The 288,358-nt window shown below is 42.2% G+C and overlaps 4 protein-coding genes and 4 long non-coding RNA genes across 13 annotated transcripts; 4 read left to right on the top strand and 4 right to left on the bottom strand.

Moving 5' to 3' along the window:
• Nucleotides 1–1,002: 1,002 nt before the first annotated feature.
• On the bottom strand, nt 1,003–16,207 carry LOC307202839. The gene is made up of 3 exons (XR_013833029.1): nt 15,759–16,207; nt 5,721–5,835; nt 1,003–1,379 (listed from the first exon to the last, which is right to left on the bottom strand). It is a non-coding gene; the product is annotated as an uncharacterized lncRNA (long non-coding RNA).
• Nucleotides 16,208–53,814: 37,607 nt separating this feature from the next.
• LOC307202742 (uncharacterized protein) lies at nt 53,815–164,317 on the top strand. Of its 6 annotated transcripts, XM_079952941.1 has the most exons (6): nt 53,815–53,914; nt 70,078–70,091; nt 77,549–77,661; nt 125,191–125,284; nt 149,026–149,102; nt 163,543–164,317. In XM_079952941.1, the coding sequence occupies exons 1-5, from the start codon at nt 53,838–53,840 to the stop codon at nt 149,070–149,072; spliced, it is 345 nt and encodes a 114-aa protein (XP_079809067.1). In that variant the 5' UTR covers nt 53,815–53,837; the 3' UTR covers nt 149,073–149,102; nt 163,543–164,317. The 6 variants fall into 6 exon arrangements, 2 of the variants coding, with proteins under 2 accessions (XP_079809067.1, XP_079809068.1); XM_079952942.1 differs by lacking the exon at nt 125,191–125,284; XR_013832982.1 differs by lacking the exons at nt 53,815–53,914; nt 70,078–70,091 and adding an exon at nt 72,355–72,664.
• LOC307202828 lies at nt 158,678–171,189 on the bottom strand. The gene is made up of 2 exons (XR_013833024.1): nt 170,496–171,189; nt 158,678–159,193 (listed from the first exon to the last, which is right to left on the bottom strand). It is a non-coding gene; the product is annotated as an uncharacterized lncRNA (long non-coding RNA).
• A 76-nt stretch (nt 171,190–171,265) lies between these two features.
• HSD17B12 (hydroxysteroid 17-beta dehydrogenase 12) lies at nt 171,266–232,811 on the top strand. Its single transcript, XM_079952368.1, has 11 exons — nt 171,266–171,599; nt 193,430–193,476; nt 201,560–201,635; nt 208,181–208,291; nt 213,183–213,247; nt 214,548–214,592; nt 216,540–216,574; nt 224,522–224,603; nt 226,582–226,647; nt 229,107–229,256; nt 230,013–232,811. The coding sequence occupies exons 1-11, from the start codon at nt 171,281–171,283 to the stop codon at nt 230,115–230,117; spliced, it is 1,101 nt and encodes a 366-aa protein (XP_079808494.1). The 5' UTR covers nt 171,266–171,280; the 3' UTR covers nt 230,118–232,811.
• Nucleotides 180,543–183,599, bottom strand: LOC307223515. Its single transcript, XR_013842114.1, has 3 exons — nt 182,017–183,599; nt 181,533–181,677; nt 180,543–180,794 (listed from the first exon to the last, which is right to left on the bottom strand). It is a non-coding gene; the product is annotated as an uncharacterized lncRNA (long non-coding RNA).
• A 1,286-nt stretch (nt 232,812–234,097) lies between the features above and the next one.
• ALKBH3 (alkB homolog 3, alpha-ketoglutarate dependent dioxygenase) lies at nt 234,098–253,233 on the top strand. Its single transcript, XM_079952581.1, has 10 exons — nt 234,098–234,199; nt 235,530–235,660; nt 237,694–237,809; nt 238,849–238,883; nt 239,099–239,146; nt 239,927–240,030; nt 241,469–241,557; nt 243,315–243,524; nt 249,150–249,248; nt 249,884–253,233. Exons 2-10 carry the CDS (start codon nt 235,582–235,584, stop codon nt 249,974–249,976), a joined length of 873 nt encoding a protein of 290 aa, XP_079808707.1. The 5' UTR covers nt 234,098–234,199; nt 235,530–235,581; the 3' UTR covers nt 249,977–253,233.
• On the bottom strand, nt 242,329–266,422 carry LOC307202808. The gene is made up of 2 exons (XR_013833015.1): nt 265,968–266,422; nt 242,329–243,392 (listed from the first exon to the last, which is right to left on the bottom strand). It is a non-coding gene; the product is annotated as an uncharacterized lncRNA (long non-coding RNA).
• Nucleotides 266,423–266,437: 15 nt separating this feature from the next.
• Nucleotides 266,438–267,609, top strand: LOC307202721 (uncharacterized protein C11orf96 homolog). Its single transcript, XM_079952900.1, has one exon. It carries the CDS (start codon nt 266,587–266,589, stop codon nt 266,971–266,973), a length of 387 nt encoding a protein of 128 aa, XP_079809026.1. The 5' UTR covers nt 266,438–266,586; the 3' UTR covers nt 266,974–267,609.
• Nucleotides 267,610–288,358: the final 20,749 nt, after the last annotated feature.

Below are 288,358 nucleotides of genomic sequence, written 5' to 3'. Positions count from 1 at the left end.
CATATTGCTAATTTGTATGTAGCAGAGAGAAATACTGAAAAGATATTTTCCCAAATAATTAAGCTTTCAGTCTCTCACCTGAAGAGCAGGAAAGGTCAATCATGGCATTCTGGCAGATCAGGTCATCGTTCCTTCTCTGGAGAATGGTCTGGAGGTCTGCTTTCTTGCCACCGGTTCCTGTTCCCATTGCACTTGCTTCCACCACTTGAGAAACCATTTTTCTGACTGTGCCAACCACTACCTTGTACCTAGCGCTGCTTGGTGGATCTCAAGAGTTTTTATAAAAACAAATCCCACAAGCATAGAGTCTGCCCATGCCTACAACATCTGCCATTAAGGAATATGATGAGGTGATGAGTCCATGAGATTTGATTCCATGCTGCTTGATGTTTTGGGGCATCAGAAATGAAGCTGATGTATGTTCATGCACATTTCAGAAGAAGATTACATGGATCTTCTGTATGGGGCTACTGAAGAATTTAATCAAATATAGGCATCAGGTTACAATATTATTATGAGTTTGTGGGTGCTAAACCCTAAATTATTGGGTTCAGTAGGTATCCGAATCTAATTAAGGCTCAGTGTTAAAGCTGCTAAGCCTGTGTGTATTTAAGCCTGTGTATTAAAAGGTAAAGTAAAGGTACCCCTGCCCGTACGGGCCAGTCTTGACAGACTCTGGGGTTGTGCGCCCATCTCACTTAAGAGGCCAGGGGCCAGCGCTGTCCGGAGACACTTCCGGGTCACGTGGCCAGCGTGACATCGCTGCTCTGGCCAGAGCCAGAGCCAGAGCCGCACACGGAAACGCCGTTTACCTTCCCGCTGGTAAGCGGTCCCTATTTATCTACTTGCACCCGGAGGTGCTTTCGAACTGCTAGGTTGGCAGGCGCTGGGACCGAGCAGCGGGAGCGCACCCCGCCGCAGGGATTCGAACCGCCGACCTTTCGATCGGCAAGCCCTAGGCGCTGAGGCTTTAACCCACAGCGCCACCTGCGTCCCAAGCCTGTGTATTAGACGCTTCTAAATCTTCTGGAATTAGCATTTATTTAGGGCTAATTAAGCTTGTCTAAGCTTCCTGTATTGAGGTAGTCACCTGAGGAATGGGCCATTAGGACAACAAAGCATCAAATAAACTCTTTGAGAGATGTCAGAGAGGTGGGGGCTCTTTCACTTAGGAGATAAAGCCAAAAGCTTAAGAGAAGAGCGAGAGGAAGCAATGTGGGCCAAAAGCTTAGAAGGTAGGAGTAATGTGACAAGCAGAAAGCAGAAGGCAGAGAGATGCCTGAGGACAATTTGAATCCAGGACTGCATCTTGGGAAGAAGCAAGGCGCTCTTGGTGTGTGGTACTGGGAACCTCTCCATCGAAAACTCAGGTTATATATCTGTGTAAATAAACCATATACTGTATCATAAAAACACCACAATATCTGCTGTGCCTCATTTTTCCAAAAGGAAACACAGAGCCTGGAATATCTCACTGCTGAGAAGATTGGGGTAGTGCATAACAATATATAGACATGTTGTATATCTGTTGATAAAATGGCATGCTTACCTCCCACAGATTGGAGTGAAAATAAGTAATAAAACTCAAGAATTTGAAAGTGTGGTCATTTTTCCAGGAAAATAAGGTCTGTTCACTTTTTCAGAACTCTATTAACAAATCTAATAAGTGACTCATAAAAACAGATACCTCATATTTTCTTTATGCCCCTTCCACGGGAAGAAACTTGATCTTCCCATTGAAAGGGTTTCTTTTACACATGAGAGATACTATCCTACACAGTCTCCTTCTCTAAGCACCTGAGTTTAAACATCTTGACCACACAATAGCTTCATCTTCCTGAATTTTGATAACTTAAAGGACCCTTGATGGAAATAAGTAGAAAGTGGCCATTTCACAAGGGCAGCATGGGTTGTCAATCTTTTATACTAGATTTCCATGACTAATGAACAGCCACCCTAACTGGGGGTGTCTTGAGGCACAAGGCTGCCTCTCTGAGGATCTAATGACTGGTTATGGATTTGCTGTTGCTGGTCACCACCTTTGCATATTTATAAATAAATATTACAGAAACGCCATAGGACAAACCCCAAAAGTTCTGCTACTATTCAGAGAAGCCAGGAGCACATAACAATATAGGACTCCAGGGATGCATGGTGCCTCCCTATCTTGGAAAATCCAAGGCTTGCAGATTTCTAGAAATGTGAAGAATTCTTCCCCAACACACACCAACACCACATTAAACTATGAGGCTGCAGAGAAGCCAAAAGTGGTGAAGGGAAAATGTAGTCAACACTTCTGGAATCCTCCAGGTGGCAGCTGGGTCCTATTTTAAGCACAGCTGTGATACAAGCAGAACAGACAAATACTCATATCTATAAGCTGGACTGAGCACCTCTACTCACCTGCAAGAGCTAAATCCATGAGGAATAACAATATTTAAAAAAACAAAGCCAGGGAAAGGTCATTAGCAATGTGGATAAATTCTAATGTGTAGATTTTGTTTTTGGCTTTGCCCTTTACTCTCTGTAGAAAGATTACAGTTAAAGACACCAGGAGGGTGGGGGGGAGGTTGGTCTTTTTCAAAAAGAGGGTTGAAGTTTGGGATTCCTCTGCCATATGTAGTTGAAGGTGGCCTGAAAAGGGATTTCCTGCCCTCCATCCTCATCCCACTGTTAAAGAATGAAAGACATCTTACAGGCGTCAAAGGTGACCCTTTTTTCCTAATACATTCATAGTTGAACTTGTTGCCCATTTGTTGGGAGTCGGTGTGAGAGAGGAGTGTTCAGATTGCTTATAAACCTAAAAGTGCTCACCACCACCGCTTCCTTCCCTGGTTCCCCAGCAACATCCTCCCATCCTCACTTAATTCATGTTTTTTTTTATATATAAAAAAGGGTTTTCGAATTCAACTCTTGGCAGCATGCTTCGGTCTTGTGTTGTGGGCATCGGATGCATAAAAAACAGTAAGAAAAGCTAAGTGGGGAATGTGGAAATTTTGAATAATCTGATAGAGCATTTATGTTCCTAGCTGCACAGAGAAAGAGATGCTTTTTTTTTTTTTTTGGCACAAGAGGGCACCATTCTAAAAGGACTGCTTTGGCTCCATATCGGAACAGAAGACATAACTCCAATGAAGACAACAGCCCAGTGAATATTAAGGAGCTCCTTATTTCCCATGTACTCAGGATGAGAAAGATTCATGCAACCAAGTCCGAGACAGAAGAGGCTGAAGTTTAAAACACACACTCATAATCCTTCCAGAGGCTTAAGCAATCAGAACGATTTGGTTGCAGTGAAAAGCTCCCCGACGCCACTGAGTCATACAATTTAGCAATGGAAACATTAATTAAAGAGATCTGGTCAGGAAAGGTCTGTCCTCCAATGCAATATATTCCTCAGGCAATTGTCCTGTGGATTTCACCCCATCCATGTCCACATTTACCAGCCGGTCTTATGCCTTTGTCCCTGTTAATAGTTTTCAGCTACAGCCCAGGTAGTGAACATGGTGCCCACCATAATCCATGCCAGCTGGCACTGGTGGAGGCTGGGGTCCAACAACGTCAAGAGGGCATTACAACGTGTAGCTTTGCTGTTTGTAGCTAGGCTAGACTCTATACATAACCATACCCAATTATCCCCCATTTCACACCTGGTACCAAGGTGACTAGGCATTAATGGAAGCAAAGCTACACAGCTAGCTACAAAGGCAGGTTTTTCTGCATTGAATGAGACAATTGAAACAGATAGACCTCTTCACACATTACATAGCAGCAAGTGTGTGTCTACACAAGGTGTGGAGTTGCAGTCACTTCCAGCCTCCTGTTGCGTAGTTCACCCGTAACCCACACAGCTGGAAAAAAAAGGCACCTGTCATGCACACACGTTATATGATTAGCTGTATACATAAAACTTTTTAGATGTGCAGTATGCCTTAAAAGCCTCATGTGAGGAGTGACCCTAAATCTCCATAGCCCATGTATCTCTGCACTGTGTGTCGTATCGACATCTAAATGCTGCTTTGGACGTTTGGAAGAAGTGTGAGTGAACATGAGGGATCATCTGGAGCAACCCCAAGACTGAAATGCCATTTAAAGTCACCCTTTGCAGTTAACTGGTATAGAAACTATAGAACCTTGTCGTTAAGGATAATAAAGTTTCTTCTATTCTGTGATACAATGCTAGGTCCTTTTTCAGTCGCTCTGAAGATTACAAATGCCACGATTCTGTCACTTTAGATTTTTTTCTGATGTGGAATACATTGGTTCATTTTTTTAAAATGTTTTTCTCTTCTTAGTTAGAATAAAATGTAAATGGGAGGGAAAGGTGTGGTCTTTTCTGCAGGCTGTGATGATAACACTGTAATGCGTAAGGCGTAAGCAGTGGAGAACCAAGGCTGGTGGTGTCTTGCCTTCCCTATGTATACTAAGTACCTGCTCACTGGAAAAAGAAGACAGCAGTAAATCTAACCTCTGTTGCCATGCTTTAAAGTGTTGCTCTTATAAAAAGGAAGGGAGGGGAACCCACACCACTAAATGCAAAGAAATCATGAAAAATAACTAGGAACAAAAGCTCTCAATCCAAGCTGAGCGCTGCACAGACAGGAACCTGCTCTGACGTACATGAAAACCCCACAGGGATTAACTCTTTCATACCCAGGAAAGCCAGCCTTGACGTATCTGCTTTGCCGTGTGTTTCGTGTTCCTTCTGTTATAACCACAAATACATTTGATCTCGCTACCTAGATTCTTTACATTTAGATTTTTGTATGCAACATTAATGGATGTGCTGGGGGGGGGAATCACTCTCCATCCATTAATTCTTTTTGCACATGCGTTTATTGATGCATTGTTTTGAAAGTAAGGGAGAGGAATTTAGCATCTAAAATTGGTGTGCTAAATAAGCAAGAGCTCCAACACACACCCAACAAAATGGAGAACAAAGTCTTTACAACTAGTTCCCCAATATCTTTTCTCTCATCGCAGGAACACATGTTGCAATCCTGTCGGTGGCATCCTTCATCAGAGAATTTTAAAGCATATAATAGAGATGCGATTAATGAAGACTTTTATCATCTCAGATCTACATCTGCCAAATAATAGGATGAAAAGCTATTCACAGACTGGTGCAGCTAATTGTCCATAATGGTTGCAACATATCACAGGAGATAGAATCCCCATCATCTAGTTGCCACTCGCTCTTACAAAACTGAAGCACAGAGGTTGCAACTATGCTAACAGCTTATTAGAATCTTCTTTGTGGCAACAAGGGAGGAGCAGGAAAAGAAAAAGAGAACTTGCATACACCTTAAGAGCATAAGAAAGGCCTTCTGAATCAAGCCAAAGGTCGATCGAGTCCAGAAACATTTTTCCCACCACGGGCAACCAGATGGCACTGGGAAACCCACAATGAAGGCCTGAGGGCAACAGTACCTTCCTGCTTGTGTTCCCCAGTGACTGTTATTCAGAGGCATGAAATTACCATGAACCCATGTGGGAAGTTTTATGATATGGAAAATACATATTCCTGTCAGCATATAAAAACCATCTATGTCAACATAGCAGCCCCTGTTGAAATGATTATCCAGTGACACAATCATGATCCTCCACAGGTCTTTGATTAAATGGAAATTACATAGGAGAAATTTCAAGTGCATACTGCCCCAAATAACTCTCCCTACCCACACACAAAACACAGAAACAAAATTAGTCAATGTACTTACTACCTACCCACTTTGCAGTGTATGGATGTTGCAAAATGAAATTCAGACAGAGTGCATGTTGGACTCATCTCTGGCCAACTATATGATAAGTGAAGATGAAGAACTGCCATGACATCTGCAAAAGGAGATATGAGTTATATTTTTCCATACCTAAGATGTTGAGGGCTGATTATACAAATTCCAGATCTTGCACCAATACAGATTCTAGGATCACATGGAACGTGTGAACATTTGTATAGATTCACTTGATCTACACCATTCATTAGAAGCTTGTTATCTATTCCACAGTGATCTGCCCTTTCTTAAGATCTCTTATCTCACCCACCTGCTTTTACCTGAGGTTCATGTATATCACTCTTTTCTCTCATCCTTTTGTTCAACCACTAAATTCAATTCTATTCATTTGAGTGTGAACAGAGACAATGATTTCCCCTTTCACTACATCACTGCTGCTGCGAAGGGTCATTTTGCACACATTTAAGTTCAAATTAGGTTGTCACAGAATCATAGAATTCTAAAATTGGAAGGGACCCCAGGGCTCATCTAGTCACAGATTGTACTTTTTGTATTCTGTTGTCTTTCCACTTGATCTTGACTCTGCAGTTGATTCATCTCAAGTTGAAGTACCCAATGCCAGATTCGGTGATTGTGGGATCAGTTTCAGTTCACACCGTCTGCCGATGGGGACAAGGTGCCAATGGCAACACATCCCACCATGTGCCCTCTTAACCCCTGTCCCTCCTGGCTTATTAAATCCAACAGAGGAGGTCTGACTGGCTGAGTCCAGATCACAGTTAATGCTTCCTTGTGCAAGGGGCTGGTCGCTGCTGCCTTGAAAGATGCAGTTGTGTGGCAAGTCCTAAAGAAACCAGGTCTGGACTGGAACAACTATTGACCAGTTGCAAATACTCTCTTCATGGGGAAGGTGACGGAGAGGGTTGTGGTGGGGCAGCTGCAAATAATCTTAGATAGCACAGATTTAGATCCATTCCAATCTGATACTGGTCTGACTATGGTACTGAGTCATCTTTGGTTACCTTGTTGGATGACCTCTGCAGAGAGTGGGACAAAAGGAATATGATTGATTGGACTGCCTGAATTTCAGCCCTACAAGGAAGGCTCCCACTCCATCTGTTGCTATGAGAGTAATCCAGCACAGCCACAATAGCATATATAGGAGGGGGTAGCACTACTTCGAGAATAGCCCCATGTGCTAGCACTAGACTATATCAGAATCATGCATTGGTTCTGCATATACTCAGAGCGATTTCCCTAAAGACCAGGTGTCTTCGTAAGTAACCAGAGAAGCAACAGAAGAAGAAGAAGAAGAGTTTGGATTTGATATCCCACTTTATCGCTACCCAAAGGAGTCTCAAAGCGGCTAACATTCTCCTTTCCCTTCCTCCCCCACAACAAACACTCTGTGAGATGAGTGGGGCTGAGAGACTTGAAAGAAGTGTGACTAGCCCAAGGTCACCCAGCAGCTACATGTGGAGGAGCAGAGATGTGAACCTGGTTTCCCAGATTACGAGTCTATCACTCTTAACCACTACGCCACACTGGCTCTCAGGGAGGGTTTCCTACTTTGCTAAAGAAAAAAAAGATGTAAAGAAAGATCTACAGCATTTTTAAACCTTCAGCTCTGAACTTAAATTTGAAGAAAACTATAAGATAGCTCTGGGACGCGGGTGGCGCTGTGGGTTAAACCACAGAGCCTAGGGCTTGCCAATCAGAAAGTCAGTGGTTTGAATCCCCGTGACGGGGTGAGCTCCTGTTGCTCGTTCCCAGCTCCTGCCAACCTAGCAGTTTGAAAGCATGTCAAAGTGCAGGTAGATAAATAGGTACCGCTCCGGCGGGAAGGTAAACGGCGTTTCCGTGTGCTGCTCTGGTTTGCCAGAAGCAGCTTAGTCCTGCTGGCCACATGACCTGGAAGCTGTACGCCGGCTCCCTCGGCCAATAAAGCAAGATGAGTGCCGCAACCCCAGAGTCGTCCGCGACTGGACCTAATGGTCAGGGGTCCCTTTACCTTTATAAGATAACTAGCACCCCTCTGTGCTCTCTTTCACTGTGTGTGTGTGTGTGTGTGTGTGTGTTTGTCCTGCTTAGCTTCCAAGAGAAAGGCAGGCTGGGGAAAGAGCCATCACTGCTCCCACCTACCCCAAGCCAAGCTCTTTCTATGTGAGATAGTTTTTTTTCCTTCCTTGGATACAGGGGTCAGATCTACTGCTCGTGATCGGCCAGGCAGAGGAGCTGGATGGAACCATCTAGAAAAGGCATCCCCAACCTTCAGCCCTCCAGATGTTTTGGACTACAATTCCCATCATCCCTGAACACTGGTCCTGTTAGCTAGGGATCATGGGAGTTGTAGGCCAAAACATCTGGAGGGCCGCAGGTTGGGGATGCCTGATCTAGAAAGTCTGTCCACCACTGAAAATTTATTGATGTTATTGTGTGACAGGAGAAAGATTGAACCATGGCTTTGGAAGTTTTGGTGAATTCTGAATCTTGGCAGGACTTTGCCCCACTTTGCTTATAAGAGGGACTTACCCTGAGGTCTTGCATTCTGGGAAGGTTGAGAAAGGCTAGCATTGCTTCTCACCGGAACTTTTCTACTGGAAGTTCAGTATCGAAGATTGCTTTTTCAAACCTTGCACAATTGAGGTGGGGTGGGGGACAAGACAAAAGTTTGATAAGGCTACTGTTTTTTATGGAACTGATGGGACTAGCACAGCCAGGGAGTCAAACAGCACTGTGCCTGACCCAGCAAAGAAGTATGTTTAGCCACGCGAACATCTACTGGGGTGGCCAGTAATGATGATGGATAGATCCATAAGAGCCAGCAGAAAAGCAGCAGCTGGGGAACTTACAAAAGTGAAAGGGTGCTAAGAACCAAAGAAGGAGGCATGAAACATTCTCCAAGTTCTGGTTAGTGCTGTCAGGCAGCAGTAAAGAAAGACTTCCAAGGATGCCAGTGGCAGCAACAAAGGATTGCCAAAAAATTGAGGATTAGTGCCAACTTCAGCATCAGCATTTGAAGCAATTGCTTCATTTACTCAGGGGAAGGGCCTGCACCTATTCACAGTTACTACTGCCTGGGCCAATCAGAGAGTAGGGGCAGGAGGCTATTTGGCCTAAGCCTGAAACTCAAAGAGGGCCTCAAATTTGGACACGTTGGTTTTTTAACCATGTTTGCCAATTTATTGCCAATTCTCCCAGTTCGGAGAGAAACTTTTGGAGTTCCTCCTCGTCCCTTTTTTGTCTGAAACCCTTTAAATATATACGGTAATTTGGTGTCATCAGCAGACCTGGCGGCCACTTGTTCTCACTGCTCATCCCTCACAATGGACCATTTAAAAAGCACCTTTCCCAATCCCAGTCCTTGGAGAACTCTGGTTTTTACATTCCTCCACTGGGAGAACAGTCCATTTATTCCTACTCTCTGCTTCCTGTTTTTTAAGCAATTACCAATCCATATGATGACTTTGCTTATCCCTTGACTGCTAAGATTACTAGGGAGTTTCTAGTAAGTGATTCTTATCTAAAGCTTTTTGGTACAATGCAGGTAAACAAGTTTTTTAGATCCCGCCCCCCTCTGCAAACAGTAGACATTTGCCAGGACTTTCAAAAATGTTTTTTAGGGTTGATGGTCCACTTAGGTGCAAATAGAATCTGATCACTGATTCAAGACTTGGGTACTGCTACTGTGTATTATTAGATCAACATACGCTGACACAAGAGCTTCAGAAAAGTCCACGTTGAAGTGTGGAGGCTTGAATGTTCAACAAGAGGGCACAAAATGAAAGGTTTAAAATATCTGCACAATGCACCAAATTATTTGTTCTGCAAAACACTTTGGAGAACAAGTTGGATGGCCATCCGTCATGGATGCTTTAGCTCAGATTCCTGTGTTGCAGGGGGCTGGACTAGATGACCCTTGGGTCCCTTCCAGCTCCAAGATTCTATGATTCTTGAGGTTGATGATCCTAACCACTAAGCCAGAAGACCATGCAGCACCTCAGCCAAGAAGCTTAAAACCCCTGGTTTCCTGAGTCATAATCTTTGGGCTGCTGCCATGACCACGATATCAGAGATTCCCCTTAGCTGATTTCCTTCAGCCCCTATTCATCTTGCTCTCTCCATTTGTTAATTGTGAATACGAAAACATGATACCTGGTAACCTAATGCTAAAACCTCACAACTCTCCAGCCAGCAACATAATTAAATTGCAAGAGATGTCGTTTACCACTCGCCATCTAATTCTTGGAAATGGGTTTAAATGCATGGCATATGTCCAGCAACATGAGTCACTATTTATTTATTTTTTATCTATCTAGATGAAAATAGCAAATGATAGTTAGCATGTTGCCAATATGACACCAGATCAGCGTGCCAATTTGTGGGCACATCAGAGGTTCACTCCCATGAACATCTGTAGAAATGCCTAACCATGGTTTATATAGGACTTTTACATCACCTCAGTTATCTGGAATCACACCCTTCATTGCTGCATTCTCACTACCATTCTATTCACCTCATTCAGCAGTGCTTCAACTGTAAAAAGTGTATCTAGACAGAGTTTGTGTGCATCACTTTCATGGTGAGGGCTCCTAGCAGTGCACCTACAGCTTCCTACAGCAGATTAACTGTGGTTTCTGTTGTGCTGTAGAACTGCACCAGCTTATCCCGACTTTGTATTATTGTATTTAAAAGAAGAAGATTCTTTTCTGATGCAGAGGACGCTCAATGTATTCCAAATGCTTAGTTCCTTTTACAAAGGGCAACTGCATAAAGCTCTTGGGTTTTGTATAGCTATTATGGCTAACTGCCATTAAAAAACCCTCCATGAATGTATCTAATTGACACTGAAAGCCATCTAAGCTGTCGCCATCACATTTTGTGGCACTGAATTTCAATTTAAAGAATTTATATACCACCCATTTCTCAAAAAACGCTACACTATTTTGTCTGTTCTAAATCTACAGCCAATCTAGTATTAGGAAGAAGAACATTTCTCTATCCACTTTCTTTACAACAGGGATGGGGAGCCTGGAGTCCTCCAGCCGTTGCACCAAAGCTCCCAACATTTGTGACCATTGGCCATGCTGACTGGGGTTGATGGGAATTGAAATCTAACAATTTAAGGAGTGCTCCATCACTTGTCTACACCATGAATCATCTTCTAATATGTGGTCATCATTCCACCCTCCCTTAGTTGTATCTTATCTGTTGTTGTTGTTTAGTCGTTTAGTCGTGTCCGACTCTTCGTGACCCCATGGACCAGAGCACGCCAGGCACTCCTGTCTTCCACTGCCTCCAGCAGTTTGGTCAAACTCATGCTGGTAGCTTCGAGAACACTGTCCAACCATCTCGTCCTCTGTCGTCCCCTTCTCCTTGTGCCCTCCATCTTTCCCAACATCAGGGTCTTTTCCAGGGAGTCTTCTCTTCTCATGAGGTGGCCAAAGTATTGGAGCCTCAGCTTCACGATCTGTCCTTCCAGTGAGCACTCAGGGATGATTTCCAAAAGAATGGATGGGTTTGATCTTCTTGCAGTCCATGGGACTCTCAAGAGTCTCCTCCAGCACCATAATTCAAAAGCATCAATTCTTCGGCGATCAGCCTTCTTTATGGTCCAGCTCTCACTTCCATACATCACTACTGGGAAAACCATAGCTTTAACTATACGGACCTTTGTTGGCAAGGTGATGTCTCTACTTTTTAAGATGCTGTCTAGGTTTGTCATTGCTTTTCTCCCAAGAAGCAGGCGTCTTTAATTTCGTGGCTGCTGTCACCATCTGCAGTGATCATAGAGCCCAAGAAAGTAAAATCTCTCACTGCCTCCATTTCTTCCCCTTCTATTTGCTTATCTGTACTAAGCTCCAAATGCTTTAGTCTTGCAATCCTCTGGTCCAAAGAAAGAAGCACAGGAAGCTTCTGTGAATGCAGCAGGATATCAACCTTCCAACACTGGCTCCACTGACCAACAAGCCACACTGACCAACAAGCCACTCTTGAAATTTGAGGGACTCCCAGGAACAGTCTCTGATGAGCTGTGCCTAGAGAAAACTAAGGAAGTCATGACACAAATAGAAAAGCCACATGTATGCAGCTGCTTGGTAGGCCTGGTAGAAATTCCCACGTCCAGAATTTCTGGGTGTGATCAAGGACTTGTATTGACATATCTCCGGCTAAGCTGGGAAGAGGGACTAAATTTAGCAAAAGACCTGTCTATTACAAATTCCTCTTATTTCAATTGATCTTCAATTTTCATTGCTCTGTAAATTGGAATACTGGACTGCCCAATATAAGAGCACGATGCCAAATTTTATGCTGATTAATTAGAATGGTTACAAGTGACAGCTAAAAGGGCAAATGACCAATGAGGGGAATCGCCTTAAGGAAGAAGTACAATGAAGACCAGACATCAATGCAGAGTCAAAGGAATACTGGTTTGATACCTGGCTAGCAGAACATGGTGATATGGAGTCTGCTATTCCCATGTTTTATTATGTCAGGCTTCTCAAGTTCAGTGATTCTTAGCACAATGTTTTTTTTCAAAAAATCAACTATCACTTTCCTTCCAACGCCTGCAAATATACTTATTTTTCTTCTTTCCAGTCTTCACGTCACTGGCAGACTTCTGGTGGCTTTGCACATAATGCACCAAATGTGCATTTCAGTTGTTTACTTTTAATGTATGGGACTGCTCACCACACACAACTGCCTGTGTAAAACACTTGCTTCCAAAAATGAGTACATGCCACTTAAAAACTCCACAAATCCCACCAAAACAAATTGGAAGGTGTTCCCTTCCAAATGCAAATAGCCTGTGTTTTCTTAAAAAAAAATATAACCCCATGATTGCGATGTTGAAGGTAGTCACTATCTGAGTTTCAAAATATTTGTTCTCTCTCCTGCCTTGTCCTTTATCTCTCAGGTCTCCATACGTCACTAAAGCAACATTCACTACTCACAGCCAGGGCTGCCTTGGTGAATGTGTTCCACTGTTATTAATGGAAGCAAACTCTGTTCCCCTGTATTAAAAATACACCTTCCTCTAAATATAGGCAATCTCTGTGTGTCTAACTACTACAATGGGAGAACTGAAAGGGACCAAAATATTGACATCCACTGAGTGTTGATAATTTGTTTTGGTTCATGCTCTCTTCCTGGGTATTATCTACACCTTCGTGGAAAATCTGTTATTATTTAGCAGGAGGAATGTGCAAGGCGTTGTTTAGATGTGGGGTTGTTAGATGGAGTTTCCTCTGTTTGTTTTTCCATGCTCTGTCCAAGCCATGTCAATGAGAAAAGCGTTTACTGAGCTATTTATAACCTCACTTCTCTCCCTCTCCCTCCTTCCTTCCCTTTCCCCCTGCGTGGCTGTACCTTTTTCATCCACATTGCAGAAAGATGGCATCGCTAGCCTGTGAGGGAGGGCTTCTGGGGACATGGTTTGCCTAGTGTGCAGTATGGGGAGAAGGGGGGGGGGATGAGGACAGACGGTACCTGACAGAAGAAATTGGGGAGAAGCAGGCACTTGGTAGTCAGGGAAATAATAAAGAATCAGAGAGAGAAAATCTGGGGAAAGAGAGAATAGCAGAGGGAAGCATGATGACCTGGCATTAAATGGAAATGTGGAAGCTCCATGTTCATTCAAACATTGTCATGAATGACTCTGTATCTCATTCACTGCCAGCTCTCCACTCTTCTCTCCGCTCCTAGTTTGCAATTTCTGTCAATTTCCTAGCATGTTTTGTGTGATTGTATGAATGGGTGTGGTAGCAGGAAGAGGGATACTTGATTCACTGATTTGCTTGCGCTGCTGTCAGGGTTGTTGTTTTTAAACCAGGGCAACACAAAGCAGTTGGGGCAACCAGCCTCTGAAGATTTAGAGAGGAGACCTTAGTGCAGTTTGGAGGCGCATAGTGTTAATTAAAGGTAAAGGTACCCCTGACCATTAGGTCCATTCACGGACAACTCTGGGGTTGCGCGCTCATCTCGCTCTATAGGCCGAGGGAGCTGGTGTCTGTCTGCAGACAGCTTCCGGGTCATGTGGCCAGCATGACTAAGCCACTTCTGGCGAACCAGAGCAGTGCACGGAAACACCGTTTACTTTCCCGCCAAAGCGGTACCTATTTATCTACTTGCACTTGATGTGCTTTCGAACTGCTATGTGGGCAGGAGAAGGGACGGAAAAACGGGAGCTCACCCTGTCACGGGGATTCAAACCGCCGACCTTCTGATCGGCAAGCCCTAGGCTCTGTGGTTTAGACCACAGCACCACCCGTGTCCCTACAGTGTTAAGTAAGCGCATGTTAAATTAGATCTATGTCCGCCTCACCTGCTCTATGCAGGGTATGTATATATTGTCGCATGCAACCCAAATTTCCAAGCGGTGTGAGATTCCAGCGGTTCTAGGTGCTTACTCAAGGTTCAGTTTCCTCAGACTGACATACGGTTTATTTACACATATGTACCACCTGAGCCTAAGATGGAGGGGCTCACAATGTTACCATCCCAAGAATGTCTTGTTGCTCCCACAGCCACAGCCTCGGCAGAAATCAGGCATGGCTGTCTCTCAACTGCCCAGCCTACAGCCTGTTTCTAGCTTACATACATCACTATTCTCTGGTCTTTGTCCTGGATAGGGGCCCCATCCATTTGACGTCTGGCACAGAGCGACTTCTTTTGTTATCTTAGGACCTATACAGTGGTACCTCGGGTTAAGTACTTAATTCATTCCGAAGGTCCATACTTAACCTGAAACTGTTCTTAACCTGAAGCACCACTTTAGCTAATGGGGCCTCCTGCTGCCGCCACGCCACTGGAGCACGATTTCTGTTCTCATCCTGAAGCAAAGTTCTTAACCTGAAGCACTATTTCTGGGTTAGCGGAGTCTGTAACCTGAAGCGTATGTAACCTGAAGTGTATGTAACCCGAGGTACCACTGTACATAGGAGGCATTATGGCCCTTGCCTGGCTAATTCAACAATTGAATCCTTGCTGAATTGAACCCAGGAATTAGAAGAGACTCAAATATACTGCCCAACCCACCCCAACCCCAAAGCAATATGCCTTGTCTTGTGCACATATGTCAAAATAAAGAGGCCACTGTATGAATATGTCTTTCTGATTTTATACATGCAGGTCTTATTTTAAAGCACAGGGGAAGGACCTATAATAAATGTTCATGCATGCATGCTGCCAATCTGAATGGGTTGCCCCAACCACTCTGGGCGGCTTCCAACAATTTATAAAACCACATCAAACATTAAAAACTTCCTTATGTAGGGAGGATAATACCTATGACCCTCTAGATGTTGTTGGGCTCCAAATCTCATCAGCACCAGCCAGGATGACCAATGGATGATGAGAGTTGTGGTCCAACAGCATCTGGAGAACCACATGTTCACCACCCATGGCTTATAGGGACAGATGAAGCTACCTTGCACAGAGCCAGACTACAGATCAATGCCTGTTACTGTCTACTTCTGCATGGGTTCTTTTTATAAATGAGCTATACCTGAGGATTGAATTACAGAATCATAAGGGGCCCCAAGGGTCATCTAGTCCAACCCCCTGCAATGCAAGAATCTTTTGCCCAACATGGGGCTCAAACCCACAACCCTGAGATTAAGAATCTCATGCTCTACCAACTGAGCTACCAAGGCAACTTCGAATGTTCTACATGTGCTCTGTCATTATGGTTTTGAGCCAGGACCTACCTCAGCAACCTGTTTTCAGCACCAGAGGTTAGCTCTTGGACATGTGAAGCAGTCATAGTGTGCCTCTGACCATATGCAGAGTGCCCTTCTTTCACCACAGAGCAACCTAACCACAAATAGCCACACGTGATAGAAATCAGTCAGATAACAAGACTCCTAAACAGGATTGACCCTCGCCCCACCACTTCCTCATTTTAGAAATTAAAATGTGGAGAATGTAGACATCACAGAGTGATATATGCACTGTGCTTATATACAGGCATGTGTTTATCTATAAACATACAAACACCTACATCCATATATTATATATTACCAATTCTCTTTCCTGGTCATGCTTCATAATCAGCAACAACGCCAGGCACTTTCTCTATGGCTACTCCCTCCATTTGCAGATAGACCCTGTGGTGAGAGCAGTAGAACCATCTCGTCGGTTGCTATGCCATCCTCCTAGGACATCAGGTTTGGGCAAGCGCTGTCAGGTATTGCCTGCTTGTTCTGTTTGGAGGCTGTGGTAAGTTGTGTGTGTAAACAAAAATATGGGGGCTCACACCCTGTATCCTAATATAATGTAGCCTTCGCCCTTCTGGGTTATATTGACAGAAATCATAATGAGCCCATTCTGAGTCAAGCACAGCTGAGAATTATAGAATTATAAGGGGGAAAGCAGCTTGTTCTCCCAGCCCAACATGCCCCCTTGATCCCTGCGCCCATCTTCCTCATGGAACAGAAAGGTATTTACTATTACGGCTGCAAGGCTGTTCCACCCCAAATTTCCGCCCACCTCTATGAATGCTTTCCCCACCCCCTGCGCACAGAAGGCCACACTCCAGAATCTCCCAAGGCTGAGGGACCTTGTCTCTAGGTCTAAATGGTGGACCACCAGTATTGCACTCCGGGCACGAACTTGACCCTCCCTAGCTCCCGGGATGTCTTGTCTATGGGGCACATCTCTTAGCAATGAAGTGCACAAAACAACCCTGCCGTTTGTTCCTGGCCACGAGTGATCCTTCTTTCAAATCATCCTGCATTTAGGTCTGAGGAGGTATAAACCAACCCCGTCACAACAAACGCTTTTAAAATTTCGTTGTGGGGTTTGGCGAGGGTTAATATTTGCTTTTCCAGCAGAAGCTTTGTTTTTGCCATTTAAGCTTTGCCATATCCCAGAGGGGGGCCTTTAGCCATTGCTTCCCCCCTCCCCGGAAACTTCAAAGGGCACGTCTGTGTGTCCCGCGATGTGCTTAAAATTCGACATCGTGAGGGAAGCGCATGGATGTGCCTCAATCTCTCGCACGGCGGCTCCCGGCTTGCGCGGGAAGTGGGCAATTTTGGCGGGGTCCCCCGTCTTCCTGCCACTGCTGCAGGCCGAGGGATTCTGCCGGGCTGAATAAGCAGGCAGCGCGCCGCTGGCTCGCTCGAGCTGGCAGAGAGGAGGCGGCGAGCACGGGGGGGGGCAGAGAAGGGGGGGGACGGCCAGATGGAGGGCCGAAGGGAGGGGGGAGCGCTCGAGGCAGCCGCGGGAGGGAGGGAGCGAGCGGAGGAAGCGAGACACCTACGCAACCACCGAGCGAGAGGAGATCCTTGGATGCAAACACAGGCGTCCTCCTCTCCCTCCCCCCGCCTGCTGCTCACATGCCCCTGATTCATTTCCACATGCCGTACACGTGACATGCTAATTCAGGGCTACTACACAATTCCAGGGCGGTGGGAGGAGGAGGAGGAGGGGCGTGCAAAAGCCAGGCGCACGCTGCAAAGCCAAGACTGCAGCTTCCCTCTCTGGTGCGCGCAGGGGAGCTTGGCTGGCTGGCTGGCTGGTTGGGGCGCATTTTTCAAGCAGCCCCCGCAGCAGCTTGTGCCCCCGTCCGCCCCACCTCGTCAGTGTGTCTCCCTGCGAGTGCAGGCGGCGGCGGTGCCTCAGCAGCGCCCTCCCGTCTCACCCTTCGTGGGGACACGGGGTGACGGCAGACGGAGGCGCCCTTCGCCTGCGCTTCCCGGCGGCGGCGGCAGTAGCAGCAGCAGCAGCAGTACGAGGGGGTCGGGGAAGGCGGGGCCAGCTGCTGCTGCTGTTGCTACCGCCGCCGCCGCCGCCCGCCTCTGCCCTTCTCCTCCGAAGTTGGGAGCCTTAGAAGGGTTGAGGCTATATTTAAACACAAACAAACGCACGATCTTATTCGCCAGGGAGAGGCGGGCGGGGGAAAGGGGGGCGCGGAGCGAAATACGCAAACGGGCTCAGGCCCCTCCCCGCGCTCGCCTGCAGGAGGAGAAAGAAGGGGGGCGCATGTGGAGACTGCAAGCCTCCGGCACGTTTCCCTGAGACTTGGCTCCACGGAATTCAGTGGGGCTGCCTTGCGAGGGAAAGAGAGGCGCGGCGCTGCAAAGAGAGAGGAGAAGGCTGCGGAAGGTGGCCCAGGCTGTTTGTTAAACTGAATAGATCATTTTAACCCGCGGGGAGCGGGGCTGTCTGAAAGGAAGGAGAAGGGAAATTCCTCAATGGAACGAGTCGCAGTCACCCGTAGCAACGAGTGCTTTTCATTACTATTTTAAGATCAATAAATACGCGCCTCGCTCACAAATGGCTTCGGTCCATCGGGCTGTGCCACAGATGACAGGGGTGGGAAGCAGGCAACTCTCCGCAAGAGTCCAGATACATCGCACTTACTAATTTATTATCTTTATTAGTGGCTGCATGGTGGTCAAGGGTCTCTGGGCGATGAGCGATGAAAACGATATAAAACCGCGATCCAATAAAAATAAGAACAACAGCACACAAAATCCCCAGTCAGTGACAAGAGATTAAAGGGATTCCAGTCACATTCGTGTGGTCTAATAGCAAGCAATGCCTTGGTGTGTTCACAATACATCACTAATCGGTTGAAAATTGCAGAATCCAGTGATGACTTTGCGTATGTGAGGTGGCCTTCACACGTTTAACACTGCAGAACTCTGGCATCAGGTCAAATGCAATGTTCAATAAATCTAGAGTGCAGAAATACCAAATAATATGCATGCAGGTGTGAGTCAGCCTTGTACGCAACATATACCTGTACTGGGATGCAGCAGCCAGGTTTGCAACATATATTCACCATAGTTGCACACTGTGAATATAGGAGTTGTTTCAAACATATTTTTTTGCATGATTTCCAGTTATAATACATATTTTGGGTGTTAATCCAAGACACATGAATCCTGCTAGAGTGACTGACTAGCATGTGTATTTCTCATCCCTCCTAGAAAAAACTTTTGATACTGCCACATTTATTGTTTCTTTGTTGCTAAGGCATGACAGGAGGTGTTCCCTTTGTCCCAACCTATCTGGCCTCAGGTAGCCTCCAGAAGAGGTTGGAGAGCTTGGTGCGCCCAAGGGCAGTGGCCCTTCCTCTACTCAGAGAAAGCTGTCTCAGGTTGCTGGAGTAGGATAGCTCCTGGTATTAGTGTCTGAGTCAGTCAACTGCATGGAGCAGATGGAAGGGTAATGGGAGGCCTGCTGCGATGATACCAGGTAGGGATGGCCCATCAAACGAGGGAGATGCCCACATAGGTTGTCTGGGGGGAGGGTGGGCTGAAGGGTTGATTGGCAAATGCAGGAGCCAGTCTCTTGATCCACACAACACTACTCCTGGAGTGGCTTAGTGAGGCTCATTGTGGGGCTTTCCTTTCTAATGTAGGACTTCATCCTGGATTCAAACCAGCCCCCTCCACCATGCAAAATTTTAGCTGTTCCACCACACCAGAGCTCTTCCTATAGCTTTCCTGGTTTCTGTGACTTAGGTGGGAGAGAGGGAAGCCAAATGCCCCATGTTATGTCCAATGCCTCTCTCTCTTTTGTTGGTCATTATTGTATTTCCTTTTGTGTTTTCCTCTTTCCTTCCCAAGCTCAGCATGCCTTGGATACAATTATCCCCCACTCTGCATTGCTGAATATAGGATGACTCTGCCCATTTTAGGGGGTATGTTTGTTTTAAAATGCAGTTATTTATTACAGTTTTTGAGTAATACAATTAAAGAAACATTGAAATATAAATGGAAAATTAATGTGTATACTAAGAAGCCAACATCTGTGTTGTATTAGGGAATGATTAAGCTAGTGCATTTAATGGACACTGCGTACATTTGCCAGATGTGAGGGTTTGACTCAAATATCTATGTTTATGCTTCTTCTTTTTATACTAGTTTAAGAGCGTACAGGCCTTGAATTAGTGTTTAATGCTAGCACAGTCAGAAAACTTACCCAGGTCAAGAAACAATTGATCTCTGAGCCTCCACTAAGGATTGACTGAAAAAGTGGGTGGTATAACCATAAAAAACCAAAGACTAAAGATTTGCTTTTCTATTAAAAATAAAGTATTGTGGTGAAAATCTAGCATATTAGCAGGCAGGTATACTTGTACGGCATTTCCATGCGCTGCTGTGGTTCACCAGAAGCAGCATAGTCATGCTGGTCACATGACCGGAAGCTGTATGCCAGCTCCCTCAGCCAGTAAAGCAAGATGAGCGCCGCAACCCCAGAGTTGTCCACGACTGGACCTAACAGTCAGGGATCCCTTTACTTTTTTAGACTTGTACTTGTGTTCCTAATATGCAAGTTTTCAACTGAAGGAAGCATGATGTTCAAGGAAAGCATTCTAATATATGACCTTCCAGCATCAGTTGCATCTTCTGCATATTTGAACTGATCCTGAATGCAATGTAGACATGATGCAAAGCCTGCCCCCCACCAACAAAAATCCTGGCTACGACCATGGGGGGCAAGCTTTGGTTAGGAGGGGGAAAACCTCAGATTTGTATTGATTTTGATTGATTGGGGGGGCAGCTGCCCCCCTGCTTCCCTTGGCTATGCCCATGACCATGAGCTTAGTAGTAATAGATTCAGAAAAGGCAAATATAACTTTGCAGTCAGAACTTCTATCTTGGACATGGAGCCAGGCAGGTAATCAATGGAAAGGGGAGAGAAAAGGGATACCTATATCTATGACATGAATCAAATATCTGTTAAACGGAGGGCAGGAAGGCAAAGCCACATTACAAAAAAAAGGGGTTATTCAGTTGTCTCAATCGCCATCAACCAATGGATTTATAGAAGTGCATGCCTGCCTGCTTTAGACTGATTAGTATCTGAAAAGGTATCTGAAAAGGTAAGAACAGTTCCATGTTCTACATCCCAATCAAATCAAGATATACAAAACACCAGGAGGAAGAAATTGAGAAGCAATTTCTGTTTCCTCTAGAACAGGGGTGGGGAACCCCAGCACCTCAATATAAGCTTCTTGCCGGTTTCATATACAACTTATTTCTGTTTTTTGTTTTGCTTATCTTTAAATATGGCACAAGAAAGATAGAGCCAGATCATCTTGGATTACTGAACACTAGTGTGTACTTCCATTAGGAACGTAAGTGTATAAGAACTGTCCTGCAGGATCAGACCAAAAGCCCATCTAGTACTTCATCCTATTCTCACAGAGGCCAACCAGAAGCCTACAGGAAGTTCATAAGGAGGACTTGACTGCAAGGGCATTTCCCATACTTGTGATTCCCAATAACAAGTACAGTGGTACCTCAGGTTAAGTACTTAATTTGTTCTGGAGGTCCATACTTAACCTGAAACTGTTCTTAACCTCAAGCACCACTTTAGCTAATGGGGCCTCCTGCTGCTGCCGCACCGCCGGAGCACGATTTCTGTTCTCATCCTGAAGCAAAGTTCTTAACCTGAAGAACTATTTCTGGGTTAGCGGAGTCTGTAACCTGAAGCGTATGTAACCTGAAGCGTATGTAACCCGAGGTACCACTGTATGCCTATGTCATGCTAGCATAGTTACTTGTGAACCCTGGACACCATGCTTAAAATCAGCCTAGAACTTCACTTTAATATGAATATACCATGATACTTCAGTGCTTCTGCCACATTCAGGCTTTCATTGTCTATTCACACATGGCAAAACCAAGCATCATGTGTGATGTTCTCCCTCCTACTAAGCGAATATATGTTCTCCTGCTCTCCATCACTCTTGCCTTGCAAAAATAAAACATAATAAAGCAGTATTTTCTCTCTCTCTCTCTCTCTCTCTCTCTCTCAATCTCTCTCTCTCTCGTGTGTGTGTGTGTGTGTGTGTGTGTGTGTGTTCTGCTACTGATCTCATTTGTATAATGCAGAATTTCTATAGCACCAAGTGCTGATTCTCCATGGACCACAGTTAGTGACATATGCTTTCTTGATTCTCACATCCCTTTTCTTTATGTCTTGCCTATGGAACTCCAAGTAGCATCTCTCATTAGTTCAATGAGGGGCAACTCAGGACAGCAGCTGGCTTGCTTGCTGCTCCTGAAAACCTCCCAGGCACAGAAGGTAATTTCAGTTCAGTCATCGCTCAAGGTCTTCCTGGACAAGGTGGGTGTATGTGTGCATGTGCCCGTGTGACCAGCTACACCACCTCTGCCTCCGTGGCTCAAGAACGGATGATTATTGCTTCTTATCCCAGTCCAGTGAAGTGGATGTCTAGCATAGTGAACCAGCTATGCATCTTATCTGCAATTTAAATTAAGGCCACCCTGTTCCAGAACCAACACTCTATGCACCTTAGGACTGGCTTACCCGTGCCAGTACAACACTTGATCATTCAGTGTTTGATTAATCAGCAGTGCACTTTGAAGCAGAATATGTGGTCTTGAAAAGCACATTGTTGGATATGATGAGCTCCAATAAAACACAGACCAGAACAGATAGCACCAGCCATGATCATCTGACCTAATCACAGAGAATTAAACCATCTCATGAGGGCTAAAGCAGACTCTAGCCATCAGAAAAACAGAGGCTAAAATACTAATAGGAATATTCAAATAATGTTAAAAGGCACACGGTTGATGCTAAAGGGCCTGGGAGAATAAAGTAAGTCTTTGTGTGGTCCTGGAAGGACATGAATGTAGACACCAAATGAGACACTCTTGGGAGCAGGCCCAGACGGGGGGGGGGGGGGGCATATGGGCCACTTGGCCCGGGCCTCCAATTCCAAAGGGGGCTTCGGTCAGCATATTCACAATCGCAGGGGATGCACTGGGGTGAACACGGAGGTGCAAAGGCAGTGGCAGCGGTGGGCAGGTTCCCTGGAGCCATGGCTGGCAGCGCAAGAGAAATGCTTCCCCAGTGTCCATCAAAAGCACTATTGTATATCTATATTTTCCATTTTGTCTTTATATGCAGATACGGTTCAAGCCTTGAAATAAAATTATTTGTCAGCATAACTTTTGTGAAAATTATTTATATACTTATTTATTTATAGGACTTCAGTTATCCCCAGGGTAAAAAAAGGGGGGGCACATTATCTACCTGGCCCGGGCCTCTGCCTGGCTCTGCAAAGCCTTGCTTGGGAGGGTGCATTCCATACTGAGTGTGGAAGGCACTGCCAAAGGGCCCACTCCCTTGTAGCTGCCCTCCAGTTTGAGTGCTTCCCTCAAAAGAAGGGCATCCCTTGGGGATCTCAGGGCTCAAGTAGATACATATGGGAAGAGGTGACCCCCAAGACGCGCAGCACTTTTAATTTGAAACACATTCCATGCTGCTCAATTAAAAATGTAAGTCCTAGCATCTGAACCCTAGTTCTGGTTGAACTGAAATCCTGGGCACTGAGGGTTAGGAAAGGAATAGAAGGAAAGAAAGTCTACGATGGCTGAGTTTAAAAATGCTCATCCTGAGCTTCAAACAGAAATAGATGATGAGGGGGAGAAATGAAGTGAATCACGGGCAGGTTAATAAGGCTTCCTAAAAGGTTAGAGCAAACTATTTAGGATCTGTGGAATCATTGCCTAGCCAAGGAGTTACATGCTTCATTTAAGTCTGGGACAGATCTGGGTTACATGTCAGACTTTAAATTCTCAGAAATGGGGAGCAACTAGGAGCAAGCCATAGCAGCAGAGAGGGACTCACTCTTGGAACTTCTATCAGTTGATCTCTTGGCCTATCAGCCTAATTTTTGTGTTCCCCCTTCCCTCTCTCTCACTGATGTACTCTGTGGCTAGGAGTGCTTTTCACCAGCTTCATTGGCTTCATCAGTTCCGGCTATTCCTGGACAGGTGCAACCTGACCACTGTAGTCCATGCATTGCTAACCTCAAGGCTGAATTATGGCATTGCACTCTATTGGGGGGGGTGTCTGCCCTTGGGTACCATTTGCAAGCTCCAGCTGGTGCAGAATGCAGCAGCCACTGCTGATGGGTGTATTTGGCCAAGAACATGTGACACCATTGTTAGAACAACTGCCCTGGTTGCCCATCTATCATCCTTGTATTAACCCACAAAGCCTTGAACAACTTAGTTCCAGGGTACCTTAGGGATCGCCTGAGCCCTTATATTCTAGCTCAGTCACTGAGATCATCTGCAGCAGCATCGTTAGTTGTTTCCCAAGTTGGCAAGTCTCACTTGATAGCAGCAAGAAGGAAAGCCTTTACTGGGAGAGCACAGATAGCTCAGCTGGTTAGAGCTGAGCATGATGCTGGTAACATCAATGTTGCAGGTTCGATCCCTGTATGGGACAGCTGCACATTCCTGCATTGAAGGGGGTTGGACTAGGTATTCTCAGGGTCCCTCTCAACTCTACAATTCTCTAATTCTATGTCTAGTGTCCTCAGCCCAATATTGTGGAAAACACTGCTGACAGAGATTCAGCAGGTGTCTTTAGTGTAAAAGTTAAAACCCCTCCTGAACACTTTTCTATTCCCCCAGGCCCATGCAGGCAATTAAGAATACATCTTGTACATAACACATCTTTCCACAACAGTTAATTGATGTTCGTTTTTAAGTTTTTAAGTATGTTTACTGTGTGGTTTTAAGTTTGTTTGTTTGTTTGCTCAGGAATATTTTTATGAAATATTTATATTAATAAATACATATGTAACTCCATGTGCCTCATAAGTTTTGGAGAACACCACAAAAGCTTTGGTTTTGTGACATTTTGGCTGGTTCCAATAAAGATGTTACCCAATTGTGGATTTTAGCACATAGGAGTGCAGATCCAGGGACTGGTAACTAATCTGGAGTGCCAAGTCTGGTGTATAATGTGGGCTATTTACAATGCAGTCAAACCATGTGCTAGACAGGCACATGGCAGGATTTGAAGCTCAGAGTTTTCCCGTAAGTTTGCTACTGCCTGTGTTGCTCTTTCCCCTCCCTCCCTTAGCAGCCTTTACCAGCTCCTTTGGCAGTTCCTTTCTTTCGGCTGTGCCCTTGGATTTTTGCGGGTCAGTCGCTCACGCTGGACAGTTTGTTCCTGCACGCGCTGCCCTCTTTTAAAATCTGCAGGCAATGCCCGGGGGAATCAGGAAAAGGAACCTTTTCTCCTGCCGCCCTAGCCCCAGTGTCACCAGCTCGGGCGTGGAAGAGGCTTGCATAGAAGGCAAGGGAGCCAAGGCAAGCCACAAGGGGGCATGTGCTGTTCTAATTCATAAAATGTGCATTCATTGACAAAAAGAGAGAAACCCATCGCTGAACACTTGGTGAATGGTGTGTGCATAAGTTAATGCTGCGGTAGCCGAGACTCTCGCAGGTGATAGCTGGGGGGCTGGGGCTAGGTGAAAAACAAGAGAAAGGGGAGGGGGGAGGGAGGGAGGGAGACCAGTTTGCAGATGAGAAACTGAGAGCCTAAGGAGGCAAATCTGCATGAGCCTGGCAGATTGGGGTCTGAGAGTGTATTTTGGGCTTTAAGGGATATGATGGTGCTGGTGATTTAGTAGTAATAGTGAATTCATGGCTTTGAAAGTCATCATCACTAGAACTAGTAGTATTAAATCCATCACTTTATAAATTTGAAGCAACTAAGACTGCAGTCCTGTGCAGTCCTCCTTTCCCAGGAGTAAGCCCCACTGAAAACAATGGAACTTATTTCTCAGTAGGTATGTACAGGATTGTAGGGAGGAGAGGATGCTAGCCTCTTGTGATTATCAACACCCCCGTCCACAAAGTGGGCAGGACCCTCTACAGAAAGAGGGGAGGGGGAGAGTTATGTAGACAGTCTACACATGCCTCCTCAGATAGAGTCTTTAGAGCCAAGTGGGGGAAACAAACACACACCAGAGCTGCCAACTCTTTCCCAAGATCGGGGGTGGGTACAGCGTCATACATGTGCGATGCTGAGCTCTATGCTCAGCCTCCTCCTGATGCACGCGCAACATTGCCAGCCACCACCATGCCTCCCTGTCTGCAAACACAGCCCAGACCACTGCCGCCTGCCATTCACCCACCGCTTTGCTTCTGTTGGTTCTCTGCTGCTGCCACAGTGACTAGGTGAAGGCCTCTGACTCAGTCATAAGGCTTCCACTGAGGCCCGCTGCAGCCGCAGACATACTTCTGAAGTGTGGCCCAGATTCTAGAAGAACATCTGTGGCTGCTGTGGACTTCAGTGGAGCCTTTGCAGCAGTGGCCTTGGCCTAGTCACAGCAGCAGAGCCAGCGAAGGTAAGGTGATTGGCAGGCAGGCTGGCAGTGGCAGCGGTTCGAGGCGGTCGGGCCTGTGTTTGTAGGCAGGGGGCAGCGGGGGTGGCAGGGCATGCTGTGCAACACATGCATCATTGGCAGAAGGCAAGGAGGAGGCACACATCATTGTGGGGGCTCAACCCTGCCTGCAAATATTAACTTCCCCAAAGAATCCTGAGAGTTGTAAGGGTGCTGATGATCCTGTGTTGGAGCACCACCAGCAGTTATCTTTCCACAAGGGCTGACATTGATGCCAAAATCCAGCATTACATGAGCTCTGCAAGTGCAGTTTTCTCCCAATTGAAGTGTTTGGGGACCTGGACATTCACAGGGAAACCAAAATGCTTGTTTACAAAGCTATTGTACTACCAACTTTACTATACACTTGTGAAACATGGAGCACTTATAAATGCCATCTCCAACTCCTCAAAACATTCCATCAACAGTGTCTCCAGAAATTTTTACACAGCACTTGGGAAGGCAAGCAAACTAATGTCAGTGTACTGGGAAGAAGCAATGATTACCAGTGTCGAAACAATTTTTCTTCAACACCAACTTAGCTGGACTCGTTATGTTTGGATGCCTGATGATCGTTGTCCAAAGCAACTACTCTATTCCCAACTCAGCAATGAAAAGCAAAATAAGGTGGACAACAAAAGAAGTTTAAAGACGCTCTCAAGGCAAATCTAAAAAAATGTAGTATAAGCACTGATAACTGAGAAACACTGCCCTGTGAGCATTCCAGTTAGTGAACAGTCTTTACTAAAGGTGTCGTGGACTTTGAAGAAGCATGCACTCAGGGCGAAAAGGAGAAATGAGCTAAGAGGAAGGCATGCTTGGCAAACCTTCACCGTGATCAACTCCCACCCGGAAACCTATGTCCCTACTGTGGAAAGACGTGTGGATCCAGAATTGGCCTCCACAGTCACCTATGGACACACTGTTAAGACTATGTTATTGGAAGACCATCTTACTCGGCTACGAGTGATCGAAGGCGAAAGAAAGAAAGAAAGAAAGAAAGAAAGAAAGAAAGAAAGACTACATTTCCCAGGATTCCCTGTAAAGATGGAATGCTCCACATCAACTGATTCAGAGGCATAATGATTCTGAACACTGAATTAGTGTATAACATCATAGCTAAAAACTGCTCATAAAGCTGTAGGAATGGATTTAGGCACTAGGCTATTATATATTACAGTAGTACTTCAGGTTACATACGCTTCAGGTTACATACACTTCAGGTTACAGACACCGCTAACCCAGAAATAATACCTCGGGTTACTTTGCTTCAGGATGAGAACAGAAATCGTGCAGCAGCAGTGCAGCGGCAGCAGGAGGCCCCATTAGCTAAAGTGGTGCTTCAGGTTAAGAACAGTTTCAGGTTAAGAACAGACATCCAGAACGAATTAGGTTCTTAACCTGAGGTACCACTGTATTCAGTTATTATTGTTCCTGAGTGAGATCAGCAGAGTACCATCGTTGCAGCTTAAACTTGGAAGCTAACACAAGGTTGTGTTAACCTTCTAGAAACAATAATCCAGAATGCTTTAAGGCAGCCTGGTTTTTCCTGGTAGTACACCCTTTGCTCTCCCTTAAAAACAACAATCATATACACATTGTTTTGTGAAGAAATAAAAGTAGTATTTACTTACATAATCTAGGTCTTGAAGCAGAAGTTACAGCAGTTTATAACTACTAACTTACAAAAGTACAAAATATAAGTTGAAAATTGTGCCTGAGCTCAAGCGCATGTGGTCAGCTTGGAAGCATGATGAAGAAAGAGAAGGCTGCCTAAGCAGGGAGGAAGTATGTAGGGTTACAGCTGCCTGCCAAGGCAGACAAAGGAAGTGATCTCACAGAGTTCTCTCTAGCAAATCTTACAGGAAAGCTCTGTGAGCTTCAGCCCTTTCATATGCCTATCTAGCAAAACATGAATTGTTGGTTTGACTGCACTAATGTCCCACAAGAGCCATACTGACTAATCCCTTTAAAGCCTTCTAAATTAAGGTTTGCACAGACAACAGAATCCTGAGTGGACAGTACTAGTTGGGTCTATAGCTGGAGTGGGTCATTTTCTAATGATTTCTTATGGGGGTGGGGCGGGGCAGGAGGGACTAACACAGCAGGAAGAAAGATTTTGTCTCAGTTTCTTTACTGTGTTATTTTTTTTAACTTGGCGTTTTGTTTTTAAACATGGTTTAAGGAGTGCCATGAGTATTTGTAGGGGCCAGGGCCCTGAATGCAGTGAGGAGTTGCAGAACCAGACCCTTGCTGTGTTTGCCTTGAGGGAGTTGGGTGAGGCCTGGGAAGTATGGCAAGATCATATGTGCAGCACCTGGAAGCAAGCCCAAGAGGAGTACATAAGACCAGCATTTCCCTCTGGTTCTTTGCCACAACAACGTGGTTTATATTCTGCTGTTCTCACTTCCTGTTTTCACTCCTGATCCTGCTTCAGTTCCTTCTCCTGTTCTAGGTTCCGTTCCTGCGTTTCAGCCTCATCAAGTTTCCGTCCTCCATTGAACTGCTACCATTGTTACCATCCATACCCTGGTTCTGGTGTGTCAGGGCTGAACTGCTGCCACCTATGACCTGGACCGTGACACATGGGAACACTGAAAAATGTTATATCCCAGAAGAGGCAGCTGGTTGGACACTGCGAGAACTGAATGTTAGACTGTTCCAGCAAGCTCTTAGGTACCCCCTGAGGTGGTACAGTGTATTGTATCACCTCATTATGCCGCACATGTAGTCCAGGTATAAGCCAGTAAGGATCACAACATCTCATGACAGCAAATTCAATAATTGAATTGTGAATTGTGTGAAGTCTTTGCTCTTTTTTTTTTTTACTCTGAATCTACTGCCTCTCAATGTCATTGGTTGACTCAAAATTCTAGAAAATAAGGAGAGCCCTGCTGTCTTTGCCCAGCATCCTGTTCTCATGGTGATCCATCCATCCAAAGCCTTTGAGAAGCCCACAAGTAGGACATGAGCACAACACCACTCTTCCCACTAGTGATTCCAAGAAACTAGCATTCAAAAGTATTCTGACATGGAAGGGGGAGGACACAGTCATCAAGGCTAGTAGCCATTGATAGTCTTATCCTCCATTTGTCCAAATACCTTTTAAATCCATTTAAATAACTTTGGGAACAAATTTGGAACAGTTTGCCATTTGGTTCCACCTTTGACAAGACCCAAGAAAACACTTAAAATTAGCATATCACTGGTATATGTGTCCAGTCAGATTAAATAAAATCAGCCACAATATTCCAAAGCTTTGCTGGTGAGGATGCAAACTGCCTGGGTCTTTACGCCATATGTGGTGGCACTGCCTCAAAATTATCTGTTTTGGTAATTCCCCCCCCCCCCCCAACAAATGACAACACAGTTGCTACAACTGAAGACTTAAGATGAAACCAATAAAAATCTTATTCACCACTTCTTAAAAGCAACCAAATTAGTGGTAGAAGAATATCCAACTCCAAAACTTTTTGAAGCCTGGCTCTCACAAGTATGGAACATTGTTCTTAAGAACAAATTAACCGCTTTACAAAAAGAACATGATGGAGGGAAGCACCTTTTATGCAACATGGTATCCTTTTATTGACTGTCAAATAGATTGGACATGATTTCCATCTGCATCAATGCCTGGAAGATTATGGAAATACACCTTTATTTGATTCCTTATGTTGGAACACAAGTGATTGCAAGCTTCCGCTGATAAAAAGGTAAAGGTAAAGGTACCCCTGCCCGTACGGGCCAGTCTTGACAGACTCTGGGGTTGTGCGCCCATCTCACTTAAGAGGCCAGGGGCCAGCGCTGTCCGGAGACACTTCCGGGTCATGTGGCCAGCGTGACATCGCTGCTCTGGCGAGCCAGAGCCGCACACGGAAACGCCGTTTTACCTTCCCGCTGGTAAGCGGTCCCTATTTATCTACTTGCACCCGGAGGTGCTTTCGAACTGCTAGGTTGGCAGGCGCTGGGACCGAGCAGCGGGAGCGCACCCCGCCACAGGGATTCGAACCGCCGACCTTTCGATCGGCAAGTCCTAGGCGCTGAGGCTTTAACCCACAGCGCCACCTGCGTCCCATCTCTTCCGCTGATACTTACTTTTAATATTCTCCAAGTTCGGTATTCCTTTTGATGACTACAGTGGTACCTCAGGTTAAATACTTAATTCGTTCCGGAGGGCAGCAGCTGAAGAAGGAGCAAAAAGGGTTTTCTTGTGTGTGTGTTTCTTGTGGCTGATTAGCTGCTCTCCCTGTGCAAAGGTCAGAGGGGGCAGGGTTTCTGTTGAGGTAGGTGATTAGCTGTGGGAGGAGCTTATCAGAGCTTGCAGGGCAGCAGCTGAAGAAGGAGCAAAAAGGGTTTTCTTGTGTGTGTGTTTCTTGTGGCTGATTAGCTGCTCTCCCTGTGCAAAGGTCAGAGGGGGCAGGGTTTCTGTTGAGGTAGGTGATTAGTTGTGGGAGGAGCTTATCAGAGCTCTGAGGGCAGCGGCACACGCCTAGTGGCGCGCGTAGTTTGATCCATCTTTAGATTTAGGGGAGCTAGTCTCAAACGTTTGTTGGGGGAGACCTAGGGTTTTTTTTGGGAGGGAGTTATTTGTCCTGTCTGCACACTTCTTATGATGGAGGACCGCTGTAGCCACCCCCAACGACACGTTCTCAAGATGGAGAGTGAGGGAACAGCTGCAGTCGCCTGCGGTTCCTGCACAATGTTTGCCATCTTGCCAAAGGTTGCAGGCAGCTTTACCTGCAGCCATTGCATGTTGATTGCCCTCTTAAAAGACAAAGTCCAGCAACTGGAGGAACGTGTGGCTACGCTCCAAAGAATTAGAGAGCTGGAGCTCTTCTTGGAAGCAACAGAGCACACCGTCTCCACCAAGGAGGAGACAGGGGACTCCCCTGAGAAGGAGACTAGTTCACCAACACAGGAGCCAGATATATGGAGAAACGTGACTCAAAGAAGTAGGAGGCCCAGGGTTCGCTCTGATTGTTTAGAAATACACAATCGCTTTGAGGTCCTCTCCCCTAGCATGGAAGACGAAGAGCAGACTCCATGTGAGGATCTCTCCCTCGTTACAGTCGATCAGGTATATAAAGACGAGCAGCAAAGTCAGTCCTCAGGGAATGTGCAGGCGACCTTGGAACGGACAGATCAAGGAAGAACCCCGACCAAACCTAAGAGGAGGTGTGTAGTGGTGATAGGGGATTCCCTACTGAGGGGAACAGAAGCAGTGATCTGTGGGCCTGACAAGATGTCTCGGGAAGTGTGCTGTCTCCCCGGGGCTAAGATCCAAGATGTAACTGAATGAATGCAAGGAATCATAAAACCCACTGACAAATACCCCTTCCTCTTGGTTCATGTGGGAACCAATGACACTGCAAGCAATAGCCTCCAGAAGATCAAAAGAGACTACGAGGCTCTGGGCAGGAAATTGAAGCAATTAAATGCACAAATTGTCGTCTCATCTGTCCTCCCAGTTGAACGACGTGGCCCAGGGAGAGAGGGAAAAATAGTGGAAGTGAACAGCTGGCTTCGCAAATGGTGTAAACAGGAACGATTTGGATTCTTAGATCACGGACTGCAGTTTCTTGAAGATGGACTTCTGGCAAGAGATGGGCTGCACCTCACAACAGTTGGGAGGAATGTTTTTGCCAAAAATCTCAGAAACCTCATCAGGAGGGCTTTAAACTGACTAATGTGGGGGAGGAAGTCAGTGCTCCTGAAGGTAGGAGTCTATCAATTGATGAAGATGATCATCCAAATGTCATTGACCAAATGGAGCAAACAGCACGCAGACCTAGTGGTGGGAGGAAAAAATCCTTAAATAAGAGACACGGGGGAATGATTAATGGACTTCAATGTCTGTACACTAATGCGCAAAGCATGGGTAATAAACAAGATGAGCTTGAGCTCTTGGTACAGCAAACTAAATATGGCATAATAGGCATCACTGAAACCTGGTGGGATAAGTCCCACGACTGGAATGTAATAATGGAGGGTTACAATCTATTTCAGAGAAACAGACCAGACAAGAAAGGAGGAGGAGTGGCGTTATATGTCAGGGATGTGTATACCTGTGATGAGATCCAAGATTTAGAACCTCAAAGCCAAAGTGAGAGCATTTGGGTCAAAATTAAGGGAGAGATGAATAACAGGGACCTCATTGTGGGAGTTTACTATAGATCCCCAAGCCAAACGGAGGACATAGATGATGCCTTCCTGGAACAGATGGCCAAGCATGCAAAAGGAAGGGAGATAGTAGTAATGGGGGACTTCAATTACCCGGATATTTGCTGGATGTCAAACTCAGCCAAGAGCATAAGGTCAAACAGATTCCTCACTGGCCTTGCAGACAACTTTGTTGTCCAAAAAGTGGGAGAAGCAACAAGAGGAACAGCCATTTTAGATCTGGTCCTAACCAATGTTGATGACCTGGTTAGTGGGGTAGAAGTGGAAGGATCATTAGGCGCGAGTGATCATGCTCTTCTGAAGTTTACTATACAGCGGAAAGGAGCAGCCAAGCATACTAGGACTCAATTTCTTGACTTTAAGAAAGCCGACTTCATAAAACTGAGGGAAGTGCTGGGTGAGATCCTATGGACAGTAATATTAAAAGGAAAGGGAGTTCATGATGGCTGGGAGTTTGTTAAGAGGGAGATAGTAAAAGCACAACTTCAGGCAATACCAATGAGACGGAAACATGGAAGGTGCCTAAAGAAGCCAGGGTGGCTATCTAAAGAACTTTTAACTGAGTTAAGATTAAAAAAGGATGTGTACAAAAAATGGAAAAGGGGGGAAACCACCAAAGAGGAATTCAAACAAATAGCCAGCACGTGTAGACACAAAGTCAGAAAAGCTAAAGCACAGAATGAACTCAGGCTTCCTAGAGAGGTTAAAAGCAACAAAAAAGGCTTTTATGGGTATGTTCGTAGCAAAAGGAAGAACAAAGAAACAGTGGGGTCACTCAGAGGAGAAGATGGTGAAATGCAAACAGGGGACACAGAAAGGGCTGAACTCCTCAATGCCTTCTTTGCCTCAGTCTTCTCCGATAAAGAAAACAATGCCCGACCTGAAGAATTTGGAGCAAATGATTCAGCAGAGGAAACACAGCCCAGAATAACTAAGGAGATAGTACAAGAATACTTGGCTAGTTTAGATGTATTCAAGTCTCCAGGGCCAGATGAACTGCATCCAAGAGTATTAAAAGAACTGGCAGATGTGATCTCAGAACCACTGGCAGTCATCTTTGAGAATTCCTGGAGAGCAGGCGAAGTCCCGGCAGACTGGAGGAGGGCAAATGTTGTCCCTATTTTCAAAAAGGGGAAAAGAGAGGACCCAAATAATTACCGCCCAGTCAGTCTGACATCAATACCAGGGAAGATTCTGGAGCAGATCATTAAGCAAACAGTCTGTGAGCACCTAGAAAAGAATGCTGTGATCACCAATAGTCAGCATGGATTTCTGAAAAATAAGTCATGTCAGACTAACCTGATCTCGTTTTTTGACAGAATTACAAGCCTGGCAGATGAAGGGAACGCAGTGGATGTAGCCTACCTTGATTTCAGCAAGGCATTTGACAAGGTGCCCCATGATATTCTTGTAAAGAAGCTGGTAAAATGCGGTCTTGACTATGCTACCACTCAGTGGATTTGTAACTGGCTGACTGACCGTACCCAAAGGGTGCTCATCAATGGTTCCTCTTCATCCTGGAGAAGAGTGACTAGTGGGGTGCCACAGGGTTCTGTCTTGGGCCCGGTCTTATTCAACATCTTTATCAACGACTTGGATGATGGACTCAAGGGCATCCTGATCAAATTTGCAGATGACACCAAACTGGGAGGGGTGGCTAACACCCCAGAGGACAGGATCACACTTCAAAACGACCTTGACAGATTAGAGAACTGGGCCAAAACAAACAAGATGAATTTTAACAGGGAGAAATGTAAAGTATTACACTTGGGCAAAAAAAATGAGAGGCACAAATACAAGATGGGTGACACCTGGCTTGAGAGCAGTACATGTGAAAAGGATCTAGGAGTCTTGGTTGACCACAAATTTGACATGAGCCAACAGTGTGACGCGGCAGCTAAAAAAGCCAATGCAATTCTGGGCTGCATCAATAGGAGTATTGCATCTAGATCAAGGGAAGTAATAGTGCCACTGTATTCTGCTCTGGTCAGACCTCACCTGGAATACTGTGTCCAGTTCTGGGCACCACAGTTCAAGAAGGACACTGACAAACTGGAACGTGTCCAGAGGAGGGCAACCAAAATGGTCAAAGGCCTGGAAACGATGCCTTATGAAGAACGGCTAAGGGAGCTGGGCATGTTTAGCCTGGAGAAGAGGAGGTTAAGGGGTGATATGATAGCCATGTTCAAATATATAAAAGGATGTCACATAGAGGAGGGAGAAAGGTTGTTTTCTGCTGCTCCAGAGAAGCGGACTCGGAGCGATGGTTCCAAACTACAAGAAAAAAGATTCCACCTAAACATTAGGAAGAACTTCCTGACAGTAAGAGCTGTTTGACAGTGGAATTTGCTGCCAAGGAGTGTGGTGGAGTCTCCTTCTTTGGAGGTCTTTAAGCAGAGGCTTGACAACCATATGTCAGGAGTGCTCTGATGGTGTTTCCTGCTTGGCAGGGGGTTGGACTCGATGGCCTTTGTGGTCTCTTCCAACTCTATGATTATATGATTCTATGATTCTTAACCTGAAACTGTTCTTAACCTGAAGCACCACTTTAGTTAATGGGGCCGCCCGCTGCCGCCGCGCCGCCAGAGCACAATTTCTGTTCTCATCCTGAAGCAAAGTTCTTAACCCGAGGTACTATTTCTGGGTTAGCGGAGTCTGTAACCTGAAGCGTATGTAACCTGAAGTGTATGTAACCCAAGGTACCACTGTATTTACTATTACTTTATATGTTTATATTAATTGAAATTCAAAAATCAATTATATATATTTAAATTGGTGGAATTAAACCCCTTTTAATTCATTTAAGTATGCATCTTGTAGAAGCAAGTTCCAGAGATTAACTATGCACTGTATGAAGTACTTCAGTTTTCGAACATAATCCATTCCGGAAAACCGTTCAACTTCTAAAATGTTCGAAAACTGAAGCATTTACTTCTGGAAGCATTTACGGTACTTATGGGAAACTCAATACGGAAGCCACATGGCATGTTTGACTTCTAAAAAGCATTTGAAAACTAAAGCAGGTACTTCTGAGTTTTTGGCATTTAAAAACCAAAACGTTCAACTTCTGAGACGTTTGAAAACCGAGGTACCACTGTACTTCTTTTTATCCATCCTGATTACACAGCATTCGGCCTCGTTGAATGACCTCAGTTCTGTTTTCCATACTACTGATAATCTTATTCGCCTCTATTGCTCTTGCTATTTTTCTACATTAAAAAATCACAAATATCAGGTGAGTGACAAAACCCTAAATATTAGGAGAGTAGGGAAACAATATTTTTATTCACTTTCCCCACACCATCCAAAATTTTATAAACCTCTAAGCAGAGTTTAGTCCATCAGTCACCTTTCTTTTCTAAACTGGAATATTCCACATGCTTTAGCCCGTCATCGTAGGAAAGCTGCTCTACCTCCGCTGATATTTTGCGTCACCATTTTCTGCGCCTGTTCTAGCTCTACAATATCCTTTTCAAGATGGAGCAACCAGAACAATGCACACCTGTACTAGTCTGTGATATAAAGGTATGACATTTCAGGCTGTTTTATTCTTGCCATCCTGGAAAAAAGTCACAACTAGGGTGCTTCAGGGTTCTGTTCTGGGCCCAGTTCAACATCCTAACAATGACTTGGGTGAAGGAATAGAAGGGATGTTTGTCAGATGACACCGGACTGGGAGGGGTAGTTAATAACTCGGAATACAGAATCAGGATTCAATATGACATTAATGGTTTGGAAAGCTGTGCCAAAGCTAACAAAATGAAATTCAATGCAACAAATGTAAGGGTCTACTCCTAGGCAGGAATAATCAAAAGCACAAATGTAGGATGGGGGACACCTGTGAAAAGGACCTAGGTGTCTTAGTAGATCGAAAGCTTAACCTGAGTCAACAGCAAAGAAGGGGGGGAAACCATCCTAATGCAATTCTAGGTTGCAACAACAGAAGAGTAGTGTCCGGATCAAGGGAAGTAATTGTTCCACTTTAGAGTCATCCACACTTTTGCTTGTCCCACTGCATTAGTGGTAGGTTTATACTGGACCATAATAATAATAATAATAATAATAATAATAATAATAATAATATATTTTAACTAAAATACAATATTGAATAAACTGCGGGAGGCAGTGGAAGACAGAAGTGCCTGGCGTGCTCTGGTCCATGGGGTCACAAAGAGTCAGACACAAATAAACAGCTAAACAACGACAACAATATTGAATATCTCCCACTGCATTGATAAAAGTAGGCTCAGATCCACACATTTTGATGGAACCCATGTACCTGGTCTGAGCTGTTGCCCAGGCAGCTCAGGCTTAACGATTGGAGAAAACAAAGAAATAAGAAAGGAAGGAAACTCAGATGCTCTTGCTGATTACCAGCTGAAAGGCACCTGAGAATAATGGGCCAAGAAAAAGGTCACAGTGTATAGAGACATTGCCTGTTGCTGCTCTTTTTTTATGGCACGGAAGGTAGTTGGGAGCTTGAAACCAAATTTCACTTAAATTTAAACAAGGATGCCATTTCAAAAGGAAATGTCATATGTTAAATCAAAACTGGAATTTTCCATTAAACCTGGAAAAGCCCAGGAAAAAGAGAACACTCTCTCGATTGTATGGTTGATGACACCAATCTGAAGTCATGGTAGTTCAAATTTAAGCTGGGTAACATTTAAAAGACTACAGTGGAACCTCGGGTTAAGTACTTAATTCATTCCGGAGGTCTGTTCTTAACCTGAAACTGTCCTTAACCTGAAGCACCACTTTAGCTAATGGGGCCTCCTGCTGCCGCCGCACCGCTGGAGCACGATTTCTGTTCTCATCCTGAAGCAAAGTTCTTAACCTGAAGCACTATTTCTGGGTTAGCAGAGTCTGTAACCTGAAGCGTATGTAACCTGAGGTACCACTATAGTAGCCTCACAAGTATCAGGAAAAGAATGCTCTGCACAGGATTTCAGCATTAGGACTCTTTTTAAAGGTGGTATGAATTATCAGTGTGCTGCATTAAAAGGTAAAGGTACCCCTGCCCGTACGGGCCAGTCTTGACAGACTCTGGGGTTGTGCGCCCATCTCACTTAAGAGGCCAGGGGCCAGCGCTGTCCGGAGACACTTCCGGGTCACGTGGCCAGCGTGACATCGCTGCTCTGGCCAGAGCCAGAGCCAGAGCCGCACACGGAAACGCCGTTTACCTTCCCGCTGGTAAGCGGTCCCTATTTATCTACTTGCACCCGGAGGTGCTTTCGAACTGCTAGGTTGGCAGGCGCTGGGACCGAGCAGCGGGAGCGCACCCCGCCGCAGGGATTCGAACCTCCGACCTTTCGATCGGCAAGTCCTAGGCACTGAGGCTTTAACCCACAGCGCCACCTGCGTCCCATCTAATGTGCTGCATTAGATATGTGCTTTATTAGATGTGTTGCATTTGGGCTGCATTTGGGGATCTGTTACCCTCTCTATTTGAATTAGGTGGCAGAGTTACGAAATGCTAGTCCAGGCCAATCTAGGATGTGTATCCAACTGGCAAACATGCTTTGCACCTTCTCCCTTTGATCAAGTCATGGAATAGTCTCCCCAGGGACACTCACCAGACACTTTCATAACTATTCTTTTTACTTTTAGCAGGTTGTAATTTTGAATAGCGTTGTTCTACCTATATCTGCTGTATCATTGTTTTCTTTAAGGCTATTTTGTTTCAATGTTTTAAGTGATTTTCAATTACTTGCATTTTTGTGCGCTCCATACTGATTTTTTATATGAATGGAAAGAAATGACATAGATTTTATAAATACCTTCATTAGTAAAAAAAAAAATTATATCTCACCTTTGTGTATAAAAAAACTGCCCTCCAGATGTTTTCAACTGCAGTTCAGTCATGCTCATGTCACAAATGTTCAAGGTGGCTTGCAACCAAGTATAAGAAAAATAAAAACATCTCATAAAATGTTGTGAAGATTAAAAAATAGAAGCACAGCATAAAACAATATGAATCTGTTTTCTAATGACTCAGTAAAAATGCTTCAAAAGAGTAGGAAGTCAGCCAAAAGGACAAAAGATGGTGGGAAACCACCAGGAAAGGGCAAGGCGAGTTTCTCTAGACAGGGAGTCCCAAAACAAGGCAAATAAATATGTTTTATGGTCTGGACAGATGTGGTCTGATTGTTCCTATTAGGTTTCCATCTATTTCTCTCTTCAAACTTATCAGTGGAAATTAGATCTGCGTGGTAGGAATCTAATCCAAACTGTGGTTGCAGCTTTCAGGACTTTTTAGTTTAGAGAAAAGGCGAGTAAAAGGCGACGATAGAAATTTATAAAATTATGCATGGCATTGGAAGAGTGGATAAAGAAGAGTGTTTCTCCCTCTCTCGTCACACTATAACTTGTGGACATCTAATGAAGCTGAATGTTGGATGATTCAGAACAGATTTTTAAAAAGTACTGTATTTTTCCATGTATAAGACGTTCCCTTGTATAAGGCAACCCCTGTTCTTTTTAACCCAAAATTAAGAAATTAAGTTGTTTAGCTTTGGAGTGGGTGGGGGAGGGCACTTCTGCCAATCGCTCACCCACCTGCTCGCCACTGCCAATCGCTTGCCACAGCCACTGCCAATTGCAAACCTCGCCGCAATGGCCAATTGTCTGCCCGCTTGCCACCACCAACAGCCCACCCGCCCACTTGCCACAGCCACCAATCACCCGCCCAATCGCCGCTGCCAATCTCCTGCTTGCTGCTGCCATTAATCACATGTCCCCACTCTGCATTCACTATCCATGTATAAGACAACACCCAATTTTTGCCTAATTTTTTTTTTTTTTTAGCAAAAAGCATTGTCTTATACACGGGAAAATACAGTACTTCTTCAAATGCAGCAAGCTATAGGCTCCCATAGGAGGCCAGTGTGGTGTAGTGGTTTAGAGCGATAGACTCGTAATCTGGTGAACCAGGTTCGCGTCTCTGCTCCTCCACATGCAGCTGCTGGGTGACCTTGGGCTAGTCCCACTTCTCTGAAGTCTCTCAGCCCCACTCACCTCACAGAGTGTTTCTTGTGGGGGAGGAAGGGAAAGGAGAATGTTAGCCGCTTTGAGACTCCTTAAAGGGAGTGAAAGGCGGGATATCAAATCCAAACTCTTCTTCTTCCTCTTCTTAGCCATGATGGCTATGCTCCACCCCCACAGTTGGAGGCTTCTGAATACCAGTTGCTGGAAGCCACAGAAAGGAAGAGTGTTCTTGTGTCCTGCCTGGTTAGCAAGTGTCAGAACAGAATGCTGAACTAGATGGGCCACTAGTCTGATTCAGCAGACTCTTCTTATGCTTTTATGAGGTTGCGGGTGGTCCAGTGAAGTGGCAGGCAGTCTGCCACTTCCCAAGCTCTGCTGGTTTGCCCTGGGTAGGGTAGGAAGTGTGTGGTTGTGGTGTGTTTCTTCTCACTAATCCTGCCCAGTCCACCCAACCCACTTTCAAATCAATTGCGGGTGAAGAAATGGCCAGGCTGTTGTAAGTAAGGGACTCAATCCTAGGGCCTTTTAGGAAAATGGAGGGGTTTTGAATGCAGCAGATCCCAGGTCAGCACTATGCCTTATGCCTGCTCCTGGTGTAACTCCAGGTTCTGTTGCCAAAAACTCTGCCATTAGAAGATCTATGCCTGCAGAGCTTCCCGTGGGCATATCGAAAGGTGCGGAGGGTGGCAACACGAGAACGGGCCTCCTCTGCAATGGCTCCCCGTCTGTGGAATGCTCTCCCCAGGAAAGTTTGCTTGGTGCCTTCATTATACACCTTTAGGCACCAGGCAAAAATGTTCCTTTCTAACCAGGCCTTTGGTTGATCCAATCTACATCCTATGCCCTTTTAAAATGTGTTTTTGGGTGGCTATTGTGTTGCTGTTTTTATTTTTATTAGGTATTTTATTTTTATTTGGTATTTTGATTTTATTCTGTGAACCGTCCTGAGAACCCCTGGGTATAGGGTGGTATATTAATAATAATAATAATAATAATAATAATAATAATAATAATAATAATACAGTCGTGCCTCGGGTTAAGAACTTAAGGTCTGTTCTTAACCTGAAACTGTTCTTAACCTGAAGCACCACTTTAGCTAATGGGGGCCCCTGCTGCTGCTGTACAGCCACAGCGCAATTTCTGTTCTCATCCTGAAGACAAGTTCTTAACCCAAGGTACTATTTCTGGGTTAGCGGAGTCTGTAACCTGAAGCGTCTGTAACCTGAAGCATCTGTAACCCAAGGTACCACTGTAATGGGGACTTCCTTGGCAGATGTGGCACCACTTCTGGCAGAGCTCTTTTTATGCAGCAGCGAGGCTCATCCATCCCATCCTAACCTCCTCCAGCCAGCAGATCAGGGAATTAGAATTGCTCTGCCTATCTTTAGCCTTATATGAAATCTTGTCAAAAGCTTTGATTAATTAAAGAAACAAAAGAGCTACCTGACTACGAAATCACCTGAACTGAAATATTTTGTCCTATAAATTGGAGGGAGTCATTTTCTTTCACACCGGTAAAATTTACACTTTCTTAGAAATGCCCCTGACAACGTAATTGGATTTGTAAATGTCTAATTATCTTGCTTAAGTATCTGGAGCCTCTACCATCTAAGCTAACACACAGTGTGTTCCTTAGCACATTGTTTTATGTTGATTTCTTTATGTGATAAGTAGCATTTATTTATTTATTATTCAAGAAATGCACAACCCAACTTTCAGGGCAGAAACTCTCCCATGGTATCTTGCAAAAGGAAACAATAAAACATAACAATATGCAGTGCTTTTTTCTTTAAAAAAAGTTTAGGGGTACTCTCATTTTCCTATTCATATTAAAATACTGCCCCTCAATGAGGCGCAACTTAGATTCACAAAATGTTTAGGGGTATGCGTACCCCTGCGCGCCCCCACCCCCAAGAAAAAAAGCACTGACAATATGTAAAATTAAATTAAATCCACACAAAACCAAACACATGGAAAACCACAGCAGTTCTGGGTTGGAACCTGACTTCACTCTCAGTTTTGAGAGTATCTGATGAGCAGAGTGGGAGGGGTGCTGTTTTTGGAGATTTCCACTCCCCGGCCGCCCTCAACACCAAATGTTACACAACTCCACTGGAACAGTGTCAGAGGTGGTGCCCAGGTCTGCAAGGAAAGTTGCTAAAGTCACCCCGTAACAGAGACCCTGTAACAGAGAGGTCATGAGTAGCCTCCCTCTTGACACATTATCAGGAGTACTTCTGATCTCTCAGAACTGAAGTTGGCTGCTATCAGCCTTCCTTTCACTCTAACCCTGAGGCAAGGACAGTTCTCAAGGCTCTGAGTAATTAATTTTAGTCATGGAGATGAGGGATCATCCTGCTGGCACCCATTACACCGCAAGGGACCAAGCTTTCCTCAGTCCAATCCCACTGATATGGACACACAGCATAAGGCCCAATAGCCTAAGGGAGTGAGGGTGAAATATCCCTTTGAGTTAGGAACAAATGTACACAAGAGCCCCAAGAGAACCAATATGGTGTAATGGCTAGAGTGTTGAACTAAGACCTGGAAGCTCACTGGGTGACTTGAGCTAGTCACTGTCTCTCAGCCTAACCTACCTCCAAGGTCCATTGTAAGAATAAAATGGTGAACAAAGGAACCATGATCCCCAACATAGAATCATATCATATCACCAACCAAGTACGCCACATAATCCTGTAAATTCTAGAAGACGGGACAATGGGTTCACTTGGAGAGAGACACCATCAAAAACACTTCCACAACAACATACCCATTTCTCCAGAACAAATTCAAGAAAATTTCCACAACACTGAACAGGTTTGCAAAATCCATGCTAATAGCATGGAAGAGGAAAGTAGGCAAACTAGCCCCATCCCCACTAACCCCCCTGTCTCACCACCCACTAATCCATCAGGCAGCACAAAACCTCCAGATAAAAACCTGGCAAGCCAAAGGCCTTCACCATCTAAAAGACTTCTACAAAAACAACAAACCCATGCCAACACAAGAAATACATGACAAACCAAGGGACACCCAAATACCCTGGCTAACACACCACCAATTACATGCCTTTTTAAATGCCTTCTTAAATAATCCTGCTGTAAAATCAGCCTAAGCATCTTCGAAAATCTTCTCCTGACAGCAGGGGGACATGGCAATATACAAAATACTGCTCCAAAATCCCATAAACCCCCTTGATGCAATCAAAGAACAATGAGAGCATGGCATAGGCTAGGAAATTAACCCCACCCAATGAACTAGAATGTGCTCTAAACCTCCCTTTAAGTCCATATCAGCCAAAAGAAGGGAACTCACTCTGAACCTCACCCACAGGTGATACTTAACACCACAGAAACTGGCGCTGATATGCCCAGGAACCTGACCAAGATGTTGGGTAGGCTGTACCTCCACAGGCATATACCTCCACATATGGCAAGAATGCCTTAAAATCCAACCATTCTGGACAGCAGTCCTACAAGAAATATGGAAAATAACGAAGGTATTAGAACTCAGCCCAGAACTGGCCCTACTGAACATCTTCCAAGATCATAATGACCAATTCACATTATACAGAGCTTATAACCAGTGACGGATTTATGTATAAGCTAAACAAGCTATAGCTTAGGGCCCCACTCTCTTGGGGCCCCCCAAAAAAATTAAAGGAAAAAAACACTGGATGTACATTTCCAAAATATAAGATAAAAAACAAATAAAATAAAATCTACATACAGTAACAGTGGTAAATGCTTTTAGATACCTATTAGGTCCATAAATTACCATATAGCAGGGGTTGTCAACCTGGTCCCTACCACCCACTAGTGGGTGTTTCAGGATTCTAGGTGAGCGGTAAGGGGTTCTACGGCACAAGCTGAATCCTTCCATCAAGCACCGGTGGGTGGTAAGGAAATTTTACAATCAAGAATTAGCGGCATTCGTGGGCGGTAGGTATAAAAAGGTTGACTACCCCTGCCATATAGCATATATTCAACAACAACAAAAGTGACAATTTGTTGTTGACAAAGGACAGCTGGACATATAAAGGGCCCCATCACCTTCAGTAGCTTAGGGCCTCATCAAACCTAAATCCAGCCCTGCTTATAACCCACCTACTCTCAGGAGCCAGAAGCCTCATAGCCAGACACTGGAGAGACCTGTCAGGGTGAACATGGACCAGTGGCACCAAATCATATGGGAAACAGCCTTACTAGAAAAGCTAAACAATAAACTCAAACTGACACGGGGACAAATAGAAGAGGACACCTTCACCCCAGTATATCACATATCACAGCCCAACAAGACAATAGCAAGAACCCACCAACAGCATACAAATCAATCTTACTTGACCCATAAAGCCTTTCACCCCCTCACAAAGGCAAACAAACCCCATTGCAGCCAACCACAGACACCCAACCATACCCTAGGCCTCCAACCTCTCTCACTACTAAGGAAACGTAGCAGGTGAATAGAAAGAGAACCTATCTAGTTGACACTGACACAAAACCCCACACGTACACTGCAAGAAATATATTTTTTACCACCATCCCTCCTCTCCCCCCCTTCTTCCTGACCTTATACTGTACTCAACACTATTGTCTCATTACAAATGTAACTGATCTGTAGAAAAGACTGAACAACTTGAAAGAAGAAACAAGGCATGTACTTTTGTAAACCAATAAAAACTCTAATAATAAAAAGAGAACCATGCATGGCACCTTGAGCTTCTTGGAGGAAAGGTGCAATATCAATTAAATATTCAATTGTAAGAGATTTATTGGGAGAGGGTTTAAGCAGGCAGCAAACCAAAGGTGCATGAATGTAAAAAAAAATAATATTTCAATTGCGCCTATCCAAATGTAGCTACTTAAATACAGGCTTCTGTTCTCTTTGTGAGTAATGTAGCATCTTGGATGTTCAGACTGATGGCGAGGGACCACCAAATTTTGGCAACATTCCAGCTTTTAAGGGCTCTTTACCCAGGTGATCTCTGATTGACAGATGGTTCTGTCAAGCCAATAGAATGAGTGTCACATGGCTTAAAAAGTGATGCTACCTTGGGCATCTGAAGTGGGGCTGTCAACGTGTTAATTACTACTGGATTTCTCAACCTCCCTGCTAGACTGAATACTTTCCACAACTTGTGTATTGAAGGGGAGATGTGGCTTCACTGCTTTGACAGGGTGAAGGACCAGAATAGGACCAGAATAACTTGGTGACCTTAAAGTAAAAGGCTGGGGTAGGTGGGAAGTGTATCACAACTTCCCCCTTTAATAGTGGGATCTCTCCCCTGGACCAAAAGCCTTGGAAGGATAGAGTATTTTCATCCATGGAAGATTATGTCTGGAACCAACTCAATGAGTGAGACACCAAAGTGTCCATGTTCTGTTTAATTACTTAAGGGCTATGCATACTTATCCAGGGAGAGACTTCTGGAGAAGTGGAGCCACCACTGAAAAGGCTTTGTTTCTGGTATCTACCAGCCTGATGGCTCTTGATGGCTGGCCACGGAGGAAGGCTTAGCAGGCTGATCTCAAGGCCTAGGGACAGATTCATAGGAGAAACAAGCAGTTCTCTAAATGATCTGGTCCCAACCCATTTAGGAATTTAAAGATCAAAAGCAACACTTTAAATTGATCCCAGAAGCAAATAGGTAGCCCATGAACCTGGGGTGATATTGATGTAAAATGATCAATATGTTTGGCTTTCACAATCATCCTAGTGGCTATGTTCTGTACCAGTTTCCTTTTCTGAACCACAGGGTAACTTTGGAGTTGGCAAAATCTGTCTCAAGTTTTCTATGTAAGGTTGCGAATCTAGCTTTCATTCTGGAAGCTTCAAGTACTTGAGTCATGTAAAATGTAGTAATTTCTAATGTTGCTATTGCAGTAAAGTGATTTTTTTCTGAAGTGGGGGCTGCCAATACTCCTTGCCAAGGGCACAAGGGAACCTAGGCACGCTTCTGTTCTGAACTGTCTTTAAACACAGCCCTATGCAGAGAGCATTGCAGCATTCTAGTATGAATACAACCAGGGTGTTGGTATTGCATTCTCTTCTGTTTTCCCTGAATACAGAGTTGGCCCCAAATATTTTGGCACCTTCCACAATGCACTCCTGGCCCTCCCCAGAACTGGTGTTGTAAATAAATCCATATATTTCCATGAGAATATATTCATTTGCTTATGCTGCATTCCATCTGCATCAACTCAACACATCAAATATTAGATTTATAACTACAAGTGATTATATTTTGTTGGACATAATTTATTTAATCATTTATAGTATTTATATACTATTGATAACAAAGGTTAGATAGATAGATAGATAGATAGATAGATAGATAGATAGATAGATAATTTATTACGGTCGGAGACCAGCTTATAAAACACACTTGAGGGTACAATCCCAGAAGGAAAACAAACATTTAAAACAATGTACAACAGTAAATTTAAAAATTATAAATGTGATAAGCGTGTAGACACTTAAAAACTTTAGGATAAGCTACCGCAGAGAAATGACCCAGAATCACCCATGGAACCGAGTTTGCGGATTTTCTTAACAAACTAGTTTGAATCGGGGGATGGTCTGCACCTACAGATCTGTATACAGAATCTGGCGACCATCCGGGTCGTCTTATAATTTTTGCCTAACAGGAAAAGTTTGAATTTTTGCTTTTCCGGGAGGTCAGCGAGCCTCACCAGCAGGGGATCAATGGTCTCACTACGTGCCTCTTCATAAAAGGGACATCTAAAAAATAAGGATAACAAAGGTTATCTGGGTAGATAGCAAATAATTTTTTTAAAAAAATCAGAACAGAGGACGTAAACACAAGAGTCCTTTTAAACTTATCACTAACTAACTACTGACTGCCATTTTAAGTACCTGACATCTGCCCACCTGGGACTGCTGTCCCATTTTAGCTGATGCTAGGGATATGATGACTGCCTGAAGAAATCTTTCTCCTTGTTTAAGATTACACCTTTTGCCTTGGGCTATTCAAAACTTTTGGCCCAGAGTCATATAATCATCAATGCAAAGGACAGTGAAGTCGAAACATCCTTATATTTAATAAGAAGAGGATGCATTGAAGTCCCAAGAGCTCTTATTTAAAGTCTTTACTTTCTCAATGGCAAAATCCTAACAGCAAACTCGAGTTTAGGTGCCAGCATGAAAACTAGTCTGCCTATTCCTATAGTCCAAGGATGGGATGAATGAGAATTTAAGAAGGGGATTGGTATTCAGCTTCTGGCCCTTGATGATTGCAGAATGAAATAAGCTCAGGACCTTTCACTGTGGTTACCTTAACTTGTCTGGGATTTTTTCTTGAAGTCATTCTTCCTTATAAGTAGCTTCAATGGAAACCTTCTTGCAGGAAGAACACTGCCTTGGACATTTGTTCAACAACAGCAACAACATTGCATTGGCATAGTTTGATGTATCTGGAGGTCCTTAAGAGAGTCCTCTCCCCTCTCTGGAATCCTCTGGCAGTCACTAAACTGCATTGAGATTTTTTTTCTTTAAAATATATAGCCAAGGTTTGGATGTGGAATGAGTTAATATAGTCTGTACAGAATTCCCTTGTATCCAAACCACACATGTGGAACATTAACAAAATATGCAAAACATGGAATTGCAGTGAAAAAATGATAAAATGTTGCTTCTAGCTTCTAAACTTGCCCTTTTTTCCCCTACATGTACAGTATGTAGCTTCTCTTACTTGCTGCAGGCTTAGACCAGCCTAAAATCAACAGTATTTCCTTCTTCCCTCCTGGAAGATGACCACCATGGACTTCAGGTAGCTTTTAACTCCAGCTGAAGACTTCAGAGGTCATTACTGAGCTATGTACTTATAGGTCTTTGTCTATGAAACTGACACAATGGCTTACACAGCATCAGGATGCTGGCAGAATTGAAACAAGAGTCACAAAGGCCAATTTTGGTTGCTCAAGGGTGAGGAAGGAATGCAGGATGGAGGAAAGACCACTGAGGTCTGGGGGTGCAACAGAAGGTCAATTCAAATGTTTTATGCATTTTCTACAGTATAACCCTAACTTTCCCAACTTTCGGTGACCCACAGAAAGATAAACATTATACAGTTGTACCTCGGAAGTCAAACGGAATCCATTCCAGAAGTACGTTTGACATCCAAAATGTTTGGAAACTAAGGCACAGCTTCTGTTTGGCTTCAGAAAGCTCCTGCAGCCAATCAGAAGCCGTGTCAGACGTTTGGGTTCCAAAGAATGTTCGCAAACCGGAACACCCACTTCCAGGTTTACGGTGATCAGGAGCCAAAACGTTTGAGTTGCAAGGCATTCATCAACCAAGGTACGACTGCAATAAATTAAAGCAGGCAATTAAAAACATCAGTTGCGATTACATGTTGTATGAAAGCAATTTCTAGATAGGATAAAGTGAAATCTCTGTGTAAAGTCAATTCAGCAACTCTGAGCACCTCCAGATTGTCACTATTTTCAGGTAGGATTCACAATTACAGTTGAATGGAAGGTCTTGCACAACAAACCAACTTGCCCACAAGAGTGGATGTGAGATCAGGCAGCATCCTGTCCAAAATACCAAGGTGTGACCAGAGGTGAGCCAGTCAGACAAGAAATGATGTTACAAAGAGGACATGTTGAGGATATGCTACAGAGTTGCTCAGCCCAACAAAGAATATAGGTGGGTCGAGAGAGACACTTCATGTGGGCCCCAGCCACCGAGAAAGAGAAGAAGAGACAGAAGTTGATGAACATGAAAAGGGAGCAGGAGTGAAAGAGGCAGAGAGAGTCAATATAAATTCAAGTCCATGAGAGAAGAAGAGAGTGGAAGAGATTGTGTGTGTGAAGGCAGGATAGGAGCCTGGCATGAAGAAGAGCGTGAAGATGTGACAGTGAGTGGAATGGAATGGAGGACAGAAAGGGCATGTGGATGTGTGGGTGAGCATGTAACATAGGAGGACAAGGAACAAGCAGAGAGCCAGGTAGTGGACAGAAAATACAAGGGTAATACAAGGGTAGCAGCAAGAGACAAGAGTAAGAAAAGCATCACCTGTGGTGAATTAAGAGACAAGAGATTCGAGCTGAAGAAAAGGGGAGAGCAAGCATGACCAAAGAGGAAGAGGGCAGTGTGTATGGAGGACCTGGGCTGCCCAGACAATAAGACGCCACTCTTGGCCTTGCTGATGTGGTCCAAAGGAAAGAAAGCAATACATTTGGCACCAGTCATGTGTCTTAAAGACTCCACTCCGAATTTGTGTAGGCATTACTTTTTAGCCTTCCTGAAAGAAACATAAGAGATATGCTGGAGCTCTGAAGGCACCTGGAACCAGAGGAGCCAACTCCTAGGAACTGTGGGGGCTTCGCTCCCCCCTAAAATATTTGAGGAGGCAGCCCCCCCTTCAAGTTGATGGGCATTGCCATTCAAATGGTGTGTGTGCACTGTGTCATTTGATCAATTATGTAATAATAATAATAATAATAAATTTTATTTATACCCTGCCCTCCCCAGCCAAGGCCAGGCTCAGAGCGGCTTACAAGCAATAATAAAAACAAGTTGAATGATTACAACTTAAAAACAAAATTAAAATACAACCTTAAATGTAGGGGGGGCTTACCTCCCCCCGCCCAATATTTTATTTAAGTTGGCACCCCTGTTTGGAACCCACAAGGGAGTAAGACACTGGACTTTTCTGTGATAAGGGAAATGACAGGGAAAGTGTGGAAAGTGTGAGATAACCCCGGCTTGATGCAATGTCATCTAATCTCCCCACAAACAAATCAAAGTGAATGCTCAGTAAGTAACTAATATTACATGATCTCCTTGCAAACTCATCTGGATGAATGCTCAACAAGCAACATTGTCACCTCATTGCCACCAACCCTTGAACAGTGAGAAGGTTGGTCCAAAGTGATCCATGTGTTTGTGGGGGCTTCCTTCCACTAATATTAGAATTTGCTGTGTAAAACTGCACCAAGTGGCATCAAAAGAGTCTGAGACTACATGCCAGCCTCAATTGCAGGGTTAACTTAGCAGATTCTGTTAAGAAGCACATTTTTTCTTTGACTTCCTCCTCCTCCTCCTCCTTCTGTCCTAGATTTGAATCCCTGACATCTGCAGGTAGGACTGGGAGAGACACCTGTCTGAAATCTAGCCACAAGACCCACTGCCAGTCATTGTAGACAATACTGAGCAAGAGATGGATCAATGGCCTGTCTCATTATAAGGCAGCTGCCTAAATTCCTATGTACAGTGGTACCTTGGGTTACATACGCTTCAGGTTACAGACTCCGCTAAACCAGAAATAATACCTCGGGTTAAGAACTTTGCTTCAGGATGAGAACAGAAATTGTGCTCTGGGGGTGCGGCACAGCAGCAGGAGGAGGCCCCATTAGCTAAAGTGATGCTTCAGGTTAAGAACAGTTTCAGGTTAAGAACGGACCTCCGGAACGAATTAAGCACTTAACCCGAGGTACCACTGCACATGCTTAGTTTGTGTTCAGGGACATCCTGGTATATCCAGAGACTATAGACTTGTTATGCCACCTCATTGCAGTAAATTTTGAAATGTTTTGCTAATAACAAGGGCAAGAGTAACTAGTTACAATCAGAGACAGAAGTCTAGCCTAAAGAGAATACCACCATAGACCACACATTTTCAAAGGTCCAGCATTTGCTAATAGAAAATGGGGCAACATTAGTCACATTGTGGACTTTCCCCATGTGATCTGCGCTTTCTAATATTGCTTTGTGGTATGGAAGGAGAAACAAACAAATGAGCATCAATTGTCATTCCTACTTTGATCTACCAAATCCTTAGGCAGAGCTGCTGCATGGGATGGCGGGTGCCATTTTCTCTGTGGCAAGGCAAGAGGTTTGGAGTTATTGATCTGATATATCTGTGACCCACAACATAGTGACTGTGGGCATCTGCCAAGGTTCACAAAACCCCCAACTTAAACAAAAATAAAAATGGTTTTGGTTTTGTTTGGTGCTGTGATGTCTATCTGGGGAGCAAGTTGCCTGCTTTTTCCCCCATCTTGGAATATTTGTTCTGGAATTTGTGTAGGCATCTTGGCTGTTTGGAGGGTTCTGAGCATTTCCAGCTTTCCTTCTGTGAAATGGGTATTCTGTGCTGCCGCAGGGCCTACAAAGGTTAGGGACCTCTGTGAAACACAATAGGATGCAACAGCTTTTGCCATCTTTTTCCATCAGCTCCACCATACATGCTGCAGCTCTTGAGAGTTGTAGTTCCAAGCATCTGAAGGGCACAAGCTTGGAAAAGGTTGAAGTATATAGTTCAATACAATACTGTCACTACAGCCTGTTTCTTGAAAGAAGTGGTGCAGCCCATAACAGAAGGAAAATGTTGCTCATTGGGTCTGGTTAAAGGCAATTTCTCTGCTATAGACTATCTTCCTTTTACCACTGGTGAAGACCACATAGAATCATAGAATCATAGAGTTGGAAGAGACCACAAGGGCCATCGAGTCCAACCCCCTGCCAAGCAGGAAACACCATCAGAGCACTCCTGACATATGGTTGTCAAACCTCTGCTTAAAGACCTCCAAAGAAGGAGACTCCACCACACTCCTTGGCAGCAAATTCCACTGTCGAACAGCTCTTACTGTCAGGAAGTTCTTCCTAATGTTTAGGTGGCATCTTTTTTCTTGTAGTTTGGAACCATTGCTCCGTGTCCGCTTCTCTGGAGCAGCAGAAAACAACCTTTCTCCCTCCTCTATGTGACATCCTTTTATATATTTGAACATGGCTATCATATCACCCCTTAACCTCCTCTTCTCCAGGCTAAACATGCCCAGCTCCCTTAGCCGTTCCTCATAAGGCATCGTTTCCAGGCTGGTGAGAGCTGGTGTAGAAAATCAGGAAGCCCCATTTAGCATTTCACCCCTGCCATGAATTCAGTTGCTAGCTTTAGGCAAGCCACTCTGCCAGCCTCAGCTCCCCCCACCCCACTTTACAGTACAGGACCATTGTAAGGACTGCAACTGGATAATGCATATGATGCACCATATAAAAACACCACTCTTTTTTCTCCAATGAAATGAACATGACTCCCCATTCCGCCACTTTTGCATTGCAATTAACTGGTGTTGCTAAAGCCACCTTAGACACGGATTTAGTCCCTCCCTATTTCAGATAGGCCATGTGCCTTTTTTTAAAAAAAAATGGTTAGAGAGTTGCTTATACATTGAGCTATGTAAATAAATGTTAATTTGGCAACAAATTATTTTTATTTTTATTTAATCAATATTATTGAAGTGGGAAAAGTGGGAAATCGGCTGGCCAATCAGCACTAGACACAGTTAATTTCTATTGCAAATGGGCAGAGCCAGTTGCCCCTTGAGCTTGATCTCCAAAAGAAAATGAGAAAATGGCACATCTGAACAAAATTTAGCAAGACACTATATATGCCTGCCTGCACTCGGAAAGCAGTCCCCCCCCCACCTCTGGGAGCCTGATGGGTGTCTTTATTCCACGCTTCGCCTTTATCCCACTATCCACAGCACCTGCTACCAGTATCTTGGCAACACACATTGTGACTTAAGTATCCCATCCCCCATTCAATGGCACCTAACTTGACATTTGGAACGACTTCCTTGTTGCCTGGAAAGGCGCTCTCCGTCTGTGTGTGTGTCTGTGTGTGTGTGTGTGTGTGCGCTTTTGCAAAACAACAGTTGTCAAAATGAAAGGGTGGGGAGGAAACAAACACACACCCCGCAACTCACTTCCCCCTCCTCCACTTTCCCAGGTTAAGATGAACCCCATGAAAGATCTAATAAGCAACTCGCAAACTTAAAAATCCACCAGGCTCCTCAAATTCCTCTGGGCTAGGGTGTCCTTTCAATGAAATCAGCCTGCATGAAAGAGACTGCGTTACTGTTTGTGAATGTACCATCTCTGCACATTACCTACGCTCCGTTGCATTGTGTTTGTATGAATGGGGGTTACATGTGCTTGCCCACACGTCCACGTGAGGCTTGGGAGAGGAATGGTGGTGTGCGTGCGTGTGTGCTTCTACAAAGGAAACTGAATGGAGAGGAGGGGAGACTGAAACAAGCTGAGCTTAAAGGAAGGATCTATTCTGAAGGATATCCTAAAATACCCCTTCCCTCCCCCGCCCTCCGCCCCGGGTCGCCCTATCCTCCCAGCTAGACACCCCCGAGCAGAAATCAAGATGCAGCGCAATTCATTGCCAATTCTTGCCCCCCCTGGGGGGGGTCTCGCTAGATCAATATCTTTTGCCTCTCTGATCTCCTATGGACACCCTTCAATGGCTCATGTAAAGGCTAAAAACAGAAAGATGCTACACAAAAGATACCGCAGTCAGCTCCAGCAAGGGGTTATTTTTAGATCAGAAAAGGGGGAGGAGGAAGGGGGGGAGAGAAAGAGGGAGGGAGGCTGGTCTGGGGTTTGCAATCTAATTTGATCCCCCCCCCCCCTTATTTCTATCAATGGTATTTTCCATACAATTTTATTCTTTCTTTTTTCATTCTTTCTTTCTTTTCTCTCCCTCCCCCCTTTTTCTATTCCCCCCTTTTTGCTCCTAAGGAGGGGGTTTGTTTTGGGGGGTTGGGGGAAGAGAGCGCAGCAAAGCTTAGCTGAAGATTCTGGAGTTTTATAGCTCATTCCAGCTAGTGGCCTCTCTCTGCCAGTTGAATTAATTTGATACTATTTTTGAAAGTCAGTGTTTCTAAGGGAGACCTAATGACGCAATGACGTCAATGCAGGTCAATAGCACACACTGGAGGAACTGACTGTGCTATCGGGAGCCAAGGGCTGGGAGCCTTTTCCAAGACACACACACACACCAGCTATTGCACATACACACATACACACACAATTTTGCAAATAATAATGATGATAATACTAATAATCCCCGAGCGGGGCGTTGAACAGTGTGTATATATGCCCCCCATATAGTCATTATGAATATGCCCCCCCAACAATTAAAAGCAATGATGCTTGCTTGCTTTTTGTACGCACCTACACCCCCCTTTAAAAAAAAATCTTTTAAAACTGTGATCAGACGCACTGCAGTGCAAAAAAACAAACAAAAACATCCCTCTTTTACCTGTCAAAGCAGCGTTATTGATACACACACACACATTTGGCTTGTGAATGCAATGCACACACAGCATTAGGAGCCTATAAATAGAGCTCGCGAAGGTGCGTGCATTGGCAATTTACTCCCCAAACGGTCGCGCGGGGGGGGGGGCGGAGGGAGGGAGGGAGGCTTGCGAACGTGGGTGATGAGTTATTCTGCTCTGATCAGTTACTCAGGAGGTGCCTGGATTGGTGGTGTGGGGGTGGATGCGTGGGTGGGAGGGTGAGTGGGAGGGGGGGTTTGCTTCTCTCTGTCTCCAAGTCAGGCAGAGAACACGAACTGATTTTTTTAGGGTTGGTTTTTTTTTGGTGTGGTTTTTTTTTTTTTTTTTTTTGCCTTTCTCCTGGAAGAGTACAGAGACACACATTTCGCGAAATCTACACAGCCTTTTGCTAGGGTGCACACACCGCTCCAAACGCTGGAGTTTTTATTTATGTAATCTCCCCCCCACACCCTTTTCTTCCCTTCGCAGTCCTCTCGCCAAAAAATTCCCTAGAAAACCAGCTTCTAAGGCGTGTGGGGAGGAAATCGGTTGTGTGTGGGGCTTCCCCCCCTTTTTTTTCTTTTTTAGGTGGGGGGTGTTGTTGTTTCATTTGATTTCTCTTTCATTGTTTTGGTGGTTGTTCTTTTCTTTGGCTTTTTCGAAATGCTTTTTGTTTTGTTTATTTTGACACCCACCCAACCCCCCTCTTTCGCACACATAAGTGGAGAAGATGTGGCAAGGTAGGTCTCTCTGCACTCTGTCTCGCTCCCTCTGTGTCTCTGTTGTGTTTGTGTGTGGTGTGTGCACTTGTGCTTTTGCTTTTTGCAAAGTTTTCTGATTTCAGTTGCCGGATGCTTTTGCAAAGAGCAGACTTTGCTGATTTGCTGTTGCTGACTGCCTTTTGGAAAGCTGCACGATGCATTGGCCAGCAAACCCTCCCTTTAGGAAAGCAACAAGGAGGGGAAAGTTCTCTAGACTGCCATGGGTTGTATTTGCAGTGTGTTGAATTGTGTTTTTTGCAAGGGGAGAAATTAAAAGCGGTGGGGTGGGGGAGCATGCCACCTTGGGAGGATAAAGGTGATAGATCTCCCTGCCCAATCTTTTTAAAAAGCCCTGTCAAAATTGGGGAGAGGGAATACATATATATGAATGAAGTTTCCACCCATCTGGGGCAGACCTTGCTAGTCTCAGTTTGCTATACTGGGGCAAAGGGGAGAAGTGCTTTATTAATGAATGAAATACTGATTACATAAAAGCTGTGCAATGTTGCTGCAGAATCAGGGCAAAGGTAAGGAAGGAAAGATATTTTGGGGGCATAGAGGGATTAGCCAGCAAACTCTCAGATGGACTATATAGAGGCAGAATGAGATGTGGGTCTATAGGGAGAGGAAACCAGGACTCCAAGAGTCTTCTTTGATGCAAGAGTGAGAAACTGCCACAGTCTCCAACCACCTGTAGAGGGAAATCTTTATACACAATAATTCCCCCTCCCTCATAGCGGTGTCTAGAAGAAAACGAAAGAGAACATCCAATTCCAAACTTTGGTGGGAATGCAAGAGCCAGATTTATTCAGGGGTGTCTGCAAATTGCCCATACTCTTTTTGGCAATTCTCTGTTGGCTTACAGGAAGCCAATGGGAAACAACACACCGATCCTTTGGCACCCACTCGGGCTGTCTTCATTGCCGTTCCTCTTGAAGAAGTGAATAGCAACAGATGTCTTGCCCGAGAAGTTCTGATTTATCGTTCATTTCAAGGTGCTTTCAGGATAGTGGCTATTCCAAGCCTGTGTTTTTGTTCTTTGCAAAGTCAGCCCTAGAAATTAGTAGCTATCACGACTGCAGTCCTAAGCATACTTTAAACTAGGGTGCAAGTCCCACTGAACTCATCTGGCACATACTTGTGAGTTAGCATGGTTAGGGGCACATGGCACTCTGTCCAGGAGAATGGGGAAGATCCTGGTTTTTGACCACCCCTTTGCCCCGGGGAGAATTTGGTTCAACTCCAGGTTGATTATGAACAGGGAGTTGGGAAGGAAGAGAGAAATAGCAAGCAAGAGATAATTTTACTGCTACTTGTGGTGTTGACGCTACAACATCTTTTAACTCTGCTTACAGTGACCCTGATTCTGACAGTTGTGTGTACACTGGGAGCTGCTTCATTAGAATCCCATGTAGAACAAACTGCGGATTCAGGGACAGGAGCTGCAGAGTGGAAGGCTACCATCGCATAGTGGTAGACTGAATATTTCAGCTTACGCCTGAAAAAGACTCAGAGAGCTGGGAGCCTTAAACCTAAAGTTCATGTTTATGGCACTGTAGGATGGAAGAGCAACAGTATACAGACCTACGGTGGTGAACCCAACATTGTAGTCAAAAGACCGGTGCCTCAGTCGTGCTGTGACGTCAAAGGCTGTAACGTGCCTAGCTTTAGTCAAGGCTTTCAGTCCTCTTTGGAGTCTTGCTATCAGGGCCGATCACATATTTCTCTTGATTTGCAATGATGCATGGACTGCGCTTTAGTTTATAAACTACCAAACACCCCTCAAGTCACAATGCTAATTTAAGTACCCTTTGGTTTCTATGCCTTATCTTATATAGCCATTTATGTCCTGAAATGGATACATGCAGGCTAAGCCACAATATCCCTCGCATCAGCAGTCAGATTCACTGTAGAACGTAAAGTCTACAATAGTCATCTCTGGCTGTTTTGAGTGGCTTAATGAATGGTGGCAAAGGGCAGAACAATGGTTGATTTCCCCCTGCTCTCTTCATTGTTGCACCAGGTGGGTTCAGTCATTACGTGCCATAAGACTTCTTCATAAGGCTTGGTGCCACTAGTTGGACAGCTGTTGCTTCTGTTAAATTGTTGATCTTCTCAGACCTACCAGAAGTGGTCCACCCTCCTGCCCTGGCTCCTCACCTGGGGGCTTCAAATCGGAAAACACAAAACCAAATCCAAGTTTACATGAAACTTCCTGATTTGTCAATCAAATTCTGCTCTGGGCAACTCATTTTTGCCGTATCCACAGTTAGACAATTAGACGATGCTGTCTTTAGTGAGCTATGGTTCTGCTTCTTGGGTCTCAAGCTGAATGAAGCCATAATGGGTCAATGGCATAACATTTTAGGGCAGCCCTAGGTGATGGGAGCCTTTCTTAACAGGAACAATTTACGAGCTCTTTTCATGGACGCTCTTAGTTGCAAACCTGGACACAGTTATGCCTGTATCAGTCCCATTCAACTTAATTGGGCTTATGTACAGTGGAGAATTGAAGCCTTGAAGAGGAAACTGATGCATTTGGTCCATGTTACTGACAATGAAGTGATTGACTGGTAGCCATGGAATAAACCCGGAATCAAAAGGGTACGAACATATAAGGGACCGTTTTGCAAAGGTGAAAACATACTTCACTTTAGTGCAGAAGCACAGAAATAGAGAATGGTGCTCAATCTGACCAAAAGAAGAAGAAGAAAGAAAATACATGGATTTGTAAAGGGTGCTGGGAGCACTTGAGATTTTATAAAAGAAAATGAGGTAACTACAATGGGTCATATTGGTCGTGATGTACAGAACTCTGGCTTTTCACACACATTTGCTAAAAATAGCCGACAGAGTGGCATCTGATGGAAAGACCTGCTGGCTAAACATATCTGTGTGTACAATTATGCATCACTACAATACAATAAACCAACCATCTCTTCTATAGGTGAATAATAGTTTACCCCTTTCACAGCTGGTAGTGTATTATCACAAGAAGAGTCTTTTAGTTTTTTTACTGCAAATTCCAAAAAGCAGAGCTTAACTCGTTAAACTTTTTCTCTTTCATATTTGAAATATAAACATGAATAATCTAATGATAAATAACTAGGAAACTGTTACAATGCAAAGTGGATAATATAGTGAACCTTTCATTTAAACATATAATAACACCGTGTAGATATTTCAGGCTGCAACCCTACACTTACCAGAAAGTAAGCCTCATTGAACTCAGTGGGACTTAGTTCTAAGTAGGAATGCATGTTAATATATGAAAATAAAATTATATTGTTGGCGTCTGGATGTACACCCCAAAGGTAGGTAACCTAACCACACATTGTTTCTGCTTTCATATACCTCACCGAATGATGACAATTACAGCTATTCCTAAGAAAATTCATTATTCAGCAATTCAGCAATTCCTCCAATACTTTATGGCTGCCAGGCCACTGTTAACTTAGAAACAAGTGATCTAAACCCACCAAGGAGCCAGAAACGCAGAAAAAGTTCTATACACTTACTTGGGTATATGACATCTTACTTTTCTTTGAGTCTGTTTTTGGATTTCCATAAGCCATATGAAAGACATGGCAGGTCTATGATGAACCACAGTCCAGCACCTACGATTTGGAACACATCTTTCTACTGTCCCACATTGGCATGGGCAGTCTTTGTTCGGCAGCCCTGCCTCTTCTCGGACTATTCAGAGTTTAAGGAAAGTGGGTGTGAAAAATAAGAAGAAATGAAAAATGAAAAATATAGGGTTGGATGTCCAGCACAACAAAGGATAGTGTAAAATTATAGCTGAGAACATGGCATCTGATGGCTACCCTAGTATACATCATGGAGACACACACACACACACACAAAACCAAATGAAGAGGAGGATGTCATGCTCTCTGAGTATAACTGAACATTTTTGTTCAAGGCTTGATGCTGTGATAGACAGTTAATGCCTCTTCTAACAGCACAGCACATTTTTAAAGGCCAGACCACACAATAATACAACTACCATATTTCTGTTTATGCCATGTCCATTCTTTCATCAGCTGATGACTTCTGTCCTAGCCACTGACACTCCCCTAATTTTTGGTACATCAGCATTTGCTGCTGCTGCATCACTATGACTAGAGGTAGAAGCTTAAAGTTACTGCCTAGCTCACTGGAAATAACTGGTATGGTGCAGGAGCCATGCTCCCCCATCAAGGCTTTGTCACCAGTTGCTGTATGTCCAATATGACACTGCCTATAAGCCACAGTAAGGCTTGGGCCTGATATTTTACTTACTTATTATCTATAAAATTATAGGCCGCCTTCTGGGGACTAACCCTCTCAATATGCCTTACATGTCATAAAAACACAATGCAGATTCTAATTACCAAGGCAGCAATATTAACTATCATTTTAAATGCACAGGTCAGTTAAGACTGATAATAAATATCTCAGAAGAAATAAAAAAGCTATGCATTCTAATATAATCCTCTGAAATAAGGCCTTATGAGAAGGCAACCCACAATAAATGGGTTTTTAAAACCTTTTTAAAGTTTGCCTTTTTAAGGGCATCTGCACCACTTGGCAGGCAGGAATACATAATCTGAAGGCCACTACAGATTGCCTTGGACAAGCCATCAGTGCTCAGATCTGGTTTTCCTGGTGTAAATTAGGAAAGATATGCGTTCATAGAACATGAGTTCACAGGAACATGAAATGGATTATATACTTTTCATTGAACCAGTTAATGTTCAAATGACTGGATGTGAGAATTGAATTTACACCAAACCATTCAGAAATGAATATTCAAAGCAAACTTAATACATACACTGACTAGCATGCTATATCACCAGGTTGGGGAACATTAGGCCAGTGAAACTACTAAGCCACCTTTCTTAAAAATACCCATCTTCATAAAAATAACCCTAACCCTAATAATTGCACTGATATCTACTAATTAAAGGGTCTACCAAGGGTCATAGATATTGTTGTCCATCCAAGCAGCTTTTCTGCAGATGAAACTCATTCATAGTTTTCTGCCAGGTGGACAACCCTACTGCCATTTCCTTTTTCTCCCCAAACACACATCATTCACTACTATGACTAAAGATTTTGGTCCACGTAATACAGAATTAGATACCTAGATTGAACTGCTGTTTTATGTCCAGGGCAATTTAGACAACAATTCTGATAGTATGTATAAGCAGGCACATAGATTCATTGTTTCAGTGCCAGTACAAACGATGGAATCATAGAATTTTAGAGCTGGAAGGGACCCTGAGGGCTACCTTGTCTAAGTCCCTGCAATGCAGGAATCTCAACAAAAGCATCCATGGCAGATGGCCATCCAACCTCTGCTTAAAAGCCTCCAAGATATATCCTATCTTTCAGCACGTTGTCCAAGGCAGCTAACAATAAAAATATACAAATAGAATATGAAAGCAAATACTGGAAAAATAACAAAAACAACAATAAACCAAAGAAAGAGCAGGTGAAAACATCAAAGCAATTAAAAACAACCATGAAGTCTAAATTCTCATTTAACTATGAGTAACCAGCTGAAGAGTTGAAATATTTGACTGATGGTCAAGGGCTGTGTCCTGCTTAATATTTTATCAAATACATTATGGCTACTTGACTGGTAATGACAATAGATCATTCCTCTACTTGCTGTCAACAACAAAAATATATGGAGGTTTTTGCCAGGTTTCACTTAAAAAAATAAATAAATTACTACTTATTTTCAGTCAAGAATTCCCTGACTGAAATCTACCCATAAAATCTTTTTATGGATCTTTCTTAAAAGTCTTCATTGAAGAAGAGTTTGTCTAGACTTCTCCATTCCTCACACCCCATCACATCCATTGTTGCTGGATATAAAAAATGGTACCAAATACCGTTATGCTATGTTGGAAATCGAAAAAGAATGGTGCTCAAGAAGGCCTTAACACTTAACAAATTTCATATTTACATATACTAAAGAAGCAGTTATGTTATTCTCAGTGTCTCTACAGCACTGATAGTCAAATTTCTTGCCTTCAAGGAACCCTTTTGAAAGGAATCTTGTCACCTTCCAGATGTTGTACTGCAACACCCACCACGCTGACCATTGGCCATACTGGCTGTAGATGATGGGAGTTTGTTTATTTCATAAAATTAATATACCACTTGAGAAAAAATAACCCTCAATGCAATTTGCAGAAACAATAAAATTATCACTAAAAAATTACAACCATGATTTAAAACATACAGAAAGTTAAAACCACAATAGAATAGACTAGATCAAATAAAATTTAATACAAACTTCCTAAACATCTAGGTAGGCTTGTCTAAATAAGAGCTGGAGTCCAACTGCATCTGGAAGACTACTAGTTCTCCACCTTTGTTCTAGAGTAATAGGCTGCAACTTTATATGCTCCAACATTTATCTGGTGAAAACAGGGATGTCCCATTCTGTGATGATAATTTTACTATTTATACCCCACACATTTTACTGGGTTGCCCCAGCCACTCTGGGCAGCTTCCAACATCCATAAAAACATAATAAGACATTAAACATAAAAAAACACTTCCCTCTACAGGATTACCTTCAGATGCCTCATGGGTTGGATAACTCCATACCCTCTAACATTTTTCCAATGAAAATAGGGACATCTTAAGGAAAAGTGGGACATTCCAGGATCAAATCGGAAACCAGGATGGCTTCTCTAAATCAGGGGCGTCCCTGGAAAATAGGGACACTTGGAGGGTCTGCAACTTAAGTTCAGACCTAGGACTCACCCTTAGCCCAAACATGCATAATGAAACCTGCTTCTTAATTGGTTTTGCCATGAATATGCATGGTTGTAGTGATGCTACCCAGTTGTGAGTCCTGTGCTGTACTTTATTTGAGTACTGTTCAGCCTGCCATTAAGCATTGTGAATGGAAGCTAAGGCCATAAACATTCCCAACACATCCCTGTGAATGAATGTTGCAGGAGGAAAAGACTGGGGATAGAGGTCAATATATCTTTTTGGGAAATTTGTCTGCTGCTATTGATCTTCATGTTGTGGAACCCCTGATAAGTTTTTGAGGAACGTAACAGTTTTGAAAACCAGCATTTTACATTTTACATTTCTTGTGAAATAATGACATTCTAAGCTTTCTTAACTAGGCATGGTGAAAAGTTTAATTCAGTCTGCATTTTAAAGCAAACTGACCTCATCTGCCTCTCTTGGATTCGAATGTAATTATGCTTCATGTTCCACACTTTTGCAGTATGGTTATCAGTTCAAAAAAAAAAAATGCATAAAAATAAGTAGGATAAAATAGTTTAGTAGAGCATAAAATGCATTTAAAAACATATCTTGTAATAAAATATGTATTTAGACACAAGTATTTATATAGATTTTTATGTTTTATTTTTTAAAAAAGCAGATTTGTGTGGAAATGGGGTAGAATGGACTTACGAATAAACATGTGCAAAAATCGACATGAATCGGAAACAGTCTCATCCATCTATCCCTATTCATAACCCATGTTCATGGCTCTAAGAGCATTTCTAGGCAAATATCCATTCAAAATGCCTTATAATCAAAAACAAGAAAAGATAAAAAGATCAGTGATACAAAAATTAAAAACTTAAATCTAAAACTCAGCAACAATCCACATTTTTTTAAAAAAAAAACTGCATCAGAAAAAACATAGATCAACCAGATCCTCAATCCAGCTAATAAGGATCATGGCTAGAAGTTTAACTGAACCAAAGATAGGTCTTTAGAGCCTCCCAAGAAGCCTGAATTATAGGCATTTGACACGGGTCCAGCGGCATGGAATTCTACAGCAGCAGGACCATCATAGAGAAATATCCACTTTACTAACTAAGATAGCTAAACACTGTCACATTCCAGCAGCTTCAGAAATTGGAAGAAAGTTCTACTGTTTAACATGACTTACTTTCCCTAAGTTAGGACTGCATTCTACAGTAGTGTTGACACCCAAGAACAGAGAGGCAAAAAGGATGGACGCCATGCTATCTTAACCTTGGTCAAATAACCATAACAAAACTTAAACAGATACATCAAAGACCAATGATAGTGCCAGAAAATAAAGCTAAGGGTTGATTTTGAAGAATTTCGTTGAGAACATCCTCCACAGAGCATTGCAGGTGGATGGGTCCTTTATGTGAGTCTTTCACATTATTTTCTCATTTGTCCTGTGTTTGTCTTTTACTTTTAAATACTTTGATACTGTGGCTTGGATCTCTAAGAAACTCTGCCTTGCAAATGCTTCATCTTCTGTTTATACACTTGTCGTAAGAATGTAAGAAGAGCTCTGCTGGATCAGACCAAAGGCTTATTTAGTTCAGCATCCTGCTTTTTGCAGTGGCCAGCCAGTTGACTATGGAAGGCCCATAAGCAGTACATAATGATAACAATCCCTTCCTACTGTGGTTCTTCAAGCCACCTTCCTCCAGTCATAAACAAAATCATGCTCTTGACACTGAAAGGTATACGAGTTTTGTTTAAATGGAAAAAGTCAGTGCTAAATCTTGTATCCCAGTCCACGCCCAATTTACTTGGAATAAAGTTTCATTTATCCAAAGGGACTTATTGGCCTTAGGATTAGAGTGCTAGGTAAGTGAAGCAGAATCCCAGCAGACAGGTTTGTATGTTGCTAGGGAGTGTTCTGTGGGTATTATATAGTCTACCTATTGTTGATACAGTCACTTATTTAGTTCTGCTTTATACGGCAGAGATTGGTCTTAATGCTGTCAGTGCTTAAAAGATCATGCTTATTCACAATTAAAATTTAGAATCTAATGAACTGTAGAAATTTTTGATTTGTTTCTCCATCCTCCACCAGAAAGTATCACAGTCTTCACTACGTATACTGTTAAGGCTGATTAATTTTGATTTCTATATTGATTCATAGGAACTTCCATCTCATACTCTGAATCTTTTGGTTATGGGATAGTGCTAGAAAGAATGACTTACTTGCTCAACAATTGTGCAGATAAATGGTAATATGTTGGGCAAAACAACCATGCCATTAATAGTATATTCATAATACTCCTGTAGAGCTTAACAATTTGCAATGAGAAGTGAATAGATAAATCCATGAAGCTGGCTTATACTGCCAGGTCAGTGTTGCAAACTGTCCTGTATTGTTTCTTCTGACTAGCATCAGGGTATCAGGGATGATTTCCAGTCCTGCATCTGAATTCCTTTAATTGGATTTGCCAGGGTCAGAACCTGGATTCTTACACATACAAAGTACAAGTTTTATGACTGATGAGCACCACTTTATAAATCAGTTAAATGGCACTGGGAGTACAGTGGTACCTCGGGTTACAAACACCTCAGGTTACAAACACTTCACGTTACAGACTCCGCTAACCCGGAAGTAGTACCTTGGGTTAAGAACTTTACCTCAGGATGAGAACAGAAATCACGCGGCGGCGGCGACAGGCCCCATTAGCTAAAGTGGTACCTCAGGTTGAGAACGGTTTCAGGTTAAGAACGGACCTCCGGAACGAATTAAGTTCGTAACCAGAGGTACCACTGTACTGTATAGTTTCCTCCTTCCTTCCTTTGGCAATCACTCGTAGCCAAGTAAGATGTATAGTATGCTATTCTGAGAAGGAACTGTAACTGGTTCAGCTAATCCTGCTCTTGTAACTCTACATTCCTCATTTCCTTCTCAGCCATGCCTTCAATGGACTGCACAGCCTTCCTCAATCTGATGTCCTCCAGATGTTTTGACTCCAATTTCCATCATCCCCAGCTGGCATGAGTAATGGGATGGGATGATGGGAGTTGCAGTCCAAAACTTCTGGAGGGCATACAATTAGGGAAGGCTAGACTACAGAAATCCTTCCTATCTCCTCATGCATTTTTTCACTCTACTGAACAGCAACTATATATTGATTTGTATTCAGTGCTAGTCCTACTCAGAGTAGACCCACTAGAATTAATAGGACTAGCATTGGTGATGATCCATTTTCTGAAGGTAAATTTACTCCTCCGAACTAAGTAACGCTAAGACATTTCTGCATATTTTAAATATTGTCCATGGTTTGGTTGGTTATTATTTATGCATATTCCTTCCTTTGAATTTATATATTTACAGTTTTGGAAACAAGGGTGCCTTCCATTAACTGCTTCTCTGCTTTTCTTACTCCAAAGACTTGGAAGCAAATCTACAACTTTTACCTATCTTTTATACTTATACCTTCATCAGTATACAATTTTCTCAAGACCATGGCCAGAGGTTTGTTCATTATAAGGGCCATGGATCTTGTTTGTAGGAAGTTCAGTGTACATCAAATGTCAGCAACAACTGTAGTAAAAAGAAAAAGAAAAATCCAAGGTGAATTCACTATCAATATATTTGAAATACAAGGTTTTGGTTATTGTTTTCTTGATGAGAAATTAAAGTGTTGTCACTTCTTTCAATAGTGTGCTCTCTTCTTGATTTCATTATGCTGATCACTTTATTTTCTAAATTCCAATTACTTTTCACTCCTTGCAATATCTTCATGGGTTTAGAAAGGGCACGATTTGAGACAAAGTTTGCAAGGGCTCAATCCCACCTGCGGTGTATTTTTGAATATCTCGACTAGGCCCAAAACAAGTGAATTACTATTTAAAATATATGTTGCTCTGATCCTGTGCAGAATGCACTGCCTTCAACACTGGACAGTCATCTAGCTAAAGAAACGGTGCTTCCATGATTTGTATTATTGGAAATTCAAAGGCCATTGGTCCATCTTGCCACTATTATTTACTCTGAACAGCAGCAGGTCCCCAAGGTCTCAGTCAGACTTTTATCCAGCCCTACTATTTAATATCCCTGTATTAATAAAATATATATAATATTAAAATGATTTAATTACAATAAATATAGAAATTAATTCATCTTATCAGATACAAAATACAGCAGATGATGTAATATGTTGGGTTATCCTTAAATGCTAAAACTGGCTGTAGATTATTGATGAAACACAATTTTTGCACATATGTAATGATGACATTGATGTGCAATGTCTGATCCACTTTCTTGGGGAGAAGGCCTGGATTTTCTACTCTATTCAAACTCTATTAACAGAAGCCATATCTATTAATAACAACTATAACAGCATTTGGCCTTCTGTCATGTGGGTTTTTCCATTTCCAGTGTAACGTACGTTCTCTCAAACCAGTATTTGAAGGGATGGTTTTCAAAGTTTTTTCCTGCCTTTATATTATGGTCTCACATGATAGGTAACTAATTTTAAAAGATGAAACCTATTTAGATCTGAGCAACTCATTTCTCAACTGGAAAGACTGGTGGTGAGGTCTGTTGTGCAAGGTAAGTAAAGAAAATAAGATGATAATGCTGACCCTTTGGTATTCCATAGGGTGTACACTGGATTATATCAATCACTTTCCTATAATTACAAATGGCAAAATCGTGGCCTATCTTCAGATTTGCTAACCACTCTGGAAGACTTATAGATGAAAAGCAGTATTGGGGTGTTTTTAACAAACACTTACCTTTCATCTCAGGATATATGCGCTATCACCAGTGGATCAAGAGTATATAATAATCTTCCACTAAGAAAGTGTACAATGGGAAAGTACCTCTTCAGCCCTCTGCAGTAGTAGGGCATAGACACAACTACCAAAAGTGAAAACCAACAAGGGTTCGGAAGAGACTTTGGTAAAAGGTGGACCTTTGATGTTGGTTTGGCCAAAGAAAAACAAATCTAGACATCACTCTCTCTTTTCCCTGTTCCTAAATTTCTTCTTCATCAATTCATTCAAAAATTCTGATTGTTGATAAGAATAGCTCTCTGTGTTTCAAAGACTAAGGGAACTTAAAACCAGGTATGGCTATGTATATTCTTTAAAGCACTCTCTTTTTTCAGACTCATTATTCAAAGGACAGGGGTATGAAATGGTTGGGGGTGCTTTGATTTGTGGAGCATACCCATTAAAAAAGCTTGAACCTATTTCAGCGCCCGGGATAGCTCTAGTGGTATAATATTATTCCATTATCTGGTGGTGGCCATCACAATTCCATCTGAGTAAGAATGATAATACTCTTCAAAATGGAGGAATGAGTGGGAGGTCTGTTGATTTCATTATATCCCTGTTATCATCAAGCCTTAGTTCTTTGGAAAGCAAAAGATTGCTGATAACCATAACATATCAAATTGAAAGATAAAGTCTCCTTTTAGTGCAAATAATGATCTAGAGAAGCGAGAACAGCAGGGGTGGCTTGCTAAAAGATTCCATGCTCTCAAAACAAGCATTTCTTGAGGTTTGGTACTTTCACAGGTGATGTGTGCAGAAGGCAGCACACACCAAATGAGACTGAGACTGTGGACAGTTGTGTCCACTTTACCAAGTCAAAATAGTTCTTGTTAGAAAAAGCTGAGCATACTCCATCTTTCAAAAACCTTGTAGAACATGGAATAAGGAAGAGGAGTGATCTCTGAATACCCATGGCAGACCTGTTTTTAATTCAAGGAGAGAAACCCTATCATTTTATAGCCTGGCTATCTAAACTGCAAAATAATCTAGACTGCATAGCCTGATATATCAGGGAGATGTAATTAGTTCTGTGTTAATTCTAATGTTTGCCACCAAAACAAGTCCATCTGCATTGCTACTTTCATGTTTTGTATAACAGGACCCATCAACCTATACTGGCTGGGCCATACCATAAGAGGATGGCTCTATTAACCCTGATGACTGTTAAGCTCTTTGTTGGAGAAATGAAGGCCTAGCTGGGGAATGTATGTGTGTGTCTAATGTTTGTACTAATAGTTTGTACTAATAGTTCAGTAATGGATTCAGGTAGGTAGTCGTGTTGGTCTGATGCAGTCGAAATAAATTAAAAAATTGTCCAGTAGCACCTTAGAGACCAACTAAGTTTGTTCTGAGTATAAGCTTTCGTGTGCATGCACACTTCTTCAGATACCAGGGTTTGCTTTACAGTACTGAACCCAATTCAGTACTGGGTTTACTTTAAGCTGGCCCATCCTAGGCTGTTCCCCTGCATGAATTTGCTTTTTAAGAAGCATACTCCTAATATTTCACCAAGGCCATGTAGCCTTTAAACAGAAAAAGATGACGGAAAGTTGGCTATTTGAGTCAGACTAGCAAAAGGGAGAGTAAACTGCTGCTTTTGTTAGCTTACCATAGATTCATAATGCTTTATGGGGATTTTGTATTGATTTAATTGTTGCATGCCACCTAGGGCGCCTTCTGGCAGAGAGGTGAGTCATAATTGAAGGAGACTGACAGACTGACTGACTGACTGAGGTACATGGGGACATGCAATGTCACTGCATCTGATCACAGCTGCCCAAAGACAAAGAGTGCAGCATGGTGTGTTTTTAAAGCCAAATAAGTCTCCCTCATGTTAGCAACATTTTAGATGTAATCTCTTCATCTAGGTGTATGAAATACCCCAAAGTTGCTGCCTCAGTGGATGTCGTTGGCTATGCTGGTTCTCTTATTACTTCCACAGTGACGATGTATGGATGTTATACAATATATTGTCTACTATAAAAAAGTTGATAATAACTGGCACAGTTATATACACAGTGTGTATGTGTGTGTGCTTGTGCACAGCTGTGCATAGGGGTGTGTGTGTGGTTTAGACTGTAAATAACTTCATGTGTCTGAGCGTACTTTTTCATCTGGGCAGACAAAAAGTGGAGTGGACTGGTTGGAAAGAAATATCCATTCGATTGTATGGTGCAGGATGTACCTTTCAACACTTGTGGTTTCCACTCTGATCCACAGAACTTTCTGTTCCCCTTGGATGCGTATGTGCATGTGTGCGTGCTTTCTTAGTACCGTATCCCACATTTTTCATTTTTGCCCAGATGCCTCGTGTCATCCTCCCACAAACACGAGATCTTTAAATATAGCAACAGCCCATTGAGTGCTTCTTTGAAGATGCTGGGGGGGGGTATTAAAAAAAGAAGAAAAGGGAAGGAAATGCCCATTCTGCTTTAAAGGTCCTGATTAATCCACTTGAGGATATACCGTGGTTTTCCCTCTCCACCCACACCTATCTTTCAACCTCAGTGTTTATTTTTCCTGCCAGTGCTTGTAATCTGGGTCTTTGCAGACACATATTTGTAATGGAGATGGGGGGGGGATATATGTGAGGAGGAAATACCTCTCCCAAATAAACTCTAAATTTGTCAATATGACAATCTTCTTGGGGTTGATTGCTGTTTGATAGATGGGTACAGGTTTCGTGTGTGTGTGTGTGTGTGTGTGTGTGTGTGTGTGTACCTCTGTAACATCAGATTTAGTCTTGTGCTTAGAGACCTATAGCAGTATTATGATTTTTAATTGCAATTTCATTTGTTCTTTTTGCCTCTCTCTCTCTCTCTTCCCCCTCCCCTCTAATCTGGATCATTGCTCTCTGTAGCTGATTCCGTGGGAGACCAAGCAGAGTGCGTGGGTGCAGAATATAGAAAGCCAGAGCCATAGAATCTGTTATTTGCGTCACTCTAGGAGACGGGGCTGTTTGCCTGACAAATATACAGAATTAATCCCAGCTTTATCAATATATGGCTTTTGCTACTGTAGCCAAATAAAAGAGTGAGAGGTGTGTGCGCGTTGTGTATGTGTCTCTGTGTGTACAGGAGGTGGGTACTGAACATTATTCTCTCCCCCCTCCCCAGTTTTCAGTGTGTGGGTGTGTGAGTACAAGGGAGGGGCTGTTAAAATGCTGCTACCATTCCCCTCCTGTTTGCTTGACAAATATGCAAAATCTCAGGTTTTACATCCCTTCCCCCTGCTCTGCTACATCAAAATACAAGAGATACCATAGGAAATGTCCCTGCACAATGTGCATATATAGTATGCTTTGGCTTCTTTTGCAGCTCGATTCTAGGAGATGTTTTGAAATATATTCAGCTCCCTACTCAACACTCCAAAAACACCTTTGTCTCCCCTTTCCTCCTTTCTTCCCCCATGCATTGTGTGTGTGTGTGTGTGTGTGTGTGTGTACACACACACACACACACACACACAATGTACAAAAAGGTGCAACACACACCCCAATTGTGGGGCTTGCTAATTAACTCTTTCCCCCAGATTTGAAGTGCTTTTCTGCAAGCACAAAAGCTCCAAGCACAGACATCTTTTATGATGAACTGGAGCCTCTGAAGAGGAGAATCTGAACGTGACGTCAATAGCTGATAACTGACGCAGCCTTGCAAAGGAGTCTCAGGCTGGCTTCTTGTAGCCTGCAAGCCTTAATGGTTCTATTTTTCCCCATCTCCCTTCGTAGTGAATTACTAGAACGCAATCGCACACACACACATGCACGTTCTTTTAGTGTGTGTGTGTGTGTGTGTGTGTGTGTGTGTATTTATAGATTCTTTAGTCTCAAGACAAAGGATTTTAAAAAAACTGGAGTGGAGAAAGAAGAATGTTAAAAACAACCTTTCTTTGTGCTGTGTAATTCACTCTGCAAGATTCTCTCTTTCTCAGAAAAACAAGCAAGCTTGCTTGAATGCCACATTTGTGCATGAGGGTAAAGTAGTGCATGGCTGTTGTGTGTGCTTCTGTTTTTTGTTTTTTTACGTTTACTTTATTAAAGACACAGCAAGAACGCAGACACAACAATGCTTGCAAGGCAACAGGCAGAGAGTCATATTCAACATATCTGTGAATGGGGGGGCCAAGGTTGAGCAATAGGGCAATATGGAAAGCGATCAATATCAGCCCTTTAAATTCTCTGCAACGTCGCACCTAAAACAACTCTGAATGGTGAAGGAGAAAGAAGCTGGGTGGGGGAGTTGGGGGCAGGTGGGAGACTTAATGCACATTTAATATTTTGGACGTAACGTTCCAGCGAAATGCCTTTGTGTGGATTTTTTTTCTCCCTAGCACTTGCTAAAAATAGCATCAGGGTTTTGATCGCGTTCCAGAAATAGACAGAGAGTTGCACTTGTATATAAACGCCAGCGCGGGTGGAAGAAAACCTGGACATCACCGCAGTATATTTTTCCCAACTACTGTCTGGAAATTAATTGTTGGATTTTCCCCTCTCTCTGTCTGTACGTTCTCCCCCCCCCCTCCCGCTCGCTCCTACCACCACCACTTTCCCTTCACTCCCTAGCCCCAACTCTCTTCCCCTCCCATTCCTACCAAAGGAGTTCCCGTTTGGGTAAGTAGTAATATTTCTTGTGCATGCCGCAGAGAGAGTGACGGTGAATCTTGCCTTTATTTTATGCATGCTTGGGTTTATTTTGTCTCTCTTGCTATTTTTATATTAAAGGGGGAGGGTGGAGGAAGAGGGAGGGGAGAGTGGAACATACTCGTCTGCTTAACGAATTTGGTGCATGCACGGAACCCAGACACAGGGAATTCTTGCAGAAAGGGGAATCACCCTGTCGGTAAATCTCTGAATCAATAGCAAGCTGCAACTCTCTCTCTCCCTCTCTGTCGGCGCTATTGAGTCCCTCTTTCTCGAGCTCTCAGTCTTTTTTTTCCCGGAAGGGTGGCTAGACGCAATCTAATGGCAAGGCTCCTGTGTAGCTTGAGAGAGACGGAGACCGAGTCGGAGCGAGAGAGAGAGATTCTCTCTGTAGATTGCATAAAGGGATCATGGAATATGCTGACACTATCAATTTGCTCTTCCTCGCGCTCTGCTAAGAAGCCACCCAGGCGACGCTTGCTGGGAGCTGTCCGTGGATACGGGTGCTGAAACAGCAGCCCATTCTGCTTGTGGCTCTTTGCCTCTGCAGAAGCTCGACCTTGTTACCTTGCTCTCGCTTAGGTCACCCTCACTGCACGTATGCCAGGGGAGGCGCACAGGTGGGTGGGTGAGGGGCTACGGTGAGATGGTGGGAGACAGAAGTTGTTCGTTAAATGCTGGGCGCTTCCCATCTAAGTCAGGTTTTCCCATCGGGTGCGTAAAAGCGCCGCTCTGGTTAGACTTGCCTGCCCCTTTCCCGCCCGTGCGTTTGAAATAGCCCGCACCTGATGATGGTGCCTCTCAAAAGAACAGTCTATAGGTTGTTTTATTTGGACTCACCCCTTCTCCTCCCACCTCGTTTATCCCCTCCAAAATGCCCACACCTTCTGCCTATCGTGTTGTGTGTGTGTGTGTTTCTTATTGCCCTTCCTTCGCTTCCTTAGAGAGATCCTCACCAGATGAGTTGGTGGAATGACTAAAAGTGGGGTGTTGAGGATTTGTTGTCGTATGTACCGAGCAGATGCTCCATTACCTTGACGAAACAAGCATCAATCATCCTCCGGTAACTTCCTGAAGCCGGGAATGTTCTTGTTAGCCAGTGACCATGCCGATTCAGAGGCATTCTAGCTAAGCAAAAGCCATGTCATCTGAGTGCTTTGAAACAGAGACACAGCGCAACACTCACATGCATGAATCCATTTGTCTCAACAACGGGGAAAGGGTGGCTGTATTCCCAAGGGGGAGGCACTTTTAGTTGCAGCCATAAGTCAGCAAGAAGCGATTTGGGGGGGATTTAAAGCGGGTAACAGTGAAGGAAGGGGATTTAAAGAAAGCAGCAGAATCAACTGTATTTATAGTGGACCTACCACACGCAAAGCTCAGCATCACTTACGATTCTTGCAGACAATGAGAGAGATGCAGTAAAGACCACCGGGAGAGCATTGTAGGATGAATATAGATAAATAGGCTTGGTCACAGCAGCCTTCGCTCATATTGCATGCAATAGCTTGGACATTTCTTGCCGCTGAGACAACGCAAGCCTAAGAATCAATTGCTGAGCACACCACCCACTGATGTCCCTATGATGTATAGAGAAGCCATCCTTTTCTTGGGCTTTCGTGTCTGTATTTACAAATGGGTCGTCTGAGAACAAGCAAAGTGCTTTCAAACACTTTGACATACCGTTCCATATGGACATCAATGAATCATATACACACACAAACTGTGAAAGTCATTACAAGCAATCCAAAAGCTGCCGGTCCTTTCCGAGTACCCACCCTCGCGTCCCCTTCCCTCAGATCTCCCTACCCTACCCTCACTTTTGCCAGATCGTCCTCGCACATCTCCTGGCACAATGCATAAGATTACCCTTAACTGGATCCTATTAAATAATTCAATGGTGGCGGTGTAATTTTGGTTGCAAACTGCACGGATTTCCAAGTCGTGACTGTAAAAGTGAGTAATGTGTGCTGGCTGCGTCATGGCTCCAGTCACAGATGGTTCCAAACTGAGGAGGAATCGTGACTTCGACTTGAGACGTCCCCTCTACATGAAAAGACCATCCAATCAAAACGGCGTCAGGGGGGCATCTGGACTCCTCCGAGGCTTGCTTGCTTGCTTGCTTTTTTGCTTCCTGATCCGCATGTGTGTGTTTCAGATACTATATATATATACACTATATATATATATATATATATATATATATATATATATATATTCACACACACACACTACACACACACCTATCTGCAACAAGTTGCAGGAGGAGGAGGCCGGAGAGGAAGGGGTTAATCCTGGGAAAATTTTCTGCACTTAGCAAGATCGTGACCCTCCCACACACTACAGTAGTTTATACATGCCTGGGAGGAAGGGAAGCTTTGCCACGAGTTTCCTTTAAAAACAAAAGGGGGGAGAGGGGGGGAAACCACCCCAAAACCCCACACACGCAGAGGCACACATACTCTGGGGGAGATGCTGCTTCCTGCACCTCCAAGCAAGGATCCTATCCTACTCAATGGCTGCTTGAGCGCCTGGCAAGCAAGGTAAGTGAAGGGGGGAAAGGGGAGGGGGCTTACAACTTTGTTGTCCTTCCTCCGCTCCTCGCTCCCCATGTCTGCGAGAGGTGCCAGTCTCAAGCAAAGCAAGTTGGGAGCGAATCCGTAGCAGCAACAGCAGTACTTGAAGGGAAAGAGGAAGCAGGTAGGGCTCAGTAGGAGCTTGCATCTCGACGAGGCTGCGGTGCTGCTGCTGCTGCTGCTGCTGCCGGAGGGCTGGTGATGCTGCTGCTGCTGCTGCCGCTGCCGCTGCTGCTGCTTCTCGGGGTGGATTTGCTTGGGGGGAAAGGCAACGGAGAAGGTAGGGACTTTTGGATCTCCCGGTAGGAACTCCTGTGCTCTTGAGGCGTCATTGTAGCTGCGGGGTGCAGGCAACCAGGAAGGGAACTTCCAAGTTCTTGGGCTGACTCGTGTTGACTCTCGGTAGAGGAGGATGCCTTCTTCTCGAACTTTGCCTAGGGAACTCCGTGGCAAAGTGGCCACTCTCGAGCTGCGGCAGAGGAGAAGCACCTTCGCCAGGCTTCCCATTCCCAGAAGACCTGTGGAGTTAGTTCAGTGTCGTGCTCTTGCAACTTTTAGCTGGGGAGGCGTTTCTTTCCCCCTCCACCCGCCACCCCAGTCCCCCAGTCTGTCTGCGGGTGTTGAGCAGAGGCTCAGAGAAGGCACTGCGGGGCAAATTCAATGGGACTCTCGCCCCCAGTGCTCCAGCAACCTTCCTAAGCCATCCCAACGCAGTTGGATCTCACTATGAGTTATCCAGCCGATGGATCAGCGATGGCCACTGCTTGACCTCCCCCAGTGGGCATTTCCTTGGGTGGCACGACTTGGTGACTGAAGGGATCAGGCTACCCTCAGCGGATCTGAACTTTTGACTTGTGGCTTCTTGCGCCCACATGGCGCACAACCAGGTCCTTGGGGTAAGTGTTTTGTTGTGCTGTGTTGTGAAGCCTAACTGCTCGGTTTGATGCCTTGCAGGCTGTTTGCAAGTGCCTTCTCAAACCCCTGCTCCTACCCCCCAACCCTCCCCATCTCCAACCTCGGGGCAGACAGCAAGGATAAGTCTAACAGGCATAGCAACACTATGGAGCGTGGTCTTGTCTAGGGTTTGTTGAATAATTAGAAATGGAAATGTTTCTTTCTCTTGCTCTTCCCCCTCCCCTTTTTCTGGGGAGGGGGAAGAGGGAGAGGGAGAGAAATGTGAGGCTCCTCCTGATTGGCGAATGACGATTTTAGCCCGCACCAATGAACGGCCGGCCTCGTCTCTATTTATTTAGTGCTCAGGGGGAGAGTTTTCTCTTTACGCAGCGTCCGTGCACAGCGCTAGACCCTCTGCTCGGGAGCAGAACGATGGAGGGGTGTGGGGGGAGCGCATTCCCAACTCTGCCTTGCTCGCAGAGCCCCCTGATTCTGCAAGCCCCTGCTCCCGGCCCCTTCGCGGGGAGGGGGAAGGCGGTGGAGCGGGGGCTGGATGTGAAGGGCTGGGCCAAGGGAAACCCCCCCCCCCTTCCCCTTCCCCACCTCCTAGACTCTTGAGTTGGATCTCTCGGTTTGGGCTTGCAGAGGGACTCGGTGGGGATGGAGCGTGTGTGAGTGAATGGACGATGGGGCGGATGGTATGATCCCGATAGTGTCTGGGAAAGCAGCCGTCGGCCGTCTTGGGGTGCCTTGGATATTTGATTTTTTTTTTCCCCGTTTTGGTGGCAGCCGGATGGATGGATGTAGGAAGCCACGGGAGACTTTGTCCTTCGCGAATCTTTTTGCGGTCTGGGCTTGCTGTATATAACTACCTAGCCGGGAAGCCCTTACCCCAAAAAGCATTCGCGGAGGGCGCTTTCGCCGAAGGAGCAGCAGCGCGACCGCCGAGCCTCGGACTTATCTAGATTTTCTGGGCTTCCCCCCCCCCCACCGCCGCCTCTCCTTTCCCTTTTCCTCTGTAACCCCACGACCCCCTTCTCCCCCACCCAGCGTGTGTGTCTCGAGAGAATTAAACTCCCCCCACCCTCGTCCCCACTCCCACGATCCTTTGGTAGCTTAACTTTCTTAATCGACTTCTGCTTGCTCTTTTCCGTGGATGATTTCATGCTACTGCCTTTTTTTTCTTTTTTAATGAAAACCTTCACAGAATAAAATACAATAAAACTTTCTCAAAAGTTCAGAGGACGCCCCCTCCCACGCCAGAAGGGTGTGTGATGTGTCCCATCCTCCTCCATCCCACCAGGGATGGAGTTGGATGTGTAAGTCCTCCGCTGAATTGAGAGACAAGTGTCGACAAGTCTCTCTTTAAGATGGGGAGGGTGAGGGAGGTTTCTATCGATTTCAGAGTGGGTGGGATACTGGGGGATCACCCCATAAATAGCAGGGAGGGGGACTCACAAATCGGCCCCGATTTAAGGGGAGACTCCTGTCATCAGGCGATGCCTCCATTCCCCACCCCCATCACTTTCAACCTCCTTTTAGGTAACTTCCAGTCCTCCGATTCCCGAGGTCTCCCCTTTTCCAACTCCAAATGGCCCCGATCGGGGTAAAAAAGGCCAGATCCGGGGGGAAACCCGGCCGAGGCGTTGCTTTTGGACGAGGTGATTGGTAGCGAGCGAAGCCGCCTCAGCCCAGCTGTCTAGCACTATTGAAACTGCCTCGCCTTTTCCTTAGCCATGCACATAGCGCCGAGGAGAGTTAGAGGCAGCCTGCATTGCTTTGCCTTTCCCCTTTTGCTGTAATTAGCAAGTCGGATTTCGTGGGCAGGAGAAAGAAGGGGCGTTAGGTGAGGAGGAAACGTCCCCCCCCCCTCCTACGAAGACAAATGCACCTCGGCCCGGACAGACCAGACGAGGGGCGAACAGCAAGTTGCCCGTGCAATGAATGCCCGGTTGTCGCAATCTCGGGGCCTATTGGGTGCAAAAGCCTCTTTGGAAGGAGGAGGAGGAGGAGGAAGGGTGGGAAACCCAAGAAGGATCCTTCTCCAACTCTTGACAACTCTCAGGGATCCCCACCCCCCACCCCTCCTAGCCAACACACAGAGAACTCCGGAAGGAGCGTCTCTTGCTTGGGAGAGAAGGCTGCAGTGGAGACACTGAGGGCGAGGGACACAGCCGAGGCTGAGGGCTGCTGTTTCTCCAGAGATAAAAGGGGGTTTGACAGGCTGGTGGTGTTGCAGAAAAGAGTAAAAGTCTGCCCAGTTGTTGAGCTGGGATGCAGGGCAAAAGCAAAGGAGCGTCTCGGGTTTCTTCCCCACCTTTTCTCCCCTTCCCCACCTCCTTGGCCAGGGTTGGTGGCTGGCAATGGAGCTGGATTGAGGGAGGCAGCACTAGGTGGGTCACTCCGCCTCGAAAGCAACGTGCATTTGCCCAAGATCCCCGCTTTTCGCCTTCTTGCACAACCACCACCACCCGAATCCCCCCTCTCTGCCGATCCTCCCAGTCTCCAGCAAGCCCTCTGAGTCTGGGGAGCATCTCTGAAGGGAAAGGCGCACACAGGGCAGAGAGGGGCGCTTGAAAGGGAGGGAAGTGCACGGATGGAGCAGCCACGACCAGAGCCTCTCCTTTGCTGTGCGTGTGTCTTGCCCATCCCTGTCGCAGGAGAATCCCAACCTAAGCAATCTGGGAGGGGAGGGGTGTCTGAGGAGGAACGCTTGGAAAAACCAAGCCACCGTGGGTTAGCTCCCTTCCTTTCGGCTCTTTGCATTGGCAGCCAACTGTTGCTACCAGTCTGGGGGAAACTGCTGTAGTTGCGGGAATCTGAGCTCCTTCCCTCACTTCCAAGCCGTGCTCTTCAATGCGGGTTAAAAGGGCAAAAGCAAACCATAGCGCCTGTCTCCCCCTTGCCTCACCACCACTACTGCGTATGACTGGTATTTTTTTATTTTTTTTAGGCGGGAGGGGACATTTTGAGGGGGTGGCTTTCGACTAGAGGGAAGCTCCGTCAGCTCTGCAAAACCGCGACAGGCTCCCTTGCCCGAGGTGGCGGGCAACAACAGCCCTTGCTCCTTCCAAATCTCAATGATTTGGGCGTGATCCACTCAGTCTGAAAGATTGTCTGCTCATTGGGGGATCAATGGCGTTCTTCTCAGTGAAGGCAATGAGATCTTTCCTAAGGATCTAGAGACCACGTCTAAAACACGAGCAAGGCCTCATCCTCCGTTTCCTTCTCTCCCAATGAAAAATCCTCACGTCCTTGCAGGCAAAGGCTACGGGGAAGCTGGGGGTACTTGCTTTCCTCCCCCTCCCCCTGCCCAGGAAAGGGGGAGGTGAATGGCTAACCTTTTTTCTGTTCCGCACGCCTCGCTTTTATGCTACCTTTTCTTATTTGTGAGCAGAGATCGTTCTCGAAAGATGCAGAAAAGTTCTATCTGTCCTCTCCAAGAAACTCCCCCACGCCACCATCCCCGAAATACTTTAAATGCCCCCACCTTTAAATTTCGAGGGCACGCTAGGAATGGCCCAAAGCCGAGACTACAGCTGTCTGAAAAGACGAGACGAGCTGAGTCAGGTGGAAGAGCCAAACCAACGTCCGTCGGAAAAGGCAAGGGATATTGTGAGAAAATGATCTTTGGGAGAAAGGTTTTTTTTAAAAAATCAAATGTATAGCCAGCCACTCACCTTCCCTTTCTTTCTAAAGGAGCCTTTAGCCCACTTAGCCTCCCATTTCTGCGTGCCCTCCACCCTTAGCTATGCGACGTGTCTCCCAAGAAGTTTCAAGGACGTCCGATGTAAGCAGAGGCGAGATGCTCTTTCGACTGGAGGTTGTTGCGTCCCTCCCTCCCTCCCTCGCCTCTTTCCCACAGAAGCAGCCTCCGTGTCGTCCCCCCTTCCATGCAACAAGAATCCCGTTTGCCCTGGGAAGCGCTAACGTCGAGAACGCTGTGCTCCTTTGCAGGTGGTGGCCCCGTCTGTCCGGGCTGGCGGTCCGAGGGGAAGGCCTCACTCTGGAAGAGATCGGATTCCGAGGGAGAGGACGGAGAAGAGGACTCGCCTAGTTGGGAGCTGCAGGTGAGAAACACGTCAACGCACACGGAAAAGAAACCCCACAACCGCGTGAGCAGCAGGGTTAGCGCGAAAGGTCACAGCGGTCTGGAGAGACTAAACAAAAGAGTGCAAAGAGACTAAACAACGCGCGCCCTTGAGATCCGTCCCGCCGACCCTGGAAACGGGTGCAGTTTCCCTTCCCTTTCTTGACCAGAGCAGAAAACAGTCACGTCGTTGGTAGGGCCTGTAGTGCAGCGCTTTCCCAAGGCTGGGGCTGCATACCTCTTTTTGAGAAGGAAGGGAAGGGAAGGAAACTCCAGGCTGATGTAACTTGCTGGTCGATATCACTTCTTAGCGCGGGGCAGCATGTGACCATATAATTTCATAGGCGCCCTTTCAAGAAAAGGAGGAAGAAAGGTGAAGTAAAAGAGAGGCAGGCCAAGTCACGTTCTCCCCTCACCCTGCAGAAATCAAAGGGGTCTGTAAAGCTCGACTGAGATGTGATAATCTTTAGCACTGCTTCCTGTTTCATTGAAGTATAGCCGAATTTAAAAAGAATAACCCTCAGCAGAGACCTGGGTGTTCTCCCCACACTTCCATCTTTGGCCCAAAGGAATTTCTTGCCTCTAGGCAGTTTCTAAAGGCCTTCAGCTAATGTTTGGGAGTGGGGTAGGTCAAAGGGGTTTCTCAAAGGGAATGACAACATTTTAAAAATCAGGCAGGTAAGGGAGTTTATGCTGTATTCCCCCCCCCCGCTTGAAATGGAAATGAAACTAGCAATTCAATTAGCTGCTAAGGCTTCTCCCTTTAAAACAGAAGATATCCAAAGCAAATTATACTGTTTTACCCTTTCTCAGCTTCGCGTGCAACTTTAAAGCGTCAATTTCAGTACCAACGACTTGTTACATATCTGAAATAAACCCAGATTTCCCTTCATTGTATGCAAGAAGTGCAGTTGAAGACTGTGACCCACAACTCAGATAAGACAATGAAAGGCGATTCAGCCCAACTATAGTCCTAGGACTGCAGTTTAACTGGGCTGGTATGAACGGTTTGGCTTCCCACCTCACAATTACGTACTTATAATGCTGCTTCATATTCTTATACTGCAGGAAGACCGTTCACATCTGGTGGAGGAGGGTTTTTTGAATGCGTTGACAAGGATGAGCAGACACATGCTCACTGGATAGGCTTAGGTTAAGGCAACCATAAAGGGAGAAATCTCAGATATAAATTGAGTCAGCAACTGGCACCCCCACAATGGCCATAGAGCAAGCTATGATTTCATAAAATTCCAGCCAATACTAAAAATGCTGCTCGTCCTTACCAGCCTAACGAATTTTAATTTGTCAACACTTAGAAAGTGGTTTGGTCCATAACGTGCAGTTCTTTTCTTTCCCATTTACCTTTTGCATTAACCCAGAGCTCGTGTGTACGGGCTGCAGACCTCTCTGGCCCACAGTTATATTGATACTTCTCAATTAAACAAATGTGATGTACCCGTGGATGAGACAGCAGCCATGAAGGTTGCTGCACTAAGCGGTGCCTCCTTTATCTGCTGATCTTTATGTAGCTTCAAGTCTACCATTAAGCAGTGGTTAGAGGTGATTAACTTAAGGCAAGAAGAAAGGTCAACAGGGTTGACTTTGCCCTAGTGTGACCAAGAAGCGAATGAAGACCACAAAAACAATGTACCGTTTGTCTTAAATTCCTGAGAAGGTTGGGTTGTTGTTTATGTATGGATTCATAGGAAGGATATATCCAGGGAGGAGATTCAGGCCTGTTTTCACATTCTCTGGTGACTGAGAAATTTAAGCATTCGATTCCATCCTGTCCATCAATCTAAAATAAACAGAATGAGAAACAACAAGCTCATTATGGATTTATAAAAGTCCATAGTTGAAAAGCTGCCCCTCCCCAAAAAAAATGTATTCCAGCCAGCTACGTTTTATGACTTAAAGTAAGCGTTTTCAAGATCTCATTCTATTAGAAGACCATTTCTGGAAGACAGTTTTGGCCTGTAATTGCATAGGAAGCCATTATCCTATAATGCACACTTTTTTGTAAGTGCGAGAATGTTCTTCAGAAAGGTGCTAGTACGATTTGGTGGCATCACAGACAGGGTGCTGTTTTTTCCATTGTCTTGGGCCAGGCCTTTCTTTATGCCACACATGGCCTTACAGCTCTTACATCATCCCTCATTGTGTTTTAAATAAATATTTAGGTACAGAAATGCTGGAAGCGTTCAATATCATACCATATCAGTCCTGTGCATGTCTGTTTGGAAAAATTTCCTACTGATCTGAATGAGGCGAACAGTCTCAAGTACATGTGTGCAGGGCTGCAACCTTAGTATGAGACAGAAAGGCAACATCTCTCAGCCAGGAGGGGTCCTAAGGATAGGAATGGGGTGTAAACTGCAGTAAATAAATATATTTAGTTCATCCTTCTGCCCAAGTTGGGCATAAACAGTTTTAAAGTGTTAATATACTGGGGTTTGACAACAGAAGTAATGTCTAAATAGTGAATATCATTAAAGCTGCAAACATGAACACACTCTCTAGTGAGGAAACCCCACTGGACACAGTAGAATTTACTTCTGAGTAAGCATCCATAAGATATACTGAAGGCAGCCCTGTTTAGGGAAGTTTTTCATGACTGATGTTTTAATCTTTTGTTGGAAGCTGCCCAGGGTAGCTGGGGAAAACCAGCCAGATGGGCGGGGTATAAATAATAAATTATTATTATTGTACTAGGATCATAGAACTGTAGAGTTGGAAGGGTCCATAAGGGTCATGTAGTCCAACCCCCTGCAATATATGAATCTTTTGCCCAACGTGGGACTCGAACCCACAACCCTGAGGTTAAGAGTCTCATGCTGTTCCGGATGAGCTACCCAAGCTGGCAGTATATGAGTTATTTTGTCTGTGTTTGTACTCATTGAGTCTGCATATAGCCATACCTGCAAATAGGAATGGATGTGAGTCTTTCTGCTGCTGTGGAGTGAGCTCCACTACTCCAACGTATCCTTCAAATGACATACACAAGGCCTCAAAATCAAATGACGGTTGCCTTTTCCCCCCTTTGCCCTTTCCCCCTTTCGGTGCTTCACTCTCTTTGGTGTACCAACCCACCTTCCTTCATTTCTCCCCACCCCCTTGTGGTTTTTATCTGACAGACTGTCCATCATTTTATTTCCTTAGTTTTTGAAAACCATAACATGATTTTGGGTTTTTCTAACGCTTGAAAAAACTGTTCAAGAAAGCAAGTTGGCTGGGGAGACTTTGAAGCTTTGTGACTGGTCATCAGAGTTCTGTACATTCGAAGAACAAGATTCTCTTGATTTTGAGCTGGCTGGGTTGTGTGTCTCCCAAATATAATTAAGTGTCCTTCTACAGCAGATACTCTGTTTCAAATACAGTATGCATATCAGGGACAGATACAATGCTGTCATCATTGCCCATGAATCTTTGCATCCCAGTTTGTCACAGCCCTCCTCAACCACCCATATCTTGTTCAGTTCCTATTTCATTAGTCCAAATATTTCCTATAGGTCAGACCTAAATCATACCCTTGTTATAGGTAGGAGTTCACTAGCAATCACCTTAAAACAATCTCCATCTAGAGATTAAAGTTTTCCCACATTGCACTGTTGTGCCCTATGTCTCACATGGAAACACATTGATTATAGGCATTCATAAATTACTATTTATTATTTAAATTATTATGGGAATTGGTTGGGAGGTCATTTTGCTCTTTGGTCATTTTCAGCATCTTTGCATCCCTACTGAATAGTTAACAAAACAACTATGGCTTCCCACCCCACTCCACCAATTTCAGAAAAACCCAAAGAGTAGTAAATTTGGGGGCTGTTAAATTGCAAGTTGGCTATCTCACTTACATCCCCCCTCATCCAGTGCCGGATTTATGTATAAGCTAAACAAGCTATAGTTTAGGGCTCCACTCTCTTGGGGGTCCCCCCCCCAAAAAAAAAATTAAAGGAAAAAAAACCTGGATGTACATTTCCAAAATATAAGATAAAAAACAAATAAAATAAAACTTACATACAGCATCAGTGGCAAATGTCTTTAGATACCTATAGCATATATAGAAAGCATATATTCAGCACAAAAAACAGCAACAATTTGTCGTTGACAAAGGACAGCTGGACACATAAAGGGCCCCATTACCTTCAGTAGCTTAGGGCCTCATCAAACCTAAATCCGGCCCTGCCCTTATCATATAAAAGCTAATTATTTTTGGTGTTTGTATGTGTGCACATTACAAATATATTTGTTGTCTATACAAAAGTGTAATTCGACAGGTTTGCAACTGCCTGTCACACAGGGACCCTCCCTGTATCAAGAGCAAAAACTGTTGCTCTTTATGTAGAGGTCACTACATAGGTTAGGAAGGAAGTTCTAGACCCCCTCCATTTTGTTATAGCAGAATCGTGACCTGGGAGGAGTCAGAGAGGAGCTCAGGCTCCTTCCAGTAACTAATACTGCCTCCTTAGGGAAGCCCAATTGCCACTTTGTGAACGGTGGGTCTCCGTTTCCGAGCCGGTGATTCCCATCATATGGAACGTCATGCTATTCTGCTGACTCACTTGGGGAAGAGGGACGAACAAAGCTTTCTGCAAAATGAGATGAAACAACAACGACAACAAAAATCCTATTTAGCTATCGCTAGCGGCATCCAACGGTTGCCAGCATTGAAAGAGGGTCTTCTGTTTCTGTTATTACTGCAAATCATCGTGTTTTAAATACTACATCTATTCTAGGGCCAGTACTGCGGAGGCCACTTATTGGTTTCAACTAATGGTCACAGATATGAGACATCTTTAAATGCAATTTTTTTTGCTGCAGGTAACTTAATACCTGGCTACAGAAGGTTGGAAAATGGGCTGAGCATATCCTAGACAAGAGACTGCAGGTCTACAAAGATATCTTACGTTGGCTTTTTATTTTACATTTTTATATGGAGATCATAGCCCTGCCTGAGAAAGGAGAGATCTAGGGCCTCTCGCGCAAATGTAACCTAGAGTCAAAATGAGGAAATTGTTTTGTTGTTTTTTTTAATAAATTTTTATTAAAGTTTCAACAAATTTTATAGTAACACAAAAAGCAAAACATCACAACAACAATACAAACAAACAATACAAAACAAAAATCAAACAAAATTAAAAGGTTCAATTCTTGGTTTCATGTAGCTTTCTTTCCGGACTTCCTCACATCTCCCTTTTCTGTTTTCAAATTTCCAATTTAGTTTCAGCAGATTTTTCCCCTATTTTAACCAGATTAATATGTCTTAATTTCTTTTAAAGTTAACCATTCCTGCTGCTAACCCATCTTTTTATCTTCCATCCTTAGGTTAACTAAACTGTGATTCTCTTATTTGTTACTAATGAAACATCTTTGCACATTCCTTCAGCTTTGTCACTAATGCCACATTGTCTCAATATCCTGCATCATATTAACATTCATACAGTTTACAATGTTTTTGCAGATAATCTTTGAATTTCTTCCATTCTTCTTCTATTTGTTCTTCTCCTGTATCTCGGATTCTGCCAGTCATTTCTGCTAGGTCCATATAGTCCATCAATTGCATCTGCCATTCTTCCAGAGTGGGCAAATCTTGTGTCTTCCAATACTTTGCGATGAGTATTCTTGCTGCTGTTGTTGCGTACATAAAAAAAGTTCTATCCTTCTTTAACACCTTCTGATCGACAATGCCCAGAAGGAAGGCCTCTGGTTTCTTCAAGAAGGTATACCTAAATACCTTTTTCAACTCATTATATATCATTTCCCAGAATGCCTTTACCCTTGGGCATGTCCACCAGAGGTGAAAGAATGTTCCCTCAGTTTCCTTACATTTCCAACATTTATTATCGGGCAAATGGTATATCTTTGCAAGCTTGACTGGTGTCATGTACCACCTATAAATCATTTTCATAATATTTTCTTTCAAGGCATTACATGCCGTAAATTTCATACCAGTGGTCCATAACCGTTCCCAGTCCGCAAACATAATATTATAACCAATGTCTTGTGCCCACTTAATCATAGCTGATTTAACCATTTCATCCTGAGTATTCCATTTTAACAGCAAGTTATACATTCTTGACAATGTCTTAGTTTTAGATTCTAACAATTCCGTTTCTAGTTTCGATTTTTCCACCTGGAAACCCAGTTTCTTGTCCACGTTAAAAGCCTCTCTAATTTGGTGATAATGTAGCCAATCTCGCACTCTATCTTTTAGCTTCTCGAAGCTCTGCAATTTCCATGTATTTCCTTCCTGTTTTAATATCTCCCAATATTTCGGCCATTTGGCCTCCATATTGAGCTTTTTCAGAGCCTTAGCCTCCATAGGTGACAACCACCTTGGGGTCTTATTTTCTAGCAAATCTTTATATCTTATCCAGACATTAAAAACTGCTCTCCTGACAATATGGTTCTTAAATACTTTATGAACCCTTACCTTGTCGTACCACAAGTATGCATGCCATCCAAACGCATTATTAAACCCTTCCAGGTCTAGAATGTCAGTGTTTTCAAGAAGTAGCCAGTCCTTAATCCAGCAAAAAGCTGCTGATTCATAGTAAAGCTTCATGTCTGGCAGGGCAAACCCCCCTCTTTCTTTAGCATCGGTTAATATTTTAAATTTTATTCTGGGCTTTTTGCCCTGCCAGACAAATTTAGAAATATCTCGCTGCCACCTCTTGAAACAATCCATTCTGTCCACAATCTGCAAAGTCTGAAACAAAAACAACATTTTCGGCAAAACATTCATCTTTATAGCGGCAATTCGGCCCAACAAGGAGAGTTTCAAGTTTGACCATGTTTCTAAATCTTTCTTTACCTCTGACCAACATTTTTCATAATTGTCCTTAAATAAATTAAGGTTTTTAGCTGTCATATTTATCCCTAGGTATTTCACTTTCTTCACCACATTTAAATCTGTCTCTTTCTGAAGCTTTTCTATTTCCATTGAAGTCATATTTTTCTCCAATACTTTAGTTTTTTGTTTATTTAATTTGAATCCTGCTACCTGACCAAACTCCTGAATCAGTTCTAAGACTCTTTTCGTACTAGATTCTGGCTCCTGTAACGTTAAGACCAAGTCATCTGCAAAGGCTTTAAGTTTATATTGTTTAGCTCCGACCTGAACCCCTTTAATCAACTGGTCCCTCCTAATCAGATTCAGGAGCACTTCCAGGACCGAAATAAATAGCAATGGAGAGATAGGGCACCCCTGTCGCGTTCCTTTTTCAATTTTAATCTCTTCTGACACCACATTGTTAACTATCAATTTTGCTTTTTGTTGCGAATATATTGCTTCTATGCTATTTTCGAACCCTCGTCCCACACCCATTCCCTTAAGATTTTTTTTCATAAAACTCCAAGAAATGTTGTCAAAGGCCTTCTCCGCATCAATAAAAATTAACACTGCTTTTGTATTTATATTCGTCTGCAATAACTCTAATATGTCAATAATGTTTCTTGTATTGTCAGACAGATGCCTTCCAGGGAGAAAGCCTGCTTGGTCCTTATGTATTACTTCATTTAACACTCTTTTCAGTCTATTTGCCAAAATGTCTGCAAAGATTTTATAATCCACATTTAACAGGGATATGGGACGGTAGTTTTTAAGTTGTGTCTTTTCAGCTTCAGATTTTGGTATAAGCGTGATGAAAGCTTATTTCCACGAATCTGGTGCTTTCTTCCCCTCCATTATCTCATTACACACCTCCTTTAGTGGTTGAATTAAATAGTCTTTCAACATCTTGTAATATTTGGAGGTTAACCCGTCTGGCCCTGGAGATTTGCCCAATTGCATATTCCGAATAGCACCTTCAATCTCCTGTTCTGTTATTTCATAATTCAATATCATCTTATTTTCTTGAGATAGTTCTTGTAATCCGTTAGTCTTTAAAAATTGGTCTATGTCAAACTCTTTTTGCGGCCCCTGCGTGTAAAGTTGTTTAAAATATCTCTGGAAACACTTTCTAATCTCTTCAGGTTTCTGTATATTTCTTCCCTCTATCTCAAGGTTGGTTACCGTATTCAACTTCTGTCTTTTTTTCAGCTGCCATGCTAGCAACTTTCCACATTTATTTGCCGATTCAAAAGTTTTCTGCTTCATTTGTTTAATTTTCCATTCAACTTCTTTATTTACTAATTTCATATATTGTACTTGGTAGAGTTTAATTTCTCTCAAAATCTCCTGCGACTTGGGTTTCGATCTTAACCTTTTTTCCCCTTCTTTTATTTTTTCCAAAATTTTGTCTTTTTTCTCATTTTGGGTTCTCCTCTTTATTGCATTCTGCTGTATCAGAAACCCCCTCATAACTGCTTTACTTGCGTCCCAGATTATTCTTTTTTCCACTGTAGTGTTCAAATTAACTTCAAAGTAATCCTTCAAGTTTTTTGGGGCCTTCTTAACAATCTCTTGATCTCTTAATAAGGTGTCATTCATCCTCCATCTAAAAGAACCAGTTGTAGTTAATCTCATTTCCATCTTGACGGCGTTGTGGTCGGAGCATGTTTTTGGGCAGATTTCCACTTTTCTAGTCTTTGGTGCCAGTCCTCTAGTTATCCATATTTGGTCAATTCTTGTCCATGTCAATTTAGCTTCAGAAAAGAAAGTCCCTTCTCTTCCTAGGGGGTTTTTAGTTCTCCAAATATCAATCAGATCCATATTGTCATTTAGTTCAAAGAAAGTCTTAGGTAGTCTGCCCTCTTTTGTTATATTATGACTTTGTGCTTTGTCCATGTTCGTGGACACCACTCCGTTCATATCTCCCATCAAAATGATGTTGTTGTAGTCAATGTGCTCCAGCATTTTCTCATGCAACTTCTTATAAAATTCCGACTTTCCCTCATTTGGTGCATATATTCATAAAATCAAAAATTTTTCTCCTTGTACTTGAATTTCAATTGCCACAATCCTTCCTTGTTCATCTTTAAAAAGAAATTTCGGTGACAGGCTTTCTTTTGCATATATAACAACTCCTCTCTTCTTCACTCTGTCAGATGAAATAAATTCTTGACCCAATCTCTTATTAATCAAAACTTTCCTATGAAGCCTAGTCACATGTGTTTCCTGTAGGCAAATTAAGTCTAATTGCTCCTTTTTTAATATGTGAAATATCCTCTTCCTTTTCTTCGGACAATTACAGCCATGAATATTCCAAGTTACTAGTTGCAGGGCCATGCTGGAGCCTTCTTGTTCCTTTTGGGTGGTGTCACTTACTTCTGGTCCACAGATCCCAAAGGTGTGGGAACAGAGCTTAGTAGTCCAGATCCTAAGGCTCCTTGTTCCACTTCAATCCCTTTCTGAAGGTCTTCTCCGTAGTGGCTCAGAAATTTTTCCCTGTCTTCAGCTGATTTGATTTTAACCTTCTTCCCCCTAAAAGTGAAAGATAGTCCCTGGGGGAACTCCCATCTAAAAAAAAAAAAAAAAAAAAAAGGAAATTGTACAACATATTAATTAAAGGAAAAAATAGCCTTGTTCCAATCTGGATAGACAGACAGACATATACACAGCAGGGCTTGTTGATTAAATAAATATTGTTGAGATCATTTCAGTAACTTGTCTCAACTTCAGCCTCTCAAAGTTGGCTAATGCAAGGCACTCCAGAGATAAATAGAAATTTCAGTTATATATTTTAGGGTCACTGCCCTTGCATTCTGGAAGCCTTGTTTATATATTTAATTTCATATTAATATTCTTGAAGAAGGTGATCTAGTAGCCTGGCACAACTTTGCTCTTTTCACATGGTTTTAGGATGGACGCAGGCTGAGATCATATTATTGCTCTAAAATGGCCATCAGATTTCTGTGCCGTCAGAAAAACTTTAAGGGTCACGTTGATCTGTATCCACATTTCCACACACAGCGATAATTATGCAACATCATTAGAAACTGTTGCACCCCCCATTTTCCAGATATCTGGCGAATGAGATTTCCTTTTGTTTTTTGCCTTAAATTTACGTCCCAGCTTTTCACTTCATCCAGAGCTTCCCAGTGTTTCGGTAGTTTTGAAGAACTCATTGTTCTCTTCATTATTTCTGTTTCAACCAATGTGGAGAGAGAAACTTTCTCCCATGAAGAGGCATAATCCCTTTCCACATGCAAGTCATACTGCTGCTGGTCTCTTTGTGTACTTGAGACTGGCACGGAAATGGATGTAGAAGGCCTTTCTCAGGACACAGAAGGGAAAAACAATTGGTGAGCATGCTCTCTCTTTTCTTGAGGTTAAAAAAGCACACCACAAGTTTCTTTTCTGAGCAGCAGGACCAAGTAACTTTAGTAGTTACGGGATTGTGGTGAGATGGGAGAAATTGCCTACATTCTGCAACATGAAAAAAACATGTGACCATATATGTGGTGGTGGTGGCAGGTTTTACACTGCTTAGAGCTTTCTTTTTTCAGGAGTTTAATTATGCAAAAGTGTGGGAGTGCACTTTGTCTGTATTTGTGTTGTTCCTTTGCACAAAAAGGATTCCCCCCCCAAGCCGAAATTAGTTGCATCTCTTTACGCACAATCATCCTGCTCCCATATCCTGCTTACAGGCAAATCCAGGTATGAGGAGTTCTACTTAATCTGCTCAAAAAGTGTATAGCCAGTTTTATTCCTTTGGGGTAGGCTGCAGCTCAGCTATCTGATACTCTAACCACTACTCCATGCCTGCTCTCAGTATACAGTCCTGGGGCCGCTGGATAAAAGAACGTTACATTTTAAACAACCCTCTTGCTATGGGAACTTTTTGATAGAGAGTCATTCAGAGCATGAGTCTGGTTATGACATAGCATAGAAAGCTAAACAACAAGAGCATAGAAGTTTGTTTTTATCCTATAGAAAGGAAGTGTCCTTTGAAGCATTAGGTGTATGATCCTTCATTCAATAGTACTGAGAGCCCCTATTGAAGTGATTGCATCATCTAGGGAAGCAATGGAAAATGAGACCAATTAAGCAGCCAACCTGTTATTTCCCCACAACACCCAGAATATGTCAGCATTGTTAATTTCGGAGAAATATCTTGGGCACCGAACAAAAAGTGCAAATACCAACATGCTTTATTGGCATGCTAAAATTATCACCTGTGGTGTCAGCCCTGTTGCCTTCTGACTGTGCCTTTAAATCCTTACAACATTGCTGCTGTCTCCCCTTCCTTTAAACAATGTACTGACGTCAGCTAAAGTCTATCTATACAACAATATAGACAAATAAGATGAAAGTTCTGTGACCAAACTTGTGATAGATTAACAAATTATTCCAGGCTGTTGTAGCTTGAGACCTGGTACTGATGTTGGACCAGCAAAATACCCATCATTGTGCTGAATGTGTATATGGAAGAAAGACTTGTATATTGCAAGGACTCCTGGGGGTGCAGCACGTCTTAGTGTGGTCTGTGCGCACAAGATGAACTCCTTGTGAGGGCCAGGGCAGCCCAGTGTCAAGATGGAAGGAAGCTTTTGCCTACAACACAAGTATCAAGTTACTGTTCCATACTACATTTGGGGACATGGTTTTAATGGAGCTAAAGCTTCTCCCTACCCCCATATTGTCTCATATTGGAGTAGGAAATTGGGAGGATTTGCACTGGAACGCAAAATATTTATGGAAAGAATCCTGCTTCCCTGTGAGGGCCATTGTTTTGATAACACAGTCATCATAGCCAAGAAGAACTGAGTTCATAAACCATAAAGTTGGAAGAGATCATTATGGCCATCTAGTCCAGCTCCTGCAATGCAGGAATCTCAACTGGATCACACACAACAGGTGGCCACCCAACATCCGCTTAAAAACGTTCAAGGAAGGAGAGCCCACCACCTTTTGTGGCAGTCGGCTCCACTGCCAAACAACTGTATAGCTTCATCCTCTGTTGTGTTTGAGTAGAATGCGATTGAACTTTGGGAACTGCCTTTTAAACAGATACAGATATGTAGATAACATGATGCATGATAACAATACAAGAGCTCAACCTTCAGAGGTGGCCCTGTCGCAAGGGAAAATGAGGCAGCCACCTCCAAGACAGTAAGGCAGCAGACTGGGTGGTAGATTGTTCGAGCACACGGGACACAATCTGTCAGGGAAGTTCTCTCATGCAAGTGCCTCTGAAGGGAATAGGAGCTGGGCAAATTCTGCATGGTTGCTGTTCAACTCATTGATGCCTGCACAAGGCAACTTCCCTCTTCATTGTGCCCTGTATTAAACAGTGGCTTCTTGGATCAGCCTTAGGTGTTGTAGTGTGGGAACCTGCCCTTTAAAATATAGCTTGGGTCAAAACAGGGAGCAAATACCGTTTATTATTATTATTATTATTATTATTATTATTATTATTTTATTTATTACCTGCTCTTCTCCCCTTAGGTCCTGAGGCAGGTAACGACATCACAGCACAACATTACAACACAATATTAAAAAGAGATAAAAGCAACTTACAATTAGAAAAGCAAAACTGGGCCTAAAAATATGATGGTTAAACACATGTTCCTTGCCTGGATTGCTGCCCAAAATTGCTACCCGTCATGATGAAGTAACATACACAGATATACGCACATGTTTATGCACATGTTTATAATATAATATACAGATAAATTATTTATAGACAAAAGTATAGCACTCAGAATAAAGCTGCTCATTTGTACCTGCAGGTATATTTATTTGAATTCAGTTTATTTATTGCAAAAATGTTTCCAAGTTCCCCTCCTTACTAGCATCAATATATAGATATGAAGGACCAAACTTTTATACTGGACATCATGTCATCCTAGTTTTCAGCTCAAGCAAATCTGCAGAAACTAAGACCAGCACTTAGCACAATCAACCTATATGCAAAACATATACAACTTGGTATGCTTCTTTTTGTTTTATTTTCATTCTCCTGAAAAAGGGCAAGCAAGCTATATGTACTATCCAACAAAAGAAATTCTTTGGGCTCTTTTAAAATGCTGACATTAAAACCATTTTCTTTTCTCATTAACAATTTGCCCAATTTGATAGCATGCATTCACTTTCCGTTGGAAAAAAGAGAAAGAGAAGTGAACAAAAGTAAAATCAAGAAGCAAAAACAAAAACAAAAAACCACAAAAACATTCACTGGGCAAGCAGAGAGAGAGAGGAAGAAAGAAAGAAAGAAAGAAAGAAAGAAAGAAAGAAAGAAAGAAAGAAAGAATAAGAATCAAAATGTTGGCTGAATACATAAGATTTGCTTACCTATTGTAAATGCACATAATGGACAAAATTCACCAGAAATGTCCCTCTGTTTTCCTTTCTTACTTTTTAATTATCTCTCTCTCTCCATACACAATTCACACATTAGTTTTCTGTTATTCTCAAGGGCAAGATTATATAACTATTTCTCTATCAGCCCAATTACAACACATCTACCATTCATAAATATATGTTATAATAATCTAATCTGGATAATAAGGGAGAGCTGCTAATGGGTCACAGCTATACAGGAAGTGACTAGACTTTGAAACTTTATGAAACAGGAGGCTAAACTTGATCGAGCAACCACTTCTGTGGTTCAAGCCTCAATGAAAAAGAACTGTACAAAGAGCCTTTGCATTACAAACAGGGGATACCATATGACATCACTGCAGTGACAGGAATTTTAGAATGATTGTTCTTTAATCCAGGAAAGGTTTCCATATGTAAAAGTAGGCTCCTGGCTAAAGGTTTCACAGATATTTGTTAGATGTGTGCTGTACGTGCAAACAGGTGCTGGGCGGGGGGAATGCTTGTTTGTTGGTTTGTTTTTTTAAAAAACACAATTCAGCATCCGGGCCTGTGCACATGATAAGCTTAATAATAATAATAATAATAATAATAATAATAATAATAATAATTATTTTATTATTTATACCCCGCCCATCTGGCTGGGTCTCCCCAGCCACTCTGGGTGGCTCCCAATAGAGGACTAAAAACAGAATAAAACTTCAAACATTAAAAACTTCCCATAACAGCTAAGTAGATTCATGCTCTCACATCCCTCAGTAGATGGTTGTTCAGTTCCAATAGTGACAGTATGTGTTGGAGGAGTGAAGAGGCATTTTTCCCAAGCCATGCTGCTCTCCTACTGTAGAAAATAGGGATGGAACTGATTGCACCAACCATAGCCTGTTAGGGCACAAGGAGTTGAAGCATCTTCATGTTCTAGCCATGAGCCGATATCCAAGAGAGAGAGTTAAACATAGCTAACTCTCTCCTAGATTGTGGTCATAGTCTCTCTCTCCCCCTGCCCCCCTTATTTTATTTTTATTTTATACATTTATTTACATTTTATACATTCTTTTTTATTTTGACGAAGTAATAATCACAAATAAATAAGAATAAAAATGTGCACTCCACCACGAAGACTATTCCCTTGTAACTATCCAGCCTCTCAAAATTTCAACACCTCTCACGATGGTTTGACCCCTTTCCATTCTAACAGTACAAATTCTACAAACACGCTCCATATCTCCTCAAAATCATTCCTCCTGAATATTCCCCGTCTTACCTTAATGGCACATGTTAATTTATATTCCACACCTCTTTATACCATTCTTCCATTTCGTATTCTGGTCATGGTCATATTTTTGCCATATTTTATCTACCGTATGCATATCATAATGCTCATAATGGTGTTAAAATCAGGCCTATTTAAAGTATACCTAATAATAATAATGGCACATCAATTTTGCTTAACGGCATGCAAAAAAAACCAGAGTGACAAGTTTCTTTCAGAATAGTTTACACACAACACAACACAACAAAGAAATAAAAGTGGGCACAAAATTAAGCAAATTCAGGTACATATATGCCTACATGAACGTGGTTATGAAAAACATAATTCTCTCTGGTAGGTTTAAAAATGGGGGTGCTGGAGGAATATATGTACGTTATTGTTTCAGCTCCCTGGAGTACGCAGAAAAATTATGGTGATCTCCTAAATAGGCAACTTTGAATTTTTAACATGTTCAGTATTATTTTGTGGGAATGCCCTAATATATACGTTTAGTGAGGAAGCTAGCCAATGGAACTATTTCATTTCATGGGACATGTGTATTTTAAAAAGTTAATGAATGATATATATATTAAAACATATTTGCATAATACTAAAATCTCATTGCAGATGCAATTGAGGGATACTAAAGGTAGGGCCTACTTTTTGTTAATATAGGATAATTCACAATATTATATATATACACACACACAATTAAAGCATATATTATTAGAAGGCATATCTATCTTTAATCTTTTGTTTTACTTGAGCGGGGAATTTGGAATAGAAGATATTGACTTTTATCTCTATACATTTATTTCTAAAATTTCTTTGCTGCCCCTTCAATATAAATAAGCCCCAGGACAGCTAAAATAGGACACTAGAACCAAAAGGCTTAAAATGAACAGGTTCAAATCTCATCATCATTTACACACACACACACACACACACACACAAACACACACACAATTGTATTGGATTTTAGTTGTGCACTGTCTGCTTCAGCTGCTTTTGCTTTATAGCTGGAATGATACTGAGGAATCAGTATAAAAGGAGAAAAGTCTTCTAATTTGGAGCAGTCTTCCATTTTAGCCACACAGATTAATCAAAGGTGAAAATCTTGATAAGAGATTAACACTACAGTTGATTAATGTTGATTAATGCTGCAATCCTCTGCATTTCCATTCAGAAGTTAGTCCAACTGTATTCCATGGGATACTCTCTCAGGAAAGCATGAGAAGGACTGGAGCCTGGCAGTGCAACCCTGGCCACATTTACTTGTGAGCAAGTCCTTCTGCATTCAGTGGGACTTACTCCCAAGTAAGTATGTGTAAGATTGAAGCCTAAATAATTTAAGGCTTGCTGATGAATATCTTAGTTACCAATATGCCAATAGCACATACAAATCAGCAGCCATATACACTTGCAGAACCATGACATCTGAGCTGAGCTTAACCATGTTTATCCAGAGCTATTAACTTCCTTTGGTGGGGGGGATTACTTCCTAATAAATGCCCCTAAGATGGCAGCCTATGGCAGTGGGCCAGAGAGCCATACAGTAGGCATATATTATTATTATTATTATTATTATTATTATTAGAATTTATATACCTCCCTATACCCAGAGGTCTCAGGGCGGTTCGCAGAATAAAATAAAAATATAAAACCATAAAATACATAATCAAAATACAAGTAACAACCCAATAATCCTCCCACTAAAAAAACCCTCCCACATTTTAAAAGGGCATAGGATATATACAGTAGCATATTTTGCATCTTTTACAGCAGGCCACCATGCCACCTCACAAACAGATCTGGAAGGTCCCGTCCTGTTTCACAATTGATTTGCCATGTGGCATGGAGTGTCAAGATGGCCTTGGAAATGTGGAACAAGTGGTGTGGTTCTTTGGATCTCAGCCCTTACAGTCTTTCTTGTTCCTTTTACCCCTCATACATCAAGAGACTTATTTTATTTTTTTGATCATATGCTATTATAAAGTTGTAGAGATGGGAGATGAAAGCTTATATGTAGTTGCCTTCCAAGGAACTTTTGTTATGGGGTGGCTATATAAATGCAAATAAATAAAGACTTGCTCATTCTTGCCACCAAATTAGCTTGGTGGCACTGGCTACTATATTCTTAAGGGACTTCTCTTCCACTATATCCTATTGCAAACTTAGATTCAGCTGAGAAAGCGTCTATGTACATCATTTCTCATGAGCAAAATAGCAAGAGGGCCTAGAGACATGCTAAGTGGTTGTGTCTCCCTCCTGCTGTGGAATTCCCTTCTTCATAAGGTTCTCTAAAGCAAAAGATCGCCCAGACCCTTGTTCTGAGGTCAGGCAAAAAATGAATTGTTAGTGACAGGTAAATATTAATCATATTAGTTTTTTTAATGTTATTTAATTTCAACATATGTTATTACCTTTTTTTCTTGCAACATAGCTGAACGATATAGATTTAATTAGCAGTCTTTTCTGCTTATACCATTATAACCTATCCTCATCCCTTCTAGGAAAGGCGGCTTATGCTATGATATAAATATCTTTTCGGAGCGGGACAGTTACATGCTCAGGAAACTAACAAAACAATTATTCTGTGGCTTAACCAATATTTAGGCTCACGAGACCCAAACACTGTATTATTTGAACAACATCAGCCCTCTCATTTTAAAAAATGCCAAATAGAATTAATGTTCATTATATACATACACCGGTATTATGTACGTAGCTATCTACTGATATTCAGAAAATTTCGAGATTTCTCAGGGCTAGAGACAAGCATCAGACTGAGACCACCAAGCTAGGTAATTCTTTTAGCTACTCTGCAGCAGGAAAAAGAAAGCAAACTTCTTTGTGCCTGGCTGCCCCTTGGCAGTGTATCTGAACCCCGGCGAGTTCCAGAAGGGACTTGCTCCACAGTTGAGAAGGCAGCTTCACGGAGCCAAACTGCTGAGAGAACCTAATGAGTTGTTTTTAAGTTTATTTATATGCCACTTTCCCATCCATAATGCCCCCAAAGGAGCTCACAAGAGCAGCAAAACGCAAACATCAATATTACCGTACAGCAAAGATATTTAAAATGTGGCAATATGTTAACAAAGCAGAATAGGCAACATGCAAATTTCTGAAACTGGCCTGGAACCGCCCTTCTGTGTCAAGCCACCTACACGTTACTTGTATCTGTGATTCCCACTGTGATTCTCGTGATAGCCACTGCTGCTGCCCTGTTACAAAATAGTATTTAAGCCCTGTCTCAATATCTGAATTGTCTCCCCTGCCCTGAAGACTGATTCAGTTTGCATTGTTTCAGCAAGGAAAGAATAGTCATTCAGATTCATTTTAAGCAAACTGGATTAGGAATGGAGGCTTAGGTTAGAGAATTAGGTTTGGTTCTACCCCTTAGTTTGGATTTTGTTGTGTCTTTCCATGCAATTAATTTATAATATGTTTGTAATAACAATGTAAAAGGAGGTGACAAAGCACTGAAAGAAGAGAAAGCTAGCTGGTGGGGGGGTGTTCTCTAAAAAGTTTCCCAGCATTTATTCAAATATAGCAATTACAAATTATGTTGATAAATAAAAATATCACTATCAAAAAACAACATTACACTTGACTATACTGCTAAATTTTCCATTCTTGTCACCGTAACAACAGTCCATTTACTTTTAAATCTAATTAATTTTCTCTGATCCTGATACTGTCTGTTAGTTTTACCATTCCAGCCCTGTATCAAAAAGAACATGGAACTCAAGATTTAATCCATGTAAAAAAAACCCCACAAATTTCCTCCCATTAGTCTTGCATAAGCCGTAACAGCCAATATAAGTTTTCAATACTTCTATTCAATAAAGATTTTTGGAGTGCCCATAGGGACCACAGACCCAGTCATTATTTTATTAATATACAAGCACTTTTGACCAAAAATGATGAATCAGATAGGCTTGCTACCAGATATCACAATAATTGGCTTTCAGGCTTCTACATCTCTATCAGGTCTCTGTTTCAGATATCATCCAACTATATCAGATTAAATATATTGTATGCGATTTTGTAGCATTTAAAAAAAAAATATTAGCACAGCAAGGTGCTGCTGGGTCTTTGGACCAGATGTATTTCCACGTTGTCCCTGAAAGTTGTTGAACTGTTATCCCCTCCCCCCCAACATAACAAACCTTAATTCCCACATAGCATTTGTTTTGAGTATTGCTGTACTACATTTACAAGAAAGTGAGCTGAGAGAATAGGGTCTGAGAAGGACACAGGAAACAGTTTTCCTGCTGAAACTAAACTAGTCTGGACCTATATGCTGCCTCGGAGGGAACAGAGTATCTAACGGACAAGTAAAACTGCCCTGCCAGATAAGACCTAAAAAATGGAATCAGATTCTGCCAGGTTTACCCACCAGGTTCCACTCTGATTTCATCCCTGATCTGTTATTTGTTGTTGTTTGGTAACATTAAGTTAACCTTATTTATTTATTTATATGTATTTATAAACCACTTAATATTTCTAAGCAGTGCACTTTATTTACCTTAAACATAGCAGCCCCTAGGAGGAGCCTAACACATGGCCTGCATTTTTTAGCCCTGGAGCACTGTGATCTTGGCAAAAATACACCCACTCGCCTGAATATGGGATCCACCCCATTGACATAATGTCAGTTTTATTCCTTGGCTGAGCAGCTAAGCTGTTGTTAGTACCAGTAGCAGCTTACCTTCAGTGGGGAATCACAGCTTGGGGTGGAGTCACCAAAAGTGTGGTGTGTTTTTTTTTAAAAAAAAGCTTTTAAGACCTCACCCATTTGCCATAGTTCCAAATACCCTCCCCCCCCAACCCTCAGGCTATTATTATTAAAGAAAAAAGTTTTGTAGAGATTTGTAGAGTTGGACGGTATGCTGAGCGTCGTCTAGACCAACCCCGATGCAATGCAGAAGGCGTATTAAATATCTACATGCATTTCGTGTCTTGTCCAGCTTAGCTCTTAGTTTTAGCTTTGACCTTGATCTGGAAAATTCTATACAGTACTTACCAGCCATATTTTCTAGGATGACCTACTGGGCTATGCCCTGTGTCTAGCTATAATCTATCAAGGTCTGATCTCCCTCTTCCTTCTCTGGATCGACAGGTTCACTCAGGAAACTTGTATTTTTAAGAATCAGATATTAGTAGCCCTAGATGGGAGATTCGCACGCATCAATATGTATGTAGCTCCTCGTGAAGAGTGAATGTGACATGCAATTCATTCATTATTTTTATAAAAAGGTAAATGTGTGGTATGCAATGGTATAGGTCTTAAGAATAGCATACTAACTAAAGAATTTTTAAAAATATGCTTATGATATTGTCCCTAATCTGAAGCCCTTTCCACATGTTATATGTCTGTAAGAACATAAGAAGATCCCTGCGGGATCAGACCAATGGCCCATCTGCTCCAGCATCCTGTTCTCACAGTGGCCAACCACTTCTTCCTATTTGTGGTTTCTGTTATTCAGAAGCATACGAGTTGTGTAGCATGTGAGTGTGTGGTGGCATTGTCCCCTCAACAATGGGTCTTCATTAGAAAGCATGAGCAGAGCCCATCCTGTACACCCAAGGGCTTTGTTCAGACATCCTAAGGAACACGTATAGGCTGGAGGTGGAATCTTCACTATATCACAAATCCACGCGTGCCTTCATTCTTGACATACATAACATCTGAAAAGTGCTTGGAAGAAATTCAGATCAATGTGAACCCTGGACACCCCATTTAAAAAAACAAACAAAACCCCTCCTTTATTAATTACCACACCTGGTTGCTATTATTTAACGTGACACATCTTCATCTCCAGGGTAGGCCTGAGACCTACCATACTTTAGTCCCAGGAGTCTCCAAATTTTATTTTCAACATGAAAACAATATTCAGTTACTGTATGAGATGCCATTTATTTGTGTTTGAAAGGGTTTTGATTGGTGTCGAACTCTGAAGAAGTGTAGTTATCGTAGACAAAATTGTTCCAGACAATGCATGTGCAGAGTCATATATTTAAGGATTATATTTCAAATAATGTGGAACTCTTTGGAACTCCCTCCCTAGAGAAGTTAGACTGGCATGCTCCTTCTTGTCCTCCCACTGGCAGCTGAAGACCTCCTTGTTCCAACAGACTCTGGGGAAATGACTGTTTTTAATGAGGGGGCTGGTGCCATGCTGTTTTTGTTGTGATTGTCTATACATGCGCGCGCGCACACACACACACACACACACACAGAGTTTTAATTCTATTAATGTTTCATTGTTTTTAATGACTGTTTCCCTCCCTATGGTTTTAGCTGTTCTTATTTTATCTGTAAGGTTCCTTGAGTCCCTGTCACAGAAAAAGTTGGGGTATAATAATGATGATGATGATGATGATGATGATGATGATGATGATGTTATTACTGTTAGTGTTATTTTCTGACTGCTGCTCAGTCAACAGAAAATCAGATTTCCACTGAACAATCTTCGGAATACGACCTCTTCAGAGATACAATAACATAGAGACTGGGGAGGGGGTTGCTTTGTTTTTGTATTTAAAAAGCATCTCTGAAGCTGAGACATTATGTTTCAGCACTCAGGAAAATTAATATGGCTGAGCTGTAATAATCCTTTGGAAACCAGGGTCTGTCATGGATACCCTAACAGATGTGAGCACTAAACCTCCTGCAACATGCTACGGTATATCTCTATGCATAATACGTGCATTTTAACCTCACGTGTTGTTCAGGACCAATACACCTTATTTCATGTTTTGAAACTCGGGTTCTGTAGACCTCTAATAGAGCAAAATGGGTTATATGTTGCAATCACTTCTTGTGGAAAATTAAATTTCATTTATTTCCAGTTACAAAGAGTTTAGTTAAAATATTATTCCCTTCCCATCTTGGGTTTATGAAGAAACTGGGTTGGGAGCTTTCGTTTCACTTCATAGGGCCAAGCAAGAGTGCTATTAAGTCTTGACAAAAGGCATCCTTTCTTTGTGTTTCTTGGGCATTTAAGTTCAGTCTGCATTAGTAGAACCACCAGCATCCAGATTCAGGTGGGGACAATGCAAATAGCACCAAGAACATTTCTTATTTGCAGTGGAATCCTCCTAACCATGTCAACTCAGAAGCAAGTCTTATTGAATTCACTGGGGCATATTCCTAGTGAAATGGGGTTTGGATTATAGCCTGGTAATGCTTAATTTTTGTAGTAGATGAAGTTGATATCATCACAAACTAACTTGGAAAAGTGACCTTGTGCCAGCGTTACAGTGCCTTTGGGGGAAAGAACTGTGCCAGAGGCATGACCTGTTGCTTCTGTTGATAGATGATCTGGTTTTTCCAAATCTTGATTGCAATGAGTAGCCAGCTTCCTAGGAATTGTCAGAATGCTGGGCTTTGACTGTGGAGCAGAGAATCCAAATCCAGCCGTAAAGCTCATGGGGTGACCTTGGACTGATCACTTTGTGTCAGCCTAACCTAAGGCCCGGGGGCCGGATGCGACCCAATCGCCTTTTCAATCCAGCCCGCGGACAGTCTGGGAATCAGTGTGTTTTTACATGAGTAGAATGTGTCCTGTTATTAAAAATGCATCTCTGGGTTATTTGTGGGGCATAGGAATTTGCTCATTCCCCCCCAAAAAAGTAGTCTGACCCACCACAAGGTCTGAGGGACAGTGGACCGGCCCATGGCTGAAAAAAGGTTGCTGACCCCTAGTCTAACCTATTTCACGGGGCTGTTGTGAGGAGTAACTGAAGTAACCTGCATACATGTATGCCATCCTTTGTAAGTGGGGGAATGATGGGTTACAAATGTTAACAACAGGTGCAGCTGCAACCAACAAACATGGGGAAGAAGTGACTGCTACCAGATTATGCCGCTCTTTACCTGATGTGAAATGCACAACATGGCATGAAGTTTGGAGTTTTCCTCCCTTTGACAATCTGTAGCCAATGAATTGGAATGGGATTGCAGAAATACCAAGCACAACGTAGTCATATCACACATTTATTTTATTTGGACATTATCAAGCAAGGGCATAGAAACGCTAGTCAGCAAATACCACACCGCCTCTGTAACATTAAATTAGTCCCTGGTAAGTTGCAGGCAATGCCACTCCATTTGAACAAACTGCAAATTTGGAGGTGTAAACTAAGCTGTGGCACTCCCTCTCCACAGAAGTGTATCTGGCACTTTCATTTTACAGCTTCCGGCAATTGCTGAAGATGCACCACTTTTCTCTGGCTTTCAGCACTTGAGTTGTAGATTGCTAGGCCCCACCTTATTTTTGTGATTATAAGATGTTTTAAACTGTTTTTAATGTTGTGTTTTAAAGTTGTAAGCACTCTGGGACCTTAGCATGAAGGGCAGGTAAATAATAATAATAATAATAATAATAATAATAATAATAATAATAATAATAGGAGGAGGAGGACTAAAAACACAAGCTAGATAACTGACAAGCCAAATTATTCTGAATTCCATGTGATAAAAGAGAAAAAAAGAGGGGGATTCTTTCATGTCAGGACCTCTCTTCCTGTGCTGTGCTCAACAGTACAATAGCTTGTAGATTCCTGAAAGAAATGGCATGATTATTGTAACCACTGCATGGTTGACCTTTTAAGGTGTTGCTGCCCAGTGCAGCCACTGATTGGCCTGCTTGAATTGTCCTTTTGGTGGGGAAATCCTCCCTGTTATCTTAAACCATGGGAAATTCCCCACAAGCAGCCAAGTGGCAGGGATCAAGGCCAGAGCACAGGGGACCTCAAATGTCGCCCCTTGGGAAAGCGGTGAGTGACCATGGTCACCTATGAAATCATTAAAACAATTTCAAATGCTCGCTTCCTCCCTCCTCTTCCCCCAGGTGAGCCCAACTCATTTATTTATGTGTGTGCAGTGCCATTCATTTCAACCAAACAAAAATCAGGGCCTTTCTAGGGACTATGTGTTTGAATGATAGAAAAACAAAATGGTCATATTTTTCTTTCTTCTTTTCCAAACCAAAACCGTTCAGCAGGTTAATTTTATAAATAGAATCAGCAAATGTTCCACTTCTTAAAGCAATCCCAAATCTAACTGCAGACATGATATTGACAATCACCCAGATCCATAGGTCCAAGTGCAATAGCTAGTAATAGCTAGGGTTGTCATATTTCAAAAAGTGAAAATCCAGACACAAAAGTTGTTGCAAAATCTATTTTTTAAAAATTGGGTTGTTGTTTTTTAAGGAAACTCACCAAAAAATAAACACTTCCGACATGGGTTGCCATACACCTGAGTTTTCATGGACATTTTTACATATTCTGGAAATTCCGCCCAAATGTATGGCAGCCCTACAATAGCACAATAGCACCTGTAGCCCTCTGTTTAACAAATTATTAGTGACTGGTCACATTACCTGGATGTGGGATGCTTGTACCCTTGCAACAACTGTTTGCACATATGGCAGGAGCTCATCTAAACACCGTTTCAGGCATCAAGGCTAGCGTGTTCATTAAATGCAACAAAATTTAAAGTAAACAACAAACAAAACCCTATGTATTTTGAAAAAACATCCCATTTAAATGAAGGGATAGATGTATTTATAATCAGGGTCATAATGATATATAACAATGAATAGGAGACATTTAATCAAAGTATCAGGTCAGGCGACCATTTTTTATCACTGTGCCAACTGTTAATATTAGAAAAGTTAATTATGGCTGCAGTCCTGCATGCTCTTTCATTTAACTCATGGGGCTTTCTTCTGAGTAAACACGTATAGATTTGCACTGAAACTCTCCTTTTTTCCTTTTTTAAAAAATACAAATCACATGGTTTCTGAATTTCATCATGAAGACGTTGTGCTGGTAACAGTGAGAATTTCTTTCCTTTAGCAGTCAGCTATAGATTTCTCATGATTTATAATTTGCAAAATTTTTATTTAGAACTTACCGCCATAGTATTTAGTTCGTTTTTAAAAAACATACCCCACTTTCACCCTCCATATAAAGGAGTTGCTCAAAGTGGCTTGCAATTAAAAAGCAAATGATTCAAGCAGCACCAAAAGAAAGCAAACACAAAAACAGAAAAAGCAGCATAAGCAATGCACACTGAGCAGCAACAGAATCAAAACTTTGCTTGAAAAGACCTCTTGGGCCTGGGAGTTCCATATATGCAGTGTCACCAGATGAAAAACTCTATTGCAAGTTGTCCCCAACTTTGCCTCATAATTTATCCGTTCCTCTTCCAACCAATTGTCTTAGCATGGCTCAAAACTGGCACAGAAATAAAATGCTCTGTAAAAATGCTCCCAACGCACACCTTCACATTACTTAACATTGTCAGTTCTTGAGAACAAAAATTTATTCAATTTTGGTGAATCTCAGAAGTGAGATTATAAGTGCACAGCTGTAATTGGGGGGTGAAAGATACGTAGTGTATGCAATGCAAGTGTGAGAGGCAGCCCTAGTAAGAATGTGTTGTGGGGCCTAATGTCAGACAGGAAAGCGGATGAGCAGGGCTTCAGAGCATTAATTTTTCTTTCAGATGTATGGACAAATGGGCAGGTTTTACAGCTGTCTATCTTGAGAAACTGTCTGTTTGCTTTGCATAGACGATATGCATCTTAAGCTTGCGTTATTTGGATTTTTGTAGTTGTTATGTAAGGTAAAACTAGCTTCAAACTTGAGATGCCATTCATAGAAAGATAATATCAATGTACATAAAAATCAAAGGTAGCTGTGTTGATCCATAAGTTTAAAAAGCTCCAAACCGCACAGTTGGGCAGTATCTTTATTAAAACTCATGTGCATGCGCGCACAAAAATTTTGTGGCATGCTTTCTACTTCTCTTCATCAGGCAAGACATTATATGAAATGAATGGGGGCGGGGAGTTAAAAATAAAAAGTACTAAATATAAGTTGGAAGTTGTGGCCATACGGTCAGCTTGTAAACTCAGTTCCAAGATGGAGATTGCAGGTTGAACACATCTTTCTTAGGTGCTACAGATATCAGTTTACATACCTAGAATTCTGGGATAATGAAGCAATGGCTGTTCCCACTTCTTACATGGTTCCTGTTCCAGGTATGCATCTCTGCAAATCCCTGCCCCTATTTCTGCCTTTGGGGAAATGCTTTGTTAAAATGTTGTCAGTGTAGTGTTACTTGCTAGTGTTGCGGTTCTTCTCAGTTTAGCTCAAAGTACAGTATCTAGCAGCTGTGTCTGAAAGCATCATTCTACTCAGAAATAAATCAGATTGTAGTGAGTAATGGTGTATTGTCTCTAGTGCACATCCATGTAAAACATGTGTTTCAACACTAGGGTACAATATAGTGAATAGCATGACATTTCACACACTGTGGCTCCTGAATTTATTTTGAATAGGTGATAATATAAAAGGTAAAGGGACTCCTGACCATTAGGTCCAGTCGTGGCCGAATCTGGGGTTGCGGTGCTCATCTCGCTTTACTGGCTGAGGGAGCCGACGTACAGCTTCTGGGTCATGTGGCCAGCATGACTAAGCCGCTTCTGGCGAACCAGAGCAGCGCACGGAAACGCCGTTTACCTTCCCGCTGGAGCGGTACCTATTTATCTACTTGCACTTTGACGTGCTTTCAAACTGCTAGGTTGGCAGGAGCAAGGACCGAGCAACGGGAGCTCACCCCGCCGCGGGGATTCGAACCGTCGACCTTCTGATCGGCAAGTCCTAGGCTCTGTGGTTTAACCCACAGAGCCACCCGCGTCCTTCTAGTTGATAATATTGTTGTTGTTGTTTAGTCGTTTAGTCGTGTCCGACTCTTCGTGACCCCATGGACCAGAGAACGCCAGGCACTCCTGTCCTCCACTGCCCCCCGCAGCTTGGTCAGACTCATGCAGGTAACCTCGAAAACACTATCCAACCATCTCGTCCTCTGTCGCCCCCTTCTCCTTGTGCCCTCCATCTTTCCCAACATCAGGGTCTTCTCCAGGGAGTCTTCTCTTCTCATGAGGTGGCCAAAGTATTGGAGCCTCAGCTTCACAATCTGTCCTTCCAGTGAGCACTCAGGGCTGATTTCCTTCAGAATGGAGAGGTTTGATCTTCTTGCAGTCCATGGGACTCTCAAGAGTCTCTTCCAGCACTATAATTCAAAAGCATCAATTCTTCGGCGATCAGCCTTCTTTATGGTCCAGCTCTCACTTCCATACATCACTACTGGGAAAACCATAGCTTTAACTATACGGACCTTTGTTGGCAAGGTGATGTCTCTACTTCTCAAGATGCTGTCTAGGCCTGTCATTGCCCTTCTCCCAAGAAGCAGGCGTCTTTTAATTTCGTGGCTGCTGTCACCATCTGCAGTGATCATGGAGCCCAAGAAAGTAAAACCTCTCACTGCCTCCATTTCTTCCCCTTCTATTTGCCAGGAGGTGATGGGACCAGTAGCCATGATCTTCGTTTTTTTGATGTTGAGCTTCAGACCATATTTTGCACTCTTCTCTTTCACCCTCAATAAAAGGTTCTTTAATTCCTCCTCACTTTCTGCCATCAAGGTTGTGTCATCTGCATATCTGAGGTTGTTGATATTTCTTCCGGCAATCTTAATTCCGGCTAGGGATTCATCCAGCCCAGCCTTTCGCATGATGAATTCTGCATATAAGTTAAATAAGCAGGGAGACAAAATGCAGCCTTGTCGTACTCCTTTCCCAATTTTGAACCAGTCAGTTGTTCCATATCCAGTTCTAACTGTAGCTTCTTGTCCCACATAGAGATTTCTCAGGAGACAGATGAGGTGATCAGGCACTCCCATTTCTTTAAGAACTTGCCATAGTTTGCCATGGTCGACACAGTCAAAGGCTTTTGCATAGTCAATGAAGCAGAAGTAAATGTCTTTCTGGAACTCTCTAGCTTTCTCCATAATCCAGCGCATGTTTGCAATTTGGTCTCTGGTTCCTCTGCCTCTTCTAAATCCAGCTTGCACTTCTGGGAGTTCTCGGTCCACATACTGCTTGAGCCTTCCTTGTAGAATTTTAAGCATAACCTTGCTAGCATGAGAAATTAGTGCAATTGTGCGATAGTTGGAGCATTCTTTGGCACTGCCCTTCTTTGGGATTGGGATGTAGACTGATCTTCTCCAATCTTCTGGCCACTGCTGAGTTTTCCAAACTTGCTGGCATATTGAGTGTAGCACCTTAACAGCATCATCTTTTAAAATTTTAAATAGTTCAGCTGGAATACCATCACTTCCACTGGCCTTGTTATTTGCAGTGCTTTCTAAGGCCCATTTGACTTCACTCTCCAGGATGTCTGGCTCAAGGTCAGCAACCACACTACCTGGGGTATATGAGACATCCGTTTCTTTCTGGTATAATTCCTCTGTGTATTCTTGCCACCTCTTCTTGATGTCTTCTGCTTCTGTTAGGTCCTTTCCACTTTTGTCCTTTATTATGGAAATCTTTGTATGAAATGTTCCTTTCATATCTCCAATAGTTGATAATATACTGTAGAACAAACATCCTCTTGGGTTTTAAATCAGTGGAGGAGATGTTTCTGCAAAGCAAAGCAAATATAGCATATGATGGATCATCAGCAATGTGTAATTGTGTGTGTGGTGCTTAGGTCCAGTGCAAGACATTTTGGTGCCTGTGATGGAGCAACATACACACACACACACACACACACACCAGTTAAGGTGCACCCAGTCAAGGTGGGTAAATGACCCCTGGACGGTTACGTCCGGTCAAAGGCGACTATGGAGTTGTGGCGCTCATCTTGCTTCAGGCTGAGGGAGCCGGTGTTTGTCTGCAGACAGCTTTCGGGGTCATGTGGCCAGCATGACTAAACCGCTTCTGGTGCAACGGAACACCATGATGGAAGCCAGAGTGCACGGAAACACTGTTTACCTTCCTGCCACAGCAGTACCTATTTATCTACTTGCACCAGTGTGCTTTTGAACTGCTAGGTTGGCAGTAGCTGGGACAGAGCATCAGAAGCTCACACCGTTGTACGGATTTGAACTGCCGACCTTCTGATCAGCAAGCCCAAGAGGCTCAGTGGTTCAGACCACAGGGCCACCCACATCCCTAAGGTGCATAGTATCCAAGACTGATCATGTTATTTTAGCATCTTAGGTAGAAAATGCCACAAGTTCCTTGTTCTTCTCCTGGCAGTAAAAATAGAACAATGCATTTGGAATTCCCTCCCTGGTGAGACGTGCCTGTCTCCCTCATTATTTATTTTAGTCAGAATCTAAAAACATTAGCGTTTACACAGGCATTTGGTAGTTGAAAGACATTGTTTCTGGAAACTTTGAAATTATTAATTTGTTTTTTTAAAATAAGCAAACATTAGTTTTTCTTTTTGTTTGCCACCCTGATATTACTATTCGTATATAAAGCCCCTACAATATCGTATATAAAGCCCCTACATGTGCCTACTCAACCACTTCGGTCGGCAGTATTGGCACTACTGCGGGAGCCATATGATACCTGCTCTGAATTTTAAGAACTCAATCATTTGGTGTAGCAGAGCCAACACTTTGGGACTTCCTGCACAATGCATGCAGGGACATCAGGAATGGTGCTTGCCTAGCATGCCTGCCCCAACCCCTATCCACACTTTGGCCTATAGCGTTGTACACATACTGTTGCTTACTGGACTGGGCTTGCCTACGTATCCCTTAATAACTGCTCAGGTCCCAGTGAAATAACCAAAGCTTTGTTTTCCATGTAACCAAGAAAAATAAGAATGTGCTGTGTTAATGTGTATTGTGCAATAGGCCACATATGTTTTGCTATCTGCAGAATGCATATCTCATATGGCTCTTTTCAGTGCTTTTTTTCTGGAGGGACGCGGGGGGACGCATACCCCTAAACATTTTGTAAATCTAAGTTTGGCCTCATTGAGGGGCAGTATTTCAGTGAGAGTAGGAAAATGAGAGTACCCCTAAACATTTTTTAAGGAAAAAAGCACTGGCTCTTTGACTGGGAATTAGCTGTTCTTGCAATACGTTAAAACCCCAAAGCAATCTCCATGTGATAGCAACAAAGATTGGTGGAAATTATGATGTTATTACCACCACAGGAGTACATTATGACAAAACTTTAGAGGACAAAACTGCTTGAAGACATCTTTTTTGTACCTATTATATTTCTAGAGATGGTGAGACCAATTCATCTCATGGCTAAATGATAATCAGTCAGCCCCCAAGTGATGCATTGGTGGCAATAAAAGCCCCTCTGGTGCCAATGCACCCCATCTTCATCCAGATGGCTCTTGATAGCCCTTCCTTTTCTCCTCATGGATCATGTTTTATACCATGGACTGTGCTACCTCTGAGGAGACAAGTGGAATGCTGATAACCCGGTGACAATGACATTCCCTGTGACAATTCTTTTACTTTGGGCCTACTTGGTATGCCATTATAATCTGATTACTTTATCATTTATTCTCTCAAAACTCTGAGGTTGTCTAGAATACTTAACCAGCCAATCTGAACATTCAAAATAGTTGCATGATGCAGCACTATTGGAAATGCATCAGGCCAGAAAGCAAGTAGAGAACTCATGCCTGAGTGCTTTCTGTGTGAAAAAAAAGAAAAGAGAAAAAGGGGGGAAGGAGAAAAAACCCTCCATATCCATAGAAATTTGGTACATCAACAAAAGGTTTGAGCCAGAACTTTTCTCTGCAGCGTGCTGAAATATATTAAGATGGCAGAGCTTTTGACCAAATTGTCCACCATCTGTAGTCAGTGACACTGGCCACAAAGGGCTGTGCCACATGATATAACATCTGCTGAGATAACATTTTAGGCTGTTTCAGTCATCTATGCTCTCTCAGGATAATTTTACTGCCTCCTGTGCTTTGCAGTGTAAGCCCTGAAAGACATTTATTAAGGAATACTAAGAGAAAAAATGTGTATGCATATGCATGTGTGTCTAGTATGAATGCATGTAGGAAAGTATAGGCTTAATCTACTTTTTTAAGTATTGATGTGCACTGAATGTTCCAATATATGTCTAATTTGGAAAGTGCTTGTACTTTCATAATTATTTAAGTAAGTGTAGGGTTCAAACTTGCCTACCTCACACTCATCATAAATTCCCCAAATGGAAGGAAACATCTGTGGAGTTAATATTCTCAAAAGATGAAAAAGGCTTTTTCCCCCCCTAGAAAAAGAGGTGCTGGAACTTCTTGACGCTTTTTTAGGAGGAGCACCCACCCAAAGTTATTGAGCTTTTTTAAGGGAGAGGACTTCTCTTCTTCACCCGCTCACCACACCGCCACACCCAAAAAATATACATTGGAGAGCACCATGCCACCCCCTACCTCTGTCCCACAGCCGCAAGTGATGTGTCGGGGAATGGCACTGCAACGCTACAGAGGTGACAGAACGCACCAAACAGGTACCAGAACTCAGTTCTGATGAGTTCTGGCTCCAGAAAAGCCCTGCTCAATATTAGAGTGAGCAGAGATAAATTGTTCCAGATTATCTATTCTTCATGAATTGTCTTAAGCTTCTGCCCTCCTGTTATGTTTGTTAGATACACTGTTTACTTTCTTACCATTTGTAGTACTTAGTGGGGAATACTGAATGTTCAAGTAGCAATGGAGCATGACATCTTTTTGAATTGCAATGTATCTGATTACTTGCTTTGGTACCAGATCTAACGACGATTTTTATTTTTATTTATTAAATTTGTTAATCGCTTTATCTTGTCTGAGACTATCCAAAGCAATTTACAACCAAATTGAATTGGTTGAATTATTGAACATCCTAGTAGCCGTGAACAAGGTTTATATGTAAACACTGAAAATATACAAATATGTAATATCTATCTATCTAGGAAAAAATCAGTCAAAAGGCCAGTTCCCTGCACAATCATGTTCTGGTGTGACTAAGGAACAGAATACAATATAGAACTATGCCAATAGGTGTAGGATTGATTCTCACTAACTGGGGGTCCTGGGGAGCCAATGGCACGTTCACTCCCCATCGATAGGTTTTTCCTGACTGCCCCTCTTGTCATTCCCCCCAATGAATGGTTCCTGTTATCTCCCGTGTAAAAGGAGAAAATGCTATATTTGCAACATTGCTTCAATAAGAGCAAAACGTATATTTCACTCATGACGCTATATGGCTTCACTGAGCTGGCAATAACTGAGAAGAGAGAGGGAAGATGTCTCTACACTGCATCAATATACAAAAACTTCCTCCACACACTGCTCTCATAGTGTTATATGTGCAAATATGTGTATGGGTTAGTCTATCATAAAACAGGCTTGAGGACCAAGAAAGGGAAGTTGTTGTGGTTTACCGGGATAGTATTTTCTTTTACAGGGTTTTATCTGAACAGGTTCCAATTTTGAATGTTTGTACCTGATGTTGGCTAACAAAAGAGACTGGGAATTTTGATAGTGCCCCAAACCCCATTTTAAGGACCTCTAGGATGGTGAGACTTGAGGGACTTCTATATCAATGCCAAGGCTGCCTTGTTTGAGAGAGCTTAGACCTTCACAACTGCCCTGACACAACATGAGGCAGTCGCAATATGCCACCAATACATGTAGTACTCCCAACTTGGTATTGTCAACTTGGAAGAAGGATTGTGGCCTGATTGTGGGTTGTTTTAAACTCCCCTGCAATGATCAGCTCACTTCCTGGTGAGATTTCATAGATATTTCTATACACAGCCATAGTGGACCTATTAAAATGGTCTCATCCCTGAAAACTAATGGAATCTTGAGGATTCCTGAGTCCTTTGGGACAGCTGGTGCTTTGTTGATGCTCTTAGTTGCTCTGTGGAATTCAGAAATGACTTGAGGAATAGACGAAGTCCTACGAGGAAGGGTTGAAAAAGCTGGATATGTTTAGTTTGTACAACAGATGCTACAATAGCCATTTTCAGATATTTGAAGGACTGTCACATAGATGATGGAGAAAATTTGTTTCTGCCCAGGGTAAGACACAATGCAACAAGTTCAAATTACGCAAAAGAGGGTTTTGACTAAATATTAGGAAAAACATCTTGCACACTATAATCAGAGCTGGTTTGGAGTTTCAACTGGTTTGGGTCCATCACTGACTTGACCAACTAAGAGACTTATAGGAACCTCCAGAGGCTCGCTGTGAAATGTTAGCTAAATATTTTGAGAGCAAAATCATTGTTTCCCCCCCCACTTAACTTAGATGCCACTATTGAACAAATGTACACAGAGCATCATCAGTCTATTGGTTGAATTTCAATTCCTGCAACCTTAGGATGCTAAGAAATGTGAGGGTCACCTCAACTTTATCCACCTTGGCTTACAACATTGAGAAAGGAGGAAATGGCTGGGTCCAGAAGGTAGAAAATACCTCCTTAAAAAGGGATACCAGCTGCCATAAAGGAGATGGTTGTGAGGTTACTCATAAAAGAAATAACCGCCAGCAGATCACTAACATCCCCTTCCTAGGTGCCGTGTTCTTAACTTACACCCCCTTCACAGATACCAAGTAGACTTATCACAGCAAGCATAGGACTACTTGCAATATATCAGTATTCCTTACACACATACACACTGTGCTCATCTAGATATAAACGTGTTTTGTATTTGGGAAGGAGTTTTCCAAAATAATTTAGTGGGACTTGGAGACTTTATGAAGTGGCTTGTTCACAATGCTTGCCTGTTTATGGGCCTTGTGTATAATCAGTGTCTCAGTGAAGGTTTGCTCAGAAGCCCACATGAACTACTCTGGTTTGTTGTGGGGTTTGTTTTATTTTTGAAGAAGAAGAGTGAGATAAAAGGATTGCACGCAAATTGACAAATAAATAAATAACAATATGGTAAAAAACCTCTCACAGCTGTGTGCACTTAAATATGTCAACGCAAGATAAAAAGCATAACAAAAGCTGGCCCTGCCGTTAGGAAGAATGAGACGACTGTCTCAGGTGGCAGTTACTAGGGGAGGAGGGGAAATGGGGTGGGGTGGTGGGAACAGAGCTATGTATGTTATACAACCTAACCAGGGCCCACTCTAAAGCTATCCCGAGGACCTTTGATACTGTGGAAGAATTTTGGTGTAAAATTCACCCCCCTCCTGCGCATGTGCCAGCCAGCTTCTGGAAATTAGGTGACACCATCTTGTCCTTTGCCTCAGGCTACAAAATGGCCAGGGCTATCCCAGAATAAGTATTTTTAAACTGGAAGCATGCTTTAATGAATGTAGGTTTTTAATTAACATACAAGACCCAGGAAATTCAAAAGGCACCATTAGTGTCATCTGTGCACAGTGGTTGTGGTGATGGTGGTGGGAATGTCCCTGTAGACTTAACAAGTTGACTTTGTAGGGGTCACACAGAGGCGTCTTACCTAAGGTCCTGTTATTGAAATCCTCCTCACAGAGCTCTCACAAACCTCAATGTAAAAAAACAAGGGGGGGGGAATTATTGACATGCATGTGTTGTGCCTCCTAAAATGCAATTATTTAAATATTAATATTAATAATAAAACAATATAAACAATATCATGTTGGAATTGCCAATGCTGCCGCTTGGACAGGGGCTGGAGACAGTCCTCTGAATCACATGCAGAGCGCAGAGCAGATCTTGTGGTGGGGCAAGGGGCAAGCAGAGTCTAACACAAAAACAGGACATTCATTTAAGGTGAACAGCTAAAACAGAACAGCTGAAAGAGAAAAGACAACCCTTGCTTTTCTGGCAATTGGTGTCAAAGCAAAAAATAAATAAAAGGCAAAGTTGGGAAGGGTTTTGTTGATTTTCTGGTTGGGTGGCAACTCTGAATATGGTGACAGGCCACCTCCCTTGTCTTCCTGATGGGCAAAACAAAAAAAATGCTTGCCTTTCTTTTTGATCTTCTAGTAGTTCAACTGCATAGTAGTGTTACAGCAGAACCTCCAAGTGTCCCTATTTTCAGGGACGTCCCTGATTTGATCCCGGAATGTCCCACTTTTCCTTAGGACATCCCTATTTTCACTGGAGAAATGTTGCCTGGTATGGAGTTATTCAACTCCCGAGCTGTCTGAAGGCAATTCTGTACAGTATAGGGAAGTTTTTTAAAAAATGTTTAATGTTTTATTATGTTTTTATATATGTTGGAAGCTGCTGGGGCAACCCAGTAAGATGCGTGGGGTATAAATAGTCAAACTATCATTATGGAATGGGACATCCCTATTTTCATCAGAGAATTGTTGGAGGGTATGTTATAGTCAGACAGCACATTTCCCAGGAAGGGCTGTGAGGCTACCTTCAATCTTAACTTTATCTAAAGTATCAACATAGTTATTTGCCCAGGCTGTTGGCTTTTTCACAATTAAGCGCTGAGTCATTCTCTCTACTTCTGTTCTGTTCTTGATATCAATAATTGTGTTTTATCGCTTGCTTGTTTTATGTGCTGATTTTATAAGTATTTAGTCATAAACTAACATCGGTACTTTTAGAAGGAATGCAGTCTAGAAATTTTCTAAAATAATTAGAAACGTATTCTCGTTATTTAATTTTATTCAGCGCTTTTAGAATGTGAGAGAATAATCAATAAAGGTACACATAGGGGGCCATTAGTCCTTCTGCCAGCTTCACAGAGGGATTCTCTCCCATGTTTACTGTTTTTTATAAACAGAACTACTGGCTTCTGGGGCATTGTGTAAATAATAATTACCCAGCACAACACTGATTTCAACAGCCCTGTGGCTGAATCACATCTTCCTCACCGTCCAATCTGCATTTGGATTCTGTTTGTAACTACTGGATTGTATGGAGTGATCATAAACTGACTTTCAGTGCTTTCTACCTGTCCTTGATAGACCCACCCAGGATTTCTGAAAAAGGCAGCCACTAACAACAACCATTTTTTAATCTGCTAATTGGTGCCCAGGGCATTTTGTGTAAAAAATATGACAAGCAATTCAGATTAATAAGGCATGGTAAACCGATTATTAGAAAGTGAAAAAGTGGACAGGAATGAGAAAAGATGGACCAAGGAGAAAGAGCAGTAGATTTTCTAACAGAACCTAGAGAATAAAAGCCTTTTGTGTGCTTTTATTAATGGGGAAGGGCAAAAATCAGATGCAAGTTTCCATCTTTGAGATAAACCACAATGGCTGGACATGCCTTTTCTGATATGACAGTGGAACTGGTGTATGAGCATAGAAGTCATCAGAGGAAGTTCCCAGGAGTTGAACTCAAATGGAACCACGATCTATAGCATCTTTGCTATTGTTTTTATTTAAAATACAGTTTAAGGAAGCATTAACCCAATACAAAATTGCAGCCTTCCTTTAAGTTTGAATTTCATTTACCTTATTTTACTGGTTAATAACACAGCCAGCAACTCAGCTTAGCCTGAATAATTTGAACTTATAAACTTCATAACTTCATTTGCCTGAATGACACTAAATGGTCCAGTTATTTTGCATGAAATAGCAAATAGTTCCAGTCATAATTGCCATAGTTAGTGCTCAGGAACAAAAGAATTGGTATTCAACTAAGTTTTCCTCAGTTTTCCTCAGAGTAGACCTGTTGAAAGTAATGGCCCTAATTTAGGTGTGGGCCTACTGTGAGTAAAACATAGCAGATACCTCCCAATATTCGTGTGCTGCATTTGTGTTTCTCAAAAACCAGCTTCAGGTGGCTGCCTCAGTGTGGCTCATGGGCGGGCCAGCACTGTTCATAACCTCTATGGACTTTGTAATATGAAAGCAGCAACCTTTTTTACACCAGGCTACTTTGGAATGAGATTCTTCCCTAGGGCTAGAATAGGTTTTCTGATTTGTCTTCCCATTAGCAGCTTTGCTGGGCTAATCACCGGTGTTGACATGTAGCTTAAAAGAACAGTGGGTAGCTCATTCTGTATAAATATGTTCTTCTGCTCTCTGCCTCATCGCTTACTTGAAGATAGTAACGAGGGCTAGTGGCAGTAGCAGACAGTTCTACATGCCTAAATGCTAATAACACACTCCTTTATGAGTTGTGCATAGTGTTTTTCTGCTTTGGTAGGAGTTCTGGAGCAGAATGTGATTGGCATCCATTCTGAACCATGCAGCTGTAGTAGCACTTCACCTATTGCATGGCTCCTTCTGTCAGTGCTAACTTAAGGTAAAGGTACCCCTGCCCGTATGGGACGCAGGTGGCGCTGTGGGTTAAAGCCTCAGCGCCTAGGACTTGCCGATCGAAAGGTCGGCGGTTCGAATCCCTGCGGCGGGGTGCGCTCCCGCTGCTCGGTCCCAGCGCCTGCCAACCTAGCAGTTCGAAAGCACCTCCGGGTGCAAGTAGATAAATAGGGACCGCTTACCAGCAGGAAGGTAAACGGCGTTTCCGTGTGCGGCTCTGGCTTGCCAGATGCAGCGATGTCACGCTGGCCACGTGACCCGGAAGTGTCTGCGGACAGCGCTGGCCCCTGGCCTCTTAAGTGAGATGGGCGCACAACCCCAGAGTCTGTCAAGACTGGCCCGTACGGGCAGGGGTACCTTTACCTTTACCTTTACCTTTACCCCTGCCCGTACGGGCCAGTCTTGACAGACTCTGGGGTTGTGCGCCCATCTCACTTAAGAGGCCAGGGGCCAGCGCTGTCCGCAGACACTTCCGGGTCACGTGGCCAGCGTGACATCGCTGCTCTGGCCAGAGCCAGAGCCAGAGCCGCACACGGAAATGCCGTTTACCTTCCCGCTGGTAAGTGGTCCCTATTTATCTACTTGCACCCGGAGGTGCTTTCAAACTGCTAGGTTGGCAGGCGCTGGGACCGAGCAGCGGGAGCGCACCCCGCCGCAGGGATTCGAACCGCCGACCTTTCGATCGGCAAGCCCTAGGCGCTGAGGCTTTAACCCACAGCGCCACCTGCGTCCCCTAGTGCTAACTTAATGGGACCTTATTGGCATCATTAAACTATCTGATTGGGCCATTGATGATAATGCCATTTATCTTTGTAAAGCCAATGTCTTATCTGGTCCTCAAAGCCAGGCCATGGTGGATATTGCAATGGGTTTATTGATTGCACTTTTGTTAATATATCTTGAAAATATCAACCTAGACTTAGATCAAGGGTTCCCAAACTGTATTCTTCGTACCACTGGTGGACTCCAAGCGTCATTCAGGTTGTCAGCAGCCTGTCTGCAGAGCTGTGGTTGAAGACAGGCAATGGCATACCCATCACATAGATTACTCATATTGATTTTTAATTGTATTTTATTGCTTCTTTTATTTCTTATATTGTATATGATTGCATTACAATTTGAATTCTTTGGAATTGCAATTGCTACATCAGGTAAAGAAATTATTAAGTGGTCCACCAAGACCCTCAGCAGTTTTCAAGTGGTTTGTGTGACGAACCACTGACCAAGGTAGTTCCCCATTCCTCATAAAACAGGTGGATTAGTATCTGGTATGACATATGCTAACAAAACTACTTTTTTTAAAAAACAGCAACATTTGCTGCCCTGTGCTCCTTTACCGGGCCCCTCTAATGTTTCATATATTGTGCATGCTATCTGAAAACAGCATGCAGAGTGCTTTTCAAATTGCTGGATTTTCTTTTCTGGGCTTTCTTTTGTGATAGCCCTGCAGAGAGACTTGAGGAATTAATTTGTCCTTTTCAAAATGGCTACTGCTGCTTCTAGGGTTTTGTGATATAGAAATTGCATCTTCCAAGTCACTCTGACGTTGTCTTTGCTCCCTGTTCTGGGTTTTTATCAACACTGATTGTTTTGCCACCACTGTGGCTTTGTGAAGAGCTAAGAGTTCTTTATTAGCTGCATTTTTTTTTCTAGAGCACCCTTTGTCTAGAATTCCAAGAACTGTTCTATCTCTAAGATGCTTCTCCTTTTTATCAGAAAACTCACAGTGTTCATACAAGGCTGGCCCTAACAAATGACTCAATAAGATATCCCTTGGCTTCTGAGCTCTTTGATAGAAGCAGATCCTCTCATAAACCACATTCCCCCCTGGAGATGAAATGGGCCTCAAACTTGACACAAACTCTCTCAGAGTTGTGCTTGTGGTCCTCTTCTGCTTCTTTCTCATGACATAAAGTGCCAAGCTTACCTGCATTATTCATTTTTCCTTGTGGGGGTTTATGGCCTGGCAGAAGCAAGCAATTATTTCCTTCCATTTAGAAAGTACTACTAAAGGTGAAGGTTTCAGATGCAGGGAACTGTGCCCTTTTCTTTGTCACGTTAGGAATTTGTAGCTTTATAAACTTTACTTCTGACACCAAGGCTTTCATACCATTAGAAAGCTAGACAAGAAAGTTACTGTTTCCTACAATCTAGCACATAACCTAGTCACTAAATCAGGGGTCAGCAAACTTTTTCCGCAGGGGGCCGGTCCACTGTCCTTCAGACCTTGTGGAGGGCCGGACTATTTTTTTTATAAAAAAATGAACTCCTATGCACACTGCGAGGGGGGCAAGTCTTGGTTTGCCGCCTGCCTCATTTGCCAAAGGGCTGGCAGCGGTGGCACAAAACTGGCTTCCTCCCTGCCTAGAGAAAGAAGGCGCTCTGCTTACTTTGCCAGGGGCTGCCACCACCGCCACTCCTTCTCATGAAGTGGGTAGGCAGAGAGAGCTCGTCTACGCTGCTCTCTGGCCCACAGGAGCATCAGGGCGGTGGCGGCGGCGGCGGCGTTTGATTGACAGAGATGTCCGCACGCCGCACTGAGGTAAACCAGGTGCGGTGTTTGATTGGCAGAGCCATCACCACTCAGCCTATTCCTCCCGTTGCCATTGCTGGGAGTCTTGGCTTTGCGGCAGGTTCCGGCTTCGCGGCGCGGACTGGATTTAGGACCGTGGCGGGCATGATCCAGCCCAGGGGCCAGAGTTTGCCAACCCCTGGACTAAATCATATAACAACATGATCCACACACTTTTCATGTTCATTTGAGGAAAATAAAAGAATAGCCTAAAGTATATCCTTAAGTAGGAATGATTTTGCACTTATTGTGTGTATATACAGTGTGTGTGTATTCTCTCATGAGATTTTCTATTATTATTATTATTAATAATAATAATAATAATAATAATAATTTAATTTCTATACCACTTTGTATTTTTAAGAAAAGAATCTCAAAGCATTAAATAAAACAATCGGGAATAAAACATTACTGAAGAAAGTCAAATATAAAGTAGACATTCAATGCAACATAATTAACAGAAAACTAAAATATTATCTTAAAAGACTTCAAAATTAAAACATTACAAAGGTGGCCAACTACAAGACGGACATTTAATTCAGCAAAGTTAGTGAACAATGAAAATTTTATCTTAAAGAGTTCAAAAGAAAACATTACCAAAAGAGGCCAAATAAAAATGCACACTTAAAACAACATAATTAACAAGAGAATAAGATATTATCATAGAACATATCTGCTGTTGTTGCTGCCAATCCTGCCAATAGGGTTTCATGGCAGGCTGTGGCTGTGGAAGCTCAGGCTGATAGGGTCTGCACTAAGAGACAACTAATATGGTCTCTGTTACAATAACATTTGATCACATGGGATTGTGGACCAACTACATACATTTTGGCAAGCTGATTGGTTGTGTTGATGCCAATAGGATTCTGAACATATGCAAGATGCACAGAATTTGGCTCTGCAATTTATATAATGTAGATAGCTAAATATTTGATGGTTTGAATGGTGCTTGGATTTTCAAAGCCACTTAAACAACTGAGCTTTCTATTAACAACTGTATCATTAATATGTGTATATCGTGTATATTTACTATTCTGCTGGGAGCCACCCAGAGTGGGCTTTCATCTTTATTTTGTCCTATATTGAAATTTCAAGTTATACACTCTGGTTTTCCATATCAAATTTTATGATTTGATATGATATTAAAAATATTTTCATGTTTTCTTCCCATAAACAAATTCCAAATTAACTCCTTTTGTAATTTAATTTTTTTAAGCCAAATTTGGCTGCCAACCTGGTATATGCATAACATTAATTACTCTGAAGGAGCTTTCCATGCACATAATCAAGCTATTTTATTAACAGGTTGAGTTTTAAGCAGCTTGATGTTTTGGTAAACAAAATAATTTGACTGAAGGATGTTGCACAGATATAGGCATAAGATTCCAGAAATAGATGGTTAGTCCTGAAACAGGCTCCCCAAAGCAGGAAATATTTTTATTACTTGGTATTTAGTATTTAGAGTGAGAGTAGTAAACAAACTATCTTATTACCAGGCTGAGTTTTAAACCACTTTTTGTTTTTTTGTAAACACAAAATAATTTGACTGAAGGATGTTGCTGTATTAAAATGGAAGCCATCCATTCTGAACTGACTTTTTCTCACTCCCGCCTCTTCCTTTTTATTCCAGTTCTTCCTTCCCCTTTACTTTACTCCCCTTGTCCTAGTTCATTCTCAATATCCATTGACAATGTCGCTAATCTGCCCTGTAAAACAGGAATGAGTCTTTGTTCTCTCTTTGCCTTTTCTCTCTCCTAACTAACACACACACACACACACACACACACACAGAGAGAGAGAGAGAGAGAGAGAGAGGTTTACTTATAATCAAGTGGTATATATATACACACACACACACATATATATACATACACATACATATATATGTATATATATGAATGATATTTAGTCCATGCCCAAGTCATCTAGCTTCTCTCTTTACATCATCTCTAGTGCTAGTAATCTCACACTTCGTCTATTGTCACTGTATTCTCTCTGGTTTGTACTGTCTCACCTTTGTATAGGAGTCTACTGCTGAAGTAAACGAAGCTCTTTTACTGCCCTGATCATGTGACATCCTTCCTTATGTCCTCATGCTAATAACTTTTCCATTCACAGTTCCAGTAGAATCTCATCCCCATCTCTCTGCTCTTAACCATCCCTGCCTATCACCATTGCTCTTCCAGCTCTACCACCCTTGGCTATGCAGCTTACCCTTCTCTCCCAAATAACACCACTCTTTCTCTCTTCCTGCCCCTTAATCTTGGAACATAACCTAGAACATCTATGTGATGCTAATTTCCTCTTCAAAACCCACCTTTTCGGTGAATCCTTTGACACAGTCCCCTCCTCTCCCTGCTGCAACTGAGCCTAATTCACTGTAACTGAAATTGTACATATTTGCTCCTTGTTTATCTCTACTCCCATTTACCACCTTCTCTGTTGTCTCCCTTGTCAGATTATAGATTGTAAGCCCTCTGAAAAAGTGACCTATCCTGTTCTACTCTGTAAAATGCCATGCAGATGGATGGTACTGTACTACATAAATAATAGTAACTGTCTTTGTTGTGACCTGAACATGCATTTGCCCAATTGATCTGAAAGTAGGTGAAGTCACCCATTCTTACAACACTTTCTCTTTAGCCACCTCCCTGATTTATTTCTCCATCTCACAGTCATCATTTTGGTCAAATAGCCACAGTACATCCCTTGTTCTAAATTACTTTTCATGCCTGGTATTGTTACCCGCAGCAATTCTGTGGAAGAGTTTCTTCCACTTTGTTGAACTGTATTCCCTGTTTGACACAGTCTCTAAAGTGCCCTTTTCTGCCCTTTCAACAGAGTTCATACCCACAGACAACTGTGTCTCACCGTTTTTCTCCATTCCATCAGGTTTCTGATATGCCCACTATGTTGTTGTTTAGCACCAAGCACTCCAGGTTCCCCCATCTTGGCTCAGAGGCTTCTAGTATTAACATATAAAACCTCTATTCGTTGTTCAATAGGGAGTTCCTGTCTCCTGAAGGCTCATGATGATGTAGTCCTACTGTTGAAGCTGAGCAAGTCTGGACTTGTAAGCTATCTGGGTAGGATACATCTTGGGAACCATGTGTAAGCCACTCTGAAATTCTTAGAGAAGGACCAGGGTATAATAAATACCTGTACCACTAGGTGGTCTGGCTTCTACACTGAGAACAGCAGAGGTACAATAAAACAGAATGATTAGCAGAAGCAAGCATGGGTATGTTAACAGCAAATATTGAAGAGCCAAACTAATTTCCTTATCTGTCAGCACAATTTGGAATGTGTCAGATATTTTTCTCTGTCCAACCATGGTTGAGTTTCTTTTGCTTGTAATAGTGATTTCATTTACCAATATAAAAGCTGAGTGATTAGAGGTAAGCAGACTTTCCAACAAGAGGCAGCAATTCCACCAGCCCTGCATCAGAGAGAACTCCTATATCTCAAGGTCCTGCAGTTTCAGACACAACATAGCTCTCTTGCTCCTCAATTCAAATGACGTACTCCAAACTGTTCCCAGCTGCTCTCCACATGTTTAATGAGCATGTAGAAGGCAGGTAGAGGCAAGCTTCACCCTTGCCATCTGCCTGCTGAAACATACACCTGCAACATACATGCAATGGCAAGGTTCCATGTCATTGGGTACGGTGATTGTGGGTGAATACCTACCAGGTGGCTACAATCAAAAGGGCCAAATTTACAAATACACATACCAGTTTCAGCAAGGCCTTCAATAATGGCAAATTGCAAAAATGTGGCTTAGACTATGCTGTATTATATCACCCAGCTGCTTGAAAACCTGTATGTTCAGGTCCAGCTGTCTGAAAATCTGTATTTGCTTAACATAGGGTTGCCATATGTCCAGAATTTCCCAGACATAACCGGGATTTGGCTGTCAAAAACCGTGTCAGGGCGGAAATCACTTGAATTTCTGGGAAAATACGGATGTATGGCAATCAGTGTCGGAAGTGTAGATTTTGGCAACTTTCCTTAAAAATAGCTCAAAAACTTTTTTGAAAAAAGATTTTGCAAAAAAAATTTTTGCCAAATAACTCAACAAATTTTGTGTTTGGATTTTCACTTTTCAAAATGCAGCAACGCTAAGCTTAACACTACCAAGAGGAATGAAAGAATCAATGGAAGGTGGCTAACAAGTGGGGTTTAGCAGGATCTGTCCAGGATCTAGTGGTGTTCAACATTTTCATTAATGACTTGTTGCTAATCCTGTGAGCTGCTGTGTGCCTGAGCTGCTACAATCAGGTCCCAGCACTGGCAGGAGGCCACAGTTGGCACTCTTGTGACAACCTTAGGATCCTGCAAAGCAGCAGAAGCTATCCCTTCCTCACTGCTGCTTGCATGCCTGTCCCAGCTCTACTCTGTGGTCTTGAACAATTTCCTCCCCTCAAGACATTGGGCAGTGCTGGGAATAAAACTGTTAGGAACCTGGCTAACCACACTAAATGACATTAAAGCAGCATTACACAAATGGCTTTCCTTGTAGCAATAATAGGAGGTTCTCCTGGCAGGGTTAGCCATCTGCATCTTTGCAATTGCACCATTGCACAATCCAAGTATTAAACATATATAGATGGGGAGTGGAAATCAGTGGAAAACTATTTAGGCTACAGCAACTTTGAGAAGACTATGAGATTACAGTATCTCAACAGTGTGCCACAAAAAATAAAACAAAAAATGCCACTGTAAAATTAATGCCACCCACTTGGGGTAGCATTTAGAGAAGGAATTTAGGATTCGGAGAAGAAAAGCAGCAAGATACAGACATATACATGACATGTGTAAAAGGCAGAAGGAACTGGGAAAGTATCACAAAAGTAAAATGCTTGAAACCTCATCACTTGCACCTGATCAATTGGCTTCATTGCAAAGCATTGTCTCTAAGCTGAAGTTGTGTTTGATGGCTTTTTAGCTGGATCATTCACACATGAAAAGTGGTTGATATACTAAAGAGATGAGCTATCGTCTGTGTACTTATCAAAAGATGATGGGGGTGGGCATTAAAATTTTATGCAATACATTGAGATCTTCCATAAAGCCTTTCTTTCATAAAGTAGAGAGAGGGCAACTAATCACAATGACACTTGAGGCAGGGCAGGAAAAAATGGCTTGTATGTGGACTCGCTTTTCCAGAAATGGAGGGGTTTCTTCCATTTGTGGATGTGTCTTTGATTCAGAAGGGAACTCCTGCTGTTAGAAGAGATGAGAGACAACTTTCATCCATTTCGTCCCACCCAGGAGCAACCTCCAATGCTCCTAAACTCCACTAGAGCAGATTTTGGGGGATATAGGGGGTTGCTGTGGGGAGGGGAAATCAGCAAAATTACTGCCTCCTTTCCTTCAACAGAAGCATGCCATGAACGGAACTCTATTCACAGGATGTTTAGATCCTCACCAAAAAAGATGCAGCAAAGAAGACTGAATGTGGAATATCAGAAATTGCTGCCTAACTGGAAGGATAATAGGTTAACAAACTGTATTGCCCTAAAATGGCTATGCTGCTTCTCTGAGGATGATTTTAAGTTTATAGAATTCTTCTATTACAGTCACATTCCAGTTTTCTAGTCCCATTGTCTGGCAAATGTACAGTTTATGGATCCATTGCAGAAACTGACAGCAGACTTCTATTATACAGTCTATGCAAACTGACCCTGATTTCTGCCTTTGGCATATTTTTACCTGTGATCTAGATAAGTTAAGAAATAGAGACTCCAACTTCAGGTCACTCATTCAAGGCCGGTTATATATCCTATTATCTCAAACTGTCTGGTCTGTACTCACTATTCTCATGCCTTGCAACAGAGGTTAAAACAGATCCATGTTATGTCTTCTGCTCCTTTCTGGTAACACTGAATTACAGAATCGTGTATCGGAGGGGTCTTGGAGACCATTTAATCCAACTTCCTGTTCAATGCGTTAGTCTTACTGCTACTGCTCTAGTGGTATCCACTTAACAGTGCCAGATAAGCTTGCAGTGTTCTGACATTTTACATATTATCATCGTAGCATCTTGCAACATAGCTAAAATTTATAAGTACACTGAAGTATGATGATGGACATTATTTGTGCTTAAGTCAAATAAGGGAAACCATTTCTTACCTTTGTGCTTGAAATTGTAGCTCTGTGAGGTGTAAACTACAGTTCTCATGATACTTTGGTAGAAGCCATGTGCTTTAAATGTGCTTTGAAAGTATAGTGTGGGTGTGACTTAATAGTGGTGTGTAGGCCAGTCTCTGGAACACACAGACATTCCTATCCTTCTTAAAAGGCAGCCAGTTCAATATGTGGAGGGAAAGAAACATGGTTTGATCTGTCTAGGAAGGTGTTTGGAGCAGGACTGGGGAAGGCAGAGCTTTATGTGCAAATTAGCTTACAAGTTCAGAGCAGGCAATAGTATCAGGCTGAGGATCGTGAAACCTGTATGGTTACCTTCTTGTTGTTGTTGTTGTTTAGTCGCTTAGTCATGTCCAACCCTTTGTGACCCCATGGACCAGAGCATGCCAGGCACTCCTGTCTTCCACTGCCTCCCACAGTTTGGTCAAACTCTTGTTAGCTTTGAGAACACTGTCCAACCATCTCGTCCTCTGTCGTCCCCTTCTCCTTGTGCCCTCAATCTTTCCCAACATCAGGGTCTTTTCCAGGGAGTCTTCTCTTCTCATGAGGTGGCCAAAGTATTGGAGCCTCAGCTTCAGGATCTGTCCTTCCAGTAAGCACTCAGGGCTGATTTCCTGAAGAATGGATACGTTTGATCTTCTTACAGTCCATGGGACTCTCAAGAGTCTCCTCCAACACCATAATTCAAAAGCATCAATTCTTTGGCGATCAGCCTTCTTTTTGGCCAGCTCTCACTTCCATACATCACTACTGGGAAAGCCATAGCTTTAACTATACAGACCTTTGTTGGCAAGGTGTTGTCTCTGCTTTTTAAGATGCTGTCTAGGTTTGTCATCGCTTTTCTCCCAAGAAGAAGGTGTCTTTTAATTTCGTGACTGCTGTCACCATCTGCAGTGATCATGGAGCCCAAGAAAGTAAAATCTTTCACTGCCTCCATTTCTTCCCCTTCTGTTTGCCAGGAGGTGATGGGACCAGTGGCCATGATCTTAGTTTTTTTGATGTTGAGCTTCAGACCATATTTTGCGCTCTCTTCTTTCACCCTCATTAAGAGGTTCTTTAATTCCTCCTCACTTTCTGCCATCAAAGTTGTGTCATCTGCATATCTGAGGTTGTTGATATTTCTTCCGGCAATCTTAATTCTGGTTTGGGATTCCTCTCCAGCCTTTCGCATAATGAATTCTGCATATAAGTTAAATAAGCAGGGAGACAATATACAGCTTGTCGTACTCCTTTCCCAATTTTGAACCATCAGTTGTTCCATTTCCAGTTCTAACTGTAGCTTCTTGTCCCACATAGAGATTTCTCAGGAGACAGATGAGGTGATTAGGTACTCCCATTTCTTTAAGAACTTGCCATAGTTTGCTGTGGTCGAAACAGTCAAAGGCTTTTGCGTACCCAATGAAGCAGAAGTAGATGTTTTTCTGGAACTCTCCAGCTTTCTCCAGAATCCAGCGGGTGTTTGCAATTTGGTCTCTTGTTCCTCTGCCCCTTCGAAATCCAGCTTGCACTTCTGGGAGTTCTCGATCCACATACTGCTTAAGCCTGCATTGTAGAATTTTAAGCATAACCTTGCTAATGTGTGAAATGAACACAATTGTGCGACAGTTGGAGCATTCTTTGGCACTGCCCTTCTTTGGGATATGTATGGTTACCTGCATATATCTAAAACCACTCTCCATCATGTCCAGGTCTCCATCATGAACTGTGCTTAACTAAGATCATTTTTCAAGATGCAAGACCAATATCTAGTATCATCCAAATATCAATATATCTTCTGGGGAAAGAGATGGCACTTTTATTGACAATGGCAACCCCCTCCCCCCACTGTCCTCCAATCTGGCCCTCTGCTGTACAGAGTGCAGCCAAATTTAGTCAGGTCCACCCCACTCCTCTGCCCAAGTCTCAGTGATACATGCCATGTTGGCCCCTTCATTCTTTGCTTCCTGATCCATAAGAGCCCCCCCCCCCATTTTCTTATCCCATGACTGCTGAGTTTGCTTAGGAATCTTTGGTGAAGAAGTAATAAATAAATCTGTACGGCAAAACTGAGCAAAGGTCTCAGCATAGCTAATGGGCAGGTTAGCCCTGATGGCAGCTACACTCTTATTCCCATACCAAATTCTAGATTTCCTTCAGATAAAATAACTTATGAAGAGAACATTGCTGGTTGTTCCTTCCTTGAATAAAAGTGAAAGAAAGAATTTTTTATAAGCACAAGTTAGCATCTACTATATTTCTGTTCCTGTTGTTTTTGTGCTTTATTCTCAGTGTGCTCATCTGTGTCCTTCAGGGGAAAAAAGGATACATATTCTGAAAATGAAAACCATCAGACAACCTTCTGGAAAGAAGAGACCTATTTTAGGTATGTCTGTGTGAATATTGTAGGTATGCATGTTAATTGTTTGCTTTGTGGTTGCTGTTACTGTACACCAACCCTATTTCTTGATAGAGATAAGGTACCCGAACATTTAGTTCAGAAAAAAAAGAGACACAGGGAAATGTGTATACAGTAACCCAAGCCTGCATCTGTGTAAGTTTGCCAGTGATTTCCAAACTGTGCTGTGCTGTCTGAGAAATTGAAATGTGCTTTGGAAAATTAAGCCCCCTGTAGGATTTAGCTAACATCCTCTGCCTGTCGGAGCAAGTATGCCCCATGCAGTATTTACTCTCTCCTCTCTCTGCCAATTTTTAGGTGGTGACATCATCGGGGGGGGAATGCCACTACCGGGATTGCCTGATGCAGCTCACACTACAGCTGATGGGCGGGGGAACCCCAGAAACATAAACATTGGCCTGGAAGCACAGGGTTAGGATTGGGCACCAAGAAGTAATATCAATTCCCCAGCCCAGTTGGGATGATGTTTGTCCATTATCCATGGCGCTGATGAAGAAATGTTTTTTAATTGAAAAAACTGTGCTTCAAGTGTTAAGTGTTTGTGAAACACTGGTCTATGTTATATTTGTGTACTAGTTCATGTCCTACTTTCCATAAACCTGTTAAAATATGTTGTCTGTCTAAATGCACCAGACAATGTATATTCCTGCATATATCAAAAGGCCTTTGCCCAGGCATATATGTTTGTTTCATAGATTTACATACCACACTTCAAAAAGTATTTGCAGGCCAGTTTGAATAGAAATACATATACAATAAATCAGTAGTAAGCAACAAAAGAGCAGAGTAAAAAACAGCAACACAAAATTAAGATATATTGTGCTCAGTGATCATTATTCGCATATCCTCGGTTTTTTGTTTCATGTGCTTCATGGATAACCTTCTGCTTGTGCAAGCTCATGTTTACTGGATATGCTTCTGTTTGTCCTGCAAATGTAATCAAGATTGTAGATTTGTCTATGCTACTACCAGATCACTGTGCAATAGTGTTGTGCTGAAGATGATTTATTGGGACTTGACTAGTGGCATCTACACTAAAAACACATGGGTATCTGGACAGCACATAGTACAGTACTGCTTTAGTATATATTTAACTGGATTGATTTGCTGGCAATGAAGCAGTCAGTGAAGGCCAGCAAGTCCATGTTGATTTAAATGACTTAGCACCACAAATTTAATAAACTAACTTCAGATGCACTTCAAATAGATTTCTAGAGTACCTCTAGAATGTATACCAAATTTTACAATTCAATTTTCTCTGCTTTTAAGAGGGGCAAATCCTAAAGCATAGCACACTAGAAAACTGTGCAGAGGTAGGTAGAAACCTTTGAACAAACAGCTGGTTTACACATCTATACAATTTCTCTGTGCATGATGACTCAGTGCTGGACATGTGAAGTGACCCCACTAAAAAGCAGTGCTGCTGAGGTGAAACATCATTTTTTATATTTCCCCTACACAGTCATTAATGAATTTATACAGTTGTTCATTACTCTGGTTTTGTAACATTTCTCAATGAAACAGAACCTTACATTGGATGAGTTAATAATGACTGACCAAGCATACTGGAGACATTAAAAACCACTGCATAAATAAAAGCTTGTTGTCAGGGTGGTGCACTCTCAGCTTGGCAAACCACAACTTGTGCTTTAGGAGATGGTGAAATATATTCATAGTGTGAGCTGTTAAGCAGACAACCCCCACTCTAATCTTGCTTTATCCACAAACTTCTTAGATGGTGTTCAGCAAACTACTCTTTCTCAGGAAAAGTTCCATAGCATAGGAATGATACTACTACAAGACTGTAATAAAGATGGCCAAAACAATATACACAAAATATTCTCAACATACATGCAAGTTTTATTCTTCTCATTTTATAGCTACACGGTGGACAGTAATTTGGGTTTTTGTACTTAACATCCACGTTGGCAAAAGAATTTCTGCCTTTCCTTAGCTAGGAAAAAAGGCAATCTTAGTCAGAGGGACCCAATGCATGACTGATTTTGCTCTTACCTCACTTGGGTGAGTTAGATTTCTTTGTCTAAACCATGGCCATCAAGGAATTAATAACGGGTTGAAGTCATTTGATTCCTAATGCATGATAAGCAAAGGGAGAAAGAAAGGATTGTTTGAGGTGGTTTGGTGGCAATCGTTCTTGGAACTGGTGTTACATCTGCCTAGCAACAGTGCTGTGTGAATGGTGTGGTTTTTTTTGTTTTTGTTTTATACATATTACATTTAGCTCCTTAGTTGCTTTCCCACAGGTTACTGCAATTATCTCCGGAAAACACTGCAATCCGACATCTAAGGGTCAGAAATGCCATGACAGGTCTGCGATCAGATCCCTGTGCCTGTGATAATGTCTGTCCATTTTTTCAGAAGAGCCCTGCTGGATCAAACCAAAGGTCTGTCGTCACTGTTCCAACAGTGACCAACTAATGTCTTCGGGAAGCTCACAAGCCGGAGAAGAGCACAGTAACTCTTCTGTTCAAGGTCCCCAGCAACTGGTACTCAGGGGAATACCGGAGTTAATATATAGCTATAGCAATTGATAGCCTTATTGTCCATGAATCCCCTTTTAAATCCATCCAATCTGACAGTCATCACTACATCTTGTGTAGCAAATTCCATAATTTAACTTATGGGCTGTGTCAAGAAGTACTTCATTTGGTCTATCCTGAAACTTCTGTCCCTCAGCTTTCATGTGAGATGGGGAGGAAGCTTCTCTTTTGTCTACTTTCTCTATCCTTATATCACACCTTTATCCCTCTATCCTATATTTTTGAAACCACATGTCTAAGTCTGTTATGGCAGGTGTTTGATGCTCTCAGCGTATTAAAAAACTAGACTTCTAACTGCATTGTTCTGAGTTAACACCAGGGCGCTCTCTCTCTCTCTCTCTCTCTCTCTCACACACACACACCCCTTAAGACTAAGCCCCCCAAAATTAAACAAGCCTCTAAGCCAAAACTGAACAAAAACAGGACAGTAAGAAAGATACAATTTTTTAAAAAAAATCAAACACCTACATTTTAAATAAGTCCTTATTTTCAATATATTTTCAGTGGTATCTCATCCAGGCAGTTTTCTGAGTTAAATGGCCAGTCCTGTTGCTTCAGCAGCAGAGCTGCATGATGACCAAGCTCAGATTTTTTTGATTTCCTTGGTTTTCCAAAGAGTTTATTATTTTCACATACATACCCGCCATACACTTCATAGTATGATAGGTGATTTTTGCGAGTCCCCTGGGCCTGCGCCCCTGGCAGGGGCCACTTTTGCCAACCCCTAGGTATGCCTCTGGCTTTATACAGACACAATCTAAAGTGCTGCTACTGTCACAGCTCCTTGACATCACTGGGAGAAATATATGAGTGCACAAGATGGCAGCCGGAATGCTTGTCATATTCTATCAAAGCGTGTTATGGACGATAGTTATGATCCAGCAGGTTGAGCAAGCAATGTGCTCCTTGTGCAGAGGTATATTGAATAGAGTTAGGAATGCTAAAGCTGCATTATCACTATGGAGATGGGGAATAAGGAACTGATGTCATTTACGAGGTAATGTAGCATCTCCTCCTGTGACCTATCACTGGGTTTGTGCTCTGCATTCAAGAACTGTCCAGTTCACACTGTCTTTCTTCATCAGTTTAACTATCTATCTATCTGGGGGGTACGGGGACAGAGAGAGAAGATGAGGAACTGACGCCAGTAGATAGGTAGGACTTGGCCAAAATAACCAACTGAATTATTGACTAAATCTGAGTTCTCCTTCTCTGAAAGTGTTTTTTTTATTTACAAAATATATAGCACAGCGATCAAGGGATGTGAAAGCAGGCATTGGGGGCTGTTGCAATGTAAATCTAAACAGAAAAAGTGTGGCATGAAAGAATCTCATTTTTACATTAACTCCAGATGAAATTTCTCTTGTGAGGGACAACTGAGAAGGCATTTAATCTGGTCTAAACTATCTACAACAGCCTTTAAAAAGGATAAATCTAGGACTGGTGTTCGGCAAGCAGATGGCTTGCATTAAAACCCTATGCAATAAATGTAGTGGCCATCAAGACTATAATTCCTATTATCTCTGCCTACTGATCATGCTATGTAGGGCTGATGGAAGCTGGACTCTAACAATAATGGGAGGGCCACAGATTCTTCACCCCTGGCTTAGATAATTTCATTTGTTAAATGCCATCATGTCGTTCTGCACATTCCCTATTTAAATGAATTGAGACTGTGCAGCATCGGGGCTTGGTTGACTGTAGTCTCAGCATTCACTTCTATCACAAATTCTATGATCCTAGACATACATACTTGCTGCCTGCTGAAATAAATGGGACTTAATTCAAGTAAATGCTTTGGATTGGGATGTAGAATTACATGATTTACAAAGAAGCTAAGATATGCTAACAGGAGCTTTACAACTAAATTGTTTCACAGAGATGCGGCATATTGACATGCTAAACCAAGACATATTGTCTAAGAAAAGAGCGTTATAAAAGCAACTTTTATTAGCTTTACTGCAACCTTGCAAAATTATTGATTATTTTAATCAAATTGAGTCTAATCCCACATGCAAGCACTTTCCATGTCTGGACCAGTTATAACATTTTAAACACTTTGTCCCATTTTTTCTGATTCTATTCTTCATATATTGATTTTAATATGATGAGTGCATCCAGCACTGATAATTGTGGCACAGCGTGTGTCATTCTTTCAACAGATGACAAATCCTCTTCCCAGGGCTGTGCTACAAGGATTGGAGAAACAACCTGTCTACAATGACCAAATAATTCAGCCACATAGAACAGAATGAAAGCCAGCATTCAGAGGTCAATTTCACTTGTGATTGTGAGGATTCAATTGCCTTTGAACCTCTCTTGTGCTATTTATGTGTTTGAGTGTTGGGTTAGGACCAGGAAGACCTGGGTTCAGATTTGCATAAAGCAACAACAACACTGTCAATAATATAAACCTGGATGACTTTGGTCCAGTTATCTGTCTGCTCCGTTCAACACATACAACAGGGAGTCTTGTAGCACTTTAAATTTATTACCGCATCACATTTGGTCAACCAGGCTCCACTTTATCAAATGCATAAAATGTTATTCTCAGTTGGCAGCATGCCTAAGAGGGAGAAAGTAAACAATGAAGTCAAATGTCTATGGTCCCACTGTTTCAAATTTCCTACCTCTATATCCATGTGTATATAATTCTGCCAACTGTGGATAACACTTCATGTTATGAATAGGGATGGGCAAATATATATTTATTTAAACAAAAACATTTATACAATATCATTTATTTATTTATTTATTTATTTATTTATTACATCGTTAATCTATAGAGCTGATTGACCTGGAATATGAATGTTCAGGGACAAAAAGGAGTGGCAAAGAGACAAGTCACAGAAACACAGAATCTTACGAGTTGGAAGGGACCCCAAGGGTCATCTAGTCTAAAGCCATTCAATGCAGGAATGTCCACTAAAGCATCCATGACAGATGGCCATCCAACCTCTGCTTAAAAACCTCCAAGGAAGGAGAGTCCACCACCTCTCATGGGAGTCTGTTCCACTGCTGAACAGCTCTTACTGTCAGAAAGTTATTCCAAATGTTTAGTCGGAATCTCCTTTCTTGCAACTTGAAAAAGGTCAGGGAAGACAGGTCTGCTAATGGCTGCTTGGCAGTAAGCCCTACTCAAAAGACAGTAAAGTTGAAGTCTGTCTGATATGTAATAGGGGAGAGAGAGAGAGAGAGAGAGAGAGAGAGAGAGAGAGAGAGAGAGATATGTAATGGTGTTTTGATCCTAATAATAATAATAATAATATTATAATAATTTATTATTTATACCCCACCCATCTGGCTGAGTTTCCCCAGCCATTCTGGGCGGCTCCCAATCAAGTGTTAAAAACAGTACAGCATTAAATATTAAAAACTTCCCTGAACAGTATACTGTTCAATAATACTGCCCATCCAACCAAAGGTACTATATATTCATATTCCAAAGTTGTGGGATGGGCAAATCTGACAATTTTTGTTTCTCTCAGTTTCTCATTTTTCTAGTCATACGTTTAGTTCTCCAGTTTGTGGTTTTTTGAAAAATAAAAAAGTCACCGTGAAAATTCATCAGCATTTTAGTGCAAATTTATTCTAATACATTTTGTATGCAATTTTATATAATATAATTCATTCTTGTCTGTTATTTTCATTAATATATGTATTTTAATGCACAGTTTATCCTAGTATAGATGCTGTCATACACTTCACTTGGCTGGTAAACTGCATTGCAAAATTCAAAGGGGAATTTTGAGGCAGGTGGCAGCTCTGCAGCTGCCTCTCTTCTTCCTGCTGTCACTGTGTTGGTAGCAGAACCTCTGTCCTCGTTCCCCTTCCCCCACTGCCCTCAATTCCTCCTCTCCCTCCCCAGCACCCTCTCACACTTTTAAAAAAAAAAAACACTCCATGAATGTCAGTGGGATCTTCATAAGCATTGGTGAGTTCTATGGGCAAAAGATAACAGAGCTCAGCCTCCTAGAATGTCAGTGGATTTAGCCAGATATAATTCTAGATAATTATTCTAGGGATAACTGACTGTTAACACTCAGATTTTTTTGTTTTACCAGTGATGGACTTTGGTAATACGGTGCCCTGAGCAAGGACAATTTTTGGCGCTGTCACCCAAAATATTTTTATTTTCACAATAATTCCTTTTGGTACAATTGCTGTTTATGCATCTTCTCAGTAGGTTGTTGTTGTTGTTTAGTCGTTTAGTCGTGTCCGACTCTTTGTGACCCCATGGACCAGAGCAAGCCAGGCACTCCTGTCTTCTCAGTAGGTACTCATATTATAATTATTTGGTGCCTCCTCAGCTCAGCGTCCTATGCAGGGGAACGATCTGTACTGCCCTAAATCTGGCACTGGTGTCACTGAATAGGCAGTCTTGAATGCATCATACACCTAGTTTAGAAAATCCATTTGTAAATCTTCTAAAACAATAACACTATTTTTTCGCAAGTTTAGAACCTAAATAAGTTGAGTTAAATTAAAAATCAGGAAGGAAAGCTCATTTATTATATGGAAATTCATCAAAACCATCTTTTTCGCAGTGCTCTAATAAATGGATTTGTAAACTGAAAATAATACCTTGCTCATCTAACTCCCAAAGCAGGCTCCCATCCTCCTCTTCCAGATGAGAGATAACCAGAACTAGGCTGAAGATTAAGGGAAGGTAACTGGATATATTTATTTCATGGACTTATAAAAGCAACTTTGCCCCTCACATGTATAAGTAACATTTTATGCCACAGAGAAACTGACATAAGGACTTTGTTTTGCTCACTCTTAGAGGAAAACTTTGTGGAATTTGCAAGTGCAGCAAAATATTAAGACAAAACATTTCTTGTTTCTGTTGCAAGTGAGTGTTACATTGAAGAAAACATAGAAATATGTTATCATTGTATACTAGCCAAAGTCTTATTCTATAGTTCATATCTCAGTGAAATTGTCAGATATATCTAGACAGTGAAGAATGCATAGTCATTAATAAAAACAATGTAATTTTCCTATTGACTTGCAACTTTATGCACAACTATAATGCTGTAATGTTGAAGTGCATGTTGGTTTAGTCCTATAGGAGTCAGAGAATCATAGAACAGCAGTTGGAAGGGATCCCAAGGGTCATCTAGTCCAACCCCCTGCAATGTGGGGAAACTCAGCTCAAGCATCCGTGACAGATGGCCACCCAACCTCTGCTTAAAAACCTCCAAGGAAGGAGAGGCCCCCACCTTCTGTGAGAGTCCATTGTTAGAGTCCTAGGCATGGTCCATAGCTTCTGGAGCAGCAGAAAACAAGCTATCATATCTCCTCTCAGTCTCCTCTTATCCAGGTTAAACATATCCAAGTCCCTCAACTGTTCCTCATATTGTGGGCTGTGGATTACACTATCTTCTGTAGCCCTGTATTATAGATTTTGAAAGTAAATGTTTCAGAATTTTCTCTGGTACAAGGGCACATATCTTAACAAACTAAAAATGTTAACTTTTTAAAAAATAGTTGAAAAATAAATTATGCAGAAATAGATTAGAAGTCAGGTCATTTTTTGTGTTTTGAGAGCTGCACTATACCTTTGGCAGCCACTATACCTAACTAGGTAAAGGGTTTCTCCCACTGATACAGACCCCACATTTGCAAGAATACAGCAGTTAGAACAGTCTCCTCCTAATCCATCATGCTGTTAGGGTTAAGAGTTGCACTTCATGGGTGCTTCAAGCAGTGAAGGACTAGCCCTGGCAATAGAGAGCCATGCAGGGATGCAATGAGCAATGCTGCCTCCCCAGCACTGGTGTTACAGAAGCTCACCTGATACAGGCAGGGCTGCGATGAAGTCAGGGTTGTGTGGATATGCCAGAGTGTGAGATTGGCTCCACTGGGGCATCTGCATAGCCACAACCTCACCACTGCCCTGCCCAGGTGAGCCGAAGTGAAGGCAGCTTCACCTCATCCCACCAGTTATCTACTGGCAGCTGTCTAATTAAAGCCTGTATATACACCATACATTTAAAGCACACTTAAAGCATATGACTTCTCCCAAGGAATCCTGGGAACTGTAGTTTATCCCTGACAGAGCTGCAATTCTCAGCACTCTTGACAAAGTGAAGTTCCTAGGATACGTTGGGCAAAGTCATGTGCTTTAGAAGTCATAGCCCTAAGACTATGGTTTTATTATGTCCCTGCTTCCCAAGACAGTAGTGCTTGGGAAGACAGTGCACTACTTAAATTGCTTAACAAAGTGGTAAGCCAGCTCTGCTATGGTGTTTTTTTTTGGGGGGGGCAGGTGTGCTTGTTCTGCCGAGTGGAGCTCTGAGCTTCTGCCCATCAGCCCTCTCCTGATAATGGTATGCTCAAGCCAGCTGAGTCTGGGGCTTTGAGAGACTGAAATCTCAAGAGGTTTCTCCTTATCCACAGGTCCAAGTGACGGAATCAGCCTTGGAGATCGTGACCCAGTAATTACTTGCATAGCTTTTTAAAGTGTAGGGTTCTGAAACCTCCTTTCAGACATAATACATGTTTATCTTAACTCCCCTAGCTTTAGTTGTGACGGCTGGGTGCAGGGTTTTAAGCAGATGATGCAAAATTGCTGTTCCCTGCTGATTGTAACAACAAAGTTTGCAATTAGTTTAAAGACAAAATAAATTGGACAAGGACAAACCTAAGTAATCAGGTATGTTTTTAAGCCTCATGTGCAAGTAGATTTTTGTAATGTGGAATAAGGGAGATAACATAAAAGTTGGAAAGCTTAAATTTCCTACATTAATATCTGAACTGTGTTACATTCATTTTCTTAAATTATAAAGTTTAGAGAATTCCAACATAGCCCATATATACTGTTTTGAGATATAAAATTCTACTCTGTTAAAAACAACTGGCATTTAAAGGTAGGTTTTAAAAGATTATTTTGCTCTAAAGTAATCCTATTCAACTTTATTTTATAACCAGGGGTTTGATTACTGCAGCATAAATATTTTTTCAGTAATTTAATACAGCCCTGAATAGTACTGAAAACAGAAAGACAGTAATTTTAAAAGCAAGTTAGTTGCCATCAGAAAAAAGATGCACTGGTTTTTATTGGCTTTTATGAAAAAAAACATTCGGGGGGGAAAAAACATGTAACAAGTACAAACAATGGAGGTGGGGGGGAAATCATCATTAAAGCTTTGCAATTCACAGTGCCAGTTTACAAGGCCATGCCTAAGTGGTTAAAACCAAAAATAATAGAAGAAAAAGGGAGAAGTGTGGGGGATTGGATAGAGGGAGGGATGGGGGCCTTCGCAGTGCCCATAGGACGTACACATTGCATAATAGCTCTGAAGATCTCAGAATAATTGTGCTCCTTATGCCTTCAGGCAAAAGCAGCCTTTTCATACGCTGCAAGAGAGGAAAGGTTGAGCGATGGGGAAAGCCGTCTGGTTCTTCCAGTGTTGTTAAACCCTTGTTGTTGAGATCAGCAAAACTTGTTCAGATATTTGTAACTTTTAAACAGTTAAAAGAAGCTTAGTAAGATGCAATACTGAACTTGAATGAGACCTATGTGTATCAAAGCTTCTTACAATTAATTAATGCATAGCTCCTTTTACTTAGTTCATTTTTTTAAAAAAGTAAATAATAGTTAAACTGCAGTTCTTTTGAATGAACTGCACCTGATGCTACAAACCTGTGCCTACTTTCCTGAGAGGAACCTTAAATGGAAACAGTGGGCCTTGCTGTGAGAAGTTGCATAGGATTGCACTGAAGACCAAATAACTCATCTGTTCTGGTTGTGTAATGACTGGAAGGCCATTGTTTTTGGCAGACGAAGACTGCAGTTCTATACACACTGACCTGAGAGTAAGTCCCAGTGAACTCTGAGTAGTGTTTACTTCTGAATAAACATGTATAGGATTGCATTGTTAGATTGCAATCCTATACCCACTTTTTATTTAAATGTATTTATTCTTTATATTTGTAGACCACCTTTCCGGACAAAGTTCTCTGAAGGGAGTACTTAACTGAACTTAACAAGATTTATTTTTTTGAACAGACATAAACAGGACGGTGGTGTAAGGCTGCAAGCCCTATGCTTACTTTCCTGAGAATAAGTCCCGATGAATACAATAAAATATGCTAGTATTTTCAAAACAAATTGTCTGTTTGTTTTTTAAAAAACAAGGAAAATTTCCAGCAACAAGCAATAAAAGAACTGTTTTCCTACGTAACTTTATAGAGTTCTAGTTTACTTCAGCATTTAACTAGGAAGAACGTTCTTTAAAAAATAAACAAAAGGTTCCAAAGAAAAACCCCCACTGTTGATAGTTCCTTAATTTTTTTTTAATACATACACCTATATATGCAACTAAAAACATATTGCAGGACTGGCTCCTATAAAGCATTAATAATCAACTCATATGTTATAAGGTTATATATTTTAAGTTCATATGGCTAATTAAAAGATTCCCCCCCCAAAAAAAGGCATGTGCATCTATAGATAGATAGATAGAGTTGCACTTATGTAGGAATATTGTCTCTCCATCTATGAAAAATCACTTGAAAATTCAAATAACATTTATATCAATTTCCTTAATTTATATATATGGTAAATGTTAAAACTTACAATTTCTAAAATGTTACACCTAATAATTAAATACCCTTAGTATATTTAATTATATATTGAGGATTGTTTTTTGGGAGGAAATCTTTAAAATTTGGCAGTTATCCAGTTTGTAGCTCGAATAGCAGGTGTATCTGTATCTGCTGCAAATATTCCAAACTGATTCATTGACTTACCTTTTTTAAAAGCTAATATGAGAATCAGAATTGAAAATGTGAACAATGAAAATTACCAAAAATACATTTGATTTCAGTGTTGGCATTAGTTAAAGGAATTTTCTGTAAATGCTCTTTTACAAATATTTCAAGGGGTCTTGATTTTTTTTTTAATGTAAACTATAGTTGTATATAGATTTTTTAAAACAGTAGTCAAGAACACAAATTAATCTTGTTTCTAAGTAAACGTGCTTAATTTCTGGCTGCCTACTAATAAGATTCTCTCGTATAATACATTTGTAAGGTAAATTGAAACAATTTTCAAACAGTGTAATTTAAACCATGATTGTTTGTTGATCTACATAGAAATCTTGTATTATGCTATATAATATATTAAATCTATAAGGCAACTCTTAACATGACAACCAAACATGCAAACACCCCAAACACCCCAAATCCATTTTATTGTCTAGTTTCTGAAAATTATATCCTATTTTAAAGTATATATTTATCCAGGATTAGAACACATATACACTGTCACAGATTAATTAGCAAGGAAGAAAAAATAGACTGCTTACAAACATTTTATCATATATCCATGAAATATTAATTTCTACAAATCTCTGTTACTGAAATCTTAATTGTTATTAAATCCATGTGAAAAACATGTTATTAAATCCATGTGAAAAACATGTAGAAGGGACTTTATGACTTATATAACGACATTCTAGCACTTTATATTATCAAACGCTGCCTTGGTGATCACTTAAGCTTACATAAGCTGGAAACATTTGTAAATGTATCTGAAGTACTGTCTCAATATCTGGGCCTTACTCTTTACCAATTTAAAAAGAGCAACTTGCATGTTCTGTTATAGCACCATGCTAACATATTGCAAGGAAGCAAAGAATAATATAATAGCCCTTGTGTTATTGTTTCTAGGACAAATTAAAAGCCTTTTTGAATAAGGAAAAAATATAAATAATAAAATAATTCATTAAAATTCACCTTGTGTATAACTCCGTGTCAGTATTTACTGGAGTCTATATAAATCAACCCAAACAATTTTAAGAATTATTTTTCAACAGCAAAGGTTAAAAATGTTTAATATTTGGTTTCGAATGAACTAGGAATGATGTACATACTGTATAAACTTACAGGCAGGGTTGTAGGATATGCTCAGATTGTAATATGATAAGCTCCTGATTACATAAACACGCCTTAAGGGGAAAATTGAGGGGAAGATAAATTTAAGTTACTCCTGCCTCTTAAGGTTTATGAAGCCAATTTCTGTTGTAGTCATGGGCCAGGAATCCAAGAGCTTCTTTGGGCATGGAACAGGACAGGTCCTCTTTAGATGAAAGATCTTCACACCATATCAGCATTTGCTTTTTATATTTATCTCCATTTCAAGAATGGTTTTCAAAAAATATAAGCCCAAATTTCCCTTAGGCCAGAGCTGAGGAACCTGGGACTCTCTAGATGGAGTCCAACTCCCATCAGGCCTAGCCAGCATGGCTCTGGTCAGTGGTTGGCAGTATAATCAGATTAGACCAGATTTAATAGTGATGGCCAAACTTGGCCCTCCAGCTGTTTTGGGACTACAATTCCCATCATCCCTGACCACTGGTCCTGTTAGCTAGGGATGATGGGAGTTGTAGTCGCAAAACAGCTGGCAGGCCAAGTTTGGCCATCACTGGACCAGAAAGTCCTCTAGATGTTGTGGACTTTGGACTCCCATCAGCCCCAGCTGACATGGTCAAAGCTCAGGGATTATGGGAGTTACAACCCACAGCATATGGAGGCACCACATTAGCTATGCAAAAGTGAAATGCATGCACCATTTTATGTGTTTGTACCACCTAAGACGCAATCATCTGTAGCTATCTGTCTACTGATATGTAGATTAGATAGATAAATAGATAGATAGATAGATAGATAGATAGATAGATAGATAGATAGATAGCTAGCTAGCTATTTGGGGAGGAGTTCTGCTGAAATAAATTAACCCTGAACAAGCCCATATCATGAATGTCTAATCTATTTCTTTAAGTCTGTCTTTCTAAATATATTCAGTCCTCAAACACAGAAACAAAGTTCCATTTTTGCTGATCAATAGGACTTGCATCCCAGTCATTTATTTCAAATCACAGTGCCAGGAACAGGCAAATGATAACAAAGTAGCTTTGAATATTGAGGACCCCATTAGAGCCATATCACCACCACATGCAGCTCCTAGAACATTTCCCAGTATGTACTGGGAGCACACTGTGATGTATTATGTACAGGTGGCTAACCTATGGCCCTCCAAATGTTGCTGGACTACAACTCACACCTTCCTTGACTATGCTAGCTGGGGCTGATGGAGTCCAACAACATCTGAAGGGCAATATAGATGTATTTGGTTTGCTGCTAAACAACATAATATTTATATATGTGGCAGGCAGGTCCATCTAACAAGTGAAGTTTTGCAATTGGCTTGGGATAGCCTTGTTCCCAGTGTTGCTGAACTCATATCATTATATCATTAAAACCATGAGGTGAGTTTAGATATACTGTGGTTCAGCTATTTTTCAAGTAAAAATCCCCCCTCAAGGCTCTAACAGAAGCCAGCCTGTAATACCCCACTCTCCTCCTCAGACCATTACAGCATAACACTTTCATGGCCTAAAAGCGTTTAAGGAACACTGACTAAAGTAAATTCTACCAAAATCAGTTTCATCTTTTTCCAGAACCCTGTGTCATGACAGAGGCATAAGTCGGCAGACCTGGCTCACATAGTTATAGTTACACATCACGCTATTTTAATGGTGCATGTCGGGGCCTACAGTGGAGGCTATTGACTTCACTCCACTTTGTAGGTACCAGTGAAGCATTTAAGCAGGACTGGATTAACCATTAAGCAAAATAAGCATGTGCTTAGGGCATCAGGGGAAGGGGGTCACCACAGAAATTTTCCATTGCCGAATTTACCATGGACCGTATGCTGTAGCTGAACCAGGTTCTGCAAAAAGGTTCCCACAATAATAATAATAATAATAATAATAATAATAATAATAATAATAATTTATTATTTATATCCCGCCCATCTGGCTGGGCCTTCCCAGCCACTCTGGGCGGCTTCCATAAAAACCAAAAATACAGTAAAATCACACGTTAAAAACTTCCCTGAACAGGGCTGCCTTCAGATGTTTTCTGAATGTCAGGTAGTTGTCCATCGCCTTGACATCCGATGGGAGGGCTTTCCACAGGGCGGGCGCCACCACCGAGAAGGCCCTCTGCCTGGTTCCCTGTAGCTTTGCTTCTCGCAATGAGGGAACCGCCAGAAGGCCCTCGGCGCTGGACCTCAGCGTCCGGGCAGAATGATGGGGGTGGAGACGCTCCTTCAGGTATACTGGACCGAGGCCGTTTAGGGCTTTAAAGGTCAGCACCAACACTTTGAATTGTGCTCGGAAACATACTGGGAGCCAATGTAGGTCTTTCAAGACCGGTGTTATATGGTCTCGGCGGCCGCTCCCAGTCACCAGTCTAGCTGCCGCATTCTGGATTAGTTGTAGTTTCCGAGTCACCTTCAAAGGTAGCCCCACGTAGAGTGCATTGCAGTAGTCCAAGTGGGAGATAACCAGAGCATGCACCACTCTGGCGAGACAGTCTGCAGGCAGATAGGGTCTCAGCCTACGTACCAGATGGAGCTGGTAAACAGCTGCCCTGGACACAGATTTGACCTGTGCCTCCATGGACAGCTGTGAGTCCAAAATGACTCCCAGGCTGCGCACCTGGTCCTTCAGGGGCACAGTTACCCCATTCAGGACCAGGGAATCCTCCACACCTGCCCGCCTCCTGTCCCCCAGAAACAGTACTTCTGTCTTGTCAGGATTCAACCTCAATCTGTTAGCCGCCATCCATCCTCCAACCGCCTCCAGACACTCACACAGGACCTTCACTGCCCTCACTGGTTCTGATTTAAAAGAGAGGTAGAGCTGGGTATCATCTGCATACTGATGAACACCCAGCCCAAACCTCCTGATGATCTCTCCCAGCGGCTGCATGTAGATGTTGAAAAGCATGGGGGAGAGGACAGAACCCTGAGGCACCCCACAAATGAGAGCCCAGGGGTCTGAACACTCATCCCCCACCACCACTTTCTGAACACGGCCCAGGAGGAAGGAGCGGAACCACTGTAGGACAGTGCCCCCAGCTCCCAGCCCCTCAAGACGGTCCAGAAGGATGTTATGGTCGATGGTATCAAACGCCGCTGAGAGATCCAGCAGAACTAGGAAACAGCTCTCACCTTTGTCCCTAGCCCGCCGGAGATCATCAACCAGTGCGACCAAGGCAGTTTCAGTCCCATGATGAGGCCTGAATCCCGACTGGAAGGGATCCAAATGGTCCGCTTCTTCCAGGCGTGCCTGGAGTTGTTCGGCAACCGCTCGCTCTATCACCTTGCCCAAGAATGGAAGATTTGAGACTGGGCGATAGTTGGCCATTGTGGCCGCATCTAAAGATGGTTTTTTAAGAAGCGGTTTAATAACTGCCTCTTTCAGCGGGTCTGGGAAGGCTCCCTCACGGAGGGAAGCATTCACCACCCCACGAAGCCCATCGCCCAGTCCTTCCCGGCTAGCTTTTATAAGCCAGGATGGGCAAGGATCCAGGAGACAGGTGGTTGGTTTCACTCGTCCAAGCAGCCTGTCCACATCCTCGGAGGTAACAGATTGGAATTGATCCCACTCAACTTGACTAGACAGAACTCTAGCACTCTCCCGCCCTGGCCCTGCTCCCACGGTGGAGTCTACTTCTTCCCGAATCTGAGCGATTTTATCTGCAAAAAACTTTGCAAAATCATTGCAGGAGAACATGTGGCCCGTACTGGGCCCCGATGTTACAGGTGGTTCCGCTAAATTGTGAACCACCTGAAAAAGTCTCCTGCTGCTGTTTTCTGCAGATGCAATAGAGGCGGTGAAGAAATTCTTCTTCGCCGTCGCTATCGCCACTTGGTAGGCTCGACGTTGAGCTCTAACCTGTGTCCGATCAGATTCGGAATGAGTTATCCGCCACCGGCGCGCTAGCCGTCTCAAAGATTGTTTCATTGCCCTCAGATCCGTGGAAAACCACGGGGCTCTCCGGGCTCCATGCAATCGGAGAGGGCGCTTCGGAGCCAAACAGTCAATAGCCCTGGTTAACTCCGCATTCCAGCGGGCCACCAGGGAATCAGCTGAAAGGCCATCAACATGGGATAAAGCATCCCATAAAATACATACATATGTGTGTGTATATATATATATATATATATAGATACAATAATAAAAATAGGAATAAAATAGTAATAATAAAAGAGTAATGATAGAGATTAATGATATACATTAATTTTGGGCATACAACAACATTAGAATCTGGTAACTGGTAAGCTGCCACTCTGTCCACTGAAGCTCATGTTATCGTTCTTATCTTGGTCATGTTGGCTGTCCTGTATTTTATGGTTTATTATTGTTTATATTTTGAATTAGATATATATGGGGACACCAAAATCTTTTAAGTGCTTAGGACCTCGAAAGGTCATAATCCAGTCCTGCATTTAAAGCTTTGTAAATTTACCTTTTTTATGACAGAACTGTTTTACCTTTTTTATGACAGAACTGTTTATTACTAAAATGTTCGGTTAAGACATTTAAAAACATTACTCAGGGAGTTTCCTAATTTGTTATTAAGAGGGGAATATTTCATTTCCTCAACCAACTGGAAAATTGTGCTTTTCTATATTAACATGAAGCAGACTGTTGCTTTATTGTTACGAGTGGTAGGAAACAGAGGTTTAAGAAGGATAAGATTTTACAGGCTAGCTTTTCTTCAAAATGGTGTGCCTGAGTTCGTATAGCTTGTGTCAGGTAATTCCCCCCACCCCCAATCTAGCTGTGCTTGTCTTGTTCATGCCACTTGTTTGCCAGCACACAAATAAAAAATAGAGTATATTGGTATATTGGTATAATAGTGGTATATTTTATATTTACTCATTTAGAAGACTTGTAATAGTACTTTTGGTAATTGTGAGCACTCCGGTTAACATTTTTTACAATACAGTCTTTTGAGTTTGTTTGTTAAAAAAAAAAAAAACCAGCATATCAACTGTCCTATCCATTTTCATCCTAGCCTTCCTTTTACCCTTAATAACTTGACCAAACCATCAAAAGGCACACAACGAGAAATCAGAATAGTGAGGGAGGGAACATGAACTATGCACTTGAATTTAAGTGTCAGACAGGTTATCAAAAATATGAATCTTTTAATTGAACTGTACAAAACTTAGGAAGATCACCTTTTTGAACATGTCAGAAGTATTTTTATAGGCCCAACAGGTAATACCTATACAGTGGTACCTCGGGTTACATACTCTTCAGGTTACATACGCTTCAGGTTACAGACTCCACTAACCCAGAAATAGTGCTTCAGGTTAAGAACTTTGCTTCAGAATGAGAACAGAAATCTTGTTCTGGCAGCGTGTCAACAGCCGGAGGCCCCATTAGCTAAAGCAGTGCTTCAGGTTAAGAACAGTTTCAGGTTAAGTACGGACCTCCAGAATGAATTAAGTACTTAACCCGAGGTACCACTGTATAAGGCTGATTAGGAGGTTCAGGATGTCAGTCATCTTCATGCATCATGGAATCAATTACAGACTCTAAAAAACATGGGAACCCAAGGTGTAGTGAAATTTGTCTTCCAAGGCATCCCTAACCCCCAGATCCACTGGTTGGAGGATATCCAATGGTGGCTGGTATTTATGCCCTGGCAGCCCCCATAAGTTAGCATTTCAGAGACAGTAGGCCACAAAATGGGACATTCCAAAGATGGGGCAGGGATGTAGATAGCTTAGATTTATTGGAACTAACACCCCTCCATTCTGCTGAGAGGGTCCAGGAAGAGGCCCAACAATTATGTCAGCCCAAGATGCCGTAAATAATGCCCCCTTTGAAATCAAAATTTCAAATTTTCAAAACACAAAGAACTACAAGGACAGGAGTAAGAAAAAGAACCCACCCTCTTACCCGCTTTGAGAGTGGTGGTTATTCTGTCACCACCAGTTCAGCTGTTAAACAAAATGCCCTCTGCTTCAGTCTAGTCATTTAAAATCTCTTGCTGGAGAGATGAGTTTAAAGCAGTCACTACTAGAGGAGGCCCTGGCAAAAGTAGTTCATTAAATGCATACACAAGTAAGTATAAATATTTTTATACTTTCTTTTGGAGGGTTGGGTAGGCTCAGGGAAAGTTAGACAGTCTATGGCCTGGTTAAAATGTGTTGTTGTTTAGGATGACATAATCTGTCAATTTCAGTTCTCTCAGCAGAGGCGAAACTAGGCTTTATTTCACCCTGGTCAAAGACCCTGTTTGGCACACACCCCATGCGCATTTCTGTACACACACACGCACAGACTTCACTCAGGGCAAAAAACCCAGCTAGCTCCGAACCCCCCAGTAGCTATGGCACTGCTCTCAGTTTCTCATTTTTCCAATATTAAATTCAGTTTTCCATATCTACAGCAACATATCACTTGTTTTTAAAATCCTGGTGAAAATTCAGCATCCCCCCCCCCCAATTATTACATTTTATATGCAGTTTAGCCTAACTTGCACATTTTTGGAAGCAATTTCCTCCTACTATAATGCATTTTGTGTGTTAATTTCACCAATGTATTCATTTTTATCCACACTTTCCCTTAATATGTGCATTTTTTCTAACCATTGGTTGGTGAACTATATAGCAAAATTTAGCTGTGTTTTGGTTTGCAAATTTGCTGGATTCGGCTTCAGATGAGACCTGAATCAAAGTTATCCATCATTCCTAGATGCCGTATAATGCAATGCTAAGCGTGTTTATTCAGAGGTATGCCACACAAAGTTTAACGATATTTAATCCCTGCTAAATGTGCTGCCTTAAACATTTATATAGGTGCTTGCTTCACTATTTCAAAGACCATAAGTGCTACCATGTACCTTCTCTGCCCTCCCATTATAGAATTCATTCATGGCTGAGTCCGAACCTTTATGCTTTAGACATTGTTTTATATTTGTAACTGATCATTCCTATAAAAAGAGCCCAAATCCACAGTTTAGCCTCACAACCATCCATGACGTAGACTAGGATGAAAGATAGTATCATGTCCAATATCATGCCAGGTTTGGCAAACTGGCCTGTGATTTCCTACCTCCAAGCCTAACACTCTAGCCCAGCCCTCCCCAACCTGATGCTGTCAGAGATGTTTTGGACTACAGTTCCCATCAACCCATGCCAGAATAGTCAGAGAAGGCTGCTCTAGGCTCCGGGTCTCACAGAAGATCCTTCTATATGGACAGATATTTTACAGGAATGTGATAGGATACAATATTTCTTGAAAATTTGATAGTTGACTTTCAGTTTCTTTCCTGCTTAATGTGGATGCAAATTGTCCAGAGTTCCTCAAATAAAAAGTAAAAATAAATAATCCACAACTGTTACTGCTGTGTAACAGCAATTTATTACCAAGGAGAGTGGTTCCAACTTTCCTGGGACTCTGCACCATATAGCAAATTTCCCATTATTCTCCTACCTCTTGTGTGTTTTATTTCTGGCTCCTGATTAGACAAATTACAGTCTGGATTGTTGTCACTGTAAAAGTGCAGCAGATGTTGGATCCAAGGCATTTTTTAAAAAATTGGTGTTGTTTATTACTGTTAAATATTTCCAAAGCAAGAAGTAAGGAAACTGATTTTGTCTTTAATTCTGATACTTACCTTCTGTACCTGGGTGTTTGACTTGGGCCTATTCTTTTACATTTTGTGAGGGAGTTTACTTAGAATGAGAGTACCATAGAGTAAGATATTTGATGAGAAAATGAAGTAACCTGCACAAAAAATGAAAGGGCTAGACTTCTCTTTTGCTCCCATTCTGCATCAAAAACCCTTCTCCATACACCAGTCAGCATTACTATCCCACACAGTTCTAGAGAGCAACGCAAAAGCAATAACTATTTCCCAGAGGTTATTCAGAAAATAAATTATGAGAATACATAGGATAGCTCCTATACCTGACACCTTGACAGAGGAGGAGCAACAGGAAGGAACTGGGTGGATGAGTTGGTAGCGCTCTGTTTGCAGGAATCTTGAGTGGTGTTCAATGTTAGGGGTCCATGCCAGACATTGAAAGCCCATGGCATCCCCAAAGAATCCAGGGAACGGGGGTAGACCCCTCGCCAAGTTATAATTCCCAGCACCCTTAACAAACTACAGTTCTAATGTTTCTTTGAGGGAAGCCGTGAGTTTTAAATGTGTGTTAAATGTGCTTTAAATGTATGGCGTGGTTTAGTTTTTATGACACAAAATTATGCAGGCAGGCAGACGATAATTTTTTTTTACTGGCTAATTGGCCTGTTCAGAACAAGTAGGTTCTGAAGTAGGAACAAGAAGAAGAATTTGGATTTTCTTCTTCATTCAGTTCCCATGTGGGACACTAACTTGTAAATAGACAAATATAGGGTGGTAACCAAGATTAGTCATACTCAAGAGTAGACTCACTGAAATAAATGAAGTCCACAGATTTTGGTGGGTCTAGAGTATTACCAGCTTGGATACACTCAAAATGGCAAAGAGAGAAAGCAGGGGCTAGGGAAATGGCTGCGTCAGCCTGAAGCTGGCACAGCAATCGAGCCCAGATATGACATCAGTGAGTCTGGTTCAGGATCCAGTAGATTTGAGGCTGGCTCAGCTCCTCTTTGAAATGCCCTGTTTCGAGATTTTTCACAGGCTGCTTTTGCCAGAGATCCCACTGGCAGCACTCACTCACACATGTTCAGTTTGGGCTGAATGAGGAGCTCCACACCAGAGAAGTGATGATGGCAGAAGCCAAGCACCAACACCCTAGCACAAGCGGGGGAGGGTTGGACTGCAATGTTAGTTAAGGAATTGTTTTGGCAATGAGTGTTTACCAGAGCCTCAAACCATGTGCTTTAAACAGCTATGCTTCCTATACGTAGGTCTGGTAAGCATGTAATTTATCGGAATATTTTACAAAGCATTTTGGGGCCCAGAATGTTTTGTGGCCAAGGACACAACAGGAAGAGGAAAGAGGGATACAGAAAAATATCAGTTCTCTCTCTCTCTCTCTCTTTGATAACCGAAGCAAGTGATTGCGGTTGCGTGAGAGGCAGTTAACCTAAATTATAGAGAGATTTGGCTCAACTATAAGGTGGTGAAAGATAGTATCAGTTTCCCCTAATTTCACATTGTCTTGGTGAGAGATAGGATAGACAATTAGGAATTAGAAGTTTACAGAAAAATGAAGTTGCATTTATTAATTTTCATAGAATCATAAAAATATTTTATTACAGTCAGAATAGTAAAAGGCTAGGACACTATTTTAAAAGCAATATTCAGTTGTATAATGGGTAAAGTGGATATATTTAAAGTGATATTTGGTAACTGTCACTGGATTTTAGTTGTGAAACATGCCCTTCAGTTTAGGTGTACATGCAATAGCTTTAGATTTACATGACGTAATTATTCTTTCAATTTCTTTATGCTCACCTCATCCCCAAAATTACGTTTTCTTAAAAACTGGATTTTTAATGCTGTGATTCTTTTTATGCTATTTTACATATTGTATTTTATGGTTTCATATTTGTGAGCTACCCAGTTAACTATATTAGTGAGCGGCCAATAAAATGCCATTATATACATGTATCAGCATCATTTATATATTTAGAATAATTTATTTTTAAAGTGCACCTGTAAGAGTAGGTGAACACCCTACCCACCCCACCCCACAAAGCCCTAAGAGACTCTGGGCTATTAAGGAACAAGGACAAAAGTGGCAGGAGCAAAAGTGAAACCAATGCAGGTACTCTCACTGACTTAAGATGGGGAAAACAAAATACCGGTACTTTGCAGGTATTAAAGCAGATTTTCAAAATCCTCTATGTTTTTAAGAAGCCTGAAAAGTGTTAGTAGGAGTCCCAAGTAAAGAGGTTTCTGTAAAACATCAGGCTCTTTGAGCACCGTGCTATAATCTTCAAAAGGCATTTTCAGTTATTCTTAGTCTGCTTCTTCTAGGAAATGGCTGTACCCCAAATTTCTGCTGTATACAATAACTTAAATCGGGGGGGGGGGTGTATTATTGGAGCCTATGTTTGTTTTGTGCCAATAGATAGGTTTTTGTAGACCAACAGGTTGTTACAGAAATTGTGTTGGTTTGTTGTTTTGAATCAAGAGATACATATTGAATAAATTTTCAAGGGTTACAATTTTCCTATTAAACACCCCCCTGCACCTGAGATACTGTACAAAATCTGTGAGCACTACTCATTCAGTTCATTCTGTTGTTTTCTTCATAGGACCAGTGAAGGGTACAAAATAAAATTAGGCAGGAAATAGTTTTTATATATAAGATGCTAATAACTAGCCCAAAGTATACACAGCAAAAGTAGAAAGAAAAAACCGATGGGAAGTGTTTCCTAGTTAGTGTTATGTCCAACTGTTTCCTTCGTTCTCACTACCTTTGAGTTCACCTTCGAAATCAGGGAGGAGCATGTGAATTGCAACAGTTCGACAGAGCTGGAGCTCCATTGGAAGGGCAGGTGTTAGGCAACATTTATACCAACATTAATTCTGGAAGATTAAAGCTCGAAAAAAGTGATTTCAAGTAACTGGTTTAGCTTACCTCCTAAGTTTTCCATTTGAAAACAAAAAAGGATGCCACTTATTCTCTATAAAATGAAAACCTTTAAAGGGTCTTATTCTGGATACAGTGCACATTCACTGCCTTAATAACAGATGTGTTTGAGATGGTGGATGCAAAATGAAAAATAAAAAATGAACAAACCATGAAAATAGTGGATCTGCAGTTATTTTATTTGTGAAATACCTTGCGGACAAAAGAGGGGTACAAGAAAAAATGCGAAAACCTTGCAGGAACAAATTATGCACTATATATGTAAGCATTTGAGCAGTATTATTGTATAACATATACAGTATTATAAACCAAGGGAAAAATAAGATTAAAACTGTTTTATTTTGAAATGAATGCTTATAATAGGATATAGGAGAGGCAATAAGGAGCAGTATCTTCCATTTTCCTCTTCCCTGAAAACAAACCACTACTTACAACTCATATGATTTTTATTTTCTAAACACAAAGATTACATAGGATTTCAATTTTTCTATTTTTCAAAAAAGGAGTAAAGTGCAGTGTATATAGTTTAAACAAAAAACCCCCACACAGGTTATAGTGATAAAGAACATAGGCCCCACATTTCAAAAAATATATATTTCAGGTATAGTAATGCAAACTTTTGTAGTTCAAGGGTCCTGACTGTTTTTAAAAATACAAAAAGTAGTTTTTGTAATTGCAACTGATTGTCTGGTAGATTTATTTTTCTCTCTCTTTAGTTTTACAGAGACTGTTGGGAAATCCTTGTTTCAGTAAATGCCAGTGATGGATTAAAGAAACAAGCCCCCTTTTACTGGTAAGGCATCGGTTTATTACCTAAAATTTTTGATGGGATAAGAAAATAGTTACACTATAGTTCCGTAATATATTATTTGGCCTTTAGACTAATAAACCACGCAAACCCTGATTGTTATTTTTGTGTAAGGTATTGTATACAGAAAAAAACGAGTTAAGGTTGTTCTAGCATCTAGCAAAGTGTGAAAGGATGGTTAAGTAGACATTGAGTTACCCCCCCCCCCCAAAAGTCTAAGAATAACATAACATTCAGTATGTAATGCTCAGTATGTATGTGAGACTGATCCATATGAGAAAATGCAAAAACACAATTCAGGTGAAAGGTGGTTTTATTTTGGTTATGCAAGAATTAAATTCTAAAAACAGTATTTCTCAACCAGAGTGATTTGGTAAACATTTTAAAAATAAAGCAGTCTGTCTTGATAAGCAGGACTGTCCCACAAGATACATTTGCCATACAACCCCTGCTGAAATGGTAGTCATAGAAGGCCTTTTCTGCAAATGTCATTCTTTTCTTTGGACATGTGCTTGGAAAGCTCCCAGTGGATTGAGCCCCAAAGTACGATTTTTTAAAAAGGCTAGTTAATTAAAAATAGGCTGTTGTGTAATAAAATTTTGGGTTTACTGGCTTTGGTTGCAATGGTGTTTCTTAAGACCAAATTGTCAATTTTAAAAAGTTATGTGATTTAGAGGACATAAAGAGCTGTGTGTGGAGGTGGCAGGGTGGAGTGAGGGGGACGGCATTGGGGATATTATTTTCCTGACCTAATCTGTACCTTAGATAATTTCATGTAATAGCAAAAATTGTGGGATAAGACCTGTTAAAAGTGTAAGGTATGCTGTTGTAAAACACACACCAGCTCCAAATCAGTTGTATATTTCACTTTGATTACGTATTATTAAATTCTGGTTACTAAAAGTTGATGTTCATGGTAATGTTTAAAAACAACAACAAAGGTTTAGGACAGTAAAAACTCCATGCTATTGTGAAATCTTTTAAAGGCAAAAGCAAAGCCTTCTTACCTTTTGGTAAAATAATTGCACACTGACTGAAAGCAGCAGAAAAGTGATTCTGTCTGCAGTTCCCTATGATTAAAAAAAAATACCTATAAAAAAAAGTAATGAAGGTTTACAGTTTGTGTGTGTGTGTTTTGCCTTTGTGAGGAGACAGAGAAATAGTTCTGCTTGAAGCCAGAAAGACATATACCATTCTGAAATGCTATGGTTGGATCCTGTCAAAATATTTCTACTTCTTAATTTCAGATTTAATCTATTGCCAGAAAAATTGTCAATATTTTAAAGCACCTGAGGCGTATTTTTCCTCAAGTGCTTTTGTTAATATCTAGAAATGTATGCAATATGTCAACATTCCATTACTCATGCAACTTTTATTATTAAATAAAGCTTTCTGTACCAGGGTTAAAATTACTTAATAATGTTACTCTGAAATTCTTCATTGACTTGAAATAGATAAATAATATTAATAAGACAAAAATGTAAAAATTAATTGAAATCCTAAAAACAAGGCCTTTTTAATAGGCCAGCTTTATAAACTTTAATTCAAATAGTGCAAACTACATAAACTGTCCATCTTTTCTTTGAGACATAGAAATATATACAGCTGAGCAGTTCTATAGTTAAATATGGGTTATTAGGGGAGGCCTGTTATATTTCACGTTTCTTTTCACACAGTTGTCCGTTGTGGCTTTAATCTATGTATTAAAATGCTTGTAAAATGATTGTGGCTTGTTTGTAAATGAAAAAGGTAGAGCTCTGCACGCCTGACTGTTGAAGGATTTGGTTTTTCAATGGAAATGTTGATGGACAATTATGTAGTGCTGGCTGTTAAAGAGTTGAGATTCCTGTAGAATTTTTGGGGGTGAAAAACTAGCAAAAATCAATGCACCAAGAAATAAATTGTAAATAAGCGTATGGGTATTATTTGAAATGACTTTGGCTTGTATTGGCTTGGGAGATATACAAAGTGTGTCTGTAGAGTCACAAAGGGAAGTTTTTTCTGTTGTTGTTTTAGCCAGGTATCACTTTGAAAACCGCTTTGATGTTCAAAATATTTTGTTGGGAATTAAACTTTGTAAAAATGTGTGGGAGTACGTTATAGGTCAGCTTCTTTGAAAGAAGCATGACCACCTTTTTTGCTGTTTCCATGGTCTAAAATAAATTATAAAGGAGGGGGGATTACAGCGACAACATGATTGTAAGTGACCATATTTTGTCTATTTTTTATTATGTGTAACAGATTTCTGAGAGATTTGGATTTCTTTTAAGGGTTGTAGCACCAGCTAGGTTTCTGTGTTGTCTGAGAAGCAGATGGTCTCTAGAATTCCTAGCCATGTAACAATTAACATGGCAGTACAAATTAGAATAATTAGACTGATTTTTCTTTGGCAATTATTTTTGAGGGCAGTTATTTCAAATGCAATTAATAATAAATAGTGAGAAGTGTGTACACACAATGCCCATTTCAGTTAAGTCTAGGAAGGCTTGCCATGAGGCTTTGTTTTCCTCTTTCAAATTAGATACTGTTTAATCTGTTTTAAATTGTGGTTGGTTTTGTTTATAGATGTAGTTTGTTGGCTCTTGAAAGACTGAAGGAACTGAAAAGCAGGAGCGTAGTATACTGATATATACCTGACTGCATATTTGTAAGGAGAAAAGTAGAATAGCAAGGGTTTTCTAAATCTGCTTTATTTTTCTTATCTGTTTATCTATCTGTATGTCTATATGTATTCTGAGATCTTGGGAAGAGACCTGGGGATTTTAAGAACAAATAGTGCATTCATTTAAAAAAAAATTAAGAGGTACTCAGATGGGAGAATAAATTCCACCTGCTGTCTGAGGTACAAAGCAAAAATATTGATTATTATTGATACAAAGAAACTGTAGTCTCTAGAAGCGTGCAGGAAAACAAAGAACAGTAGACTTAAAACCGAAAACGTTTATAGTAAACACCTGAGGATGACTGCAGATGCAGATTTGTTACTGTTCTGGAGAATTTTAAAAGAATATTCTTATGCTAAAAAAAATATTCCAGGCTTCCCTTTAGAAGCTCTCCGCGTGTGGTCTCCCCTTTTCACTTTCTCTTGACACTCTGAGTGTTTTTAACTTGTCGCGTGTGTTGCCTATTTTTTGTGAACAGGAAACAAGAGTCGAGCCCGATGACACAAAGTTGTTGCCTCTGGGCAACCAAGGGGTTAACTCTGGAGTTGCTGGGCATGTGCAGTGTGGGAATTGTAGGCAGTAAGGATGCTGGGAGATGTCGTAAAACCCGCTCCGGCTTCTTCCTGTAATGGCCGATTTCAGGGATGCTGCAGAGGGATTTTTCATCTCCGGCAAAAGCCCGATTTTCACCGATCCGAATGCAAATGCGGGGCTCGCCCAAATTATGGGTGTCTCGGGATATGCAGCGGCTGATTAAGTGCCCAAGAATGTCCGAAGGCGGAGAAGATTGCTTGCTTTAGGGGCCTCTTGATCGTTGTCTCCAGTATTGATGAAAATGTCGTGATTCCGGTCGCTTCGTTGGCTGCGTGCTATAGCGCCGTTTCAGTTTCTGCTGACTGAGGCTCTCTCTGTGTGTTTGTGCTTCTCCTCGGGGGATGGGGTGGGGGAGGAATTCTGCATTGCTGCAACAGGTTTTGCTTGAATAAACAGGTTGTTAAATCTGACTTGCTAGGATTCGGGCGCATTAGCTAAACAGCTTGCTGCTGGGAGGGTGGAAATATTAGCCTTGTGTTATTCCACGTCTTTTGCCTATGTGATTTCATGTTTGCGCTTTCCTTTAGTACATGACACCTTTTTTGTGCCGGTAGAGAGATACCAGGCAATGGCTGATTTTCTGACATTGCTGCTTAAAACCTTCCTATACAATCACAATGATTTAATAAGCAATTGTGCAGCAAAAACTGTGTGTGTGTGTGTGTGTTACATTTAAATTCAGTTAGGAATTTTCTTATGGCACATAAACTGTTCAGATATTATATCTAAGGCAGAAGGAAGCTTACTTGAGATGCGAGAATGTGGTAAAAGCTAAGTCACCCTTTTAGAATATTATGTGATTTGGGTTAGAATAGGTAATGACATGGCATAAAAGAAGACAAGGCTTAACAGAATCATTCTGTGGAAGCCAATTTAGCAATGTCCAAACAGTAATTTCTTTGATTTAAATTTTTTCCTGTTCATTATAGGCAGTTGTATAGGCAAATTTGTGCATGAATTGCATTAAACTTTATCAAAAAGGGTTAAGTGTATGTTAACATTTGGGAATTGGTAAAAGCAGAAAATAAATTGAAATGTCAAAATCATTATTTTTCTGACCACTCCTGTTTAATAATAATAATTTTATTATGTATACCCTGTCCATCTGGTTTGATAACAGTTTTGTGCAAACCTCTGTAAATATGGGGTATGGTCTGAAGGCACATGAGGCTACCACCTTGCTGAATCTGTGCATGTCTGGATTTGATCAGTGTCTGGATGGGTGAGAGCCTGGACACATGTACGTTGCCTTGAGTTCCATGATTAAAGGCAGGCAGGAGACCATAGAATTGTAGAGTTGGAAGGGACCCCTAGGGTTATTCAGTCCAACTCCTTGCAATGTAGGAATCTCAACTAAAGCGTCCATGACAGATGGCCATGTAACCACTGCTTTTAACCTCCCAAGAAAGGAGAGTCTATCTACCACCTTCCGAGAGAGTCCATTGGTTAGGGTCCTAGCCATGATTTGGGTCCTAACCTCTGGAGCAGGAGAAAATAAGCTTACTCCATATTCCATGTGACACCCTTTTAGATATTGGAAGATGGCTATCATACCTCCTCTCAGTTTCCTCTTATCCAGGCTTACCCAGCAACCTCAATCATTCCTCATAAGGCTTGGTTTCCAGACCCTTGATCATCTTGGTTGCCCTCTGTACATGCTCCAGCTTGTCAATATACTTCTTAAATTGTGGCTCCAGAACTGGACACAGTACTCTAAGTATGGCCTCACAAGCCAGAATAGAGCAGTACTGTACTATTACTTCCTTTGATTTGGGACACTCTGCTTCTGTTGATGCAGCCTAGAATAGTATGAGCTTTTCTGTTGATGCACCACATTGCTGACTCATGTTAAGCTTGTAGTCTACTAAGACCTCTAGATCTGTTTCACATGTACTACTGGCAAGCCCGGTGTCCTCCATCTTACGTTTTTGCACCTGGTTATTCCTGCCTAAAGTGTAGAACCTTACATTTGTCCCTACTGAGATTCATTTTGTTTTGGCCCAGTTCTTCTATTTGTTAAGGTCATTTTGAATTCTGAGTCTGTCTTCTGCATCATAGTTACAAGAGACAAGCCTCTTGCTCCAGTTCCATTTCCTGCCTTCACCGCTGGTAGGAGGTTTCTTACCTGCTCTATGCCCGGTAAAAGAAAAAGATGGGAATGCCATCTTGGAAGGGATTTTTCTTTCCTTTGTTCTTTCTTTATCTTCATTTCTTGGATCCACTCTTTCAGCTCCCTTCTGTTATCCATACCAGGTTTTTCTTCTCTCAGATCTACCGTATTTTTCGCTCTATAAGACGCACCAGACCACAAGACGCACCTAGTTTTTGGAGGAGGAAAACAAGAAAAAAAATATTCTGAATCTCAGAAGCCAGAACAGCAAGAGGGATCGCTGCGCAGTGAAAGCAGCAATCCCTCTTGCTGTTCTGGCTTCTGTGATAGCTGCACAGCCTGCATTCGCTCCATAAGACGCACACACATTTTCCCTTACTTCTTAGGAGGGAAAATGTGAGTCTTATAGAGCAAAAAATACGGTACTTTTGACTAAGCCTCCCTTTGGGCCTACAGTCTTTGGAGGCCTCTGGACTTGGGAAGGAAGGCTAGGAAAGGACTGAAACCCAGCAGAAGGGGTTTTCCTTCTCAGGAGGAGACTTTCTTTTCTGGGAGATGGAGCTTTCTCCGGATTCATCAGCAGGATCTGTGGGAACCCAAGCTGCCTGCGCAAAGTGGCCTGGAATTCCCTTGAATTTAGCAGCAGCCCAGGCTGAGGAAGTTTTGGGCGACCTGCAAAGGCCTGATCCAGCAGCTCCAGCAATTCTGGAGGTTCTGGTAAGAAGGGGAATTGGGCCTCCAGTTACCCCTGAGTGGATTGCCTGGCTAGGACAGGCTTTGGGCCTACCTGCGGCTTCCACACTCCACCCCCATCCCCATCCCCACTTGCCACAGACCCATCAGGGTCCCTTCAGCCAAGGGCAGCACTGGGGGGTGGGCCTCAGGAAAGCACCCATGGTTCAAGCAGGGCTGGGAACTGGCAGGGTGCCAGGAGGAGGAGAGCTGATCCCTCCCCTTCCCCCTCAGAATACTACTCTTCTTGGAGCAGCCCCTTGTCCCCTCAAAGGGACCCCAGCACAAGTGATGCTGGGTGCTGAGCAGGGAGAAAGGGGCCCTGGCAGAAGGACCTACAGGAGAACTGAACCTTCCCTTTCCCAATGGGCAGCCAGTTCAGAGGATGCCTCATGCCCTCAACCCCTTTCTTCATCATCCAGGCTTACATGCACCTCTTCAGACAGGGAGGAGGGTGAGCTTTCCCCAGATGAGGAGGAGGGGGAGCATCCCCCCCAACTCTTTATGAGCCCAGACATCAAGCAGCTCTTGGGAAAGGCTGTGAAGGCAGTCATTCTCCCTGAGGAAGCCCGGCAAGCCAAGAAGCAACCCCAGGCAGCCAGCAATGCCTCCAAGACCTGCTCCAAGCGCAAGGCCCCCAAGAGGGCTTTCCCCTTTCCAGTAGAGTTTGAGAGCATCTTTCAGGAATGGCAGGCACCTGGGGCCTCCAAGGCAACAAACTCTCTCATAAAACGGCTACAGTGGTACCTTGGGTTAAGTACTTAATTTGTTCCGGAGGTCCGTTCTTAACCTGAAACTGTTCTTAACCTGAAGCACCACTTTAGCTCATGGGGCCTTCTGCTGCTGCCGCACCGCCAGAGCACGATTTCTGTTCTCATCCTGAAGCAGAGTTCTTAACCTGAAGCACGATTTCTGGGTTAGCGGAGTCTGTAACCTGAAGTGTATGTAACCTGAAGCGTATGTAACCTGAGGTACCACTGGATATCCATTTGATAAGTATAGAGTGGGATTTTTGAGATGCTCCCCATATGTTCCCTTACTCATGGATCCAGGATGGCAGGATTACCCCAGGAACCCTGAATACAAAAGGGCAGAGCTTCTGTTATACAGGTCACACTAGCCATTAGGGTCTCAGCTGCAGCTTCCTTCATGGCCAGGGCGGTCTGCATCTGGGCTCAGGCCTTTCAGAGGTCCCACCAGGGTTTGTCCATGTCCAGCCGGATGCCTTGCAATTTGCAGCAAGGGCCGTGGCAGCGGTCGTGTCAGTGCACAGGAAGGGAAGGGAAATTATTCTTCCTTTCGTTCCAACAGGGGCTTATTCAGCGCTAGAGATTTCAAGAGCTACAAACCCTCCTGGGGAGGGCAGGGTTTCCCAAATAGATCCTCATGTAGCCAGAGCTCCCTCAAGCAGCCTCAAGGCAGCAATTACACGGGAGGCAAGAGGCGGCGGCAGCGGGAAGCCTTGATCACAGAACAGTGGGTGCTCAGCATTATCCAGGAGAGTTACAAGATAGAGTTTGACCAGTCCCCCCCCCCGCCAAATTCATTTCCTCCCCATGCTCCAAAAAAACACAAACACCTCCCTATGCTTCAAGCAATCCAGCATCTGCTGGAGATCAGAGCGATAGAGCCTGTGCCAAAACCACAGCGGGGATCTGGCTGCTACTCTAGTCTCTTTATGGTCCCAAAGCAATCAGGAAAATGAAGGGTCGTTCTAGATCTCAAGAGGGTCTATCAGTACCTGACCTGAAATAAATTCAGAATGGAAACCTTGAAGACCATTCTAAAGGGTCTCAGGCCTGGAGACTTCATGGCTTCCCTAGACCTGATGGATGCTTACCTCCACAGCCTAGTTTACCCAGGACATAACCAGTTTCTGCATTTTGCATTCCAGAAAAATCATTATCAGTACACCTGTTTGGCTTTTGGCTTGGCCCAAAGTCTGAGAATGTTTTCAAAGGTGTTGATAACTCTGGTGGTCCATCTACAGAAGAAGGCCATTCATCTTTTTCCATACTTGGGCGATATTCCGATCAGGTCAGACTCACTCCATCAAGCCAGGAGCGATGTAGCAGAGACCCTAGACTGCCTGCAGCAGCACAGATTCTTAGTGAACATGGAGAAAAGCAAGCTGTTTCCAGTGCAGGTCATGTTGCCCTAGGAAGCTTGAAAGACACCAAGCGGGTCCGACAGGTCCTGGGGGCAAAGAGGGCAGACACCTTCCAGCTGGCCAAACTGCAGGGGCACATGATCGCCTCCATGACCTGTGTGCCATGGGTGTGATTTCATGCCAGACCCCTACAGTGGGCTCTCCATCCCTATCAGATGGACATCATACAACGGAGGCATGTCAGGCTGCAGTTGAGCAGGGAGACCAGGAGGTCCCTAGAGCTGGCTTTCCCCAGTTTTAGAGAAGGGGTGTTCTTTCAGGGAGCAGCCACAGGTCCAGATAACCACGGATGTGAGTCTTTCGGGGTGGGGAGCACACACAGGTGATCATTATGCCCAAGAGACCTGGTCCAAGGAGAAAGCATACCAACCGATAAACTGTTTGGAGCTCAGAGCAGTCAGACTGGCCCTCCTCTGCTTCAAGAAGTTGGTGGAGGGGAAACGTGCTGATGCATTCAGACAACCTGGCTACCAAATCATATATATGCATGGAGGGCCAGATCCCAGGCCCTCATGTAGGAGGCCACCATTCTCCTGACTTGGGCAGAAAGGCATCTAGAATCCCTATTGGCAGAGCACGTATTGTGCTCCATCACCAGGTATCTCAAGCAGAATGGAGCCTTCATCCACAGGTGTTCCAACAGGGTGGACCTGTTTGCAAGTTCAGAGAACTGAAAGGTGGGGCTCTTCTCCCAGTTCATGATGAGGGGAGCAATCGGCATGGATGCCTTGACCAGCGGCCAGGGGGACTTCTATATATCTTCCCTCCGATGGCCCTGATCCAGAGACTGCTCAGGTGGGTCAGGTCCAGCCTGGAGAGATCATTGTTGTGGCTCCCTTTTGGCCAAGGAGGCCTTGATTTGCAGATCTGAGGGCCTCATCAGTAACAGACCCTTGGCCCCTACCTCAAAGGAGCAGTCTGTTGTCAGGAGAGGTCCACCACCCAGACTCGGATTGGCTACAACTTCACGCTTAGCTGTTGAGAGGGAATGCCTAAGGAAGTTGGGGTTGACTGACTAGTAACCTCCACCATCCTAGCTTCCGGCAGAGTCCACTCAGCGAATCTACAAATTCACCTGGTGGGCCTTTGTCAGGTGGGCACGTAGAAATAAGGTGGATCCTCTAGAAGGACAGGTACCAGACATTCTAACTTTCCTACAGGAGGGCTTGGAACGGGCTACGACCAAACACCCTCCGCAGGCAGGTAGCAGCCTTGGGATCAGTTCTCAGATCAGCAGGAACTCCTCTGGGGTCCCTCTCCCTGGTAAGACGCTTTCTGTTGTTTTTTTAAAAAATATTTATACTTGTACATCATACAAACATTGAATAAAATGAACAAATAATACAAAAACACAAGAAATTTCAAAAACAAAATTACAAGGATATAAACAATAACATAAACTACAACCGAAAAAAGAAAAAGAAAAAAGTGACTTCCAACTAACTCCATGTGGATCTTTATTCCTCATATCACTGGTTGTCTGTAATGATTAAATTAAATTTGATCGGTAAGACGCTTTCTGAACGGAGCAGCCCAGCTAAAACCACCCACGGTACACAGGTTCCCCTCTTGGAACCTCCACAGGGTACTGAAGGAACTCACAGGGCATCTCTTCACGCAGCTGCACTCTGTCCCCCTAGGGTTTTTCAGCTGGAAGGACCTTTTCCTGGTGGCCGCAGAAGACAGACTCAGAATTCAAAATGACCTTAACAGATTGGAGGAGTGAATGTTGCTACTTAACCATGGTAAGTTCCTTCTCTGTAGGGAAAATTGGGATCCATGATGATGTGGGTTTGTCTCTGCCTATCTCAACACTGGCAGAAAGTCTTTCTTAAAAAAACAACAACTTTGAGGGTACCTCAGGGGAGAGACAAGTCGCTGTTGCTTGCAAAATCAGAGATTGTGATTCAATAGGTGGGTACTGTTTCATGTTTCAAATAGACAAAAATGTGGCTATGAAATCCAGGAAGTGTCGGTTCAGACACTGGATTGTGAGCACAAGCAAAAGGCAGGGATTCTTAAATGCTTCTGTGCTTCATCAGATTTTTGTATGTGACCACCAATAGTTAAGAGTTACTTTCTCCTAGAATATGTAAAGTGAGAAAGTAAAATTGGTTATTCATCAAGCACATCCTGTGCGGTGCAGAATACATGATCAAGTCCTTGTTGAATCAAACTTACGCTGCTAACAAATTTAGGTTCTAGTGATAAATGTTATTTACTGGAGCTTTATTCCTCCTCACTTGGAAGTGGCTTCCGCTATCAAAGGACTTTCAGGATTGGGAAATGCTGCCCAATAGAAATCAATCACTATTAAAATTGCAGCTGACCAGAGGTGAAATCTGCCCAGTTTTAGGCCTACCATCAGGTTACATTATATGGATGCTCTTTCTTTTATACCTTGATCTTAAAATGCATCACAGATAAGCAAATTCAACTAGAATAAAAAGGAACAACTTCATCATCTCCTGGCAAATAGAAGGGGAAGAAATGGAGGCAGTGAGATATTTTACTTTCTTGGGCTCCATGATCACTGCAGATGGTGACAGCAGTCACGAAATTAAAAGACGCCTGCTTCTTGGGAGGAAAGCAATGACAAACCTAGACAGCATCTTTAAAAGCAGAGACATCACCTTGCCAACAAAGGTCCGTATAGTTAAAGCTATGGTTTTCCCAGTAGTGATGTATGGAAGTGAGAGCTGGACCATCAAGAAGGCTGATCACCGAAGAATTGATGCTTTTGAATTATGGTGTTGGAGGAGACTCTTGAGAGTCCCATGGACTGCAAGAAAATCAAACCTCTCCATTCTTAAGGAAATCAGCCCTGAGTGCTCACTGGAAGGACAGATCCTGAAGTTGAGGCTCCAATACTTTGGCCACCTCATGAGAAGAGAAGACTCCCTGGAAAAGACCCTGATGTTGGGAAAGAATGAGGGCACAAGGAGAAGGAGACGACAGAGGACGAGATGGTTGGACAGTGTTCTTGAAGCTACTAGCATGAGTTTGACCAAACTGCAGGAGGCAGTGGAAGACAGGAGTGCCTAGCGCGCTCTGGTCCATAGGATCACGAAGAGTCAGACACGACTAAATGACTAAACAACAACATGTTAGCCACATACAAAATTGCTTAGAAATCAAGTGGAAATTGGGCCATGGGCTGTTAAAAAGTCGATAGTTTTTGATTTAATGAACATCTCTTCTGAGTAAGATTGTTGCTGGAGCTTTCTCATCAGAGCACAGAGCAGTGCATGGAAAGCTAGCCTTGTTGCACTTCTGACATTCTTTCCTGCAGCTACAAGGGAGCAGATCAAAGCAAGTTAGGGAGGCATGATTTGTTTATCCTGCCTTTATTCAAGGACTCTTCATGCTTATCCCTGCCTGGATTTCTCTACCATGTAACTCTGGCTGTGTGCTACCTCTGAATTGTTTTGTTTATTCAGGTTGGTCCATCCAGTTTCATTTCTATCATGTTCTCAGGCAGAAACACTGTTCAGTTACAGGTATGGGTTTGTTGTTATGGGTATTCTAATGGGACTGTGAAGTCTTGGGTCCATTTCCAAAGAGGTTCTGTTGTAACCTGCACTTGTGATGTGGATGGTTTGCTTGTTCTAGCTAAACGTGGCTTTAGGAGGCCCCGGCATCAACAACCAAATGAATGAACAGGTGCAGCAGTCACAAACACATGGATACACATGCTGCTTGGGAGATGTCTGTTCCAATTGGACTGATGTTGCTTGCACAACCCTGTAAGAAAGGCCTTGTAGACAGGTTGCCTCTAATGTCAAAGACTTATCTTTGTCCTCTTAATGTGTAACATCTATGAACAGGATGAATTTGGACAAAAAGTGGGGGAGGAGTGGCAGGTACAAGACACATTCTTGAAATTTCACATGATAGAGAGTCCCAAGTGTACTGCTGTTCTTCAATAGTTTCATCATAAGGCCCACACAGTAGCAATGATCTGATACACAACAAATACATTGAAAAGTATTGCTGTATATCTGAAGTTGAGACAAACACCAGCTTAGATCAGAGGGACGTTGCCTAGGAAGTATGAAGATGAGTTTGTGATCATGGTTGAGAAGGTGGTTGGACCCAAGCCTTGGTACAAGGAATAGCAACGGTAGGAAATGCAAGTTTATTTCCCCAAACAACCCATGTAGCATGCATAAGAAGACCACCCTAAATCTCAGTCAGTGGCAACTTTATACATGCTGTTGCACCCTGCCTATGATAACTTTCAGAAACATGAAATTAGCTACTTTGAGGTTTCAAGCATGTTTTGAAGACCGAAGACATAGCAGCCATTGGTTTCAATACTGGGCAATTGTGATGGCAAAAATACTGTGCTTGGCATAAGTCTACATGCGCTTTCTATGAGAATGTTTCTTTATGTATCTGGATGCGTTAATGGAACTATCTCACACATATACCGTTTTTTGTTTTTGCATTTGACCATATAATTATGCATGCTGGATCCCACTTTATCTGAAACATAAGGCTACATTATCAACATAGCATTTGCAAGTTGCCAAAGAACTTGGAAAGCTTTAGAAGAGAGGGAATTTGTTCATCCTCCATAGAAAGGAAATTGCAAACCCTTCTGCAGATGAGACACATTAAAAAATTGGAGAAAATTGGCCAATGCCATTTAAATGTGTTCATAAAATAACAGCTGATAGAATGAACCAAACTAAATTGATGACAGCACACATCATAACTAACTAACTAACTAACTAACTAATGTTATTTGGTACCTCAACAGCTAAGGGGTCAAAGAAAGGAATCAAGTTCACCTTAATGAAAAAGAGATGTAGAGCTCTTTTTGTAAACGTGTTGGCTGCCAAAAATGAGAAGAGAATCTCAATGATATATTCAGACATGAAGAATCATTTCCTGTACTTAGAAAAACAACAGCCTCATCCACATGGAATGCTCTGCTGGAGCTTACTGATGTACTGCTAAAATTTGTCTATTTACCATCATGTTACATTACAGAATATGCTATGCATCCTGTTGGGAGGTTCATCATACTGCTCTACGACCAAACAAGCACCTGTGCTGAAGAACTCTGTGAAAAGTATTCTACCAACACGAGCTGCTTTCAAAGGCTTGCTCTTCCTTCCCCAATAAGCTATAGCTGGAAGTGACTGGATAATGGACTAAATATGAGAACGATGTAAAACAAAAACACCATCTGAACATCAGTGTTTGCTAAATAATTTGCTTATGCTGGCTCAGCTGCTGGTTGCAAAGCAATGGAAGAAATCAAGCTTTCCTTTTATGGATATGTGGCTTCAAAGTTTGGTCTCAAGAAAGATTGCCCACTTTTAAAGACTGGAACAGTGGAAAATCCACATGGATAAACAATTGGATACCTTTTGTATTATATTGGAATGGAATTAAAATGTGAAGTACATCAAGACACACTGAATATTGTATAAATTCATCATTTTATGAAAATACTAACATTCAGTCAAAATCTTAAGAGCTTTTTGAGGTAATAACACATACAAAAAAATAAAGAATCTGCTTACTTCTATACTTCTGTTAGCCTCTATCCAGCACCAGGGGGCCATGGTGGTTAGGGATGTAAGGGCCTTGTGCCATTTTTTACTTTAAAAATACAGGTAACTTGCAGCTTATGCACATTTAACTTCAGTGCATTCAACTTTACATGGTTGGCAAAACAAATTAGAAAGTGGGTGATTGTCTGGGGGAAAAGACTTTGGGACCGAGCAATGGGAGCTCATCCTGTTGCATGGATTTGAACCGCCAACCGTCCAGTCGGCAAGCCCAAGAGGCTCAGTGGTTTAGACCACAGTGCCACCCATATCCCTGTGTACAAATTGTGTACATAAATGGGAATCCTGCAAAAAGCAGGGCTATCCACATTCCTCAATTCTTTTCTCGGCTCTTTTCCTTTCCCTACACTTCCTTTAGGATACTGTTTCTTTGTTTATACATTACCTACATTTACTTAATCCTCTTGAACTCTTAATTTAGATTACCTGCCTCCCAGTATCTCTTCCCAGTCTATCCAAATTAATAAATGGTAGATTTAAAAGGCTTTTTGTGTGTGTTAGCATGTTCCCACCCCAGCCTAGCTTTCTTTGATCCAAATGTTTAACACTGCTTGTCTCTTCTTTTAAACAGATATCATTTCTAATCAAGGACTGTGGACCTGAAGAAACTGAGTGTAAGTAGCTTCTGTTTTCTGAGTACAGTACTCTGTTTCCCGGTGCTTGTGGAGTAGCACATTATTTTGTCTCAAAAATGCCAAGCCCATACCCTCCATGTTGCAGCGGAAAACCGGGATGCCTGTCTTCTGGAGCCACGCTGTTGTGTGAATCATGTGACCCACATGAAAACATGCCCCCCACCCAAAAAAACAGGATGTCCTGATTTAATTGGGACAGTTAAGGGGTATGCAAGCCAGCAAAGACTAGCCAAGATTAGATATTGGCATGCTACTTACTGGTAGCAATGAGCAGAAAGAGACGCCTGATTTACACTAGAACTTTCAAACTGGGCCGCTTACGTTCCTTTTGTTATTTTTCTGTGCACGTTCATCTAGAAGACCCACATAACTCAGTTAAATTACTGAACTTACATATGTAGAATCTCAAGTTGCAAGAGAAAAGATAGCAATACACCCATTGGGGTGGTTTGCTATGGTCTGAATTCTAAAAGATTCAGCCCAACTGTCAGGCATAAACAGAAATAGCACTGGGTGTGGGTGCACAGGGTAATTTTACGACATGAAAATGTAATTTTGCATTGCCTTCTTACCGTACACTGTATCTTCAATAAAGGTTTGGCAGTCATTTTGCTTGAATGTGTATTTTTGTCGAACTCCCACAAGACTGGCCAGGCAGGTCTTACAGTCTCACCCTTAATCATGGCTTTCATTCAAATTCACATTTTAAAAAAACACACATTCTGTCTACCACCAGCTTTATTCCATCCAATATATCAGTTTCCTGTTATTTGTTTTTTGTTGATTTATTTTCTGGCCTGAAACAGCACTACAGTATATGCAATTATATTCTACAACAAATCTTTGATTGTTACTTCTGCTTGGTAGCCTAGAGGTCTTCCTTCTCTGCCTCTCCTTTTCTGTATCCAATTGTAGTCCCAGAATAAAAGGACAGACTCTTGTCAAAAGCTGTAGCCCACCAGCCATATTTGGGTGTTTGGTTCCACCTGACCATTTTGTTGCAATCCCCTTGTGACTGGGCACAACTCCCCCTCGTTACTGTGCTATGTGATGCATCCTTATTCACTCTGCAGTCCCCAAGCCCTCTGACCAGGCTTTGTTTGGAGGTGTCAGGGAGGGAAGTGTTCTTTTTCTGCTCTTATATGTAGTCTGCTGTACTGCAGTTCTGTAGTCACCTGATTTTGATTTATGAGAGTAGCATTGCTAAGCTGGTAATAAGTAGACCATTTATACTATTCCTGAAGTCAGGGTGAGCCTGCCTCATTAATTATTGTTCTGAGAATGGGTTACATAAGTCATGTACAGGCAGGGATGTTGCCAGAGGGGAAGGCAGAACTACTCAGGTGCTCATGAATTAAGCAAGCCACCATCTGATTATGGCAGTCTAGCAGGTTGGAATCTCCTTAAAAGTGCAGCACAACTAACATTAATTGTAGCAAATCCTATGTAAAGATTGATGGGGATATCCTAGTAAATCCCTACAAGTGGGCATGCCGTTCACATTCTGCTCTATTCCATGTTTCTCCGATGCTTTCCAGTCTAAGATACAAACATATACAAATGTGCTTGGAGCAGCTTGATTTTCACTCATTCCACTGCTATTTACCTGGGAGCAAGCACCCTTGAACTCAATTGGACTTACATCTGAGTAAACACGGTTAGGAATGTGCTGCTAAACTGCAAATCATTTGGAGCAGAAGTAGTGCTTCCCTGAGTTTAAATAAACTTTGACATAGAATCACAGAACTAGTCCAAGCCCCTGCAATGCAGGAATCTCAACTAAAGCATCCATGACAGATGGCCATCCAACCTCTGCTTGAAAACCTCCAATGAAGGAGAGTCCGCCACCTTCCAAGGAAGTCTGTTCCACTGTCAAACAGCTCTTACTTTCAGAAAGTTCTTCCTGATGTTTAGTCAGAATCTCATTGCTTGTAACTTGAAGCTATTGGTTTCGATCCTACTCTCTGGAGCAGGAGAAAACAAGCTTGCTCCACACCCAACTCCCTCAACTATTCCTCATAGGTTGGTTTCCAGACCCTTGATCATCTTGGTCGCCCTCCTCTGCACACATTCCAGCTTGTCAATATCCTTCTTAAATTGTAGTGCCCAGAGCTGGACACAGTACTCAGCTGTGGTCTACTATTACTTCCCTTGATCAGGACACTATATCTGGGCATAAAGTTATAATTAAAAAATGGGAACTAACAAAATTACTTGGCACAAACAACAAGGGTAATAGCGGTATGTTGGTGCACTTCTAATTAACAAATTCTGGGCAATTTAAATCTACACATGCATATTGTACCTTCCTGCTGACAAGGAGGAGCCACTTCATATAGTAAGTAATTAACAGCAAGCCTGGGAATTGATGCACTATTTCTAAAATGATTTCATCTTGCCAAATAGGCACTCACAAGAACAGCTTCTCGCATAAAGATTTGCAGTTGAATAATCCCTACAATAGTTGTGGCAACCAAGGCTTTGTACACATGCCTGTTTAAAGTGGATTTCATGCATCGCTCGTGGCTATGTTTTTGTGTTGTCTACAGAATGTTGTCCTCATCCAAGTGAGATGGTAGTCCAGCAGCCCACACTTATGTTGGTTTCTATTTCCCTCACTGAGCAGCAACTGCAGTCACGGGACATTGTTTTGCATTCCACAGTCAGAGTTACTGTTGGGTTCCCACAGGAATGGGAGACTGGATGTGACGTTCACTGGTTTCCTGTTTTTCACTGTTCTCTCAGTGTTCTTTGTTTCCAAGAGGTGTTGCTTCTCTGCTCTCACAGAGGCAAGATGCATGTTTGTATTCTCTCAGAATAGAAGTGTAAATAAAGTTAAGAATGTGGCACATACTGCTTATCCTTCTGCTGTGTGGACTACTCTGTTTGGGCTCAAGATAAGTCGAGCCTGTATCAGCTTCAGATGGGCAGAAGCTGGTCAAAATCTCACAACTTTATCAGTAAACCCCATATTAAATAGAGAGAAACAGCTAATGAGGTAAGGGGGGAAGGGGAAATCCAACATAAAATTGTATGTTACCCAGCTGTGGACATACTGAAGTGCCTTGTGTGGGTGGGTTTTAAAAACTTACACTGGCTGCCTGTTGGTTACCAAGCTAGATTCAAAGTTCTTGTGCTAATTTGCAAACTCTGTAACCATTTGGATCCAGGATATTTCACAGACTGCCTGATCCCTTCTGTCATTACCCAATCACTGAGATCCTTAGGGGAGTCTTTGTTGGTGGTCCTTCATGGCTCAGCTGCACAGCTCATTACTACTAGAATCCATGCATTCGTTGTTGTGCTCCCCAGCCTGTGGAATGTCCTCCCAGCTATGATGAGACACTGGCACCATCCTTGTTGAACCTCAGGTGCATGACCAGTATTTTCTTATTCCAGCAGCCATTTTATGGTAGTGTTTGGGTTTCTGTTTGGTTTAATGATGAATTCTTACTGTTTTATTCTCTGTATGGTTTATTTTTATGTACACTTAAAGGTAAAGTAAAGCGACCCCTGACCATTAGGTCCAGTTGTGGCCGACTCTGGGATTGCGGTGCTCATCTCACTTTATTGGCCGAAGGAGCTGGCGTACAGCTTCCGGGTCATGTGGCCAGCATGACTAAGCCGCTTCTGGTGAACCAGAGCAGCGCACAGAAACGCCGTTCACCTTCCCGCCGGAGCGGTACCTATTTATCCACTTGCACTTTGACGTGCTTTTGAACTGCTAGGTGGGCAGGAGCAGGGACCGAGCAACAGGAGCTCACCCCATCGCGGGGATTCGAACTGCCGACCATCTGATTGGCAAGTCCTAGGCTCTGTGGTTTAACCCACAGTGCCACCAGCATCCCAAGTGGTATATAAATGCACCAAATAAATAAATACCAGGCGTTGACAAAAGTCTGCATCCAAATAGTTGGGTTCTGGGAACTAGAGGAAGCTGTCTGTCGGTCAAAGCGGTCAGAAGCAGATGCATAGGCAGGGGTCTAGTTTCAGAGCAGCAGTCGAGAATAGGGACATCTTCCTTATTAATGCAAATGAAGCTGTTCGCTGAAAACTAATACAGTAATGCTCTTTTAAAGCTGGTTTCAAGGCAGCGCTTTTCAAGTGATGCACTTTTCAATTTCACTGTGAGTACTGTATGTAGCTGCTGGGAAGAAAGACTTCGGATAGGAGGAGCATCTCTTAGATGGGGCACCTGGAAGGGAAATGTAGGAAAGTCATCACTGCCCATTTGTTCAGATGCTTCTCTAGTGATCTCTGCACACTCCTGCACTCCCAGCACTCGGGTGTGGGTGTGGGTGCTATCACACAGATGACCACCACTCCTCAAATACCCCAGAGAGCGCCTGTGGATTCCAGACTTCTTGTGGCTCGATTTGGTTTTTCTCCTTCAGCAGCTGTGTCACCAGTTCTACCAGGACTACTGCGACTACTGATCCCACATGATTCAGAGTGGTTCACAGGGTTTTTCCCATCTTCAGCATAATGTCATGACAAATTTAGCAAGAGGCTGACAGGCCAAATAGCAAAGGTTGTCAGGTCAGTTCCAGCTCAGGCCAGCAGTTCCTCACCTCTTTCAAATGACTTTCAAAATGGCCTACTCAACAAAAAGAATGACTTTCAAAATGGCCTACTCAACACAATAAGTCCTAAGTTCATCCTGCTTTACTAGTTTGGCATTTAGAAAGTTTTTGCCTAAGGAAGGAAGGGAATGTGAACAAACTGACAACACCTGTAGAAACTCTATTATGCAATTGCGACACTAGAGGCATATGGCTTCACCTGGTGGGGCTGGGAAAGCTGCCCACACATTAGTATTGCCCAGAGAGAGTTCTTGACACCAGTTTCCTAATCCATCCTTTCTCATCAATCCTATAAGGCAGGCTAGCTTCCTCAAGAGTCTGAGCTGGTGGTGACAGACCAACCAGGAAACCTTGAGTTTGTGGTTAATAGCTCAATAAGGTGGTGACCCAGCATGTGGCAGCTATGATAAAGACAAATTTCATGTAAGGGATCATTAGGAAAAGGATTGAAAATAAAACTGCCAATCTCCTGCCATTCAACAAATCTATGGATTAACCATGATTGGAATATTGCGTAAAGTTCTTGTAGCCCCACTTCAAAATGGATACAGTGGTACCTCGAGTTAAGAATTTAATTCATTCTGGAGGTCTGTTCTTAACCTGAGGTACCACTTTAGCTAATGGAGCCTCCCGCTGCCGCCACTCCACCTCCGCGTAATTTCTGTTCTCATCCTGAAGCAAAGTTCTTAACCTGAGGTACTATTTCGGGGTTAGCGGAGTCTGTAACCTGAAGCGTCTGTAACCTGAGGTACCACTGTATTGTATAACTGAAAAAGGGCAACCAAAATGATCAAAGGGGACAAAGTGACTTCCCTATGAGGAAAGGTTACAGCATTTGGATTTTTTATTTTACTTCAGAGAAAAGGCACACAAAACATGACAAATATATAAAATTATACATGGTGTGGAGAGTGGATAGAGAGTAGTTTCTCTCCCTCTCCATGTTAGAACCTGGGGCAATGCAATAAAGCTGAAAGTTGGAAGATTCAGGACAGTATTTCCTGCTCCTACAAGAAGTAGTGATAGCCACCAGCTTGGAAGACTTGAAAAAATTAGACAAATTCACAGATGATAAAGCTATCAATGGTGTTTACTTGATGGTACAGTACATCCTCCATTGTTGAAGTCAATACAGTATGTGTCAATACCAGGGCTGCAAGTGCGGATGGTGCTCGTGTCCTGCTGCAGGCTTCCCATTGCCATCCAGTTGGCTACTGTGAGAACAGGATGCTGGACTTAGATGAGCCTTTGGCCTGATCCAGTTGGCCTCTTAATTTTTCCAGATAGTCTCTCCAAGTGACTGGGGTGGCACGTAATGTGTTCATTGCTACAACTGACAGTCCAAACAATGATGTTGAGATAATCCTGCTTTTTCAATCATTGCTAAAGTTTAACTCCCACACAACTGGGCATTACCAAGTCCTGTAATTTCATATAGTGTGTAATGGTTGAGATAATCCCCTATAATCCTATAGGTTTATTCCTTGAGTCGCAGGATACCTCACAAACCTCCTTGTGTACATTTTCTTATGGTGAAAGCCTACCCACCATCTCTTACACTGGATAAACTGAATGTGCACCGATACAATATGAAGGTGCTGTAAGAGATGGACATCCAAAGATGATAGCTGGGTATAGAAGTTTTCCATAAAGAAATCAAGTCAAATGTGCCTATAACCAAAATATCTGCAATCAAATGCTTACTCTAAGTAGTCAATCGCCAACAATAAAATTGTATTTAAAAGCAATTAGAAGTCCACTACAGATACAAACTGGGATAAATATATCCAATTAAAAGTGTTGCTGGAAAAGGAACAGCAAAAGTAACAGAAGTTAGCTTCAAAGTGCAGCTAAGATCCCGATTTCTCTATCATATGGAACAGACCTCATGACAAGAAGGTATCTGTGTATACTAATAACTTTCTCAAGAAAGAAGAGACAGTACCTTATTTATTTTATTAAATTTGTATGCTGCCTTTCATCCGAAGATCACAGGGCAGTTCACAACACACACAAAAAACCAAAATGAGAAGACAAAATACTTAATAAACCAGAAACAAAACCAATAATCCTCTTTCCACAAACACATTTTAAAGGCCTAAGAATGTCAATCAGCCAAAGCCCTGGTTATAGAGAAAGGCTTTTGCCTGGTGCCCAAAGCTATAAAATGGGGCTTTCCCCCCTATATGCAAAAAGCTAAAAGATCCAATGCAACCTTCCGCCAAATGATTTATAGACTCATGAACAAAGAGATGAAGTGAAATGTCTTGGGACCTACAGCAGATACACCATGCAGGAAAAGTCACACAGCTGGCTGCATGCCTGCAAGAAATTTGGGTGGTTCAAAAGTATTTGCCAATGCACATGAAAAGTTGCGAACATGCCCGTACAGATCTTAAACAGATACCGTCTGCCTTGCAAGGCACTTGTTGCTTGCTGATAACATCATTTCTGAAGAGATACCTCCTCTTGGGGAGCATAGATTTCCCCACTAGGGCACAGAGCCGGCTTGCACAACCATCTACGGGGGAGGGAAGATAATTAGTTTTATTACGAGCTACTGGCTCATTTCCTGAGTTATGCCCCCAAGAGGGAAAAACACTGTGGAGGACAACCACACAAATATCTCTAAGCAGAGTGGAAGAACTCAGCGGGGCACCATCTCAGCAGCAGCAAGACTTCAGGCATGAAGGTCCCACGAGCCTCTTTTCATCCAGCACGTAAAGATCTACATTAGGATCTGCTGCCCCTGTGGATCTTGCTTCCCGATGCAGTCGCCTCACCTTTGCCTCATGGGTGGGCCGGCCTTGAGCGTGGACGTTGGACTCCACGCGCGAGCCGCCCGATTGCTCCCCGCCTTTAATTTACCCGCCGGGCAAAAAACCGTCCACCTGCTCACCGCGTGGCCACCACATGAATGAAGAAGGCCTCGGCCAATAAGAGGCAAAGGAATAGGCTCCACCCCACCCCAGCCCTGAGTGCGCACGCGCGAAGGGACAGGCTCCTCTGTGTGGAGGGCGGTTTCGGGGAGAAAGAATGACTCGAGTAGGCCTCCGCGAGCGTGGACTCCCCGCGAGCTGCAAAACGTCCAATGGGAGGGCGCGCGGGGGAAGCGGCCAGCCAATGGCTACGCCGCGGGGGCGGGGTTCTTCCGTGGGACAGGCCCGGCGGAAGCCGGGCGGGCTCATTCTCGCCTCAGCCGTCTAGTCGCTGTGGTCGCAGGAGCTGCGGCGGCGCTATGGGGGCCTCAGATTCTTTATTGTCTTCCTACGCCGGCCTCTTCTACTGGGTCGGGGTGTCGAGCGTCGCCTACTTCGTGTGGCTGCAGCTTCAGCGCGTAGTTTATGCCGTCCGCCTGTGGGTGCTGGGCAACCCGGCGGCGGTGGGCCCGCACCTGGGCGCGTGGGCAGGTGAGTCTACCCGCCCTCCGCCGCGCCGGTGCCCCTTGGCTCGGAATTCTCCAGTGGAGGCCTTGGCAGCCAGCCCCCGTTTCCCTCTCTTGCTCCCTTCGCACAGTCTGGCCGGTGCCTTCCCCTCCTAGGCCTCTGTTCAGCCCCAGCAGTTCTCGGCTGCCTTCGCTGCTTCTTCCCACTTCGTCAAACTCGCGCACGCCTTTTCCCTCCTGCGCAAGTGTGTTTGTGTCTTCCCCTTTTATGTTGGCGGGTGATAACTTTCGAGCGTTTCTCCTTGTTTTGAGAGGAGCCCTCCTGGCTCACCCCTCCTCCTTAACTGGCATTGGATGGGAATAAAGTACGGTACACACTCAAGGTCGCTCGCCACGGATTAGCCTTTCACTTCACATTCTGCTGATGCTGCTTTTCTGTAATCGGCGCTGTGGCAGATTTGGGGCGGGGAGAGTAAGGCTGTACAGTACTTGAATTGTTTAAATTTCTCTGCCCAGCGAAAGCTTCAGCTGCGCAGTAAGATTGATAAGATTACCGGTAGTTCTTTCTTTTATACTTGTAGTCAGGGTTTTAAAAAACCTCTTTCCTGATGTATACTTCTAGAGGTAATGCTTTTAGTGATGTTGGTTATTGATGTGGATGGTTTTCTGGCCACATGCATTGGAGTGGGGGGAGACATTATCTTGTTAAGTGTTGCGCTTCGGTTCCATCATAGAGATTGAGAGTTCAGAAGCAGGAATTGGTAGTCATTATAGATTTTTTTGATCCAAGGAAAGTGGGGATAATCCTTTGTATCTATCTGCCTTTTGGCCCTTTCTCCCAATAAATGTTTATTTAGGGTCATTATTAAATTCATGTAAGACATCTTACTGGTAGAATGGAGCTTACTAGAATAGTTTTATCCTGTGCTTGGATCCCTTAAGGGTTAGGATGCCTATGGTATACTGAGGTTATCTTATATGTACCTCAATTTTCTACAATTGAGAGTTACCTGACATAGCTTACAAGATTTTTTTAAAAGGAAAAGCAATAATAAAGCTAAAGCTTCAGAAATGGAAATTTAAAGCAGAATTAAAAGAACATAAAGCAGGAACTTTTTAGAGCTTTTGTATAATGTAAAGGATCTCATTAGGAGCCAAGTAAAAAAAATAAGTTATGCTTTTGTTTGATTGCTCTGCAACTGACATGTATAGGTTTTTGAAACATGCTCTCTTTTATGTTAATGTAATCAATAGTTTTAATTCTTGGCCCTAGTGAACTGCCAGTGTATTATAATATATGCATCTTAGGGTCATGAATAACGTAGATTTTTTCCCCTTAAGAAATTAAAAAGCCATGTAGAATTGCTTTTATTAAACCAGCTTCTGTTCATGTCAGTATATGCCAGCTAGTAGCGCTTGATTTATTTGGAATTCTTCACCAATAGTACCTTTAAAATTTAATTAATCCTACATCTCCATCCCATTCTCTGAACTATGCACAGATTCATCTCCCACAATAGCTAAAATAGCATCCTGTGGAGGCAAATAGGCATTACTTGTTTAACTCTGCCACATTTGCTTCTAGTAACAACTCCAAGTGCCCTTGATATACACTTTTGTTGGCATATTTTGCTCTGATTTCATTTAAGATATTGCTAGCCTTGTCTTTCTTGCTCTTCTATAGTACTCTTGGGATACACTTTCGTATTATGGGCAGGTTATTCTGTAGTGCTGACACAGCAATCCTGATGGCAGTACTGACTGTTGTGTAGTGGCCTGGGGCAGTTTATATTGTGATTTTATGGGGTTTTGGGTGCCGTAAATTAAGTGCTATAATTTCATCAATGCTTTGCTGCATTTAGCTGTGTAAAAATACAGGCCAGCCTGATAATGGCTGGTTTGTTAAGCAAACAGGCAGGGAATATGAGCCATTAACAGAGACTCTCTGTGCTGGACAGCAAATGGGTGGAGCTTCACTCTGAGCTGTGGGTAGTTAGCAGAAGACATTGCCAGAGTTTTTAGAAGGGAGTTTCAGGATTGCAGTGGGAAATGATGTAAACTGGAGGGAAAATAGTTGTAAGTTGCAGCAGGCTGGTGAAAGTGGGGAGAGAGCACAATGGGGGCAGACAGTGTGAATCCAAGGCTGCAGAAATGGAAGAAATGAAACCCTCTTGGGACTGTAATCCTGGAAGGTTTAGGTTGTATATACAGTATGTATAAATAAACCATGTATCTTAAAGACACCACAGTCTCTACTGTGCCTTATTTCCAAAAGGAAACACAAACCCTGGGTAAGTGCCTGACCCCTGAAATCTGGCACTGCTGTGGAGATTGGGGTGGTGTGCAACAGTAAGATAAGAGGTGAAATTTTACTGGCACTGGGAATTTCAGTACGCAACCCCATGCTCTTTGTGCAGTGATGCATGCATTACGACCATACTCATTTATGTTAACTGAAATTCTTGTTTTGTCCCAGAGTGTATCTTTGCCTAGTATCACTTGTGGAAGATACTGTATAGAAGTTTGATATTCCAAAAGAATCATTCCAAAACGGTTGATGCGGCCAGTGTGTAAAATGCAAAAGGAACAAGAACCCTAACTTCACACCACTCTCCACAACTCTTTACCCCTCTCTGTATCCCATAATATTCATTCTTGTCTTTCTGCAGTAGTACATATTCTGTATCCCTATCTTTCCCCTTTTTTTCTTGTCTCTTTCTCATCTCCACCCCATCTTTATTTCTTCTGAGTTCAGTAGCTGGAGTTTCACAACTAGTTTTCATTATTAATTAGTAATTCTCACTGTCTCAATCAGGGTGGAAAAACTAGTTCTAACTCCATCAGATCCTTCTAAATTCTTCTAAATTCATGATAAGAAGCAGTGACAGAACGTACTAGATAAGCTCCCATCCCTTCATCCCTCAATACTGGGAAACCTGTTTGGCCTGCAGATTTGCAGAGAGAGAGAGATAGGAAAAGGCTATGTATGGCTGAAGCTGCACATAGTTAGGAAGAGGAAAATGGTCTGCGCTTGGGCCTTACCTTGAACAGGCTTGTGCTAATGTAATGTTTTTGTTTTCATACAGTAAAAGGTCCAAATAAAAATATGTTTTACATACTCATTTTTTTCATAGATAACATTTTGGGAACACAAGCATGTTGTGTGCTAAAAAGACCCTTAGATACTTGTACAAAAGTGCAAAATTTTAAACAGTTCACAGTATAACGGTGTTATGTTAATTGTCTTAATACAACTCTAGGATTCAGATGAACCACTTTTTAATCCATTCTTTAAAATTTATAAGTTTCTGAGGGAAAAAACATACAGCTTGATGGCTGAGTATAGGCATACTAATTTAATTTTATAATCAGTTCCATTGGACAGCTTCCAAGACTTTCCAACTTTCGCAATCAAATTACATAATAAATATTTTTCCATTAGTTCTTTTCTGCCACACCAAAACAACCTTCATCCTGATTATCACTGACCTGATAATTCCATCAACCTGTCAGATAATGTGTGGATGTGCCTGTCTGTAGCTCTACCTAGGAGATTACATCTTGTGAAAACTGCATAATCTTGATCAGTTGTTCCCAAATCCCACCCCCTCTTTAAAAATGCTTAGGGAATTGGCAGAGCACTCTTTGCTCCTTTTTTCGTTTGCGTTTTATAGCAGTGGTAATGCACTGTGCTATAAGCCTTAAGATTTTTTAAAAAATGGCTTTTTATATCTTACACTCTATTTTATTGTAGTACAATTTGAATTCCACAGAATTCTGTAGAATTCAAATTGTAAGCGTTCTTCACAGGCATGCTGTGGACCACACAAACAAAGCTGATGGTCTGTGGACCACAGTTTGGGAACCCCCAGTCTAGGTAAATGATTATCAGAGAGTACTGAAACATGGACATATTGTCCATGTGCTTAAGAGATACGCTACAGACATTATTTCCGAACTTTGCTCATGCTGTTGACAGTCCACAAGCTGCTTCTCACTTTCTCAGATAATGTGACATGTTTAGTGCCTTAGGCAAATTGCTCATTCTACACATGTAGCCACATACTTGAGATTATAGTTGAGAGCAACCTAGAGTAAAACAGAGCACTTTTCCAAGTTAACCAAGGGTGGTATTCAACTAAGGTTTACTCCGAGTAAACCCAGAGAAATTAATCAACCTATTTTTGTCACTTTCATTTTTATGAGTCTTCTCTGCATAAAAAATAGCTGAATACCACCTTTAGTTTCTTTACCTCCTTACTACTAGCCTGCTGTATGTAAAAGTAACATCTAGTGATGTCCACCAGTTTGCCCAGCAGATCTTCTGTCTTCTATTTACCCTTCCTGAACAGATTTTAGGGGCACATGGGGGTGTGGAGAGGAAGACGAAGCCCAGATGTGTAGGTGGATGTCTGCTTGCACTATGATTTGATCTTGCTCATATTGGCCACTAAGGTCCTCGGGGTTACATTTACATTAACAAAAAACATCAGGCAACTACAGTGGTACCTCAGGTTAAGTACTTAATTCGTTCCGGAGGTCCGTTCTTAATCTGAAACTGTTCTTAACCTGAAACACCACTTTAGCTAATGGGGCCTCCTGCTGCTGCCGCGCCGCTGGAGCCCGATTTCTGTTCTCATCCTGAAGCAAAGTTCTGCTTCTTAACCTGAAGCAGTATTTCTGGGTTTGCGGAGTCTGTAACCTGAAGTGTATTTAACCCGAGGTACCACTGTATATTAAAATTAAAACGTGTAAGAATTACTTCAGCCAGAGATAACCTATCCACATACCTCTCTCATTATTTAAGATAGAGACATAAAACCATCTTTGTTTCCAATAACATTGTGGTTTGTCCATATAGGTAGTCAAAATTCCACTCCTTTAATACATGCTTTGAGGTGGTTCCAATTTACTGTGTGTTGAAACACAGCTAGTTTGGAAACTTGTACCTGTACCTGTCTTCCAGAAAAGTACCTCTCAGTTTTAACATTTGGGAACTGGACATGTTAATCCAGATAAAATCTTACTAGCCTGGAATAAACAATCTAGTTTTCCTCTGCACAGCTGTCTCTTGTTCCTCAATCAGGAGTGCTGGAAAGCACAAAGCCATTGTGAAGAAGTTGTTAGAGTGCTGACCTAGGAGGCCAGGATTCAGGTCCCTACTCAGCTTTGAAGCCTACTGGGTGAGACTTTAGGCTAGTCATTGTCTCTCAGCCTAACATACCTCACATGGTTATTGTGAGGATAAAATAGGGGAAGAAGTGTTTTCTATTCTTTAGCTCTTTGTGAATAAAAGGTGGGCTATAAATGTAATAATAAATAAAATCCCCAATCTGTCTACACCCATGCACAAAATACACAAATTGTGTACCTCTAGGAGATATTCATCCCACAGCATAAGGCAGAGGTTTCCAACCTTTTCAGTCCACAACTCCCTTAACCAACTACTGTACACTCTTTCTGTGGCACCCCTGTGGGGCTCAGGAACCCAGTTATGTCACCCCTTGCCTGCAGAGCTGGCTTCCTCTCACCTTTTTGTAAACACCCTCCCTTGTGGAGTGTTCCCTCAGCCTCCTCTCCCCTCTCCTTGGGAGTCCTGCTGCTGCCCCTGGTCTCTGAGCTGCCCCACTCTCCGCCCCAAAGAAAGGTGGCTCCCAGAGGCACTTTTTGCCTGCAGAGTTTACAGCCAGGGCAGTAATAAAAAGCTGGGCAAGCCTTTGGGAGGCAGAGACATGAGAGGGCATCAGAGGAGGGAGGGAAGGAAAGAGGGACAGAGGCAAGTGTTGCCCGTGGTACCCCTGACCATCATTCAAGGCACCCCAGGGTGCCATGACACACTGATTGAAAAACCACTGGCATAAGTCATCAGTTGTTCCAGTCTCCCTATAGCAATTGTCACATGATGCTGGGCCAGAATATGAAATATGGCCTGAATATATTGAAGCTTTTGTGGGTGGTTATACATGGAAATACCCTTTCGAGGCAAAATATGCTTTCAATGAGGTTTATAACATGGGAAAGAAGTCCTGTGAGGAAAGGTTGAAGAAGGAGCTGGGTATGTTTTGTCTGGAAAAGAGTGGGGTGGGGAGAGAAAGTATAAATGTAAAGGGACCCCTGACCATTAGGTCCAGTCGTGGCCGACTCTGGGTTTGCGGTGCTCATCTTGCTTTATTGGCCGAGGGAGCCGGCGTACAGCTTCTGGGTCATGTGGCCAGCATGACTAAGCCACTTCTGGCGAACCAGAACAGCGCACGGAAACGGCGTTTACTTTCCCGCTGGGACGTGCTTTTGAACTGCTAGGTTGGCAGGAGCAGGGTGAGCAACAGGAGCTCACCCTGTCACGGGGATTCGAACCACCGACCTTCTGTTCGGCAAGTCCTAGGCTCTGTGGTTTAATCCACAGCGCCACCCGCATCCCTAGGAGAGAGTATGTTGTTGTTTAGTTGTGTCCGACTCTTCATGACCCCATGGACCAGAGCACGCCAGGCACTCCTGTCTTCTACTGCCTCCTGTAGTTTGGTCAAACTCATGCTGGTAGCTTCGAGAACACTGTCCAACCATCTCATCCTCTGTCGTCCCCTTCTCCTTGTGCCCTCAATCTTTCCCAACATCAGGGTCTTTTCCAGGGGAGTCTTCTCTTCTCATGAGGTGGCCAAAGTATTGGAGCCTCAGCTTCACTATGTGTCCTTCCAGTGAGCACTCAGGGCTGATTTCCTGAAAAGAATGGATAGGTGTGATCTTCTAGCAGTCCATGAGACTCTCAAGAGTCTCCTCTAGCACCATAATTCAAAAGCATCAATTCTTCAGCGATCAGCCTTCTTTATGGTCCAGCTCTCACTTCCATACATCACTACTGGGGAAAACATAGCTTTAACTATACGGACCTATAAGGAGACAGTATAGCCCTCTTCAAATACCTGAAAGGCTGTGATGCAGAAGGCAGATATCCCCCCCCCCCACTGTCCAGACAGGGAGTCTGGAGTAACCTCTCTGTTGCCATCCTTGTAGAACTTATTCTCACATATTCTGTTGTTTACATAGGTGGGGTAGTAGAGCAGCAGAGAGAATAATGGAGGATTCTGGAATTAGTTAAAATATTTTTTACAAGCCTAAGTATTAGTTTTGTAATGTTTTTCTTATAAAGCTTATCTTGCAAGAACTTACCACTATTTCCTCTGACTTGTGCAATCTATAAATATATATTGGGAATGGATTTTTATTCTTCATATTAGAACTTAAAAAATAGAACTTATAAAAACAAGTGTTAGGGTTGCCAACTTGTACCTATACAGTGGTACCTTGGGTTACATACACTTCAGGTTACATACACTTTGGGTTACAGACTCTGCTAACCAAGAGATAGTACCTCGGATTAAGAACTTTGCTTCAGGATGAGAACAGAAATCGTGCTCCGGCGGCAGTGGGAGGCCCCATTAGCTAAAGTGGTGCTTCAGGTTAAGAACAGTTTCAGGTTAAGAACAGATCTCCAGAACAAATTAAGTACTTAACCCGAGGTACCACTGTATCTTGAAAAATCCAGAAGCAGCAAGAAAGTTGCAGCTGCTGTGGCACGTTGAGTCTTTATTAATCACTTTGCCAGGTATCTTTTGTAGGAATCAGAAGTTGAGTGTCTCCCCCCGCCCCCAAAAAAGAAACACATGGTGAGCAAGGGGACTGGTTGCAATATAGGCACCATCCATGTGAACTCTCCCTTATAACCTAATGGTATGGTATCAGTTGAGTGTACAAGACCCCACATAGTGCAAATCCTGGATGTGGTTCTTTGTGAAAATGATGGAAGAAGCCACACAGACACAACTGAGATAGAGATGTAGGATGGACCAGCAGGCCTGACACTTCCATGTCTCACAGTGCCTGTGAATTTTCCCAGATGCTTTTCACCCTCATCCATACACACACTTTTTGTTTGATAGTTATTAATAATCAATACTTACAATATTATTCTGCTCTTCCATTGGAGTGTTTAAGAGTGGCTTAGCATTTAAGAGGATAAAAGTATAAAACCAGATAATTAAGGGCTGCTTCGACATAATCTAAGTAAACAAAAACAAACAAATCAGAAAAACGCAAAACAAAAATTTTGGGTAAATTTAATCTATTTGCCTTGCAGTGAAAACACATCATAATTGAGGACAGTCAGATCTCCCTGGGGAAGAACATTCCTCAATAGGTATGCACAACAGAAGGTCCCCTTTGTTATCATCACTCACCTCAGAAGGCAGGGAGAAGCCTCAAAGGGCCTACAAAGATGGTGTTTAGATTGGCAAGTTCATGTGGGGGAGGCAGTCAGCTAAGTATCTGGATCTTAAGCCATTTGAGGCTTTAAATATGAGAACCAGCTCGTTAACTTGTGTCTGTAAATGGACTAGTAGCCAGTGAAGTTTCATAGTTTTGAGAGGGATTCCATTTGACGAATCCCAGTTAGAAATCTAGCTGCTGTTTGTTGTTCTAGTTGAAGTTTCCTTGTAGTCTTCAAATGCACACTGGCTCATTAAAGTAGTCTAAATGGATTGCCACTAGTACATGAATAACTGGCAAAACTTTCTCTATGGGGTTGGAACTAGTGCAACAGCTGTTGTTGGTGGAACATAATTTCAACGACAGAATCCACTTGGGTTTCCACAGATGGGGCCAGCTCTAACAGCACTCAAGCTCCAGCCTGAACCTTACAGGATAGCAAGTAGGAAAAATAGTTGTCCTATTTATTGCATAAGTGCAGGGTCCCCAAACTAAGGCCTGCGGGCTGGATAAGGCCTGAGGGACTCGTTTATCTGGCACTGTGCTGCGTGGCTGCCCACTTCCAGGTCGGAGGAGCACCGGAAATAGCTTGTGCGCATGTGCAAGCATTATTTGCGTATGCACAAGCGTTCTTTCCGGTGCACATCCGGGTCGGAGGAGGCATGTGCACAAGCTATTTCCGGTGCTCTTCCGACCCGGAAGTGCACCGGAAATAGCATGTGCGCAAGCATAAGGGCACGCACTCCTCCGGCCCGCCGTGCGTTTGGCGCTGGAGACACTGGCCCAAGGCACGGTAAGTTTGCTGACTCCTGCATAAGTGTTCTGTAAGGATTGGTAGTTCATCATGTACCATCCTTTCTGGGGGTATTTGGCCCCCTTTGAAATCTGCAAGGCAGATTCCATGCTTTCCATTGTGCTGCTAAAGAAAGGAGGGAAGACAATGAAGGAAGGGATGCAGGGACTTACGGTATTTTTCTCTCTATAACACGCAGATCTTTTCTCCTAAAAAGGAAGGGGAAATGTCTGTGCGTGTTACTGAGCGAATGTGTGGTCCCTGGAGCCGACTAGGGCGAGCGCAGGAACAAAAATCAGGCAAAAATCAAATCGCGTGTAGGAGAAGGGAAACCTGAAAAGAGGAAGTTGCTGCTTTCCTGCATACTGCCCACCCGCTTGTGTTTCGTTGCTGTGTTTGCTCAAACGGAACAAAGAGCAGGCAAATCCCCTCCCCTCCAGGCAAGCAGAGGGGAAAGCAGAGCGTCCTTCCTTCTAATTCCTCTCCCTGCTCCTCGCAGGCAACCAGAAAACATGCAGGTGGGAGAGGGAGAGAGAGAGAGAGAGGGCTGGCTTGGGTGGGTGGGGGGAACTTTTGCCTTTCTTTCCTCCCTCCCGTTAAATCCCTCTCCTGCATTCTTAGCCAGCTGCTTCTCTGCACACCCATCTCATGCTCCTTGTCCCTTCTGTGTTTTTCCTTCCCTCCCCACTTAAAATGTAGTTACAAAGCATGGATCCACATGGATCCTCAGGATCTTTGCATTGGGTCACCCCAAATTCACCATCAGATCACATGTCTGTGGCCACAGCATGAAGCACAAAAATGATACATCCACTGTTTCATTCAGAATTCCCCCCTCCCTTGTTTTCCTCCTCTAAAAATGATGTGCGTGTTATGGTCAGGTGCGTGTTATAGAGCGAAAAATACGGTACTTCAATACTTAAATTTCAGTCCTTGGACCACCTTGTAAACTTTTACTTCCTGGGTTTTTTTCTTTTATTAAGAATCTTGGACAGCTTTTTAAAAATAAAAACATAAACCATCCATTCTGGTTTTGCTGGGACAGACCTGACTTGATACAGTGGTGCCCCGCAAGACGAACGCCTCGCAAGACGAAAAACCCGCTAGACGAAAGGGTTTTCCATTTTGGAGGCGCTTCGCAAAACGAATTTCTCTATGGGCTTGCTTCGCAAGACGAAATGTCTTGCGAGTTTTTCCGACTTTTTTTCCCCTCCCCCCCCCTTTTTCTAAGCCGCTAAGCCGCTTATCAGCTGATCCGCTAAGCTGATAAGCCGCTAAAAGCCGCTAATAGCGCTAATCCACTAAACCGTCAATGGGCTTGCTTTGCAAGACGAAAAAACCGCTAGATGAAGAGAATCGCGGAACGGATTCTTTTCGTCTTGTGAGGCACCACTGTATTTGGCACATGCAAAAGTGAGCAAATTGTTGCTCAGCTCCTTCTTTAGTCAGAAGGAAGTTTCTTGGTGAAGTTAGAAGTGTTTACCTTTACATTGCATGTTCTCATAATTGTTGTTGCCCTTTACTTAACCAGAAGGAACAGTGGTTTTTTTAAGCTGTCCAGTAAATGCAGATCTGATGCATATAAGCCATACAATTAATAGAGATCCTGTGCAATTTTTAAAGTATGTAAAATGTTGAGTTATATGCAGTTGCTTCTTACTTAACTGTTCAAGTAAACCCCTCTGGCAGTTTTCTAAAGGAACTTGAAGAGTGAGTAGTGTAATGAAGAAGTTGCTTCATGGTCATGTTTGTTGGGAAAACATTTTGGTTTGAAATTGATTGTGCCTTTGAGAGTGTTTTAGCTGTAGAATGAAGTTTTTTATATATTGCTACATAGCATCCTCTGTTGGCTAACTTGTGAATCGACCTCCCTATTTTTATGCCTACAACTGTAGCATTCCTTTAAAAATACAGCATTCTCTTCAGTTATGTAATTACTGTACTGCCAAACAGTTCAACACAACATTGAAGGCTGGTATGTGTATAATATATATCTAATGTAGGAACCTCCACTGAACAATGTTGATGCATTAGTTTAAAATGTATTGTAATAAACATCTATGCTGCTCCTTGATTGTGTTTCCACTGGTGTCCCAACTAAATTAACTCTATTTGGCTCGTATATAATTTCAGATTTACTCAGATCTTGAATGTACTTCCTTGATGGAGAGTCAGGCACTCCACCTATAGAAGGAAATACTTAAGGTGGGGTGGCTTTCTTTGTTAAGAGTTATTGCACATGCAGGCAAAGATGTCAACAAAGTTCTCCTGAGGCAGGCTCATAGAAGACCACCTCAAGCAAGAAGCAAGCTTTCAAATCCCTGAGTCCTCTTAGAGCTTGGTTTTTGATCTGAGTTGGAAAGCATTCCCAACTATTCCTGTTCATCCCTTAATATCTGTGAAATGCCTCCCAAAGTGGTTTACAACCATGTTAAATTTCCCATTAAAAATATCATCAAACCATTAACATTTAAAACATCCACGGTCCATCCAAATATAAAGCAGAATACCATAAAAGAAAAGAAATAATATAACGATGTACAACTTACAGATCCCAAAGACCATGGTAAAACAAGTCTTAAGCCCTGTTTGAAATTAATGAGGGATGGGGTTTGGGTGATACCACTTGGATTTAATTCTGAAAATGTCCTCTTGCATGTTTGTGCTAACCTAATTATTTTTGCACTCCCCAACTAGTTTGGGGCAAGGAGATAGGGGCTAGCCATTTTAGCAGTGGGTGGCAGAGTCAGCAGGGCACCTCAGCCAGTTGCCACCAGAATGACAAGCCCTCCACACAGATGCAGGTATTGGTGCTTTTATGTGTGGGGAATATGTTGCATGATTTTGTTGAGACTTTGGTTTTCTAGTAGCTTTTGGAGTGAACAGTTAGTGGGTTGGTAACAAGCCAAGTTAAATGGAGTATGTGAGAAAGTCTGCTTGGAGATAAGGAAGCCTAGCAGCAGGTGGTGAATGACAAAGCAGTTTTCTTGTTGGAGTATTGGAGTGCTGAAGTTTGGAAAGAAGTTTGAGTACCTCGGGCTAAGAACTTTGCTTCAGGATGTGAACAGAAATTGTGTGGCGGCAGCAGCAGGAGGCCCCATTAGCTAAAGTGGTACCTCAGGTTAAGAACAGTTTCAGGTTAAGAATGGACCTCCGGAATGAATTAAGTACTTAACCCGAGGTACCGCTGAAGGAACAGGTTACCCAAACCTGACTATCCAGTAGTTACCCAAACCAGGCCCCCAAACTTCCTATATTCTTTCCTCAAGGATTCATTAGCTAAAATGCATTAGCTTCACCACTGTATATGGTAACTTGTACAAAGCTGTGCTTTACTCTGCTGTATATAATAAAGCTAACTAAAAATCAAGTTACTAGTCAAGCAAGTTCCGTTCCTATTCGTCGTCCTAGAATTGTACGATTTGGCAGCTGGTAGCAGGTGGTAGCAGCTGGGACGCAGGTGGCGCAGCTGGGACGCAGGTGGCGCTGTGGGTTAAAGCCTCAGCGCCTAGGGCTTGCCGATCGAAAGGTCGGCGGTTCGAATCCCTGCGGCGGGGTGCGCTCCCGCTGCTCGGTCCCAGCGCCGGCCAACCTAGCAGTTCGAAAGCACCTCCGGGTGCAAGTAGATAAATAGGGACCGCTTACCAGCGGGAAGGTAAACGGCGTTTCCGTGTGCGGCTCTGGCTCGCCAGAGCAGCGATGTCACGCTGGCCACGTGACCCGGAAGTGTCTCCGGACAGCGCTGGCCCCTGGCCTCTTAAGTGAGATGGGCGCACAACCCCAGAGTCTGTCAAGACTGGCCCGTACGGGCAGGGGTACCTTTACCTTACCTTTACCTTAGCAAGAGTTTTGGTTGAGATCCATCAACAGATTTTGCTGTCTAGTTTTCTGTATTTTGGCCTGTTATGTTTGTTAGTTCATGAAATCAGATGTAGTCAGTTTGAACTGTTTCTTGTATAGAAAGGAAAATTCAGTGTCTTATGTTAAGTTCATATTCCGCCATAACTTGGACTACTTCATACCTTGTATACATGAGAAATACTCTCGTGTAGGCAATAAAATGCAGTTTATTGATTATTATTACTGCAGGGCCTGCAAGACAGAGCTGTTCCACCAGGCCTTTGGCCAAGGCACAGTCTGACCCACCCCCCTCTGTAAAATTCATAGAACTCTAATCCAATGGTTGCCATTAATTTGATTCTGAATTGATTCTAGAATGTATTTTAATTAATTGACTGCGATTTTATGTACACTGCTATTTTTACATGTTGTTAGCCGCTCTTTGGCTGGGCAGGGTAGGATACAAATAAAAATTTATTATTATTATTATTATTATTACATATGAAGCTGTTCTATTATCACACCATTGGTCCATTTAGTCCAAGATTGTCTATTTTGAATGTCAGCAGCTCTTTGGGATCTTGGACAGAGGTCTCTTCCATCACCTATTTATTACCTGATCTTTTCAGTGAAGATTTGGGATTTGAACCTCAGACCTTCTTGATGCAAAGCATTTGCTCTAGCACTCCTCATGCTTGTAGATAACTGTATGTGGTAAACAACACATAGGGTTATACATTGCTTCCTTTCCTATACAGAAATTTGATGTACACATCCTTTAAGCTCCGGAAGCTATGTTTAAGCCAATTTAAGGGTTGCTTTCCCCACATTTCTGCTGTGGATCTTTTTTATCTTTTGGCACACCTTTCCTGCATGCTTTCAAACATGCAGTGTGAACCTCTGGAACTCATGATTGAGTAGGGCTCCTAATAGCGTATTTATAGTGTATTCGCTGACATGTGAACTTCTGTACAGAAAGGACACTGAATTGTGGAAACAGGGAAATAGATCTCTCTTTTAACTTGTGAGGGAGACTGAATTATTGGTGTTGGGACACAACATATATTGTGTTTAACTTCGTCAGTAAACTGAACATTGTGAATGACCAGTTTTTGTATTCAGTTGCACCTTTCATCATCTTATGCTGTCACATGAATGTGCTGTGTTCCCAGTGAGCAGTGGGACTCAACTGCTTGTTTGGTGAATAGGTGTGACTGAACCCCAAAGGGGAGAAATGCCATGTGACAAGGACATGCTCAAAATCCATGTGTTCTTATCTGGGGTGAGGGATTGCTATGGTGCTGAGCATAGCATTCTGATGCCTATATAGTGTCCTTTTTTTCCTTTCAGGGAAAATAAGATACATCAAACAAACTGTAACAGAAATGCTTAAAGAAGCTGGATAGTTACACTTCTGTAACTATTCTGTGACTAAAACAGCCTTCCTATTAATGCTCAGTATTGAATAGTATTTTAAGAAAACATTTTGGCTTCCTTCATTGCATTTCGAAACAAAAGTAACTTACACTTACTCAGCCACAAATGAACAATTGCAGAACTTCCTCCAAGAAAGTCTCAGATAAATCAAATAAGTATTTATTTATTTATCCTAATGGTTAAGTTCAGACATAATGGTAAACCATGGTGTAGAAGCCTAGGCTAAACAGACTTTTATGTTCTCTATCTGGTGTTCTGCAGTTTCCCCTTTCTGGTTTGCTATTAGGTTCATGATGGCAAATGGTGGTTTGCTGTGAACCAAGAGTGATGTGATCCCAGTAGTGATGTATGGAAGTGAGAGCTGGACCATAAAGAAGGCTGATCGCCGAAGAATTGATGCTTTTGAATTATGGTGCTGGAGGAGACTCTTGAGAGTCCCATGGACTGCAAGAAGATCAAACCTCTCCATTCTGAAGGAAATCAGCCCTGAGTGCTCACTGGAAGGACAGATTGTGAAGCTGAGGCTCCAGTACTTTGGCCACCTCATGAGAAGAGAAGACTCCCTGGAGAAGACCCTGATGTTGGGAAAGATGGAGGGCACAAGGAGAAGGGGGCGACAGAGGACGAGATGGTTGGATAGTGTTTTCGAGGTTACCAGCATGAGTCTGACCAAGCTGCGGGGGGCAGTGGAGGACAGGAGTGCCTGGCGTTCTCTGGTCCATGGGGTCACGAAGAGTCGGACACGACTAAACGACTAAACAAAGAGTGGAGAGAATCGTATCATGTGAGGGTAGGAGAAAGTATGAGAGGCCAGTGCTCATTCCAGGCTGTTTTTCATAACGCCAATAGGTTGTTGGAAAGGTACTAAGGAGATCTGACTTCAGATCTCGCTTAGCCATGTAGCTCACTAGATGTTCATTGTCTAATCCCTACCTTTCACACAGGTGTACATCACAAGTGACATCAGGTGTGGGGCAGGTTTGGGGAAAACTGAGACCCGGGCTGGACCAAATTTGACCCCCTGGCCAGAATTTCCCCACCCCTGATAAAAATAATGCGAGAGGGTAGAAATGTGAACCAAAATGAAGACATGTTAAATGTAAGTATAATGTTTAGCATTCCACCATATTGAAATTTATATTTAATGAATATGCAAAGCAAATATATATATCAAGCAAAATGTGTGTGTGTGTGTGTGTGTGTGTCCAAGATGGAAGAGGAAATAAAACATGGAAATTTTAGTTTTCCCATTGTACATACAATCAGCTTTAGTGTATCTCCTTTCTGACACCATAGTATAAAATAGAGAGGTGGCAAGTCATCTTTTAACGGGCTTATGTACTTTCTTATAAGGTGCTATAAGGCAGCTTTTCGGAAAGACTTTATGGATGTTACATCATTTTAGCTAAGAATAGATGTTGTGATATGTAAAATGGCTTACTTGGATCCCAAATAGACATGATAGACAAAAATTGTTTTCATGGCGGTTGCAATAGGCTACATTATATCTTAATTTTTAAATAATGAGAGCATTCTGTCATGAGTTGCAGATATTAAAAATTAAGGACATTGATCTGTTGCCTACAGTGTAAAGAGGAATATTCCTTTACAGAAATGGGCATTTCTGCAGTCTACAAATTTGAAAGTAAATGCACATCATAAATCTAGATTTCTGTATGTTCCTCTTTCTTGCAAATAGTGTTTTCAATAACCATTTCCCCTCTTCCTGCATTATGAAATGGTGGCAGCATATCAGCAAGGAATTGCATTGGTATTCTAGAAGCATTGCGAAACCAGACAGGTCTGCAGCACACTGGTCTATTTTTAGACTTTAGGTTGCCATTTTTATCCTGTAAAAATATTCATCAGTGTCTGGGTGACAGGCCATCAGTTTTTGTAAATGTGGTAGAGACCACATTTCCCCTTCTACCTATCTTTTCTGTTTTATGCTTTGCAGTGTGTAGTTTGGAGTAAGGGGAGGTGGTTACTTTGGATTTCAATTCATGCATTAAACTCCTCAGTTCACAGATCTTTAACGTCATGCACTTCATTCATCTTTTTCTATACGCAGCTGCTTACGCATCTCTGCTTATTGTCTATTATGGCTGAACTGTTATAGTGCACAAAAGTAAGCGCGCTGGGGGGGGGAATTAATGGATTTAGATGCCTTTCTATAATTTCCAATCTAGTCTCTCTCCTGACATTCTTCAACTGCAGCCACAAAGCACTAAATTTAAAACCACATTGGTACTGTGGGTAAGGTATTCTCTTTTTCTCAGAGCAAATACAGTAGTATGGGGAGATTCTCCTGAAATCAATATGGGTTGATGGGTTGTATTAGATTGGTTGTGCTTCAGCAATGAGTCCCAAGTTCCAGTTCCTGTTTGGGAATGAAAATTCTCAGTAGCCTTGAGCAAGTCATGCCCTCATTTTTTAAGTTGTTACAATCTTATTGACCTAATACACAAGTTGATTGTGCAGTTTAATGTATACTTAGCATGCAGAAAGATGTTTTCAGAGTGATTGATAACAATCCTCAGGGTATCCTTTGAGGAGATCTGCAACCAACAAAGGCAAGGTAGTCAAGACACACCTGATGCTTGTTTTGTGGTTTCTGTCCCTTCTCTGACAAAGGGCAGACAAAAAGTTATGTAGCATGTAATGTAGCTTGTAGAGCAATAGATCAGTCTTCATTTTTCCTCAAAAACCATACAAACAGATGTACATTGAAATGTATAGGTAGGTTGATTGAACCCCATCTCTAAGAACAGTGGGCAGTAATTTATAGAAATGTATTTTAATCACTTGCTGGATAAATGTAACTTAATAAATGAACATAATTGAGAGATGAGGTGACTTGCATTTTTATAGGCTTGTTACCTTGGCACACTGGAGTTTTACAATGGCCGGTCGTAGATACTGTGTCAGAAATTCTCAAATCTAGTCATGTTGCATGTTAAATTTAACCCGAACCCCATTTGTATAGTACTAAAGAACCTCCTTAATACTTGTGTGTCCGTACTCATCTCATCATTTTGCATTTCTGCAGTATATTGTGACACGCAGATAGAAAGACAATGGAACACTTGGGTACTGAACAAAGAATTGTAATAGTTGTAATACTTGGGAGTTGAACATGGGTACGGGCAGTTGTAATTACCATATTTTTCGCTCTATAAGACGCACCAGACCACAAGATGCGCCTAATTTTTGGAGGAGGAAAACAAGAAAAAAAAATTCTGAATCTCAGAAGCCAGAACAGCAAGAGGGATCGCTGCGCAGTGAAAGCAGCAATCCCTCTTGCTGTTCTGGCTTCTGGGATAGCTGCGCAGCCTGCATTCGCTCCAAAAGACGCACACACATTTCCCCTTACTTTTTAGGACGGAAAAAGTGAGTCTTATAGAGCAAAAAATATGGTAACTGGTGAACTCAGTCAAATTCAAAGACTTAGTTCTGAATGTTTTTTAAAAAATCTATTTACTTCCTATGAAAAACTAAAAAAAGAATCTATTTAACTTCCTTTTGTTCATTTCTTGCCTTCGTGACATGGAATCTCCAAATAAAATGTTTCCTGGCTCATGCCAGAGTGATGCAGTAGCAAAAACAAACAAACAAACAAAACCAACTAATGCTAGTTTAGGCCGCATCAACAGAAGTATAGTGTCCAGATCAAGCGATATAATAGTACTGCTCTATTCTGTCAAACTCCCTCTAAAGTACTGCTTTCAGTTCCCGGGAACCACAGTTAAGAAAGATATTGACAAGCTGTAACGTGTGCAGAGGAGGTCAACCAAGATGATTAAGGGTCTGGAAAACAAGCCATATGAGGAATGGTTGAGGGAGTTGGGTATGTTTAGCCAGGAGAAGAGAAGACTGAGGGGAGATATAATAGCCAAATATATAAAGGGCTATCACATGGAAGATGAAGTAAGCTTGTGTTCTCCTGCTCTGGAGGGTAGGACTCAAACCAACGGCTTCAAGTTACAGTGGTACCTCTGGTTAAGAACTTAATTCGTTGTGGAGGTCCATTCTAAACCTGAAACTGTTCTTAACCTGAAGCACCACTTTAGCTAATGGGGCCTCCTGCTGCTGCCGCCGCACGATTTCTGTTCTCATCCTGAAGCAAAGTTCTTAACAAAGTACTATTTCTGGGTTAGCGGAGTCTGTAACCTGAAGCGTCTGTAACCCTTGGTACCACTGTACAAGAAAGGAGATTCCAACTAAACATCCGTAAGAATTTTCTGACAGTAAGAGCTTTTCAACAGTGGACCAGACTCCCTCGGAAGGTGGTGGACTCTTCTTCCTTGGAGGTTTTTAAGCAGAGGTTGGATGACCATCTGTCATGGATGCTTTAGTTGAGATTCCTGCATTGTAGGGGGATTAGATGACCTTTGGGTCCCTTCCAATTCTACAATTCTCTGATCTTTCACCAAGGGGCGAGTGTACATAAGAACCTCAGAGAAGCTCAGCTGGTTCAAATTAAAGACCAATCTCATTCAGCATCCTTTTTACCCTCTGGCCAATCAGGTGCTTGTGGAAAGCCTGTAAGCAGGACATGAGGATTAAAGCATTAGCCCTCACCTTTTCTCCAGCAACTGGTCTTCAGAAGTAAAGTAAAGGTAAAGGTACCCCTGCCCATACGGGCCAGTCTTGACAGACTCTGGGGTTGTGCGCCCATCTCACTTAAGAGGCCAGGGGCCAGCGCTGTCCGGAGACACTTCCGGGTCACGTGGCCAGCGTGACATCGCTGCTCTGGCGAGCCAGAGCCGCACACGGAAACGCCGTTTACCTTCCCGCTGGTAAGCGGTCCCTATTTATCTACTTGCACCCGGAGGTGCTTTCGAACTGCTAGGTTGGCAGGCGCTGGGACTGAGCAGCGGGAGCGCACCCCGCCGCAGGGATTCGAACCGCCGACCTTTCGATCGGCAAGTCCTAGGCGCTGAGGCTTTAACCCACAGCGCCACCTGCGTCCCCTTGTCTTCAGAAGTATACTGCCTCAAATAATTGAGGTAGTAGCTGTAGATGACCAGTAGCCATGGATCCATGAATATGTTTAAACCCCTTTTAGAGCCCTCCAAGTTGGTGGTCATCAGCTCATCTTGTGGTGGCAAATTCCACTCCTTAACACTGCTTTCTTATTCTTTCCATAATTGACTCCCTTGGGAGGCTGTGGACTCTCCTTCATTAGAGGTTTTTAAGCAGAAGTTGGATGGCCATCTGCCATGGATGCTCTGGTTGAGATTCTTTCATTGCAGGGGATTGGATTAGATGACCCTCAGGATCTCTTCCAACTCTACGACTCTAACCCACAGCACTCCAACATGATTGTACATATTCTATCACTGTTCATTTTTTTAAAAAACAGTGTGCTCCGAATCCGAAGAAAAGTGAGCATAAGGGTTCTCTTGCAAAGTTTCTCATGCCAAGAGTCCCCTTTCATTATAGTTCCCAGTGCCCCAACCCACACTATTCTAGACAGTTCCTGAACCTTCAGTGGCTTGCCACAAGATCTGACTTCCACATATTATCATGCCTATAATCTATTATATGAAATGCACTGTGGGTGCCAAAGAGAAGTGAGAATATGCAAAATCTGAACATTTGTGGTTGCAATTTGAGTGAGAAATAGGAGGTTTAGAAGCACTCATTTGTCTCATTTTCTGCACCAGATTTTCTGTTCAGTAAATGTATTGTGTTGCTGCTGTCTTATTAACTTGCAGAGTCTGCATGCTTATCTTCTTTGTTCTTGTTAAAATATGAGCTGGCATGTGTTAGACTGCATTAGCGTTCACTTCTAGGGACTTCAGTGCCTTCTAAATTTGGCATTGCTAAGCTGGTGCCCTGTTTGCTTGAATCAATTGGGGTAGCTATTTTTAGCAACAAAGGGGAATTGAAATAGCAATTTTCTTTCCATGCAATAGATCCCAAGAGGAATACTGATGCAAGCTCTCTGTCATTGCATATACTCGCCCCTCCTCAAAAACCCTCAGACAAAAGGCAGCTGTCACAGTTTGCGGCAGTATTAATCTTTAATCAATTGAGTGTTTTCTGCATTCAGGTGTTCTGAGGGGAAAACGGGTCATGAGGAGAACCTATCTGGAATAACTAAGCATTCTCTTTGGTGGGTAACGGCAGGGAATAGGCAGAGCAGCTAAAAATAGTATTTGCTTCAAGTGTTCCTCCAGTCTATTTTTGATACTTGATTTTGATAAGGTTGATTGGGCTCTTACTAAAAATAAGTTTCTTCCAGGCTAGCAACACATGCACACACACACACATAGTAAAATGTTTTTAACTAACACAAACTAAAATTCTTTAGTGGGCTGCAGATAATCTTGGAAGAAAGTGTTGGTCAGACGCCAGTGTTTATATAATCTCTATTAAATGAGGCATTATTTGATGCCAACCAGGACTTGTCTCTATTCTTTCCAGTTTTTGTTGTGTTGAAGGACTTGTTTGCCTTTCACAAGCTTCTTGTAATGTAGTGGAAATAGCAGCGGGTCCCGCCCCCCCCCCCCCCGTTTTACATAATTCACACCTATTCAGTGTTACCATTCTCTGTTACATGCCTTGATTTGGAAGACTGTTTTGTTAACTCCTGCTAAAAGCTGCATTTAATATGGATTCTCATTAAGTAATATTGGAATATTACTTGCAGCTACTTATAACTGAGAAGAGAAATGCTGATTTCCCACATTTGCAACATAATCTGTTAGTTATCTATTTATTAGCAGTTATTTCACAAGAAAGTGAGTGGAAATATTGTTGAAATTTTGATTACATGTAAAACCATGTGACTTCTGCAAGACTACTGCTATTCTTCCAACACTAGATTTATCAACTTTTCCAGAAATCTTGCCCTGCATTTTTCTTCACATATTATAAGAGGTCACCCTCTTAATCCCAAAACGAAACGTCACTTAGAGTTTTCTGTCTACTTCTCCATCTGGGGAATAGAGGGCAGGGTGTGGATTCAAATATGTAGCTGGAACAGCCTCTCCCTGAATAAAGCAGCACTGATAATTTTCATGAAAGTGGTTTACCCAAGACTACTCCGCAGTCTTCATGTTTGAGTGGTGACATAGCTGAATCGCTTCTATCAAATACTGTCTTATTTATTCTTACATCACTCTCCTTTGTGCTGTTTTCTTCCTGTTCAATACTATAAAAATACTAATTTATTCACAGTAGTCTTGAATCCTAATCCGAAGGAGGCAAGCATTATTTTTCAGATGAAGAAATGCTGAATCAGTATAATGCTTGGATTGAAGGAGCGAATTGGAGGTGCCATTACAACATAACAAGTAAAATTAACGTTGTGTGTTGTAAAGCTTTCATTAATTGTTCATAAGACATACATGCTAAATTGGATTTGAATTCATAGACAACATTAAAAAAAAAAAATCCTAAGTCAACTTTTCCAGAAAACTTATATCACTTCTAGAAGACGAAGAATTTATGGCATTATGACATAAGCTTTGGAAACACACTAACATCTCTGTTCTTCCGCCTTTCATGTTTTATAGTTATCACGGGAGCTACTGATGGAATTGGAAAGGCATATGCAGAAGAGGTAAGTTGTGATTCATGTAACATATTGTACCTTTGTGCATTTTGACATGCATACAACAAATTGGAGTCTGTTTCCTGTGCTGTATGTATGTCATGTTCTTTTTTTTTTTTTTGCAATTACATTTTTATTAAAGTTATGCAGAAACAAAAGAAGAACAATACACACACAAAAAAAAACATAAAAAGGCCAATACACACAAAAAAGAAAAAACAAAGAAAAAGAATATTATAACAATATATAAAGGGTACAGTCATGATATTTTGAGCTCTACCGAGCCTTAGACTCCCCTCCACCCTTTTGGTAAGTATCGTATATCTTCCTCCATTACGTATTTGATTTTTGATCTTACATCTTAAATTTATTTACTGATAGAGTTGTTCTAGCCCCGCCAATTCACTTTATCAATTTATTCCAATATAATTCCAATATTTACTCCAATTTTTCTGGAATTTCTGTTCATCTTGGTCTCGTATTCGACCTGTTAGCCTATCCAGCTCGGCATAATTTGCCATCTTACATTGCCAATCATTTATATTGGGTATGGTTTCCGATTTCCAATGTTGTGCCAACATAATTCTTGCTGCCGTGGTGGCATAAAGGAATATCGTCTTACCTTCTTTTTTGATTTCATTACCGATCATTCCCAACAAAAAGGCTTCAGGTCTTTTCGGGAAAGTATATTTAAATATTTTTTTAAGTTCATTGTAGATTGATTCCCAGAAGCCTTTCACCTTATTGCATAGCCACCACATATGATAAAGATCACCCTCCACCTCGCCACATTTCCAACATTTCCTATTCCTTAATCTGTACATTTTGGCCAGTTTCACCGGCGTGTGATACCATCTATACAACATCTTCCAGATATTCTCTCTCAATGCCATACACGCCGTAAACTTTATATTGCTGTTCCACAGTTCCAACCACATTTCAAAATTAATATTATAACCAAAGTCGGTTGCCCATTTAATCATTGCCTCCTTCACCTCCTCATCTTTTGTATACCACTCTAATAATATGTTATAAATTCTAGACAATGTTTTGTTCTTACCTTCTACAACCTCTATGTTAAATTTTGATTTTTTGTCTTCGAAACCTATATTCTTTTTATCTTCTTTTAACAGATCATTCACCTGGTGGTATTGTAGCCAACTGGTGAATGAATTTTTTGTCTCCTCATGAGGCCTAAGTTTGGGTCCCTGTTCTGTTTTTCTTAGGAGTTCTTCATAGGTGGCATTTTTCTCCTCCATATTTGTTTTCTTAATCCTTAGGACCTCTATTGTTGAAATCCACCAGGGGGTCTTTCTTTCAAGGAGATTTTTATTCCTTTCCCATACCTGGTATATTGGTCCCCTAAAAATGTGGTTTAAGAAGCTCCGATGGACCTTTACTTTTCCATACCATAGGTATGCGTGCCATCCGTACCAATTATTAAAGCCTTCCAGGTCCAATAGATCTCTGTTCTCCAATTTTATCCAATCTTTTAACCAGAGTATACACGCCGCTTCATAGTACAGGCTCAGGTCTGGAAGGGGAAAACCCCCTCTTTCCTTTTTGTCTACCATAATTTTCATTTTTATCCTTGGTCTTTTCCCCTGCCAGATGTAATTCGCAAGGGCTCTCTGCCACTCTTTACACTGCTTTAAGCCTTTAAGTATGGGGATAGTTTGAAATAAAAACAACATTCTAGGCAGAATGTTCATTTTAACCACTGCTATCCTTCCCAAAAAGGAGAGTTTCATCCTCCCCCAAATCTCCATGTCTTTTTTTATATTTCTCCAAGTAGGTTCGTAATTATCCTTGTATAAATTTAGATTTTTTGCTGTGATCCACACTCCTAAATATTTCACTTTTTTGACTACCTTAATTTCTGCCCTTTGCTCCAACTCTATCGTTTGCTCCTTAGTTAAGTTTTTAACCAACATTTTGGTTTTGTTTTTATTTACCTTGAAACCTGCCACCGCTCCAAATTCTTCAGTTTTTTGTAGAGCTTCCTTTACACTATCTTTTGGTTCTTCTAGAGTTAGTACGATATCATCCGCATAAGCTTTGATTTTATATTCCCTCTTTCCTACCTTAACTCCTTTAACTTCTGTTGTCTCCCTCAATCTCTCATTAAGTATTTCTAGTACTGTTATAAATAGTAGAGGAGACAAAGGACAGCCCTGTCTAGTTCCTTTATTTATGTCGAAATATTCTGTTGTGGTGTTATTTATTACTAATTTCGCCTTCTGTTCTTTATATATTGCTTCTATGCCATTTCTAAATTTTTCTCCTATTCCCATCATTTCCAAACTTTTCTTTAAAAAGTCCCATGAGATGTTATCGAATGCCTTTTCGGCGTCTATGAACACCAGGGCAGCCTGTCTGTCTATATTCATATCTAAATATTCGATGATATCTATCAGATTCCTTACATTATCCCTTAATTGTCTCCCTGGAAGGAAGCCTGGTTGATCTTTGTGTATTTTATTATTCAAAACCTTTTTTAATCTTTCTGCCATCACATCTGTAAATATCTTATAATCGTTGTTTAATAATGAAATTGGTCTATAATTCTTTACCTCCAGATTATCTGCGTCTTTTTTAGGAATCAATGTGATATATGCTTCCTTCCAGGTATTCGGGATCCTTCCTTCTTTTAGAATGTTATTCATTACTTTTTCTAGCACTGGGGATACTTGATTACTTAATATTTTATAATATTTAGCCGGAAGGCCATCTGGCCCCGGCGCTTTCCCACTTTTCATCTTTTTTATAGCTTTCCTTATCTCTTCCTGCGTAATTGTCTTATCTAGTATCTCTTTTTCCTCTTTTGAAATTTGTTTTAGGTGATATTTTTGCAAAAAATCATCTATTTCTTGTTTTGTTTCTTTTCCTCTTTTATATAGCTCCTTATAATATTTTTGGAAAATCCTTTTTATTTCTTTTGGTTCTTCCATAATCCTTTCTCCTTCCCTTATCTTACAGATCATATTTTGTTTCCTCCTTTCTCTTATTTGCCACACCAAATATTTCCCTATTTTATTTGCAGATTCAAAAGTCTTCTGATTCATCATTTTAATTTTCCATTCTATCTCTTGATCGATTATTGAGGAAAATTTAGCTTGTAGTATCTTTATGTTCTGTTTTGCGGTCTCCTCGCTGGGGTTAATAGTTAACTTTCTCTCGTTTTCCATAATCTGTTTTAGGATCTGTTCTTTCTTTATCTCTTTTTCTTTTCTTAATTGGCTATTTTTCTGTATCAAAAAACCCCTCATGACTGCCTTTCCCGCGTCCCACACCGTCTCTATAGCCGTTTCCCCATTTAAATTCCATTTAAAATAGTCTTCAATTGTTTCTATAGCCTTATTTACAATCTTTTGGTCATTAAATAAAAATTCGTTCATTCTCCATCTGCCTACTTTGATATCTTTTCCTTTTAACTCAATAGACACCGCATTATGGTCGGATATAATTCGTGGGTGAATTTCAGATTTAGTTAAGTTCTGTGTCAGTTCCTTCGATATCTTCGATACTATCTATTCTCCCCCAGCTCTGATTTGGGTTTGAAAAGAAAGTATATTGTTTTATAGTGGGGTTTTTTAATCTCCATGCGTCAGTTATTCCCATGTTATTTACCATATCAAAGAAGGATCGAGGTAATTTACCTCCTTTCTTCTCTTGCTTTTTTGTTGATTTATCTAAATTTGGGGACACCACCCCATTAAAGTCACCCATCAATATCATTTTTTGATCCATCCATTCCATCAGTTTATCACCTAATTCCGAAAAGAAAGCTGATTTTTTGTCATTTGGTGCATATATTCCAACAACAATTATTTTTTCTCCATGAAACACCATCTGAACTATAACCAATCTCCCTTGATCGTCCTTGTATAACAATTGTGGGTCATATTTTTCTTTTATATATATTACCACCCCTCTTTTCTTAACCCTATCTGCTGACACAAAATCCACTCCTAACCTCTTATTGCTCAATACCCTCCTGTGTTTATTTATTACATGAGTCTCTTGTAGGCAGGTTATGTCCCAATTCTTTTTCAATAATGTATGTGCAATTTGGTTCCTTTTATTTTTATTGTTCAACCCATTCACATTCCAACTTAATATTTTTAACGTCATCTATTATATAATAGTAATTAATTTATCCAATCTAGATATAATCTACTGTTCTTTGTCTTCTTTCTCTACTTCTTCCCCTTCTCCTGGTATACTCTCTTCTCTTTCTTCTTCACTCCCCTCGTCCTCTTCCCCCTGTTGTTTCCCCACCTCCTCTTCCCCCATCATCCTTCCCAAATCTTTCTCATATCTCCTTGCAAACTTTTGAAGTTCTGGAATGGTAGACAGTTTAAACCTTTTTTCCTTGAAGTAAAAAGAAATACCTTCTGGAAACTCCCATCTGTACATAATCCCATTTTTTTTCAAAAGATTTGTTAATTTTTTATATGGGTCTCTCCTTCGAAGAAATCTCGAAGGAATCTCTTTAAAGATAATAATTGAGTTTCCTTCGACATACCACCTTTTCACATAATTCTGCTTCAGTATTTCATTTCTTATTTCTAACGTGTTGAACATGGCTATTACGTCTCCTGGCAATTTTTTCTTTTTGTCCTTAACAGATTTTGATCTTATTCGAAAAATATTTACTATACAATGATTTATCTCTTCTTCTTTTCTATCTAGCCAAGTTGCCAGCTCTTTCACCACTTTAGCTCTAATATTTTCATTGAAATTCTCCGGTATTCCTCTGAATTTCAGATTAGATTGATTTTGTCTCATCTGCGTCATAGCCATGTTATCCAATAACTCTTCCTGTATATTGCTTATATCTTTGACTTCTAGTCTAATCCTGTCTACCTCCTTCTTACTGTCTTTCGTGTCTTTTTGCACCCTTTTCATTGAATCCTCCAGAACCTTAGCTCTTACCGAGAGGTCTTTGACTTTCCCTGTCAATTCACCTACCACTCCCTCCAGTTTCATATCTAAAGTATTTTGTACTTCTATTAGCTTCTTTTCAATATATTGTTCATTGTTTTTAAATTCTTTTCTTATTTCGGCCATCAAGCTATCATAGTCTTTAATTTCTTTTACCTCCTTCCCCTCTTCTTGCCTTGAAGGCCTCCTTTCGGCTGGTGTTGCCACCACCTTTTTAAAGCCGTTCGGCATTTTATATATTTGAAATTAATTCCCCCTATAATACCAGAAAGATGAGGTATAAAAGTAGCCCAGGTAACCTCTCTCAAATATTTCAGCGACGTTTTCCAGTAATGACAAAGATCGGAGAAAAAAAAAGGAAATAAAATAAAATAAAATACTAGTAAAGAGAAAGTGTTGAGGTAAGAAGTGCTGGTGTAAGGGTGCCAGATATTAGCTCAGTTTTCATGCGTCTAAACAAATATCAGTATTTAGTTTAGTGCAATTTAGTTTTGTGCAGTCTTAGAAAACGAAGTAATAGACGTCTCAAACCACAGAAGTACTTCCAGACGTGGGGGGAAGGTCCTGCAAAAATGTAGTCCTCTCAATTAGAAATTAAACTCAGTATGTCTCTTTAAATCCAGAAAGAAGGTGAAGAAAGTAGTCTTTTAAATTGGAGATTGAACTCGGTATGTCTCTTTAATTCCCAAAGGAAGATGGGGATGGATCTAGTCCCGATGACAAAGCAAAATCCCCCATTGCTTGCTTGATTAAGTGTGGCAATATCACACCAATTCTATCCTTTAACGAAGAATATTAAACACAAAAACAAAAAAGCATGAGTTCCACACACCGTTTAATTCGCACTCCTCCTAGTCGCCACACGCAGAGGGTTGAAAATGAAAAACCATCCACAAGAACCCTGTACCGGGCTTAACGTTTTCCGTCCCGATGAATCAGAACAATTCCTTTCCCCTTCTCTCTAAGTCATTAGAAAGTTCCGCTGTTGCATTGCCTCCGACTCTTGTGTCTGAGGTCTCTCCACCACACTCACTTGACGGCTAGTCTCTTATTTATTTCCTCTCTCCCAGTATTTCGCTATACTCCATTTTCACCTTACCGCCAGTGATGAATTCCTCCTCCTTTCGCCATATATCTCCTTTCCGCTGGGTTCTTACCTTAAAAAAGGTCCCATTATCGTTACTTAAACAGCTTTCCAACATTTCCGTTTGTCACCACTGCTTTCTCCACAGTGTTTAGCAGCTATATCCCAGCTTTTCCACTGTTGTTGGAGGTCCGCCGCTTTCCCTCGGAGCCTGAGGCTTCACAACATGGAGTCTGTTGCTTCCCCTTTACGCTGCAGCTCCAGCCCTGTTAAACGCCGGCAACACGGGCGAGCACAGGCAGCGTCGCTGGGTACTTCGTCCCACAGAGTATCCTCCTGTGGTTTCGGGGTTCACGGAGCCTTCGTGACCCCTCTAAAAACTCCAAGTTGTTCGAGACTGCCCCGGAGGGTTGCCTCGCGCTCCTTCCCGCGGCCGCGGCGTCCCGGAAGTATGTCATGTTCTTGTTTTGCCTGAATGATAAGGGATAATGTGGCAAAGTATAACCTGCATGGAAACACTGTTTTGTAACAGAGCTAACTTAGCATGGCAGTCTAACAATCTAAATGAATTCTGAAATGGCTCTGGTGCATGTTACAGTATCCGTTATTCTGGTCAGATGTGTATTATAGTTCATTACAGTGCTATTCTTCTATAAAACAAAAGGTGCCACAACTCAGTATGAACTCCTCCCTTGTTCTCTTATAATGACAAGGGTGCCCACCTGAGAGGTACCAGAACTGAGTTCTGGTGAATTCTGGCTGAAAAAAGCCCTGATTATATATAATGTGCATTATAGTTTGCTCTACGAAGACTCCTGCCTTGTTGTCTGGCTATCATATGAATACAGTGGATGCTTGGGTTGCGAACATGATCCGTGTGGGATGCACGTTCGCAACCCACGTCTGTGCACGCGTGGGTTGCGATTCAGTGCTTATACGCAAAGCGCAATTTAGCGCTTCTGCGCATGCACGACCGCCGAAACCCAGAAGTAACCCGTTCCAGTACTTCTGGGTTTCGGCGGTCCGCAACCTGAAAAAACGCAACCTGAAGCACTTGTAACCCGAGGTATGACTGTGTATGATTCCACCCATATTTGCAAGACGAGCATATTGCATAAAGCGAAAGAAAAAAAGAACTTTGATCCTTAAAACATGACCCATTAACAGTTTGACATCCTTTCCAATGTCTTCATTTGTGCTAGGCACAGTGTCTGCTTGCACATAGTACTTTGGATTCAGTGTTAAGGTTTGGCAGCCAAGTCAGGTAATATTTGTACCTCTGGATACCTAAAACCTCATCTGAGGATTAATGCCTGTGTTTACACTAGGAGTGGAGAACTCCTGGCCCAATGGCCACATTTGACTAAGCACTGGTCCCAGTTTGGCCCCCAAGGCCGATCTGATATATGTGATGTCAGATGTGGGGCAGGTAGAGATGCAGAAGGATCTGCTGCACCACCAGGTTCCCTGTGGAACTCAAGTTGGAGTTCCCTAATCCCAGCAGAAAGTAGGCTTGAAGTCACTATCAACTGATAGGTAGTAATTTCAAGCCTGCTGATCAGCAGCAATTCGAAGCACTAAGGAGGGTTCTTTGTAAAAAGTTCTAACAGCTGACACCTGATGTCACTATGACATCAGGTGGGTTGGTAGATGGGTGGCCCTTCCAACCTGACCAGTTTGGTTCTTGTGAGATAAGGATTTGCTCCATTGGCCAGTTCAGTTTCCCTATCCTGGCTCACACATTCACAAGTGATCTGGTTAGATCAGTGGATTGGTGTCTTTGAAGAGATCTAGCTCAGTGTCCATCTTAATTATGAATCTTTGCTCAGTTACCATAGATTACTAATTTCCTACTCTTTATGTCAAATCTATATTTGTAATTCCTTTTTTCTGTTATTTGTTAATCCAATTTGAGCCAAATACTTCCTCCTGATGGAGAGGAGATATCTTTAGATCTAATTCTGTAATTGAATTTCTTGTATAAATAGTGGTGTTGATCAATAAAATGCTACCATAGAGTTGTAACTGGCACTCTTAGACTTTTGCCCTTATTTTTTTCAGTTAGCAAGGCGTGGAATGAAGGTGGTTCTTATCAGCAGATCACAGGAAAAATTGGATCAGGTTGCCAAGGAAATAAGTAAGTAGTTTTCTGGTCTTTTCTCAACTAGATTATTGAGAGCTAAAACAAGGGATGATGGGATTCAACCAATGAGCCTCATCAGCAGAAGTCCTATTCATGGCTTCCCTGCCTTTCACCTGCCCCTCCAGATGTTGCTGAACTCAACTATTATGGTCAATGGAATTATGGGAGTTAAAGGGTAAGCAACATTTGAAAGCTAGGAGGTTAGTCAGCATTTACATCGGGTGGATCCAGTAGACATCGTGCAAGCACAAGCTTCCAAAAAGCCTTTTCACAGCTCAGGTCCTCTTATGAAATAAAAACTGGTTAAAGCAGAGAGTAGATATAAATTGACAGTTCTCCCAGTGGAGTTATATAATGCAGGGTTGGCAGTTCTGGACACCACACCTCAAAAATTATATTCTGGAGCTGGAAAAAATATAGAAAGGGGCAACAATAGGGTGCTGGAGCAATTCCCCTATGAAGAAAGGCTTCAGCGTTTTAATTGAAAGAAAGAGAGCACATGATAGAGGTGAATAAGACTCATTGAAAATATAGTTTTGCATTTAAAGCTGCCCATTTGTTGATGGACCTTAGAACCAGTAGAAGGTCCTACTGGAAAATTTAAGAATTGAACAGTATTGCACCTGTATATATTTTTCATCAGTTTTCGCATGTACATAAGCTAAAACCTAAAAGCACAGTAAAAATACCATGTAATCATTGTAAGTAGCTGAGAATGAATATAAGTTACGGTCTCCCCTAGAATGTAGTTGGCAGGAGACCAGTGCCAGAAATAAGGTGGTAGAAAATATTAGCTAGTTTATGGCAGGTTAAGTTTATTTCCAAAATTATATTCAAAACATACTTGACACACCACCAGGAAACACTTTTACTCTGCAGGAATAATCAGTTTGCCAGCTTTAATAAAACAGCAGTTAAATAAAGGTTAAATAGCAGTGTTAAAACGATCAAATACTCAAATCACACATACTGTTATATATACTATGATCAACACGTTTTCTAGAACTACCAAGAACCTGGGTGCTTGGAATCCCCCCCTCCCCGATTTGTAACCATTCTAAATTTTAAAAAAATACCCAAGCAGTGTACAAAATACAATAGAAAACATAATGCAAACCATAAAACAAAGTTAAAAACATAAATTGACAAGAATTAAAAGCTTCTGAAATAGAATAAACTAATTAGCATGTTGTTGAGTTTGGAAGTAGTTGTTGATTTCTTTGTAAAAGCAAAAAAAAACGAAAACGATATTGGAAGATGGTGTTCCCATCACCTGGCATTCAGAGGCATACTATGTCTGACAGTAGGAGGAGAACACAGCCAGTCTGGCTACTAGCTATTGATAGCCTTAGCCTTCATGAATTTTTCTACTTTCTTTTTAACCATCCAAGTTGGTGATCATCATTATTTCTTGTGGGAGTGAATTCCAGAATTTAACTTATGTGTTGCGTGAAGAACAGCTTTTCTTTTGTCTGTTTTGAATCTTCCAGTATTTGTTTTCTTTGGATGTCCAGAAATTCTTACATCTTATCCTACAGCTATTCAGGGAAGACCGGCTTGAGTTCTCTGTGATAATATATTATGTGTATAATATATATTTATAATAGGAAATGGGGGACCCACGCTTGATAATTCTAGGCAGAAGGTGAAAAGGGATGCATTCACATCAAATTCATATCACGAGAGCTTTTTGAAATAGAGCGGGGAAAGTTGTTAAAGAGCTTAAGTATTGTTGTACTTTGTATTTTGGGTCTATGGACCGCCCTCAAGCTGTGTGTGTGTGTTTCAAATATATAAGCATTAATATCTATGAGCTGTCCAACCTTTAAAAACAACAACCCAGAATAAGAGTTTTACAATTCTGGAATACTATAAACAGGTTTGGGGATGGAGAACTCAAGCAGCTATGTCTACATTTATGAAAGATCTGAAACCATCATTGTGGCCTTATGATGCTGGAAAGCTTTGTAGCCACCCTTTCCCCTCTGCCGTGTACTATTTCCATGGTGAGAGGTGGTGGCTGAAATAGAGAAAGGCCCTGCTGGCAGATTTTTTTAAACCAAAAAATCTACTCTGAGTAGATTAGTATTTTATTTCATGTCAAAATTGTATAAATTTGGGTTCAGGAAGAAATTTTCTGTCATGTTTGCAAGTGATAGAATAGAAGTAGGAGATGTCTTGTAGTTCGTGCTTTTCCTAAATTGTGTGAACCATCAAGAGTATGCAATTTCTTGAAAAATATGATGAGACCTCACACTTTATTGATACATACCCCATATCTTGTTTAAGTCTTAACAACAGTAGAAACCAATAAAACAATGAAATCAAGTAACAAAACAGATTGGAGATGATGATCAGAACAGAATCAGACAAAATATTACAAAACAACATTAGTATAATTATAGTGGTGGTAACAAATCTGTTTAATGTGGTATTACTTAAGAGTTCAACATGTTTACTAAAGGGAACTTAGTTTGCATTGGGTCTGTCATTGTTGTAGTAAATATATCCCCTAAGTCTTATTAAGTGCTAGTAAATGGGTGCACATTTATTCTTACCATAGTTTGAATTTTTATTATAAAAAGAGCTTGTCTAGCTACTAATGGACATTTTCAACAACTGTTGCTATAAGTAATGATGATTTTAAAATGCAGTGTTCGAATAAAGTATCCAGGTTTAAAACTGAGTTTAGCAATCCACTAGATTGTATATATGGTGCAATCTGTGCAGGAACCTCTGGGCAGGTGTTTGCCTTTCAACAAGGCTAAAAATAGCATTTATTACCATAAGCATGAGGAACACACTCAGACATGAGCAGCATCACGATAACCTTGTGGGAGAACTTGGAAATGAACACAGTATTTTTCTTTCCAGTGCCAAATCATTCAAACTACTGTAAATTACTTGAATGAAATTAATTTTCCCACCTGTCAAAATCAAGGTTTTTGCCATGTTTTCAGTGGATTGAAGGGAGGGTGATTCCTTCTCTCTGCTTACCCCATTCCATGTCTGTAGAATTGAAGCAGTTGTATCCTGTCAGGTATGATAAAACACAGCATAATACATATGTGGTGCTATTGAGTTTTTAAAGAGTTGCTAGTCTAGGAGTATATTTGCTGGAGTGGGTGTTGGATTGGACAGAGGCGTACCTACGCTTAGGCCTCTCAACTTTCCACTGGCTCTTGCCCACAGAGTGACACCTTTGTCACATGACTGGTGGAGCTCCCTGCTCCAGCTACTGAGTGGATGGTGCTGTGGTCTAAACCACTGAGCATCTTGGGCGTGCTGATAGGAAGGTCGGCGGTTCAAATCCCCATGACGGAGTGAGTTCCATTGCTCTGTCCCAGCTTTTGCCAACCTAGCAATTCAAAAGCACACCAGTGCAAGTAGATAAATAGGAATATGTTAAATCCTGAGCAGGCCCAATGTCCATTGTGTAGCTCCTTTGGGCTGATCATCCCAGTAAATGATATGAAATATTTGTTTCTCTCACTCAACTTGGCAACTTTACTCACTGCAGTACATGTGGGATTTTTTAACCAAGCCATTGATAAATTGTGCATTCATGGCAGAAACAGCTATGTAGCAGTGCATATTAATGTTACTCTTTTTCTAAATCCTGGATTATTTCTAAATCTTCGGTTATTACTTTTGCTAGCAGTAAAAACCTCAAGTATTTCATAACAAAGAAAGGAGAATGGGTAGTGTCCATTGATATATTTATCTGCAAATACCCTGACCGCAAGATTTCAAACATGAATGTGTAGTGATAGAGCAGATGTTGCTAAAAATAGCAAGCCTCCACCTCCCTTCACAGAGATGTTGAACTTGATTTTCTTCTGACGTGATCAGAAGACCACTGCTGCAGTAGGGACTTAATGCTATTTACGTCGTTATTTTGCATAGCAGCATATCCCTGGGGATTTATAAACAATGCAGCTGTTCTGAAAGATGAAGTAGGAAGCAAACAGTTGCATCTGCCATTAGGGATATTAGGAGGGGGAGGGGGAAGCAAGCAACGGAATACAATTAGGCTCACAAGTCTGCATGAATGCATAAGCAATTGTTTTTCTCGGGAAAAACCTAGGAATGACTTTGTCCTTTAAACTCACAACTATTTTTTATGAATTACTTGAAGTATTTTACCTTACCAGTGTCTGTTAAAACAATCACTTAGAATGAAGTAATGTGTAGGGTTATTGCATCTTTTATGATTTTATAATACTATGAATTCCATTCAACAGTTTGCATAACTGATCTACCACTGCCCCCATGTGCCTCTAAAAAACCCCTTTGGAGTTGAGTGGTGGGGGAAATTGGAGGGGGAAAGACCATGGAGGCACTGAAGGCAAGAACAGTGAGTTTGTTGGGAGAGAGAGTGGAGAAGAAGAGTGCATAGTGATTAAAGGGGTGTTGCATGGTCTGTACAATGAGAGAGGTGGGCTATTTTATCAGCAGAGGTCTGGATCAAGGTGAAAAGACTGAAGTGAAAATGATAGAGAATAAGCTTGCGGTCAAATCGGATGATTTCTAGAGCATGCATCATTTGACAAAGGCCACATGCTGACAACTTAGTAAGCCATAAACCAGGGCTTACCATAAAAGAGCAACTTGTTAGTGCACACTGCTGAATTGCTCCGGCTGCACTTTCCCCCTAGCATCTGTGGGAGCAATAAACTACAATCCTTTGTTAAAAAAGAACTAGCACTCACAACTTTTTCTCTTCAAACGAACCATGATATAGTGTGCTCTGGGACACATATTTATACTACAGGAAACTAGTATGTTTGCAACAAAAACATGAGGTGTGTAACACCTGAAAAACTAAAATACATACCCTACTGTTGTATGAAGGTAATACCATAGTTTCTTCAATGCCTAAAAATGTTTCAGTGAGGAATAACTCAGCTTCCTGAATAGAGGAAACAAAGGGGGGTGTCAGCAATAAAACAATGGTGGTACCAGAGAATATGGAGGATACAGAGTGAGAGGAATACTTAGAAGAAAATAAGTTCAGTGATGGATTATTTTGTGTTTGAGGCAATAGTGAGCCATCCATCTGTCCATGAAGAAGGGTTGAGTGGGGGAAAGTATGGGATAGAAGCAGAACTTGGTGACCTGTGTATTAGTGGTACTGAAAGTCAAAGAATTTGCTAGTCTTTCAGTGGCAGCCACAGAAAACACAGAATCGTTGTCTTTTGTGGCCGCAACTGAGGCAGGGAGGAAAGCAGATAAAACTTTTTTCTTGGTTAGATGATGGATACATGAATGAATAGTGACACAGGGAGGAAGAGAACCCGCTAAGCACAGTTTCTCAGTGGCCTACACCATAAAGGAGAAGTTTAGATTTTCGTCCCTTCAGTTTCAGAATTGATGCAGACTGTTCAGTTGAGACCCAAGAAAACAAGGCAAGAATTACATTCTACTTATAAGAATTGTGGACAGCTGTCTCAATTTTGTACCATTTTGTTCAGTCTACAAAATGGAGAGATTCATTTATCTCATAGGGTGGTCTGACATGTCTGTTTGTTTGTTTGTTTGTTTGGTTGGTTGGTTGGTTGGTTGGTTGGTTGGTTGGTTGGTTCTAAGTCTCTTTGGGTTGCCGTGGACAAGATAAAGTTACTAAAAAATTTAATTTCATTGGGGTGTGAGGAGCCAGAGAAACTGAGCTGGTGGAGGAAAGAGTTGAAATGGGTGGAGTGATAGGAAAAGGAGGAAGCCCTTAGTTCAGACTTTGCTGAGGGGTGGGGGCTGGGAGAGAAAAATTATGGTCTTTCCCGTTTATGGACTTTGACTCAGTCTATCGCCAGCATGTAGCTCTTGACAGATTACTTCCAAGGGAATGCGGCCCTTAACATTTAAAAAAAATCCACCCCATAAAGCTTTTCTATGCGATATGTCTTAGGTCTTCATAAGACTGCGGTTGTATGGAAGATTTGGCATACGATGCAGTATGTCCTCCAAATAAGGTTGCACCTTCTTGCAAGCAGTTTCTGTAATCAACACTTAACATTTTTGATCCGCCCCAAATGACTGCGATAAGGTACTGCTTTCTGTAACAATGTGTTGGATCTCTCCTTACATACACTTAAGTTCCTCAGAATGCTTAAGCCATGTTGTTTGGAGGAGCTTTGGATTATGTGAACATACTTAAGAGTGACATACTCTTATCCCTGTCACTAACAAACACTAGGAAACTACTTTTAGTGTCTGAAGCAGCTGAATATTTTGCTCCCATTGGACAGTGTTTTAAACACAAATGACAAATCTATGCAGTATATTATTCCTTCACAAGGATGCTTATGTTGGAACTTCGTTTGGACCAGTATGTCAGATGGATCATTTAAAATTGGTCTTAATGGCAAAAGACTGGTAGTTTCATTCTGGTAAGAACAACTTTAAATGCATGCCATGTGTTGATGATTAGTTTATTTGACCCATTAGGACTTAACAGAAGAGGTTTGCATTGGGATTTTAAAGTTTTCCATGTTTGTTGTAAAATAATCCATGCTTATATTTGTGTGTGTGCTTTATTTCAGGAGAGCGGTTCAAGGTGGAAACGAAAACCATTCCTGCTGACTTTGAAGATCGTGAATCTATCTACAGAAACATAAAAGCAGGCCTGGAAGGTCTCGAGATTGGTGTCCTTGGTTTGTATCTTACTCTTATTTCCATGTTATTTGCTATGTTCTTGGAATCTTTGCTCCCAAGGAAAGTAGATAAAATTATTCAGTTCATAGCAACAAGTCATTTTGGAATAAACTTTGAAGCCTCTGTCCTTCATAAAACAGTTGTTCAGAAGTGGAAGAATTTGCACTGTTATCAAGAGTAGCTTATCCTACGATAAAGGTCACCTCTTCTCTTATGTCCTTCATGCTTCAGACATCTATCTAGATATCTTTGTTTTTTTTTTAATAATATTTATTAAATTTTAGTTTAACAATAAAATACATAGATAATAACACAATCTTTTCCAATATCCACATTTCATATTCATCTTTGAACTTCCTCACAACCCTTGTTCCTGCTTTCTAAACTCATAAATTTTATCAGCAAATTATTAACTTGGTTTAATTCATATAATATAATTTTCCAATATTAATATCTCAAATTTTGGGATTTAACATACTCTTATTAAAACTTAATCATAAAATGTTACTTGTCCAAAATTTATCTTTTCGTCTTCCAATTAAATTTAAATTTATGTTCTTTATAACTAGTTTGTTGAAGCCATGTTTTTGCTAATCTTACATCTTAACATTCATACAATTTACAATATTTTTGTAGATAGTCCTTAAATTTCTTCCAGTCTTCCTCCACCAGTTCTTCTCCCAGGTCTCGGATTCTGCCAGTCATCTCCGCCAGTTCCATATAGTCTATCAGTTGCATCTGCCATTCTTCCAGTGTGGGTAATTCTTGAGTTTTCCAGCTTTTTGCGATGAGTATCCTTGCTGCTGTTGTAGCATACATAAAAAAGATTCGATCCTTCTTTTGCACACTCTGACCAACAATGCCTAAGAGAAAGGCCTCTGGTTTCTTAAGGAAGGTATACTTAAATACCTTTTTCAGTTCATTATAAATCATTTCCCAGAAAACCTTCACTCTAGGGCAAGTCCACCAGAGGTGAAAGAATGTTCCTTCAGCTTCTTTACATTTCCAACACTTATTGTCTGACCGGTGATATATTTTTGCTAGCATGACTGGGGTCATGTACCACCTGTATATCATTTTCATAATGTTTTCTTTCAAGGCATTACATGCCGTAAACTTCATACCGGTGGTCCATAACTTTTCCCAGTCAGCAAACATGATGTTATAGCCAATGTCCTGTGCCCACTTTATCATAGCTGATTTAACCGTTTCATCCTGTGTATTCCATTTTAACAGCAAGTTATACATCCTTGAAAGTATCTTAGAGCTGGGTTCTAACAGTTCTGTTTCTAACTTAGATTTTTCCACCTGGAATCCTATCTTTTTGTCCAACTTACAAACTTCTTTAATCTGAACATAATGTAGCCAATCTCGCACTTTATCTTTTATTTTCTCCATACTCTGCAACCTCCAGTTATCTCCATCTTTTTCTATTATTTCCTATCTAGATATCTTTGTAGTAGTTTTCTTGTATTTTCCAGCATGGTGAAGTTCAGGTATTGAGGCTAAAGCAGCTTCAAAGCTTAACCTCTTCCATTTTGCCCCTGCCTTCTACTGCATGTGTGATTGCTTAAATATGGCTAATAATATAGAGTCTAGGCCCCAGACATTTTTTCACCTCCTCAGTCAGAGATTAGTATTCTTGTTTAGTGGGTTAGATGGTTCCTTTAGGATTGGAGGACTTTCATAGAAGTCTTTCTTATTGTTCAGGCTCCTGCTTGTCTTGCACTCTTTATTCTGAGCCATATTAAGGAAATCTCTTCAGATACATTTGAATTCCAGTAATGTGTTGCATCTCCTTTCTGACTAGAGTATATCATAGAATTATAGAACTGGAAAGGGACACCGAGGATCATCTAGTCTAACCTCCTGCAGTGCGGTAATCCCATATGGGGATCGAACCTGTGACCTTGGTATTATCAGCACCATGCTCTAAAACCAACTGAGTTATCTAGTGGTTGTATGAGTGGTAGAATATATGTAAATCTGCATCCACGTATTCACTCAGTGTTATAGGCTAGATTTTTGCTTCTGGAAATGAAACATTTTGCAGAATATGATCAAATATAGGTGATCCCAGATTCATAAGTTATTAATTTGTTGCATTGGAGACTGCAACTGCAGAAATGATATTACTGAGGAACAGCAAACTAGTTTATATTGTTCACCAACTGGAGGAAAGACTGGGAAAAAATAAGTTGGTACTCCTCTTCCCTTGGGCATTGATTGATCTGTTTCTGCCCTGCCACCACAAGGTCCCTGAAGTGAGAAGTGCCCTGCTTACATTAGCTGAAATCAATTTCCATATCTTCCATTCATCTGTTTTGCTGACATTTGGCTACTTAAATATTTCATCGTAATATGTTGGAAAGTTGCTATGCCATATTGACTGGAGTTCTAGACTTGGACTACTTCCAAGTCACTTCTTCTCAGCCCAGCCTATGTCATAGTGACATTAAAATGGGATAATGCCCTGCATGTTGCTCTGAGATCATTAAAGATTTACTTGCCCACCTACAGTGTGAGAACATGCCAGGAGCAAATGGCAACTGTTTGGGGGATACTTTCAATTCAGTAGGATTATCAGCTTAAACCAGGACTCACCAAGTGCAGGATCTCCTCTTTGAGGATGTGTATTCATAAGACTATTTTTTCTGAGCGATTCATTGTATTCATACCATGCAACTTTCTCCTGCAATGCCCAAACTGGTCCCCCACTTGACTGCATGGCAAATGGAAGCCATAGCAGACCAGTACAGATTTCAGTTGCTCCACACAAAGTTAAGTGCAACGCCACATGGAGTGGTCCTATACCATACTGTCAGACAGTATATGCATATTGAATTTAGGAATAAAGCACCAGTAAATGAAGCAAGAGAAGGTCACACTAGCAGTTAAAATTAATTTAGATTTTCCCAATTCTCTCTGCACTTTGGGAGATGATGGGAGGTTTTCCCTGATACATTGGAGTGTCTACTTTAGTGTAAGCAGTAAGTCTGATAATAAAACCTGGGGACACTATATTGTGCCTTTGAAAAATTAGATTTAAACAATGCTCAGTAAATTTCATATGCTGCCAAATGATTGGGGATGGAAGGAGGGGTACAATTTCACAGACATGAAGGGTATGAAAACAGCTTTATGGAATGCTTTCATTTGTTGAATCTGTGTATAATGTACCTCAAAATAGCACAGGAGCAAGCAAACCTATTCAAAAAGCCAGTAATTGTTGCTGAAAACATAGAATGCTTAATGTAATAAGAACGCTATTAATGAGGTTTCTCCTGCATTATTCTTTCACTCTACCTCTTCATCTACCCCCCAACATTCTTTATGAATGGTTTTCAAAGAACTAGTGTGGTGTGTTGGTTTATACTGCCATCTAATGTACTGATGATGATCTGACTTGGGACTGATGTAAGAATACTGTCCCTTTGCAGGTTACTTTCTTCCCAAAATGACTCACTGTGTCATAAATACCTACTCTTCCGCAGTCATTTCTAATGAACAGAATCACAGTGGATGCTGTGATACAGTTTATGATCAGAAACTTGGAATGTTAATTTCTGATAATGAAATAAACTATCGCTTGGTATCCTTGCAAGTGTCGAGTGGAAAGTTTATTGGCATTGGACATAATGCACACAAAAAGGCAAAACAAAGATAAAGGCATTCTATGAAGAAAACTTTGCAAAATGGAGTAAAAAAGTAGAGATCAACTCTTCTGACAGCCTATTATTATTAATATTTAAATCTCTTACCCTCCATCATAAAAACATTCTAAAAAATTGCACTCACAGGAGTAGGGTGGGTGCTGAAAATATTTATCTTGAGTGCCAAAGGTGCATCTTCAGCATTCAATGGGAACTATATAATAACTATAAAATAGATGCATCTCTGTGGGGAGTTCCACAACTTAGCCACACAGAATTCCTTCCCTCTCCTGAGCCACCGCCATCCTGAACCTCTGAGGGCACTGGAATTACCAAGAAGGGCCCATTTCCTGCTCAACATCCAAGAGGGCCTGTAGGGAAGGAGGTAGTCTTTGAGATATTTGGAACATAAGTTGTTTAGGGGTTTTGAATACTAAAATGAGCACCTTGAAATGGGTTCCAAAATGTCTGGTAGTCAATGCAGCTGATCTAAAATAGGGATTATACGAGTTCTAAATCGAACCCCAGCCAGTAATCTGGCTGTTGCATTTTGGACCAGTTGAAGTTTCTGAGTCCTCTTTAGCACCTGTCTTTCCAGGATTCAAACACAGTTTATTGGCCCTTATCCAGTCCATCACTGCATCTAGACACCAATTAAAAGCTTTCACAGCCCCTCCTGATTCAGATGTTATGGAGAAGTATGTCACCAGCATAATGGAGTTGCCTTTAACAGAATAAGTTAGGGGTCAGCAACCTAAGGCCCATGGGCTGGAAGTGACCCACGGAAATCGTTTGACCGGCCCACAAGCCACCCCCCGAACCAAGCTACCCGCTTGCACACTGCGTTAAACCAGCACTGCGCGGGGACTCATTTTCATGGCGCCGAAAATCGCATCTGTGCAGATGTGAAAAATTGCGGGCGCTCACGCAGTCCGGTCCATGGAGGGATCTCAGTGGGACTGATCCGGCCCAGGCAAGATAAACCTTGCTGACCCCTGGAATAAGTTATGTTGCCTCTCCTTTGCTGTTGTTCAGTGATCTTCTGTGTCCACATTGTTGATATTGTAAGAAACTCAGATGAATTTATAATCTGAAGTATCAAGAGTTTTCCCACCAGGAACTGAGAGTCTAGGCATCAAGTGAATTCAGATTATTTAAAAGCTGAATATAGTGATGTACACATTTCATTTCAGAATGTAATACCTTGTGTGAACTTTTCCTTCTATTTCCCCCCCAGTAAATAATGTGGGTATGTCATATACTTATCCTGAATTCTTCCTTGACGTTCCAGACCTAGATAAAGTAAGTATTGTCTTCTACTCTTGCCCCTCTTTTAAATTTTTAAGATAGACTTGTAAAAAAATAAGCACAACTTTGGATGTATTTCTATAAACATGATAAAAATAAGGTAGAATATGGTAGCAAAAAGAACAAAGATTTTTCTATGCAGTCTCATAAATAATTGAATACTAAAATTGAGGTTCACAGTGATCATGTAATCCAAACACAAGGATTTAGGTTGTTGTCACAACCCAGTCCCATCTCCTAAATACTGATAAGATGGTTTTAAGTTAAACTTACTTTTGCATATCTTTTTCTTAAGGTGGTTAGGCAGGTTTCCTCTCAATTTTATTAAGGTATTTATTTTGATACAGAGGAATCAACAGTTGAGGCTACCATGCTAGTCACTAAGACCAAAAATTGACCGATTTTGTGTTTTGCAACTACCGTATTTTTTGCTCTATAAGACTCACTTTTTCCCTCCTAAAAAGTAAGAGGAGATGTGTGTGCGTCTTATGGAGCGAATGCAGGCTGCGCAGCTATCCCAGAAGCCAGAACAGCAAGAGGGATTGCTGCTTTCACTGCGCAGCGATCCCTCTTGCTTTTCTGGCTTCTGAGATTCAGAATATTTTTTTCCTTGTTTTCCTCCTCCAAAAACTAGGTGCGTCTTGTGGTCTGGTGCGTCTTATAGAGCGAAAAATACGGTACTTCATGTTTAAATTATCTTGACTGTTTTAACTGCTCATAAAATTTGGAATATTAGTGCCATGCATTTCACATAAGTGAGCAATTCTGGGTTAACCATAGTGCTGAATGGGTTTTACTGCACCATGCTATCAAGTTGATAAAACCTATTTCCACCCACTTGGGTTTTCCTTGGCTTGGTTTGACTAGCAATAAGCCAAAATATTTTCTCAAAACTTGAGAAAATACAGGTTTATTTCTAGCCACTCAGAGATAAATCAGAGTTTGCTGAGATTTGTATTATCAGCCAAGAAATTATGAAGCTAAGGAGCATCTTTGTCACAATCTCTTGTCCAGTTCTCTTCCTTATCACATGAAACAGTGTAAGTTATTCAATAGCATTTATTACCAGAGCAAAGGTACTTATTCTGCATACCTGTGAAGTGTTCTATATTGAGTATAGCTGATGTGATAGTGGGAAACTTTTGTTTTATTTTTAAAATTTAACAACTGCTTCTTCATCTGACTTAAGTAAATAAGCACGTCATACATCTCAATTGCTGCCGTTTTTGTTTAAATCAGGAATTTATGGTATCCTGCTATAGTGCCGTATTTCATTGGGTTTTTTTTCTTATAGACAATTGACAAGCTGGTGAATATTAATATCATATCTGTGTGCAAGGTAAGTGCCACCTTGTGTAGATGTGGGGGGAGAGGATATGGCACCTTTTTTCTATTTGTCAGTATCAAGTAATTCAGTTGTTTGTCATAAATATCGTATTCATCCATGCAGTCTGCCCATTGTAGGTGCAGTTTCACACTCCTGTTTTGTCAGGTTGTTACAATTGCTTGCCTGGAGCAATAGCTTCCACATAAGTCTGTTTTCTTTAGTAGCCTCTGGAAGTGACTCTGCAGCTGATAATAACACAACTTTCTCTCTCAGAATGCTCTGGGACGCTATAGGGAAACATCAGTGGTGGCTGTAAGCAATGGTACACTCAGAATGTTACTGCTGCCTGCCTATCAGGGTTCATCTGAGGGAATCCACCAGAGAGCATTTTGCTCTCTGTAGCCTGCTCTGGTCCAAAACTATTCTTTTGTTATCCACAATGCTCATTTTTTAAATAATCTTGGAGTTCTGAAAATTAGTTATAATTTCTAAAGCACTATTCCTGGCATCTCCCCCGCCTCCATAGAAAATGATGTTGTGGAAGGAGCCCCACTGATTCACATAAGCACATCACACCAGTGCAAATGCTCACATCTACTGACTGTTCTTGTATTCAAAGAGCTTCAAGCATGTGGCCTTTCTGAGATGTTTCAGGTGGACACTGCATATGAAGTGGTCATGAGCTCTTGAATGCCCTTGCAATCACTATGATTACATGGTTTGTCCCATTACCACATGAAAATGCTTAACTGAAAGACTGTAAGTGATAGTTAATAAAAGCAGGAAATACCTTTATATTTGTCATATTTAGCTTGGATTTAATTCTCCAAGGTCCCCTGTTTCTGTTATGTTTGCATCGTTATCCTTTCCTCCATCTCCAAACACAATGGTATAGAGATGACAGCTTTAAAAAAGAAGTTTATCATAGCAATTATAAAAGGTGACATTAGGAATAGCGCTCCCAAAATGTAAATTGCTATACAAGTTTGTACATTGTTGCAACTTCTGTCTGGCATAGGTCGTTTTTCATTCCCGCTTTACACATTATGATGAGTGTGACTCAGCAAAAGTCACCGATTTACTCCATGACGGACCCAGGACATCTATATCCTCCAAGGCCATCTCTTGGCAAAGGAATTGTGTAGGATAGGACATTATGCAAAATGTGTACAAAATGGCTGTCCCCATTCTGCTTCAATTATGACACCAATGATTTGTTTAGACCTGGCGCAATCCATTAAAAAGAAGCAGCATTGTAGCCAGACCACTTCAGTTCATGTCAGCAAGATTTGCCCGTGGCTCACAGCCATTAAAGATGATGATAGAGGCCGCATTGTGGATTGCATTGCTTGTCCTGTTCTCACACTTTAGCATACTGTGATGCTGGATTTTAGAATTGGTTGGTGCCTATTAAGAAGAATCACAGAATCTAAGGTAGAATGGAGCCAAAAGAGCATCTATTCCTCTTTCTACCTTAAATCACAGTACCATACAAACTTCATGATAATCCTCACAAAACTTCCACTGTCCTTATGCCATCATTTGAACTTTGTGGTATGGTGGTGGCGTAACTAGAATTCTTGTACGTCTACCAGAAATCAGTGCCTAGAATCAGTATTATGAGGTATTTGACTGTAATTTCACCAAGATGGTATTTAGAAGCCCCTAATCAGTGGTGCTGTAGCAGTATAAACAAGAAAGAAGAGCAGACTACCGGTGTATGCTGTAACAAGTACAGATGATTTCATCTGATTCACTGCACATGCTTTGTGCAAGAACCAAGTGACACCAATAGAATAAAAATATGCTGCTTCCACAAATGAAGGCCTTCAATTCTCCTAGACTATTTTGAGGTGAAGAGGTGTTGGTTTCTTTATGAGGAGGCAGAGAGGCTTCCCTCAATCTGGTGTCTGCATCCCACTCAATCACCAGGTTTTTGTTTCTTATTTATTTTTTCAGATGACACGATTGGTGCTGCCCAGCATGCTGGAAAGGTGAGTCACACAAATACTATCCAGACAGTCATCATTATTTATAGGGGAGAATCCTTTCTTTGAAAAATTCATTACTATGACTAATCAGCCTGGCCTCCATGTTTCAGTGGCAAAGTAATGCCGTGTGAGTCATGGTTCTGGGTGCATGAATCATCAGACGTGGAAGCCTATCTCCACTTGATTCCCTTTTTTATTTTCCCTTTCTCCTTCACTGTTGTGGTGATTTCTTTTAAAATGGAATTTTAAAAAACCCTTCTGACTCATCGGTGTGAACTCAACAACCTGCAGTTCTGTGGGGGTGGCTGTGGTTACTGGGATGTTCCCGGGAATAACCTTCTTAAAGCCATTTCTGAGAGGCACGAGAAGCAAAATGGGTATAGAGAATAAGCTCTAGTTGTATTGCAGGTGGCAGATTGAGGGAAGTGTGCAAACAAAAGCAGGAAGCTCCTGGAATAACATGGTGCTGTAATATATACAACCTTTTGGTGCTTGTCTCCTGTAATGCTTCCTGCCTGTAAGGCTAGCCCACCAAGTCCTATAGAGTTTGTGTTGGGGTTTCCCAGTCATTTGACTGCTGCACGACGCAGATAGTCCTTCTGAAAGTGTAAAACTCCCCACTTCCTCCATTCCTCCCACATGAATTAGAAAGAAAGAATGGATGCACCTGCCATTGGTATCTTCCTCATTTTGCTTCAGACTGGTATAAGTGTCATTTTCAGCACTGTGTCTTGTTCAACATTACAAATGGTCTTCCATCCTTTCAGGATTCTTCTATCGCAGAGGGGAATGTGTGGTATTCCAGATGTTGCTGAGCTATTGATCACGTCATCTCTGATGACTGGTCATGCTGGCTGAGTGATGGGAGATGGGAGGCCAACAGCATCTCAAGAGCCATAGGTTTCCCACCCCTCTTCTGCAGGGATCAATTCCCTCTTGCTCAGTTGAGACACATACTAAGGTAGCTGGAAAACTAGTCTCGCTGCAGGTGATCTATTCCAATCTCTTCATTCTTGGTAGAGTTCCCGCTTGCCTCCATAAGAATTCTGCCCACCCACTTTTACTGACTTGCGGTGACTCAGTCTAGAGATCAAATAATTGCTAATGTATATTTCACAAGCTTCTGAATTTCTTGACTTCGACCGTAACAATGTTGATGCAGACAGTTCAATTCCCTTTTATAGATTTCCTCTTATATGTGTTCCTCACATATCTCAGACTTGCTCGGAACTTCTCTGAGACCGTAGTAGTCTTTAGCATCCAGTTTAATACTGCCATACCATTTGCTCTAGTTCTGAGCATAATACAGTGGAGATAATCTGTTCACTCCCTGTGGATGATGGTACACTATCCTTCTCCGGAGTTTAGGATGATCAGGAAGAGTTGGAAGTAGGCAACTCTGGGGTTGTGATGATTGTAAAGACTCTTACCTCTGCCACCATTGCATTTGCTCATTGTTGTCCAGAGGAACTCTTTTGGATGGTGAAAGGCCATGTTATTAACTATAGTTTTGTATCCAGTCCTTCATACTTTTTAGCTACAGGTTCAAATATGCAGCTGCATCTCCACTCCAGAGTTTTCTGAATAAAACCAATTCTAGGCTGGTTTTAGGCCTTGTTTTGGCACAAACAGCTGTGGTGGATAACATATCTGGGAGATGGACAAGGGAAGAAGAAGAGTTTGGATTTGATATCCCGCTTTATCACTACCTGGAGTGCCAGCCTGCTGTTTCTTTTGGATCTGTCAGTAGTTTTCAGAACTATCAACTGTTATATGCTTCTGGGCCATCTTGCTGGGATGAGTATATGTAATACCATTCTTCCAGCAGTTCCATTACCATACAGATGTCTGTACTCAGAAAGTGGTGATTGGAGACCGCTGTCTTACCCTGTGGCCTTTGACCTATGGCGTACCACAAAGTTCCATTTTTTTCCTCGTGCTTTTGAGTATTTACATCAAATCCGCTCCTTCCTCCTGGGCTGTGTTCAGAAAGTGGTGGGGGGGATGAGTGTTCAGACCCCTGGGCTCTCACTTGTGGGGTGCCTCAGGGTTCTGTCCTCTCACCCATGCTTTTCAACATCTACATGCAGCCGTTGGGAGAGATCATCAGGGGGGTTGGTCTGGGTGTTCATCAGTATGCGGTTGATACCCAGCTCTACCTCTCTTTCAAATCGGAACCAGTGAAGTCGGTGAAGGTCCTGTGTGAGTGTCTGGAGGCGGTTGGAGGATGGATGGTGGCTAACAGATTGAGGTTGAATCCTGACAAGACAGAAGTACTGTTTTGGGGGGACAGGAGGCGGACAGGTGTGGAAGACTCCCTGGTCCTGAATGGGGTAACTGTGCCCCTGAAGGACCAGGTGCGCAGCCTGGGAGTCATTCTGGACTCACAGCTGTCCATGGAGGCACAGGTCAATTCTGTGTCCAGGGCAGCTTTTTATCAGCTCCATCTGGTATGCAGGCTTAGACCCTACCTGCCCACGGACTGTCTCACCAGAGTGGTGCATGTTCTGGTTATCTCTTGCTTAGACTACTGCAATGCGCTCTATGCGGGGCTACCTTTGAAGGTGACCTGGAAACTACAATTAATCCAGAATGTGGCAGCTAGACTGGTGACTGGGAGTGGCCGCCGAGACCATATAACACCGGTCTTGAAAGAGCTACTGGCTCCCAGTACGTTTCCGAACACACTTCAAAGTGTTGGTGCTGACCTTTAAAGCCCTAAACGGCCTCGGTCCAGTATACCTGAAGGAGCGTCTCCACCTCCATCGTTCTGCCCGGACACTGAGGTCCAGCACCGAGGGCCTACTGGCGGTTCCCTTGCTGCGAGAAGCCAAGTTACAGGGAACCAGGCAGAGGGCCTTCTCGGTAGTGGCGCCCACCCTGTGGAACGTCCTCCCAACAGATGTCAAAGAGAAAAATAACTACTAAACTTTTAGAAGACATCTAAAGGCAGCCCTGTTTAGGGAAGCTTTTAATGTTTAATAGGTTATTGTATTTTAGTCTTTTGTTGGAAGCCGCCCAGAGTGGCTGGGGGGACCCAGCCAGATGGGCGGGGTATAAATAATACATTATTATTATTATTAAATCTTTGGATGAAATCGTCTGGTGTTTTTGAGCTGAGATGTCACCAGGATACAGATGACACACAGCTTTTCCTCTTGATTCCATTGTCTGATCTCAGGGAAGCAGTGGAGGTGATGAACCAGTGTCTAGAGTCAGTGCAGGGTGAATAAAGGTTAACAAGCTGAAACTTATTTCCACAAAGCAGAGCTATTATCTATTATTGGTTACGAGTACTGGAGACCTAGATAAGATAGTTCAATCTGTCCTGGTTGGGGTTACACTGTTCTTTAAGTAGTAGGTATGTAACTTGGGGGTATTCCTTGATCCATCACTTTCCATGGATGCTCAATTGGTGGTTGCTAACTTGTGTTTTGTCATCTTCAACTGATAATCCATCTGTGACCAAACCTGGAGAAGATGAGCTTGGCATAAGTAATTCATGCAAAGAATCCACCACCACGTTTGGTGTATAATATTTGTATACTATCTTAGGATGACGCTGATGATGACAGTAATGATGATAATAAATGTGCACTTTGACTTTATACAACATATTTTATAGCCACAAGACTTGAGAACAAAAAGCATTAAACATCAAATGCATTGCAACCATAAATTGGTAGTTTAGTACTGCAACGATCATGATTTCACATATACAAATAGAAACTAATCCCCTGCCTCAGCCCACTCTGTGCGGTATAATAAAACCACAGTAGTATGAAATTGATGCCTTCTATAAAATAGACAGAAATTGATTATTAAAAATAATTAATAGTTGCAAGGCAGTTCACAGAACTAAAGCAACATAAAGCAATTAAATACATAGCTACTCCGTTTCCTATCTAAAAATAGCAGCACACCACACTTCACCAGAAAGTGCACTGAAATAAAAATGTCTTCATAGTCTGCTTAAAGGTCAATGCAGACCATTCTGACCACTCGTGAGCAGCATCTTGTGCAAGTAGATGGTTGTTAGAACAGACTGACACTCCCTGAGAAGCAAATGCTATGCAGTCTTTCTCGAGGTGCTAGAAATTGTTCCAACCCTCTTAAGAAAAAGATCCACATTCTGTGGTAAGGTTACTTACATTCTGCATAAAGCCAAATTCATCACCTGTTATGTATATTCTATCCATAACCATACTGCACAAAGATAAATGGTACACTGTTCAGCACAACAGCACAATCTTTGCCTAGAGCAGTGGTGCACAATTCAAATCACTGCAAACATTAAATTGTTGCCCCCCCCCCCGGCCGCCTCTAGAAGTTAATTGTATTACAGAGGCAGCTTGCTTTTTACCACTTTACATAGAGCTGGGGCAGACGAGGGTTGCCATAACAACAATGGGAGAGCTAAATATAGCATGTTTTTCTACAATTTTGCTTAAGGTAGAATGCTGATGAGGTATTAGGGTGTGTTCAGTCAGTCACTTTGTGCATTCATGTTAGACAAATCTGATTAGAGAGAGCTAGAGAATGTGTAGTAAAATTTTATATATAAAGAGATCCGTTGCCTCAGTTCCAGCTTGCCAAGCTATTGTCCGGTCTCTCTCACACCTTCTACCCCCCACCCTGCCACGATCTTGGTATCTGAGCAAAGTCTCCATAATTGCTGTTGGTTTTATAATTCTTATCCTCTAACCTATCTTTGGGTTAATATGTAGCCTTGACTTTCACAAAGGAAAAATGCTTGGATGGAACCATTGTTGAACGGGAAACGTTTTGTTTTGTCATTGAATCTGTTCTGGCTAGTGCCCCACTTTATCATGCGTTGTACCTACAAAGAGATAACCTTAGTGCCCTGGACTTCAGGGAAATCTTGTAGCTACTCGGACTGTAGCATTAAAATATTTGGATTGCTCCATTTTTAAAACATTTTTAATCAACTGCAAATTGGGTAAGAGACTTTTAAATTTGTTGTACTTCTTATTTAGTACTGGTAAAAACTGCAGACGGAAACCGCCATGTTAAAAAAAGCATTCACTTTTTGTGTGTGAGAAAATGAAGAATGCCCGTTCTGAATTATGCCTGTTGCAAAACATGCATGCTTAGTATAAAGGAAAAGGCATGTACTTGGTTTTTAGAGCATTTACTTTCTTACAGTTTTCTTGAATGCATGCTTACTTGGATTCTTATTCTATTATCCAGCTCATTGAATTAATGCAATTAAGATTTCTAGGAGCAGCTATTTTTGAAATTGACCCACCAACACTGTAGATAGTGTTGCGTACTTATTGCAATATCTTTCCATTATCCATTTTCTTCAGTATTCCACAAAGTCATGTTCCTAATGCACAGGAAGTATTAACTTCCTTCTCTGTGCTAATTCTCACTCCCCTCCCATATAACATTAACATATTAATTGTAGCTATCTTGTGATGGCTTGAATGCATGAAATAACTGTCCTCAATCACATGATGGTGACTTTAAAAGTTAGAATGGAGGATTTGAGAGAACCCAGTGAATTCCCCTGCTGTGAGTTGGCATGGAAGTAATTCTTTCCCTCTTCAGGCAACTGGCTAACTACAATTTTGCTTTAAAACATCTTACCCAAATTACCATATTTCATTTGCAGTAGAAGAGGTCCTAAAGTTTGGCTTTTGGCTTACTGGCAACTGAAACAAAAACTCCAAAATTGTTTGCAAAGAACATTCTCTAAATGAGTAGTTTGATCTAGTAAAATATAATTGAGCTTGATGGGGTTTTTTAACCTGTAACAGGAAAAGCATACTACGTTGTGTAAAGCTGGAATTGCATTTTGTTTGAAATGATACCTGCAAAAGGCAAACCCATTTGTTAGGGGTGGACCATGGGCAGCATTTTGAGATGAGTGTAGAGTGAGTAAGATAGTCTAGGGATCAGACCTGATGAAAGAGGTAGGGCCAAAGGTCAAACAGGGTCAGGGTACAAGCTAGGAGTTGGAACCAAAGAAACACGAAACAGCCCAAAATTGGGCAAGAAATTTAATAATTTGCTGTACTATTTTGTTCAGGTACTGGTAAAAACTTCAGCATTCTGCCCAGCATCTAGTCCAGCATTCTATTTTTACAATGGCCAACCAGATTCCTGTGGGAAGCACACCAGCAGGACATGAGCACAGTAGCAAACTTCCACTCATGATCTGGTGCAGAATGCCACGGCGAGACTTCTCACAGGGTTCTCACCGTGGGATCACATTCATCCAGTGCTTTACCAGCTGCACTGGCTCCTGGTGAACGGGACTGCCTCTCCTGTTATGCCCCACGGAGGACCTTAAGGTCCATAAATAATGACACTTTGGAAGTCCCGAGCCCCAAGGAGGTTAAATTGGCCTCAACCAGGGCCAGGGCCTTTTCAGCTCTGGCCCTGGCCTGGTGGAATGCCCTACTGCAGGAGATTTGACATCTTTCCACAGGGCCTGCAGGACGGAGCTGTTCCACCTGGCCTTTGGGCTGGACTCAGTCTAACCCCACTCTCATTTTTTAAAATAAATAAATAAATTATGGCACGCCTTATATGGGATTTTGTACATAAATTTTGCCTCTACTCTTTTTGCTGGCCCATATGGGACCAGCGTGGCTAGTTGGCCCTGGTGAATATTTGACGTTTTCTCCTCTTGTGGCTTTGATCTATGGGCTACCACTAAAACGAGGCTCCATTTAAAGCTGCATTTTAAACTATATTCTAACTTATATTTTAATTAACTATTTGTTTGGGGGTTGTTGTTTTTTATGTTTTTACTGTTTTTGTATTCGGTGTTAGCTGCCCTGAGCCCGGTCTTGGCCGGGGAGAGGGGGTATAAATAAAATTATTATTATTATTAAATAAGAAGCAGGACTGAAGAATAAGTTGGACAAAAAACAAAACAAAAAAACACCCCCAAGACATAATTCACGAACATGCTCGAGTTCAGGAAGACCTTTATGCTTCTTCCTACCCAGAAGGAATCAGTGGGTGGGTGGAATCAGGCAAGAAAGTTCTTTGCTGAGAAGGCCAATTCAGTGACATAGGGCAAGGCAGCTGCATACAGATCCAGCACTTCCCGACAGCCATGTTGGTGATAAAATGGATCTTTACATTAGAAGGTTAAAGTTTTGTACTTCTTGGAATAGCAGTAGATGCAGCATTTTCAGTGTTTACAAGTAACCACGTTCATTAGTCATGCATAGACTTCCCCTGCTTCTTAGCTTGTGGGAAACTGCCATGCTGTAGAAATAAATTAACAAATTGTCTAGGAGCACCTTAGAGACCAACTAAGTTTGTTTTGGGTATAAGCTTTCATGTGCATGCACACTTCTTCAGATACACTGAAACAGAAGTCACCAGACCCTTATATGCCATGCTGTAGAAAGGATCATCAGTATTTCAGCTGCAAAGTAGCAAATACTTGAAGAAACATTCCTTTGGTTTTTTAAAACAATCATTGACAACAACATTTGTCTCCTGTAAAACCTGTACAGTATGCGGAATCAGAATTATTTGTCCCTATTAACTCATGCTGCTTTTCTTTTAATTGGCATCTGAAGAGGTCTCTCTGAATGCACAAATAGGTGTGTTGACTTTCATTTTATAGCAGAAGCATGACCTGAGATTGTGGGTTGGCACCAGAGGATTGTGAGGTTGGGCATTTCTCTTGGAAGAAAAGTAAGCACCAAAGCAGGAACCAGAGAGAAGCTAAGCTCTTAAGAGGCATTAAATTACGGTATCATTTCAGAACAATACGTTGTTATCACATATCCATATACACAGGTATATGCACCCACAGAGCACATGCTGAGACCTAAACTGTCACTTAGGGAACTGGCCATGGAAAAAATATTTGTAAACCAGACTTTGGTTTCTGTAATAACCTGTATCAGTTCTTCTGTTTCTAATGGTTCATTTGATATGTTATGTTTACCTCTGCAGGTCCAAGGGAGTTATATTAAACATTTCCTCCTTTACTGCGATTAACCCAACTCCATTGCTGACTGTGTATTCTTCAACCAAGGTAAATTTATTTATCCCTTTATTGCATTTATGTACTGTGCATCCTACCAAGTTATCTGGATGGTATACAGTAGAATATAATTCACAATAAAATCCTTTAAAATTATAATTGTAAACTAAGTCACAAAGAAGAAAGCCCAGCAAAAAGTGAGCATAGGGGTGTGTGTGTGTGTGTGTGTGTGTATATATATATATATATATATATATATATATATATATATATATATCACGTCCTAAAATCTTTTGTGATATATATATCACGTCCTAAAATCTTGTGTGACATTCTAGTTAAGAGATGACATGATGTTGTCTCTGCTCATGCTTTCCCCCCAGATGTTGTGAATTGCACCTCCTATCAGGAATAAAAAAATTAACCAAGTGCTTTCTGGTGGGCAGTCACTGTAATTTGTAAGCATATTTAGCAAATGAACTTGTTCATATTTCAAGCAACGTTTAGAGCAGGGGATAGCACACATCAAAGTTGACGCCTCTAGAATTGCACAGGGGGAGGATATTACAAGAGAACCAATGTCACGATGGAAAAGTTGTCACAAGGTGGCAATCCACCAGCCATGATGGCACAACCAGCTGGACTGCCTCCAGTGATGGTAACGATTGATGAGGTCTATTTAGGGGAAGGGAGCCTACCAGGTATCCCAGTCCCAAGTTGTTCAGGGCTTTATATGTTAAAAGCATAGCACTGAGAATGATTTGATAGTAAATAGGCAGCTATTCTTTTTATTCTTTTAGTGCATGTGTGCTATGTATTTATTTCATTTATGAGTCTCTTCCCATGAGGCATCCCAAAGCACTTTACAAAAGGTGTATTATGTGTATAGCTAGGTACCCTACTAAGCACCCTAACTGCTGCATTCTGCTCTAGTTGCAGCTTCCAAGCTAAGCCCAAGGGTAGCCCCACATAAAGCTCATTACAGTAATCTAATTATGAGGTTACAAGTAATTATGAGATTATTTGTCCTTCTAAGTTTGCCAGATGCAAAACTCCCATGTCAGACCTTAGTTAGCTCCTTCTCATGAGATTTAAGCCAGTCTTGTTCACTATTGAGGTTGGTTGGATATAATACTAAACCACCATTTAACATTATGAATATAAACCACTGTGAGGTTTGGGCTCATGTAGCTCCCTCCCTCCTCCAGCACATCTGTGAAGAGCTGAAAAGCTTTTGTTTCCAGTTTAGATTAACCACAGCTTGCTGTGTTACACAGCACAAGTTGTGGCTATTCTTAACTAAGTTTGGTTGAAACAAATTAATTTCAAAACAGTTTAAGAAAGTGAGTTCTTTCCACTACCCTTAGTTAAGGTTAATTACAGCTGAGAAATCTTGACAACATACTAACCTGTAGTTAATCTGAAATGAAAGTGGGAAACTTCTGGTTGCCTTGTGGCTTCTCTGAAGGAAGACAGAGTTGAGGGGAGAATGTGAGGCTGTGACTCATCCTCGTCACGTTAAACCATCGTTTGGCATTATGTTACAAACTACACCGTAATCTCTAAAGGCTGAGATTCTTAGAAAATTGAATGTTGCATTTCTAGGGAACTGTGGTATGTATGTTGCATGTATATATGGCACTCACCGTTGCCATTTCTAATTCATCTGTTTAAGGTAGATGAGAATATAGTTTGAACACAAAGTGATGGTTATGAAAATGTTTTAGTTGGTGAAGATGAAGTACTTTTAAAAAACTGAGCTAAGCATGTGATTCTAGAAACTCTGGAGAAAGGAGAGCATCGAGATTAGCATTCTCATCCTGATCAAGCATGGTTTGGTTGCAGTCCCCTTGTATAACTTCCGTCACATACACACAGCTTTTGGCTTGGAATACCACCTTCCGCCGAAGGCTATATTTGTAAAAATAGGCAGGGTTTGTCTTTCATGAGGAAAATATATAAATTATGCTATCAGTTCATATATATATATAGTACATTCCTAACATACTTTCCTATTGCATTTATTTAGGCTTTTGTTGATTACTTCTCTGAAGGTCTCAGTGCAGAGTACAAAAATAAAGGTGTCATTCTGCAGGTGAGGTGAACTGTTCTGTTGTTAATACCTCTACTGTTGTTTAACTGGTTGTTACCAGTTAAGATGCTGACCTCATTCCAAAGTGTGGCAACATCTGAGGCTTTGCTTGGAGTCCCAGTGCTGACCTAGGCTTAGTGGTATCCACTAGAAGCAGTGCTTTTTCATCAGTTGTGCCCACTTCGTGGACTGAACTCCCTTGGGAGGTGGCTCTATTTAATTATTTATTTTTAGTGTCTGCCTGAACATGACTGTTCCAAAATTTCTTTAAGGTGGAACAGTTTCTTATATTGAGTTGCTTTTACTGCTGCTGCTGCTCTTCATTACCAATTTTTGTATGCTAATTGGTACTTACAAGGTTTAATGTGTAACTTTATGTTTTATTTATTTAGTCCATTTTTAAACTGCTCTTCATAAATTAAGAACCTAGGGCAGTTTAAAATATATCTATTTAAAACAATAATATTCAGTGGGTGACATTCCTTACTTAGGAGTAGACTCATTGAAATAAATGGATTTAACTTCATTGATTGTGGTTGGAAGATCCTTAGCTGTTTTTCTGTAACTTTACTTTGGGGAAATGGAACAACTATGTAAGCTATCTTAGAAGGTGAATGAATAAAATATTTAATTGAGAAAAGGCAATGTGGAAAGGTATTACAGTACTAAATGTGTATTTAAAGAATGACGGAGATGAATAGACCAGCTCTTAGACCAAAAACTGTATAATGCTATGACTGCGCTATACTACATTTAGTTTAGTTGCCAGTAGTCCATCCTTTGGCGCCACCCAGTGCTGTAGCTGAGCAACACAACTTTAGATACTAGGCAAGTTTGCACGTAATATTAAACCATGGTTTAGCACCACATGAATGAGAGAAAACCATCCCAAGCAAAGACTCATGCACGTATGTTGAGCTCTTTTTCTCAGCTTTTTCCATGCAGCTGGGAAAAGGACTTTGGCCGTGTTTCCTTTCAGTCATCCCATCCAATCAAGATTGTGGTTTAGCACATAGGTAGGACACAAAGGAATATGGTCCCCATCCCTGGCTTCTCTGCCCAGCCCTCAAGACTCTCTCAAGGCCACACCGTCTCCCAAGGCCACACCCTCCACTCTTCCCCCCCCCTTCTTTAAGTATGTTTACCTGGCTGGAATCTCTCCCTGAACTCTAATAATTCACCTATATTGCCTGGATGCAGGATAGAGAGGCATGTGTTAGGTTGGTGTAGAAACTACAAAGGAAAAAAAATTGTATTCATTGCTCTGTCCACTTTTGCCTCCTGTCCACCAGTGGCAGGTAGTTCCTGAAGAGTTGCCCAGAAGGAACACAGCCCTTGGTCTGAAAAAGGTTACCCACCCCTGGTTTATCACAAACTCTGGTTAGTTAAACAAACCTGTTGTTAAAGGTTGATCAGAGTTAGCATGAACTATGACCCCAAGTTTGGACAGCACAACATGCCAAAGCCATTGTCCTGGCTCTGCAGCTGGTAGATTGGGGACAGGGCTTAACATGCAAGCCTAATGCTTCACTTGGGATTTTTCCAACTCAAGCTCACAGTATTAATCCATGGTTTGGTGTTGGGTGAAAGTGGGACTTTTCAAGACTTACAGTTAATTAACTTATATCTTGCATTTTGGTCTTATAAACTGTGTTAAAGGTTCACTTAAAATCTGGAATAGATTGGTTTGTGTATGCAGGATGCTACCCAGAGGTATGGTACAATGAGAGCTACGCAGTGAGATGTGGCTTGATATGAGCTACCCATCTTCTATTTCCATTGCAGACAGTAGTCTTATTGGCACCTATAATCGGTATCAAAATGATGCATATTACTACTATTTAAATAAATACTCTGGAAATCAACAGTGACTATAGTTTTTAACTACCCAAATGGTCTTATTTCCACAAGGGGATATTTACATCAGGCCTGCCACCTCCTTAAGAACCAGCATACCTGAGTTAGGCAAAGTTTGCTACTGCCTTATGCCACCCCTTCCCCAGCCCTTTCTGCTGATTTGGAATCGCTGGATTGGTGACAACAGCATGGCAGGGAAAGGAGAGAGCAGGTGGGAGCACATATGTGGAAGAGAAGACCATATCCCTGTCAGCAGTTTCCTGATACAAGGTCTTCTGATTGCCATTTTAGTAGAGATAATGGCTATTGGGGTGGAATAGAACATCAAAAGTGAACTAGTTGCGTTTGGAGAAGAATTTGCACACCATAAATTACTGATGTTTTAATGATTTTCTATAAATTGCTTTGTGAAGTCTACCTGAAAAGCAAAAATATTTAATAATAAATGGTTGAATGTGAAAACATAGTTGCATATGATATAGTGAAAGCTGTTTGCATGTTGAATCTTCGTATTCATCATGATACTTGTTTCTTAGCATAATAATTATCCATGAAGGCATATTTTAAGAACCAGAAAAACGTTCTGCTATTCCTTTCCTTTTCAGAGCGTTCAGCCATATTTTGTAGCTACAAAAATGACCAAAATCCGTAAACCATCAGCCTTTAAACCTACTCCTGAAGCCTATGTAAAAAATGCCCTCAACACCGTTGGTCTTGAGACACAAACTTCTGGATGCGCAACTCATGCATTGGTGGTATGTATTAGTCAGTTTATTGCTCTTAGTGCATTTCCTATTAGTGGAAAGAAAATGGGGATGGAGAACCTTTTTGACTCCCATTGCAAGTCAACTTTGACAGATGGGTGGGACAACCTTCCTGTCATTCACATGATGTCATGATGACACCAGATAGCTCACAAGTGAGTTGTCTTGCCCACCAGCTGGCTGCCGGGCACTTGGGAACCACTATGCAAAGCCCTGCACAGCTGATCCAGAAGGCTTTAGCTGAAATATTTTTTGCAGGCTTTGGTGCTTTGGCTCCTTGAACCAAATGCTTTCCCTTGCCAATGCACTACAAGGATTGCACTTTTAAGGCTCCCAGTTGTGCCATGTCTTTATTTGCCCCACACCTGACATCATATATGACAATAAATTTGAACCCCCAGCAGGATAAGTTTGGTCAATGGACTGGAGGCTCCCCTCCTGTTTTAGAATATCCGGTGCTGTTTGTGGGCTTCCTATAGGCATCTGGTTGCCACTGTAAGAACAGGTTGCTTCCATCATCCCTGGCCATTGTCTATTTTTGCTGGGGCTGATGGCAGTTGCCATACCTCAGCATCTGAAGGACCAAAGATTTTCCACCCCTGAGAGTCCTTTGACCTGATCCAGCAGGGCTCTTGTATCTTGTTAATATCTGAGTGTCACTGTTATAATTTGGTTTCCCTTATAGTCACATTAAATTCTGGTCTTCAGAGATTTGATAATGAACCTTTTTCTTCCTCCATTTCCTAGGCCTGGTTTAGCAGGTTTGTGCCCAAGTGGTATTTCACAAAGCTGGCCCTTGACACGAACCTAAAACTGAGAGCTTATTATTTGAAGAAATTAAAGGAGAATTGAATTGCATCATCATGACCAATTTGTTGGTAGTTCTGTGGAGCGAAATACTGGTCATATCTTAAAGTTCTTTTGAATGGGATTTTCTTTTGGGACCACAGTCCAGCGTGAACAAAGAGAAAACGGAGGAGCATGGAAAAGGCAACCAGCAACTTGTTGATTTTGTTTGTTGTTGTTCTGCATCATTGTTTTAGAATGTGCTTTTTCGATGTGACTTGGAACAGTAACGAGTACTTGTAGTTACTAGCTTTACTAAAATGCACTTAACACCAACAGATGTTTGGTTTGGGAAATGATGTGAATGTGATAAATTTGACAGAATTTGATGTGGAACATCGTTAGTGTTGATACAGAACAACACTAATATTGATATTAAACTGGTCAATGCAGTATTTCTTTCATTAAATATTTGTTGTCATTTATTTTTACTTTGCAAGAAGTCACACAATGGTCTTTATTATGAATGAAATTGGACAAGTTTCCCCTCCATCACACATGGGCCACAAGATCCTTGCCTTGTCAGCATAGACTTCTTTAGACATTTCACTCCCTTCTACATGATCTCCCCACCTAAGACACTGTAAATGTGAAATTGTTGCAGTCTACATGATCAGATTGACGTGAAAGGGCTTAATGTGATAGCTGTATAGATTTTATCCATTGGCAATACTTTTGTTTACTAATGCTAGTCCTTTTACTAAAATAGTATATTAAGAGAGGTGGGCTTTATCAAACTGTTGGAAGACAAATGCTACAGATTGCAGTAACAAATCTTGCCAGTTACTAATAGTGATTTAGCTCAGTTGGTAGAGCAATGAGACTCTTAATCCCAGGGTTTTGGGTTCAAGCCACACCTTGGATGAAAGATTCCTGCACTGCAGGGAGTTGGACTACATGATCCTTGTGGTCTCTTCCAATTCTATGAAAAAAAAAATCCTTAAATTACTTGTACCCTGGATTGAAAGATGTGCTTGTACAACAGGGCTTTCTTGCACCACCCCTCCCAAAGTTACCTCTGAGGATTGAGGAAACCCTTTAGAATAGTATAGAGTGTCACAGAAGGCTACAATAGGAAGGGAAAATTGGGGGAAAGGGGAATCTTGTGGAAACCGACATGCCCTCCTCTTGCACCAGAACTCTTGGATCCAAGGCTATGTTGTTGCTTAACATACAGTGTTTGAAATTAGATACCGATAGAAATATTATTTGATGTGTATATATTGGCCCTACGCTACAGACCCAATGAACTGAGAATGTACAGCGTAGAAACTACATTTTAAAAAATTGGCTGCCTTTACATGCAAATTAAGATTTCAGTTCTAACGTCCTAGACTTTCTCTGCTCAAGCATTACCAGTTGTATGTGTTTTACTCAAGTAAAATTAAAATGCTGTGTTTTTAGATCAGATGAGGAATCTTTCTGATACTGAGAACCACAAAATCTTTTGGGGGCTGTACATTGGGAAGACGCAATGTGGGGGCCTGAAGTTAGCAGTGGCATTGACCAGAGATAGCAATAGGCCACTCATTTTATTTCTGCTACCCCCCCCTTTATTCTCTTCCCCAAGCACAATTAAGCTTTGAAATAAGTTCCCATTTCTGCAAATGGGACCCTCCCCCATCCCTTCTTAACTGCTGGGTGGGATTGAGGAGGGGAGACTGGGGGACCAGATCCAAAGGTGCAGCAGTCTGGCAATTTCCTGCATTTAGATGCTTTCATGGCGTACAGAGGACAGTTTTATCACCATAACACATGAGCTCTGTATAGAGAGCAAAGAATCCTAAGGGTGCTGAACTAACAGTGGCTAGTGGTAGCTGAAGAACCCTACCTATAAGGTGAATCAGAAAAGCAAAAATTGCCCACTACCGTTGCCCTTAAATGATGGATCGTGATCAGTTGCCTATGTTCTGAAGAATCACTTGTGTGTGTTTGAGCACATTTATTGATGGTAGAAACTCTGCATTCTGTTTCATCTACTACGAATGGAGAAGCAATTTAAGGCTCTGGTTTGAAAGTAAATGTGTGTTAAATGATACTGTACATAGAAAATAAATGAAAACCGATGCAATGGTGCTGATAAGGATTGAGAAACAAGTTTTGTCCCAGAATGTGCTTGAATTTTCTAAATAGTTATTTGAAAGAAGATGGATTTTGGCTTCTCTTACAACCATTAGTAAGACAGTTGCAATGCATGAGGTGAAGCACTGCTGCTGTGCTATCCCAGCCGCAAGACTGCTCAAAGAGATGGGGTAGGGCAGGGGAAGCAATGGGTTGGTGGCGGCAGCAGGCATAGATGCAGACACACGTGCACCCACTAACACAAGGAAAAGTTTTGCTTTTCTAAACAAAAAGCAACAACCATAGAGAAGACAGGGTTAAAGAAAAAGTGCTCAAACATGCAAACACACAAATAGATATTTTATGGAATATTAAATATCCATTTGTTTGTAGCTCATTTTTGAGCATTTTATCCTTTTGTGCACCTACTACCAACCTTGCTCAGCCTGGTCCAGCAAGCAGCAGTGCCATTGGAGCCAAGAGGGTGGTGGAGTGGTGGTGCCCCACCTTGTGTGCTGCAGCCATTGGAAAATTAAGAGCATATTTGAGATTGCTGGCTTGCCTATGTAGCTTGACTGCTTTTTTTCCTAACCTGTTCTGTAAAACTTTCAATTTAAAATAAAACAATATTTCTCATCATGTTTAATGGGGATTCGTTTATTTAGCCAATCTTGCCTGTTGTTGTTTAGTCGTGTCCGACTCTTCGTGACCCCATAGACCAGAGCACGCCAGGTACTACTATCTTCCACTCCTATTACAGTGCAAAGCACATTCGGAACTCTTGTTTCTTCCCAGCGTAAATCAGTGGAGCAGACAATCTCAGCAATAGGCAGGCCCTCACTCCGCTGAAGGTAATTACAGTAAACAGAGACTGGAAGGCCGCCTGCCAGGAATGCTGTAGCCATATACTGCATTAAGTGGGGGCAGGGGGGGGGGCTAGACTAAATAACTTCCAGGGTCTCTTTCAATACTGATTCTATGCGGGGGGGGGGGGAATACACAATCAAATGTCACAATATGTCCTATTCCACCACCACCAGGATCAGAGGCAGTATGGCACCCCAATGCCAACCAGAGCCGTAGCTAGGTGATCTTGTGCCCCTGGCAGAACTGTCCAGATTCCACCCCCTAGGTAAAGGGTAAAGGGACCCCTGACCATTAGGTCCAGTCGTGGATGACTCTAGGGTTGTGGCGCTCATCTCGCTTTACTGGCCAAGGGAGCTGGCATTTGTCCGCCGACAGCTTCCAGGTCATGTGGCCAGCATGACTAAGCCGCTTCTGGCGAACCAGAGCAGCGCACAGAAACGCCGTTTACCTTCCCGCCGGAGCAGTACCTATTTATCTACTTGCACTGCGTGATTTCAAACTGCTAGGTTGGCAGGAGCAGGGACCGAGCAACGGGAGCTCACCCCTTCGCGGGGATTCGAACCGCTGACCTGACTGGCAAGTCCTAGGCTCTGTGGTTTAACCCACAGCACCACCTGCATCCCTCCACTTCGCCCCCTAGCCACGGACAAATTAGCTCTTCTTTCTGCCTTCTTTCCGCCCCGCCCCCATTCCATTCACGCTCTATTTAAAACCTTTTCTTATGAGGCAATAATGGATATTTTAATTTATAAACATATTTATAGATATATTATTTAGCCGATTTTGCGGGGGGGGGGCACCTCACCACCCCCTAGCTACTGCCCTGATGCCAGCTGCTTGGGGGTCAGGGATGGGAGAAGGCTGTTGCTTGTCACAGCTTCCCCTATGCTAGGCTAGGTAGGCCGACGGGCTTTCTGCGGCAGGGCTCCTTCGCGCATCCGGACCTTACTCGGAGGTCCCGGTGTCAGCAGAGGGGGCGGGGCCTCCGCAAGGAATGGTCTAGGCGGGGGAGGGGGCCGCCTGTCGGTTCCCATTCGCGCAGCGGGGCAGAAGGGGGCGGGGGCTTTCCCGAGCGTGCGCGCGCAGGCGGGGGCGGGGCTGCCTCTTTTACCGCAGGTGTCTGGCCGAGGAGGAGGGAGCCGCTGTGTTTTGTGCCGCCGGTGAGTGGGAGCTCCGGTGACGACGGCGGCGGCGGCGGCGGGGGGCGGGAGGGATGGTAGTTAAAAGGAGGGCGGGAAGAAAGGAGAGGTCGGAAGAGCGCGGAGATTCGGTGGGTGGGCTTTCGGTAGGCCGAGTTGTGAGGAAATAAAAGAAAGGCGGCCTTGCTGCCGCTGCTTATTATGCTGCTTAAGCCCTGAATTTTGCTTCAGGAAGGGGAGACGCCATACATATATACATATGCCTGCGCGTGTATACACACACACACACACACGGAGAGAGAGAGACCCGGACTGCGTTCTCTGCCTTCCTTTCCTCAGGCTGCAGCGTTGTTCCGAGCGTGCACGGGTTTCGCTCCCATGTATGTTTCGCCTGTTCTGAAGAGGTTTAAGAACGGGGGGTGGGGGGTCTGTGTCTTTGAGGCCAGGCCGCTGACAGTGCAGGAAGTCCCACTGGATTCAGTGGGAGATCACTTCCAGGTTGTCGGCTCGGTAGCTCTGGTGCTGCTGCTGCTGCATCTTCCAAAGCAATAGTTCTCCTCGAGTATTTTTTTTTTTTTTTGGTAACTAGATTTATATATTGCCTTCACTCCCTCCAGGAGCTCAAGGTGTGGGTGCACGCTTCTTTCCCTCTCCCATTTATCTTCACTGGCTCAAGGTCACCCAGTGAGCTCCATGGGCTGGATATGAACCCTGATCTCCCAGGTCTGAGTTCGACACAGTATCACATTGGGAACTGAGAGTAGGTTGCCTGAGGCTGGTGCAGCGTATTCATGAATGAACCTACATATATCTGCCCAGAAGTAATTTACCCTTGAGTTTAATAGGGCTTACTTTCCAGGTAAGTAAAGTCTTACGGCTGCCACATTCACATCATACATTTTAAGCGCTATGATACCACTTTAAACAGTCACGGCTTTCCCCAAAGAATTCTCAGAGCTGTTGCTTGTTACATGTGCTGTGAGTTGTTAGTGGAGCCCTATTTTTCTCACAGAGCTACAATTCCAGAGTGGTTTAGTAATCAGTCCCTCTTCTCAGGGTGAAGGAATGGGAACTATGGGAATTGTAGTTCTGTGGGGGGAATAGGGGTCTCCTAACAAAACCCTTAGCAAACTACAGCTCCCAGAATTAATTTTTTTAGGAGGGGAGCCATGATTGTTTAAAATCGTATAATAGAGCTTTATATGTATGATTTGAATGTGGCCCAAGTTAACATTTGAACTGGGGTCCTGTGGCTTATAGACAGGCTATTATCTGCTATGTTCTATCACCTTTCTAGAAGCCGTGGATATCTTAATGTGCTTAATTATCACTCCTTTATCTTTTAAAACAGAAAAGAAAGCTAAATCCTTTGCAACAGGGTCTGGAAGATACTCTAAAGGATAATGGAAGATAAAAGGCAAAGAGCCAGAGTGCAGGGGGGCTGGGCTGGACCAGTTAATAACAGAGCAGCTTCTCGTGCAGGCAAGATCATGTTTTTGTTTTTATATAGATGTATATAATTGAACAAAATTAAAAGTGTCTGGTTTTCTTTACCAGTCCTAAGCTTGGATCTGTATAATGTTCTTAAGCCCCTTAACCTTAGGGGATAATCCTTATTAATAAAACTTTGTACACTATTACCAAAAGGCATGTTGTATCCTCTATCCTGCTTCTTGTATAAGAAAGCATGCACCATTCCAAACCAGATGAAAGAAAGAGAATGGAATAATCTTCTTTGTTCTTCAGACCTTGGGCCCCAACAGGTCTGTATGCTTGGTTTGGTGGTATCTCTTCCTGCTTTTCAAACATGACTACAAGTTCCACCTACAGCACAATATGTGGTGATCATTCTGCTGAATTTCTGGACGAAAATGAGTAGAGTGACTGGGGTGGTTGGCATAGGGTGTGCTCTGCGTGTATGAGAGAGAACTTGCTGTTCAAAAAGTCAGTGGATCCAACATTTTCCTCTGCCATTCCAATATCTGGGGTTCTGCTTAATAGATGCTGCTCCAAGTTTTCCTAAGAAGTTTTCCTGAGGTAAATAGCATAAGTAAGTATACTAACTGCCTAAAGTTAGTAAGCATACTAATTTAAGTCTGCCTGAAGATCTGTGTGCATAAAGCTTTATGCTTCCTAGGGATAAACATCTGAAGTAAAAAGACAATTACAAGACTGATTTCAGGTTTGAATAGTATATGCATTCAAGGTACCCAGTGTAACCTTTTATTCTTTCTTTTGCATTATGTATAACTTGGTTTACCATAGAATTACTATTTGTCTGTTATATTAAAAGTACAGTTAATTCAGGTACATGAATACTGCATAAAATTTAATCACTATCAGTTTCATTTTCTTCATATTTGTCAAATTTACCATGCACTTCTAAAAACAAGGTTTGCCCAGACTGAAACCAGCTTCTACTCTTTCACATGCCAGCTTATTTCTTGATTTGATACACATATTTCCAAACATTTCCCAGTTTCTTTCACATGCTGCAGAAGATGGAGAAATCTGAAGTAGGTAAGAAGCAAGAGGAGTCTGAGGCTATGTTGTGGAAAGGCTTTGCCACAGCGTTGCAGGAGGTATATGCTTGGTAGAATTCCAGACTTCCTTCCTTGGCTAGATACCTGAAGGTGTTCTGTATTCTGCAACATTTGAAAGCACCTTTACAATATCAAGTCCTAAGTGTGCTGCTTGTTTTGTCAAATTCAGAAGTAGTGCTATCATCACTTACATTTCTGCCTTTGCATCTTGGATTCAACAGATCTGTGACAGCTTGAATTGGGATGGTCACAAAATTAGGTTGCCCTGTACGTTGTCCCACCCCCAGTTCTTTAAGACATATTCAGGAGGACAAAAAGAGATTCACCAACTATGCTAGCAAGAAGAGGGCCACAAACAAAGGAGGCTTGTGACAATGAAGGTTCCCCATAAGTGGCAGAAACATGTCTTACTGTTGCATTTGAGAGTTGTACTCTGATCAAATAATGGAATTGTAATGATCAAATATTGAACATACACTTACATAAAAGTCTTTTCTGTTACAGTTTGAGAAAAATTTTTGGCAGAGAAATATATAAACACATTGTCTCAAACATTTTGTTCAACATTGTAAAAGAAAATATTTCATAATCCAATTTTATCTCCATTTTGTGGGGAGGCTTTAGGGGGGAAAGGGGGGTGATAGTTCCTCCACCCAAATGTTTGCCAGGCTTTCATGTCTCTGCTTGAATTATACCTAAAGGTTCTAGAAGGAAAGCTTCATCTTGTAGTTATTTACATGGGCAGTCTTTGAAGATCTAGGTACATGGCACTTGTGTAGTGGATTTATTATTATTATTATTTCACATACAGTTCCCAAAAAAATGGTATGTTCTTTGTGAAGGGATTTGGGATCTTCGGCTTTGGGAGTCACGCTCAAAGCTACATTTCTGAGGTTCTGTTTACAAGTGTACCAGAAATACCAAGCCATGTGTATTAACTACTTTGACTGGTTCTTTCTCTTTCTGTCTTAGCTTCTGGAACTTCCAGCCGCAGGAACCAAGCCTTTGCAAGCACAACACAGTCCCGGGTGAGAAGAGAGGAGCAGCTTCCATCTGAAAGGCAGTTTGTTTTTAAAGCCCCAGAAGAGGTAGAGATTAAATAGCTGAATCCTGACAAGACAGAAATTCTGTGCTAGGGTCTGGGTATAAGGTATTCAATCTGTTCTTGAAGGGGTTGTACCCCTCTTGAAGGAGCAGGTTTGTTTTCTGGGCCTACTCGTAGATTTGGCATTGTCACCAGAGGCTCAGGTGTCCTTAGTGGTACAGAATGCTTTTTCCCAGCTACAGCTGCTTCTGGACGGGGAAAGCTTCTGGCCACAATAATCCATGCTCTGATAACCTCCCAGTTGAATTACTGTAATAGGGTTGCCCTTGAAGACTCCTCAGAAAATGCGGCTAGCACAAGATACAGCTGCTCAGTTGCTGAGTGAAGTAACCAGTTGGATCCATATTTAATTTTGTTCTTAAACAATTACATTGACTGCCTATACTTTTCTGGTCTGAGTTCAAGATACTGCTGATGACTTACAGTGCCTTGAGTAACTTGGGGCTGGCATACTTGAAGTATAGCCTCTCCCTATATAGTTCTGCCTTGGTGTTAAGATCTACCAGGAAGCTCCTCCTTAGCAACCCACTGTCGGAATCATATGTTACGCATTGGTGTCGCAAAGGGCCTTCTCAGTGGTGGCACCTTGGTTGTGGAACTCCCCTCTGAATTTCAGCAGGGTCTTACTCTTTTTTTCCCATTTAGACTCCAGCTTAAAACATGGTTGTTCACTTAGGCCTTGGGAGGTTGTTAAGACTCAGTTGGATTTTGTAGTCTACCATTTAATGATTAATTGTACTGTGAATTTTATTCTGTTCATGTTTGCTAGGGATTGTTATTTCTAACTGTGGTTTTACCGTTTCGTGCCTGAGAACCTTGGATGAAGGACAAGCTAGAAATATTTTAAATAAATAACATATACTGTCCAGCTCAAAGGCTGCCAATGCTGCTTACAGTAACTAATCCATGAAAACTTAAGACACATGCAGGATTATTACTGGGTTACCAAATTACCCCTTTTTAGCTGACTTACTTACTTAAATGTGACTGCTGTACAGAATATTGTTGTTTTTTCCCCTTAGGTGGTGCGTAGACCCCCAGAGCCCAAAAGAATAGAGTAAGTACAACTTGAATTCATTGTAGAATAAGGTGCTCTTCTGACATATAGTGATATGGACAACACCTTCTCTTTCCTATTAGCTTTTCCATGGCAAAAGAATGGCCTCAGTGGTCATTTAGTAGACTTTCTTTCCCTGGCCCTTGTTGGTATTCTGAATCACATATGCCTGCTCAACCATACCCGACTGATTTTCTCTTCCTCCTCCTTCTTAGGAATCAGGGTGTGTATGAGATCAGCACATCGCCATCAGGAATATCTCGGTAAGCAGATAAAAACTCTCCTTTGTTATTATTGCAGAATAATGCAGTTGGATAATGCAGTACTGAATTGGCTGGTGCATTGGTGCTACAGAAAGCGTGTACTTCAGTGCACTGAATGTGGACAACGCTAGACAGTAATACAGGGAAAGGCTCTTGCTTCCCAAGTTTTACTTGCATATTACCTGAATGACTGGAAGCAGAAATGGCTGGAAAATCTCTGAGCTAGCTACTCCACTGATCTTCCTGTGAATCACTGTATTTTCCTTATTTTCTCTTCAAAATATGGTCACTTTTTATCTATATATTCATTTATAAAACTATCTACCACTATTTCATTAAAAATATCAAAGTGGTTTATAACAATGTCTATATACAATAAAAACAACATGAAAGCTAAAATCAGAGCTCATCAGCTAACTGTTAATGAAAGGAGCTTTCTTTTTTAATTGCCTACATACCCTTGGCAGCATAGAAACATTTTCAAAAATAATATTGTTTGGATATGCCATAAAAGCTTCATTTTCAGTATCTAATGTTAGAGGTACTTTTCCAGGTTCATACGGGAAAAAAACACTGATAGCAAGCTTGTCTGTTGAAGGTGTTTTAATAAAGTTTTTTGGTAAAGAGATTTTAAAAAATCATAAACTGCTAACTAGCTTTGAATGACAGCCATGTGTCAAAGTTAGCACTTGCACTTAAACTGAAATGCATTTGTACATTAAAATGCTTGGGAGACAGATCTCGCAATGCTCCTGTATAATCCAGTTTTTCCTGTGCTAGGATTCATTTGATTCCTGGCTTCATTGACTTAAACGAAGCAGACTGGATGTTTGAACAACTCCTCCAAGAGATCCCCTGGAGGCAGAGAACACACATCAGGCAGGGTAATGGTACAGTCGTTCTCGTTTAACTGCCCACTTTTACTGTGGCCAGGCCTGCTGTTACCGTGGCATCTGCCAGGACCCACTAGGCTGACACATTGCTTTAGCCCCAGCCCCTTTTTCCACTGTCACTGCTGGCTGTAGCAGTTTTGGAGTCGTTGGAAGCCCATGCACCCCTGGACGAGCTTACCTGGTGGCGGATGATGTGGGAGAGAAAATATAGTCGCTCCCGGCCCATTACAACTGCCTGCTTCTGGAGGAGAAAGCTGGTGACTGAGGCCATGCAGCTGTGAAGGGCCCCAAGCAGTGGCAGTCATGAGAGTGGTACCATTTGGAACAGGTTAAGGAGACCAAGACCATTCTCGCTGTCCTTTCCCAATCCTCATTTGGGCATTCTAAGGATGCTTTCCTGCATATTTTGAAAAATATTAGAATGCTCCTTCTATTCATCATGGCTTGGTTCACATGTCACAGTAAGTCAAACGATGGCTTACTGGGGCTGCTCAGACATGCTGTCTCCCAGAGAGCAGCTTGAACCTGCTTTGTTCCTCCCTGGTGCTTTCAGCACAGTGTAACTGCTGAGCCAATGGTTTTCTAATAGCTTAGGATCACAGTTAACCACAATCTGTAGCAAAAGCGTGACCTACAGTTACATGCCCCTTGAACAGGGCCTGACAATATGAGTTTGGGTTTGACACCAAGGCCATAATTTGTGCTTATCACCAAGGGTCAACAGTGGCTCATAGAGTTTGATAGGCTTTTCCTAAAGGAAAATCTTCAAATACATCTCCTAGTTGCAGCTGTGGTGTACCAATATATATTATTATTACTGCAGGCAGAAGTATGCTCTGTTAGTTTTGTCCACTTGGGGGCAGTTGTGTTGTATCTTTTTATAGTCTTGTATTGCAAGCAAGATGACACAGCAGATAATATGAACAGCCTACAAAATCTCTCCCTCGGCCATATCAAACAAGTCCTGAAGTGTCTGCTTGATTCAGTCACTGGCATCTTCAGGTAGGGCTAGAAATGCCTCTTGTTTAAAACCCTAGGTAACTGCAGCCAATTATTGTAGGCCAGCCAATGTGATGTCCTCCAGTTGTTGCTGGACTTCAATTCCCGTCATCCCTTACCATTGGCCATGCTGGCTGGGGATGATGGGGATTGTAGTCCAACAAACATCTTGAGTGAACTATGATGGCTGCCCTTGATGTAGACCATATTCGGCTAAGTGGATCAATAGGCTTTCTTTCTCTGTGTAAGGAGTGTTTTTACTGATCTTTGAGTAAATGCAGAGAGAGTAATTGCAGATGGAACTGGGGAGGAGGAAACTTCATTTATCAAGCCAAGGATCTTTACCAAACTGTACTTTGGTCAATATATCGGGGCTGGGTTACTTATATGGGGGTCACAGATATTTTGTTTTTCCTTTCTTTCTCTCTAGATCTATCTTATGATGAACCCAGACTCACAGCTTGGTATGGTGAACTTCCATATACTTACTCCAGGCTAACAATGAAGGCAAATGCTGATGTATGTATATATGCCTGAACATGTGTACTTGCAGAAGTTAAAATAACTTTGCCTACATACAATACAGTATTTTTATCTGAATCTCACTATTAAAAGTGAGCAGTACAGCTGTTGTGATGCCGCACTGGGCTCTTTTGGAAGGATGAGTAGGATAGAAGTTTAATAATATGGTAGCCTGCTGACTTTTTCCCTAACAACTGGACAGCAGTTACTCCTTGGCTACAGAAGAATGGCTGTTGCCTTCTGAGATTCTTTGATCACTGAGCTCACTAACGGGAATGCTGCAGTGGAGGGAAGTGGAGAGAGAATCATACAGCGATCAAAACACTTTGTATTCCTGCTGTCAGGTGACATGTTAGAATGAGAGAGAAGTGTTAGTTCTCCCATCCCAGGTAGGATTGCCTCTACACTTGAATTTCAGCCAGCTTAAAATACGTCATATTGCTTAGGGTACACTCTTGATATTGTGGTATTGATACAGCACTGTAAGTTCTTCATTAGGGGATCTCTTAATTTCTCTAGTTGTTCATTAGTTATTGGTCATGAAATTTAATAGGCTTGAAACTAGTTTAAATATTTTAGTGCAGGTGCACACATTAAGTGAGAGCTATGAGCAGTTTACAGGCTCCAGGTAGGTGGTACATGATTATAAAAAAATACTATGGTTGGAAAATACTATTGGTGTAATAATGCCAGGCTCTCTGATTTTCATGAAGGAATTTATATGTTAAGATATGTGTTAAGAATCAAAATGCAAATAGCTTTTCCCCCCTTTGCACTTGTGACTTTCTCATGGAATTTTATTTTGAAATAAAGTTAAAAATACAGACAACAATAGCAAAGCTCACTATACAGCAAGAAAGGAATAAAGAAACATGGTATATCATGTTTGAGAAGCAATTAGAATAATATAGCGTAATAAGCATGGTAATATATGGGTGTGGGTGTGTTCCTAGTAAGCCCCAAAGAAGAATATGTAATGGATTCCGTTCTTGACAACTCTTAGAGGCTAAGCAACTTTTATTTCACTTTGATAAACTAATGTGTAATATATGTGCATGCCCAAACATAGCAAAACCCATTTCTTACACTCTAACAGTTTATTAACTTTTTCTGCCTTTTCTAGTTAAGATGTTAAATTGGGCCCCTTCATAGTCCCACTTATCTTCTTCTACCCTTTTCCTCACCACTTTTCCCTTTTTCAGCACAATACAACAAAATTATTGGAGGTGTATTTGGCACAATGAAAATACAACACTTACTTGGCAAGGAGCATGTGTTTGTGTGAGAAGTGCACAGATACTAGCACAGCTTCAAAACTGAAGTGCACAAGAGTGCCAGGTTACACATGCCCTTTCCTGTGCTGCTGCATTTGGCTCTCTGTTTCACTGCCAATCTGACCACATTGGCTGAAGCATTGGAGTAGCATTATGAGGCCTTGACTGATGGCATAGCGCCCAGGCATGTTTTTTAATGTCAGTTTAATGCATACGAACAAAGTGCTGAGAACATGGCACAAGCTGGCGTGGAAAGTTCTGGAGCAGTTGATCCATTATTCAGTGTTCTCTAACAATGGATTGAGATCAGTTGGTCCTTTTGCCAGCTGTTCCAAGCCTTTCAATGCCCTGGAAATCTCCCTTCAATGTTTTGCATTTTTCTTTCATGCCCCCCTCTCCCTCTGCATATGAATTGTACTTCTTCCCATGTTAATCCGGGTTTTTTTCTGTCCATTTTTTTCTGTGGGAACAAACTTTCAGTGGCACCCACTATTGACCATGCTGAAGGATCGCATTGAAGATTTCACGAAGCACTCCTTCAACTCTCTGCTGTGCAACCTATATCGAAATGAGAAGGACAGTGTTGACTGGCACAGTGATGATGAGCCTGAGCTGGGAAGAAACCCTGTCATTGCCTCCCTCAGCCTTGGTGCCACCCGGGTGTTTGAGATGAGGAAGAAACCTTTGCCTGTAAGTGTGTTGGCTTTTCTACGTTGTAGGGAACTGTGGTAAACCAGCTGAAAGGCCTTTACGGAGTTGACCTTGTATTTGGTTATTCTAAATTGCATAGTGTAACATGGTTTCTGTGCAGGTAGTCAGTAGTCCCTGGGCCATTGCTGTTGGTGGCATACAAGATTCTCTTCCTCCCCATTTTACTGTGAAGTAGGTTAGGCTGAGAGACAGTGACTGTTCCACAGTCACCCAGTGAACTTCATAGCTGGCTCCAGGTCTTTGTTCATCATGCATAACTATTACACCACACTTCTAGGGTGGGCTCAAAGAGCATTAACTCTTTAAAGCTAGTCTCAGCTGCTTCCTCAAATCTGTTACTCCTGCTAGTATAGGAGTGATGATGTTGCCTGACGGTAGTGATTGTTTCTGTAGTGATGTAATAAGTACATTGTCTATGTACAGGCAACTCCCCACTTACACGTGCTTGACTCACGTGCAACCACATATACGAATGGGGCCGGGAAATAAATGATTTGATTTAAACTGCTAAAGGATGCTAAAAGGGCAAAAACAGCCTGAAAAGAGTGCAAAAACAGCAAAAATGGCACAAAAACAGTGGGGGAAATAGCAGTAGCTAGTAAGTGCTGCTGGTTTTTTAAAGGGTTTTCAGAAATTCGGAAGATGTTAGAGGCTTTTTAGATGGTGTTCCCCACTATATGCAATTTCATGTATACGCACAGTAACCGGGAACATAACCCCTGCTTAAGTGGGGTTGCATTAGTAAATACTGCAATTATGGATGCAAAAGAGGTCTCTGCTATGTTTTCAAATTTACTCACTAACTTGGTTCAAAACATTGCATTACTTGGTCTCTCCCTGAAATAAAGTCTAATGGAAAACTTGTTTAGCTGCATTTTACCTTGAAACAGTCGCTCTTTCAGCTAGCAAAAACCGTTTTAGGTTTCTTTCAGTCTGGGCAAGGAGGAAAAAAGAGGGGAACTATGTTTTGTGTGTAAAAAGGCGCCGTGGGAACAAACTTAATCTGGAAGAAGTATAATTTTTTCACTGGCTATGAAATACTGAAGTGGTCATCCTAGATGTGTCCTATCAATCACTACTGGCATTTCTGATTATATGTTTAGTTGGAATTACTTTGCTCTGTAGTTTGGTTCTTTAGAGTTTATTTCTATACTTTCTTTCAGCCAATAAAGGTTTTCAAGGCAACTCATAAACTTTACCAAAGATACATAATTTAAGCCATAAAATGCAACTTACAAAAGTAGAATAAAACCAACAGCATAAAAAACTACTAAAACCTAAATATATAAATATAATTTAGCTTGCGCCTTTAGTGGACAAAGGCATGAGTAGCTTTTATAGGAAATACTCTGGACCCTCTTCAGTTTTTTATTCCTGCCTCCACCAAGCAGTCACATTCCGCTTTGGCTTGCCTTACTCCTTCATCTTGGCTTAGCAATTTTCTTCTTCTGTTACTTCACTCTTTCTACTGTTCTTTCTTTGTATAAATACAAAAAAAGAAGAAGGGGGGATTAGATTCCTCCCTCCTTTCCCTCCTCTTCTGAGAGGCGAGCACAAAGGGCTTGCCACCCATCTACAATTTTTTTCTTGTTGGGGGGGAAGTGGTGGGTGCTTCCACCTCCGCTCTAGGAAGCATTGGATCGTCCTCTACAGCTCCACAGGCTTTAATTTTTAGCCGTTACAGAGGTGGCATCAGCTGGGGTGACTTCCATAGTGTCTTCTATAGTGACAGAGTGATTCTCCAGTTAGATCCTACCTTCCTTCCCAGGAGTCTTCCTCTCAGTCTTGCTTGCTTTGTAATGTTTATTGATTGGTTTTTATAAAGGCCCCATTCACATGGCCCAATAAGCCATAGTTAAACTTTTTAAAGTTATTCTATCATTGCAATTAAGTGGTGTATAAATTTAATGAAACAAACAAACAAACCATGGTTTAATAGTGAATATGCTTCCTCCAGTGGCCTGGGTCTTTCCATGTAACACCTGCATATTTCAAGCACGTCATAGTATGGCTTGTTGGGTGGCCCAAATCAAGATCATGGTCTGTTTGTTTGAAACTAACCATGAGCAATAAGCCAGAAATCAATGTTTGTTCTGTACTGAAGTGACAGACACACAAGCCCCTTAAGCAAGTTGGCATGGTGAATAGCCTGAGGCATTGATGCTTCTGTAAAATGCTGGATTTATGATCCAGAGTATTATTTAACACAGATATGTAACTGAGTCATTTGTGGCTGCTTGCAAAGTCTCTATACATGCGCTGTTATGCATACACAGAGTATAGGGTTCTAAAAACTAGTGTGGATTCATTGCATGTACTAATGATGTTCACTGTGGCTAATTTTGTAAAGAGGCCTTTAATTTTAGAAAGATCCTGGTATATCCAAGATTTTGGTTTAAGCAGTAGGTCCTAAGTTCTACAGAAATTCCCTGTTCCGTAGGGAAGTTTTGCTGCAGAGCCCTGCATTTGCTTAAGGAATGAGTCCAATGCAGTTAACCTACTAGCTTTAAATCTACACTGCAGTGTAAGCTATGAAACTGAACTATAATAGCTAGATGGCAGACAGCAGCTCTGCTGCTTTGCTGGTAACCAAGGAAACAACTGCAAGGGGGGGAGGAGGAGGAGTTGGGTTATATATGTGTTAGATAACAATGTCCATGATACTCTAGAGATACAAAGAGCAAACATGGTTGGAAACTCATCCTCTGTTTAACTTTGTCCTTCCAATGAGGCACTGAGCAAGGTCCAGTCCCCTGTACTTGTAAGAATTATTCATTGTCTACAAAAGAAAAAAGATATTTCAGAGAGCAGGAACTGTAGAGAAAGGCTCTTGCTTTGCTGATGAAGCATTAATAGTGCACTCCTGTACATGTTTCCTCAGAAGTAAGTTCCACTGTGTTCCCTAGAACTTACTCCCGGGTTGATGCCTTAAAAGGGAAAGTTGTTGTGGGTTCCCTGTAAAGGAAGAAATGGGGCAGTTTGAAGGGTCTAGGCTTCTAGGGTGAATTAATATATTGATGGAGGATTTCTGGACTTGCATTTTTTTCATTGTCATCTGCTATTATGGAGCAACATCTTGTGCCCGATCCCATGTTAGCCCTGCCATCAGTGGAAAATGGTATCAATCCAAATGTCAAGCATAAAGAGTTGATGGTCTTTCCTATGACAGCAGCAAGACAAGCGGCTACTTCCAATTGGGGGAAAACCACCCTCTCCTCCACACAGAAACTTGGACCCAATATCTGTGGAATATAACACTTAACTCAGAATTGGAGGGTCATCGGAGGAATAAAAAAGAAAAATGGGTTTGACTCCATACGGTCTCCACTTATATTGTTTATTAACAATAGTATAGTACTCTCCCTTCCCTCTTAGTCACAGCAGCCACTAAGGAAAAATTATCTTCACGCTTTAGATGAAGTATACCTGTAAGCCACTTTAGAAGATGTCTGCCATTCTGAGCACTTTCGGAGAAAAGCAGGATATAAGTAGTGGTGATGGTGATTTTCTTGTGGTTAATAGTAATAGAATGCATGCATGATAACAGTGCAAAAATGGAGAGCCTGGCTGGTTTGCTCTCTTACAGGGATGCAGTCATTTTGGATAAAATCTGCACTAGGTGCTTCCTATGTCAGCTAAATTGCTTTCTTAGATGACTGCAGCTCCGCCTCCCTCCCACCCCCTGATTGATGCCTGACAGAATATCCTGCCAAAGCCATCTGGGCAATTGTTTTGCTCAGACACATCATCCAGCCAAGACTGTGCTGCACAGCACGTTGGCAACCTTCTTCTGGGCCAGATCATGCATCGTTGATGACTCTTTCATTGTTGACTGTCATTAATCAACACTAGCCCCAATTAAGGGTTATGCTGACCCTAAACTTTAAAAAAATAGCCTGAGATATATATGTTGGGAGCAGCACAATAGAATTGGCAGTGCTAGCCTGCTCCTATACCTCGGCTTATATCACAGATATACAGAGCCGTATATCTTTCCCCAATGTTTTCCCCCCTTTCCATCACCAGCATCATTTCTCCACTGTACAGGTTGGTTTTAATTATTTGTTCATTACATTTATATCCCACCTTTTTCTCCAAGGAGCTCATGGCCATGTGGGGATTAAACCCTGGTCTCCCAGCTTTCAACAGTGGAAGTATATACTCCTGAGGTTCTCGGAGATGTGGGTAACCATTGTAAGAAACACAATCCTGTTTCTGAAGCATTTTAAGCATCAAGTGGATGCTACAAATACATGAATTTCAAAGAATGCCTTCAGTTTCCTTGATTTCTGCCCCCTGTCCAGGCCAGTTGCTGGATTTTACCCAGTAAACATGTAGCCCTGCTTTGTGTTAATGCCATTGTTTATCCCCCAAGTTCAGTTTGTGAAAGGCAGCTGTTTCAGCTTTTCATGGGACATGTGATCCATAGCTTGTTCCCAGCGTCATATTCAACTCTTTGATCTTGGGATTTTCTGTCAAACAAAAAATGGTAACTTTCGTCTTTGCCAGTTCTCTCAATCTGGTTTTGTGCCAAACATACTACATCTGACCCAAATATACTTTTCCAAAACACATGTTTTGTGCCTGCTGTTTCCCAAGGACTAGTACAGATCAGGAATAGGGAACCTGCAGACATCCAGATGCTGTTAGATTCCAAGCCCCATTGCTGAGCTTCTCATTCAAGAGCTCCAGATAATGTTCAAGATTCCTTGGAGTAGAACCTTGTTTGAAAAAGATTACTATAGTAAGTCAAAAACAGGGCCAGATACATTTAGGTACAGCAGGTTAGCTGTAAAAAAAGTGGATAGCAGTGCTGAGAATTAGATCAGGGAGGGAAACCTGCGTTCCTTCAGATGTCATTGAGCTACAACCTCAATAATGGTTTTGGTAAACTGCCCCAATAACCAATTTTTACTAAAGTGTGGGGTATTAGTGCCTTAAACAATTGATCTGAATGTTGGCCATGCTGGGTGGAGCTGATGGGGGTTGTGGACCAACAAACCTGGGGGCCACAGCTTCTCCAGCTCTGCCTAACACATTCCACCTGACGAGATGGAGTTATCCCCTCCACACGCAGCAAGAGTTGATATACAGGCAGCTCCAATGTAGGTGCATCCAATTGACGTGTGCATTGTGCCAAAGTGACATAAAAATGGCAGAAATGGCCCTAAAAGAGTCAGGAAAGCCTTTGCAAGTGCAATCCTGAGATGCTTTCCACCAACCTTTGAGGCCTTGTAGAGAGTTTGAGAAAAGAGGTTTGGAGGGAGCGATTATGGTGGAATTTGGTGGTCTGGTAAGCGCTGCTGGTTTTTTCAAGGGTTCTTCAAGAGTTTCCATGGCATTAGAGGGTGTTTGCAGGCTTTCCCAATGGTGTTTCAAATCTACGTGTGCGATGTCTAAGAACATAACCCCCGTGTAAATTGGGAGTTGCCTGTAGTTGATACACTAGTGTGGTATAGCGGTTAGCATGTTGGATTAGGAACCATGGATTAGGTTCAAATTCCCACTAAGTAATGGAGCTTGCTGGGACACCTTGGGAAGTTTCTATCTCTCAGGCTAACCTCGCTCAACTGCTAATTATACACATAATGTTTCTCTTTTCAGGAAGAAAACAACGACTTTACTTATGTGCAGAGGGTGCATATACCATTGGATCATGGGACGCTGCTTATGATGGAAGGAGCAGCTCAAGAAGACTGGCAGGTGAGACTGTTTAAACAGAAGTGGAAATAGTTCACCTTCCCCCTGAACTCCCCGGGGTTGGATGCCATTTCTTCCCCCTGGATTTCTACAAGGCATAATCATTGGGGAACCTAAGATTGAAAGTGAACGAACAAATAAAATGCCTTCAGGAGTGGGAATTATGGAGAGTTGTTTCCTATGGAATTGGACTGCTTCTTGTGCAACAGTCAACAATTCACAAAGCTCCGAGATCTTACTTTATAATTTTATAATATCCTTTAAGATATTATAAGAGTGGGATATCCTTTATAGTAATCCTTTTATAGTAATCCTTTATAGTAATATCCTTTAAGATATTATAAGAGTGGGATAGAAACATCGTAACACTTTGCTTAAATAGCACTGCGTGGCAATCTCATGTGGCAATAACGAATATTAATATTGGAGAAATAACTTTCAGAAAGCAAAGGAAAATGAAATTGAGCTTTTGTTTGTTTGTATTTTTTTTAAAAAAGCTTTGAAAAAGTATTTAGCCTTAAAAGTAAGTCCAGACTGAAGTTGTGAGATAGACAAGAATATGGATATTTTTGTATATACTTACAGTAAAGTTTTGTGTATGGATAGCAGATTAACTTTGTTTTGGTTCTTTGTTTCAGCATCGCGTACCCAAGGAATATCACTCCAGGGAAGCCCGTGTAAATCTGACATTTAGGACAATGTATTCAGACTCTGAGGCAATGCGCACATGAATGAAATGTTCTGTGGTACTGTGCTCTTGCTGTGAGGCCAGAGATTAATGCTGGTTTGGGTGAGACAAGCCTGATTTCAGTTCAGTATTATGATGCCAGCATTTGAAGGGAGAGAAGAAAGAGGCTGCTATAATGAGAGCCTGTAACAGTCGCAAGTTCCCAGTGATGAGTGATGCCTTTTTCTAGTACTGTTTGCTAATGTGTAGTGCTTGGTGGTAAACTATTTTTGTTTTATTGAGAAACAAATTTCCCTGTAGAGCATTAATTTTAGTATGACTGGTTTGAATCAAATATCTTGAGCTCTTGCTAATCTGCAAGCACCACTTTTAACAAGTTTTCCCTCAGGCAAGCTGAGAGAGGATTTTCCTGACAGAGGAGAATGACTACATTTGGGCTTTTTGTTTGTACTGTGCTACATAAAAAATTGGTTATATGAATAAGAATCTTCTCAGTTAACCCCAGAGGGAATAATCAAATCACAACTTGAGGTACTGCAGTAGCACACATAAGGCCTGTCTCCCAAAAACCTGAAGTGTATGTGAGCACAGTATAAAGAACTGAGTCTCCTGAAACCATTAAATGCCCCAGTAATAGGATTTGGAAATGGTATCCCTGTCTTCAGAGCCCCATGCTGTGCATACTGGTGCTCTCCATGCTGTTAATTGATAAATTGTTGAAAAATTCCTACTATCTCAACTTTATTCTCAAATGTATTCTAATGCATTTGGAGAGTGTCCTGGCCTCTCCTAGGAGCATCCTGCAGCACATTCTTCAAAAAAAACACACCTCTGTATGTCTCAGAGTACCCTGGCATTGAAGATGCAGATAAGTGGCAAGAATTGCCTAATTGCACTGAAATGCATCTCACACAGCAGTGGAATGAATACACAGCTCCATAGTGGTTTGGGGGAAGCAAGGGTTTATACTGCTTATCTATAAATCACTGCTTCCCACCCTGTTCTTGGGGTCCATTCAGTATACTTTTCAAAGGCAACGCATAATTGGCAGGTTGTAAGATTTGGGAATGATCCACCAAGACCAGTCTATGTCAGGGTAGGTAGCTTTTATTCTTGCAGAATCTTGCTTTGCTTGCCAATAGAACCCTGACTGCCACCAATGAGAACCAATTGCAAAATGGTGCCAGGCATAGAATTGCAGAATAAAGTGATCTGAGTACATACTCGGCCTAGGAATTGGTTTTCAGTGCCTGCGCTCACATACATACCCTTTCACAGGTAAATTGTCTCCTGTTTCCCAAAGCTTTCTTGATTTCAGTAACCTCACTTAGGGTGGAAAAAAGGCTTTTTACCATGACGAGCCAGAAACCCCTGCTGATCTTTGAATTACCTAGAAATCTGCCTGCAGATTCCAACCTGCTTTATGCTTGCCTTGATCTATTCCTGCTGCTTAGGGGTATGTTTCACTACCACTTCAGTGGTAGCAATGAAGTTATCCAGCTTTTTTTTTTTCTTACTGCCTTGTGGTTATAGGTGTTAGTTGTTCATTGGTTGTGCATTAAAGATAAAGGTAAAGGTACCCCTGCCCGTACGGGCCAGTCTTGACAGACTCTGGGGTTGTGCGCCCATCTCACTTAAGAGGCCAGGGGCCAGCGCTGTCCAGAGACACTTCCGGGTCACGTGGCCAGCGTGACATCGCTGCTCTGGCGAGCCAGAGCCGCACACGGAAACGCCGTTTACCTTCCCGCTGGTAAGCGGTCCCTATTTATCTACTTGCACCCGGAGGTGCTTTCGAACTGCTAGGTTGGCAGGCGCTGGGACCGAGCAGCAGGAGCGCACCCCGCCGCAGGGATTCGAACCGCCGACCTTTCGATCGGCAAGTCCTAGGCGCTGAGGCTTTAACCCACAGCGCCACCTGCGTCCCTGTCTAAATACTGTCCACAGTAATTATTGAATCAGCAGTACTTGTAGGCTAGAATCTATGACTATGATTAGTTTACCTTAATGAAGGTTCTATGGAAGGAAATCTTGAAAAGGAGGTTCATGGGCCCCCTGAACAGTGTTGGATGGGATTCTGGGGATGTTTGGGACAGGAAACATTCCTTCTGTGAACTATTAGCTTTAGGATCCAAGGCTCATTTGTGCCACTTCTTTCCCCTAATTGTCCCTGTGCCTCACCCCACATTCTTATGGGGCTGGGTTTGCCCATTTGGTGCCCTTCAGAGGTTGTTTTGACTACAATGCCCATGAGCTGCTGCGAGCATGGCCAAGGGTCAGAGATAATAGGAGTTGCAGTCCAACAACATTTGGAGAACACCTTGCTCACTACCCTGGTGTAAGGATTGCTTTAGCGTCCATACTAGGGGCTAAATTAGATGGTATGTATGTTACATAGTTTGGCCCAGCTAATTTAAAATAAGCAATGGAGCCTGGGGAGGGAATAGAAAACATGGCAGAAGGAGATGCTTTATCAAAATCAGCCTCGTCCTCTGTTCCCTAAGTCTACCCTTTGCAATAGGGGGGATACTCTTGAATATGTCTAAGTCCCAACTCTTCCATACTTATAGCATGGATAGAGAACCTATAACCCTCCAAATGTTGTTAGGCTACACTACTATTGGCCATGCTGGCTTTGGCTGATGGGAGTTTTAGTCCCAACAGCATCTAAGTGGTCATAGGTTACCCATTAGAGTGAGCATCCTCTGAGCACTGTAAACTGAGCCACCATCAAGAAGCATAGCCCCCATCACTGCTTTCTATATTGGTACCACACACTGGGTTTAAAAAGTCTTACTTCAAATGCTGCCTTTGGACTCAGGCACTGTGCATGAAGATATGCAATCAACATAGGCTTTATTATTTTAATTATTTTAATGAGAAGTGTAACCTATATATGAAATGGGGAAAACTCCAGTTGTTTATTTCAAATATAGTTTGCAGCTGTTTCTATGGCAATTTGCTTATAAACAAGAATTTATTGGAACTGAAGGTATACAGAATCCTTCCATTAATTAAAGATTGAACTGATGGATGAGTTGTGTATGCTGTTCATATTGTGCGAGATAACAATTTTATACTTGTAAGAAACACTCCACTGAAGATGTGTTCCTAGAAGGAACTTTGTAAGACGTTGCCATCTGTCAAGGGCTCTTGACTGTTTCAGCTTTAGAATAAGAGTTAAGTTATACACGATGATTTATTTATTTTTTTAGTTCTTTTAAATTCTAAAACCCATCTGCCTCTGAAGGCTATTATGATTCTTCATTGCCCCAAATTGAAACATGACATTTTGATACAAGATGTATCTGTTCAGAGTTTATAGCTTCTATTTCTCTTCAAACTGTAGAATTGAATGTGTTTATGTGGCCCACTTAGCAGAACGACCCCACAATTCTCCTTGTGTGGTTGATCAGTTTTCAGGGATTGTTCTTGTTGAAGCCGTGTTGTAAGGCCAACAACAGAAGACACATAAGGATATATCCCGCTGGTCAGGAATTGGAAAACGGCATTGTAAGCACAGGAGAAGCAATGGCTCTTTGCAAAGGCTTCATACTAAGGTATGACTTCTGTAGCAAAGGAAACCACTTTGAGGTGGGTGAGTGAGGATGCTTCATGGTATTTTTTTGTTCTAAGTAGCAAATCCAGACTTTCTAGTTCTCCAGCTTCTCTACCACTTCCACTGCTCCTCTTGCTTTTCAAGCATTTGTGTTATCAGATTAATTCCTTTGAAATCACTTGTGTGTTTTTATCAAACTGCCAGGCTGGCACCATTCCATCCATTCCTGTTAACCTTGTTCAGAGAACAGCCTGAGTAATCAATTTGGCCAAGTCACCTGATGTGCTACTGCAAGTGCCATAGATACCAAATGGCAGAAAAGAGGCTAAGGAGCGCTAGAACTAACTAAAACACAGCACTGCCTAGCCCAAGGCAGCATGTTTCCTCCCCTATGAATGGTAGATGACATGATGATGATGATGATGGTGAGTGCCTGTGCAGCCTAAAATATCTCATCAAGTACTAGCACCATTTGCTTAACTGAACACGTTGATAACTCACTTTCCCTTTTCTGGTCATAAACATTTTCAGCTTGGAAATAGAAGCTCTTTTACTGGTGTGATTTTGTGTGTGTGTTCTACTTTTAAACGCCCTGTTTCTATAGCAACACATTTTGTTTGGTTGAATTGTGGACCACTGCCGCACCCTCTCAAGCCGAAACCACTTCTGTGAATTTATGTGTCCCAAGGTTTTTCATATGAGCTGGGGCTGATTTTTGCTGCATTTGTTTGTTGCTAAATAAACACTTAGTTATTCAGGCTTGACCTTTCCACTGAGAAAAACAAAAAAGGGACAAGCAGACATCTAAGATATTGAGGTCAAACTACACTTTATGCAGGAGACCTGTGGACTGGGTCTCCTGTTACCTTTTCACTTACCCCAAATTGCTTTTGAGCAGTAATACTTGGAGAGAGGGTACTTAATCCTTTGGTGCCATTCTTCCCCACCAGCTGCTTGTACAAGTATTACACACCTGCTTCAGAAGTGACACCAAATATAACCCATTATATTTCTCCCATAAAACTGAATGGTTACTCCCATATGGAGAAGTGGTTCCCCCCACAATGTGCTGTTTGGGGTTGTTGTTGTTTTGGGAGACACTGTGTGAGCAAAACCTATTTTCTGTTCTTCATGCTAGGTGGCCAGGCTGGCAGAGATTGTGTAAGAGTGTGCAATATCTATCTGCAGAGGCTTCCAGCCCTCTCCACTCTGCAGGTCTTCACAGTATATAAACTTTCCCTTCATCCTCTGCTCATCATAACAATGGGCACTTTGCCAGTTGTTAATAGTGTAGCAAACCACTGTATTGCCTAGCCACGAAATGTACAGCAGAGATAAACCAGTGGTTAAAGCATATGCTGAAGGCTCCCTAAACATAAAAGAGACAACCCTATGGTCTGTGATCGACATCAGAGAACAGGCTCTATGTATCTTGAGCTTGTGGAGGATGGTCAGTGTCATGTTCAGAACTGGAAGCCTATAGGTAAAGCTGGTCCTGGGAGACCCATGTTGGGTAGCCTTTTCAAGTCAAACTCTGCTTCCGTTTAATGGCCTGCTGTGAGAACTGCCTGTTCTGGAAAGCTGGAGCTAGTTGCTTTTCTCAGACAGGCTGACAAGGCAGCAGGAAGAAAATGGTCCCACACAACAGCCCAGTGAATGGAGCGAGGGAAATCTTGTCCATTGCTTCAGTGATAGCTGTTTCCTCCTATCAGGATAGTTCATGTTGTACAGGCTGAGGGTTGATTCTATCTAGATCAATGTGGCATTTGCTCTGGTTCACCTGAACACACGTTGCTCTTCCCCTACTGTCACATCTCCAGCCGGCTCCTGGCTCTCTGCTAGCACAGAGATAAGAGCATTTGTTTGATTGGAGTAAGAATGTCTTGCTCTTGTTACAAGGATTACATTGAAGCTGAGCTTGGCATTTGTGTTTGTTTCTTCTTTCCTGCTGGCCAGCATTAGCTTTGCAATAAAGCTTTCTTTGAGGATGTACTTGACTGAGCTCAGCTATTTTCCCCTTTTAAAGCGGACTATTTCAAAGGATGTAATTCAACTTTAGTCCTTGAAAGATGTTTCCCTAAACTACCAGACAGTGTAAGGCTCATCTTTACTCTGTCCTGCCTGAAGAACAACACTGAGAAAGAGCAGGCATGTAGCTCCAGTCATGGGGCAGTATCGTTGCCTGGAAAGTTACTGAAATCCAGTATCAGAATGACTGCTACTGCTAATACCGTCAAATTGAGAGAGAGATACAGTGGTGCCTCGCAAGACGAAAAGAATCCGTTCCGCGGTTCTCTTCGTCTAGCGGTTTTTTCGTCTTGCGAAGCAAGCCCACTGACGGCTTAGCGGATTAGCGCTATTAGCGGCTTTTAGCGGATAAGCGGCTTAGCGGCTTAGAAAAAGGGGGGGAGGGGAAAAAACCCGCAGGAACTCGCAAGACATTTTCGTCTTGCGAAGCAAGCCCATAGGAAATTCGTTTTGCGAAGCACTCCAAAACGGAAAACTCTTTCGTCTAGCGAGTTTTCCGTCTTGCAAGGCATTTGTCTTGCGGGGCACCACTGTAGATAGATAGAAATGCTGTGCAGGTAAGGTGCACAGCACAGTCCTATGCAAAAAAAATGTTATTTTTTGACTAATTCTAAAATTGCCGTAAAGTTAAATTTGGATTCTAACTTCAGTTATGAACAAGGATGAAACATTTCCCTATAACTCTAATGGGCTTGCATGTCAGTTTCTGCCTATTTCACACTGTTGACTAGAGGATTCTGCTACAATCAAGACCAGAATTTTGAGGGGAAAGACATCCCTGGTTGCTTCCGGAGTTCCTTTTCACCATTTCCCCCCTTCATACACTTCAGTGGGGTAAAAGAAATGTCTTGCCATGCCTTGACTGTTACAGAACAGTCTTGAAGCTAGTTGCATAGTATGAAACTATGTGGACTAATAGAATGATTTGATTACAAATGATGCTGTTCTGCTGAAATTAAGCACATTTGGTTCTGGGAGTTTCCTAGGTGGGAGTTTACTTGAAAACTATATGTTAAGCTCCTTCAAGCCTTTGGAAGTGGGTGGCGATTGTAAGTGTTACAAATGAATGAGTAGTGCTGATCAGAATGAAAATGACTGCTTTGCTCCATGGCTGCAAGGGAATCCAGATGGCACTATTTTATGTAGCTGTTACCTTTTAATTTTTATTTTAAAATCATGTTCAGATACAACATGATTGGTTTTTTTTTTTAAAAAACCGTTCCAATTGCTTCTGTTTGCTGGAAGTACACTTGTACCATGTGCCCTGAATTATTGAGAATGCAGCATGCCATTGATGGTTTAGCAGAAGAGCTGCTATTCACTCTGACATCTGTCAGCAAAATGAACTGAAATATATCAGTAATTTGCTGTGGCAGGGTCTGTACTGAAACATTTCATTTTCATTGTTCAGAAACAAACGTCTCAGCTTTGTCTCTGTACAGGAAACACTCATCCTATGATGCTGCCACTTGCATAATCATGTACTGCTTTTACTTTACTGGTTTTAATAGGTGTTTTTTAAAAATATGAATAGAGACTTCACTGCCGTATATATTAAGCACACAAATGCCATTTAGTGCCCATCTTCTGCCTCCCCCCCCCTTCAGTGGAAGGAGTTTCATATAGATTAGAATCATAGTTGGAAGGAAACTAAAGCCCTCTCCACTGTACCATATCTCACGACTGCCCCTCATTGAAGATTTCTATACAGATTATTCCAGTTTTGAAATTCATCCAAAATACAAATGGTGCTACAAGCGGCAGGCTACCATGAGTGAGAGTCAGCATTCCAGAAGTGTCCACAAGGAAGACATAGAATAGATCATGGGTAGGCAAACCAAGGCCTGGGGGCCGAATCCGGCCCAATCGCCTTCTAAATCAGGCCCGTGGACGGTCTGGGAATCAGCATGTTTTTACATGAGTAGAATGTGTCCTTTTATTTAAAATGCATCTCTGGGTTATTTGTGGGGCCTGCCTGGTGTTTTTACATGAGTAGAATGTGTGCTTTTATTTAAAATGCATCTCTGGGTTATTTGTAGGGCATAGGAATTGGTTCATTTCCCCCCCAAAAAATATAGTCCGGCCCCCCACAGGGTCTGAGGGACAGTGGACCGGCCCCCTGCTGAAAATGTTTGCTGACCCCTGACATAGATTGTTATTTATATGGTGCATTTGTTTCTCACCAATTTTTCAGAACACTCGAACATGCACAGCGATTTCTTTTTCATTCTCATATATCAGTTTTTTGTGGGGAGAAAGGTAGGCTCAAAACGTAACTACTGTATTTTTTGCACCATAACACTCACTTTTTTCCTCCTAAAAAGTAAGCGGAAATGTCTGTGCGTGTTATGGAGGGAATGCCTACGGGTGGCATGCCTACGGATTTTCCTCCTCTAAAAACTACGTGCGTGTTATGGTCAGGTGCGTGTTATAGAGCGAAAAATATGGTATATAACCCTATATCCTAAGATGTTTTCTGAAAGGAGGACTATGAGTATGTTCCATCATATTGAACTTTGGGGGTTTTTTTAGCTTCTCTCTTTGCCACTAGATTCAATTAATTTTCCCTAGAGACGATTGGTAAAATAGATGCAGTAGATAGTTTGACACAACTATCTCCCAACTGCCACAAAATGATTATTCCATAAGAGTGTGCCTGTTTGTTATTGAAACACGATTGATCTGAAGGTTTGAAGGAGACAACATTTTACTAGAGTGAAGTGTTTTGTAGCCTGGAAACACAACATTATTTCTGTCTGATGGAACATTTTTGAACGGCTTTGCTGCAGTGTTAACAGTATTGGATGGAAAGCTTTCTGAACTGAGTGCATTTTAATGCCAACCTGTCAGAGTTGGGTTGTTGGCATTGATCAGTTTTTATGTAAAAATGAAAGAAGCCTGGAATAACTAAAAATGATGGAAAGGAGAGTGTACAAAAACCTGTTACCTCTGGGGCAGATTAACCTTGAATTTTTTTATTGCAAGCAGATAGCAACTGAAGTAAACAGGACACATTCTCCCCCAGAATAAATCCATTAATTGGTGCTGAAGTATGCAAAAGGATTGGACTGGCATGCTGAGATACTAAAATGGAATCACTGCTAATTATGCTCCATTTCAGAAAAAAATGATATATTAGCTTATGAAAAATAGAACTAATTAGAGGAGGCTGTTTGTGCTGCTGGAACCAAATTGAAATAGATCTGTATTACAACTAATTCACCCATCGACAGGGATAGAGAGAGTACACCTATCTCTGAATTTTTATGCTATGGACCACAGTATCCTCCTGGAATCGCTCTGTGAGTTGGGGTTACTGTGTCACAGTGGTTATGCTCCTACCTACTATGTTGCTACCAGAGTAGCATTAGGAGGCTCATTTTGCACCCATGGCAATTTCCAAGTTCCATCTTAGTTCCCATACTATTTAATTTATATATGAAACAGATCATTGGAGTCACATACTGATTTGGAATACAATGTTATCAGCATGTTCTAGCTCTCCATTCTTTCTGAATCGTGAATCTGGTGTTTGGAGGCAATGGCAAACTGAATTAGGGTCAATAAACTGCAACTGAATCCAGCTGAAATTTGGATAGGCTTTGGATAGGCTGTTTGTATGAGCAGAAATCTGGGAGACAGCCTGTTCTGGATGGGATAGCATTCCCTCTGAAGGAACGTTCAGGTGTCCTTGATGGCAAGGCATGCCTATTTCCTGCTACAACAGCTATGGCCATTTCTGGAATGGGATATCATTAAACCATGGTGTAGTGACCTCATGTTTGGACTACTGCAGTTTGGGCTATTGATGTGGAACCATCCTTAAAAACAGCCCAGAAGTTTCAGCTCGTGCAGAATGCTGCTGCCCAGTTATTAACTGGGGCAGTGGGATGGAAGCATGTAACACCAATCTTAAAAGCACAGCATTAGCTGCGATGTGCTACTGGCCTGATCCAAGGTTTTGATAGTGGCTTATAAAGCTCTAAACAGATTAGAATCCAAGTATCTGCAGGAGTGCCTCCTCCAATATCGGCTTATTCAAACCCTATGATCGATGGGAGTGGGGTTTTCCATATCTTCCCCACTAGGATTCATGGTTTTGGCATGCAAAGCAGAGTCTTATCTGTGGTGGCATCCCGACTATTTGATGCCCTTCCACTGGAATTTGTCCTTCCTGCTGTTTACAACATAGAAACATAGAGTTGGAAGGAACCCCAAGGGTCATTTAGTCCAACCCCCTGCAATGCAGGAATCTCAGCTAAAGCATCCATGACGGATGGTCATCCAACTTCTGCTTAAAAACCTCCAAGGAAGGAGAGTTGTCCACCTCTAATGAGAGTCTGTTCCACTGCTGAACGGCTCTTACTGTCAGAAAGTTTTTTCCGAATGTTTAGTCTGAATATCCTTTCTTGCAACTTGAAGTCATTGGTTCGAGTCCTACCCTTCAGAGCAGGAGAAAACCAGCATGCTCCCTCTTCCATGTGACAGCCCTTAAGATATTTGAAGATGGCTATCATATCTCCTCTCAGTCTCCTCTTTTCCAAGCTAAACATACCCAGCTCCTTCAAGTGCTCCTCATAAGGCTTAGTTTCCAGACCCTTGATCATCCTGGTTGTCTTCCTCTACACACGTTCCAGTTTGTCAACATCCTTAAATTGTGGTGCTCAGAATTGGACACAGTATTCCAAGTGTGGTCTAAGGCAGAATAGAGTGGTACTATTGCTTCTCTTGATCTGGACATTATACTTCTGTTGATACAGCCTCATGGTCCACCAAGAGCCCTAGATCCTTTTCACATGTACTGCTAGTAAGCCAGGTGTCCCTCATTCTATATATGCATCTGGTTCTTCCAGCCTAAGTGCAGAACCTTACCATTGTCCCTACTGAAATTAATTTTGTTAGCTTCCGCCCAGTTCTCCAATCTGTTAAGGTCATTTTGAATTCTGATTCTGTCTTCTGCGGCATTAACTACCCCTCCCAGTTTGGTGTCATCTGTAAATTTGATGAGCATCCCCTCAATTCCTTCATCCAAGTCATTTATAAAGATTTTGTTATTTTAGAGATACTTTTGGTACTTTGTATGTGTTTATTGATGTGCATTGTTTGTGTTATCTTTTGTTGTACATCAGCCTAGGCTCCTTTTGGAGGAAGTGTGATGTAGAAATACAGCAAATAAATATATTTTTTAAAAAACATGTTGCGCTAAAGCATTGCTCTCAATCTGACGAACAAAAAGAATTGAGAACATTTGACGCATCCCTAGTTATCTACCATTAACTGCTTCTCAATAGCCTCAAATAAAGTTGTCTGTTTGAATAAAATTGCTTTGCAGATGTGTTCTCTAGTGCCATTTCATTAAAATGTTGACAACTCTTCTGCATACAAAATTATGGAGTTTACTGTTAAAAATCTTATAACACACAAGGCAACAAGCCTTACAATTAAGATTGATAATACAGCTCTTCAGCCCAATAACACCATTGCAGACTCTTGGGAGAGTGCAGAATTCACAGAGATTATGTTTGCTCATTGAACCTGTCTTTCCGTACTTTTAAAAACTTCTTCAAAATCTGCATAGCTAAGCTAACAAACTAGATACTTGCTTAGCTCTAAACTGCAAAGCAGCCAGAAACCCTAACACCAGTTATCAATTCTATTTAACATGCAGCACTTCAGACATTACCAGATATAGACAAGGGGCAAATGCTTGTCTCCTGCAATCCTGGCCAGGCATGGTCTGTATGTATATGCTATATTGAATTTGTTCTATGCAAGGAATATACTTGCTTGGAGCAACCACATGGCATGAAATATCAGTCATCTATATGTCAGGTGTCACATTTCTAGATACCAGAATGGATCTAGATTAAAGCAATGACTTAAGCCACAGGAACAAATATAGACACTAGTGCACTTTGCAAGCTCAAGTTGGAAGATTGCATCATTGCATATTTCCATTGAATTGTCTCATCAAACATGTAGGCTTCCTTGGGCAAAACCCACTGGCCCCAACTGCTGTGTGCTTCTGTTGCAAAGGGGCCCGGAGGGGATTTCCACATGGGCCAAACTGACATAAATAGAGACTATGTAGTCCCATTGCTTGGTGAATTGCATCTCTCTTATTTTCACACAGGTGATGGTACCCTGACTCAACAGAAAATTATCCAAAGTCATTTATTATCACAATGGTAAGGCTCAACCCAGATGGAGGAAAACAGGGAAGGATAGAAGGGGAAGAATGAACATGATTAGTATTTAATTATGGGTTAGAAATCAAATGTGCTTTGTGCAGAGCATTTAATTCTTTTCTGATAAGTCTGTTGCTAAGGCAGGTCAAACATCTGTTTATATAAGAGGAAAATTGCTCTCGTCGAGCCCTTTCTCTGTAGCAGCTCCAGTCCAACATGACAGAAATGCTCAGCAGTGTTAAATAATAGGGTTTGCTCTAAGAAAGCAGACATTGGTAAATCTGTGCATTTGCTTAGTAATGCTTCATTCTTGTCTTCAAAGGAAAGGATGTAACTTTCATAAGCTTCAGAGAGCTACTAGCCGTGATTTTAAAAAACCCATAAACTCTGTTCAAAGATGCTTTAAACTGCTAGATGCTGGAAGTAAACAACAGGAAATGGATAATGTTCATGAGCATCTTCTGCTGGTGAATTTGCTTGAGAAACCTGGCTAGTCACTTGACTAGTGCCATGTACCCAAAGTGGGGTTTGGCTGCTTATCTCTGAACAGCAGTCCCCCTTCTTTGCATAGCATATGTCTTCTGAAACTGAAAGGAGTTTCAAAGTAGTTTGTGATGTTCCTTGCGAAAGCCTGCAGTTAAAAGGGAAAGGTCAAAAAATTATGGGCATTCCTATAATAGTTACTCGGATCAGTTCCTATATCTTGAATTCCAAAATGAATTAAGGCTTTCCATTAAAATCTAGAGTAAGGCCCATTGTGGAATATTTATTTTCACGTGTATGAGCTGCAAATTTTCTTACATGTCAACAAAAGTATGCTGTATTTCAGATCAAAGCTGAAGATGTTTTTCTCATGGACTTTCATCTGAAGGATTAATAGTGCAATCATATACAGTATATGTCTATTCAGAAGTAATCCCATTGAGCTCAATGGAACATACTCCCAATTAAGTATGTATAGGATTGCAGCCTAAGTTTCTGCATCTATATTCCTAAATCCCATGGACATTGACAGAATTTATTCATGAGGAAATGCATTTAAGGGATAAATAATTATTTCGTTTTGGAAAAAAACAATGCTATCATTGCTTCATTAACTTAACTGTATTTCCAACAAAAATAGCTTGCCATTGATCCTGAACCTAAGATGCTTTTAAAAGCCAAGGAGCTGAGAGGCTGCAGCAAAGAACTTTAATCATTAATTTCTTCTCCTGTTGGCAGCTAATATATCTTCCCACCCACCACCACAGAAGTTAATTGTAGCTTGACAGGCTGCCAAAAGGCCTTGTTGCTACTTTTGCAAGGCCATAATGATTCCAGTAGATGCCACCCCTTCTTGAATCTGAAAGTCTTTTCTTATCCTGCCTATTTCTTGTCTGCTCTCAGTCCAGGTATCTTCTAAGCAAACATTCACTTTGTCTTCCAAAACTCTGTGATTTTGCATAAGGAGGGACAAAATGGTGCCATTTGTTCCTGCTTTAATGGAACAATCTTTGGAATCCTTGAAATTAACTTTGGACTTGAAGACTGTTCATTCAAGTCTTCTATTTCATGCTGCCTCTTCTGCTCTTGTTCCTGCCTGCCCATCCCCACCCCCCTGCACCCTCAAAATCACCTCCAGAGTTAGGGTAGGAGCAGATTTTTGGAACCACGAGAGTAGGAGAGATTAAAATCCCATTGTGCCAGTAGAAACCTGATGGCACAAGACTGGATAGAGCCCTTTGTTCTGAACATGCACGTTCAGAGCTTAAGGTGAGCAAATGAGCTCAAGCATACTTGCTCAAGTTCTCTGATGCCTGATTCACTTGAGTTTAAAGATTAATCGATTAAATAAATACATGCCACTGAACATTCCCTCGGGGTTCCAAGGTGATGGGGCTGGAGCTGCCAACAAAGCTTACAGCCCACAGCTTCTACTTTTCTTTTATACTGTATCAACTTCTGTGCAGCTTTTGAGACCTGTTGACCACAATATCCTTCTAAATGAGCTTCATGGCTGGACTGAGGTGGTTTTTATCTCCAGCTGCTGTTGGACTACAACTCCCATCATCCCTAGGTAGAAGGACCAGTGGTCAGAGATGATGGGAATTGTAATCCAAAAACAGTTGGAGACCCAAGTTTGGAAAACCCTGCTAGAGTGATGATGTTGGTAGCCCTGCACATCTCACCATTCTACACTGAGACTAGTGCCTTGACAGGAATGTCAACCCTATCCATGAGAAAATTTCCTCAGACCATTCAGGAATAATTCTGATTCTATTGCTCTTGGAAAGGGGGGAGATCATCTTAATAGGTCCTCCACCCCTACAGGGGCCACTGTCATGGCCAATCAAATCATACCAGAAAATGTACATAATAACAAATTCACTTCAAGCTCCCCTATCAATAGAATCGAGCTGCCCCACACTGTTAAAGGGTATGTCCTACCTCACGGGCTGCAGGCTGATTGCTAATTTCAATATATTTTCAACTACACCGATACTTGTGTATATACACAAAAAAATCTAGAAAAATCAATGCTATTTTAGTGTTGTTCTAATATTCAAGGCTTCCCTGTCCCTATCTTAGTATATGCCATACCAGCCTCGCTCTTTAGAAGCCAGGCAAGTCTCACTGATGTTAGTCAGTGCAGATGTAACACAGACATCCAAAGGTTAGCCCTGTCAAGTTAGCATCCTTCTCCACCCCCACCCGCAATTTGATGCCATATACTCTGCTCACAAAGGAGCCAGGAATTAAGTCTGGTGATGCAATAGCTTCAGTCACAGTTTAATGCAGTCTTTGGGTTGCAGTAAAGCTTTCCAGGGGAGAGGTGCCTGGAGCAAGTTTTTGAAGGTTGTGGACAAGATATGTGATCCTTTCCTATGTGTTTTGTTGTTGTTTTTTGTAGCTGATTAAAACAACAATTTAAGTTTTAGAAGATAAACTTTTCATTGAGGATGTCAAATATAGTGTTTTTAAAAATCCAATCTTTTTGACATGATTTTTAAAAAATGTCGTCTTGATGTTACATGTTTAGCCAAAAAATATTTCTTCGGCTACTGTTATTCTCAAGTAGCTTTCTTATTACATTGGGTGGGGGGGTTGAATACATAGCAAATAAGGTGTCAGCGTGATTTTGAGAGGCAAGCATAGCCTGAAGTCTGAAAACATGTTTGCTCGATCATGTTATGTGCCCCTCTCACATCATTTGCAAATGTGGGATGGAAAGATGCAGCAACTCTCTTTTACAGGTGATGTATGTTATATGAACATGTCAAACTGTCTTATAATGAGCCAGGCCCCTGTCAGAGGCTCTCCAAAATCTCAAACAGACGTCTTTCCCAACTCTATGTCTATTTTACCACTGCAGACAACTGAAACTCCATGACTGTGTTATGTAATTGTATGAGATCTGTATATTGTATAGGAGTATATTGTATTATGCCCTGGATGAAGGACAGATTAGCAATATTCTTACTAAAAACCAATAAAGTACGTTGTCAGAAGCCAAACGTCTTGGGAGAGAGCTGTGGCCCCAAACTCCCCGCCCCCCATAGAAATTTGCCTTCTTTGGAATTGCCCTATTGATCCCAACCCGTGTCTTAGAGTAACGCGTGTTGTCCATACATACACGGCAGTCCGTCCAAATGCAACCCTTCGCCATTTGTGGGGATCCGTTTTGCAGCACAAGGCAAGGGTTAGGCGGGCTGAAGCGACGGAGCCCCAGACCAACCATCCCAAAGCCCTCTTCCTTCCAAATCGGGTTGACAAAACCAAGCGTTGCTTTGCAAGCGACACGATGTATGTCTGCACTGATCTTTTTGGCCGTCTTAAGTCGTGTTTGTGTGTGAAAATTGCCCCCAGTGCAAGTGGGGTAACAGCAGCCAGAATTTGGGGCTGCAAAGAGGAAGGAAACGGACCATGTGGGGAGCGGGATTTAAATCCACACTCACGCGCTTAAACCTCCCCCCCCCCCCCGTAAACGCTGCTAATAAAATCCCGTAGCATTGCAGTGGGTTGGACTAGATGACCCTTGGGACCCCTTCCAACTCCACAATTCTATGATCCAAGTCGGACTTCTATGATTCTATGCTTCCCCTGCAGCTGCTTCAAAGTTAAAAGTCGGAAGATCCCATCGCGCCTATTCCGCGTCTGCTTTCCCGGCTGCCTTCGCCCCCCCCCCCCTGCGAAAAAGGGGCCGCTTCTTCTCCAGGAACACCCCCTCCCCCAGCAGGCGGGGGCGACGTGTTTTGGCGCGTCCCTCGTCCTCTCCCCCTCACCTCCGCCTCGCCTTCCGGGTTCCCTCGCTCCCTCCCCGTTTCTGCGGTGGGTGCTGGCGGGGCTTTCCGCCGCTCCTTGGAAGAGCAATCCCCCCACGGCGGCGAGGGAGAGGGGCGGTGGGAGCGCGCGTCGTCGTCGTCGTCAGGCGGAAGGGAAGCGGCCTCAGCGCCTTTAAATGGCATTGCTTGTCATCTGAGCATGCTCCTGTGTGGGCAGGCGAGGGGTATATAAATATCGGCGGGGAGCGCGGGGAGATCCAGCCAGGCGCGGAAGCAACGTGGCGCGGGGGCACCAGCCGAGCGCGCGCTTCTTTCTGCCAGTCGCCGCCACCAGCAGGATTTACTCTCCTCCCCAGCGCGCTTTTTCGGCTGCGAAGCGGCAGAAGCCACCCTCTCGCCCCACCTCCGACGGCTTTCCCGCCTTTTTCGCCCGGGTCTCCCTCGCCTTAGAGAGAGAGAGAGAGAGAGAGAGAGAGAAACGCCTCAAGGCAGCGAAGAATAAGGAGAAGCACAAAGCGAGACCCAAGCGCGAGGCGCTCTTCGGGGCGCTCGTTTTCTGGCGCGCGCGCTCTCTTTCTCGGCGTTCCCTTCTCTGCTGCTTTTTTCTTTCCCCCGCCCGATGGCTGCCGCCGCCGCCGCCGCCAAGCCCGCGGAGCTGATGGGCATCTGCTCGAGCTACCAGGCGGTGATGCCGCACTTCGTCTGCATCGCCGAGGAGTTCCCTCAGCCCAGCCGGCCGGCCAAGCTGCCTCGGGGCAAGCTGCGCAGACCCCGCCAGTCGCGCTTCAAGACGCAGCCAGTGACCTTCGACGAGATCCAGGAGGTGGAGGAGGAAGGGGTCTCCCCCATGGAGGAGGAGAAAGCCAAGAAGTCCTTCCTGCAGTCCCTCGAGTGCCTCCGGAGGAGCACCCAGAACCTCAGCCTGCAGCAGAGGGAGAAGAAGCTCAGCAGCTGCAGCCGCCTGAGGAACAGCCTGGACTCCAGCGACTCCGACTCCCCGCTCTGAGGGACCTGGGAGGGGGGCATGAGAAGCGGGCAGGGCAGGACGGGACACCCGCCGCCCCTCTCTGGCCCCGCGCTCCATAAGGAAGCGAAACTGGGAGGAACTCCGCAGAGTCTATTTTCTAAAGCCGAAAGGGACGGTTTCTGGTTGTTTGGCTTTTCCCTCGCCGGGAACGGACTCCCCCGCCTTGTTTTGCCTCCTACAGTCCATCCAAACAAGACAAGAGACTTTGGGAAGAGCGTGCGAGTCGCCACCTCCTCGTTTCCTTTCCCTTCTTTTCTTTAAAACTCTGATAAAGATCCGGTGTGAATGTAGTAGATGCCCAGGGCAGATCGCAAGTGAGGTCAAAATCTTTTTAAAGAAAGTGCTTGTATGTATGCTTCTACCTTGACTGAGTTTTTCTCTCTCTCCTGCCCCCACCCCCCTTTTTTTAGAAAACGAAGGGGAAATAAATAAAAAATGCACATCTTTTTCTAACTGTTTAAAAAAAATGAGATGCTTTATGGATGCAATCCGCTGCTGGACTTTATATTTATTTTTGCATTTAAACTCTGGACCGCATTAACTTAAAATGTTTATACCTGAATGTCTGTAATTATTTCCACAGAAGAGAAATAAAACTGATATATTTGCACAATGCACCTGGGACTGATTGATAATTGCATTTGATCTTTATGCATCGTAATAATATTTATAGACATGCCCCTCATAAATTATCATGGTTGTATACACCACAATATGTAAGTAAATGCTGTTTTTTATCTTCTGAAGAAGCAACACACAGAAAGCTGTGTATTTACTACAGTGCTTTAAAATGAAGGAATGATTAATATACTGTAGATATAATAAGTTGAGAGTTGGAATGGAGTTAAAAAAACAACAACATCCTGCAATGTAATGTTGCAGAGTGACTCTGATAACAACTTTAAGTGGTGAGTTCTTGATGTTGAGATTAGTTTATTGACCGATGCCTGATAGCAGTTTTCTCTTCTGGGAACCCAAAAGGGTTGTGAAGTTTTGAAACTCGATACAGTGCTGCAGTTCTTGTTATGCAAGACAGGAGGTTTGGGGAGGGATGCCTGCACTCTAGGAAGAGGCATTAATTTGCTTTCCATCCTAGTAAAAAGTAAGAAATTGCCTATATTTCTCTTTTCCTCTGCTCCCTTCAATCATGCATGTGCAGTTTTTCTCCCTTTCATTTTAAACTACTGCATCTGTGCTTCTAAAAGTGCTGAGACCCGTAAGAACTGCTGCTCCCAGTTTCTTAAGCATCAGAATACTAATGTCTGTTCTCCCTTCAACGCATACTTCTAACCATCTGTCAGCAAAGTGCTGCACTATGTCAGCCTTTCATTTCGTCAGATATGCTCCTGGAGTCCTGACACTATATTTTGGAATTTTTCTAATAGCCCAAGGGAACGTTCATGTAAAGGCCTCTCTCTTTCTCCAGAAGTCCGTTGTTATGAATGAGACTGGTCCTTAACTCTGCTTGTTTGGATTTGGGGAGGGGGCCGAGAGGCGGGGGGGATCCTCAAAACACAAGTTTCTGAGAAAAGATAAAAGTGGGAGCTGGTGCCAGAAATCTCCCAGGAATAAGAGGCACTAGCAGAGATGAAGAGTGTAGTGTCAGCTAAGAGGTGATGCTGCAGAACAGAATGCACTTAAGAGCCGAGATGTGAATAGCACTAAATACCGCAGAATAGGACAAAAGCAAGATATATAGGAAGCCAAGAGTTTATGGGTTATAGGACAAATGTTTCTAGTCTGGATTACAGCGTGTCAGCAGAGCAGCATTTTTCACTTTACCAAAACAAACAAACAAACAAAATGAAATGCAAGAAACTTTTTAGAGTTCATCATGCAGAAAAATCCATTAATAATCAGACAGGCAAGGAAGTGAGATGGATTCCCCATCAGTTTCTGTAATAAAAACCCTCTGAAATCACCATCAGTATTTTGTTTCAGATGCTGGTTTAAGAGTCTTCTGTTTAGAAGGCCTTGCTGATATGTATAGCTTACGCATGGGTTATTATGTATCATTGTCCAGAGGTTGACTAGGTATTTTATGCTGTTTTATGAATGCGTTAGGTTTACCACCTAGATACTGTGCTTATTCTACAGCAAAAGCCTATAAAAAAGCCAGAAAAGGAAATGTGTAAGCGAGCCAGATGTTCCTCTTACCATAGAAGACAAACTAAACTATCTTCTTAATATGCACATATGTACACACTCATAATCTGTACATCCTGAATGCAGAAATATCACGGTAACTTGAAAGCTAACCATCCTAAATGCAAGCATGCTCCACTTCCAAGTTAATTTAAAAAGAAATAATTGTTTAAAAGTCATCTGCATTTCTTCTCAGATATTTCCAGCATTACTTGTGATCTGGAAATCCCACTGTGAGGCCGTTTGGAGACTCAAAACTGCCCCTTTGTCCATAGCTTTTAAGTAACCCTACAGCAGGGCAATGCTCACTTAAAGCATTTTGTGACTCTAGTAGGATTCAAGCTACTGCATCCTTGGATGACTCAAGCAATGTGGCTCTGCAGGTTTGTGTTAAGGGTTTAGGTAAAAAAAAAATCTGTTAAAAGGTAGAGTCGGTGAGAAAGAATCTCAGGCTGCCGATAAAACTTCTCTTGGAGCTCTCTATTCTACACAAGCGGGCATTAAGGAGGCTGTTTACCTGTATGCTTCCCATGGCTGTGTTTGTAGCTGGGATGCCATCAGAAATGGGCAGGCGATGCTGCACTGCCAGACTGCAGACAGCAACACAGCGGTAGGCAGCAACAGCATCTGCAGGAAAAGGATTTGCATTGGCTTTATACTTCCAAGAACTCCATTTGGAAATCTAGTCAGGAGCAGATCAGCAGGGGAGAGAAGGAGGGAGGGAGAGAATATTATAAAGGCTTCATTATTCCGATTAGAATATTTCAGAATAAAAACAAGGTTGTTGTTTAGTGGCAAATGCTAACTTATTTAATTGCATGCAGATGTAATTGCTTTATTTATTTATTTTTAAAGAAGAGGTGTCCTGGTATTAAAAGCAACACAGCCAGCTGGTTTAAGATGGAGAAGGGGTTGTCTCCCTTAAAATGATGGTCTAACAAGTTTGTCATGTGTCCCATTCTGAAAGATGCTGTGTTAATGAGTATCTGCATGGGGGGGGGGAGTTTTGGTAGGCACAACATCTCCCATTAACACAGCCTTAAGATGAAAGAGATTTCAGCAGCTTAACTTTCCCTTGGAATGAAGCTACCCATAGTTAAGATGTAGAGAGCCTGCTAGGCTAAGAAGTCCATGATCCCTTGAAGTGGGAAAGCAGGGCAACTTTTTAAGGTAGCCCCCCCCAAATAAATCTTTATTTAGAAAGATTTATAGACTGCTTAATCACAAAGCTGTGAGCAGTGCACATTCCAAAATTCTAGATAAAGCACAGGTAAAAGCCACAAGTTAAACCCAGAGACTAATACCAAAACAGTCACCATGGTGTGAGCATGGAGGGGTTATGTAGCTTTCATCAGAGATGACATAAGAATTACCCAGATGGGCTTCCTAGTGGGAATTGCATTTTACCAGTGATCATATTTTTCTAAAAACTCACAAACAGAAGAGCATCTTTGGGGAGAAGCCATTTAAAATCTGTGCAAACAAACAAGGAAGAGCTGGGCATTCAGCTCAACAAACTTTCTGGATATGGCCTGTCTAGACAGTTTATTGAACACCGTTCATTGCTTGGCAGGCAGTTTGACGTTCCTGCGATAGGAATGCAATCGCCCATCTTAATCCCAAAAGTTCTATCATGCAGCATTATGCCTTAATATACAAAGGATTCTAGCAGGTATGTGGGGAAGTAATATCATTCCTGTTACTTTGCAAAGAAAAGAAAGAAACCGATGAATAAATGCACTGTGTATTATGAGTTAAATCAATTGTTCAGCATAGTTCTTTAGTATCAGTTCTGATTGTTGCTCTCTGGGTGGCATTCATGAACACCAAAGCAGGCAGTTCATCACATTGTTATGGTATTTACTGATGAAGTACAGAGGAAAAATCCTCCCTCCTCAGCAGTAGGAATCTGCCTTGGTCTTTCTAGCTGAGGCAGCACATATAGCTCAGTTGGTAGTGCATGAGACTCTTAATATCAGGGTCATGGGTTTGAGCACCATGCTGGGCAAAAGATTGCTGCATTGCAGGGGGTTGGACTAGATAATCCTCGTGGTCCCTTCCAACTCTACAATCTATACTGATTGGCAGTAGCTCTCCAGGGTTTTGGACATGAGATTTCTCCAGCCCTATTTGGAGACCCTGGGGAATGGACGTGGGGCCTTCTGCAAGGACAGTGGGAGTCGTGCCACTGAGCTAGTTCCCGTCTAGTGCCATGCTTTCTTAGTCTTCCCTTAAGCCAGGCGGTTAACTGGCTACAATTGTCCAGATTCTTCATGTTTAAAAGAAATAACTGCACTCATCAAACTTGTTTGTCTATTTCTTCCTCTAATTCATTTACTGCTGATATTTGTGCCCATTTTCTAAATGCTACCATGGAGGGAGGGGATACAAACAGATAGAAATATTTAATAGTATACAACAGAATGCAAACTTGTAATGAAATTAAAAGTAGGTGGAAGCTGGATAGCAGATCTGAAATGTCCTGCTTCCTAAGAGAGGAGATCTACCTTTGCTGCTTTTTCCTCCCTCCTCAGCTCTCCCTCCCACTTTTTTGTTTTGTCTCTTAGATTATAAACCTGAGTACAGAGGTCATTTTGATTGGTATTGTTCTGTAAGTTGTTGTGAGAGCCTGTTTAGTTGAAGAGCAGGGAAAAATTGCCTTCATGGCAAGGATTGAACCAGAGATTTTCTGCATGCAAAGCAGATGCTCTACCACTGAGCTATGATCCCTAGGAGAAACACTTTGATATGCTAATCTGATCAGGAATATTAGCACATTTGTACTGGGAAAGCATGCTGATACCTGTATATACCCCTGGCAATTGGACTTGCTGGCTGAGACTGATAGGAGTTGGGAGTCTTACCAGTTCACAACTGGTGCCATTAGGCATCAGCAGAGCAATGAGGATTTTCATATACAATTCAGTCCTTGATCTCAAATGTCAAAATGAGCATTGACCCTCCCTCTCAGACAAATCATACCCACAAGAGGCTCCATTACACAAGTTTCTTAGAGATTATTTAAATACTCAAAGTGGATGAGAAGTTTAACTTAATTGTGGGTGCTGTGTATGGGAATATTGGTATAAATTCACTTAGTGTAATCATATTACAGATTTATACCCACATGCCTTTGTTTTCCATGCTCTCCCTTCTCATTGTTCATCTTCCAAGTAAAAGTTTCACTTGAAAGCTTTTTGAAGGGATCTGTTTTATGTCAACTCTTAAAATACCCTAAATACAGATACAGTAGTACCTTGGGTTACAGACACTTCAGGTTACAGACACTTCAGGTTACAGACTCCACTAACCCAGAAATAGTACCTCAGGTTAAGAACTTTGCTTTACGATAAGAACAGAAATCGCGCGGTGGCAGCGGTAGGCCCTATTAGCTAAAGTGGTGCTTCAGGTTAAGAACAGTTTCAGGTTAAGAATGGACCTCCGGAATGAATTAAGTTCTTAACCATGTAGTACTATAAGAATTAATATGCAGCTCCAGAGCAATCTTTGGCTTCGTTATGGACACTGAAATGATCCATACTTCTTGGCCTAGTCTGTAGTTTGAAGTTGTTTTCTACTCACAGTTCCGAGGCATTACAGTTCAGTAAAGGTAAAGGGACCCCTGACCATTAGGTCCAGTCATGACCGACTCTGGGGTTGCGGCGCTCATCTCGCTTTATTGGCCGAGGGAGCCGGCGTACAGCTTCCGGGTCATGTGGCCAGCATGACTAAGCCGCTTTTGGTGAACCAGAGCAGCGCACGGAAATGTCGTTTACCTTCCCACCGGAGCGGTACCTATTTATCTACTTGCACTTTGACATGCTTTCAAACTGCTAGGTTGGCAGGAGCAGGGACCGAACAACGGGAGCTCACTCTGTCACAGGGATTCGAACCGCCGACCTTCTGATCTGTAAGTCCTAGGCTCTGTGTTTTAACCCACAGCGCCACCCGCATCCCCTACAGTTCAGTAGTAAATAGTAAATAGTAAAATCCATGGCTGATGAAAGCTAGCTGCCAGGGGCATGACTGAATGAGTTCAGGCTGTGGTGATGCAGCTGCAGGCATTCCTGGGGGAAACTGATAATTAAGATCCATTTTTTTCACATTACAGCAGCTTCCTTATGAAGGTTACTAGGGCTGGAGGTTGGGGCAACTCAGGTGAAACAAGCATCCTCTAATGGCAACTGCAGAGTCTCTCACCCCTCACCCAAATGCAGGCTTCACACTGGATTCAAAGAAAATTAAGATCTTCCTAGATAATGCATTATTTTCAGTTGGGTGGTTATCATCTCTCTCTCCCCCCCCCCCCCCAATATTTGTATTTTGGAGGCTTAGGTTATTTGTTCGTACTTAAAACCTGTGTAGAAAGGTTCCTTTCTTGAGAGGGAAGTGAAAAAGGAGAGAGTGGAGGAGGAAAGGGAGGTGATAGCACGACATGCTTGCAAAACGATTCTCGGGTTACTGAAAATGGCTCAGAGGATGTTATTTATTTGCCTATTACTGTTGATACTGGGTCCTGGCAATTGTGCTGCTGAAAACTTTACGAGGTCCTAACTCAACTCCTCATAATCCTCCAGGAGGGCTGCACAGGAACAAGCAGCATGATGATGTTCCTTGGCACAATTCTAGAGACATTCAATAATAAGAGAACACAATTTCTTCATACTTAAAGAAAAAGAAAGAAAAGAAACAGCCACTGCTGAGTGATTTTGCTGCTCAATTTTTAAAGCTGCTGCACTCTGAAGTATGCCAAGTCATGGGCAGCCTCTACCTCATCCTGTCCTTTTTAACTGTTCCTGTGTGGCATTGGTGTCATTATATTAACTATACACACATAGAGCTGAGGGCAGAAATATCTGTATAACATTGTTACACCAGCATATAAACTTGCCATCAAAGAGGGAACTACAGAGGCTAGATGAAATGTTTACAAACCTAGGCTATAACATTTGAGACCAATTAGGCAGGTATTTGTTATAGTTAACAGGAAATCAATAAGACTTTTATCTTTTGGTAAATAAAATCAGTAAGGTAAAGGTAAAGGTACCCCTGCCCGTACGGGCCAGTCCTGACCGACTCTAGGGTTGCGCGCTCATCTCGCTCAAGAAGCCGGGAGCCGGCGCCATCCGAAGACACTTCCGGGTCACGTGGCTAGCGTGACAAAGCTGCTCTGGCGAGCCTGCACCAGCGCAGCACACGGAAACGCCGTTTACCTTCCCGCTATAAAGCGGTACCTATTTATCTACTTGCACTTAGGGGTGCTTTCGAACTGCTAGGTGGGCAGGAGCTGGGACCGAAAGACGGGAGCTCACCCCGCCGCGGGGATTCAAACCGCCGACCTTACGATCAGCAAGTCCTAGGCACTAAGGTTTCACCCACAGCGCCACCCGCAGTACTGGCAAGCTATTTAGTACTGGCAAGCTATTCTTTAAAACCACATAAGTTCAAGGAACCAAACTGGGAACCAAAGCTATAAACTGACCTGTGTTTAGTAAAGGTCTTGTGAATCAAGAGTCCTGCCAGAACAGTATTGCTGGGTCAGAATTTTTTTAAAGTGGATGGTGAAAAATTAAGGTTGAGAAGAAAAATTGGCATTTGAATAATAAAAGAGCCATCCTGTGAATACAGCTGCAAATTATATAGTGTTGTGTCATTTAAAAACTGTGGCCTAAACCTTAGAGAGAACTTAAAACCAATGTACTCTTAGTGGTGGCTTATTTACAAGGGTACAAATAAGGATGTATGATTAAGGCACAGAATACAGTACAGTACTGTTTAAATAGCCATGATTGAGTTGCTGCCCTTCTGCATCTTTCAGCTTCGCAAACCTTTCATTCAGAGAGGAAAAGAATACCCACTCTTTCTCTCTTACCTCATAGGTGAATTTTCCCAACCTTCCCTTGGTTTTAAAGTCTTCCACTGAGGTGTTGAGTGGCCGCTGATTTGACAGGGCCTGAAAGGACACCCATAGCCTTTCGCTGAGAGTTTTTTTGCCCCCCTCTCTCTCAGTTGATAGCAGGGGATTGTTAGGTGTCTTCTACATAGGAACTGTCGCAGCTTGGGTGAAATGGCATTGGGCGGGATCCAAACGTAAGGGGAACCCTCTTGAAGGGCCTTGTAGAGGTGCCTGGGCTCCTGCCCTGAACTTGGAGTGGACTGGGCCTGGTGCAACTCATCTCGGGTTAGCAACAGGATTCCAGTCACATGGTTTGCACCACGTTGGGTCTTTGTGCCCTGGTCAACTCCCATGGCTTTCCCCAGTTGGTATGGCATATCAGGCTTCAGACAGGAAGTACTGGAGGTTAGTGGACCCTGACTCAATGCCATGGCAACCCTGCTTTCCTCACTGTAGCCAGTAAAAGGTTGTGACCTATTTTCACTCACACCCATGTCCTGAGTATTGTGTTATCTCTTTACTTGGCCTGGGGAATACAACCACAATGTGCCTGCCTTGCTGATCAGAATACAGAGAGTTGACGGGGGGAAACAGAATCAGTTCCATTTCCAAATGTGAAGGCCTTGTGAACGTAGAAGTGGGCACAATTTCAGACATGCACTCAGTTCAGCTCCCAGTTTCAATTCTTGGCATCTCTAGTTAAAAGGGGTCAGGGAGCAGGTGATGGGAAAGGCTCTGGAAAACTAGTGGCCGAGTAGAGCATACTGGAGTAGATGGAACAACTAGTCTTATCTTGTAGAAGGAAGCTTCCGATAGTCCTATAAGGTCCAGTCACCCTGTTTACATGTATAATGCACAGAAAACTATGTAGCTAGACAGCTATTTACAATTTATGTGCAGCCTGTGTATTTTGCCATTGAAACACAGGTATACATATTTTTAATCCAGGGTAATGCTGGCTCTGAGGACACAGCTTGTCTTTAATTTCTGAAAACTAGCATTCTTGGCAATGCTAATAAGAAGCTATTGTGCAACCCTATAAAACACAGGATCCTGAAATTGCACAAGCACAAAAGGAAAAGGTAAGAGAGCTTGTGATGGTATGTGCACTGAATGAATAACCCTTCCCCAGTTAATTGAAAAGTGTGTTGTTCAAAATAGAGACCTTGAATAAGCTGCTCTGCAATCAAATCAAGTTTGTTTAACAGGTGCATTGCAAAAAACACCTGCTGCCCTGAATAGTGCACTGCATGGGGAACCTGTGGACTGAAACTTTTTTTAAAAAAATCATGCTTAGGTTTCATCAGTATGGGATATGGGGGCAAGGCCAAGAGTAAGATGTTCCAGCAGCATCAGACCCAAGATAAAAGGCAATTCTGTAGTGGCTAGATTAACATTTTTAAGCTTCTTTACCTAATATTTTGTGTTTAAACTAACATTATTTGAAACTAAACCACACACACTAAACATTTGTTTCTTAACTGGTTTGATCTTCCCTACAAAAATTATCACGAAATATGCTACCAGGAGTTAAGATTGACTATGCTCAGTTGGTACAGAATGCAGACTGTTGTGAGGGGAGCAGAAAACTGAGGGGAATGTGATGGAGTATCTTAGGGAAGGGCATGGCTGGCTGACTTTCTGAAGTACTGCACACTGCAGCAGGGAACCCCCACAACCTAGCACAGTAAAAGGTAAAGGTAAAGGGATTCCTGACCGTTAGGTCCAGTCACGGATGACTCTGGGGTTGCAGCAGTAAACTGGCCGAGGGAGACGGCGTTTGTCTGCAGACAGTTTTTCTAGGTCATGAGGCCAGCATGACTAAGCCGCTTCTGGTGAACCAGAGCAGCGCACGGAAACGCTGTTTACTTTCCCGCAGGAGTGGTACCTATTTATCTACTTGTACTTGTTGTGCTTTCGAACTGCTAGGTTGGCAGAAGCAGGGACCGAGCAACGGGAGCTCACCCCATTGTAGGATTTTGAACCACTGATATTCTGATTGGCAAGCCATAGGCTCTGTGGTTTAGACCACACCGCCACCCGCGTCCCAGTGGGAAAGCTAAAAATAAAGCAAAACACAGTTCCCATGAGAGAAGTTTCTTCACAGCTTTTGGGAGGAGGCTTTTAACTGCCAATTGTTAAAAAAAGCAGGCATATAAATATTGATGGCTATCGGGCAATGCCCAATATGCTCTGAGCACAGATTACTCATCCCCTGGCTCTTGCTATGCTCTCTGACTTGCCAGAAGTCTGCACCAGATGTGCCTGCCTGTTTGTCAGAAGATAACGAAGAAAGAGCTTGATCATAACGTACGATCAGAAGTGCTGTCAGAAGCATTTTTTTTTAAAAAAATCACATTTGTGACAGAAAGAATACACTACTGCGTTGTGTGAATTTAAGCTGAGATTTCAGAGTCGACAGATGCTGGTTTCTTAACCAATTTTTGGTTTGGGGGCATGATTTTAAAGGCAACCACCAGGTTGTTGAGGCAGAATCAAGAGATGTGCATTAGCAGCAGTGCATACCATCCTTTCATAAAAGACATGGGCGTAGTCAAGGGGAGGCAGGGGGGACAACTGCCCCCCCATCAAGTAAAACAATAGAAATAACTAACTGGCCAATCACATCGGTTCTGCCCCCCAAACAAAAGTCCTGTACCCCCTAACAAAGTACTGCACCCCCTAACAAAGTCCTGCACCCCTAACAAAAATCCTGGCTATGGCTGGTGGGCTGCACTGTTTTTCGTTGCCTCAGCCCAGCTCCGTTTTACTGTTCTTTAGCAAACACAACCTTTTTGTTCTACACAAAGAAGTTGTTCCACGATGCCAGTGACTTTCCAGATTAACAAGTAGGCTTTAAAAATACGTAATTAAAGGTTAAGGTGTGAACTGATGGTTGATCCTGTAGTTTGCATAGCATCTATCCACCTGGTGGGCACAATCATAATTAATACTAATCCTGATATAAGGTACCTAACAGGCTTGCCATTACTGAGCTCTCCTGGAGAGAATGCTACATTCATAGAATTGTTGTTCAGCTAAATGAGAAACAGGACTGAAAAGAACATCCCACAGGAAAAGGTGAAATTCTTATTAATGCTGCTATTTAGTGTTCAGTTACTTAACACGAATGTGTGTGTGTTTACTAAAGTGTTTATTGAAAAGCAAGTCACGGTGCAATCGAAAACATACTGCCTAAGAACTTGTTTTGCATAGTATTGTATTCTTTTGCCAGCCTTTGCCAACCTGATGCCCTCCAGGTGTTTTGGACTAAAATTCCATTCAGCCCCTGCACCAGATCGGTAAAGGCTGGTTTTGCACTCCCCACTTCATGGAGTAATTGGGAGTGTCATAGGCTGCCTTTGATGGGTTCTGTTTCCTTTCAAGGAGACAGTTCTGGCGCCTTACAGTGTTTTCGTAACATCTGTGTATTTCCAAATCCATAAATTGAACAGAAGGGATTAAGCAGGCACCGTCACAGGCAGTGCTAGTCTTTAAAGCAGCATCAAGCCTCATAAAGCAACAGCACACTTTTGGTGCCCCTCCACCAACCCCAAGTCACCTCAACGCCAGCTGGCTCCAAAAACCTAGACATCTGACTGCTTTGCTGGCTACATGCAAAGACACTTTCCGTGGTTTATAGTAACCAATATCCACACTTACCTTTGCTCTGCACTTTCCAGGCAGAGTTCCACACCTCGATGTTCCATGTCCGAGCATTTTACTTTATTTTGTCCCAAGCTTTGCCCATGAAAACCCACTCTTTAAAGCTGAATTGGAGCAAACATTAATTGGAGTTTTCCACGGATTGAAGTTTGTTCTTACTGAGCTTTAAAGAGCGGGTTTTCATGGGGAAAGCTCGAAAGTAAAAAGAGGAAAATAAAGGCACTTGGACACAGAGCTTTAAATTGCAGACTGTGCCTGGAAAGAGGGGAGGAAATGTAAGTGTGTGGATAAGCCCCTAGTCAATCTATATTGAAGTATAATGGGGTGAGCATTGTTGATGGCATTGGAGAAAGATAACAGTACCACTGATCTACTGAGAATTGAGCTCTGATCTGTTTGAGCTCCAGTTTCATCCAAAGGATGCGGCTCGGACAGTTGCTTCAAATCCTGCTTTTGGTGACAACCGCTAAGTTGGTCTCATACCCAGGTATGAATGACACAAATGGTAGGCAGCATCAGTTGGAAGTATACGCCTGCAGGTCAGGACTGAAGTATGGTACATCATCAAGGATGAGTCAGGGTGAGGTTCATGGATGAGATTACTTGGTGTGGGAGTTAGATATTCATATAGCCATAATCACTTCATCCTGAACCACTTTCCCAAATACTAAATACATCATAGGTCTTATATTCAGGTATTGTCTTTTTTCACTCTTGAATTTTAAAGGTGTGGCTTATATTCAGGTGCAGCTTATATTCGGGCCAATTTGGTATATCTGAATTTGCAAAATTACAGAATATCCAAGTCCTGAATGTCTGGTCCTGAATTCCAGGTGACAGGAGAAAAACAATGTTGAGGCTACTGTCAATCTGGAAAATCAGTTGAGGGCTGTAGGTGGAAAAGTGCATATTCCAGGGACAAACCTGAAATTAAGCACCAATATCTCAGGTAAGTTTGGATAAGTGTCTGAAATACCCATTTAAAACAGCATTATAACATTTTTTGTATTCTGATTAAAGAACATTCAGTTGAGGTTTCTTCCAAGTTTTCACAGTCATTGATCTGCTACTGAAAGTATTCTATATATTTTACTATGCAGAAAAGTGAATCTTTATTTTCTGCTGGGTTGTTTTTGAGCTGATAGCTTACTCAGCTGGGGGGGCGGTGGTGGTGGAAAACCACATTCCACGTGAAGCATTCGGTTTTCTTCCCATTACATTTTTTTTGGTGTCCATCACTGAACATTATCCAGGCGTAACCCAGCATTAAGCTCTCAAGTGAGCACCACTGAAAGCTGTAACTCTGCCTGATGATGGTTCCAGTGGCCTGCTTCCCCCTCCACTCTGTGCATTGCCTGATTTATAGTTTAGAAACAAAATAATCCTTGCTTTCACAATCCCAGAAGACTCACATTTTCAATTTGGCTGCTACGCTTTTTACTTGATGCACTCAAGAGCAGGATGCTGGGTTTGTTGGGTTCAAGTATTTCACATTTGAAAGCAGACATTGCTATTTAATCCCTCCTGCCCTGGTGAAAAAGATTAGAAATAAGCTCTCTAAGGTGGGCACTGGAGCTCTTGGGCACCATTACTGCAATTCAGCAGATGGTTGTGCTAAATGTTGTAACCACAGGAACCAGTCTGCCTAAATCAAAATATCTGGGAAACACACTTTAAGCTCCCTATCTGGATCCCCCATTCTGCCCAATTTTCACTGTAATGCTTCTGGTCCAACAACAGGCACCAAGAATGAGTAGTTTTATAAAAGGTGCTTTATTAAAAGGAGCCTCTAAGACCCTTTGCTAGAAGTGAAACTCAAGGCCTTAGGAACTGACCAGGCCATGTGACTCCAGGGCAAGTCCTCAAATTGCGAAGTCAACAAATTACAAGCTATATCATTACATTCACTATATTCCATAACAGCAGATGTGGGAAACCTTTGGCCATCTGGACATTGCTACACTACAGTTCCCATCAGCCTCAGCAAACATAGTTAACACCAAGGGATTATAGGAGTTGTGGTTCAGTAACTTCTGAAGCCGAAGTTTCCCTCCTGCTGTGTTAGAGCATAGGCCGTTTTCACCTAGTACATTCCATAAATTATGAACCTTGAACTGAGAGAAATGGGGAAGTTGCTTGCTTCCATTTCTGGGGTGTATAATAAGCCCTAGAACTAATTTGGGAAAGTGTATTATATGGGGAGGTCATTGAGAGTCCATTTCCTTTTCTTAATGATTACATTTCCATAAGTAAATATTATCAACTTCCAACAAAAAACATGATCCTATATTGTAACGGATTCGCTCCCCTGCATTTCCCCAACAATCCATACAGCCATTATACAGCCAGTGTGAGCCAAAGAATAGAAAGAACTGTCAATAAGTGGATTCAGGTCACTCTATTGCCACATTCTTCTCTATATCTTGCCCTAAGTTTCAAGTATGTAAAAAAAAAAAAAAAATAGTGAACATGACCTGGCTTGCAAGATTGTTATAAGAGTAAAGATTTTAAAGCACTTTGCCAATGTTTAAAAGTTCTATATAATATATGTCTTCTTAGAAGTGATCCATAGTTAAATGAAAATACTAAGAAATACACCAAGATGCAATACCAGCCCCCACCATAAGGTGGTGGATAATTCTTAAAATTACTTACTTACCGGTATATATCATCCACTGGATGGAGTCCAACGAAGTAAATCAAAGTTATAGGCTACTGGGACAAACATTAAAGCGACAAACATTAAAACAGATACAAAAAATAAGGAGCAAAGGGACATTGGTTACAGGCAATTACAAAGCGCTACAGGAGACATACAATTCCTTTTGCTGAAATAAAAAGATCGGGGCAGTAGTAGCCTGGATTTGCAGAAGAAGCCTGTTTTGAAGAAGGATGAAAAACGATAGGGGAGTGAGATGGTGGCATTGCAATATGAGTTACAAGAGCTCCTGGGTCAAAAGGTAGGGTTATAACCTGTTGGGGCAAAGGATACAGGATGGACATGCAGCATGAAATAAATTCTGAAAGAGTGGTTGAGCCAGGCCAAGAAGAATCTGGTGCATAAGAAGTTTACAAAAGAGATATTTGCTTTTGATGCAAAGCAGAAGGAGGATGCAAACTAAGAGCAGGCCTGGTTAAAAAAGAAGTAAATATGCATGTAATCCTTACCCACCCCCGGCAAAAAACAACAACCTGTATTTGACATTAGAAGCAGCATGTTAAGATACTATATCTCTAAGATTTCAAGGGAAAAAACGAATTCACTTGCAGTGGATAGCACATATTGATAACTTAAAAACAAATAAACAAACACTTAAACATAATGACAAACAACATTCAGATAATTGTAGCAGTTATATTATTGTTAAAGTTATATCTTTTTATTTTTACTGGCAGTGATTCACTTGTGAGATTATCCAGTGGCATTTCTGTCACAAGATTTCGTTTTAGAAAGAAAACAGAGAAAGATGGCAGTCTTTTGACGGCGGCATCGTTGATATTCTATCTAGTTCCATTGGAAGTTTATCCAAAATAGTGTAGTATTTTTCCAGTCTGAATTTGTCCTTCCCTGTTGGCTTGCTGTCACTTTTTCCACTTGGGAAAACAGATTTGTGTCCCTATGCTCTTTATCTTTCATCGGAATATGTGGCTTCCACTTGATGACTCATTCTTATTTATTGTTTTTTTTTCTGTTCTTCCATTTCTTCAGAGTTGTTCCACATGTCAAGGACAAAAAAAGTGACTTTTTCCTTGACATAACATCAAGGTCTGCTTTTTTGCAGGACTTTGTTGACAAAGTAAAATCTGTGAAGGACTTTATGCCAGAATATTGCCATAAAATATACTTCAAATGTTTTCAGGGCTTTGTTCGGTTTTTTTAACCAAAGGGTTTGCTTCTAAAGGCCATTTCTAAAGGCACCTCGCAAGCTGCCCTCAATTCCAGGGCCAGTGGAGTTGCTAGATTTCCCAGCTGGCCACTTCACAGGCAGTTTAGCTCACCAATAATCTAAATTTGAATGGCCCAATTATTATTATTTTTTATGTATTTTTATTAAAGATTTTCTTGGTTTACAAAAGTATGTGCAATGTCTCTCTCTCTCTCTCTCCCCCCCCCCCAGTAACATTTTTTACAGGTCAGTTTCATTTGTTGAGACATTAGGGTCAGTGGGGGCAGAGCCTGGTCAGCAGACCTGAGCGTGAATGTTATCACTCCAGTCTGTCAGGCAAGTTTAAATGCCGGCTGTGCCTAACGCTCACATTGCAGTCAGTCGAAGGACAAAGAAAGTTTGCTTCTAACTTCCTTTGTATTCATTGACAATATTTATTAAGGTTTCCAAAATACAGTCGTAGTAGACAATGGTTTGTGTAGCAACTTCTCTGCAGGACCATCTTGTTTGTGACAAATTTTTCAATGTTATCTTTGGCATATTATTATTATTATACCAGTGATCAATAGCTGGGGTTGTTTTCTGCAGCTACTAGCTGGGGTGTGAAATTCAGGAGGCAAGTGGTATGTGCAAGGAAACTCCTTGTGTCTTAGAATGAGAGCTTACTGCCTGTGACTTTATTTAAGAGCTGACAGCTCTCTGTACAGTTTGTCTTAAGAGACCTGCTCATAAACCATCAGTTCAGCATCAGATTCCTGCTAAAAGACAACCAAAAAAGGATAAAAGACATGAATCTTCTGCTGTATGGTTATAAATATGGTGGAGAACAGAAAGAAAATAAGGAAAAGAAGTGGCATTCTTCATGTATGCAGAAGGTATGTTCAGTCCTTGGCATCTTCAGGTAAAGCTAGAAAAGTACCCTGGAGAGCCCCTACCAGTCAGTGTGGACAGCAGAAAGCTAGGTGGACCAATGGTCTCAGTATAAAACTGCTTCCTATATCTAACCTTTCCTCCTAGGAACTCAAGATAGTGTATATACTTCCTCCTCCTCCATTTTAGTCTTGCAACAACCCTATGAGGTAGGTTAGGCTAGAAAAGACCGCACCTGATCAACTGCAGGCAGATTGTGCAGGCCATTTTGAGTTATATCACATAAATAGTCAGACTTGGTTGAAGACAGCTTCCCATGTTGCAATGAACAATTTTAAAAGGTAAATGTTAAAGTGTAGGTGGATTCCCACGAGGCAAGACACAGTGATAACAGCAAGAACCTTTATTGAACTAACATAACTGGACAACAGGGGCAAAGCAACTGCTTATATACATTTCTGGAGGCCTGGGCCACTCCCACTCCCAACATGATTGGATGTCTAAACTTCCAAGCTGCGAATAATGACTCAGAGTTTAAGGGCCAATAGAGTTTAAGTGCCAAATCCTGAAATGTTCTGTGATTGGATATCATGTATCGAATCAGAACACAGGGGCTCAGAATCCTTAGTCCAGACTCAAGCTCAGGCAAACACAGATCACTGAATACATAACATCTCCCTCTAAGTCAGTTTAAAGAAAATGATAAGCAATGTTAAATTGACATACAACTACACAGATTGAAAGCTTACCTTTCCAATGGTTGTAGGCTATTTTCACCACTTGGGTGCACATTTATAAGCATGCGTAAGTATGGAAGAGCTACAGGGTAATATCATGGTGGTTTCCCTATGAAAAAATATTGTACCAAGTTACTCATATTCAAATTACTAGCATCACTCAATTTTGTGATGAGTCACTCACCATTGACCACCTGAGGCAAATAACCCAAAATGGGAACCAAGGCAACATTAACAGAAGGAACGCATATACCATAACTGGTGACTCACCACACGGTGACTGATGTGAGCAGTGTGTGTGTGCAAACTCACCATTAGGTTATTCACTTGTATTTATATTCATGAGTCATTATGTTGTGGCTGAGGCCTGATTCACACAGTCAAGTTTTGTGACATGAAGTCAGTACAAAGTGCTTATCGTTTCAAGTTATTTCATTCATGTTGACACCTTATGTCTGTGTGTGAGACACATACTCCAATGCAATTCTAGACCACAATGCACCTTGCCATATGCTGAAATATCTTCAGAAAGTTGGATGAACCAACATGTGTATCTGGAGGGCCAGTTCAACAGGTTAAAAACACCACTGGAACAAAAGGGGGCATTTAATAAATGCCATATGCGTTTCCTGGCAGATATCTAACTTTGGCAACAATCTTGAGGAGCCAGTTGGTGGAGCAAAGGCATTTCCAACACAGAGGCAGAGAAGAGTGGCAGCATATGGGTCAGGGAGGTGTGGGGACTATCATGGATCAGTATGTGGCCACGGATGTTATCCCGATCTGTGGTGTGTATTCTTCATAATCTCAGTGACTGAGGTCAACTGATCTGTGGACTGAGGCAAGGGCTGGAGATAGAAGTGCAATAGGCAGACTTCTTCTATATGATTGTTCTACCAGAAATCCAAGTCCTTATTTGTCAATGCATGCCCCAGGGGCAAAGAGAGACGTTGTACGTATGATAGAAGTGGTTTCAACACACTCTTTCTAGCCCTTTTCAGAGATTGGGGGGAGTTAATTTAACATACAAGGATGGAGGTGGGGATATTGGGATGGCAGGTGTCTCCTTCCTATTTCTGTTCTTTACAAGATGCATAGGGAGCCCCCACATATACAGTGGGGGAGGCACTGCTGGCCATTGAAGCTGGGGGAGGGGGCTGCACTTGGCCCTCCCCCAACTCCTCACAGCATCTTGAAGATACAAGTGCAATGTCGGGATGTCAACGTCATGTTCCCCTCACAAGCTGGCACCTCTGACCAGATGCAAATGAGGACTGGCCTCTAGAACCTTTAAAAACTACACAGAATAAATTAGTGGTTAGGACAGGTTTTCATGCACCGATGAGAAAAACTGCATCACCTGAAATTCTCTCTTGCTCTCTAGCATCTCAACTAGTGATAATGGCCTCACAGACTTTTGGCCATGCCTGTGCCATGTTAGTGGGCCACGACTTCTTCCGCCACCATAAAAAACAGGACCCAACTTAATTTTTTTCCTGTTGATTCCGGGTAGTTTACGATTGCTAAAGATACAGCAGCTGGAGCAAAAGAAACATCCCTTTGCCAGAGTCTTGCTTGCTGAGTGCATAATAAGTTTTTCCTGCTCTGCTCCAAGCAATTTGTTTCTCAGTCAGGGCTGTAATAAAGACTCATGCTCTAGTTCTGGACAAACAGGAACACAAGAACATCGGGGAGGGGTGTGGGAGTTGATTTCCCTGTTTACTGTGTATTTTCCAAAAGTCAAGGCATGTTTGAACCATTTTGCAGCAGAGTCTGTGCGTCACCAGCTGTTACTTAAGCCCTGTAATAAAGGGGACAGGCAGGTGGCTTCCCCAAAGAAAAGGAGACAAGCGAGAGAAGATTTATAGGGACAAAGGAAGAGGGACAAGAAGCAGAGCCGGGAGAAAAGTAAGCTACAAAGGGAAACCAAAGTAAATGAGTCTGACGGGAAGAACTACATTATTGGGGAACAAATTGATTTCATCTTTGTCGTCAACAGAGGCCTTTTTGGGGTGAAGGGGACAGAATGCAAGGCCTTTAAAAAGTCTAAAGCAGGGCTGGCAGTCCTTTGACAGCTGTTTTTCTTTTGGGGGTAACACCTTCCTTCTGAAAAAAAACCCAAAACACTTTACTATGAGAAACGTCTTGCTCTGGGGTGATTAGGTCATGATGCCACAGTTGCCATTGCAACAGCTCTAGATGCAACCTTCTATCTGATTAAATTACTGAGTAAATTACTTGCTGCCCAGGGAACAAATTGTTCCTAAGCACCCTTATCAAACAGAGAGATACCCCAATGAACTCAGAAAACCATTGCTGAGGAACTATGGCACTGCACTGCACTTGCCTCACTGCAAAGACACAAAGAGCTAGTTTAGTCACCCCAAGAACTGGCCCCAGGAAAGCCCTTAGTCATGGCAAGGGTACCCGCAGGGAGAGTAATACTTAAGGCATGCCAGCCTTATTGCATGCTCAATTCCAGCATGCCAGGCTGACAACAGAGGGGTTCAGGGGGTACACATGTGCCAGGCCCCATGACAGCAGCCCCCACCCCGGACTCTTAGCTTTCATTGCATCCTGGAGGCTGTGACTATATTTCTCTATATGCGTGCAGCGTTGCTATCAGGAAGGACTCTCCTATTGCCTACATGTGGAAGAAGTAATATGTAAACTGAGCCTAATCGATAGGCACACCTGGGGACTATGTGGTTTAATGGCCACTCCAGGAAAGCCCTCAATAAGACTTAAATTAAAAAGTTCTTAACTGAAAAGGCAAAGCAGAAAAACAGTTCTATCTCTGAGGATGAGCCCCCACCCTCTCCTTGAACTTCTTCATCTGCCCTTCTCAGGCATAAAAGGAAAGGTGCCCATAAATCACATATCCAACTATTATGCTAACACAGAATACCCAAAACATTTTGGTTCCTATGGCTTCCTTTATTGCTGTTTAGTCGTGTCCGACTCTTTGTGACCCCATGGACCAGAGCATGCCAGGCACTCCTGTCTTCCATTGCCTTCCTTAGTACCTGCAAAACTTTCTCCTCCTCCTCCTCCTCCTCCTCCTCCTCTTCTTCTTCTTCTTCTTCTTCTTCTTCTTCTTCTTCTTCTTCTTCTCCTCCTCCTCCTCCTCCTCCTCCTCCTCCTCCTCCTCCTCCTCCTTCCCCTCCAGGTGGCAATAATGCAATAACATCGGGGAAGCATCCAAGATCAACTCTTAAAGCAGAATGATGTGTGGATGGTCCAGAATAAATCTACCACTAATGCAATACTGTTGTGTCAAAGGAAAGTATTTGGCACATGCTCTCAGCCTGTAATCAAACCTAATCACATGTTCCTTTCCCCTGTTGTTTCTCTTAGGTCAAATTATATGTTCCTAGCTCTTCAGAGCAGGGACCCCAACCTGCATGGTGACGGCTGATGATGGTGGTGATGATTCTGCAATTAGATTGTTCAGCTTCAACTAACTTGGCTTTTACCAAGCTGGAACATCTTGATGATATGATAATACTAGAAGTAGTGTGGTGTATATAAGTGCAGCAAATTACCTCTCAATTTGTCTCTGATTACTTCTAGGGCTCCAATAGGCTTCCCTTCTCCACAGGTGCTAAGGTTTCTGGGTGAGGAAGGATCGTTAGAGATTATGTAATATGCTGATATGATGGGAAATAATCCCACTTCATGGCTAAAAGATGAAAATAACTCCAAATAAGGCAAAGGATGGGGCATTTTAATGTTTTCAGTTAGTAGGAAGCACAAGACAGCAGACATAACTTGTGCATTCTTGCTCAAGGAATTGATTTTTCGGTTGTCCTAACTGTATACTTTGAATTTTGCAGAAAAAGAAATGTGGCCAATGCTTTTTGTGTGCGTGTGCATGTTTGGTTTGTCTGATGCTACGTAAGTGCTCACTGTAGTCAACTATTTCATCTCACCTTGAAAGCTGGTGAAGCATAGCAGATAAGAATGGAAAGTTCCTGGTTCAAATGTTACCGCAGCCTTGAACTTCCCTTGGTCTGAAAACATGGCATAGCTGTCATCCCAGAAGGTCTCCCCCTACCCCGGTGCTACACACAAGAACACTTTTGTCTCACTTATTCAGCTGGTTCAGTTTCCGCTAAACAAAACAATGCATTTCACTTTTTTATTCTCGCCTCCTGATGTCC

The sequence above is a fragment of the Podarcis cretensis genome, assembly GCF_951804945.1.
Source record: "Podarcis cretensis genome assembly, chromosome: 1".
Taxonomy (NCBI): Eukaryota; Metazoa; Chordata; class Lepidosauria; order Squamata; family Lacertidae; genus Podarcis; species Podarcis cretensis.
This window is presented reverse-complemented; position numbering and strand designations above follow the sequence as displayed.

Excerpts from the sequence above, each read along its gene's own strand:
- LOC307202742 (XM_079952941.1), top strand. The coding sequence starts at position 53,838 with ATGCTTTTTGTTTTGTTTATTTTGACACCCACCCAACCCCCCTCTTTC. Across the intron at positions 77,662-125,190 it reads CGCCTAGTTGGGAGCTGCAG|TGTGCTCATCTGTGTCCTTC; the intron begins GTGAGAAACACG and ends CTTTATTCTCAG. Across the intron at positions 125,285-149,025 it reads AAAGAAGAGACCTATTTTAG|TTTTACAGAGACTGTTGGGA; the intron begins GTATGTCTGTGT and ends CTCTCTCTTTAG.
- HSD17B12 (XM_079952368.1), top strand. The coding sequence starts at position 171,281 with ATGGGAGGGCGCGCGGGGGAAGCGGCCAGCCAATGGCTACGCCGCGGG. Across the intron at positions 214,593-216,539 it reads ATATCATATCTGTGTGCAAG|ATGACACGATTGGTGCTGCC; the intron begins GTAAGTGCCACC and ends TTATTTTTTCAG. Across the intron at positions 216,575-224,521 it reads CTGCCCAGCATGCTGGAAAG|GTCCAAGGGAGTTATATTAA; the intron begins GTGAGTCACACA and ends TTACCTCTGCAG.
- ALKBH3 (XM_079952581.1), top strand. The coding sequence starts at position 235,582 with ATGGAAGATAAAAGGCAAAGAGCCAGAGTGCAGGGGGGCTGGGCTGGA. Across the intron at positions 238,884-239,098 it reads CCAGAGCCCAAAAGAATAGA|GAATCAGGGTGTGTATGAGA; the intron begins GTAAGTACAACT and ends CCTCCTTCTTAG. Across the intron at positions 241,558-243,314 it reads CAATGAAGGCAAATGCTGAT|TGGCACCCACTATTGACCAT; the intron begins GTATGTATATAT and ends ACAAACTTTCAG.
- LOC307202721 (XM_079952900.1), top strand. The coding sequence starts at position 266,587 with ATGGCTGCCGCCGCCGCCGCCGCCAAGCCCGCGGAGCTGATGGGCATC.